The sequence below is a fragment of the Podarcis muralis genome, chromosome 2 (assembly GCF_964188315.1).
Source record: "Podarcis muralis chromosome 2, rPodMur119.hap1.1, whole genome shotgun sequence".
NCBI lineage: Eukaryota > Metazoa > Chordata > Lepidosauria > Squamata > Lacertidae > Podarcis > Podarcis muralis.
In genome coordinates, this window is record NC_135656.1 from 113186405 (window position 1) to 113410639 (window position 224235).

General features: G+C 47.3%; 9 protein-coding genes across 28 annotated transcripts; 2 read left to right on the forward strand and 7 right to left on the reverse strand.

Annotated features, from left to right (window-relative positions):
- Positions 1 to 6234: 6234 nt before the first annotated feature.
- Positions 6235 to 8910, reverse strand: LOC144326361 (tripartite motif-containing protein 10-like). Its single transcript, XM_077922907.1, has 3 exons — positions 8055 to 8910; positions 7407 to 7429; positions 6235 to 6917 (listed from the first exon to the last, which is right to left on the reverse strand). The coding sequence occupies exons 1-3, from the start codon at positions 8274 to 8276 to the stop codon at positions 6719 to 6721; spliced, it is 444 nt and encodes a 147-aa protein (XP_077779033.1). The 5' UTR covers positions 8277 to 8910; the 3' UTR covers positions 6235 to 6718.
- A 9048-nt stretch (positions 8911 to 17958) lies between these two features.
- On the reverse strand, positions 17959 to 29323 carry LOC144325952 (uncharacterized). Of its 5 annotated transcripts, none has more exons than XM_077921179.1 (9): positions 29141 to 29323; positions 27454 to 27513; positions 25736 to 25873; positions 24883 to 25009; positions 24186 to 24293; positions 23946 to 24026; positions 22116 to 22217; positions 21730 to 21831; positions 17959 to 20877 (listed from the first exon to the last, which is right to left on the reverse strand). In XM_077921179.1, the coding sequence occupies exons 3-9, from the start codon at positions 25757 to 25759 to the stop codon at positions 18764 to 18766; spliced, it is 2658 nt and encodes an 885-aa protein (XP_077777305.1). In that variant the 5' UTR covers positions 25760 to 25873; positions 27454 to 27513; positions 29141 to 29323; the 3' UTR covers positions 17959 to 18763. The 5 variants fall into 5 exon arrangements, with proteins under 5 accessions (XP_077777305.1, XP_077777310.1, XP_077777302.1 ...); XM_077921184.1 differs by lacking the exon at positions 29141 to 29323 and adding an exon at positions 27876 to 28086; XM_077921176.1 differs by lacking the exon at positions 27454 to 27513.
- A 2590-nt stretch (positions 29324 to 31913) lies between these two features.
- Positions 31914 to 50878, reverse strand: LOC114590995 (uncharacterized). Its single transcript, XM_077923033.1, has 8 exons — positions 50599 to 50878; positions 49803 to 49870; positions 47261 to 47387; positions 46085 to 46198; positions 45572 to 45619; positions 44566 to 44700; positions 37044 to 37133; positions 31914 to 34984 (listed from the first exon to the last, which is right to left on the reverse strand). The coding sequence occupies exons 2-8, from the start codon at positions 49821 to 49823 to the stop codon at positions 33030 to 33032; spliced, it is 2490 nt and encodes an 829-aa protein (XP_077779159.1). The 5' UTR covers positions 49824 to 49870; positions 50599 to 50878; the 3' UTR covers positions 31914 to 33029.
- A 20078-nt stretch (positions 50879 to 70956) lies between these two features.
- On the forward strand, positions 70957 to 85428 carry LOC114592181 (uncharacterized). Of its 3 annotated transcripts, none has more exons than XM_028720148.2 (4): positions 70957 to 71422; positions 74803 to 75498; positions 78920 to 79046; positions 80506 to 85428. In XM_028720148.2, exons 2-4 carry the CDS (start codon positions 74872 to 74874, stop codon positions 81864 to 81866), a joined length of 2115 nt encoding a protein of 704 aa, XP_028575981.2. In that variant the 5' UTR covers positions 70957 to 71422; positions 74803 to 74871; the 3' UTR covers positions 81867 to 85428. The 3 variants fall into 3 exon arrangements, with proteins under 3 accessions (XP_028575981.2, XP_077777716.1, XP_028575982.2); XM_077921590.1 differs by having other exon boundaries at positions 74808 to 75498; XM_028720149.2 differs by having other exon boundaries at positions 70957 to 71416.
- Positions 85429 to 86788: 1360 nt separating this feature from the next.
- Positions 86789 to 111144, reverse strand: LOC114590996 (uncharacterized). Of its 2 annotated transcripts, XM_077922744.1 has the most exons (6): positions 111013 to 111144; positions 109519 to 109592; positions 107471 to 107597; positions 105883 to 105996; positions 102872 to 104214; positions 86789 to 89330 (listed from the first exon to the last, which is right to left on the reverse strand). In XM_077922744.1, exons 2-6 carry the CDS (start codon positions 109543 to 109545, stop codon positions 88737 to 88739), a joined length of 2205 nt encoding a protein of 734 aa, XP_077778870.1. In that variant the 5' UTR covers positions 109546 to 109592; positions 111013 to 111144; the 3' UTR covers positions 86789 to 88736. The 2 variants fall into 2 exon arrangements, 1 of the variants encoding a protein (XP_077778870.1); XR_013391442.1 differs by lacking the exons at positions 102872 to 104214; positions 105883 to 105996; positions 107471 to 107597; positions 109519 to 109592; positions 111013 to 111144 and adding exons at positions 91452 to 91541; positions 93770 to 94904 and having other exon boundaries at positions 86789 to 86905; positions 87282 to 89506.
- Positions 111145 to 113301: 2157 nt separating this feature from the next.
- Positions 113302 to 127021, reverse strand: LOC114592182 (uncharacterized). 5 transcript variants are annotated; one of them, XM_028720152.2, is made up of 3 exons: positions 126849 to 127021; positions 118630 to 118756; positions 113302 to 116874 (listed from the first exon to the last, which is right to left on the reverse strand). In XM_028720152.2, the coding sequence occupies exons 2-3, from the start codon at positions 118754 to 118756 to the stop codon at positions 114881 to 114883; spliced, it is 2121 nt and encodes a 706-aa protein (XP_028575985.2). In that variant the 5' UTR covers positions 126849 to 127021; the 3' UTR covers positions 113302 to 114880. The 5 variants fall into 5 exon arrangements, with proteins under 5 accessions (XP_028575985.2, XP_028575986.2, XP_028575984.2 ...); XM_028720153.2 differs by lacking the exon at positions 126849 to 127021 and adding an exon at positions 123194 to 123389; XM_028720151.2 differs by lacking the exon at positions 126849 to 127021 and adding an exon at positions 123124 to 123389.
- Positions 127022 to 130108: 3087 nt separating this feature from the next.
- Positions 130109 to 141413, forward strand: LOC114592153 (uncharacterized). 3 transcript variants are annotated; one of them, XM_028720063.2, is made up of 5 exons: positions 130109 to 130728; positions 133548 to 133661; positions 134555 to 134674; positions 135790 to 135891; positions 137744 to 141413. In XM_028720063.2, the coding sequence occupies exons 1-5, from the start codon at positions 130569 to 130571 to the stop codon at positions 140050 to 140052; spliced, it is 2805 nt and encodes a 934-aa protein (XP_028575896.2). In that variant the 5' UTR covers positions 130109 to 130568; the 3' UTR covers positions 140053 to 141413. The 3 variants fall into 3 exon arrangements, with proteins under 3 accessions (XP_028575896.2, XP_077777243.1, XP_077777249.1); XM_077921117.1 differs by lacking the exon at positions 130109 to 130728 and adding an exon at positions 131693 to 131816; XM_077921123.1 differs by lacking the exons at positions 130109 to 130728; positions 133548 to 133661 and adding an exon at positions 131695 to 131816.
- Positions 141414 to 147645: 6232 nt separating this feature from the next.
- On the reverse strand, positions 147646 to 157803 carry LOC114592306 (uncharacterized). 7 transcript variants are annotated; one of them, XM_077921922.1, is made up of 6 exons: positions 157644 to 157803; positions 154631 to 154751; positions 153657 to 153761; positions 152819 to 152920; positions 152143 to 152244; positions 147646 to 151381 (listed from the first exon to the last, which is right to left on the reverse strand). In XM_077921922.1, the coding sequence occupies exons 2-6, from the start codon at positions 154641 to 154643 to the stop codon at positions 150000 to 150002; spliced, it is 1704 nt and encodes a 567-aa protein (XP_077778048.1). In that variant the 5' UTR covers positions 154644 to 154751; positions 157644 to 157803; the 3' UTR covers positions 147646 to 149999. The 7 variants fall into 7 exon arrangements, with proteins under 7 accessions (XP_077778048.1, XP_077778045.1, XP_077778028.1 ...); XM_077921919.1 differs by having other exon boundaries at positions 154631 to 154755; XM_077921902.1 differs by having other exon boundaries at positions 154631 to 154800.
- A 2865-nt stretch (positions 157804 to 160668) lies between these two features.
- Positions 160669 to 223955, reverse strand: LOC114592138 (complement C4-like). The gene is made up of 41 exons (XM_077920919.1): positions 223805 to 223955; positions 218991 to 219177; positions 218577 to 218760; positions 216175 to 216245; positions 215090 to 215178; positions 212992 to 213074; positions 211059 to 211155; positions 209732 to 209837; positions 207205 to 207328; positions 205980 to 206095; positions 204823 to 204993; positions 202736 to 202915; positions 202069 to 202251; positions 201770 to 201919; positions 197805 to 197931; positions 196323 to 196394; positions 194742 to 194942; positions 194026 to 194137; positions 193063 to 193133; positions 191473 to 191612; positions 190544 to 190753; positions 188197 to 188248; positions 186735 to 186824; positions 185909 to 186112; positions 185273 to 185348; positions 182177 to 182333; positions 181723 to 181863; positions 181033 to 181204; positions 180672 to 180883; positions 179433 to 179591; positions 179143 to 179202; positions 177928 to 178021; positions 176979 to 177162; positions 176628 to 176718; positions 175015 to 175089; positions 173311 to 173416; positions 169721 to 169810; positions 167531 to 167623; positions 164880 to 164963; positions 163251 to 163383; positions 160669 to 161427 (listed from the first exon to the last, which is right to left on the reverse strand). Exons 1-41 carry the CDS (start codon positions 223879 to 223881, stop codon positions 161286 to 161288), a joined length of 5166 nt encoding a protein of 1721 aa, XP_077777045.1. The 5' UTR covers positions 223882 to 223955; the 3' UTR covers positions 160669 to 161285.
- Between the last annotated feature and the right edge of the window lie 280 nt (positions 223956 to 224235).

A 224235-nucleotide genomic window follows, 5' to 3' on the forward strand; every position in this document is an offset into this window, starting at 1 on the left:
TATGCATGATGTTTCTGGGGGTGGGCTTGACCTAGAGGATGGGAATTTCAAAAGTTTTTATAAGGTCTTGCACACCATCTTTCTGGGTCTTTCCTCTCTCTTGCAAGTGAGGGGAACACCCTGCTGCAACAGTTCAATAAAGGCCAAGCCTACAGGCTGCTGTTTTGCTCCAAGTTATCCTGGTTGGTGTCTTTGTTTTGTCCAAGGGAGCCCTGGGATTTTTCCGGTAACACCACAACACCACACTGGCTTTCAGCATCAGGAGGGCTAAAGATTCCTCTCACTTGGTCTAGAGCACGGGTAGGCAAACTAAGGCCCGGGGACCTGATGCAGCCCAATCGCTTTCTCAATCCGGCCTGCGGACAGTCAGGGAAGCAGCATGTTTTAACATGAGTAGAACGTGTCCTATTTAAAATGCATCTCTGGGTTATTTGTGGGGCCTGCCTGGTCTTTTTACATGAGGAGAAATTGTCCTTCTATTTAAAATGCATCTCTGGATTGTTTGTGGGGCATAGGAATTCGGTCATTTCCCGCCCCCCCCCCAAATATATAGTCCGGCCCCCCAGAAGGTCTGAGGGACAGTGGCTGAAAAAGGTTGCTGACCCCTGGCCTGAGGCATACAAGGGAGAGGCAGCAGAGATAATTTGCCAGGGCTACAGTTCAAATTCAAGGGGAAAGGCCCAGGCAACTGAGAGGTTTTGCCTCTCAGTCTTGGTGCGGAGAGAGGCTTTGGATGTAATGCGGCTCCTGCGAAGCAAAGTGTGTCATTCCATGCAAGATAGCAATAAATAGTATTATGAGGATACCAGAGTTACTCTGTATTTTCTGGGCAGCCTTGAGTGTGGACTACCAACTGAGGAGTGAAGTAAGCTCACCCCTCAGACTGATGATGCCCAAAGGACTTTATATTTATGGGCTGCTGTTTGGTGGTGACGCACCCCTGGGCACAACCGCCCCTTCAGACACCTTGTTTCATGCTTTTCGTCCACCACGATTATATTCTATGTTAATGAAGGGGGGGGGCGTCTGTGACGGAAAAGTTTGTTTACTGAGATGGTTGAGTCATCTGGTGTGTTTTTTCCCTCCCTGCCCGCAAAGGTGCCTAGCAACAGCTCCTGATTGGCCAGAGTTCCAAGGGAGGCAGTTGGAGTGAAGTGAGAGAAGGTGTGAGGGATTCATGGGGTCAGAGAGGGATTCTTCTTCTGACAGGGGGTAGAGCTGAGGAGAGCCGAGAACTGACAGTATATATTCCCAAGTTCTGAATCGCAGACAGTGGCGTAGCGTGGGGGGTGCAGGGGGGGGCCGCACCGGGCGCAGCATCTGGGGTTAGGGCAAATCCACAGGTTAGGGGGCGCAAATCCACGGGTTAGGGGGCGCAAATTACTTGCCTTGCCCCAGGTGCTGACAACCCACGCTACGCCACTGATCGCAGATCACTGTTAAAATAGAAAAGACACCGTCCCACACGGTGTTTACAGGAAAACGGGTCCTCAGAGGGAATACTCTGACAGGAAAGGGCAGTCGTGATTCTGAGGCAAAGGAGGATTTGGGGGTCTGTAAGGAAACAGTCCAGTTAAAATCCTAAATTCCTGAAGTGTGTGGGGAGAAGTCTGATCTATGGAAGATGTGTAAAAGAAAGTAACCTTAAGCCTGAACAACCGTACTCATTTTCATAAAAAGCAGCAGCACTGGTTGTTACATTTTGGTGGAAGAAGAACCAAAACTCCTTGTTTACACCTGTTATAATAAAGTTTCTTTGCAACCTGTTTTCCCAAAAGAAAAGCCCACTATCGCTCGTGATTCAATCTCTACTGGGGATTTCACCTGAGGGAAAGGGAAACAGAGGGCTGGACTAGGGAGAGAAAGTGCTGTTACTCCATTGCAGCTTCCTATATTTTGAGAGGGGGTTGCCAGGTGTTTTTTCTGTCCCCCCCTCCTTAAAAAGAGAGAGAACGTTCTAGGCATTTTCCCTCTTGTTGGGGATTTGTGCAGTCATCCCATTTGCAGTGTTAGAAATCCCCCAGGCAGGTTTTGCGACTGGCACAGGTCCAACTGTGACCATGTGAATCTTGGGTGACCCTCTAGCTATATATAATAAATTATTATTATTAATTCTACCCCGCCCATTTGGCTGGGTTCCCCCAGCCACTCTTAAGCTTTCTTAAGGAGGTATGCAAAAGAGGTGATTTATCAATGTTTTAATGTGTTGTAAACCTCTTTGAGATTTTTTCTTTAAAAAGCAGTATAGAAATGAAATGAATAGGAATAATAATGGTAACGAATGGCATTGCCTCTGCCAAAATGGCGCCCGCACATTCCACTGTGGTGACGGTAACATAGGTTTAAGGTGCCATTTGGAATTAGCTTCTATATCTAAGCTTTCTAACACTGCGTGTTTCTGTTTTGTGAAACTGGTAATTTGTGCTCCCTGCCATGGTCTCCTGGATTGCAAAGGTGCCCCTAGGCCAGAAGTCTTGGGGGATGCCTGATTTATCCTCAGGCACCAAGACCATGAGGTGAGGCAAGCAGATATGCAATGGAAAAATAATCTGACACATTCTTGTCGTCATCTCTTTAATGTCATCTACACACAGAAGCTCACACAATCCTTTGGTTTTAAAAAAATCAAGGAACAATCTGGAAGTTACTTTTCCACACGTTTCTCTTTTTTTTCTGGAGGGCTGGCCAGGCTAGTGTGTCACCGGAGGCAGTTCAAGGCTGGTTTTTGGCCCCACCCAAAATATAGGCAGAAGGGGCTCTCCAGAGAATTCAGCCATTGTAACATAGCATGCCTTGCCTGTATCAGCATCAAAAAAGAGAATGTGGCGCCCTGCATAACTGACAGCCACCCGGATCCTCCTCAGCTTCGCAGCAGGCGGGCTACGCAGATTGCTCAGTCCCCAGATGCCTTCCTCGGGGGTAAAGTAGAGCATGCCCTTTCTCTTCACAGACTTCCGGGCGACCCCCACAGCCCATTCACCCGAAATATCCATGGTGACTTCCCAGTAGTGCCTCCCTGCTCTAAACTCCTCACAGCCCAGCACAAAGGGACGTCCGCTGAATCTCTCGGGATTGTCCGGCAGTTCTTGATGTGTCTCTCCCCACCTCGCACTTCTACGATCCTCAGACAGGATCAGGTGGGGATGAGCGGTGTCCGGGTCCAGAGTTACACTTGCTATTGGCGTTGCGAGGAGAGAAAGGAAGAGAAAAGAAAGGAGGAATCAGCTGGGAGGGTAGATATTGTGAGTTTAGATCCACTCCAGGGATCAATGCGGAAGGGGGTTCTTTTCCTGCCTGGACTGTGGGCCTCCCTGCTATCGTAGCCCAGCTTTGGCCCTCTGTCCAAAATCAAAAGCTCTTTGAAGCCACCCTTCTCTCTCCCAATAGCCAACTGACCAAGGACGAAGAAGGGGAGCAATGAAAAGGTTGGGATCTTAGAAAAGGAGTGACTTTGGACACTGGTTGTGTCCACTGTGGCCCCACCAACAGCTCCCCCGATGGATAACTTTTCCCGCTATCCTTAGTTAATGCAGTGATGGTTTCAGAGACCGCTAGCAGGGATGATGGAAGCAGAAAGCGTCCTGATAGAGCACACATTCCCTCCTGGTTCTCTGTCAGACCATCTTGACCGTGAGCCCTTGAAGACCTGCTCCCTGCCTTGCAAGCCTATTCCCCCTGGCCAAGACTGACTCCAGCTACAAAAGCTGAGGCTGTGAAACAGACTCTTGGGTTTGGGCATCGGTTAGGGCTTTTGCTGCTATTATGTTACTTCTTTATTTTAGATCTTATGATTTAGGTGGAAGTTGTTCAATTTGGTTGTGTACTTTTTAATGTTTTATTCATTGCATATGACTATTTTGTGTTATTATGTAATTATTTATATGTCACCAGCCCCCTTGAGCATGGGCTTAACTTTGGAAAGAGGAAGTGCAAATAAAATGATTGCTTGATTGAGGCTCCTCAGCTTACCTTTCTTCAGAGAGAGTCCTGATGTTAGAATACCTGTGAAATGGAAAGCAAGAGAGATTAAGCATCACACACCATCGTGGTGTTAATTAATGTTATAGCACAGAAAAAGAGTCAGTTGATATCATGGTTTGAGTCCTACCCTCCAAAGCAGGAGAAGACAATCTTGCTCCAACTTACATGCCCTTTAGATATTTGAAGATGGCTACCATATCGTTCTCTCAGTCTGCTTTTTTCCAGGCTAAACATGCCTAACTCCCTCAACCATTCCTCGGTTTCCAGAACCTTGTTTGCTTTTCACTTGTTTCCAAATAATCACATTTGACTTCTGCTTATGAGACCTTTTGCCTCTCAGCATATGCAGGAATAGCAGCTGTCTGCTTTTGAAAATCTTAGCAAGCTGCCTCTTAAAGTTATTGCCTTAAAGTGTTGGAGCCTAAGGCCTGGCTAAACACGGACTTCCGGGTTGGTGCGAACAGCTAATGGCGGATTCCCTCCGAGCTCCGGAGGGAATCGGCTACGCTGGGGACGGGTCCTGCCGCGACGGCGACGCGGAGACCCTCAAAAACCGCAGGCGCAGATGCCTGCGGACCTGGTGACTCGGTGGGCACCTTAAGCGCCCCCCGACCCACGAAGAGCCTTTTTAAAGGCTACGGAGAGGGTACGGAGAGCGGCGTGGTGCTGGGAGTAAACCGCTACCCCAGCGGAGCGAAGCCGTGTGCCATGGCTGAAGAGCGCTGACTTTTTTCCCTAAATTCGGACCTGAAAAGAAGCAACCCGTAAGTAGATTGGAATTCGGACTTTAAAATATCTATCCGCGAATTTGATACGACCGGGGGATGTGTTAAAGGGAAGTCCGCACCCCCCCCTCCTACAGACGATTTAAAGCAATAGCAGAAGAACTAAGTTGGAGAGCCTACCCCTTTGGGGTGAGTAAAAAAGACACTAACTTTCATGATTTGATAAAAGAAGTTTTGAGCTGGAGTGTAAGAGTGGAATTTTAAAAGTTTTTCTTTTGTTGTGTGCAACCCCCCCCCCCTCCCGGACCCGGGAGCGTCCTGTCTTTGAGCCTGTTGAAGAGGAAAGAGTTTGACAGCTGTCAAAGCTGTCAAACGGGCAATTTAAAGAAAAAAAAGTGTGTTACTTAAGATCTCCCTGGACTAAATGTGATACAATTGAATTAAAGTGGTTGGAAACAAAGAAACAAAGAACAAGGTAAAGGACTGTTGGGAAAAGACTACTAAGTAACCAGATTCCCTCTAGGGGGAATTCTGAGACATTACAATGGCTGCGGATGGAAATTTACTAGCTGAAATAGAAAAAATGTTTTACTTTGTGGGAATCTTACAAGAGCAGAGTCTGGCCATGACCTTGACTTCTGGAATAAGCAGCTCTGCTGAACCTGCTGAATCTTTTGAGGTTTTGAATGAGAAAAAATCTGCAGCTGAATTGGAAGAGATATCTCAAGAACTGAAGGAGACTAAACAAGGAAAGGAGAAAGTACAGATGGAAAGCAATAACCAGAAGCCCACATATGTGGATTATAAACAAGAAGACCCTTGGATTACATGGATTACAAATCAGCAAAAGATGCGAAAGATGAAGGAGGAGGCCCCGGGAGTATTTGGAATTCAAGAACTCAAAACAAAGAAGAAATATGATTGGGGCCTCCATTCTGAATATGAAGGACTGGTGGAACTTTTGCAGCAGTTGTCTCTGAGTTTCCTTGTGGGAAGAAAATCTGGCTTGACTGGGATAGAACTCCTTCGAGATCCGAAGACCAACATAAAGGACCACCAACAAAACCGGCGGAGAGGGACTGAAAGAGATTTCAAAGCCTCGGATGTGAGGAATCCAGGCTAAGAACTGTTATTCTGGACAAGTACTTGGGAAGGGACGAACCGGGGATGGGAGGGGGGGAAAACAGAATTTTAAAAATATTTATGATTTTTGGGTCTAGTCAATATGATTGATGTTTAATAAAAAATGGGGAATCGATGGAAGGGAATTTGGGTCCAACTTAGGATGGAATATAATTGTTTATAAAAGAAGTAATATTAATATGGTAAGGAGGGAAAATAATAACTTGCTGACATAATTATGGGAATTGGGATGTATGAAGGGGGGTGGGGGGAAGTCAAGGACCAAAGTTAAGAAAGTAAGATTCTTGAAATTATACATGTTTTTTGTCTTTGTCTTTTATGTGTGTGTTATGTCTTTATAAAATGTGAAAAACCAATAAAAATTTTATTAAAAAAAAAAAAGGCCTGGATAAACACGAGTTGTGACAGAGTGTCATTGAAACTACCAAACTGATAATTAAACTACCAAACTGATCATTAAATTTACCACAATATTCTTGCGCGCACACACCCCCTCACCAAATTCAGTGTGCCTGAAGTCATACAAAGCTTCAGCCACAAAAGTGTGTGAGTTTTTTCAAGTGTCCCTGCATAAATCTGCATGTGGGTGAGACACTGTTGCTGAAGAAATAAACATGTTGCCTTCATGCTTAGATGATGTAAACCAGAAAGGAGGAAGTTGTGGCCTTCACAATGTTGTTGGACTTCAATTATCAGCTGGGCTGATGGGACTTGGAGTCCAAAACAAACAGAAGGCACCAGGCTGAGAGAGGCAGTAACAGCAAATGGCATTTTGAGCTGTGGTTGCAGGACCTCCTTTCCCCCTCAGTGAAATTTAAAGTTACCTTCCCTACTGACCCTCAAGTTCAATTTTTCTGGCTCTCCTAGCATTACAGAGGACACCTTGAGTTTTTCCTCAACCCCATATGGACCAATTCAATATCCAGCATGAAATTCTTGCTGCCAATACCTTTGAACTGCTCCACCACAGCTTTCAGAAATGGATATATTTCAAAGATGTCCAAGATTTTCCACATAAATTCAGGAGAGAAAATTCTGGGAGGCTCAAATGCCTGTCTCCCCTCATGCCTGTGGAGAAATAAAAGGTTTAAATATGCCAGCTGGCTCTCCACCCAACCTCAAATTCCCAAAGGAACCAATAGGACGAGAGGGGAGAGGATCACAAAGGTATCAAGAAACTGGCTGGTCAGATTCAAGGTGAAAAATAAGAGGACAGCTGAAACGTATATTGAAATAAGCAGTGCAGGGAATAAAAGTGTGAACAATGGTTTGTTGCTTTCTTAGATACTTCCCTGTTTTGGAAGACGGTTGAGACTACCAGGTGGAAACAGAAAGAAAGGAAAGAGAATCAGAATTAAACGAGAGATAAAAACTGAGAAAAGGAAGTTTGGAAATGAAAATAGGAACTTTAGAAAAAGTGGGCCCCTATTGATTTGTTAAAAGTTGGAGGTCACAAAGACCCATACTGTCCCTTTGGGAGCAACGGGTGTTTTTCCTGCAGTCCATATCCTTCATAGAACCGCAAAGTGCAAAGGAAAAGAAGAGGGATCTGCTTACCTCTGCAAAGTGCTTCTAATATCCTGCAGGGGAAAGAGAAAAAGAAGAGAACTCAGCCTCCACGACTGGCCATACATCGAAGCCCATGCCCCATGCCCCATGCCCCAGTCCAAGCAGGGTAATGTCATAAAATCAGAACACAGCCTCTTAAATGAAGCCCTGAGCAGGAACCAAAGAGGACCAGTAAGGTATCAGACCAAGGGTCCACCTATTTTCAGCCCAACTCAGGTAATATAACCACAGAAGGGAAAACTTCTTAAAAGAAGCCCTGAAATGACAAACTGTCCCACACCTTAAAAGGCACAAAATAGGGCTCTGTTCATTGCAGGGATCAGGCCGAGGGATCCACCCAGTCCACAAGCAGGCCAGTAAGGCAACATCACTAATTTGGGAGCCAGCAGCAGACCCATCATCAGCCAAGAGCAGAAAACATCTGATTCCATCATCGTTAAGTAACAAATTAAGGTGCACATGCTCTGCTTGTCGTCTTAAATGCTCCTGCACCTAACGTAAGAGAACCAGCTACCAGCTCCACAAAACCAAGCAACGTCATTTGTGAATAATGATAGAGGCAGAGGCAGAGACTGAGTGGTCTGGTCGTGGCCTTGACCTGGAGAAAAGCTTGGGCTGCTTATGCCACTCTCCTACCTGCAGGAATTCACTGGGGGGCTGCTGAAGCTTCTCCTCCAGCTCCTGGATGATATTTTGAAGAGATTCAAGTTCTCTGGAGAGCCAGCCCAGCTGCTCATTCAATTTCCTTGTAATCTCTTTCTCCATCTCTTCCATCTCCTTCAGCACCTGGTTTTCCCATTTTCCCAGAAACAAATGTAGTTGCTTAAATTCATCCTTCATCTTCTGCCTGTGAGACATTAGTTTCTCCTGCAAGAAAGATGGAAAGAAAAACAGGCTGTTAGCAAAATTGCCACTCCTTCTGCAGCATAAAGAGGGTTTGAGGATTATTGCAGGGGAACAGGGCGGGTGCTTCTGAATTTTTAGATTTTCACAGAGGATGCGTCAGTTTTCAAGCAAAGGAAAATTTTCCTTCCCATCAGAACAGGTGTCCCCAAATAAATAGACATCTAAAAGAGTGGAGCTGCCTGATGGCTTCAGGATGTAATTTTTTATCCCCCCACCAAACAATAGTTCTTTTGATTATTTGCTTACTTCCCAGTAAGAGCGACACTTACAAGCAGGTTTTGAATGGTGTCTTCTGTTTTTCTATTACGCCTCAGGTTTTCTGCCTTCACCCCCTTCAGAGTCTCCAGGCCCCTGCAGAGCTGATCCTGAAAAGAAAAGCCAAAGTTCCCATTTGGGTCCTGGTGAGAGGCAATTGTACATTTCTTTCCATCCCAAATAAATCAATGTATTAGTTATTTCCTGACTTGCAATGCTTGCTCTGCTCTTTGAATTAGATTCTGAAACAGGAAAGGCAGTTTGCAAAGTGCACTCATTTGAGCTGCATTTATTTTTCCTAGAAAGGCCACCTTAACATTGTTCAATCTTTCTAGATCAGCTTAATTATCATTTTTTTACACAATCATACCTAATATACACATCCAGTGGAGTCTTATACGGAAAAGCAAGCCTCAGTCCCATAAAAGCCAATATCTATCTTAAAATGTGTAAAATAATTAGATGAGGGGGCCTCCTGAGCATGAGCAGAGTCAGTTGAGAGCAGACTGCCTCCCTCACACCTAGGATTAGGGGGATAAAGGCTCACTCAGGAGACAGTGGTTTGCGGACAGCCTTTAACCTTGATCGCTGAATGGCTCAGTTTTGTTAGAGCATGGTGCTTATAACATGAAGGTTGCAGGTCCGATCCCCTTATGGGACAACTGCATCTTCCTGGATTGCAGGGGGTTGGACTAGATCGTCAGGATCTTTTCCAAGTCTACAATTCTATGATTTTAATTCCCATCATATATACTAGCCATTCCTATTAATGGTTCATTCTTACCTTGTAGCCTTGGACGGCTTCTTCCACAGGAACCACCCTGTGGCTGCTGTGCCCTTCGGATGTGTCACACTCCCCACAGAAGGGGGCTTCGTCGTCCCGGCAAAAGAGGTCCAGGGTCTTCTGGTGCCTCTGACAATCCGAGCGCCTCCTTTGAGCCTCTCTCTCCTCAGAATGATCCCACTCACTGATGATTCCGACCATATTTGTGAGAAGCCTGTTTTGCTTGTAGTCTGTTTTGACAGCCTTTCTGCACTCGGGGCACCTGGTTCTCTCACCAGACTCCTCCCAGCACCTCAAGATGCAGGCTTCGCAGAAGTTGTGCTTGCAGCCCAGTTCCACCGGACGAGTAAAGTAACTGAGGCAGATGGAACAGGTGACTTCACTCCGGATCCTCTTCCTGTACCTCTCCTCAGCCATGGCTCCACTCCTGTTGTAAGGGACAACTCTCCTTCTCCAGAAGCAGCCGCACCTGGAAGAGAGATGGAGCAGAGTTAGGATCCCTGTGAACTTTAATCTGAAATGGGAAATGTAAGCCGTGCCCCATCCGCATGGACCTTCTCAGCAGTGGGACCCGCCCTGTGCAAGGCCCTCCCATCAGATGCCAAGGAGATGAAAGAAATACACAACTTTTAGAAGACATCAGAAGGCAGCTCTATATGGGGAACTTTTTAATGTTTGACGTTTTATTACATTTTATATGTGGGATCACACACATGTGGAAAGAAAGATGATCACCCTCCCTCAAGTATTTAGGAAAGGCAGATCTCATCACAAAGGGGGACAGATTCCTCCTGTGTTCAATGGTTTTGAATTGCATTTTGCTCCTTCATATATATTTTTTCTTGAATGGTATTTTAATGTTTGCCATTTGCATTCCAAGTAATTCACAAAATACAATCGAAAATCAACACGGATATTTTTAAGCTTGCCACTGAAGCTTGTTGGAAAATCCCTGGTCCAGAAACAGCTTCGTTTGTATTTTATTTTATTTAACACACACACCACTATTTAAAATAAAATCTCTAGGCAATTGACAATAAAGGTTTATGTTTAAACGACATGGGAAAGGAGGTAAACCAGGGGCTGGATGTGAGAGAGGCACTTTTAACTTCATTTAAAAAAATCATGAGGATGGTTCCCATGATGTAGATTACAAGTGGACGCCGTATTATTTGCCGCGTTTCTTAGCTGCTGTGTACAAAAACTTGGCTCTTATCCAAGTAGCAAGGTAAAAGATGGAGAGGTTAAACCGGTTAAAATCCAGGTGTAAACAGAGAGCAAAACCGCGTGCAATAGGAAAGTCCTAAAACACTCACCCAGCAACACAAATAACACAAACATCCAACAACACAAACACGTCGCTGCCAATCGTGGGAAGTGCTAAAAAGAGCGTGGATGGCGCTGGAATTTTTGGGAGCTAAACTCCCCCACCCGCGCGCGCCCCAAAAACCCGCACCTGGAGATGGCAGGATTTGAACCTGGGACCTTCTGCACGCAAAGCAGACGACAGAAGACGGACACACACATTTAAGTTCCGGCTTCTTGAGAAATTCATCTGCCTCCCCGCCCCCTAAGGTTTTCTTGCCTTTTTTAGCAGTTCCAATGCAATGTGTTCAATGGTTTTGAATTGTATTCTGTTCCTTCATATATATATACTTGTGTGGTATTTTAATACGTTTGCCATTTGCATTCCCAGTAAATTTAATGCAATAAAAAGGTAAGAAATAAAGCAATAAAAATACAATCGAAAATCAACATGGATGTTTAATGGAGGCCACCTCAGTTTCGCTTGCCATTGAAGTTTTTCGTCGTGTGGAAAAACCCTGGTCCAGAAACAGCTTCCTTTGTATTTTATTTTATTTAACACACACACCACTTTTTATAATAAAATCTCTAGGCAGTTGACAATAAAGATTTATGTTTAAAGGACATAGGAGAGGAGGTAAACCGGGGGCTGGACGTGAGAGAGGCACTTTTAACTTCATTTTTAAAAATCATGAGGATGGTTCCCATGATGTAGATCACATGTGGACGCCGTATTATTTGCCGCGTTTCTTAGCTGCTGTGTACAAAAACGTGGCTCTTATCGAATTAGCAAAGTAAAAGATGGAGAGGTTAAATCGGCTAAAATCCAGGTGTAAACACAAAGCAAAACCGCGAGCGATAGGAAAGTCCTAAAACGTTCATCCAGCAACACAAATAAGAGCAGGTCGCGGCCAATCGTGGGAAGTGCTAAAAAGAGCGTGGATGGCGCTGGAATTTTTGGGAGCTAAACTCCCCCACCCGCGCGCGCCCCAAAAACCCGCACCTGGAGGTGGCAGGATTTGAACCCGGGACCTTCTGCACGCAAAGCAGATGAGAGAAGACGGACACGCACATTGAAGTTACGGAATCTTGAGAAATTCATCTGCCTCTCCCTCCACCCCGCCTCGTTTTTCTTCCTAACCCTTCGTTTCATATACAGGTTTTTCTATAGCTCACTTAGCTCGCGGAAAGAGACCTGCAGTCCCGATTCTTTAAAGAATCGCCAGTGATGCCCAGGAAGGACAAAACCGAGGCCAGGGGGGAAGAACCACCGTCATTCATCTTCCCATCGCTAAATAAAACGCACCCACACGTGTCGTGTACACGTGACGACATCCCCGCGCAAGGAGCCCGCAGCTTTACGCGCAAACTTGTTGAGCCATAAATCTCGCCCAACTCCTTGATCGGGGTCTGCAAATGGGGTCGGAGAAAAAGATTACCTTTATTTTTCCGAGTCCGGGCAGAGCAGAGATAGGGAGCAAAGGAAAGAGAGGGGGGTATCACAAAATAAAAGCCATTCACACGACCGTGTACACGTATCTCCCGCGCGACATGCTAGGAAAGGGTCCTGCCGGGTGAGGCGCGCCTATTGAGCAATGAATCTCTCTCACCTTAGAGATCTTGAGAGACGAGATCGGTGAGCAAAGCGGATCCGAGCCGGAAAATCCTTCCGTCTCCACGTCCGGCCAAAGCAGGAATTCGTAGCGCTCCTAATCCGGCGGAGAGAGGAGCAAGGCGACCCCTTTTTGCCTGATCCGGAGCAGCTCTGGTGAGCAGCAAGAGGAAGCAGTAGGCAACGAAATCAAAATCGCCGCCACGAGAAATGTAGCCAGTCAGAGACTGCAACTCTGTGGATGAATGGATAATGGTTGTGAATGGAGAAGCGGGGGCGGGCCAACGCCGCTTCACCTGGCAGCCAATCAGCTCTTGCGAGGCTCCAAAGCGCAGATCTGAGATTCTTATCCCTATATATGGAGAATTGAGGCAATCAATTCAGGCAAGGTCGCATCGCCGCTCTTATTCTGCATTCAAGGGGTCTGCATTTCAGAAAAGCATTTTATTGCATTTCACAAATAATCAGTGCTTGCTTTTTTTTCTAAAAACTAATATTTTGGGGTACTCTCATTTTCCTACTCACATTGAAATACTGCCCCTCCATGAGGCCAGACTTAGATTCACAAAATGTTTAGGGGTATGCGTACCCCTGCGTACTCCCAGAAAAAAGCACTGCATATAATAAACATAATTTGCAATCAACAACAACCATAGCTGCTAGTCTGTCCTTTCTTTGGGGGAAGCAGGGAGCGGAACAGCAACTTAAAAGTTAGAACCAGGAGCAACAGCAATATGGTGTTGAAGCACTGATTCTTCAACCTCAACTTCGTTGGACTGGTCATGTTGTACAGATGCCTGATTATCATCTTCCAAAGCAACTACTCTATTCCGAACTTAAAAATGGAAAGCGTAATGCTGGTGGTCAACAAAAGAGGTTCAAAGACTCTCTCACGGCAAATCCATAAAAAATGTAGTATAAACACTGACAAGTGGGAAACACTGGCCTGCGAGTGCTGCAGTTGGAGAACAGCCTTTACCAAAGTTGTCATGGGCTTTGAAGACTCTCGAACTCAGGACGCAAGGGAGAAATGTACTAAGAGGAAGGCACGCTTGGCAAATCCACACTGTGATCAACTCCCACCCGGAAACCAATGTCCCCACTGTGGAAGGACGTGTGGATCCAGAATTGGCCTCCACAGTCACTTATGGACTTATTGTTAAAACCGTGTTTATGGAAGACAATCTTACGCAGCTACGAGTGATCGCCAAAGAAGAAAGAAGATGACACAGAACATCTGCAGATGAGGCAGTGGATGATCCCACCCACATAACTGATCACACGGCATGCACACACCATTTGAATGGCAATTACCATCCACTTTGCAGGGGACGGGAGTGGCCCCCAAGAAATATTTTATAGGAGTTGGCTGCTATGCCGGAGCCAAACTTTGCAGATTTTGATACCCTCAGGCTGAGATTCCGATAGGCATGGGGAGAGTCTGTGCATTGAAAGCCTTTGAGGAATTCCCCTTTTTTGCAATAGCATTACCTGAGGGAGTGGGACTTTGATTGGATCTTCTACTCAATGCAATTGAAGTGAGACAAGCTTATCTCTTGCATGAAGCAACTGCCTTCTGGCATGCCTTGCAAGAACAGCTGCCCTTCCCTGCTCCAAAGGGTGCGTCTAAAAGAAGGGGTTGGGATTGTTGACAATGCGATGCACCTCCAGGGGTGAAGCAAAAAACTGTTAATAACAAATGACCTCCGTGGGGCACAAGCTTGGGCAGTGTGTTTGGAGGTCCTGGGCTGCCCAGAGGATAAGGCACACACCCACACCCTCTTGACCTCATGGGTGTGGTCCTAAGGAAAGCAGAGGAAGAGGTTTAGCACCAGCTGGGCCGCAGGTCTGAAGCTCAACATCAAAAAAACGAAGATCATGGCCACTGGTCCCGTCACCTCCTGGCACATAGAAGGGGAAGAAATGGAGGCAGTGAGAGATTTTACTTTCTTGGGCTCCATGATCACTGCAGATGGTGACAGCAGCCATGAAATTAAAAGACGCCTGCTTCTTGGGAGAAGGGCAATGACAAACCTAGACAGCATCTTAAAAAGCAGAGACATCACCTTGTCAACAAAGGTCCATATAGTTAAAGCTATGGTTTTCCCAGTAGTGATGTATGGAACAGTTACAGATGGGTAGCCGTGTTGGTCTGCCATAGTCAAAACAAAAAAAATTCCTTCCAGTAGCACCTTAAAGACCAACTAAGTTAGTTCTTGGTATGAGCTTTCGTGTGCATGCACACTTCTTCAGATACCTGAAGAAGTGTGCATGCACACGAAAGCTCATACCAAGAACTAACTTAGTTGGTCTTTAAGGTGCTACTGGAAGGAATTTTTTTTGTTTTGATGTATGGAAGTGAGAGCTGGACCATAAAGAAGGCTGATCGCCGAAGAATTGATTCTTTTGAATTATGGTGCTGGAGGAGACTCTTGAGAGTCCCATGGACTGCAAGAAGATCAAACGCATCCATTCTGGTTGCTGGAAGGAGGCGCACAAGATGACTTCAACGTCTTAAGGACATTAATATTTTGTTGGAAGCCACCCAGAGTGGCTGGGGAAACCCAGCCAGATGGGCGGGGTATAAATAATAAACTATTATTATTATTATTATATTTTTTTATTAAATACTTTTATTTTGCTTTAAACAAATACATATAAATATAAACAAACAAAATTACAAAAGATGATTCCTTTGTAATAATAATAATGAAAAAAGCTAAAAAACTACAAAAAATATCAAAGTACATGGCATAAAACATAAACCATTATGGGAAAGAAAAAATAAAAAGGAAAGGAGGAGGAGGGGGAAGAAAAAGAGAAAAAGAAGATGAGCCAAAACACAAAAAGGCTCATCTATTGTATGCTTCCATCAAGGTCACAAGAGATCATTATTCTTATCAATTCTCTCTATCTGCATTCCAAAGAATCCCTCATCTTGGTATCAGGGAGCATTTCTCTATGCGGTATCATTCTAAACATAGCCAGGTCTTTCTTGATGAACTCTTGTCCCCTAGACAATTATTTAAACATTTCCATTCTTCTTTCACCATCTTTTTAGGTTTATCTCTTATTGCATCTGTCAGCTTCGCAAGCTCAAAGTACTCGCACAATTTGACTACCCATTCCTCTTTAGTGGGTGTATTTTTATCTTTCCGGTGTTTTGCCACTATAACCCTTGCTGCTGACATCGCATACATAAATAACCTGGTTTTATTTTTGGGAATATTATTATTATTATTTTCTTTTCCCGAAGATGTCCCGCAGGGCAGCAGAGGTTTAGTATCCTCCTCCTTGATGATTTAGTTTTCCTCCCCCTCAATGATTATCCCTAGCCCCACCTGTCCCTTGGGCTAGGGATAATCTCGCAAATAATATGCAGAAACACAAACAGTAAAAAAGCGAAGCAGCCAGACAGAATTGTTTGTGGTGAAAAACCGACACCTTGTGGCCAAATGTGGAAATAAATGCATCTAATGTTTTTTGTAGACAGAAGGCAAAAACAGCTGATTGTAGCATGCAGCCCTTTATTCCTAATTCCCAGTTACAGTGGTACCTCGGATTACAGACGCTTCAGGTTACAGATTCCGCTAACCCAGAAATAGTACCTCGGGTTAAGAACTTTGCTTCAGGATGAGAACAGAAATCACGCAGCAGCGGCACGGCAGCAGCGGGAAGCCCCATTAGCTAAAGTGGTGCTCCAGGTTAAGAACAGTTTCAGGTTAAGAACGGACCTCTGGAATGAATTAAGTTCTTAACGCGAGGTACCATTGTACCATTGGCGCTGTGGGTTAAACCACAGAGCCTAGGGCTTGCCGATCAGAAGGTCGGTGGTTCAAATCCCCACAACAGGGTGAGCTCCCATTGCTCAGTCCCTGCTCCTGCCAACCTAGCAGTTCAAAAGCACGTCAAAGTGCAAGTAGATAAATAGGTACCGCTCCGGCAGGAAGGTAAATGGCGTTTCCGTGCGCTGCTCTGGTTCGCCAGAAGCGGCTTAGTCATGCTGGCCACATGACCCGGAAGGTGTACGCCGGCTCCCTCGGCCAGTAAAGCGAGATGAGCGCCGCAACCCCAGAGTCGGCCATGACTGGACCTAATGGTCAGGGGTCCCTTTACCTTTACCGCTGTACTTATTTGACAGAGATGCTGGGGGGGAACTACAGCTCCCAAGATTCTTCAGGAAGGAGTGTCACATGCTTTAAATGTGTGTTAGATCCCTGGCCACTGGCAATGCTGGCTGAGGCTTGTTTATTTATTTAAATTCACACCCAATGCTTTCCTCCAAAGGATCCCAGGGCTTTGGGAGCCAGCAGTTCAATAGCATCCAGATCAGAGGGCACCCTGTTGGCTACCCCTGCACTAGACTTTAGGATGTATGGCTGATTGCTTACTCGGGAGAGACAATGTCCCTGTGATTCTGGACAAATAGAAACATTAGAGCATGTGCTTCTCCAGTGCCTATATTATAGAGACATCCATATTAGCCTCATCTCCCCACTACTCCATAAGTATCCAGGGCGCACAGGACAATTCTTTACCTACGTGCTGCTTTCAGATACCAACCCTGCAACAACATACAATGTTGGCAGGTTCTGCCTAGCAGCGTTCAAAATTCATCGGATGATGACCTGTGCCACAAACTAGATTTAATGAACACTTATTTCAGAGTGATAGCCATAGCCTTTTATATACAGTGGAATCTCGGTTTACGAACTTAATCCATTCCGGAAGTCCGTTCTTAAACCAAAACAGTTCTTAAACCGAGGCACGCTTTCCCTAATGAGGCCTCCCGCCGCCAGTGCCCTTCCACCATTCAGCTTCCGTTCGTAAACAGAGGTAAAGTTCACAAACCAGGACACTATTTCCGGTTTTGCGGAGTTCGTAAACCGAATAGTTCGTAAACAGGGCTGTTCGTAAACCAAGGTACCACTGTACTAACCTTTTATGCTCTTCCACATCCGTTTAATGCTCCTAACCCTTCTTTAAGATTCTTATAGTCTTTTATATATACCTTGTTTTAATACTTTTTAGCTTTCCAAACTGTTTTGCAGATTTTAAATGATTGTACTTATGCTGGTCTATGGCCGTAATAAAGATTTGACTGATTGATCAAAGTGTGCAGATGCAATGAATCCTAAGGACACCGTGAGCCATAGGATACAAAATCTCACCTCAGGCAGGAACTTTGGTCCATTTTATACTATATGCAACTCTCGGCACTTTTAACAAACTATAGTTTCCAGGATTCTTTGGGGAAAGCCACGGCTGTATGGTTCAGTTTTAAATGCATGGCACAGACAGACATAGCTCAGTTATGGTTACCCAGTGGTGGCTGGTGGCTGTTGGAACTGGTAGGGTGAAAAGCCGGAGGCTAACAGCAGGTGGAGCCAGAGAGCCAATGACAAGGCCGAGCCAAGTAATTCTAGCTTTTGCCCCCATCATCTTCCCTGCGTTCTCCAAGGGCAACATTGAGACTAAGGAGGAGGCAGCTGGCAGTCTGTGCCAGGCAGGTGGGGGCTGGCTGAGGGGAGATTGGAGTTGGTGGGGCAGTGCCCCATTCTGTGTATGGCTGTGCTATGGAGAGTAGGCTGAAAATATAACTTAGCCCTGTACTTTCATCGTTCACAGATGACAGAACATTAGAACTACACCTCTGCATCCCTGGGTAAACAAAAAACCAAGTTTCTAAAATTCTTTATTCAATACGTTATATTTTACGACACATCTGCAGCTAAACCAAGTGTTCTTCATACAGCTACAAAAACAAACGTGCTCTGGAATTGATGAAAATGTTCGAAAAAGCAGATCTGGAAGCTGAAGCGGGTGGCAATTAGTCTTCAGACTACGAGATGAAGCTAGGAAATTCAAGCCTAGGAAAAGTTTGAAATATTGAAATGTATTCACAACAGCACTGTTAAGTCCAATACTACAGATCATTGGGAGAAAAAAGGTTACTGGTGCTTTATTAAATATTGCATGTATTATTTCTGTCCCTGGTATGGGTTTCTGGGTCACGTCTGTGCCTTAACGTCTTCCGTATCTCGTGACACACCCCAACCCTCACCTTTCTGATGCTTAAATAAAGTCTGATGCGGATGAGAAGCTCCTTTTGAGGCTTTTCAAACATAAAGGTAAAGGTAAAGGGACCCCTAACCATTAGGTCCAGTCGTGACCGACTCTGGGGTTCCGGCGCTCATCTCGCTTTATTGGCCGAGGGAGCCGGCGTACAGCTTCTGGGTCATGTAGCCAGCATGACTAAGCCACTTCTGGCAAACCAGAGCAGCACACGGAAACACCATTTACCTTCCCGCCAGAGTGGTACCTATTTATCTACGTGCACTTTGACGTGCTTTCAAACTGCTAGGTTGGCAGGAGCAGGGACCGAGCAACGGGAGCTCACCCCGTCGTGGGGATTCGAACCGCCGACCTTCCAATCAGCAAGTCCTAGGCCTGTGGTTTAACCCACAGTGCCACCCTCGTCCTTTATCTCATATGAATTTTTTCATGTCTCCTCAGGTATACTTGATTCTTGAAAGTTTTGCCACAGGTGGAACATGAGTGTGGCTTTTCAGCCGAGTGGCTTCTCTCATGTGAAGTAAGGCCTGACTTCTGCTTGAAGTTTTTCCCACAGGCCGAGCATGAATATGGCTTCTCTCCCGTGTGGATTCTCTCGTGGATAATCAGGTGCTCCTTCCGACTGAAGCTCCTGCCGCAGGCCGAGCATATGAACGGTTTCTCTTCCGTGTGGATTTTTTGATGCTCGGTATAGCTTGTCCTGTGCTTGAACTTTTTCCCACAGTGTGAACAAGTATATGGTTTTTCCCCTGTATGTATTCTCCCGTGTATAACCACCTGTGACTTGTTACCAAAGTTCTTCCCACAAACCGAGCATGAATATGGTTTCTCCCCTGTATGAGTTCTCTCATGTCCGAGAAGATGCGCTTTACAATTAAAGCTTTTGCCACAGGCCAAGCACACATAGGGGGTCTCTCCTGTATGGATTCTTTCGTGACTGGTGAGATTTGACCTTCGCTTGAAGCTCTTGCCACAGAAGGAGCATGTGAAAGGCCTTTCTTCTGTGTGGATTTTTGCGTGTGAAATAAGGCTACATTTTTGACTGAAGCCTTTCCCACAAACCGAGCATTTATGTGGTGTCTCGCCCGAGTGGACTTGCTGATGTCTGATAAGGCTTACTTTATGAACAAAGCTTTTACTGCAGACTGAACAAGCATGTGTTTTTTCGGCTGTATGCTTTTGTTCATGTACAACGTAGTACGATTTTTCACTGAAGCTTTTACCACAGAAAGAGCATGTATACGGTTTCTCTCCCGTGTGGATTCTTTCATGGATAGACAGGTAACTTTTCCACATGAAACTCTTCCCGCAAACTGAGCACATGTATGGTTTCTCTCCGGTATGGATGATCTTGTGTCTAATAAGGTAATCCTTACGACTGAAGCTCTTCCCACAGACAGAGCATTCGAATGGTTTATCTCCTGTATGAGTTCTCTGGTGTTTAAGAAGATATGCTCTATCTGTGAAACGTTTGCCGCAAACTGAGCACGGGTATGGTTTTTCCCCTGTGTGGGTTCTTTCGTGGCTAACCAGATTTGATTTGTGGCTAAAGCTGTTCCCACAGATTGAGCACATATATGGTTTCTCACCTGTATGAGTTCTCTCGTGTTTAATAAGGTGTGTTCTGTCAGCGAAACTTTTACCACAGATTGTGCATGAAAACGGTTTCTCTCCGGTGTGAGTTCTTTCATGGCTAACAAGGTTTGATCTATGACTGAAGCTTTTACCACAGGTCGAGCACATATTTGTTTTTATTCCCGTATGGCTGACTTTGTGGCTGTTGAGGTTTGATCTTCGTTTAAAACGTTTGCCGCAGAATGAACACGGGTAAGGCCTTTCTTCTGTGTGGATTCTTTCATGTGAAAGGAGGTTACATTTCTGACTAAAGCCCTTCCCACAGTTTGAGCATTTATACGGGGTCTCTCCTGTGTGGACTTGCTCATGCCTCCTAAGGCTGACTTTATGGATGAAGCTCTTATTACACACTGAACAAGTGTATGTTTTTCCCTGCGTGTGCATTCGCTCATGGACAGCATGGTACGACCTTTTGCTGAAGCTTTTACCACAGATTGAGCATGCGTACGGCCTCTCTCCTGTATGGATTCTCTCGTGGATAATCAGGTTACTTTTCCATTTGAAACTTTTACCACAGACTGAACAAGCATGAATTTTTTCTCCTTTGTGGCCTTTGCTCTGAGAAATCAGGCTGTAGCTCCCCTTCATTCTCTTCTCACAACCTAATTGTTTATAATGTTTCTCTCCTTTCTGAAGAGTTCTCCCATACTTGTGAATTTTCTTCTGCATTTTGGTTTCACTTTTTTCACCTCCCCGACAAGGTAAAGCCCTTCCTGATCTCTCTCCCAGGTCATTTCTCTGATGCCTCTCTTCTCTGCCTCGGTTCTCGGCGATATCTTGGTACTGCGAAACGCTCCTTTCGGTAATTCCTAAGGATATTTTGTTTGCTGCCACTAGGTGAGCGCTTCCTGGAAGACCCTCTTCTCCTTTTTCCTCACACCTGCTGCCTATTAAGAGAAAGATAGCAGTACTAGTAATAATAATAATCATCATCACCATCATCATCAATGCTTTTTCTGGGGTGTGTGTGCAGGGGTACACATCCCTCTAAACATTTTATGAATCTTTGTACTTTTGTCCATTTACTGCAAGATAGACCAATGGATCAGGTTCAAGGTGCTGGTTTAAAGCCCTATACAACCTAGGACCCTCGTACCTATGGGACAGCCTCTCCTGGTATGTCCCACGGAGGACCTTACGGTCTTCAAATAAAAACATATTGGAGATCCTGGGCCACAGAGAGGTTAGGCTGGCCTCAACCAGAGCCAGGGCCTTCTCGGCTGTGGCTCCAATCTGGTGGAACGCTCTGTCACAAGAGACTAGGGCCCTGAGGGACTTGACATCTTTCCGCAGGGCCTGCAAGACAGAGCTGTTCCACCAGGCCTTTGGCCAAGGCACAGCCTGACCCCCTCCTTTGGCAATCCTCACAGAACTCTAGCCCAATGGTTGCCATTGATTTGATTTTGATTTGATTTTAGAATGGATTGATTTTAGAATGCATTTCAATTAATTGATTGTGATTTTATGTAAACTGTGTTACTTTTATTGTTGTTAGCCGCTCTGAGCCCGGCTTCGGCTGGGGAGGGCGGGATATATTATTATTATTATTATTATTATTATTATTATTATTATTATTAGTCTCTGTGCTATAAGGCAACTCCCTACGTTGCTTTAAGAGAAGATAGTCTCCTTTTTTTTATTACAATCGGTGTGAATATCATTGGCCTGGAAAATGGCAACCAAACTAGGTTCAAAACATATTGACTGTGGATCATGAGCTACTTGAACCCATCTCTTACCTGGGTGGACTCCCCAAACAGATGTGCTTCCCACAGGTGTTTGGAGCACTGGGATGCAGGGTTCCTCTTTCGGCTCCACCTTTATTATCACACCAGGAAACCCTGAGTTAGAGGAAAGAGGAGAATGTGAGGTGTGACCATCTAGATTTTTTTTTAAAAAGACACCGACTTTTCTTTTGTTGCTGTTAGAACAGAGAGTGAGGCCCCATCTGCACTATATCCTTTTGAAGCAGTGTCATGTCATTTATAAAGTCGTGGCTTTTCCCAAGGAATCCTGGGAACTGTAGTTGGTTAAGGGTGCTGAGAGTTGTTAGGAAGCCCCCGTTCCCCTCACAGAGCTGCAATTCCCAGAATTCCCTGGGATTGTAGATGAACTGCTCCCTCACCCGATTGGTCGCCAGCAGCACTGGACCGTTCTTCAGTTCTCTGATCATCCAAGACCCCTGATTCCTCATCTCGCTCTTGCTTTATTAGAACGCCAGGAAGTCCTGAGTCAGGATAAAAAGAGGCGAGACAAACAGAGAGGGTGATGACGTCATGTAGAACAGAGGAAGTAGGTAAAGAATTTTCCTCCCTCTCTTTTAACACGAGAACTTGCAGCATCCTGTGAAGCTGAACAATGGAAGGGTGTAGAAGAAATAAAAATGCAGGCGGTGAGGAAAATGAGGTGCAAAAACAACAAGTCGTGATCACTGCGTTCCAAATTAAAAAGGTAAAGGTAAAGGTACCCCTGCCCGTACGGGCCAGTCTTGCCAGACTCTAGGGTTGTGCGCCCATCTCACTCTATAGGCCAAGAGCCAGTGCTGTCCACTGACACTTCCGGGTCACGTGGCCAGCGTGATGAAGCTACTCTGGCGAGCCAGAGCCGCACACGGAAACGCCGTTTACCTTCCCGCTAGTAAGTGGTCCCTATTTATCTACTTGCACCCGGGGGTGCTTTCGAACTACTAGGTTGGCAGGCGCTGGGACCGAGCAACGGGAGCGCACCCCGCCGCGGGGATTCGAACCGCCGACCATGCGATCGGCAAGTCCTAGGCGCTGAGGTTTTACCCACAGTGCCACCCGCGTCCCTTGCGTTCCAAATTAAATATATGTAAATATTGATTCCCCATGTGATCGCGGACACCGTCCAGTGGAGCACTATTAATTGTCCCCTATGTTTCAGAAGCCCGAGTGGCTTCAGCTAGGACTCGGACATTTAGTATTGCTGGCCTCATACTGTGGAACACTCTTCCTGCAGAGATGCAGCAGGCACACTCACCCTTTTTATGCCGAAATATATTTAAAAAATTGTCCCACTTGGTATCTGAAGAAGTGTGCATGCACACGAAAGCTTATACCAAGAACAAACTTAGTTGGTCTCTAAGGTGCTACTGGACAATTTTTTTATTTGTTTATATATTTTGACTGTGTCATACCAACACAGCTACCTACATGAAACTTTTTATGCCAACAGACCTATTCGGTGGTTTAAACCTTTTCAAGGTGAGGCGATCATCTTTATGCCTATTTTGTCCTGTTCTTATTGAATTTTGTATGTTATTCTAATCGTACATTTTGTTGTACACTGCTTTTCCCCCCAAGAAAGGTCAGTCTATGAATGCTTTTTCCAAAATAAAATTAAATAAAAATGTTTAAGAAATGGCTACAAAGCAGTGTGACAACATAAACATCCTGTTACTGGAATATGTTGAATGGTCTCTTTAAATTTGAAGGTTCATTATTGTTCCACAAGATGTGTATTTCTTTAAGGGCCAGAGCAAGTTTTACAGCTGTGAAGCAGTACAGCAGGTGCTGTTAAGGTGTGGTAATTAAGCTGTTGGATATAGTATATAAAAAGCAGCACCTAGCTCTCTCAGTACCCTGGTGGTTGGGTCATGCTTAGTGATATAATTAGTGTAAAAGGAGTTTTTGTTTTTGTTATTAAAACCTCGCTAAAGTTATTTTTGTGTTCCTTGTAATGTGTGGTCTCCCCAGCACGCTTTCTGCAGTGCAACTAATCTGCAAATAGTCAACAGAATGATGTTGACAACGACAAGAACAACAACAACATGGCACAGGCTTCAGAAAAGTTACGTCTCAGCAGAAACAATATTGCAAAAAAACAAGAGTGTTGGGGAAATGTGCAGAACTGTCCTCTTGACGCAAAATTACTTAGAGCTGTTCAATTAACATGGAAAAAATCCAGACAGGTAAGGAAAGGTAGATCTTGGTACCTGCAAAGGTGTTGGATTCCTGCTGATTCAGGTTCCATGGATCCCCTTCTTCCTCCAGTTTTATTATCACATCAGGAAACCCTGATCAAGAGAAAAGTGTAAGGAAATTGGCATTCAGAGGCAAAGGTCATGCAAAGGTTGGCTTTCTGCCCCAGTAAGAGATGACCTAGATTTGGTACAATCTCAGGAGTTTTCGCACGAATATATACTTTTTATGAGTTCTGTTTTTCATTCCCTCACCTGCGCTTTGTTCTGAGGGAGCCTCTGTCTCCTCCAAACCCAGCCGTTCTGTAGACCATGGCTCTTCCTCAAGCCAGGAGATCAAACCAGGCTTGACAAGTGGAAATCCTGCTCAAAGAGTTTTTAAAAAGATGTTATTGAATAGAATTTCAGGCTTTAAGTATAGATCCATGTTGCACTAATGATTCCTCAACATCAGCTTCGTTGGACTGGTCATGTTGTGCAGATGCCTGGTTATCGTCTTCCAAAGCAACTACTCTGTTCCAAACTTAAAAATGGAAAGTGTAATGCTGGTGGTCAACAAAAGAGGTTTAAAGACTCTCTCAAGGAAAATCTTAAAAAATGTGGTATTAACACCAACAACTGGGAAACACTGGCCTGTGAGCGCTCCAATTGGAGAACAGCCTTTACCAAAGGTGCCATGGGCTGTGAAGACACTCGAACTCAGGACGCAAGGGAGAAAACACTAAGAGGAAGGCATGCTTGGCAAATCCACACCGTGATCAACTCCCGCCCGGAAACCAATGTCCCCACTGTGGAAGGACGCGTGGATCCAGAATTGGCCTCCACAGTCACTTATGGATTCACTGTTAAAACCGTGTTTATGGAAGACAATCTTATTCGGCTACGAGTGATCGCCAAAGAAGATTAATGGATGCAATCTCTGTTCAGATATCCCTAACAAAGGGGTCCTTACCTAAGGAAGCGACATGATTGTAATTCTCTTGCATGACTTCCCTGTACAAAGCTCTTTGATTCGGATCCAGCAGAGCCCACTGCCCTTGCGTGAAATACACGGCCACATCTTCAAAAGTCACCAGCTCCTGGGGAAACATAAGCAAACCATGTCCAAGCGCCTCAGATGCTTCACACACATTATGTCAGCAATGCTTACACCATCCCTTTGAAGGTAAGCCTGGATTATGAACCACAACAGAGAGCTAGTGATCTAAGCAGAGATGTGAACTTTGACTTTGAGGAGGCCACAGCTGAATAGTAGAGTTGACTAGACGGAACCATTCGAGTTAAAAAGGATCCAGTGTAAGGTAACGGGGAAAACCTCCACCTCAGACCCCACAGAGCTGTTTGGGATTGAAGGCCTGGAACCAACACAGCTGTGCTATTATTATTATTATTATTATTATTATTATTATTATTATTATTATACTTGGCCAGCAGCCAAGTACTTCCCTTATATTCTTTAAGGGTGGAGGGAAATCCAAGCTACTAGAAAATGTTGGTAGTCTAAATTCCAGCTGCTCAAAGAACTGTGCATAGTATCAATTGGAAGATATTCTGATGCTCTAGAGAGTGATGAAATTCAGCATGTTTATCTGTGGATATTTGTCACATAATCATAGAATTGTAGAGTTAGAAAGGAATTCTGAGGGTCATCTAGTCTGCAATGCAGGAATCCCAAAATGTGGTCCCGCATCCAGTTTGAAACCAGAGCAGACCCTGCTTAGCTTGGCTTTATTGCTGCACATTCACAGTTCTGCCTCAAAACAGCAGAATGTCTTCTTGGGTGAGCCCAGCCTCCATCAACATACCTGAGGCCCCCCTGTCGCAGCCATTTCCACTTTCCAAAGATCTGTACATCTAGCAAGGATCTTGAATGTTGTGCTGTACTGACTACGGGGAAAGTGTGGGGGGCAAAAGTACTCAGGGCTTCAAGTCAGGATGATGTCCTTTACAAAGAAGAGAGAGAGAGAGGAGTTTGCAGTCAGAGAGCAACAATGAGAAAGCAAGGCGAAGGGTGGCGGGTAGAATTATATGGTTTGTCCTCCTATGGGACAACAAAATCTTATGAGGAGAAAGCAAGAGAATCTATGCAAGCCGCTTTAGAAGTTCTATTCCAAGACAGCTAACATTTTAAAATACAATAAGAATTTATTTATTTACCGTATTTTTCGCCCCATAGGACGCACCTTTTCCCCCTCCAAAAATGAAGGGGAAATGTGTGTGCGTTCTATGGGGCGAATGCAGGCTTTCACTGAAGCCTGGAGAGCGAGAGGCGTCAGTGTGCACCGACCCCTCTAGCTCTCCAGACTTCGCGCACCTCTCCGCAAGCCGCGGGAGCCCTGTGCTGGGCTCCCGCGGCTTGCGGAGAGTTGCCTGCATAACGAAGGCTGGGCACGCTGAGCTCAGCGCGCCCAGACTTCGCGCAGCTCTCCGCAAGGTGTGGGAGCCCTGCGCTGGGCTACCACTGCTTGCGGAGAGTTGCTTCTTCTGGGGGCTGGGGTCGGGGGAAGCTCGGGCTTCCCCCGCCCCAGCCCCGCGCCTGGGGGGGGAAATAATTTTTTCCCCTTTATTTCCCCCCCAAAAAACTAGGTGCGCCTTATGGGACGGTGCGTCCTATAGGGCGAAAAATACAGTATATGCCGCCCATCTGACTGGGTCGCCCAGCCACTCTGGGCAGCTTGCAACACAAAATAATAAAAGCACAATACAACAGCACACACTAAACCTTCCCTGGACAGGACTCCCTTCAGATGTCAAACTTGCCTAACAGTTCAGAATCCAGCCGTTTAAACGATGCAGCCGGCTGAGTAAGAATGTGAGGTTTAATTTGGTGCTGGACTTTCTGGGATCTGAGGCTCACCATCTTCTTTTTTTTAATCAATATCAGCTATGAGGCCTAGGAAATATTTATTAAAAAGTTTTATATCCTGCTTTCCCATCAAACAGCTCTTGCTTTAACATAATATTTAATATAAATTAAGACAAACAGCAATGCACCTTTGGTAAAATCACAGGCACAGCTTTATAAAGTTATTCCAGGTGTGCCTCAAGTTTATAACCTGTGAATCGTAGAAACCCTCTGATTTTAATGATTTATTGCTTTGCACTTGTCACAGACTTATTGGGATCAGAGTTTTTTCTTTGATCTTAATAAATCCCACCCCCTTTAAGCATCAAAGCAACTGGAGCTCTTTAGAAGGGTCCTTTCTGTACTTCAAGTCATTAATCTTCAACTATTGGGTTGAGTTGCAACTTCATACAAAGGTGAGTTACAGCAGCAGCAGCATGCAAATACATATATCAGAAAATGAGCAAATGTTTGCCCAGGTACATGTCTGAGTTACAGCTGTTAGAAATTCAATCAGGCCATCTTGGTGTGTATAGTTAGTACTCACCAAGATATTTTTATATTCTTCCTCTTTTCTTCTTCATTTACTGTTATTCTACTAACCTGGCGGATTTCCCAGAGCCTGAGAGAGACCCTAAACAGACTTTGATCCTGTTTTGCCTCCTCTTCTGCTCTTACCATTTATATTTTGCAAACTGCCAACGCTGGAGGCAGACCACAGAAGGGAGAAGAATCCCTCTATGTGAAGGACGCGGGTGGCGCTGTGGGTAAAAGCCTCAGCGCCTAGGGCTTGCTGATCGAAAGGTCGGCGGTTCGAATCCCCGCGGCGGGGTGAGTTCCCGTCGTTCGGTCCCAGCGCCTGCCAACCTAGCAGTTCGAAAGCACCCCCGGGTGCAAGTAGATAAATAGGGACCGCTTACTAGCGGGAAGGTAAACGGCGTTTCCGTGTGCTGCGCTGGCTTGCCAGATGCAGCTTGTCACGCTGGCCACGTGACCCGGAAGTGTCTCCGGACAGCGCTGGCCCCCGGCCTCTTGAGTGAGATGGGCGCACAACCCTAGAGTCTGTCAAGACTGGCCCGTACGGGCAAGGGTACCTTTACCTATGTGAAGAGATGGAGAAGAATTGCTGTTTTTCAAGGGAGTTGAGAGCATAACGCAAAAAAAAAAAGGGGGGGGGGAGCCTCAAGCCCTTTCCTTCAAAGCCAGTTCTGATGACAGCTATGCCATCTGTGCCAAAATCCTTTATTGTCTGGCCCTTTAGGGGTAAGACAGACAAGCAAAGAATTAGAGGTTGATTGTAATATAAGGTTTGTCCCTGATGTGTAAACATGTTCCAATTCTTCCCATCTTTTTCACCTCTGATAACATGGTAAAGGTAAAAGGTAAAGGGACCCCTGACCATTAGGTCCAGTCATGGCCAATTCTGGGGTTGCGGCTCTCATCTCACTTTACTGGCCGAGGGAGCCGGCGTACAGCTTCCGGGTCAGGTGGCCAGCATGACTAAGCCGCTTCTGGCGAACCAGAGCAGCGCACGGAAACGCCATTTACCTTCCCGCCTGAGCGGTACCTATTTATCTACTTGCACTTTGACGTGCTTTCGAACTGCTAGGTTGGCAGGAACAGGGACCCAGCAACGGGAGCTCACCCTGTCGCGGGGATTCGAACCGCCAACCTTCTGATTGGTAAGTCCTAGGCTCTGTGGTTTAACCCACAGTGCCACCCACGTCCCAAGATAACATGGTAACATGGTAGCCTGAGGAATTTTTTTTTGGGGGGGGGCGAAGAAGCATTTTCCAAGAAAGACGGAGAAACATCTCAGGTTCTACAAATGCTAGAAACTGTTGTTGTTTTTTTAATGAAGATTGGGGGGCGCTAACTAGATCTTGCAGGCTTTTGTATCAATAGGTAAAGGTAAAGGGACCCCTGGCCGTTGTGGCCGACTCTGGGGTTGCGGCGCTCATCTCGCTTCATTGTCTGAGGGAGCCGGTGTACAGCTTCCGGGTCATGTGGCCAGCATGACTAAGCCGCTTCTGGCGAACCAGAGCAGCGCACGGAAACGCCGTTTACCTTCCCGCCTGAGCGGTACCTATTTATCTACTTGCACTAGTGTGGTTTCGAACCGCTAGGTTGGCAGGAATCAATAAATGTATCAATAAATCCCTGCAAAGCCTGTTTATCTAAAAGCAGCCAGTGGGACAAAACAAATACGCGTCCCCTAAGAAATAAACCCTCCCTCCGACCTCTTCTGAGCCCCAGATGCTTGTCTCAGTCGTCGCCGCCCCCTTTCTTTCTTCCCCTTCCCCAGCAGACCCCCTTTGCCCGCTGGCTTCCCTGCCCAGGGGGCTCACTCTATTTCTTCACCTACCCTTACTCTCGTCCCTGGATCTTTCCTCTCCAACTCGATCCTACACCATTTGCATCATTGGCCTCCCCCCGGGAGAGACGCTTTGGTTTTTGGGGTTCCTTTTCTTCGCCAACAGACCCGGCTCGACGTTGCAGCCACCGCAGCTGCTATTCTCTTACGGTGGGGTTTGTGTTGGAAGGGGGCGGGGGGGGATGGAGGCTTGTTTCCCCACTTCCGCGTCATGTGACTGAAGTCGGGACCAGACTCATGGCAAAACGAGGCACTATCCTCAATCTTGCTGTCTGAGCTCATGGACGAAGGGAAGGGAGAGGGTGGATGGGGGGGGTGATGTCTGGAGTCAGGGTCTGCAATCTTCCTCCCTCTCCGTTTCTTGCTTTCCAGAATGAAGCAACCTCATCCCCTGAGGTTGAGCAGACCTGGATATTCCTCCTTAGAAGGAAGTTGGCCATTAATAATAATAATAATAATTGTTTATATCTGCCCACTCTAGGTGGCTTCCGATTTGTTTGGTTAGTGGGACTGAGTCATACCCCATAGTCGCCTTTGACTGGACTTAACGTCCAGACAATGACAAACCTAGACAGCATCTTAAAAAGCAGAGACATCACCTTGCCAACAAAGGTCCGTATAGTTAAAGCTATGGTTTTCCCAGTAGTGATGTATGGAAGTGAGAGCTGGACCATAAAGAAGGCTGATCGCTGAAGAATTGATGCTTTTGAATTCTGGTGCTGGAGGAGACTCTTGAGAGTCCCATGGACTGCAAGAAGATCAAACCTCTCCATTATTAAGGAAATCAGCCCTGAGTGCTCACTGGAAGGACAGATCCTGAAGCTGAGGCTCCAATACTTTGGCCACCTCATGAGAAGACTCCCTGGAAAAGACCCTGATGTTGGGAAAGATGGAGGGCACAAGGAAAGGGGGACGACAGAGGACGAGATGGGTGGATAGTGTTCTCGAAGCTACCAGCATGAGTTTAGCCAAACTGCGGGAGGCAGTGGAAGACAGGAGTGCCTGGCGTGATCTGGTCCAGGGGGTCACGAAGAGGCGGACACGACTAAGCAACTAAACAACAACCGTCCAGAGGTCCTTTACCTTTTTACCTTAGTAGCTGAACCAAAAATACCATCTAATAATAATAATAATAATAATAATAAATTTATGTATACCCCACCCTCCCCGGCCAGAGCTAGGCTCAGGGGCGGCTCACACTAGTAAAATTACAATAAAAACGTAATAGGATAATAGGGGGAGAAAACAATTTAAAATACAGGTTAAAAATAGAATTTAAAATGCAGCCTCATTTTAAAAGTAGCCCATAGATCAAGACCATAAGGGGAGGGGAACATAAGGGTCAGACTGAGTCCAAACCAAAGGCCAGGCGGAACAGCTCTGTCTTGCAGGCCCTGTGGAAGGATGTCAAGTCCCGCGGGCCCTGGTCTCTTGTGACAGAGCATTCCACAAAGTCAGGGCCAGTACTGAAAAGGCCCTGGCCCTAGTTGAGACCAATCTAACCACCTTGCGACTTGGGACCTCCTAAATGTTGTCAGTTGTGGACTTTAAGGTCCTCCGCGGGGCATACCAGGAGAGGCGGTCCCTTAGGTACGTGGGTCCTAGTTCTGTGTTTTCATTATCATAGATGAAGAGGAGGGAGAATCCCAGACCCTCCAAGTGCCCCTATTTTCCAGGAACGTCCCTAATTTAGAGAAGCCACTCGGTTTCTGATTTGATCCTGGAATGTCCCACTTTTCCTTAGGACGCCCCTATTTTCATTGGAGAAATGCTGGAGGGTATGGAGTTATCTGACCCCTGAGCCGTCTGAAGGCAGTCCTGTATATAGGGAAGGCTTTTAAAAACGTTTAATGCTTTATTACATTTTTATATATGTTGGAAGCTGCCCAGAGTGGCTGGGGCAACCCAGTCAGATGTGTAGGTTATAAAAAGTAGAATTATCATTATGGAATGTGATATCCCTATTTTCATCGGAGAAATGTTGGAGGGTATGCAAGCAACAAATAATCAGGTCAAGAGGAACGGTTGAGGGAGTTGGGGCTGCTTAGCCTGGATAAGAGAAGACTGAGAGGAGAGAGGATCTAAAGATTAAAAGGGCTGTCACTGAAAGATGGAGCTACAGTGGTGCCTCGCAAGACGAAAAGAATCCGTTCCGCGAGTCTCTTCGTCTTGCGGTTTTTTCGTCTTGCGAAGCAAGCCCATTAGCGGCTTAGCGCTATTAGCGGCTTAGCGGGCTTAGCGGATCAGCTGATAAGCGGCTTAGCGGATCAGCTGATAAGCGGCTTAGCGGCTTGGGAAAGGGGGGGGGAGGGGAAAAACCCTGCAGGAACTCGCAAGACATTTTCGTCTTGCGAAGCAAGCCCATAGGAAATTCGTTTTGCGAAGCACCTCCAAAACGGAAAACCCTTTCGTCTAGCGGGTTTTCCGTCTTGCGAGGCATTCGTCTTGCGGGGCACCACTGTAGCTTATTTTCTCCTGCACACCAATGGATTCAAGGAGCAAGAAAGGAGATTCCAACTAAATGCCAGGAAGAACTTTCTGACAGTAAGCACTGTTCAAGAGTGGAACTGTCTCCCTCAGGAGGTGGTGGACTCTCCTTCCTTGGCGGTTTTTAAGCAGAGGCTGGATGACCCTCTGTCATAGATTCTTCAGCCAAGATTCCTGCATTGCAGGGGGGTTGGACTAGATGACCCTTGAGGTCCCCTCCAGCTCTTCAATTCTATGAATCTATGCAGGTTCCACAGTGGCTAGATCACAAAATACATAATTGTCAAACACTTTATTTAATAAGTTACATAAGAGACTCCAAGATAGATTTAGTCAAAGTAAAACAAAACAATGCTGTTTTATAAACCCGACATCAGAATATTTTATAGCTAAAATAAAAAGCTTCGAGAATTCAGTGTTAATAAACAGGGCAAGAAGCAGAATTTGTTATTAGAAGGGGGCATACATCAAATAGAAATTTTGCTGTTACGGAACTGAAACAGTTCATGGACCACAAATATTATCAGTCCTGAAATGTACGTATGTACATATTACACTGTAGGCACAGTACTACAGATCTCTTTGGGGGGAATTTCATTATTTAATATGGTATATATCATTTCAGCATATGCCTTTTTCTGCATCCTGATTTTTCCTCTTAATACTTTGTCCTAATATTTGCTTTTTATTTATGGAACATGAGATACGGTTTTGAGATAAATGAGATTTATGGAACATGAGATACGGTTTTGAGATAAATGAGATTTATGGAACATGAGATACGGTTATGAGATTTGTTGCAAACCTTGACATTTTTTTGTATTTGCTCCAGAGCTAATGCTCCAAGTTGTTGCCAAAGAGGCAGGATGCGACTGATATTTTTGCCACAACTGGAGCTCTCATATTCACTGGCCTGTGTCACACGTAATGCCCAACTATAGTTTAGCGTTACGTGCACAAACTTTGGGGCTCGCTGCTTTCCCCCACTCCTCTCCTCCGGAGCAGCCACAAGGAGAATCTGGGAAGCCTTCCTTCCATTTTCAGCCAAGGTGAAATTTGAACCTAAGTAAACTGCGGTTAATCTTAACTGGTTCAGGGAAATAAGCTGACCAAACTGTGGTTTACGATCTTGGCATATCTCCCTAAAAACCATAGTTAAGAGCTAACTGTTCTTGCCTTGGACAAATCAAGTAACTGTGGACAGTAAAAAACAAACAAAACCAGAAGTGTAATTTTCCAAACTCTTTTTGCCATCCACGCAGACTCATTCCTATAGTGCTATACTGTGGTTTAGAGTTACATATATATATATAATTTCTTTCTATTTAACCATCTTTTTCCAACTTCAGTTTTCACTCCCCATATCGCCGTCCCACCTCCCATATGGATTGCCTTATCTCGCATGGATTTTCTCATGTCTCCTCAGGTACGCTTTACTCCGGAAACTTTTATCACAGACGGTGCATTGGTGTGGTTTTTCTCCCGTGTGAATTCTCTCATGATGAATAAGGTTTGATCGTCGATTGAAACTTTTACCGCAGACTGAGCATGTATGTGGTTTCTCTCCTGTGTGGCTTCTCTCGTGTGAAGTAAGGCTTGACTTTTGCTTGAAACTCTTCTCACAGACTGAGCATGAATATGGCTTCTCTCCGGTGTGGATTCTCCCATGAATAATCAGGTGCTCCTTGCGACTGAAGCTTCTGCTACAGACTGAGCATGTGTACGGTTTCTCCTGCGTGTGGATTTTTTGGTGTTCGGTGTAGCTCGTTCTGTGTTTGAATCTTTTCCCACAGACTGAGCAGGTATATGGTTTTTCCCCCGTATGAATCCTCTTGTGTATGACCACTTGTGATTTGTTACCAAAGCTTTTCCCGCAAACTGAGCACGAATACGGTTTCTCCCCTGTGTGCGTTCTCATGTGTCCAAGAAGATTTGCTTTACAGCTGAAGCTTTTACCACAGACTGAGCACATAAAGGGAGTTTCTCCGGTGTGAATTCTTTCATGGCTCGTGAGGTTGGATCTTTGCTTGAAACTTTTACCACAGAACGAGCAGGCATAAGGCCTTTCTTCCGTGTGAGTTCTTTCATGTGAAATAAGATTAGTTCTCCCGCTGCAACCTTTTCCACATACCGAACATTTATAGGGTGTCTCTCCAGTATGGACTCGTTCATGTCTAATAAGGCTTACTTTGTGAATGAAGCTTTTACCACAGATAGAACACGTGTACGTTTTTTCTTGTGTATGAGTTTTTTCATGGCTAAGAAGATTGGATCTTTGGTTGAAGCTTTTCCCACAGATTGCACATATATAGGACTTTTCTTCATTATGGCTTCTCTCATGGACAGCCAGGTAACTTTTCCAATTGAAGCTTTTCCCACAGATAGAGCACGAGTATGGTTTTTCTCCTGTATGGGTTCCCTTGTGTCCCAGAAGGCAGTCTTTACGACTGAAACTTTTCCCGCAGATAGAACACTTATACGGGATCTCTCCTGTATGAATTCTTTCATGCTGAAGGAGGCCGGAGCACTGGCTGAAGTTTTTACCACAGACTGGACATGTATATGGTTTCTCTCCCATATGAATTCTCTCATGTCTGATAAGGCTTGCTTTGCGACTAAAGCTTTTCCCACAGACTGAACATGCATATGGTTTCTCTCCTGTGTGGGTGATCTTGTGCGCAGCAAGGCCAGAGCTCTGACAGAAGCTTTTACCACACTCAGAGCACTTGTAAGGCTTCTCTCCCGTATGAATTCTCTCATGTCTTATAAGGAGTGCCTTACGACTCAGGTTTTTACCACAGACAGAGCATGGGTACGGTTTTTCCCCTGTATGGGTCCTTTCATGGCTAATAAGATGGGATCTTTGATTGAAGCTTTTCCCGCAGACCGAACACGTATATGGTTTCTCCCCTGTATGATTTAGCTTGTGTCTAATAAGATGGGATCTCCGAAAGAATCTTTTCCCACAGACTAAGCATGTATATAGTTTCTCTCCTGCATGGCTCTTCCCATGGGTCATCAGGTAATATCTCCAACCAGATCTCTTATCGTCATCTAGGTATTTATATGGTTCCTCTCCTTTTTTAAGCCTTCTCCCAGACTTATGGATTCTCTTCTGGAGTTTGGTTTCATTGATGCCACTTCCCCCATGAGATAAAGTCTTTCCCACTCTCTTTCCAGAGGCATTGCCTTGGTGCCTCCCTGCTTGGCCTTCTTTCACAGAGACCTCGGCCTTCTTTGGATACCGGAAGATTCCCTCCTTGGCAGTTCCCAAGGTTGTCTCATCCGTTGCCACTTGATGAGTGTTTTCCGGTGGGAAGTAGCCTTCCTCTTTCATGTACCCATTGCCTGTTCGGATAAACAGAGAATTGTGATAGCAGTAAGAGATATATTGCCTTAGTTTGTCTCCTGAGGAAAGAAGTCATCAACCAAAACGTGTGGCAATTCACTGTTTTGTTTACTTGATAAAGATATGCAATTTGGCTTCCATAAGGGACAACTAGACCAGTGCTATTTTTATAGAAAAAGAGGTACCAGAACTCACCATGAACACCTCCCTTGTTTACTTATACAGTGGTACCTCAGGTTAAGAACTTAATTCGTTCCGGAGGTCCGTTCTTAACCTGAAACCGTTCTTAACCTGAGGTACCACTTTAGCTAATGGGACCTCCCGCTGCCGTACGATTTCTGCTCTCATCCTGTTCTCATCCTGAAGCAAAGTTCTTAACCCGAGCTACTATTTCTGGGTTAGCGGAGTCTGTAACCTGAAGCGTCTGTAACCCGAGGTACCACTGTAATGGCAATGGCGCCCAACTGAGAGAAGCCGGGACCGAGTTCTGGTGAGTTCCAGCTGAAAAAAAGCCCGGGACCTGACCAAACAGTGATGGTTATGGATATCCTTTCTGTACAGCGTTTCTACACCTTATGAGCAGATCTTTAGAGAGAACCAGAAGGGATCCTCACTTTGAAGCTGCCAGTGCAGTTTGACTGGAACTTCCAAGACAAAAAGGAGGTGGAATTCTCTCCCCAGGGAGGCTCACCTGCCGCCTTCATTATACACCTTTAGGGGCCAGGTGGAATCGCTGATTGGCACCCAAAGCCCTTTTAAATGCAGGAAGAGGGGGGAGACAGTGAGGGGAGAGACTTCACCAGGCAAAGCCTCTTTCCACCTGCTTTGCCCCACCCTCCAGTCTCTGCTTCTCATTTTGTATTGTACAGTGGTGCCCCGCAAGATGAACGCCTCGCAAGATGGAAAACCCGCTAGACGAAAGGGTTTTCCGTTTTGGAGGCGCTTCGCAAAACGAATTTCCCTATGGGGTTGCTTCGCAAGATGAAAAAATCTTGCGCGTCCCCGCGGGTTTTTTTCCGCTTCCCCCCCCTTTTCCTAAGCCGCTAAGCCGCCTATCAGCTGTTCCGCTGATAACCCGCTTAACAGCTGATCGCGAAAAGCCGCTAGACCGCTGTAGCGCTAATCCGCTAAGCTGTCAATGGGCTTGCTTCGCAAGACGAAAAAACCGCTAGACGAAGAGAATCGCGGAACGGATTCTTTTCGTCTTGCGAGGCACCACTGTATTATGTTGTGCACTGTGGTTGCTGCGTTTTATTGATTGGAGTTTAGAAATTACTCATTGTAACTGTTAAGAGTGGATTTCTGTTTAATTTGAAATGCTGATATTTAGTAATATTCTATATTATTTTAATGAATGTTGAATGTTATTTTATTTGCATGTTGTATTGTGCATATTGTCTTATTTATATGATGCTAGTTGCTCTGAGCCCGGCTTTGGCCGGGGAGGGCGGGATACAAATAAAAATTATTATTATTGGTTTGTTTTTCTTATTTTTCTTATGTATTCTGTGCTTTTTAATATTGTAATTTTATGTTGCGAATCACCCTGAGATCTACGGATGAAGGGTGGCATGCAAATTTAATAAACAAAGAAATAATAACAACAGTAAAAGGGCAAAGCAGATCTCCCCTCTCTTCCTCAGGGCCATGGCACCCAAAAAGGAAAAGGCACAAGGATGGTATGTCACTTTAGCTCAGGGGTCAGCAAACTTTTTCAGCAGGGGGCCGGTCCACTGTCCCTCAGACCATGTGGGGGGGCGGATTATATTTTGAAAAAAATATATGAACGAATTCCTATGCCCCACAAATAACCCAGAGATGCATTTTAAATAAAAGGACACATTCTACTCATGTAAAAACACGCTGATTCCCGAACCGTCCGCAAGCCAGATTGAGAAGGCGATTGGGCCACATCCGGCCCCCGGGCCTTAGGTTGCCTACCCCTGCTTTAGCCTTTTCTTGGTGTCCCAGGCACCCTCTTTTTATCTGGCAAGTGGAGACTAGCTTCCTGCCAAGGTTCTTCCTGTTTCCTGCTGTTGGCACTGTGGTTTGCCTCACCTGAAACAGTTGCCCTTTCCTCAGTTTCTTGGAAATCTTGGGCCCAGGTCTCTCCTTTCAGTTCCAGCTTTATTATAATACCAGGAAATCCTGTTTGGGAGGAAGGAGATCAGAGAAGGTTTCATAATTTTTTAAGACTTTTACTTTTTAAAAATAAATTTTATTAAGGCTTACAGAGAAAAATACAAAACTTATTATCTTCTCCCTTTTAAAAAAACAAACCAAGACTTTTATCTAGATACAATAAAATCACAAAAGGGGTGGGGGAGAGAAAGAAAAAGAAAGAAAATTTAAAAAGTAGAAAAGAGGGTAAAAGAGAAAGATAGGAGAATAAGATATAGAAAATAAAGAACTTCTGATTCTTCACCCGTCCGCTATGTAAAAACAATATTCACTTTGTCCAATCCAATAGAACACCCAACAAAGGCACTTTCTATAAACAAACATTATCTTCAATCCTCATTGTCTTTTTCACACAAAAAGTCTAAGAGGCGTTTCCAATCTTTAACAAAAGTGCCTTTTCTCTCTGTACGCAACAACGGCAGCAAGAGTCTTAATAGCACAAGGATGGAAGAATGAGGAAATCCCGACAAAAGAACGGTGGCAAGAAAAACTGATGGACTATGCGGAATTGGCAAAACTGACACACAGACTACGTGACAAGGATAACTGTGATTTTAAAGATGAATGGGAACCTTTTATGAAATATTTGAAGAAGCAACAAAATGAACCGGACTCTTTGGCAGGTTTTGAATAAACATTCACAAACTCTTTGTTGTAATATATAGATAGATAATTTGAGGACCTTTACAATTTTATAACATGCAGACAGAAAGATGTGTTGAGAAACCAGAGAACGGAGTTGAGGGAAGTCCGGGGGTAGGGGGAGGTTGGTTTTTTTGTTTAGGGGGAGGGGGGAGGAAAATGGAGGGGGAAAACCAATGTGGATGATGTACTTTTGTTAAAATTATTGTGTTGAAATTTCTAATAATATTTTTTTAAGTGCCTTTTCTCTGATCAAACACATCAGCTTCGCCATCTCAGCTAAGTCCGTCAGTTTTAACAGCCACTCTTCCATTGTAAGTAATGATGTGCCCTTCCATTTTTGTGCATATAAAAGTCTGGCAGCCATGACTTTTAAGGCTTTTAGATCAGGTTTGGTTCCTAGACCAAGCTCCGGCCAGGACAGTCGTGCTGGAAGGGGCTGAAACATCTGGACAGTTCCGGGTTGCAAGGACCCAGCAGGGCCTGGTGCGAAAGGGACTGTACCATCCCAGTCTTTATGCAGAAAGTTCTCAGGTACAGTCCTAGTCATCCCCAATAGGTCTGAAAAAGAACCCAGGCTGTGCCCCTGGAGAACTACTGTTTCCAGTAGTTCTCCCAGTACGTTTCGGAGCACATTTCAAAGTGTTGGTGCTGACCTTATGAGGAACTATGCCTTATGAGGAACGGCTAAGGGTGTTAGGATATTTCCGTTCCACCTTAAGAGAGAGCAGGCTTGTGAGTCACAGAGTCTGCGTATTTCCTGTTGAGGATGTTTATGTTTGCTGTTTCCTTTCGATTTCAGTCGGTCAGAGACACTGACACAGAACGGTCATGTTTTCTGTTCAACGCTAAATAAAATCTGTAAATTATGCTCTTCTTCGGTGCAAGCTTTCTGGCTGTGGTTTCTGCTGATAAAGAACAGTGTGCACAAGCCTGGAATGTGGCAATCTATTTCTGAGGCTTCGTGTCGCTAACTGCTGGATCTGCCTGGCTACGGGAGATCGATGGAAGTCCGGCAGCCGGCTTGGGGCCATGATGGACTATATCTCCCTGGCAGTTTCCCAACAACAAGGTTTCGGGCCCAGATTCACAGCACCTACAGGAGAGTAAAAGCTGCAACAGACTGCGTTTGAGAGGTATGAAGTGGGAAAAGCGAAAGAGAGGGAGGCTTTTCTGTTTTACCTCGGACGGAGCCTTTGAACTCCGGCAAGGCTTAATTGGCCTGGGAGCTGCGCCAAAGAGGCATCGTGATTAATGAGCTGCCGAGATAAGAAGGCATAAAGGCTCACGGCTCAAGTAAAAAGCTGGAATGGAGTTTTTCCACGCTTTTGAAGCTTCAGAGGCCACTGAGTGCCCAAAGTTAAATCGGCACAATTATCAGACCTGGGCAAAATGGTGTGAGAGTTTGCTGCGTCAGTTTAGGGTGTGGCATACCGTGAGTGAGGCCCCCCCAGTTCCTCTGACAGAGAGATGGAAAGCCGATGATTCGAGGGCCATTGACATAATAGTCTTATCCGTCTCTCTGGAGGAAATTGCTACGCTTGCTGGCAACGTGACGGCACGTAAGATGTGGAATGCTTTGCAGATAGCCCACATGCCAATCATCCCAGCTCAGAGTCTGAATGCCCAGAGTGTGAATGCATCGGAGGTCCTGGCTGTTTCCCAGAATGCGAATGAATGCAGGGATGCTGAGGGCACCGGTTGCAAGCTGCAGGGGGAGCAGACTGTGATGTCATCCCAGGCAGCATTCCAGCCTCCAGGGGGAGCCAAGGAGACGGCAGCTGAGAGCTCTGTTTCTCGTGAGAACCAAGGTCATCGCCTTTGCAGAGGCCGGAAAGGCAAAGGTAAACAGGCGTCTGCAGATGGCCCGAAGCAGAAGGGGGGTGAAGAGCCCGCGCCAGTGGAAAACAAGGCTTTGTTAGCTGGCACTGCTTCACCAAAGGCTAAAGGCACGTCTGCTGACCAGAAGCAGGGGGGCAAGCTGCAAAAGCCCACGCCAGTGGAAGACAAGGCTATGTCTGCTGGCACAGCTTCACCAAAGGCTAAAGGCACGTCTGCTGGCCAGGAGCAGCAGGGGGGCAAGCTGCAAAAGCCCAAGCCAGTGGAAAACAAGGGTTTGCTTGCTGTAAAGACTGCTCCAACAGCCAAAGGCAGTTTTGTTGTTGATTCAGGCTGTACCCGCCACATCTCGAAGGATCGGCACCTCTTTATCTCCTTCAAGCCTCAGGAAGGTGAGATCCACCTGGCTGATGGAAGGACGTTGCAAATTGCAGGAGAAGGGACTGTGAAACTTGCAAGTTTGCGTACAACCATCAGTAATGTGCTGTATGTTCCTGGAGCTGCAAGCAATTTGTTGAGCGTCCCGCAGCTTACTGGACGTGGTTTTCAGATTTCCTTCAAGAGGAGCGTCTGTGTCATCAGTAAAGGCAAAGAGGACTATTTGCATGCAAAGTTTATGGATGGTTTGTTCCATATAACTTATGAGGACACTGCTGTTGTATCTAATGCTGATTCTTGTTGTGTTGCACAAACTAACAAAGTTCTTCATGCAGGTTGCATTCATGAAGCGCATCGAAGGTTTGGTCACCTCTCTTGGAAGGCACTGGCTAAGATGCCAGAGGTGGTTGAGGGTTTGAACATCAAACCCTGTAAATTTCACATGAAGTGTGTATCTTGTGCAGAGAACAAGGTGAAGGTTGCTCCAAAAGGCAAAGAGTCTAGCAGGCAGGCTTCCAAGCCCTACCAGCTAGTGCACGCAGACCTGGTTGGGCCACTTACGCCCTCTTTAGGAGGAGCAAGGTTCTTCATGGTTCTAATTGATTCTTTTTCTAGGTACATTCATGTGTTTTTGCTCGAACAGAAATCGCAAGCGTTTCCGAAGTTTAAGGCATTCTGTGCTTGGTTGGAGAATGCTCACGGTAAACGTATTTCCTGTCTTTTTACCGATCGGGGCGGGGAATTCACTTCTCAGCAGTTTGAAGCTTTCCTGACTGAGAAGGGAATCCAGCATGACATGTCAACCCCCAGATCGCCATGGATGAATGGGCTTGCGGAGAGAGCAAATCAGACATTGCTGCAAGGAATGAAAACCTTGTTGCATGATGCCAATCTCCCTGATAAGTTTTGGGGGGAAGCTTTAGGGAATCTGGTTTACTCCGTTAATCGCAGATTGTCATCACCCATTGGTTGTACCCCCTATGAGAAGATGTTTGGCAAGAAACCCAACACCAAACACATGAGAATTTTTGGTTCTGACATGTGGGTACGCACCCCACAAACCAACAAGCTTGGGAAGCGTGGGGCACATGGTTTGTTCATGGGGTACGAAAAAGGTGCATACAGGGTATGGATGACTGACTCTAAATCCATAAAGTTCACAAGGAGTGTTGAGTACAATCCAAAGTGGGGGGAAAATGTGGGAATTTTCCAGAGTTACCCAGAGGAGGATGAAGGTGATGTCAAGCAAGCAGCTAAAGCTGAGGAAGCTGCTGAGGAAACTGAGGATGATGATGATGATGATGATGATGATCAGAGTTCGGATTCCAGTTCATTGGGCGGCGCTGCTGCTGATGTCAGTGAGAGTGATGACACAGCAGACTACAAGAGTGCAAAGGCCTCAGTCAGACCATCTGATGCGTCTGACAATGAACTGGAAGAACCACTGTTCACCATTGGTCATTTTTCTCCTAAGAAGGAGGAGATGAGTCCAGAAGACTTGCGTCTAGTACGTAGGTCTGAAAGGGCGACCAAAGGCAGACCTCCAAAGAGGTATGCTGATGAGTTTGCTAAAACAGCAACTGCTGTTCTTAGTAGCTCAGAGAAGGTGTGGGAACCTTCAAGCTTCAAAGAGGTTCAGGAGTTAACCTCTAAAGATGCTGAGCCTTGGCTTAATGCCATGAAGGCTGAAGTTGATTCCTTGAACAGGAACCAAACTTGGGAACTGGTACCGGTAGTCCCAGGTATGAGACTGGTTGGCAGCAAATGGGTCTTCAAGGCCAAGACAGACCAGAATGGCAAGGTTGTCAGACACAAAGCCAGATTGGTTGCCAGAGGTTTTTCACAGGTACCAGGACAGGATTACCACGAGACCTACTCACCCACAGTCAAATATGAGAGCATTCGGCTGATGCTCAAGATCGCTGCGGAGGAGAAACTGCATGTTTCCCACCACGACATTAATACAGCTTTTTTGTACGGGATATTGAACGAAGAGCTGTTCATGCTTCCACCTGATGGGATGGAGATACAGAAGGGAATGGTCTGTAAACTGCGGAAATCCTTATATGGTCTCAAGCAGAGTGCTAGGTGTTGGAACACAAAACTCACTGAAACGTTGCTTTCTCTAGGTTTTCACCAGGGCAAAGCTGATCCATGTGTGTTTGTCAAGGAGGAGGGGCAAAACAAACTGTATTGTTTATGTTTTGTTGATGATCTTCTGATGTTTTGGAAGAATCAGGCTTTCTATCGAAGCACCCTAGCTCAGCTGAAGGAGCACTTTGACATGAAGGATCTTGGTGAGGTATCCAACTATCTTTCTCTGCAGGTGGAGAAGGACCAAGCAGGTAATTTTCTGGTACACCAAACACAGAAAATTGCTGATGTATTAACCAGGTTGAATTTGGTTGATGCAAACCCAGCAGACACACCGATGGTGACAGGTTACCAGGTAGACAGTACTGCTGAAGCGTTTTCTGATACAACGCTGTACAGATGCATTCTAGGCAAGCTGAATTTCATTGCCAGATGTTCAAGACCTGACATAGCTGTAAGCTGTAATCTGCTTAGCAGACATGCCAACAATCCTACGGTTCAGGATTGGAAAGCTCTGAAGCGCATAGCCCGCTATTTGAAAGGGACTATGCACTACAGGCTGAGGTTCACCAGTCAGAAGACTGGAGGTCTTGAAATCTTTGCAGATGCAAGTTTTGGAAGTGACACCACAGATGGTACAAGCACTTCTGGAGTATGCTACATGTACAACCACTGCCTGTTTGACTGGTTGTGCAAGAAGCAAACAACAGTGAGCCTAAGTTCCTGTGAAGCAGAACTCAATGCTCTGTCATTTTCACTCATGGATTGTGAATGGTTGATGCAACTGTTTAAGGACATCGGGGTTTCTGTGAAATGTCCTATACAAGTGTATCAAGACAATAGATCGTGTTTGGCTTTGCTGAACTCCGAGAGTTGCAAGCAAAGAACCAAGTACTTGCAGATTAAGCTACATCGTGCAAGAGAGTGTATTCAGAAAGGACTGATTCGGGTGTCCTACATGCCAGGAAATGAAATTCCTGCTGATCTGTTGTCTAAGGTTGTTAACAGAGAACAACATAAGGTTTATGTACAAAGGTTGCAATTGAGTGAACCACAGGTACTACAGGTTACACGGAAAGGGGGAGGATGTTAGGATATTTCCGTTCCACCTTAAGAGAGAGCAGGCTTGTGAGTCACAGAGTCTGCGTATTTCCTGTTGAGGATGTTTATGTTTGCTGTTTCCTTTCGATTTCAGTCGGTCAGAGACACTGACACAGAACGGTCATGTTTTCTGTTCAACGCTAAATAAAATCTGTAAATTATGCTCTTCTTCGGTGCAAGCTTTCTGGCTGTGGTTTCTGCTGATAAAGAACAGTGTGCACAAGCCTGGAATGTGGCAATCTATTTCTGAGGCTTCGTGTCGCTAACTCCTGGATCTGCCTGGCTACGGGAGATCGATGGAAGTCCGGCAGCCGGCTTGGGGCCATGATGGACTATATCTCCCTGGCAGTTTCCCAACAAAGGGAGCTGGGCATGTTTAGCCTGGAGAAGAGGAGGTTAAGGGGTGATATGATAGCCATGTTCAAATATATAAAAGGATGTCACATAGAGGAGGGAGAAAGGTTGTTTTCTGCTGCTCCAGAGAAGCGGACACGGAGCAATGGATCCAAACTACAAGAAAGAAGATTCCACCTAAACATTAGGAAGAACTTCCTGACAGTAAGAGCTGTTCGACAGTGGAATTTGCCGCCAAGGAGTGTGGTGGAGTCTCCTTCTTTGGAGGTCTTTAAGCAGAGGCTTGACAACCATATGTCAGGAGTGCTCTGATGGTGTTTCCTGCTTGGCAGGGGGTTGGACTCAATGGCCCTTGTGGTCTATTCCAACTCTATGATTCTATGACCTTTAAAGCCCTAAACGGCCTTGGTCCTGTATACCTGAAGGAGCGTCTCCACCTCCATCATTCTGTCCGGACACTGAGATGCAGCGCTGAGGGCCTTCTGGCGGTTCCCTCATTGCGAGAAGTGAGGTTACAGGGAACCAGACAGAGGGCCTTCTTGGTAGTGGCACCCGCCCTGTGGAACACCCTCCCTTCAGATGTGAAGGAAATAAGTAGCTATCCTATTTTTAAAAGACATCTGAAGGCAGCCCTGTTCAGGGAAGTTTTTAATATTTAACGCTGTATTGTTTTAAATACTTGATTGGGAGCTGCCCAGAGTGGCTGGGGAAACTCAGTCAGATGGGCGGGGTATAAATAATAAATTATTATTATTATTATTATTATTATTATTATTATTATTATTATTATTATTACTGCTGGTCGGAGGAGAAAATACTGAGCCGATCTGAGTTAGGATCAGGGAGAAGCTTGCTATGTTCCCGCGATCGTCTTGTGCACCTGCAGAGCAGGAGTGAGGACCCTGGGGAGAAATGCCCACGTAAACCCTTTAAAATTAAGGATCATCGAGACCTGGTGGTGAACCCCAGATCAGAAGAACTGTTACCACACCTGACTGATCTGCAGCAGCATTCGCATTTTGGTCGGCTCCTGGGTGTTCTGGGACGCAGGGCTCCTCTTCCTGTTCCTGCTTTATCACGAAGTCGGGAAATCCTGAATCAAAGGGGGCAGGGAAAGGAGAGGTAAAACGAAGTGTTCAGGTGCAATATTCCAACAGCTGACCTCAGATGCAGAGCACAACTAGAGAATCATAACAGAACTGTAGAGTTGGAAGGGACCCCGAGGGTCATCTAGTCCAGCCCCCCTGCAACGCAAGAGTTTTGTTCAAGAGTTACTTATCATTTGACTTATCAGATCCCTCCCCTGATTTGTAATCTGGTTGTAAGCTGCCTAGGGAAGTTCATCTTCCCCCTTCTCAACGCTGTAGCAGAAGGTCATTAAAACTTTCCAATTTGGCCTTCGGAGGATGGATACAATTGCTATCTTACCATAACTATTTGTGGTCCTCCTCCTCCTCCTCCTGGATTTTGTTTTTGTTTTTTAACACTCACTATTTTATTATTTTTAGGATGTTTCTTATTGTGGTTATTATTATTATTATTACTGCTGACTTTGACTGGTATTTGTTCATCTTGCATCCTCTTTATTACAGTGGTACCTCAGGTTACATACGCTTCAGGTTACAGACTCCACTAACCCAGAAATAGTGCTTCAGGATAAGAACAGAAATCGTGCTCTGGCGGTGCGGCGGCCGTGGGAGGCCCCATTAGCTAAAGTGGTGCTTCAGGTTAAGAACAGTTTCAGGTTAAGAACAGACCTCCGGAACGAATTAAGTACTTAACCCGAGGTACCACTGTATTTGTATCATGTTAAAGCAACTTGCCGTCCGGCCATCCTCTTATTCCTAATTTCCACCCCTCACCTGATCTGGCAGTACCTGGGAAGGTCTTTTGCCACTGGTGGTCCAGAACCCAAAGCTGCTGCCCTCCTCCTCCTCCTCCTCCTCCTCCTCCTCCTCCTCCTCCTCCTCCTCCTTCTTCTTCTTCTTCTTCTTCTTCTTCTTCTTCTTCTTCTTCTTCCAGCTTTATTATCACATCAGGAATCTCTGGTTCACAGAAAATATGTGAGAAAGAGTATGGTTAAGAGGGACATTTCATCACTCTAGACAGGGGCAGAACCCAAAATTGCGTTCCAGAGTTTAGCCCAATGTATACTGGATTCAGGGACATGGGTGGCGCTGTGGTCTAATCTAAACCACAGAGCCTAGGGCTTGCTGATCAGAAGGTTGGCGGTTGAGCTCCTGTTGCTCAGACCCTGCTCCTGCCAACCTAGCAGTTCAAAAGCACATCAAAGTGTAAGTAGATAAATAGGTACCACTCTGGCAGGAAGGTAAATGGTGTTTCCGTGTACTGCTCTGGTTCGCCAGAAGCAGCTTAGTCATGCTGGCCACATGACCCGGAAGATGTACGCCGGCTCCCTCGGCCAGTAAAGTGAGATCAGCACTGCAACCATTTGGGGTCCATTTATACTGGATTCAGTGGGTATTGGGGTGGTGTCTCAGCTCCCCCACCTGTGTCAGGCTCCAAAATGATCTCCTTTTCCTCCACAGTTGGCTGGTCTGGGATCCATGGGTCTTCCTCTTGCTCAAGCTGGGAGATCAAGTTGGGTTTGACAACTCGAAAACCTGCCCAGGGAACAGAAGAAACTCAAGTAATATGTGGGGCTGCCTTCGAAGATGCCCAGAGCAATGATAGTCAGAACATATCACACCAATTTTGGCATGGCTGCACTGGCTACCAAATACTTCCATTAAAAACTGACGAAAAAATAAAGAGGAAGAAATTGCGGGGAATTAAGGATTTGAAGTCAGCACAGGGCAAGTTCACTCAACGAGCCTGTATTTAAAGTTTCTATTTTTTTTTAATGAACTGTATATTAATAGATATTTTTTCTATTACAGTTTATTATTTTAATGATTATCTTTTATGTGTTTTCCCCCCAAATTGTTTTGATTGAATTTCAAAACATTAACTGTCATGGAACTGCCATCGGAGCCAGGAGTGGAGGGAAGGCTCCCAAGCGATGCCGGAGAAGGGCCCAGCAGGGAGAGAGGGGACTCATCGGCCAGGGGAAGGAAATCAGCATGACACCAGGGAGAAAGGGGGGCAGAGGAGGGCTTCGGAGAGATGGCTCCAGGACTCTTCACCAGAGACCAGCGGGGAGAGCACGGGTCCTCCACTGCCCACACCCACCCTGCGCAGAAGACTTCCGCGCAGGGAGGCTAGGCGGAGACTTGGTGGCAAAGAACTTTTATGCTGGAAGAAGTTCAGGAAACGCCCACTGACGGATTCTGCCAGTGACTGAGACAGACGCGGAGTCAGGGCTGTACAGCCAGGGAAAGGTTTAACCAGGCAACCTTGCCAAGAGTGGCGGCAACTTACGCACAAGCAACCCCAATTTCCATTACATTAACAAATGCAAATAAGAAAAGTAAAAGTAAAAAAAAGCAACTAAGAGCTCATCCACCCCCAAAAGATATCTTTTCAGTGTTAGGAGCTAATAGAGTACTAATACCAGACACATTATAACACTTTTCTTTCCATGTTACAAGATACGAGTACCTCTCTCCTAGAAGAAGTCCCACACCATCAGAAGTGTGTGTTGAAATGAATTTCTGAATGAAAGGGGTGGAGGGGAGGGGAGAGAATTACATTTCCTATCAAAAGTTGAGAAAAAGGGCACTCACCTAAAGAGGCCACATGCCCATAATTTTCCTGCATGACGTCCCGGTACAAAGCTTTTTCATGTGTATCCAATAGAGCCCACTCACACTCTGTGAAATACACAGCCACATCCTCAAAAGCCACACAGCCCTGGAAAGAAAGGGAACAGCAACATTTAGGGAATGTGTGATGCAAATACAATACAGATAACTATGACTTGGGATGCTTCTGGACTAAGGTTACCAGATTTTTCTCAATGAATCCGGGGACACTTTTCAACTTCCTACTAAATGGATGGATTTTGTCAGGAAACTGATTTGTAAGCCATATTCGGTGTGATTGCCATAACACTTAGGGAACAAGCTGTGCTATCATAATGATTAAGGCTTTAAATGATAATTTTAGGTTATATGTTAGTGACTTAAGTTTTAATTTATATATTTTTAACCGTTGCTATATCTGTATTGTCCCTGTTATACCCTGTTATACCCAATTGTAAATTCAAATGTATCCCTATTGTGTTTTATGACTTTCTTGATATTGTATGTGGGCTGGAACTGGTCTGTGACCGAAATAATAAAATTCATTCATCCAGGGACTGTTCCCAGGAAACAGGGACGTCTGGTAACCTTATTCTGGGCAGCTGCTCTTTGTGCATGGGATCCAGTCACATACAGTCATACCTTGGATCTCGAATACCTTGGCTCATGAACAAATCGGCTCCCGAACGATTGAAACCCAGAAGTGAGTGTTCCGGTTTTCGAACGATTTTCAGAAGCTGAACGTCCGGCACGGCTTCAGAGGCTTCCAATTGGCTGCAGGAGATTCCTGCAGCCAATCAGAAGCCACACTTTGGTTTCCGAACGTTTTGGAAGTCGAACGGACTTCCGGAACGAATTCTGTTCAACTTCCAAGGTACTGGTAAATTCAGATTGCGCAATTGTAGTTGATTGGCAGGTCCTGCACAGAGACCTGGCTTCCTCCAAAAGAACAGATGTTCTGTAATAAGGAAAAGGATGGGGGAAATACTGGAAAGTGTGGGATAATGCTTGCTTAGATGCAGCAGCAGCGAACCTCCCCATAAATCTGCGAATGCTTATTAAATAGCCCACGCCGTCTAATCTTGCAAACAGATCAGGAGGCATGCTTACTAAACAGGTTGTCTGGAAGCAACAAGTGTTTTTGTGACTTTTGTCACTTCTGCCTTAAACTGTACACCACGCTGAAAGTCCTTTTGCAGAAGGGCAGCTTATAAATTGCCTAAATAAAAACAGCTAGGCAATCTATGTCCAATGGCCGATATCCATTGTTAGTCACAGAGGAGACTGACCGATATAGATGGTTGAATTCGCTGACTTCTGCCCTCAAGATTGACTTATTTGGGTTTCACCCATTTCCTCTGTAATCCCACAACAACCCTGTAAACTAAGCTTAAGAAGAAGACAGACCATGGGCTGTTTTTGAGGCCCCTGAGCATTCAAGTAGATATCAGCATGGCAGACCTACAACTGGCTCTCCTACAATTTTTTTAAAAATGAGTGCTTTTGCCTGCACCTGCCATTTTGGATCAGGATGGCAGTGCTGGGGGAAGGTGAGATTAACTCTTTAACGCCATTGTCCTAATATCACCCTGTCTCCCAAAGTTACCCTCAGGGCAGAAACATTTTGAAACCCCCTCCCTCTGCACCACAGTCCTTTATTTGACATGGTTTGTGTGTGTATGCTTTGGCTGCTATTCCTCCACCCCACGCCCCGAAATCCAGCACAAGAATCAGTCTATGAACTGCCCAAATTACATTTAGCTCAGCCCTATCCTGAGATTTTTGGGACGTGGGTGGCGCTGTGGGTTAAACCACAGAGCCTAGGACTTGCCAATCAGAAGGTCGGCGGTTCGAATCCCCGCGACGGGGTGCGCTCCTGTTGCTTGGTCCCTGCTCCTGCCCACCTAGCAGTTCGAAAGCACATCAGAGTGCAAGTAGATAAATAGGTACCACTCCGGTGGGAAGGTAAACGGCGTTTCCGTGCGCTGCTCTGGTTCGCCAGAAGCAGCTTAGTCATGCTGGCCACATGACCCGCAAGCTGTACGCCGGCTCCCTCGGCCAATAAAGCGAGATGAGCGCCACAACCCCAGAGTCGGCCATGACTGGAACTAATGATCAGGGGTCCCTTTACCTTTACTTTATCCTGAGATTTAAATTGGGGCCTTTCTTTCCAGCTCGTAGTTCAAACATCTGTTACATGATCTCCAGCTCCCAGAAAACGAACAACACTTTGCTGTTATCTTGAGCACCAAGCCAAGTCAACATTGATTGATTGATTTTGCAGGAAGCGGGTACCAATTGCTGTCCCATCCTAGGCACACCTGGGGCCAGTCCTGCTTCTCCATCCCTTTGACTGTAAGAGATGCTTTGGAATTTGCCAAGGAATTTTGCTTCCTGAATGCTGTAGCTGAACGATGGCACCCCCCTCTCAGTGCCAGAAGAGAGGAATCTGAGCCCTGAGCTCTCTCAATACAGGAGTTGCCCCTCTCCCAGGTACCCCACACCCAGACTCAGACCCCCGTACCTCAGGCAGCTGTGTGTCCATTGCTGCTTCCGCTTCCCTCAGAGGTGGGGTCGATGCTCCTGAGAGACCTGGAAAAGTGACAAGGTTACATGGGGCTGTGCCCTCCATAGATATAAAAGTGTCAACCCAAATGGATGGTGGGAAAAGTGAGGTGGTCGTATTGTAACAGGGATCTTGCAACAGGTGACCAGTCAAGCTTGAGTCCATGAGGAAAGGTAAAAACAACGGTCAGGGATTCCATTCCAAGGATGTTGGTTTTTTTGAACCCTGGCAGTTGGGAGCAGTTAAGGAGGCAGACCGCAGGGCTTCACTGGAGCCTGAGCTCACAGGTCTTTAGTTCCCGCATTTTTTGTGGGGGGGGGGGCTCAGACCAAGGATATACGGAGCAAGCAGCTATACACAGGCCTCTGTGCATGTGCAAAGCACTTTTCTTTCTTTAGTTGCTGTGCTGTCTAGCGCCAACTTAAAAAACTGAACACCAGTCAAGGTTTCTTCAGGGTTGGCAACCCCTGCCTTAGAGCATGGGCTCAGGAATAACACACACACACACACACACACACACACACACACACACACACCACACACCTACCATGTGCCTCTAGCCTAGTCCAAAGTGGAAAAAATATAAATGCAGAGGAGGACATTTAAAATCCTTTCCCCCTTTCAGATCAGCTTTGAGACAGAAGCCTCAGGAAATTATTTTTCCAATGCACAAATTTACAATACTGGGGGTGTCTAAATATGTGGGTCTCCCCCCCCCCATCCACCACACTTCACCCCCTTTTCCCTCTCTCACCAGCAGATCACTCCCTGCTCAGCTGCATCCCTGACCAGTCGATCCCTTTTCTGTTTCCTCCTCCCTCCCCTTTCTTGTTGGATCTCTCTCTTCCTCCTTCCTACATCTGCAGTTCCTGCCCTTCTCGGCTTTATGCCTTCCAGGAGGGTTTATATATATATATATATAATGCGGGCTGATGTTTTGGAAGTGCCCCTTTTGATGTTGCACCGCTTCTCCTTCTCCTGCCTGCCTGTGTTGACCTGTGCGCCTGCTTTTCCGCTTCCCGCCATGTGACTGAGGCCACACCAGACCCCTGGCAGTGCAAATCCATCTTCTGTGCTATGTGCTGAGATGGAGTGCCTCTCAGTGGCAAAGCTCATGCTAGGCACACATGCATTTATTTCAGTTACCAGTGGCTTCCCATGAAATATCCTGAAGCAATTAATGATTTTAAAAAACAAACGTTTTATCCATCCATTCATTTATATTGCATCTCGAAGCGATTTCACAAGTCCATTAAAAACATATTTTAAAGTATTACATATTTAAAATCATTGCATTTTTAAAAAAAAATCATAACATCTATAATAGCAATTAGAAACCAAAGGATCAACAATACAGTGGTACCTCAGGTTACAGACGCTTCAGGTTACAGATGCTTCAGGTTACAGACTCCGCTAACCCAGAAATTGTACCTCGGGTTAAGAACTTTGCTTCAGGATGAGAACAGAAATCGAGCGGTGGTGGCGGGAGGCCCCATTAGCTAAAGTGGTACCTCAGGTTAAGAACAGTTTCAGGTTAAGAACGGACCTCCAGAACAAATTAAGTTCTTAACCTGAGGTACCACTGTAAAAGCATAGAACAGGTAAAGTGAAAAGGTAAAGGACCCCTGGACAGTTAAGTCCAGTCAAAGGAGACTGTGGGGTTGCAGAACTCATCTCACTTTCAGGCTGAGGGAGCCGGCATTTTTCCACAGACAGATATCTGGTTCATGTGGCCAGCATGACTAAACCGCTTCTGGCGCAATGGGACACTGTGATGGAAACCAGAGCGCACAGAAATACCGTTTACCTTCCCGCTGCAACGGTATCTATTTATCTACTTGTACTGGTGTGCTTTCGAACTGCTAGGTTGGCAGAAACTGGGACAGAGCAACAGGAGCTCACCCCGTTGTGGGGATTTGAACCGCCAGCCTTCTGATCAGCAAGCCCAAGAGGACCAGTGGTTTAGAGTGACCACAGCATCACCTGCTCCCTTATATAATATATGGATACATATGGATAGCTCAGTTGGTTAAAGCATGGTGCTGATAGTGCCAAGTTTACAAGTTCGATCCCCGTCTGGGACAGCTGCATATTCCTGCATTGCAGGGGGTTGGACTAGATGATCCTCAGGGTCCCTTCAAACTTTACAATGCTATGATTCTGTGATATAGATGGATAACATGGAGCAATGCAAACAACAAATAATGGGCATCAGTTACCAGGTACAAAGCAAAATGCAGTTGTGATGTGCAGAAGGCAGAAAATAATAGGGTTCATCCAGCCTGGATTCCACCCCACTGCCTCTCTCTTTTTAAAAAATCTATTTTCTATTTAATATATTTTAATCCTGCCAAGTCAGGATTCAAGGTGGCTTACAACATCAGTTACAAAATACAGAATAATAACAAACTGGTTAAAAACAATACTTAAAATGCATCACAGTGTATCTAAAACCAGCAATTAAAATATAATTTGAACGGACAGCAGCCCAGTCATCAGCATCCTCTGCGCCTTAGTTTCCAAATGCATCTATTCTACATATATTTGCCAAAGTTAGGCTGGAGGAAGGAGAGCAGGTGGCTCTCTTAAGTCACCTTTGCGCAAGAGCCAAGAAAGGGAGCAGGAAGGGGGGGGGGGGCAAAAAGACCAGCAACTCAATCCTGCATGCTTTTACTACCAAGACTCGCTAAGGTCAATGGCTTACTCTCGAGTAAGCGCGCAAAAGATTCGGGGTGCGGGCAGCCGAGAAATCCAGCCCTGTGCATTTGCCTGGGAGCAAACCGTCAACTCCAGAGTTTAGAACAGGGGTCAGCAAACTTTTTGAGCAGGGGGCCGGTCCACTATCCCTCAGACCTTGTGGGGGGCCGGACTATATTTTGAAAAAAAAAAAAAAAAGAATGAATTCCTATGCCCCACAAATAACCCAGAGATGCATTTTAAATAAAAGGACACATTCTACTCATGTAAAAACACGCTGATTCCCGGACCGTCCGAGGGCCAGATTTAGAAGGCGATTGGGCCCCCGGGACTTAGTTTGCCTACCCCTAGTTTAGAATAACGGAGTTAGAATCATAGAATAATAGAATTATAAAGTCAGAAGGGATCCCAAGGGTCATCTAGTCCAACCCGCTGCAACGCAGGAATCTAAGCTAAAGCATCCATCTGCTTAAAAGCCTCCAAGGAAGGAGAGTGCACGACTCCCGTTCCACTTACTTCAGAGTAAGCCTGCATATATGATTGGTGGTGGGTTTTACCAAACAAACAAAAATTGCAAAGCCGCCCCTCCCCCCGGCAATGAATTCAAGCAGCCCCAAGGAATCAATTGCCAAGCGCATCCACCCTCGCTCCATCCATGCGCTCAGGTAGCCAAGGGGGAGGATTTTTTTCCTTTTTGGAGGGTTGCCTTGCAAGAGGGTTTCTGTGTGTGTGTGTGTCCCCCCCCCCCCTTCCCCTCCTCACGGCTTTCCTTCGATCACATGGTGGGAAGCGGAAAACAAAGAGCAAAGCCGCCAGCTCTGCCCACTGAGCGATTTGGTGGAGGAGGAGAAAGGGAAACAGGAATAGGAATAAAAAAGACAAGCGCGCAGGAGACGGTGGTGGTGATCGAGGAGACGCAGTAGGGATTCCTGGCGCAAACGCGAGAGAAAGAGGAAAGAGAGGGATCGGTTGAGGATCCCGCTTCTTGAAGGATTCCTGGCGAGGGTGCCTTTCAAGCCGGCAACGGAAGGGAGAGCAGAGAGACCGAGGATCCTTCCCGCCAGGGAAGCGACCCTAAGCGTAAGTGCAACGCCTCCCCCAAGCAAAGGTGCCACACAATTGTAAAACGGTGTCGCGTAGTGGTTAGAGGGCTGAATTAGGAGCGAGGAGACCTGGATCCAAATTCCTACTCAAGGCATGAAGTCAGACTTTGGACAGCCCCTTCTCTAAGACTGGCTTACCTTGCAGGGTTGTTGAGAGGAGTAATTGGGGGCGAGGATGCAGTGTCGCCCGCCTTGAGCTCCTTGCAGGAGAGCAAGATTAGAGACGTAATAAGTAAATGTTGTTGTTTAGTCGTTTAGTCATATCCAATGGACCAGAGCCCGCCAGGCACTCCTATCTTCCACTGCCTCCTGCAGTTTGGTCAAACTCATGCTGGTAGCTTTGAGAACACTGTCCAACCATCTCGTCCTCTGTCGTCCCCTTCTCCTTGTGCCCTCCATCTTTCCCAACATCGGGGTCTTTTCCATGGAGTCTTCTCTTCTCATGAGGTGGCCAAAGTATTGGAGCCTCAGCTTCAGGATCTGTCCTTCCAGTGAGCACTCAGGGCTGATTTCCTTCAGGATGGATAGGTTTGATCTTCTTGCAGTCCATGGGACTCTCCTCCAGCATAATAAGTAAATAAAGGTAAAGGTAAAGGTAAAGGTAAAGGTACCCCTGCCTGTACGGGCCAGTCTTGACAGACTCTAGGGTTGTGCGCTCATCTCACTCTAGAGGCCGGGAGCCAGCGCTGTCCGCAGACACTTCCGGGTCACATGGCCAGCGTGAGGAAGCTGCTCTGGCGAGCCAGCGCAGCACACGGAACACCGTTTACCTTCCCACTATAAAGTGGTACCTATTTATCTACTTGCACTTAAGGGTGCTTTCATACTGCTAGGTGGGCAGGAGCTGGGACCAAACGACGGGAGCGCGGGGATTCGAACCGCCGACCATGCGATCGGCAAGTCCTAGGCGCTGAGGTTTTACTCATAGCACCACCCACGTCGCCTAATAAGTAAATAACAGGGCATTATTTCTGTCCTCTTCAGTAGGACTTGTGTTGAGGATTACAGCCATTCCCACCCATTGAAATCTCCACCTTATCTCATTTTCCATCGTTTCTGTTCTTCTCTTCGGCGCACGTCTGCAATCTTTTATCTCTCTTCTGGGTGAAAATTTTTAAAACCTTTCAAGCTCTCACCACCTATTAATTTAAACATTTCCCCCCTCTATCTTTTATTTCATTTATTTTTTAATTGAATTTTTACACTGCCCTTCGCCGGTAGATCTCGGAGCGGGTCACAACATAGAAATACAAAGAAAAAAAATCATGTTAGCGTAAAAGGCAGCTAGTCAAATTAAAATGCAACATATATTGAAATTATATTACAAATTTCAACTAAAATAAAACAAAAACCCCCAAACAAATTGGAAAACATCCAGCACTAAACGTTTTAAAAACAACCCAGGGCCATGTACAGGGCTTTAGTAAATACAGTGGTACCTCAGGTTACATACGCTTCAGGTTACATACGCTTCGGGTTACAGACTCCGCTAAGCCAGAAATAGTGCTTCAGGTTAAGAACTTTGCTTCAGGATGAGAACAGAATTTGTGCTCCGGCGGCACAGCGGCCGCAGGAGGCCCCATTAGTTAAAGTGGTGCTTCAGGTTAAGAACAGTTTCAGGTTAAGTACGGACCTCCGGAACGAATTAAGTACTTAACCTGAGGTACCACTGTAGACTGGTAGTAATAATTAAAAACAGCAGCATGTGAAAAGTCTAATAATATTTGGGAAAGTCATTCCACAATTGGTGTACCAAAGCAGAATGCTGGACTGTTGGTCTGATCCAGCAGGGTCTTTTATGTTCTTCCGTTCTTGTATAGAAACCAGCTGTATTCCTTCCTGCAGCTTGCAGAGGTCGAAATCTCTCTCCTCAGCACTGCCGTGGGTCCCCGCCCCCGCCGCATCTTTCTCCTAATCAGAAGCTCCTGATCTGACAGAACAAGAGACGGTACAGCGAATTATAGGAGTGGAGAACGCCAAGACGTCCTCAGCTGCCCACTCAGGTGAGAGACAGGTGCACAGAGAAGGTGTCATTATAGACCAATAGACCAGTTGTTCAGGGATTTGTTACAATGCTTCTGCTTAAAATCATTTTACCAGAGTAATCCTGTGGCTGTTTGATCAAAAGCTATTGTAGAGCTCCATTGGCAGCTGGTATCCATCTGATAGGGTGAAAGGCAGGGAGGCCAACACTAGGTGGAGACATAGCCCCTGAGAAGGCAGAGCTGGCAGTGCCCCACTTTGTGCTAATGGACCAGCCTCCCTTTCCAATATGCTTTTAGTACTGTATTGACGTCTCAGGGACAGAATTAGTAGCTGAAGAACCTTGAGGGTTTGAGATGCAGAACCTCTCAATAACTCCCATGGGGCAGGGAGAAAAAGCGGACCTTGAGTTTTTCCACCATGCCACCTGCTTGGTTTCTGGCCGCTGCTGAAAAAATCTGGATCAGCACCAGGAAGGGAGCTGTCAGTCCTCTATAGGAGCCATTGAACGTTTTCTGCCCTTATGCTCTACGCGGGGCTGCCCTTGAAGCTGTCCCAGAAACTCCAGCGGGTACAGAATGCTGCAGCGAGGCTCCTCACGGGGTCTCTGCCATGGGAGCATATTCACCCAGTGCTTTTCCAGCTGCACTGGCTCCCGGTGGAGTACAGGGCCAGATTTAAGGTGCTGGTTTTGACCTTTAAAGCCCTTCACGGCCTAGGACCCTTGTACCTACGGGACCGCCTCTCCCGGTATGCTCCACGGAGAGCCTCAAGGTCCATAAATAGCAACACCCTAGTGGTCCTGGGCCCTAAGGAAGTTAGATTAGCCTCAACCAGAGCCAGGGCCTTTTCAACACTGGCTCTGGCCTGGTAGAACACTCTGCCTCATGAGACCAGGGCCCTGCAGGATCTGATTTCTTTCCGCAGGGCCTGTAAGACAGAGTTGTTCCGCCTGGCCTTTGGCTTGGAGCCCATTTGATTCCTTCCCCCTCTTTCTTTTTTCTTTTCCTTTCTCCTCCTGTGATGAGGCTGCATTTTAATATTTCAATATTTTAATGTTGTCTTTTAATTTTGTTTCTAACTTCTATTCATTCAACCTGTTTTTATTATTGCTTGTTAGCCACCCTGAGCCCAGCCTTGGCTGGGGAGGGCGGGGTATAAATAATATTATTATTATTATTATTATTATTATTATTATTATTATTATGTGTCTGCCATTCTCTATTCTTCTTAGGAACATAGGAAGTACGAAGTCAGACCACCTAGCTCAATATTGTCTACACGGACTGGCAGCAGCTTCCCACAGTTTCAGGCAGGGAGAATTCTCGCCCAATCCTACCTGGAGATACTAGAGGGGTTGAGCCTTGGTATTTGAGCAGAAACTAGTCAACATCCCTTCCCCACCCCGCTCCCCGGCCACGGTCTTCTCCATCCTTACACCTTCTCCTTCTGTCTTTCTCTTGGTTTCAGGCTGTCCTAAGGTGACACTGAAAATGAAGGAGGAAGACCTCACGGCAGCCGGTCCCCAGGGCTCTGAGGAAAGCATGATCTTCCCAGGTGACTGGCTAGGTGTGAGGTGGATTTGGATGATACAGGTTACCTAGGGAACTTTGGCCCCCTCCCGACCAGATTTGAAACACCAGGCCTCCCCATTTGACTACAAGGTTGTTTCCCCCTTAATTGTGCCCATCTGCCCCAAACCTGATGTTCTATGGGGCATGCAGAGATATGGATAGTAGGGCTGCTCTCAAATCCTATCCCTGCAGGAAGCAGGATTGAACTCCCTGTACACCCGTGGGTGCCTTATTATCTAGCCGTTTAGTCATGTCCGTCTCTTCGTGACCCCAATGGACCAGAGCACGCCAGGCACTCCTGTCTTCCACTGCCTCCCGCAGTTTGGTCAAACTCATGCTGGTAGCTTCCAGAACACTGTCCCACCATCTCGTCCTCTGTCGTCCCCTTCTCCTTGTGCCCTCCATCTTTCCCAACATCAGGGTCTTTTCCAGGGAGTCTTCTCTTCCCATGAGGTGGCTAAAGTATTGGAGCCTCAGCTTCAGGATCTGTCCTTCCAGTGAGCACTCAGGGCTGATTTCCTTCAGAATGGAGAGGTTTGATCTTCTTGCAGTCCATGGGACTCTCAAGAGTCTCCTCCAGCACCATAATTCAAAAGCATCAATTCTTCGGCGATCAGCCTTCTTTATGGTCCAGCTCTCACTTCCATACATCACTACTGGGAAAACCAGAGCTTTAACTATACGGACCTTTGTCGGCAAGGTGATGTCTCTACTTTTTAAGAGGGAGTTCAATTCTGCTTGGTCACAAAATGACAGGTGGCTATTCTAATGTGTTCAGTTTGTATATGAATGTGTTTTGGGTCCTTTTTTATCAGTTCACATTAGCAATGAAGAAGAAGAAGAAGAGTTTGGATTTGATATCCCGCTTTATCACTACCCGAAGGAGTCTCAAAGCGGCTAACATTCTCCTTTCCCTTCCTCCCCCACAACAAACACTGTGAAGTGAGTGGGGCTGAGAGACTTCAGAGAAGTGTGACTGGCCCATGAAGCTATACGGAGAGCCTCACACTTTCTGATTCTGAGGGTCTTCCCCCATCCCCTGCCACGAGATTTTATTTTCTTCTTGTAGTCGTGGAGAAAGAAAGATTCTTCATCATGATCATTCATTCATTCATTCATCCCTTAACTGTGAAAGTTTGTTGGGTCTATATCTATTGACCCACTGAGTCTGCTGCAACGGCCCTGCAATAAATTTGATTTCTTGCCACTCCGACAAACTTCCAATGGTGCCCACACGCTTCCACTCCACGCGCTGCCACTCTCTCCCGTTGCCGGATAATAGCAGAGTTCACACGCAGCATCAAATGGCTTGTCTGTGTCGTCGTGGTGTCCTCAATAACGCAGCTCGACACCAGTGCTTCTAATACAAAACTCTTTATTTAGTAGCACTCAAAACAGAAAAGAAAACCTGCAGAATCTAGCTGCATGTTCACAGCTCTCTGCCTCTTAACAAAAAACGGAACGACCCTGCTAGCGTTCCCAGACAGACTGCTCTCCAGAGAGAGCTCAGCCCCCACAGAGCACAGATCAAAGCAAACAAACATGGATCATATGGGCAGTGCACCCAGTTGATAAGAACGCTCCTGGAGTGTTAACCCCTGACAGTCCAGAACCACAACATTAACAGTTATCACGGGTGGCGCTGTGGGTTAAACCACAGAGCCTAGGGCTTGCTGATCAGAAGGTCAGTGGTTCGAATCCCCATGACAGGGTGAGCTCCCGTTGCTCGGTCCCTGCTCCTGCCAACCTAGCAGTTCGAAAGCACATCAAAGTGCAAGTAGATAAATAGGTACCGCTCTGATGGGAAGGTAAACGGTGTTTCCGTGTGCTGCTCTGGTTCACCAGAAGCGGCTTAGTCATGCTGGCCACATGATCCGGAAGCTATACGCCGGCTCCCTCGGCCAATAAAGTGAGATGAGCGCCGCAACCCCAGAGTCGGCCACAACTGGACCTAATGGTCAGGGGTCCCTTTACCTTTACTTTATAATCTGCCTTTCGCCCAAAAGTCCCAGGGCAAGGAATGTTATACTGCCCAAAGCAAACATTTTTAAACCATAGGATTGAAACAGTGTAGGAAAAAAACAAAATACAGAATCTGCTTACAATAAAACCGCCAGCAGCGACAGAAATTCAGGTGCCTCATCTCACACACACACCCCAAATCCTGAGAACAGAGATGCAACTTCACCGGCTCATGAAATGACACCAATGTTGTGATGAGGTGCGCCTCAGAGGGGTTGGTGCTCCAATGGCAAGAGAGAGCCCTGCGCATGGGACTCCATCCCCCAAGTGTCATTAGGTGTGTGGGCCACCAGCAGACCTTCCTCTCATACAGATCTTAATATGTGGGCAGCTAGGAATGGGAGGAGGCAGAGAAACTGCCTGCCACTCATGACTGAACCATCCTCCTGTACCTCTTCTTCTGACGTTTTTCTCTTGATCAGAGTTCCCTCACGTGACGATAAAGGTAGAAGAGGAACCATGGACCCTGAATCATCAGATTTCTGAGGAAAACAGCACTTCCCCAACTGCCCAGTCAGGTGAAAGATCTAATCGAGAAACTGGGACCCATTTAGCTAGGGTTGCTATACTGTGGTACCTCGGTTTCTGAACGTCTCCGTTGATGAACATTTCGGTTTTCGAACGCCGTAAACCCGGAAGTAAATGCTTCAGTTTTCGAACACACCTTGGAAGTCGAACATGCCACACGGCTTCCAGTGAGTGCCTAGCAGTTGGCTGTTGAGTTTTGGGTTTTTGAACGTTTCAGAACTCAAACGGTCTTCCAGAATGGATTACATTCAAAAACTGAGGTACCACTGTATTTCAGAAAGTGAAAATTCGGACCTTTTTTATTTTGGCAAAGTTGTTGAGGTTGTTTTTTTATTATTCTTTTCGGCCAAAGTTGTTGTGCAAAATCTCAAAAATGAAATTTGGCAAAATCTAGACTTTTGACATGGGTTGCCATATGTCGGGATTTCCCCAGACATTTCAGTGATTTCTGCTTCCAACTGCTGTATTCCAGCTACGTCCGGGGAATTCCAGATGTATGGCAACCCTAATTTTCCCACCATCTGTGGGCAGGCCTCTTCCTGGTTTCCCAGCATTCCAGTGGGGTGGCCATATTCATCTCTGGCAGCAAAAAACAACAAAGCGTTTTGTGGCTCTTGGAACGCTGAAGGGTTTATTGTGGCATAAGCTCTTGTGGATTCCTAGATTTTAGTGAGGAGGAGAGAAGGCTTGGGTTCTGTAGCACAAAACAAAGAAGAAGGGAAGAAAATGAGGCTCCAGGCCACACCACTGGTGAGGTAATGGAGAAGCCACCTCATTTGGAAGCTGTTGTGTATTGAGGGAGGTGAGAGGAATTTTTCCACAGAAAACTAGCTGGCACTCACCATTGCCTTCCCTGTATTGATCAGGATTCCCTGACGTAATGATAAAGATCGAAGAAGACGAACCTGATGGTGGAGGCATGGAGGGAAACAAGGCTGTTGGGACTTCATGCTCAGGTGAGGGGTGGATTCCCCTAAAATGCACAGGTAACCAGAAGCAGCTCTCCAAGTGGGCTAGACCCACACCACCAGCGCCTCAGCAAGTGTGTTGTAGGGTGAGGTGGCAGGGAGGTTGGTGCGTTGTGGACCCATAGAAACGCCGGATTTGCTCTGCCGCTGCGCTTGCCCTGCTGCCTTCCCCCACCTCCCTCCCTCTCCCAGTGACTTACGCTGAATCTGCGGCACACCTCTCTTCTATCGAGCATCCCCAGGTTTCTCACATTCTCCCCAACCTTGAAACACCCAAGATTTGAACGTTGTGGGAAGAAAACCTTAATAAAGGCTGGCTTTGGCATTTGAAAGCCTTGCTGTGTAGCTTTGATCCTTAGAGAGGAGGATAGCGCAGGGTCAGAAACGAACACCCACCCACCCGCCAATGGTTCTGTAGTCTTGGAATGTTCTAGAACCCAGGAGAATGCCCCATAGCATTCTTCGTGTCTGCAGCCCCATTGTGTCTGCGATTCCAAAGTAAGCTTGTCTGCTGAGCTAGGCACCTCTTCTCCCCTCACATTATTCAATCAATTAAATGTAGATGTAGATTTTTTTTTTTCAATTTCTTTGTTCTGTATGGGACAATGACAATAAAGATTATTGTATTGTATTGTATCGTTATATACTGCTCTACACCCAAAGATTTTGGAGCACTTCAAAAGATGGAAATACTGGGTGGAAGCACAAAACAAAAAGTTAAAACAAAACAATAAGCCTCTCCCCACTCCCACAAACATATTTAAAGGCTGTAGAATATTAATCGGCCTGGCCAAAAAGGAACATTTTGGCCTGGTGCTTAAAGACATGTGATAAAGGCGTCAGGCGAGCCTCTCTGGGGAGAGCGTTCCACAAACGGGGAGCCACTTTAGAAAAGGCCCGTTCTCGTGTTGCCACCCTCCAGACCTCTTGAGGAGACACACAAAGAAGGGCCTCAGAGGATGAATGCAGAATCTGGATTGGTTTATTTGGAGAGAGGTGGTCCTTGAGGGATTGCAGTTATGAACTGTTGAATAGAGGCTGTCAGAACCGGCTGCCCTGTGAAGGAAGAGAGAGTCTGAATGCAAGGCTGTGTCTTAGAGGGAAACAGAGGCAGCCCGCGACAGCAGAACCACCTGTCTTATAATGATTGTTGCCCAATATTGCCTTTTTTTCCTCCTCCCTCCCAATCCCATTTCTTTTTGTGCCATGTCTTATGGAACACAAACCCAAGGTCCTATTTTCGGCAGGATTAAATCCTTAAAAGAAAGAATATGATTAAGATGAGGTTGTCCGGAAGATGTGTCTTTCCGGAGATCCTCTTAGATCTCTTTCCTCCCTCAGGGCTTCCCGCGGTGACTGTGAAGGTGGAAGAAGAAGAGGAGGAGCCCTGGGAGTCAGATCATCATGGCTGTGAGGAAGGTGAGGCCTTCCCAAGAGAGGTTCCCAAGAGTCTGGCTGTGAGATGACCCCCACATCTCCTCTCGCAATACTAAGAAGCAGAGTGGTGGGAGACTCAGGGTGGGCAAAAGGAGGAGGCCCTTCTTCACAGAACACAAATTATGGCGTTCACAGCCCTAAAGATGTGATGGCTGCCAACTGAGCTGGCTTTTAAAAAAGGGGATCAGGCAAATCCGGCTATTGATTAATAAGGCTATCAATTGCACCTAAGCATGATGGTGATAGACTACTGCCTGAGTCAGTGCCAGTACCTCTGACCCTATCAAGTTCTGACTGGGATAATCCAGAGGGTGCCCTCCAGATGCATTTAGACTACAACTCCCATCATTCCTGACTGTTGGCCATGCTGGCTGAGGCTGATGGGAGTTGGAGTCCAGCAACTTATTGGGCCCCCACACACACACACTCTGGCAGTCCTTGAGCCAGAATTTCAACACCTGATCTTCTCCTTCTGCTCCTCCAGGATTTACTGGTGTGATAATAAAGGTGGAACCAGAAGAGGAGCCCTGGCTCTCCAGTCTCCAGACATCTCAGAGAAGTGCGGCTGTCTCAGGAGTCCAGCCAGGTGAGGGGCTCAGTGATGATGTAACGAATTCTTGGAGCACTTCCAAGCCATCAAAGTGGTGTACGAGACCCAAACACAAACACACAAAAAGACCCCCAAAACTATAAAAACAATAAAGCCATCCTCACAAATTCTAAAAACAACAAAATACAGTGGTGCCCCGCAAGACGAATGCCTCGCAAGACGAAAAACTCGCTAGACGAAAGGGTTTTTCGGTTTTTTAGGTGCTTCGCAAGACGAATTTCCCTATGGGCTTGCTTCGCAAGACGGAAACGTCTTGCAAGTTTGTTTCCTTTTTCGTAAAACCGTTAATACCCAGGGTGCATTGCTTGAAGAGGTGCAGTTGCGACTTGACTTCGAGGAGCAACTCTGTGGTAGCCTTTTTTGAGGTTTTTGAAGACTTTGGTGATTTTTGAAGCTTTTCCAAAACTTCTTTTGCAGCCATTTGGTAAGTTAAACTTTTAAAACTTTTTTGGGGGTTTTTGGATTTTGGGTTGGGGTGTTTGGAATTCAAGGACTTGGTGTTGGGGAGGGGTTTGCAAGAATCTGGAAGCTTGTGTGGTTTTTCCTGCATTTTTATGATTTTCTGTGACCATTGGGCCACTCTGCTGTGTTTTTTTAAAAAATTCTGGATTTGAATTTCTGTGTGGTGGGTGATTGGGGGAACACTTGGGGAGGGGTTTGCAACAGTTGGGGAGGGACTGGGGGAACAGTTGGGGAGGGGTTTGCAACAGTTGGGGAGGGGTTTGCAATTTCTGTGTGGTGGGTGGCTGGGGGAATAGTTGAGGTTTTTGAAGACTTTGGTGATTTTTGAAGCTTTTCCAAAACTTCTTTTGCAGCCATTCGGTAAGTTAAACTTTTAAAACTTTTTTGGGGGTTTTTGGATTTTGGGTTGGGGTGTTTGGAATTCAAGGACTTGGTTCTGGGTTTGAATTTCTGTGTGGTGGGTGGCTGGGTGCTTTTGAATTTTTTGGATGTGAAGCACTGATTTTTTATTTTATTTTTTGGGTTTGCGAAGGTAGGAGCTGTGCTGCCATGGGACCCAAGAAGACTGCTGCTGCAGAGGCCGGCGAGGGGAAGAAGGAGAAGGTTACGCTGGAAATGAAGAAGGAGATCATCCGGAAGCACGTCAGTGGAATGCGTGTGACAGACCTCGCCAGGGAGTACGGGAGGAATCCATCGACCATCGCGACCATCCTGAAGATGAGGGAGAAGATCCTTGCGACTGATGCAGCCAAGGGAGTCACCAGGATCGTGAAGAACCGCCCAGCTGTTCTGGAGGAGGTGGAGAAGTTGCTGCTCATCTGGTTAGAAGAGAAGCAGCGTGCAGGGGACACAGTGACTGAGGCCGTCATTTGTGAGAAGGCCAAGGCCTTGCACGCAGACCTCGTCCGGGAACAGCCAGGAACCTCAGGCGAGCCAGAAGTCTTCAAGGCAAGCAGAGGCTGGTTTGACCGGTTCAAGGCAAGATCTGGAATCCACAGCGTGGTCAGGTATGGAGAGGCTGCCAGTTCTGATGTTTCTGCGGCTGAAGACTTTGCAGCGGAGTTCCTGGAGGTTGTGAAGACGGAGGGCTACTTTCCACAGCAGGTCTTCAACTGCGACGAGACCGGGCTGTTTTGGAAGAGGATGCCCAAAAGGACTTTCATCACACAAGAGGAGGCCAAGTTGCCTGGCCACAAGCCCATGAACGACCGTCTGACCCTGCTCTTCTGTGCCAACGCAAGCGGCGACCTGAAGATCAAGCCCCTGCTGGTGTACCACTCGGAGAACCCACGGGCCTTCAAGAAACACAAGGTCGACAAGGAACAGCTGAGTGTCATGTGGCGATCCAACAGTAAGGCTTGGGTCACATGTGTGATGTTTGTGGACTGGGTCAATCTTGCTTTTGGCCCTGCTGTCAAACAGTACCTGCTGGACAACGACCTGCCGCTGAAGGCTTTGCTTCTGATGGACAGTGCTCCTGCTCATCCTAAAGGCCTTGAGGAGGACTTGTTGGAGGAGTTCAGCTTCATCAGCATCATGTTCCTGCCGCCTAACACCACGCCACTGCTCCAGCCGATGGATCAGCAGGTCATCGCCAATTTCAAAAAGCTCTACACCAAGGAGCTTTTCAGGCGATGCTTCGAGGTGACTGATTGCACCACCATCACCCTGCGGGAATTCTGGAAGGACCACTTCGACATCGTCATCTGCTTGAAGGTGATCACCACGGCCTGGAACGGAATCGGCCAGAGAAATTTGAATTGCGCTTGGCGCAGCCTGTGGCCGGACTGTGTGGCACCAAGTGACTCTGATGCACCAGAGTCAACAGTGGTGCAGGACATTGTTGCCTTGGGGAGGACCATGGGCCTGGAGGTCACAGAGGAGGACATCAGCGAGCTGGTGGAGGAGCACGACCACGAGCTGACCACCCAGGAGCTGGTCGAACTGCAGGCAGAGGCTGCGCAGGAGCAGGCCTCGCTGGAAGAGGAGGAAGCAACTGAGGAACGGCTGTCCTCCAAAGAACTGAGGGACCTTTGCCAGAAGTGGAAGGATGTGCAGGCTTTTGCACAGCGGCACCACCTTGACAAGCACGTGGCACATGACCTTGCGAACACTTTTGATACGAGGGTCGTGTCGCCTTTCAGGGAGGTGCTGAAAAGGCGGATGAAGCAGCAGACCATGGACAGGTTCTTCAGCAAGAAGCAAAGAGTGGAAGAGGAACCTTCTTCGAGTTGTCCCCCAGAGTCTTAGAAAATGTACTGTACACTTTGTTGATTTTTAAATGTTTTTCTGTCGTGTTTAGAAACTTCATTTATTGTTCCTTCAGTTTTTGAAATGCTCTTTACAGTATGTGTGACTTTAAAGAGCACTTAATAAACTCTTTTTGTACAAAATTTGGCTTTGTTTGGACTTTTTTTTACCATAGGTAAAGGTAAAGGTACCCCTGCCCGTACGGGCCAGTCTTGACAGACTCTAGGGTTGTGCGCTCATCTCACTCTAGAGGCCGGGGGCCAGCGCTGTCCGCAGACACTTTCGGGTCACGTGGCCAGCATGACAAGCTGCATCTGGCGAGCCAGCGCAGCACACGGAACGCCGTTTACCTTCCCGGGGGTGCTTTCGAACTGCTAGGTTGGCAGGCGCTGGGACCGAACGACGGGAGCACACCCCGCCGCGGGGATTCGAACCGCCGACCTTTCGATTGGCAAGTCCTAGGCACTGAGGCTTTTACCCAAAGTGCCACCCGCGTCCCTGCCGCCTAACATAGGGACCATAGGGACGCATTAATTGAATTTCAATGCATTCCTATGGGATTTCGTGCTTCGCAAGACGAAATATTCGCTAGATGAAAAAACTCGCGGAACGAATTAATTTCATCTTGCGAGGCACCACTGTAGTTTTAATTGGTTATGGTACTGTTCCATAGCTAACCGAGTCATCCCTCAGGGAAACCCATCTTAAAACAAAAATGTCTTCAGACGGCACCTAAACATCACAATACTAGATGCCTGGAATATACCTTTCCCTGCTGGGCTGTATGCGCACACCTGGAGACTGTGCCTGCATGGAAATGTCCTCTGTTCATCCCTGTTCATTCCCCTCTTGGTTCTGGGAGACAGAGGTGCTGGAGAAGGTGGGGAAGCACCTGCCTCCTCACTTGCCTCTTGACCTGCCTCTTCCTCTTCTTCCAATCCATCCTGGGCTCCGCACTCCAGCTCTGAAACTTCCCCTGCCTCTGACTCTTCCCCCCTGACTGGAATAGTAAAGGTAAAGGGACCCCTGACCATTAGGTACAGTCGTGACCAACTCTTGGGTTGTGGCGCTCATCTCGCTTTACTGGCCGAGGGAGCCGGTGTACAGCTTCCGGGTCATGTGGCCAGCATGACTAAGCCGCTTCTGGCGAACCAGAGCAGCACACGGAAACGCCGTTTACCTTCCCGCCAGAGTGGTACCTATTTATCTACTTGCACTTTGACGTGCTTTCAAACTGCTACGTTGGCAGGAGCAGGGACCGAGCAACGGGAGCTCACCCCGTTGCGGGGATTCGAACCGCCGACCTTCTGATCGGCAAGTCCTAGGCTCTGTGGCTTAACCCACAGCGCCACCCACATCCCTTCCTGACTGGAATAGTTCACCACAAATCACTGGCCCCAGCTCCCGAGTCAGATTCCAGCCCCGTTTCCCCTGAAACACTTGTCAGCATCTTGCCAGTCCCTGCCAGGAACTCGTAATCAATGCATGAAGCAGAATGATCATTTGCGCGGGAAATTGACGTGCGGTGTCCTGATTTCCCTGTTGCTTCTGACAGGCAATGGCTGCGCCAAAGAAGAGGAGGATTTTCTGCTTGGGAGCGTGAAGCCCACGGAGCCCACGAGGGCATCGTTGACGTTGTCCAGAGGGAGCGTTTTCCGGAGAGCCAGTCAGTACAGAGCAGAAAGGCCACAGGGAAGCCAGGCAGGGAAGAGAGTTTGCAAGAAGCCCTACAAATGCTCCAACTATGGGAAGGCCTTCGTCTGGAGAAAATACTTCCTCTCCCAGGAGCGAGGCCACGCAGGAGAGAAACCGTACGCCTGCTCCCACTGCGGGAAAACCTTCAACGGGCGCTCGTACCTCCTCGCTCACGAGAGAACCCACACGGGAGAGAAGCCCCACAAGTGCTCGCTCTGCGGGAAGGGCTTCAACGTGAGGTCTTACCTCCTCGCTCACTGGAGAACCCACACAGGGGAGAAGCCCCACATCTGCTCGTTCTGCGGGAAGAGCTTCAGCGGGAGGTCCAACCTCAACCGGCACCAGAGGAGCCACACGGGAGAGAAGCCGTATGCCTGCTCCGCCTGCGGCCGGGGCTTCAGCCACAAAGCGCACATGACGCGCCACGAGAGGATCCACACGGGCGAGAAGCCCTACAAATGCTCGCGGTGCCCGAAGAGCTTCGGCCAGAGCTCCACCCTCATCTCCCACGAGAGGACCCACACGGAGAAGCCCTACAAATGCTCGCAGTGCGAGAGGAGCTTCAGCCAGAGCGCCAAACTGGCCGCGCACGAGAGGAGCCACACGGGCGAGAAGCCGTACGAGTGCCCGGCCTGCGGGAAGGGCTTCAACCACCGCTCCGACTACGTCATCCACGAGAGGACCCACACGGGCGACAAGCCGTATGCGTGCGCCATCTGCGGGAAAGGCTTCAGCGGGAGGTCCAACCTCACCAGGCACGAGAGGAGCCACACCGGCGAGAAGCCGTACCTCTGCTCGGTGTGCGGGAAAGGCTTCTGCCACAAGGCCCACCTCCTCCGCCATGAGAAGATCCACACGGGGGGAAAGCCCTACAAGTGCCCCAACTGCAGTGAGAGCTTCAAGCACCGGACGGACCTGATTGGCCACCAGAGGAGCCACTCGGGGGTCAAGCAGTACACCTGCACGGCCTGCGGGAAGAGCTTCAGCGGGAAGTCGAACCTTAACAGGCACAAGAGAAGCCACACGGGAGAGAAGCCCTACACCTGCCTGGTCTGCGGCAGGAGCTTCAGCCACAAAGCACACCTGATTCGGCACGAGAGGATCCACACTGGGGAGAAGCCCTACAAGTGCTCGCACTGCATGAAAAGCTTCAACCAGAGTTCCACCCTTACTGCTCACGAGAGAACCCACACGGCAGGGAAGCCACGCAAAAGCTGAGCTCGGGACACGGCAGGCGTCCGTTTCGGAGTACAGATCCTAAACGAGATTGTGAAGTGATTTGTGCGTGATGTGCTTTTGAAGTTTGTGTGTCACCTCAGTCAACTTTCAGGCAAAGAAGGTGTGTGTGTGTTTTTTTCATTTCATTCGTATACAGTGGTACCTCTGGTTGCGAATGGGATCCGTTCCGGAGGCCCATTCGCAACATGAAAAGAGCGCAACCCGCAGCGGCGCATATGTGCGGGTTGCGATTCGCCACTTCTGCGCATGTTTGTGACATCATTTTGCGTTTCTGCGTGAGCAGCAAAACCCAGAAGTAACCCTTTCCGGTACTTCCGGGTCGCCGCAGGACGTAACCTGAAAGAACGTAACATGAAGCGGACGTAACATGAAGTATGACTGTGTGTGTGTGTATATATATATATATATATATATATATATATATATATATATATATAAATAATTTTAGTCTCAGAATGTGAGGGGCACATGGCAATGGCACTCCAGGTTTTCTAAGAACTGAGGATTTTCCTTCATTCTTCCCTCATTATCAATTTGGGAGAGAAAAGAATACAGTGGTACCTCTGGTTACGTACTTAATTCATTCCGGAGGTCCGGTCTTAACCTGAGGTACCACTTTAGCTAATGCGGCCTCCCGCTGACCGATTTCTGTTCTCATCCTGAGGTAAAGTTCTTAACCCAAGGTACTATTTCTGGGTTAGCGGAGTCTGTAACCTGAAGTGTATGTAACCCGAGGTACCACTCTACATAATCCTCTCCCCCTCAGCAAAAACAGAATTACCTGTCATGAAAGAAGATTGTAGCACAGTGATATAGCACTTAGCTTGCTGGCAGAAGTTTAATCCCTGGCGAGGGCAGTCACAACGACCAAGGGACTGCCCAGAAAGGTCCCAGAAAGGCTTTTTAGCTTATAGAAAAGGCAAGGAAGACAGGGTGGGGAGACATGATAAGAGACCTGTAAGTTTATACAGCGTGGAGAAAGTGGATGGGGAGACGTTTTTCTTGCTCTTCTCATCATATTAAAACCTCAGGACGCTGGAGGGCAGGAGATCTCGGACCAGCAAAAGGCGAGGCTGCTTCGCAAAGGGCATACTTAAACTGAGGAACTCACTGCCCCATGATGCAGTGATGGCTTCCAACTTGGGCAGCTTACGGCGGGTTAGACAAATTCACGGAGGTCAACGCTATCAGTGGCTACTAGTCATGATGGCTATATATTACCTACAGTAGCAGAGGCAGCCTGCCCTCTGGTACCAACTGCTGTGGAACATAGGTGGAAGAGTGTTATTGTGCTCAGAAGCATCTAGCAAACCTCTGGGGGAAATGGAGAATGCCGGGCTAGAGAGGCCTTTGGTTTAAGAGGGTAAGAGACACAGAGGTGTGCAAAGAGCCAAACAGAACCTCCTTGTGCAGAGGCATTGTATCTGAATACTAGATGCTGGGGTCAAGTATCCATCTGTCTGACAAAAATGGGTCCTGGGCCATGAAAATGAATGTCACAATAAATCTGTTGGCCGGACATTGTGGATTTTTATTTTATTTTAACTGAATCCAGACTAACGCAGCTGCCTCCCCGCCCCCCGCCCCTGGAACCATAATGAAAAGAAAACACACAGAGTGCAGTCCTGTACACATCTAATCAGACATATGCCCTATTGAGTTCAATGAGATTTAGTATGCAGTCCCCGAAACTACAACTAATCCAGAATGCGGCAGCTAGACTGGTGACTGGGAGCGGCCGCCAAGACCATATAACACCGGTCCTGAAAGACCTACACTGGCTCCCAGTACGTTTCCGAGCACAATTCAAAGTGTTGGTGCTGACCTTTAAAGCCCTAAATGGCCTTGGTCCAGTATACTTGAAGGAGCGTCTCCACCCCCATCGTTCAGCCCAGACACTGAGGTCCAGCTCCGAGGGCCTTCTGGCGGTTCCCTCCTTGCGAGAAACCAAGTTACAGGGAATCAGGCAGAGGGCCTGAAGGGGGCACCCTGTTGCAACAGTTTAATAAAGATCAGGCTTACAAGCTGCTTTGCTTCTCAATATTCTCTGGCTGACCTCTGTTCTTTTCTCCGACTGAATGGAGAACCTGCAAAGGACTCTATGGGCTCTTGTGTCCCCCATAAGGGAAGGGCAGATTTCCCTTTATTACAGGATGTTGCTTAGTCAGTTCCTGATTTTCAGCGTAGCTTTGCATTTCCCTGATCTCTGGAGTGCCTGTGTTTGTAACCCCACCGACTCCCTCTTCTTGCACCAGTCATGGGGCGGGTGTTCTTTCTTCTGCCACCCCAGACCCTTCAGATATCCCTTCCTCTGCTACCACTCACCCACTTTGTCCAGCCCCTTCCGGGAGCCGGGATCTGCAGCCCACAATTGCACCAAAAAGGCATTTCTCCCTAAAGCGGGAGGGACAGGAAAAAGCCTCCTGCTTCGCTCCTTTCCTTTCCCTCTTTTTATTATCGCAGCTACCCAATCACGTTTCCTGCTTTCTCTCTCTAGGAATTTCAGCTCTGCTTGTTTAACCGTTTGAGCATCTTTCCCCGGGAACTGAGCGTGTGAACAAGGTTGCCAAGTGGCTAAACAAAAAACCGCACCGGCTGTCCTGCTGCTGTATCTTCTAACAGAGGTTTTGATCTGGGTGTGTGTGGGTGTGTAATGCCTTTTATATGACCTGGAGCTGGAAAGAAACGCACACTCAGGCGATGCCAAAAGGATAGGGAAAGCGCCCCGCGTAGTTATCCGAAAGGGTGGGAAATATAATGGGCGCTTTCCCACGGTGATGGAGGAGGAGGAAGAAGAGGAGGAAGGAGGAGTTGGCCTCGCCTTCTTCAACTCGGTCTCTCTAGGATCCTGCGATCTCTCTGGCCAGCTTTCAACCCCACCCACCTACCTCAGAGAGAGACAGACAGAGAGAGAGGTCCCTTTCCTGCGGGGAGCGACCTGGAGGCGCCCGCGCGCTGGACCTGCGATGCGCGAGGGGCGCACAAGGTTGGGGAATCTCGCCAGGTAAAGGTGAGTGGAGGAGCCTGGGAGGGAGGTGGGACCCCCCAGTTGCAGCAGCAGGAGGGAGAGGGAGCCGCCAAGCAGGAAATCCGTGACCGTGGACGGATGGAGCTGTGTCGGCCAACGACCCGGGATGGGGACTGTCTCCAAAGAATTCTCCCCCGTCCTCCTTTCCCATCCGCGGACCGTGCAGCAGAGCAAGGCGCACGGATGGGCAGAGAGAGGGGAAGGCGAGGGGATCGGTTCGGGGCGAGGAATCGCGGAATTGTAGAGTCGGAAGGGACTCCAAGGGTCATCTAGTCCAACCCCCTGCAGTGCAGGAATCTTTTGCGCAACGTGGGGCTCGCACCCCCGAGCCTGAGGTTAAAAGTGTTCTGCTCCACTGACTGAGCTGCGCACGGATATTTCATAAACGGCCCACCCTGGTGCGTCTTTACTCCGAGGCAAGGCTGCCAGCCCGAGCCTGCTCACATGGAACCAAGCCCCGTTGAATTTGGTAGGGGTAGACTTGTGCTGCAAGTCACTGCTTGGTGCTGGTCAGCCTGCATATGTACTCATCTGCCTGGGAGTAAACCTATTGATCTCAGTGGGATTTCCTTATGGGTATGTGTTGTGTGGATGGGGTGAGAGAATTGACGTATGGTGGTTTTGTGGTTGTGCTGAGTGGTGGATTTCCCCCCCTGCCACCCGCCAGGGAGAACCAGCCAGTTTTTCAATCCCTGCTCTTAGCCACGAAGCTCACAGGGCCCCATGGGGCCAGTTGCAGTCACTCAGCCTGACCTACCCTGCAGGGTTGTTTTGAGGGTAGGACCTGAACTCTTTGGAGGGAAGGCAGAAATAAAAACGTACTAAATAGGGAATATGATTGCGAAACGGCCTCCCCCAGAGCGGCTTGGCTGGCTTCTTCTTTGAAGCCTTTTCTGCACCAGGCAAAGACATTATTGCTCTAACCAACTGAGCTAGCCAGCCAAAGCCATTACTTCAATAAAAAGAACTGGTTAGGCAAGTTTTCCCCTCATAGATTCTTGTTGTTGTTGTTTAGTCGTTTAGGCGTGTCCGACTCTTCGTGACCCCCTGGACCAGAGCACGCCAGGCACTCCTGTCTTCCATCGCCTCCCGCAGTTTGGTCAGGCTCATGTTTGTAGCTTCGAGAACACTATCCAACCATCTCATCCTCTGTCGTCCCCTTCTCCTTGTGCCCTCCATCTTTCCCAACATCAGGGTCTTTTCCAGGGAGTCTTCTCTTCTCATGAGGTGGCCAAAGTATTGGAGCCTCAACTTCATGATCTGTCCTTCCAGTGAGCACTCGGGTCTGATTTCCTTTAGAATGGATGCGTTTGATCTTCTTGCAGTCCATGGGACTCTCAGATTCTACCCCCACAGATACAGAGCTTGAAGGGACCCGGGGATAACACCCAGACTGTTCCTCCCTGCCCCAAACGCATAACAATATACAGTGTGAAATAAAATCACATATTAAGATACAGGTCATGTATACTTATTCTTATATAATTTATTAACAATAAAAAAAATGTTTAGAAGCATATTTATGCTTCTCTGAAGGAGACCCCCCCTCCCATCTCCACCCCCTGCCCCCAATTTGACAGTGCCCTGAGGCCAGACTAGCTAATTTTCCAGCCAGGCAAGTCTTCCCCACATGGTTGCAGAACAGGCAGGGGCAAGTAAGGGTGCCAGCCTACCAGGAGTGGGGGGAGGAACCCAAAACTGGCTGGACTGGTTATTTCATTTCAGGCCACTTGAAAGGAAAGGGGCAAGGCTGGCTCCCCATACTCCATAGTTTTACCTGTACACGTCAGGCAGGCAGGCAGATTTTGCACCGGATTGTGTCCCAAGTATTGCCAAACGCAGCTGTTTTCTGCGTCTCTCCCCTCCACGCACAAACGGGTACTGACATTATTTGTTTCAAGAATCAGAAAACCTGATTTACAAGGTAGCGTGTATGATTGAATTCGGTGGACTTCGTTCCCAGGTAAAAAGGAGATTTTGTGCTCCCATTTTTGGTGCACTTACTACTCAAGTAGTAAATATTTTGCAGGGCTCAGTGGGGCTTACTCCCAGGCATGGGCGTAGCCAGGGAGGGGTGGCTACCCCAAAAATAAATAAAAATACATAGCTAGCTAATGTTCTGCCCCCCCTAACAAAAGACCTGCCCCCCCCAACAAAAATCCTGGCTACTCCCCTGTGGGAGAAGTAAGTGTGCATCTGGGTGGGTCGGGTCTCCACCCTGCGTGGCTACGGAAGCGGAAAACAGCTCCGAAAAGGGTCCTCCTGAAAGCACATTAAAAATTGTGGCAAGTTACAGCAGCTCCTAAGACTTATTTCTCTACTCTTTGCCCTTGCCAAAATGGAAATAATGTTTGCATTATTCAGAACTGAGTAATAACAGCCACAATGGCCTGGGACTTGTTTATCAAGGTGCCAATCAAAGGGCTATGAGCTGTGATAGCCACCTTCCCCAACAGTCAGTCAGCACTCCATGGCCTCTGAGCATGTTCAGAGTTCTTTTTTAAAAAAAATATTTTTTATTATTTTCCAACACAAAAATACAATTATGCCAAATTTTCACAAATTTGATTCTTTTTAGACTTCCTTCGGCTTCTCTGACAATCATCCATAATTATTTCTCAGTTTACACATTTCTCTGTTTATATTGCCATTAAACTTCCCTCCCACTCCTATTTGTTTTTTTAACAATATATCTCTGTTTTCACAGTGCTTCTTGAAATCCCACCAGTGTTGTTTGCACATCACATGTTCTTTTCAGATATTCAACAAATTTCCCCCAGTCCTCGATGAACTTTTGGTCTTGAAGATATCTAATTTTTCCGGTTAATCTGTCCAATTCTGCATAGTCAGTCAGCTTCAGTCTCCAGTCTTCTATTGTCGGTATCTCCTCTTGTTTCCATTTCTGGGCCAGTAGAATTCTTGCTGCTGTGGCTGCATATTGAAAAAGTTTACAGTCTTCTAATTTCATTCCCTGTAATTCCTAAAAGAAAGATCATGTTCAGACTTCAGCGGAGTATTTCGGAAGTGTGTTTTTTTCCTCACCTTTGGGAAAAAAAATTTTTTTAACTGCCTGAATATTTTTGAACCATTTGCAAACCTTGGGGTTTCCTCAAGCATGCCGATATATATTTTTGGCTACATAAAGATTGACACTTGTGTTTTGAACGTTGGGAATAGAAGGAGCAATGGCTGAATGGAACCTCCATGGGGAAGTGGGAGGGACGAACAACGACAGCAGCGAAGTCCTGTCATATAGCTGGCCTTTGCCAGGAAGAGAACTCTGGGCCAAATGGACTCTTGGCTCGATCCATTTTGTGGGTGGGTGGGTGCTTTTATTCAATTCTCATTTCAACTTCTTCCAGGACAGGGTGCACGGCCTGGAATAAAAGTGGCGGACCAGAACGTCGCTTGTGCCAGTTCCAGGGGAGAAAATGGAGGAAGGAATAAGAGACCCTCGTCTCGGCCAGGCTGGGAGGTTTCTGTCTGGCGTCGGCACACAGCTGGTTAAAGGGGAGCTAGATGAAGACTTGGTCCAGCATTGGGAGTGGCAGAAATCCCAGGAGGGAACTGGCTCAGAGAGAGGCAAATCCCAGGTGCCTGGATTTGTAGGCCGGGACGACGTGGCGTTATCTTCAGCATCGCTGAAGGCCGTCGCCGACGGCAACCGTGGGCCGAGAGGAAAGCTGGAGTCTCAGACCTTGCTGGGTCTCGTTGGGAAAGTCCCCAGAAGTCAGAGTTCTCCACTGAGCGTGGAAGGAGGGGTTCTGGAAAAGGAGAGGCAACGCCAGCGATTCAGGCAATTCTGCTACCGGGAGGACGAGGGACCCCGGGAGGTTTTGCGGAAGCTCCAGGATCTGTGCCGCCGGTGGCTGAAGCCTGATTCTCGTACGAAGGAGCAGATCCTGGAGCTGGTGATTCTGGAGCAGTTCCTGGACATTCTGCCCTTAGAAATGCAGGGCTGGGTTAGGGGCGATGGCCCTGAGACCTGCGCCAAGGCGGTGGCCCTGGCAGAAGATTTCTTGCTTTGGAAGGAGGAGGTCGAGATGCAGGAGCGTCGGGTGAGGAAATTTTGTTAACTTTGGCCGTCCCAGGTGACTCTGACGACACGCCGGCAGCTCTGCCTTCTTTGGTGGGATGATGATGATGATGATGATGATGACAATAATAATAATAATAATAATAATAATAATAATAATAATAATAATAATAATAATAATTTATTATTTGTACCCCGCCCATCTGGCTGGGTTTCCCCAGCCACTCTGGGTGGCTTCCAACAAGGATTTAAAATACATCAAAATGTCACACATTAAAAACTTCCCTGCCTTCAGATGTCTTCTAAACATCAGGTAGTTGTTTATCTTTTTGACATCTGAAGGGAGGGCGTTCCACAGGGCAGGCGCCACCACCGAGAAGGCCCTCTACCTGGTTCCCTGTAGCTTTGCTTTTCGCAATGAGGGAACCGCCAGAAGGCCCTCGGCGCTGGACCTCAGTGTCCGGGCAGAATGATGGGGGTGGAGACGCTCCTTCAGGTATGGAGTAGCATTACTGAAGGTTGGGTTTTCTATAAACCTTGGAACCAGAACATGATTTCAGGGAGGAGAGGGCTATCGATGGCTTCTAGCCATGACGGCTATTGCTTGCTGGTTTCTGACAGCATCTGGTTGGCCACTGTGAGAACATGATTCTGGACCATCGGCCTGTGTTCTTATGGCCTCCCTGTGTCTCATTTATTATTATTATTAAAAAGGATTAATTGCTTCCTACCTTAAAAGGGACGCAGGTGGTGCTGTGGGTTAAACCACAGAGTCTAGGACTTGCCGATCAGAAGGTCGGAGGTTCAAATCCCCATGACAGGGTGAGCTCCCGTTGCTCAGTCCCTGCTCCTGCCAACCTAGCAGTTCGAAAGCACATCAAAGTGCAAGTAGATAAATAGGTACCACTCCGGTGGGAAGGTAAACGGTGTTTCCGTGCGCTGCTCTGGTTCGCCAGAAGCGGCCTAGTCATGCTGGCCACATGACCCAGAAGCTGTACACCGGCTCCCTTGGCCAATAAAGCGAGATGAGCGCCGCAACCCCAGAGTCGTCCGCGACTGGACCTAATGGTCAGGGGTCCCTTTACCTTTACCTACCTTAAAAGTCTCCAAGTAGCTTATCTCGAGATACATATGCATCAGTTTATTATACCACAGAAAAGAAAATTCATGCAAAACCCATGCAACGTGTAATAACCCACAATACAGCTCTGCCCCCTTCCCTCTTAACAGCAATAGAAAACTTTGGCGATGCACTAATGATCAAACCACACTTCCACCCACAAACCAGCAGCTAAAAGAAGCATGGGAATGTTTAAATAATTATCTAGGGTATAAGGGTTCACCAAGAAAGACCTGGTTATGTTTAGAATGATGCTGCATAGGGAAATGTTCCCTGATACCAAGATGAGGGATTTTATGGAATGCAGATGTTTAGAATTGTTAAGAACAATGATCTGTTGTGACCTTGATGGAAGCGTCTTCTTCTTTTCTTGTACCCACCCCCTTTTTCTTTTTCTTTTCCCCCCATCCTCCTCCTCCTTCTTCCCTTTTCCTTTTTTCTTTCCCATAATGGCTTATGTTCTATGCCATGTACTTTGATATTTTTTGTAGTTTTTTAGCTTTTTTCAATAATGATGATGATGATGATGATGATGATAATAATAATAATAATAATAATAATAATAATAATAATAATAATAATAATTTATTATTTATACCCCACCCATCTGGCTGGGCTTCCCCAGCCACGCTGGGCGGCTTCCAACCAAATATTAAAATATAGTAATGCATCAAACATTAAAAGCTTCCATAAACAGGGCTGCCTTCAGATGTCTTCTAAAATTATTACTATTATTAAGCATTTTTCCTTTGTAACTTTGGTTGTTTATATTTATCTGTATTTGTTTAAAGCAAAATAAAAGTATTTTTTTTAAAAGTGGGGGGGGGGGGAGAAGCAGAACTCAAACACCCACACTCCCCTCCCTCGCCTGGAAGTCAGCCATGTCAACCCAATGATTTTTTTGTTGCTTGGTTTGATCTTCCCACCCAGCCAAAAGGAGGCTGCTGCAGGTCAGGGCAGAGGGCAGGAATCACAGCTAAGGAACCCCTCCAACCTCTGCTGATAAGGAGAGCCCATTAGTTTAGCTGTCCCTGTTGCTGTTGCTGAGGATCCTAACCCACCTTGCTGGCTACTGCTGAGACCACAATACCACTAGGTCTGAGGGATTTCGGTCCTGATCCAGGAAGGCCTTTTTCTAACAGATTGAGGTTGAATCCTGACAAGACAGAAGTACTGTTTTAGGGGGACAGGGGGCGGGCGGGTGTGGGGGATTCCCTGGTCCTGAATGGGGTAACTGTGCCCCTGAAGGACCAGGTGCGCAGCCTGGGAGTCATTTTGGACTCACGGCTGTCCATGGAGGTGCAGGTTAATTCTGTGTCCAGGGCAGCTGTCTACCAGCTCCACCTGGTACGCAGGCTAAGACCCTACCTGCCCGCGGACTGTCTTGCCAGAGTGGTGGATGCTCTAGTTATCTCCCGCTTGGACTACTGCAATGCGCTCTACGTGGGGCTACCTTTAAAGGTGACCTGGAAACTGCAATTAATCCAGAATGCGGCAGCTAGACTGGTGACTGGGAGTGGCCGCCGGGACCACATAACACCGGTTCTGGCAGATCTGCATTGGCTCCCAATACGTTTCTGAGCACAATTCAAAGTGTTGGTGTTGACCCTAAACAGCCTGGGTCCTGTATACCTGAAGGAGCGTCTCCACCCCCATCATTCAGCCCGGACACTGAGATCCAGCGCTGAGGGCCTTCTGGCGGTTCCCTCATTGCAAGGTTACAGGGAACCAGACAGAGAAGAAGAAGAAGAGGAAGAGTTTGGATTTGATATCCCGCCTTTCACTCCCTTTTAAGGAGTCTCAAAGCGGCCAACATTCCCCCCTCCCTTCCTCCCCCACAACAAACACTCTGTGAGGTGAGTGGGGCTGAGAGACTTCAGAGAAGTGTGACTGGCCCAAGGTCACCCAGCAGCTGCATGTGGAGGAGCGGAGACGCGAACCCAGTTCCCCAGATAACGAGACTACTGCTCTTAACCACTACACCATACTGGCTCTCTGCAAGGGCCTTTTCGGTAGTGGCGCCCACCCTGTGGAACACCCTCCCTTCAGATGTGAAGGAAATAAGCAGCTATCCTATCTTTAAAAGACATCTGAAGGCAGCCCTGTTCAGGGAAGTTTTTAATATTTAACCCTGTATTGTTTTTAACACTTGATTGGGAGCCACCCAGAGTGGCTGGGGAAACTCAGCCAGATGGGCGGGGTATAAATAATAAATTATTGTTGTTGTTGTTGTTGTTGTTGTTGTTGTTGTTGTTATTATTATTATTTCCAAACAGCCTTAAACCTTCCAGATCTTCTTACCGTGTCCTGCACTGTGTTTCAGATTTCAGAGCCATTTAAGAAGGCAACCGGTCCCCCCAAAGCCAAACTCGCCTCTTCGGAGATTACGAAGGCACGGCCCTACATGGAAGAGAAGCCAGTGGGTGATGGAGGCCCCCACCTGCCACTAGGTAATTCTTCAGAGCCCCGATGCTGCTCACCTGTCCACCCCCTGGCATTGCAAGGACGTCCGGTGACCCATTTTTGCTTGTGTGGTCTGAATTCGAATCCTGCTGGCAAAAGGCATAGCGTTTTGCGAGTGCCAACAATCAGCGCCTGTGGATGGGAGGGGAATTGCAGGCGATGCCAGTCAGCTTATTGGTGGTGTTTGCAAACCCCCCCTTATTGGCTCAGCCGTGCCTTTCCCCGCCCCACACCTGATGTCAGGCATGATGATGCTTGCAGGGCAGGTGGGTGTAGCTTGGCCCAAACTGCCTGATGGGTCAAAGGAGGAGACCTTGTGGGCCTGATTAGGCCTGCAGGGCAGATGGTCCCAACCACTGGCATAGGCTCTGCTAGTAACTGGAGCACCCGGTAAAGTACATTTATTCATTCATTCATTTATTTATGGCTGCTTAATTATTGGCATTTCTAAGCAGTGTGCACAAAAAGCAATACACAGAAAATGGGGAGATGAAATGATAAAAATGTGTGAAAAAAGGAAAAACCACCTTCAAATGCCTGGTTAAACAAGAAAGTAGTAGTAGTACTAGTAAAGGTAAAGGGACCCCTGACCATTAGGTCCAGTCGTGGCCGACTCTGGGGTTGCGGCGCTCATCTCACTTTATTCTCTGAGGGAGCCGGCGTACAGCTTCCGGGTCATGTGGCCAGCATGACTAAGCCGCTTCTGGTGAACCAGAGCAGCGCACGGAAATGCCATTTACCTTTCCACCAGAGCGGTACCTATTTATCTGCTTGCACTTTGAGGTGCTTCCGAACTGCTAGGTTGGCAGGAGCAGGGACCGAGCAACAGGAGCTCACCCCATCATGGGGATTCAAACCGCTGACCTCCTGATCGGCAGGTCCTAGGCTCAGTGGTTTAACCCACAGCGCCACCCAGTAGTAGTATTTATTAGTCATGCACCTGAAGGTCAGCAGGAAGCATAAGAAGATACCAGAAGAAATCATTAAACAGGGAATGAATTAGCAGTGGAGATTTTGGAGACTGGTGAAGGGGGACGCCTTGAATGGGGATGACAGTTATGTCTGCCCTTGTACTTCCTCGGCACCCTTGCTGATTGGGCAATCTGCAGTGGCAGGAAGCAGAAGTGGATTCTGGGAGCTGTGGTTTGTTAAGGGTGCTGAGAGTTGCTAGGCGATCCCTATTCCCCTCACACAGCTACAATTTACGGAGTGGCTTGTCCATCCCTCTTCGCAAGGAACTCTGGGAATTGTAGCTCTGTGAGGGGAATATGTGAGGGAAAATGGTCTCCTAACAACCCTTAATGGACTACAACTCCCAGAATTCTTTAGGAAAAGCCATGGCTGTTTAAATTAGCATCATAATGCTTTAAACATAGGGTGTGAATGTGGCTTAAGTCTCCACAGCAGGGTGTCACTCATGTCACGATTGTGTTTTCTTTCTGTCAGGGCACAGGCAAGTGGCCAAAAATGAGGAGAAGCCTCTTGAACCAGGAGCATTGACGCAGGCGGAACTTTCTGGTGGCTCATTGGACAAAGCCAAATGGGATTTCCCCCCATTTCCTCAAGTGGAAAATGTGCCGAAAAGTCAGCAAAGGGCAGACAGGAAGGAGGGAAGCTACCCAGGGTGGAGAGAAGGAGGAGGAGGAGAAAAATTGATTTGGGAGAGAGATGGTAACAATCTCCTAAATCGTAACACCTTCCAGGAGAGAGAGCACAAGGACAAGAATACGAGGATGAGCCCTGGCTGTGGAAAAAGCTTCAGCCAAACCCTTGATTTCCAGAATACACAAACTGAGAAAAAGCTACGCCAGTGTACAGATGGTGCAAAAAGTTGGACATCAACCCCTCAGCAGGAGAACATCCAAGGAGAAGAAGAGGATTGTGGAACCAGCTTGGGTGGGAAAGCACATCTTAGTGATCATCAGATAATCCCTGCAGGAGAGAAACCCTATAAGTGCTCTGAATGCGGACACAACTTCAACCAGGACTCTGATCTTACTGGAAATGGTCTTCATATATGTTCCAGTTGTGGGGAAAGCTTTATTTCCAGCTCAGCCCCCAGTAAACAAGAGGGAGCTCAGACCGGAGAGAAACCGTCTAAATTCTCAGAAAGTGAAAAAGAATTCTCACAGCCCGCCGATCCTCAACAGGAGGAGAAGCCGTATGCATGTACAGACTGCGGAAAAAACTTCAGCTTTAGGTCAAGCCTTGTTCGTCACCAGAGGCTTCACACTGGAGAGAAACCGTATAAGTGTTTAGACTGCGGGAAGAATTTCAGCCAGAGCTCGAACCTTCTTAATCATCAGAGAATCCACACGGGAGAGAAGCCGTACAGCTGCACAGACTGCGGGAAATCGTTCAGCAACAGCTCGAGCCTGACGTCGCACGAGAGAACGCACAGAGGAGATAAACCTTACAAGTGCTCCAGCTGCGGGAAGAACTTCAGTTGCCACTCGGTTCTTAGGATCCACGAAAGAATTCACACGGGCGAAAAGCCGTACGAGTGCCTGGAGTGCGGGAAAAGCTTCAGCCGCAGAGAATTCCTCATCGGCCACCAGAGGACTCACACGGGCGAGAAGCCGTACGAGTGTTTGGAATGCGGGAAGAGCTTCAGCCAGAGATCAAACCTTATTAATCATCAGAGAAGCCACACGGGAGAGAAACCGTTTGAGTGCACAGACTGTGGGAAAAGGTTTAGTCATAAAGCATCCCTCCTTAAACACGAGAGGAACCATCTACATGGCCTGACACTGGAAAGGGGTTCATCCAGAGTCGAAGCCACCTTGCACGTGGCAGAAAGCACATAAGGGATGGAATTATGTACTTGGTGAGGCAGAAATTAATGCAGGAGAGATTGTGAGAACTTATTACTTCAGTTTTTAGGGCAGGTCCAACCTGAGAGAACCTTGGTAACTATTTGGACTAGGAGAGAGCATCACTGATGGGCCACAGAACTTCCCCTCACACTTTCTTTTTTTCTGTTGCTGTTCACATCTTCACAACTTAAGGCCCAGCCTTCCCAGTTCCACATCTACCCTTCCTAATCTCTTCAACATATTATATCATGGGTAGGCAAACTGAGGCCCGGGGGCCAGATCTGGCCCAATCGCCTTCTAAATCCGGCCCGCAGACAGTCCGGGAATCAGCGTGTTTTTATATGAGTAGAATGTGTGCTTTTATTTAAAATGCATCTCTGGGTTATTTCTGGGGTCTGCCTGGTGTTTTTACACAAGTAGAATGTGTGCTTTTATTTAAAATGCATCTCTGGGTTATTTTTGGGGTCTGCCTGGTGTTTTTACACAAGTAGAATGTGTGCTTTTATTTAAAATGCATCTCTGGGTTATTTTTGGGGTCTGCCTGGTGTTTTTACACAAGTAGAATGTGTGCTTTTATTTAAAATGCATCTCTGGGTTATTTGTGGGGCATAGGATTTCGTTCATTCCCCCCCCCCCAATCTAGTTTGGCCCCCCACAAGGTCTGAGGGACAGTGGACCGGCCCCCTGCTGAAAAAGCTTGCTGACCCCTGTATTATATTCTGGCGTCATTCCTTCATGTGATCAGCATCTCACACAGATTCCTGCAGATCTTTGGCCTAAGACTTGTCGCTCAAACTGTGGCTGCTGTCATCACACAAGGTGTTCAGTTGGTGGTGTAGTGTAGTGGTTGCAGCTGCAATTCTGCAACCAATTTGCATGGAGAACAAGGTCTTCTCTTTAGAAAGGGCCATAACTCTCCCTTGGGCACAGAAGGTCTTGGGCTCAATCCTTGGCCTATCTAGGGATTGGATCTGAAACCCTGGAGAGCATCAGTGTCAATAATACTAAGCTAGAAGGACAAATGTTCTGACTCGATATAAGGCAGGTTTTCACGTCCCTGCAAAGTAAACCGGCTTGGCCTTACGCATCCAGCCAAGACAAGGCCTCTCCTTATTTTTCTCCACAAGCATCTTGGGCGTCTCTTTCTTTCCCAAAGCACATTTAAGGTGCTTTGATAGTGCTTTAAACTGTCATGGCTTCTTCCAAAGAATTCTGGGAGCTGTGGTTTTCTCTGGGTATTGAAAGTTGTCAGGAGACCCCCATTCCCCCCTCACAGAGCTACAATTCCCAGAGCGGTTTCATAATCCCTCTTCACAGGGGACTCTGAGAACTGTGGCTCTGTGAAGGGCCTTCTAACAACACCTTTAACAAACTACAGTTCCCAGAATTATTTGTGATGTGACTAGCCTGTACTGTGTCCTTGCCAGAGCCTCACCACACACAAGCCTTCCTTTGAGGGCAGCAGAGGATTGCAGCTGTAGGATTTTCATTTAATTATGTTTTCCTTATCCTGTCATTCTTCCGGTGAGCTCTGGGTGCGAGTCATGTCTCTCTTCTGCACCCTTCCCATTTCAGCCTTGCAACAGTCCGGCGAGGTAGTTTGGTCTGAGAAACAGCAGCTGTCGCCCCATTCAAGCTTCGCCTCTGCCACAGGTTCACTCAGCGGCCTGAGGCAAGCCATTTATTCCTTCATCCTCGACCTGCCCTCTGCTGCCACATTCAGTGCAGAGGGCGATAACACCGAGCGACCTCACAGGATCGTAAGGTTGACCGAGATGTGCTTTGACTACTAAAAGCACAGATTTAAGTGCCTAGGACTTGCCGATCAGAAGGTCGGCGGTTCAAATCCCCGCGACGGGGTGAGCTCCCGTTGCTCAGTCCCTGCTCCTGCCAACCTAGCAGTTCGAAAGCACGTCAAAGTGCAAGTAAATAGGTACCCCCTCCGGTGGGAAGGTAAACGGCGTTTCCGTGCGCTGCTCTGGTTTGCCAGAAGTGGCTTAGTCATGCTGGCCACATGACCCGGAAGCTGTACACCGGCTCCCTCGGCCAATAAAGAGAGATGAGCGCCACAACCCCAGAGTTGGTCATGACTGGACCTAATGGTCAGGGGTCCCTTTACCTTTACCTAGCTTAGTGTAGCCAATCCAGAAACTTCATTTTCCTCCTCGAGAGTGGGATAGGGGCAAACTCCTTTCTTCATAGCCTGCTTCCAGCTTCTGGCAAGGAAGGAATCTACAGAGCAGTGGACCAATTCATTACAGTAGTATCTCAGGTTACAGATGCTTCAGGTTACAGACTCCACTAACCCAGAAATAGTACCTCGGCTTAAGAACTTTGCTTCAGAATGAGAACAGAAATCGTGCTCTGGCGGCACGGCGGCAGCAAGAGGCCCCATTGACTAAAGTGGTGCTTCAGGTTAAGAACAGTTTTCAGGTTAAGAACGGGCCTCCAGAACGAATTAAGTTCTTAATGCGAGGTACCACTGTATATTAACCAAATGTTGCTGAGGAACACACACAGTGAGAAGCAATTTTCAACATAAAACAAGTGAGCATTAGAACGTTGTATGCTGGGCCACACTGGGTGTAGGCATCCAGAGAATTTAGGCTTACCAAGTTTCTAGTCCTTCAGAGGTTGGAATTACAGTAGTCTTAAGTTGGTTGCACTGAGTGAAATTTCAGGGTCCTCCAATATTTGGTGCGGGGACTTGAGTAGCTCTTTGTCTATCCCATCAGCTTAGTAGAGGCGGAATAAATTGTGCAGACTAGCAAGAGTTTGTGAGCTTTTTGGGGGTTGAACTGGAAACTCGAACTTAAACTTCAGTTACATTCATCACCAGGTGCCAGTGTTTATCAGGCAAATACAAATTGCTAAAGGGGCTTGGAAATTTTTTGGAAGCAGTTTTGATTCTGGTGTATTACTGTATCCGTGAATGAAAAAGATTAAACGTTGTATTTCAGCCGTGTCCTAGCTATTGCTTATTAGGCTGTAGACTTTGTTGCATTCAAAGGCACCCTATGAAGTGAGTACAGGTGATATCCAACAAAGGTCCCATCTGCACTGTACATTTAAAGCACTCTTATGTCACAATAAACAGCCATGGCTTCCGCCAGATCACCCTGGGAGCTGTCGTTCGTTTAAGGGTGCTGAGGATTTTCAGGTGTCTCCTGTTACAATTTTCTCTGGAGTAATTTAGCAACCAACCCCTCTGCCCAAGGAACTCTTTGGGGTTTGGGCTCATGAAGGTCCCCCACCCCTAGGAAATACTAGGCTGGGTGGATCAGTGGTCTGATTCGATGTAACACAGACCTTCTTCATTTACAAACACGAACCTAATCCTTTATCCCGCCCCCCTTTTGCACCTTCAGGAAATCTGCACTGCCCAGTATAGAATTATAGAACCAGAGTTGTGACCTTTTTTGGAGAAAAACACCTGTAAGCTTGGATATCGTCGTCTTTTTGCAGTGTCAAACTGATGTATGGGCTACAGGCAGGCTTAACCTCATTGTTGCTGTTTGTTAAAAGATCCAATAAAAACTGATTTTTAAAAATATGAAGTTATATGTGTATTTTATATAACACACAATTGATTTAAAAAAAAATAGCACCATAGAATTGTAGAATTGGAAGGGACCTCAAGGGTCCTCTAGACCAACCCCCCGCAATACAGGAATCTCAGCTCATGCATCCATAACAGGTGGCTATCTGACCTCTGCTTAAAGAAAGGAGAGTCCATAACCTCTGGAGGGAGACCGTTCCACTGTCAAATAGCTCTCATGGTTAGAAAGTCCTTCCCAATGTTTAGCGGGAATCTTCTCTCCTGTAACTTGAAGCCACGGGTTCAAGTCCTACCCTCCAGAGCAGGAGTGAACAAGCTTGTTCCCTCTTCCATGTGGCAGCCCTTGAGATATTTGAAGAGGGATATCCTATCTCCTCTCAGTCTCCTCTTTCCCAGGCTAAACATACCCAGCTCCCTCAATCAACCATTTCTCATAAGATTTGGTTTCTAGACCCTTGATCATCTTGGTCGCCCTCCTCCGCATGTCCCAGCTTTTTAATACAGTGGTACCTCAGGTTACATACGCTTCAGGTTACAGACTCCGCTAACCCAAAAATAGTGCTTCAGGTTAAGAACTTTGCTTCAGGATGAGAACAGAAATCGTGCTCCAGCGGCACGGCAGCAGCAGGAGGCCCCATTAGCTAAAGTGGTGCTTCAGGTTAAGAACAGTTTCAGGTTAAGAACGGATCTCCAGAACGAATTAAGTACTTAACCTGAGGTACCACTGTATCCTCCTTAAATTGCTTTTTTTTCTGTTGTCATTGCCCCACTTTGCCAGGAGGGGGCGTGACATAGGGAAATGTAGCTGGCAGTCCTCTTTTCCCTCACTACTTGTCTAGGAATGCGAACAGTTGCAGCACTCTGTTCCCTTAACTCATTAAATGCCTTTCTGGGTCGAGAAAGTGAGCAGAGGAAGCAGAGGCTATTTGCAGAGGCAGGGCAAGGGCAAAGGCGTTTTGGCCGTTTTCAGCCTCATCTGGATGCCTGGTCTGGGTGCAAAGGAGGGGCCAAACAGCAATGCACCTGAAGCGCCGTTACATTTCCAAAAGGGTGCAATTTTCCAGCTGCAATTGCTCAATTTATCAGACCTCCGCTTAGGCAGGCTTGGCTCCATATGCAACTGAAGCAAGGAGCTCTGGCTTTGCTTCGGTCAAGGGATATGGGAAGCGGATCGGACCGAGCAAAGAGAAGCAGCTTGAACCAGACCTCAAACCTCAATATTTATCTAAAAAGCTGCTGCCATTATTGCACGCTAGGGGCTGGAGGGAAAGTAAAGAAAACTTGCAGGAGTGAAGGGTGTACAGTCTTTATTTATGTTCAGCCTCACAACAACCCTGTGAGGTAGGTTTCGGGGGGGGGGGGGGCTATTCCCATTTTCCAAATGGGTTAAATGAGGCTAACTTGGACAAGACAGGAAGGCTACATATGGGCAGGACATGAAGCCAGAACATCCACACCCAAATTAAAGCCTCTTATCTACTGAGGCAGGGACGCGGGTGGCGCTGTGGGTAAAAGCCTCAGCGCCTAGGGCTTGCCGATCGAAAGGTTGGTGGTTCGAATCCCCGCGGCGGGGTGCGCTCCCGTTGTTCGGTCCCAGCGCCTGCCAACCTAGCAGTTCGAAAGCACCCCCGGGTGCAAATAGATAAATAGGGACCGCTTACTAGTGGGAAGGTAAACGGCGTTTCCGTGTGCGGCTCTGGCTCGCCAGAGCAGCGATGTCACGCTGGCCATGTGACCCGGAAGTGTCTCCGGACAGCGCTGGCCCCCGGCCTCTTGAGTGAGATGGGTGCACAACCCTAGAGTCTGTCAAGACTGGCCCGTACGGGCAGGGGTACCTTTACCTTTACCTTATCTACTGAGGCATCCGATACAACCACAGAGTGATAAGGTTACTCAGAAAAAATTAAAGTTCAGGCTTAAAAATTAAGGCTAGCACTAAAATTTTAAAAAGGGTGTCATACCGTGATTAAGAAATAGACTTGAAAGGCCCGAGTCGATGCATGCTTACTCATGAGCAAGTCCTGAGGGTGGAAAGTTAAATGTGCATAGGACTGCCACCTTAAATGCGTTTAACCAAATAGAAAGAAAATACCAGTGTGTGCGTTAATTTAGGTCTTCCATTTGCTATAAACAGGGGAGGACTTTTTTGTTTACCAAATAATATTCTTTACATGTATAAACAAAGATGTCCGCTAGCATTTCTAACCGAGGCAACTAAGAATACTTTTAACATGGCAGCGATCAACTCCATCTGATACAGCCTTGTGTTTAAGAGCTTACCTGGTCGCCACAGGTGAGCGGGAATTCCAGGCAGGCAAACAAGCAAACTGGAGAAGGGACAGATTGCTCCACAGAAAGGAACAGAGCAATTCATACCTTCTCCGCTAGTCCACTTTGGTGCAATAATAAGAAACTTAGGTTTCTATGTTGACCATGGAGGAGGGAAGAAACCTAAGTTTCTTATTATTGCACTTCCCTCCTCCATGGCCAGCACGGACTTGCAGTCTACTTGCTTTTAAGTAGGCATATCAGGGCCGGCCTGAGCCATTTCGGCTGCTTAGGGTGGAACAAATGGCAGCCTCTCAGGTCACGGTGCGTAAAACCAAAGGCTGGGAGTAAAAAGACAACAACATAAAACCATTTGCTACACTTTCATGACACCCAAAATTAGTTGCCTGAGGCAGCCGCCTCACGCTGCCTAACGGTTTGGCCAGTCCTGAGGTAACTTCTGTGGCTTTTATTTACAAGGCTACTCTAAGAACATAGAAAATGATTCTCTGGTTCAAATCGCCTGATGGTTCCAGCAACAGATTCCTGCTTCCCATCTCCAGGTCCTCGTTGGGAAATTCTCTGTTGAGTAAGGAGCAGTTGCCTCGTTTTAAAAGTTTTCTCCCAGGAGGAAATCCTCCCATGTACAAAGAGAGCTAAACATCAGAAAACCTTGCCACCAGGCCTACGACACACACCAACCAACCATAGCCTGTCAGCAGTGGCGGCCATTTTGTCAGCCTTGTGTGGACTGTGAGAGCAGAGGACTTTTGACTAGTATCTAGCTAGGCATCAGGCTCCAGAGTTGCGCATGCCCTGAACCGAACACTTGCGGTATTAGACGTGGGAAAACCTGTGACTTTCCTAAAAGTTCCTGAACTCCAACTTCTTCCACCCCCAAAGAGTTGGAGATGGCAGACGTTGCAGCCCAGGAACTCCAGAAGGGCCGCAGCCCCCCAATCCCTGACTTCGCACAGTTTCAACGCCAACGAACTTCATGCCTTTCGACCTTTCCTCAACGGAGCGAGGCGTTTTCACAAGGCCTCGCCGACGTGGGCTCTAACGGCGTCCAAGCGCTTGCTGGGCTCCGGGAGTTTTGCGAGGCTCTTCCTCGCGTGGGCTCGCTCGTGCTTGAGCAGGCCCGAGCTCTGCTTGAAGCGCTTCCCGCACTGGGGGCACTTGTAGGGCTTCTGCCCCGTGTGGTTCCTCTTGTGCCTGGTGAGGCTGGACTTGTTGCTGAAGGTGTTGCCGCACTCGGCGCAGCCGTAGGGCTTCTCTCCGGTGTGGATCCTCTCGTGCTTCACCAGGTTGGAGCTCTGCGAGAAGCGCTTGCCGCAGACCGAGCAGCTGTAGGGGGTTTCCCCCGTGTGAGTCCTTCGGTGGACCAGGAGACTGGAGCTCTGCTTGAAGCTCTTGCCGCACGCCGAGCAGCGGTAAGGCCGGAGCCCCGTGTGGTTCCTCAGGTGGCGGATGAGGCTGGAGCTCTGGCTGAACCTCTTGCCGCAGTCGGGGCAGCCGAAGGGCTTCTCGCCCGTGTGCTTCCTCTTGTGCCGCGTCAGGCTGGACTTGTTGCTGAAGCTGTTCCCGCACTCGGCGCAGCCGTAGGGCTTCTCCCCGGTGTGCGTCCGGTCGTGGGTCAGGAGGGCCGACCGCTTCTTGAAGCCCTTCCCGCACTCGGAGCACTTGTAGCGTTTGTCGCCCACGACGGGCCTCTCGCGGCTCGGCGTGCCGCCAAAGCTTTTGGCGTAGAGGGGGCAGTAGCGCGGGGCCTCTCCCGGGTAGATCTTTCCACGCTCCTCGCTGCCTGGAACAGAGAAATGGGCCGTCAGGTGTCAGGAGCAAGTGGGCAGTAAAATCACACCCTGCAAGTTCGGCGTTAACTCTTTAGAGTGGTACCTCTGGTTGCGAACGGGATCCGTTCCGGAGCCCCGTTCGCAACATGAGCAGAACGCAACCTGCAACTGCACGTTGTGATTTGCTGCTTCTGCACATGTGCATGACATAATTTTGAGAGTTTGCGCATGCGCAAGCCGCGAAACCCGGAAGTAAGCTGTTAAGTTGTGGGTGAACATATCAGACGACACAGCGATTCTTCAAACAGCTCTTGTTTATTCAGAGGCCAGAACAGAACTGAACTGAAGGGTTCAGTCAGCCTGCTTATATAGAGCTCCAGTACAACGTAACTGTAGCAAACTATCCAATCACTGAACGTCACTTTTGATCCTTCATTTGCATAACTATCTACAGTATCCCCCTGCTGGCCCAGAGTGAGAACTTCAGTACATAACATAAGCCTTTCCGGTACTTCTGGGTCGCCACGGGACGCAACCTGAAAAGATTTAACCTGAAGCAAATGTAACAAGAGGTATGACTGTATTAGTAAGAATGTGATCTGCACAGACCAGGCAGTGTGTCAGGCCTAGTGAGCACAGCAGTCCATCCCTGGTAGGTCTTGCCCCCATGGATCTGTTGCCGAGACTGAAACACCCCCGTCTCCCCACAGCTAAGTCTCCTCCTCTCCAGAGTTTTCCCCAAGCAATCAGAGACTGCGCCTGCATGCAGCCAACCAGCCTCTCCTCCGCCCTCTTCAGGCCCCTACCTAGACCTGTAAGCCCACTCCAATCGTCTGGGCATTTTATCTGTGGCACTGCACCCTACAGAATATCACAGGGCACTGACCCAAAAATGGGCATTTTTCGCTGTTACCCCAGGACTATGGAGTGTGCTTCACTGTGCTAGACATGAAGCAGCCACCGCAGTAGCCTGTTTTCCCCAAGTGACTCCTCAAAACCTACTTTTATTTGCCTGAGTTCCTTGAATTCGTTTTTTATGCTACAGCTTTACTGTGTTTTTGTTTTAAGAGCTGTTCGACTGTGGAACAGTCTCAGGAGATGATGTACTCTCCTTCCTTGGAGGTTTTTAAGCATAAATTGGATGGAGACACCTGTCATGGATGTTTTAGTTGAGATTCCTGCATTGCAGGGGTTGGACTAGATGACCCTCTGCACCCAGGATAGTAGCCAAGCGGGAAACCAGAAAAAGGAAGCCCCTTTCCCCACTTCCTTGCCTTGCACAGAAATGCAGCATGAAGCTGTGTGTGTGTGTGTGTGTGTGTGTGTGTGAGAGAGAGAGAGAGAGAGAGAGAGAGAGAGAGAGAAAGAGAGAGAGAGACAGAGGGAGGGAGGGAGGGAGGGAGGGAGGGAGGGAGGGAGGGAGGGAGGGAGGGAGGATGGATGGATGGATTTAGACACAGGAAAACAAACCTATAAATGTCAGAAATTAGATTGTTATAACAAAAGAAAAAATCTCTATGGAAAATCACATTTTAAAATTTACTGCTCTCTGGCGCCATCTGGTGTTGCATGTTTATAGTGCATTCAAATCACTGTTTCTTTACTAAGTGCAGAGACTCAGGTTTTGCTTGAGGGCTTTATAGAGGCATCTGGTTGGCTACTGTGAGATCAGGATGCTGGACAAATGGCAGGCCTCTGGCCTGATCCAGCAGCACTCTTTTTATGTCTGGAGGGATGGAGCCCTTACATCTCTCAAACAGGATAGCAGAAAATGAAATAAATGGCAGGCTAGTAACTTTCATGGGCTTGCTTACACGGGCTATTTGAATGTTTTAAAAGCAAACACCGCAAGGACAAAAACATACAAGCAGAAAACCCACTCGCACCACAAGCAAGCATGCAGCTGATGACAAATATTCTAAAGAAAGCCAGGGGCTCTATCAAACGCATTCTTACCCAACAAGATGGCGTCGCTACTGTCATCTGCCTGCATGGTGTCTCCCGATACAGCTCTTGGATATGAATCCAGCAAACGGTCTTGCCCCCCTGGGAAGGGCAGAGTCACACCACCCATGTGGAGAAAAACAAAGTTAAAATATAATATATATTAGCCCATCTGGAAATGTTCTGGGTAGGTTTGAGCATGGAGTCTGCACTGGCCAGGTTAAAACTGCACCAGCCAACATTTTACCTCTGCACATGCGCCCGCAGTAATCCCTTAAGAGTTGGAATACTGCAAAGTACTCAAAACAGGGTTTTGTTTGTCCTTTCCTCTCTCTGTATTTAGGGTATATGCAGCACCCTAACCAGACAGGGGGACACTTCATATATCTGATAAAGTTGTCTTAGAAGCCCAGGGAGCCATCTGCAAGGTGCTTAACACATGCTGTGTAATGTTAAAAAAAAACTTTGTCTTGATTTAAACCACAAGGGACAGCACGAAGCATCTTGATCAACATCTTGATTTTTATTGATGTTAAAATCACCAACCTGACTGAGGCACATTAAGTTCAATTTGCAGAAAAAATGGATACAGGGGGTTCATTGGAAGCTTTTAGCTGCTATAAGATCGACTATCCTGTAATATTACATATGGTATGTACAGTTGTTTATGGTTTTTTATATTAATTTTGCTGTAAAAATGTGTGAGATTGCGATATTGTATTCATTTGCATTACCTAGAGCCTGTTCTACTGATGAAGCCCAAGACGGCGAAACAAGGCTAATATTCCGGAAATCCTTGTCTTAGAGTCTGTGAAAGGACTCTGTGGAACTGTAACAACCCTTCATGTGGATTATTCAACTCTATGAACAGACAGGTGGAATAGACACTTATATACCTTAGGCATGAACTGACTAGCGAATGAACTGATCCACTGGGTCGTCTGCTTTGTTTGTTGAACTTTATGAGACTTCCGTTGAATTCTACAATTTGATACAATGAACAGTAGATCTTATTTATTCAAAAGTACAGCCGGTTACGTCTTGTGTGTTTATTGAGTATGTTTCACGTAACCATAGGTTTGTTGTTGCTGTTGGGGTGTGTGTGTGTGTGTGTGTGTGTGTGTGTGTGTGTGTGTAATCCTGTAAAGAGGCTGAGGTTGCAATAGGAACCCCATTTATCTGGAAGTAAGCCCCACTGAATTCAATTGTAGTGAGTAGGCTTAGGACTGTGCCACAGTATGTATTGTTTTATTTAACAGATATTTACGTTGCTTTTCAGGCCCCAAGGTTCTTTCAACGCAGCCCCCCAATTTAAAAAACCCTAACAAAAATAATTGCAAACCAGCACCACAGTCTTATCAATACAAAATTTACATGAAGGAAGGTCCACTCCCTTTTCTATTGCAGCTGGCATAGAAACACAGAATGTTAGCCTCATAACAGGCTAGTTTTTTTCTTTTTGTTTTTGTAAGGCAGGTAACTTTTGATCTTAATAAGCAGAGACATCACCTTGCCAACAAAGGTCTGTATAGTTAAAGCTCTGGTTTTCCCAGTAGTGATGTCTGGAAGTGAGAGCTGGACCATAAAGAAGGCTGATCGCCGAAGAATTGATGCTTTTGAATTCTGGTGCTGGAGGAGACTCTTGAGAGTCCCATGGACTGCAAGAAGATCACACCTATCCATTCTGAAGGAAATCAGCCCTGAGTGCTCACTGGAAGGACAGATCCTGAAGCTGAGGCTCCAATACTTCGGCCACCACATGAGAAGAGAAGACTCCCTGGAAAAGACCCTGATGTTGGGAAAGATGGAGGGCACAAGGAGAAGGGGACGACAGAGGACGAGATGGTTGGATAGGGTTCTCAAAGCTACCAGCATGAGTTTGACCAAACTGCAGGAGGCAGTGGAAAACAGGAGTGCCTGGCATGCTCTGGTCCAGGGGGTCACGAAGAGTCGGACACGACTAAACAACTAAACAACAACAACTTTTGTAGCCTTATTTACAAAGCTAGGTTGCACCTGGACACTGATGCATGCCTCCTGCAATAAATTTCTGCTGCTTTGAACTTTGTTGCCCATCTGCCTTTAATATAACTACATGGTGGGGGACGGGACTTGCACCTTTAGTAAGGTACACCTGTGGAAAATTATCCGCTCTACGCATCTCTTAAATGCAAGGGCAGAGGAATGTGCCTTATAGTGAATCAGATCATTGGTCCAATCGACACGGGCTGGCAGCAGCACTCCAAGGTTTTAGGCAGGTGTCTCTCCCGGCAGCCTCACCTGGAGATGCAAGGAATCGCACCTGGCGCCACTCCACCTCTCTTTCTTACCTGTTCAGACAGCAGCCCCTGCGATCGCCCCTCTCGGGCAGATTTCTTCTTCTCCTCGACCTGCAGCTCGTTGACACTCTTGACTATCACACGTACTTTCTACCCCGCGTCAATCAGTTAACACGAATCTCCGGCGCGCGCGAGCTCGCACCGGGCTCCATCCTCGCCGCCGTCCAGGTGGTGCGCACATGCGTTCATTTGAAAGAACCGCGGCTGCGTGCTCGGAATGCGGAGCCCGCAAAGGGAGGCAAGCAGCGTCCAGACGGGGGCCACTAATCCGAATTAAGGGAGCTCCGGAGTGCCCGCGCGCCTGGCAAAGCAGCTTCTGGATTGAACGAGGGCGCAAATGGAGCTTTTTTTAGGAGCGGGTGGCTGGAGGCACGCAAAGAAGCCTCGCTCGCTTCCCCCTTATTGTTGTGCTGGGTTTTGTGGGTTGCTATTTCCACCCCTCCTCCCGCTTCCAAAGGCGGGTTTTCCTTTTCTTTCCGCTTCCCATCATGTGCTTGAAGCCAAGCCAGAAGATGGGCAAGGCGAAGCCCTCACCAATCGGCTGGTTGAGCGCATGGATGAGGGAGGTGGAAGGAGGTTTTGAAAAGAGATGCCTTGGAGCCAGCTTGGATGCGTCCTCCAAACTAGCCTGAGGGCACCAGGTTGGCAAAGACTGTCATCCTGGTCATTGCCACATTTTTAAAAAATTCATCCATGCTTATCATTTGCTTTCTTTGCAATTACTCCAATTGGAAAAATGCAGAAGAGCTAGGGGTGAACCAATGGAGGGGAAAACGGAATAATATTAGAATATTAGAATACCTAACTGTGAAGGTACAGAGAATGAAAGGGTTTAAGGTCAGTGAGAAAGAGTGGGGTGGGGGAAGCATAGCAGGACCCTTGAGCACCCAATGGTTCTCACTCCAGTTAATAATAATAATAATTTTTATTTATACCCCACCCTCCCCAGCCAAGGCCGGGCTCAGGGCGGCTAACAAGCAATAATAAAAACAAGTTGAACGAATACAACTTAAAAACAAGATTAAAATATAACAATTAAAATACTGAAACATTAAAATATTAAAATGCAGCCTCGTCACAGGAGGAGAAAGGAAAAAGAAAGAGGGGGAGGGAATCAAATTGGCTCCAAGCCAAAGGCCAGGTGGAACAACTCTGTCTTACAGGCCCTGCGGAAAGAAATCAGATCCTGCAGGGACCTGGTCTCATGAGGCAGAGCGTTCAACCGGCCGGAGCCAGTGTTGAAAAGGCCCTGGCTCTGGTTGAGGCTAATCTAACTTCCTTAGGGCCCGGGACCTCTAGGGTGTTGCTATTTATGGACCTTGAGGCTCTCCGTGGGGCATACCGGGAGAGGCAGGTTTGTCCCCCACATGCTGCAGCGAAACCTCAACTCCCTGATTCTCAACTTTCGTTGTGAGGCAAAGAGCAAGTTTCTAGCATTTCATGAACCCTGAGATGTGAGACAAGAACATACTGTACAGTGTTACCTTGGTTCTCAAACTTAATCCATTCTGGAAGTCCGTTCCAAAACCAAAGCGTTCCAAAACCAAGGCACGCTTTCCAATAGCAAGTAATGCAAAAGGGATAAATCCGTCCCAGACTTTAAAAAACAACCCCTAAAACAGCAATTTAACATGAATTTTACTATCTAACGAGACCATCGATCCATAAAACGAAAGCAAGAATCAGTGTACTGTACTATAAAATATTTTTTGTTTAGGCAAGCCTATCCACACATGTAGAATGCTTGACATGTGTTTTAATCTGTTTTTTGCCGTATGATTGATTTTTATTACTTTTAGAATGTTTTAAACAGTTTTTGACTTTTTTTAACTGATAATTTTATTGCTTTATTCTTTTTGTAAAACATTTTGAGGTTTTATTACAATTGAGAGGCATATAAATTTTGTGAAGCTAATTACCGTATTTTTCGCACGATTGGACGCACCGGACCATAGGACGCACCTAGTTTTTTGGGGGGGAAATAAAGGAAAAAATTTTCCCCTTTATTTCCCCCCCAAAAGCAGGTCAGGGAAACCGAACCAGGTCGAGGAACAGCGGGATAGTGGCGCTGCGCCTCCCTGCTGTCCCCCAAGCTTGTGGGGCTGGCCGATGTCTGTCTGGCGGGCGGGGAGCTCTGCTTCAGGGCGCCCCACCCGCCAGGCAGCAGGCTGCTATCCGCAGCGTGGGGAGCCCTGTGGGGAACTCCTGCAAGGTTCCCCACTCTGCGGATGTATGCCTGGCGCGAGGGGCGCTCTGCTTCAGGGCGCCCCAACCGCCAGGCAGTAGGCTGCTATCCGCAGCGTGGGGAGCCCTGTGGGGAACTCCTGCAAGCCTCCCCACTCTGCGGATGTCTGCCTGGCGCGAGGGGCGCTCTGCTTCAGGGCGCCCCACCCGCCAGGCAGCAGGCTGCTATCCGCAGCGTGGGGAGCCCTGTGGGGAACTCCTGCAAGGTTCCCCACTCTGCGGATGTATGCCTGGCGCGAGGGGCGCTCTGCTTCAGGGCGCCCCAACCGCCAGGCAGCAGGCTGCTATCCGCAGCGTGGGGAGCCCTGTGGGGAACTCCTGCAAACCTCCCCACTCTGCGGATGTCTGCCTGGCGCGAGGGGCGCTCTGCTTCAGGGCGCCCCACCCGCCAGGCAGCAGGCTGCTATCCGCAGCGTGGGGAGCCTTGTCGGGAACTCCTGCAAGGCTCCCCACTCTGCGGATGTATGCCTGGTGCGAGGGGCGCTCTGCTTCAGGGCGCCCCACCCGCCAGGCAGCAGGCTGCTATCCGCAGCGTGGGGAGCCTTGTCGGGAACTCCTGCAAGGCTCCCCACTCTGCGGATGTATGCCTGGCGTGAGGGGCGCTCTGCTTCAGGGCGCCCCACCCGCCAGGCAGCAGGCTGCTATCCGCAGCGTGGGGAGCCTTGTCGGGAACTCCTGCAAGGCTCCCCACTCTGCGGATGTATGCCTGGCGCGAGGGGCGCTCTGCTTCAGGGCGCCCCACCCGCCAGGCAGCAGGCTGCTATCCGCAGCGTGGGGAGCCCTGTGGGGAATTCCTGCAAGGCTCCCCATGCTGCGGATGTGTTCCCGAAGCGCCTGGAGCTCTGCTTTCAGGGCGCCTGGCGCTCCGGGAAGCAGGCTGAGCGGAGCGCTAATCCCGAAGCCCCAAGCTTCGGGATTAGCGCGGCGCTTCGCTAGCCCTGGGAGAGCCACGCAACGTCGCGGGGCTCTCCCAGGGCTAGCGAGACCTTGCCGGCACCCAGAAGCTTGGGGCGCGCTGAGCTCCGCGCGCCCCAAGCTTCGGGATTAGCGCGGCGCTTCGCTAGCCCTGGGAGAGCCACGCAACGTCGCGGGGCTCTCCCAGGGCTAGCGAGACCTTGCCGGCACCCAGAAGCTTGGGGCGCGCTGAGCTCCGCGCGCCCCAAGCTTCGGGATTAGCGCGGCGCTTCGCTAGCCCTGGGAGAGCCACGCAACGTCGCGGGGCTCTCCCAGGGCTAGCGAGACCTTGCCGGCACCCAGAAGCTTGGGGCGCGCTGAGCTCCGCGCGCCCCAAGCTTCGGGATTAGCGCGGCGCTTCGCTAGCCCTGGGAGAGCCACGCAACGTCGCGGGGCTCTCCCAGGGCTAGCGAGACCTTGCCGGCACCCAGAAGCTTGGGGCGCGCTGTGCTCCGCACACCCCAAGCTTCTGGATTAGCGCAGCGGTCCGCTAGCCGTGGGAGAGCTGGGTCTCCCACGGCTAGCGGATAGCTTCCTGAAGCCTGGAGAGCGAGAGGGGTCGGTGCGCACCGACCCGTCTCACTCTCCAGGCTTCAGCGAAAGCCTGCATTCGCTCCATAGGACGCACACACATTTTCCCTTGCTTTTTGGGAGGGAAAAAGTGCGTCCTATGGTGCGAAAAATACGGTACGTAAAGAAATAGAAGAAGAGTTTGGATTTGATGTCCCGCCTTTCACTCCTGTTCAGGAGTCTCAAAGCGGCTCACATTCTCCTTTCCCTTCCTCCCCCACAACAAACACCCTGTGAGGTGAGTGGGGCTGAGAGACTTCAGAGAAGTGTGACTAGCCCAAGGCAGCTGCATGTGGAGGAGCGGGGAAGCAAACTCAATTCACCAGATTACGAGACTACCGCTCTTAACCACTACACCACACTGGCTCTCAAATAAACAAATCTTCCAGCTGTTACCTGGTAACTTCCTACATGAAATGGTTCCACTGTGTCCCTTTTCTTTGTCCTAGAAGGGAGGGGCAATAGGGACTGATTCCTTGTTGGCATTCTATGCAAAGTCCTTCCGCACGGGGGGGGGGGGGGGGACAAGGAGGGGAAAGAAAACGAAAGGGAGAACATTTCAGTAAAATACCGGTACATTTTCGGCAACAGATTGTATCCGAGAGGCAATGTGGTGTAGTGGTTAGAGCGCTGCGCTAGGACCTGGGAGACCAGGGTTCGAATTCCCACTCGTTTATGAAGCTTGCCACCTTGGGCCAGTCACAGTCTACCTCACAGGGCTGTTGCGAGCATAAAAACAGGGTAGAGGGAAAACCACATATGCCGTCACCTCGAGCTCCTTGAGGAAGCTGGGGTAGAAATCTAATAAATAAATGAGAGGCTGTTTGAGATCACCTGGCGTGAAAAGACTGAGGTGAGGGAATGACACTGAATTAGCAAAACAATTAAGGTTTTAAATGACAATTTTAGGTTATATTTTAGTGATCAAGATTTAATATACAATGGTACCTCAGGTTAAGTACTTAATTTGTTCCGGAGGTCCGTTCTTAACCTGAAACTGTTCTTAACCTGAAGCACCACTTTAGCTAATGGGGCCTCCCGCTGCCACCGTGCCACCAGAGCACGATTTCTGTTCTCATCCTGAAGCAAAGTTCTTAACCTGAAGCACTATTTCTGGGTTAGCGGAGTCTGTAACCTGAAGCGTATGTAACCTGAAGTGTATGTAACCTGAGGTAACACTGTATATTTTTAACTGCGGCTATATCTGAATTGTCTCTGTTATACCCAGTTGCAATTCAATGTATTCCTGTTGTGTTTTATGATTTTCCTGATATTCTAAGTGAGCCGGAACTGGTCTGTGACCGTAATAATAAAATTCATTCATTCATTCCATTCATAGAATTGCTGGGATTCAAAAGCAGCTCCAAAAGGAAGGCGCTGGGCTGCCGCCGGAGGATGGCGAAGGCTGAATCCAGCTGAGATTCCTGCATTTCAGGGGGTTGGACTAGATGACCCTGGGGTACCAACTCTCAAGATTCTATTAATCTTTCCTTTTACATTTGTACCGCCGAGATCTTTTAATTATACCCTGACTTTGGGAATTGGTAGTGAAAAACCAGAATTTTAAAAAAGCAGCCTAAATCAGTCACCAGAACGGCCCTCTCTCATTTGACACCCGGCTTTCTCCCGCTGCCAAAATGCAAAGCGCACCTTTCCTCCCCTCTGCAACGAAGCGTGCAAAGCGAAAACAAAGGAATGCACCACTTCTGGCTGTCAGACGCGCGCAGCCCGGGTTGCATTTTTCTCCCCCTTGCAAGACCAGCCGCCCACCGCGCCTCCTTCAAGACCCATTAAACCGCGCGCGCGACCCCTGCGCCCACCACCCACCCCCTTCTTACGACAGGGAGGCAGAAGGCAAGAAAGCTCTAGCACGGCGGGGAGCTGGGGGTCCGGCTTTCGCCTTTCCAAAACGCAAAGGCTTGTGGGCGTTGTAGTTTTCTGGATTGTTGCCGCTTTGTTCAACCAAGGGGGTCCTCGCCCCTTCAATCGCTGCAAGGGATGGCAGATAAAACTCCAATTGCATAGCAGTGGTTCTCAACTTGTGAGTCCCCAGATGTTGTTGGACTACAACTCCCATCATCCCTGAGCTCTGGGCTTGCTAGCTAGGGGTGATGGGAGTTGTAGTCCAACATCTGGGGACCCACAGGTTGAGAAAGGCTGGCATATGGGCTAAGCAGTGTGTGTGTGTGTGTGTAAACTGTCATAAATAAATTCCTTTTAATTTTTCTTCTCTTCTATTCCCTCCCCCTTTTCTTCTTCTTCTTTTTTGGCTTTCCTTTGGTGTTTTTCTTTTCTCTTTCTTCATTTTTGTTTAGTTTCTTTTATGTTGTGGTATTGTTGGACCATCCATCTCTGCATGAGTTTTAATAAAATCATGAAGACAGGAGTACCTGGCGTGCTCTCGTCCATGGGGTCATGAAGAGTCGGACACGACTAAACAACAACAAAATAAAATCATATTTTTATTTAAAAAGCTGACCTTTTTTGGAGAAATACACCTGTAAGCTTGGATATTGTCATCTTTTTGCAGTGTCAAACTGAGGTGGACATTGACTGTATGGGCTACAGGCAGGCTTAACCCCAATCATTGTTGCTGTTTGTTAAAAGATCCAATAAAAACTGGTTTTTAAAAATATGAAGTTATATGTGTATTTGATATAATACACAATTGATTTTTTTTTAAAAAGCACCATAGAATTGTAGAGTTGGAAGGGAACCCAAGGGCCCTCTAGACCAACCCCCGCAATACAAGAATCTCAGCTAAGGCATCCATGACAGGTGGCTATCTGACCTCTGCTTAAAAGCCACCAAGGAAGGAGTCCACAACAGCTCTCACTGTTAGAAAGTTCTTCCTGGTGTTTAGCGGGAATCTTCATTGGTTCATGTCCTACCCTCCGGAGCAGGAGAGTACGAGCTTGTTCCCTCCTCCATGGGACAGCCCTTGATTTATTTGAAGAGGGATATCCTATCTCCTCCCAGTCTCCTCTTTTCCAGGCTAAACATACCCAGCTCCTTCAACCGTTCCTCATCAGGCTTGGTTTATATTGCAGCCCTCCATTTATTGCTGGACTGCAACTCCTATCACCCCCAGGCCCCTTTTTATGTTGACTGGGGGCTGATGGGAATTGGGAGTTTATATGTGTGTGTACGTACACAAACACACACAGAGGGAAAGAAAGGGAGATCCCTGTGTCTTATTACACCAAAACATAACAAAGTTGCCCCATTTTTCTATGATTTATCTGCTGGTTTCTAAACAAGAACTTCTTAAAAAATCTCTCCAGCGTTTTGAGTGTTGGCCTAAATGTTGGGAGGCCAGGGGTCTAGCCCACCCCACCCCCGCAAAGACATGAAGCTCAGTGGGTGGATTTGAGCAAACCCAGCCTTAACCTACCTTAAATGGTTGCTGTGAAGATAAAATGAGGAAAAGGAGAACCACATGCATACACTACTAGTCAAAATAGTGGAAACCTTTTGGAAAAAATGTATTTCTGAGGTTTTATTGCTCATAAAACCACTTTTTGGGGGGGTATTACCATAAAATCATATATCAATGGAAAGATAATTTAATGAAGACATGTAATGCAACAAAGTTTGTTCAATGATCTGTATTCTATCAAAAGATAGACTCCGTATTCTATCAAAAGGGACGCGGGTGGCACTGTGGTCTAAACCACTGAGCCTCTTGTGTTTGCTGATCAGAAGGTCGGCGGTTCAAATCCCCGCAACGGGGTGAGCTCCCGTTGCTCGGTCCCTGCTCCTGCCAACCTAGCAGTTTGAAAGCATGCCACTGCAAGTAGATAAATAGGTACCGCTCCAGCGGGAAGGTAAACAGCGTTTCCGTGCGCGGGTCTGGTTTCAGTGTTCAGTTGCGCCATAAGTGGCTTAGTCATGCTAGCCACATGACCCAGAAAAACTGTCTGTGGACAAACGTCGGCCCCCTCAGCCTGTAAAGCAAAATGAGCGCCGCAACCCCAGAGTCGTCTGCGGCTGGACTTAACTGTCAGGGGTCCTTTACCTTGATCAATAGTTATAGCCAAATAACCAGAAAAAGGAAACACAACTTGCTTAGGTTGATATGCAGTAGCTTTCCTTCATTTGAATGTAGCCAATGAGCAAGAGTGTTGAGAAAGCCAATCAGGCGTTATGAGCCATCAAACCTTGGACAAAGCACGCCTTTCGGAAATCCCCACCCCCACCCCCCCACGTCCAGGAAAATCCAGACATATGGCAGTCCTACAGGAGAGAAAGGGTTAAACTCTCTCTTTTTAAATATGATTTTTATTAAATTTTGTGTTTTACAATCTCAAATAAACATTTTACATACTTAAGATAGCAATGTCTTCCTTTCTTCTCTTTCCATGGTTCATTTTGCATATCTTATATCCCTGCATATTTTTTAAAAAAACGATACCAGTCAGTTTTCCACGATTATATCCATCAAAACGTATTTGCAGTTGTTCTTGAATGTTTAAGGCGGCATGAAATACGGCCAAAAAGCTTCTCCCACATCCTGAACAGTCATGGGAAGTACCGTATTTTTCGCTCTATAACACGCACCTGACCGTAACACGCACATAGTTTTTAGAGGAGGAAAACAAGAAAAAAAAATTCTAAATGAAACAGTGGGTGTATGATTTTTGTGGTTCATGCTGTGGCCACAGACATGTGATCTGACAGTGAGTTTGGAGTAGCCCAATGCAAAAATCCTGAGAATCCTTTGTAACCACGCTTTAAGTGGGGAGGGAAGGAAAAGCACTCAGGGGACAAGGAGCATGTGTGGGGTGGGTGGAGAAGGATGCTGCTAATAATGAAGAAGAGGGGTATAAGGGGAGAAGGCTCTTCTCCTCTCCCGCTTTGCTCCTTTAAAGCAAGCAGGCTCTGCTTTTCTCCCACCTCCCCGCTCAGCCCCGGCTTAGCGAGCTGAAAAACTTTGCTGCTATTTAGCTAGCTGAGTGGGGAGGAGAGAGGAGTGTAAGCGGCTCCTCTCCTCTCCCGCTTTGCTCCTTTGAAGAAGCAGGCTCTCTGTCCCTCTCTCCTCCCCACTCAGCGGCTCTTCTCCCGCTTTGCTGTTTCAAAGCGAGCCACAGAGGAGGGAAGGAAGGGGAACCATGGATCCTCTGCTCACGACTGCAGCAGATTCCCCCCCACGACCCGTAGGCACTCCCTCCATAACACGCACGGACATTTCCCCTTACTTTCTAGGAGGAAAAAAGTGAGTGTTATGGTGCAAAAAATACGGTATCTCCTGGATGAGATCTCTGGTGCTCAACGACGTGTGATCTTGCGGGAACCTCTTCTGTAGGGCTTCTTCCTCGCGTGGATTCTCACATGTTGAAGAAGGTTCCCTCTGTCGTTGAAGCTCTTCTCACAGTGGGGGCATTCATATGGTTTCTCTCCTGTGTGTATTCGCTCGTGTCGCTCAAGTTTACTTTTCTCAATAAAGGCTTTCCCGCACTCTAAGCAAACGTAAGGTCTGTCTCCTGTGTGAATCCTCTCATGAATCATCAGCCTTGACCTGCGCTCATAGCTCTTCCCACAGCGCAAACATCTGTACGGCTTCTTACCTGAATGTCTTTTCCTGTGGTGATGTTGAAGGGCTGAACTTTTGCTGAAGAGTCTCCCACAGTCTGAGCATTTATTCTTATGCATTCTCAAATGCTTAGCAAGGCACGATTTCTGACTTAAACGTTTGCCGCATTCGGGGCACGGAAATGATTTTTCCGCTCTGTGGGTTCTCTCATGACTTACGAGGGACGAACTGCAACGAAAGCTTTTCCTACAGAATGAGCACTGATAAGGTTTCTCGCCAGTGTGGATTCTCCTGTGCGATTTAAGATCTGAACGATTTCGGAAGCTTTTCCCGCAATCTGAGCAATTATGCGGTTTCTCTCCTCCGTGAGTTTTCTTGTGCCTGGTATAGTTAGAAAAACAATTGAAGCTCCTGCCGCAGTCCAAGCATTTGTAGGGTTGCTCTCCTGTGTGTGTCCTCTGGTGAACTAGAAGGTGCTCTTTCGCTCTGAATCCTTTCCCACACTCTGAGCATTGGAACGGCCGCTCATCTTTGTGGATGTATTCATGTCTAGCAACGTGTGCTTTGCTGCTAAATTTCTTCCCGCAGTAGGAACACCCGTGTGGCTTCTCTCTGGTGTGGACGCGTCTGTGTTGACGAAGGCTTCGTTTGTGTATGAAACCTTTCCCGCAATCTGCGCATGAGTGAGGCTTCTCCCCCGTATGGATTTTCTCGTGTGAGCGAAGGTTTGACGGCGAACTGAACATCCTCCCGCAATCCGAGCACTTGTATGGCTTTTCTCCCGTGTGGGACCGCTGATGTATAACAAGGTAGGTGTTGTTACAAAAGGTTTTCCCACAGACAGGGCACTTTTCCGAATTTGCTACTCCACGTCTTCTGTTTGGGGCTTTAGGGGGAGAGATTTTCTTTGGTCGGTTCTTGATTTGTGTTTGCTCTTTGCTCTTCCGAGCAGGAACGGCTTTGGCCTGTCGATTTCCAAGACGCTTTCTCTGAGGCCGGCCGGCTCTGTGGCAGGTCTGAGAGCTCTCCCCATTTCTCTGGCTCTCTTCAGCCCTTTGTATCTCTTCTTGCTTCCCCAGGGCGAAACTTTCCGGCTGAATAGGTTTCTTCGTATTCTCACTCACCTGCTCATCTCCTGTTGGAATGAGACAGAAAACTGTCAATGTGTATTCTGAAAGGAGCTACGAACACTGTAGGAGGAGCAGGGGAAAAACACGGCAGCTTCTTGGGAGTCATGGGCTACTCACAGCTAACCTAAGATTTATGCATAGTGGGGAAAGCAGAAAGGGGGCAAACTGCAGACCTAACGCTTCTGGCATCCTTGTCTATATCACAAGATTGTTGTGAAGATGCTATGAGGGTAGAGGTGATATACACAGCCCAGATGCCCTGTTCTCACATGGGACTTGGAGCAATCTTCATTCCAAGGGACTACCGTATTTTTCACTCTATAAGACGCACCAGACCACAAGGCGCACCTAGTTTTTGGAGGAGGAAAACAAGAAAAAATATATATTCTGAATCTCAGAAGCCAGAACAGCAAGAGGGATCGCTGCGCAGTGAAAGCAGCAATCCCTCTTGCTGTTCTGGCTTCTGGGATAGCTGTGCAGCCTGCATTCGCTCCATAAGACGGGCAGACATTTCCCCTTACTTTTAGAAGGGAAAAAGTGAGTCTTCTGGAGCAAAAAATACGGTAATTATCTCCAGACCTGATTTGCTTCCCTACCTGATGCTGCCAGGCCACATTTGGGGGGGCCCAAACCAAGTGTGTTAAAATAACTATTATTATTATTATTATTATTGAAGCAGCCTTTAGAAACAGCAGCATGTAGGGCCCCTGACCAAAATCTATTCCGGATAGAGCCAGAATGCTAGAAGTGTCAGTTTGCATTTCTTAGTGCAGAAAGTATTGATCTGATGTGTAGAGATCTTTCCTATTATATTTAATTCTGCAAGCTGCTCTGTGTGAAAGAAACAAGCAGGTGGTCCATGATGTTTGGGTTATTCCTTCCGAGAAGCTGAGTGCAGTTGGCTTAAACTGGTTCTCTTATCTCTTCTGCCAAGGTCACGCTGACTATACAGTGGTACCTCGGGTTACATTCGCTTCAGGTTACTGACTCCGCTAACCCAGAAATAGTACCTCGGGTTAAGAACTTTGCTTCAAGATGAGAACGGAAATTGTGCTCCGGCGGTGCAGCAGCAGCAGGAGGCCCCATTAGCTAAAGTGGTGCTTCAGGTTAAGAACAGTTTCAGGTTAAGAACGGACCTCCGGAACGAATTAAGTACTTAATCCGAGGTACCACTGTAATAGTATAGTCAGTAGGAGCCTGGGTTTCACTTTCTCTTTCCATCTCTTTTCCTTCTGGCGTGGTGTTCTGTATATAGATAGTGTTAAGGTTTAGTCTTATTATAGGTTATTGTAACTTTAAGTTAAGTCTGCTGCAACTGGATTTCTTACGAACAGTGCCAATACTGATTGTGTTGGATTTGTGCCCATTGTGCTCATTTGCTTTCAGTAGCAATAAAGCTCTGAAGGATGAAATACAATTGCCTCTTCTTCTGTTTTTTGGGAATCCTGCAATGTGTTTAAGTTTTTACTCTCCTGCTCTGGATAAATATTGAGTAGAATTTCAATGACAAACAGGAGCACTGGACTTTTAGCATTCTTTCCCTCCCGATGAGGGGAACGTTGTGCAAAATGAACACAAAGCAGCCCGAAGGCTTGCATAAAGATCTAGCGTGGCACTGCGATTGGCCCAGCTCCGAATGGCTCCTTGCCAGGCTCTGTTTCGAAATGGCTCACCTGAGCTACTGCCTGGTGGGATCTCATGCTCCTTGTGTTTCTGCTGATCAGGTGCCCACAGCATTTCCCATCGCTCCAGGGCGGAGATCAGGTCTGGTTTCGAAGGGTGAAGTGCTGCTCATGAGAGGAAGAAAAAACAAGAGTGTGGGGGGAAAACATAGCCTGTTTTGGTATGTTACCAGAAAAAAGAACTCCTATTGTTAGTTAGATTTCTTAGCCTTCACCACAAGGTCCCAGGGTGAGGTCAAACCACTTTAAAATGGTCGAGAGCTTCCTGCAGATACCATCTTATCAGGAGATAAGATGTAGGAATTAGACCTTTAGTGTGGTGGCACTTGCCCAATGTTCAGCCCAGACGCGGAGGTCCAGCTCTGAGGGCCTTCTAGTGGTTCCCCCACTGTGAGAAGTGAAGTTACAGGGAACCAGGCAGAGGGCCTTCTCAGAAGTGGCGCCCGCCCTGTGGAACACCCTCCCATCAGATGTCAAGGAGATAAGTATTCATACAACTTTTAGAAGACATCTGAAGGCAGCCCTATATCAGAAGGTTTTAATGTTTGATAATTATGTTTCTGCTGGAAGCCTCCCAGAGTGGCTCAGGCAACACAGTCAGATGGGGAGGGTATTATTAATTATTATTATTATTATTATTATTATTATTATTATTATTATTATTATTATTATTACTTTTTGAAATTCCCTCCTGTTAAATGGTAAACAGGGGCTGTAGTCTTCTTGGCACCCTACTGAAGAACTTAACTCTTCCCACAAGCCTTTTCAGTAAGTCAAACGGAATCCGTTCTGGAAGTCTGTTCGACTTCCAAAACTTTTGGAAACCGAAGTGCGGCTTCCAATTGGCTGCAGGAAGCTCCTGCAGCCAATCGGAAGCCGCGGAACCCCATCCAATGCTCAGGTTCCAAAGAACGTTTGCAAACCAAAACAGTCACTTCCGGGTTTGCGACGTTTGGGAGCCAAAATGTTCAACTTGCAAGGCGTTTGGGATCCAAGGTACGACTGCAGATATATTTCCCAGTCTGCACCTGTGTATTGGAATTATGTTTAGATGTTCACATTTCTTATGATTTTTGTGCCTGCCACCCTGGGATCCTTCGGTGGGAAAGGCAGGAAATAAATGTAATAATTATTACTATTGATGATGATGTTATTGTTTAAAGCATCAGGCTCATGCAGGGTTCAATCCTATGGCTCCATTATGGAGACCTCCACAGATCATGGGTAACCCCCGCTGCACAAATGCACCATTTGCAAGTGTTGTGACGCATCTGCCTCCTAATGTGGGATGGGGTCACCTATTGCTGCAAAGAGGCATTTTATAACCCCTGAGATCCAACCAGCCCACCCTTGCCAGCTGTTGCAAGGCAAAGGTCAAGTATAGGAGTCCACATCCTGGACCAGCTATAGTTTCCAGATGTTTTTCAAATGCAGCCACCTGTAGAGCATATCACAATCATCCAATGGTAGCACTGCAACACCTGCCCTCCTCACCAGCCTCAAGTGTTGTTGTTTTTAAGCAGAAAGGGAGGGCAGGTCTCTGTGGCCGGATCTATTGTTTCACCTAAGGGATGCTCACCCACGGAAGCCACGTTCTCATAGCTCATCAGCATGACGTCCCTGTAGGTGGCTCTTTGCGTTGGGTCCAGCAGAGCCCACTCTGCTTTTGTGAAATACACGGCCACATCCTCAAAAGCCACAGGCTCCTAAAAGAAGAGGGAAACTTTTAAAACAACCACCGGTCTGGGGCCACACTTAAAAGCTGGGAGATGTGCAATGGATTTTCTGTAGTTTCATCACCATTTCAGCAACCTCTAGAACACGGGTAGGCAAACTAAGGCCTGGGGGCCGGATCTGGCCCAATCGCCTTCTAAATCCAGCCTGCAGATGGTCCGGGAATCAGCATGTTTTTACATGAGTAGAGTGTGTCCTTTTCTCTAAAATGCATCTCTGGGTTATTTGTGGAACCTGCCTGGTGTTTTTACATGAGTAGAATGTGTCCTTTTATTTAAAATGCATCTCTGGGTAATTTGTGGGGCATAGGAATTCGTTCATTCCCCCCCCCCCAAAAAAAAATATAGTCCGGCCCACCACAAGATCTGAGGGACAGTGGAGCGGCCCCCTGCTGAAAAAGTTTGCTGACCCCTGGTCTAGAAGGCCAAAGGTTCCCTGCAACTGATCTGAGAGCCAGTTGTGACATCATGGTTAGAACGCTGAACAAGGACCAGGGAGATCAGGGTTCGAATCCCAACTCAGCCATGAAGCTCACTGGGTGACCTCAGTATGTCACTGTCTCTCAGCCTAGCCTACCTCATAAGGTTGTTGTTGTTGTCGTCAGATATTTGTGGCATTTGAAACCACCACAAATCCATCGCCCAACAGCACTTCCAGCAAAGTAAAAAAAATGCAGCGCCAGCCAGCAGAATCACCCAGATGGGGTGACAAATGACTCAAGCACAATAGTGTCCCAGGCATTTAATTATATTGCCCGTAATGAGCTTAATGGTTGCAATATATACCATTAGTCTAAAGGTTTTCAACATTTTTGAGTCCACGGCTTCCTTAACCGACTACATTCTTTCTGCGGCACCCCTGTGGGGCTCAGGAGCCCAGTTACGTCACCACTTGTCTGCCGAGCTGGCAGCCTCTCACCCTTTTTTGAACACACTCCCTTGTGAGGTATTCCCCCAGCCTCCTCTCCCCTCTCCTTGGGTGTCCTCTGGGCAACTGCTGCTACTGCCCCTGGTCTCTGATCTGCCCCCCTGCCCCAAAGAGAGGTGCCTCCTCACACTGCCCCACAGGGGTCTGGGAAGAGGATGCCCCCAGCTTTAATGGCCCAGTAGAGACTGGCCAAAGGTGAACATGAAGCCAGCGCCTTACCTTGGGAGGCAGCAGTGGGCACTGCCATACCTGCATGGTGGAAAGGCACCCAAGCAGGCCTTGCACCAGCCTCACTGCCCGGCCTCCCACTTGTCTGCCCATTGGTGTTGGTGCTGACCTTTAAAGCCCTAAACGGCCTCGGTCCTGTATACCTGAAGGAGCGTCTCCACCCCCATCGTTCAGCCGGACACTGAGGTCCAGCGCCGAGGGCCTTCTGGCGGTTCCCTCATTGCGAGAAGTGAGGTTACAGGGAACCAGGCAGAGGGCCTTCTCGGTAGTGGCACCCGCCCTGTGGAACGCCCTCCCTTCAGATGTGAAGGAAATAAGTAGCTGTCTTCTCTTTAAAAGACATCTGAAGGTAGCTCTGTTTAGGCAAGTTTTTAATACAATGGTACCTCGGGTTACATATGCTTCAGGTTACAGACTCCGCTAACCCAGAAATAGTGCTTCAGGTTAAGAACTTTGCTTCAGGATGAGAACAGAAATCGGGGTCCAGCGGCACAGCGGCAGCGGGAGGCCCCGTTAGCTAAAGTGGTGCTTCAGGTTAAGAACAGTTTCAGGTTAAGTACGGACCTCCAGAACGAATTAAGTACTTAACCCGAGGTACCACTGTATTTAATGCTGTACAGTGGTACAGAATGAACACAGAATAAAAAGGATTTCTGGAGGGCCCCCGAGATAAGTGCTGTTTCCACTTTCCAACTTGCTATGAGACTCATCGTCAGCTATCTCAAACAATTCTCGCACCTGGTTTGTCTCCACCGCAGCAGCCATTCTTTGTCAAGCCAATGCAGCAGAAGACTCTGGGAACTATGCACCTCCTGCGGGAGGAAGAAAGTTAATTCAGAAAACATTGTGACCCTTTTTCTCTCTCTCTCTTATGGCTGGGCCCCTAACCCCCCCCCCCCGTCTGTCTGTCTCTTCCTTCTATCTATACAGTATTGCAAAGCCTTCAAGTAGCCCTTGTGATAGGAATTTTGAGGTCTTAGATATATGTTCAATGTTCATAAGTGTACCAACCAAGCACGTACATAGATCAGCACAGGAAGACCGACCTGAAACCATTTTTGATTCCCAAACTGACTTCAATTATTTCTCTGCAAGGTCAAAGTGGGAAACCTCCCCATTGTCTCTTTCCTCACAAATCCTGTCTTAAGGGCACATTTAAGATATGAATAGGGTGAGCCTGTGACCTGGCTCAGGAACTAAGTATTTATCATTACAAAAGACTGGCCAGGCTCCCCAGGGTATCCAATCAAGTAAGCATTAACAGATAACCTGGCAAACAGGAGGTAAACAACTCACTCAAGATTTCTGCTGTAGACCACCCCTTCTGTGATGTAGGTATGATGTATCTGGGGGTGGTCTTGATCTACAGGGTGGCAACTTCAAAAGTCTATATACGGGCTTGCACAAAGCCCACCATTGTTCCGGGTTCCTCCTCCCTCCTGCGTGTGGTGAGTGAGGAGCCTATTGCAACAGATCAATAAAGATCAGGCTTACTAGCTGCTTTGCTTCTCAATATTCTCTGGTTGGCCTCTGTTATTTTCTCCTACCAATAGGGAACCTACGTAAGGACTCTATATGGGCTCTTGGATACCCCATAAGGGAAAAAGGGCAGATTTTTGTTTACAACACCCTTCACCCACCTCCAAACACCAGAAGATCTCTTATCATCTGCAGAAGCTCCTGTAGAACCTTGCCCTAACTCTTTACAATCTAAATATAATTTGAGCAGGTGGAAGATATAGGGTTATGGCATGGCATTCTAGAGCAGACTCCTAGGAACAAACGGAGCCCTTAGAGAACCATAGAATTCTAGAGCTGGAAGGGGGACCCATAGGGTCCTCTAGTCCACCCCACAAATCCTCTTGGTTAACAGCCAGACACACGGACCCCATTGTGCCACTGGAGGCATCTTAATATCCCCAATTAAGTTTCAGGGTAGCAAACTCTGCCAAGTTACTAATTGCATTAGTTATGGACGCAGATTTATACTACAGCCACATGTTTTCTCTGGAGCAAGCGCAACAAGAAATGCAAAGAGGGAGGAGACGATGGAAGGAACCCAGAAAATAAACTTTCACTAAGAAAGTGGGGGGGAAGTTTGCATAGAAAGACAGACAGGAATGTCTCTGAGGCCCAATCCAAGCAAGGAATTGGCTCCCTAGCAAAATCAGCAAACCTCAGCACACACACACCCCCATTCCCCTTTCCTATACAGTACCAGCAGACGCCTACCTCTGCCCGCCAAGAAGCAGCCCCGACGACAAAGAGAGCGAAGCGTTTTGCAACGCAGAGGAAGCAAGTCCTTCAGGCGCGCGCGGATTTACCTATGCAAAGACCAAATGCCACTGCGCATGCTCAAAGAGACTGTGCGCATGCTCAGTAGCAGCAACCGAAGCCTTTCCCCGCCCTTCTCGCGCCCCCTTCTCTTGCCCTCACTTAGAAGCTGATTCACCTGGATTCTACTCCATAACGTGGAGGAGGACAAAGAGGGTCCTGTTTTTGGCGAGCAGAGGAGGATCGCCTGCAGGGTGTCCTGTTAACAACCTGACAGGGCTAAAATTTGCAAGGGTGGGGAAGATGCGGAGATGCGGGCACGTGTGCACGTGTGTTTGTGCACACACGTGTGCGTGATCGATTGTTGTGGCCGCGCTTTACTCGCTGGTGAAAAGTTGTCCCCGGTGTCAAATGCAGGCGAGTACCTGCTTGGTTAGAGGGGATATAGGGGCTCATTAGTGGGTCACCTAGCACTAAACATGCCCTTGTGAACTCGCTTTTGAATACGGAGGAGAAACAGGAGTAGCATCTGTTCTACATTACCCCAGTTCCAACTTCAAATAGAGCAGAAGGGGTATTGGGGTGAGCCCTGGTTCAAATCGTTGCTCTGCCACACAGGAAAACAGCCCTGGAACCATTTTGACTCTCAAACTTACCGAATGTTTTCTCTGCAAGGTTGAAGGAAATGGAAAAGCCTCCCCGTTGCCTTTTCATTCAAAAATCCTGTCTTAAGGGTATATCTGTGTATGAATAGAGTGAGCCTGTGACCTGGCTCAGGAACTAAGTATTTATCATTACAAAAGACTGGCCAGGCTCCCCAGGGTATCCAATCAAGTGAGCATTAACAGGTGATCTGCCAGACAGGAGAAAAATAAACGCACTCAGATTTTTGTTTTAGTCCGCCCTTTCTGTGATGTATGTATGATGCTTCTGGGGGGTGGTCTTGGACTCCAGGGCAGGCAATTTAAAATGTCTACATAAGGGCGGACACATCTGGGTTCCGGGTCCTCCTCCTTTCCTATGTGAGAGGGGGGCACCCTGTTCAATAAAGATCAGGCTTACGAGCTGCTTTGCTTCTCAGTATTCTCTGGTTGGCCTCTGTTATTTTCTCCGACCGATGGAGAACCTACAAAAGACTCTATAAGGGCTCTTGAGTTCCCCATAAGGGAATAAGGGCAGATTTGCATTTATTACACGCCTATCTGGCTGGGTTTCCCCAGCCACTCTGGGCGGCTTCCAACAGAATATTAAAAACACGATAGAACATCAAACATTAAAAACTTCCCTTAACAGGACTGCCTTCAGGTGTCTTCTCAAAGTCCAATACTGTAGTTACTTATTTCTTTGACATCTTATGGGAGGGCAGTCCACAGGGTGGGTGCCACTACCGAGAAGGCCCTCTGCCTGGTTCCCTGTAACTTCACTTCTTGCAGTGAGGGAACCACCAGAAGGCCCTCGGTGCTGGACCTCAGTGTCTGGGCTGAATGATGGGGGTGGAGACGCTCCTTCAGGGATACTGGGCCGAGGCCGTTTAGGGCTCTAAAGGTCAGCACCAACACTTTAAACTGTGCTTGGAAACGTACTGGGAGCCAATGTAGGTCTTTCAGGACCGGTGTTATGTGGTCTTGGTGGCCACTTCCAGTCACCCTTCTAGTTGCAGTTTCCGGGTCACTTTCAAAGGTAGCCCCACGTAGAGCACATTGCAGTAGTCCAAGCGGGAGATAACCAGAGCATGCACCACTCTGGCGAGACAGTCTGGGCAGGTAGGGTCTCAGCCTGCGTGCCAGATGAGCTAGTAGACATCTGCCCTGGACACAGAATTGACCTGCACCTCCACGGACAGCTGTGAGTCCAGAATGACCCCCAGGCTGCGCACCTGGTCCTTCAGGGACACAGTTACCCCATTCAGGACCAGGGAGTGCTCCACACCTGCCCACCCCATCCCCCCAAAACAGTACTTCTGTCTTGTCAGGATTCAACCTCAAGTCAGGGATGTCCTCTAAAGATGGCCTACCTCTCAAGGAGGTTGTGAAGACAAAAGCAGAGGGCGCAGGGAATGTATAGAAAGATTGTAGTGTTCTTTTTTATTTAAAAAAAGTAGTTGAAAGGAGAGAGGTATCACTGCGTACATGTTTATAGGTATGCTAACTATGTACTGACCTACTTGAATGTGAAGTGCTTTGATAAATTTATGGTGATAAATAAAAGTCATGCTTTTGTAGAAATACACAGGACAAATCTAAAATATTCATCTAAAACAAGTTTAATAAAAATTATGAGGGGGGGGGAAACCCAAACCCCTCCTTAATGCCCTGTATTACAGATCAGCTCACAGAGTCCAGACTTGTGTGGTGAAAGAATTGCTTTCTTGGAAGACAATATATTTCAATACAATTCTAGAGGCAGGTTTCGAAAGGAATGCAGAAAATCATTAACACTACAAAAGAAGCGAATTACAAGCAGCATCTTGATGTCCTTGTCAGAGCGAGCAGGAATATTGCAAGAATAATAGAGGAAAATGGGCATAAAAATACCATCTTCCATGCCCATTATTCCCCATTTCACAATATTCTTAGCTGTCCGGGGTGGGGGAGGAAAAAAGTTTAGCAACTGTCCTGTTAGTGGTTCAATGTAATGTGTGAATGTGCGTAATGCAAAGGGATTTATGTAAATAAAAGTAAAATGATTTATAAGAATGTTTGTGGATATAACTGAACATTCAGAAGGCTGCAGATTCACTATCCCTAAACCGCACAGGTCAGTTCACACATTATCCATTTGGTACCCAGAAAGGCTTTTAACACAGGAGGTACATTATTACGAGTTGTAATCAGTGCCAGTCCTACTTGACACAGACCTATTGAAACTGATGGACAGTCCTAACTTAGGTGTCTTAATTTCACTGGGTCTACTCTGAGCAGGAGTTGCATTGGCAATAACCCTATACAGTGGTACCTTGGGTTAAGTACTTAATTCGTTCCGGAGGTCCGTTCTTAACCTGAAACTGTTTTTAACCTGAGGTACCACTTTAGCTGGGACGCGGGTGGCGCTGTGGGTAAAAGCCTCAGCGCCTAGGGCTTGCCGATCGAAAGGTCGGCGGTTCGAATCCCCGCGGTGGGGTGCGCTCCCGTTGTTCAGTCCCAGCGCCTGCCAACCTAGCAGTTTGAAAGCACTCCCGGGTGCAAGTAGATAAATAGGGACCGCTTACTAGCGGGAAGGTAAATGGCGTTTCTGTGTGCGGCTCTGGCTCGCCAGAGCAGCGATGTCACGCTGGCCACGTGACCCGGAAGTGTCTCCGGACAGCGCTGGCCCCCGGCCTCTTGAGTGAGATGGGCGCACAACCCTAGAGTCTGTCAAGACTGGCCCGTACGGGCAGGGGTACCTTTCCCTTTTTACCACTTTAGCTAAGGTGGCCTCCTGCTGCTGCTGCGCCGCCGGAGCACGATTTCTGTTCTCATCCTGAAGCAAAGTTCTTAACCTGAAGCACTATTTCTGGCTTAGGGGAGTCTTTAACCTGAAGCGTATGTAACCCGAGGTACCACTGTACGCAAAGATCACACATGCTTGTGCAGTAGAGTGCCGCATTTACATAGGGCGTGCATGTGCTGGAGTCAATCACACAGCCAGATGCTCAAACAATCATATGGTCCTCTCCTGGGCAACTTAAGTACTAGCAGTCTAGGAACACCTTAACCATCTCTTCCACCCTTGGTGTAAACTAAGCCATAGTTTCCCCTGTGCGTGTATCCTGTGTCTAGCAAGAAATGATGCACAACGGGAAGTTGTTCCCTCCCCGTCTGGGTTCTTTCGTGTGCAATAAGGTATGTCACAGAATATTCATAAGGTTTGTCTCCCGCATGACTTCGCCGGTCTGTAATGCAGCGTGAGAAGGCTGTGTGTTTATACCGTTTCCCTCAGGCACAGATTCACTTGGGTTCGAGATGACCAGATTCTGAACCAAAGTTTCCTCCTCAGCCTGAGCGAACGGCCTCAGTCCTGCGTGAGTCCTCCCATGCCTGACAAGGTGCGACCTCCGATTGAAGCTTTTCCCACAGTCCGGACAGCAGTACGGCTTTTCTCCCGTGTGGATTCTCTTGTGCCTAACAAAGTGCGACTTCCAGTTAAAGCTCTTCCCGCATTCGGAACACTTAAACACCTTCTCTTCCCTCCGGTTGCCCGCGTCCGTCGTAAGGAGCGAGGGACCCTTGTGGCTCTCATCGTTGCCACTCCGGCATTTATATGCTTGACCTCCCGCAATGATCCCCTCGTGGGCATTTGCGCTGGTTAGATAAAACGGGCCATCGCGGCTGCAGTTCATGTCATTGTCAGCGCACCTGTATGTTTGTTCCTGCGCATGGATTCCTTCTTGTGGATTGACACTAGTAATGAGAAGGGAGCAGTGACTGTAGCTGGTCTCCGTGTTTGGCCATTCGTACAGCTGGCCTTCTATATGCGCTTCTCCGTGCGAATTCATGCCTGCGATGAGGAGGGAGCCACAACCATAGTCCTTCTGGCCCTCTAAGCATTTATAGGGTTGGTTCCCCGCATATAACTGCTCGGGTAGATTCACGTTTGCCACAAGAAGGGAACCGTTTTCGTAGCTCGCTCCGCTGTCTGGCCATTTGTAAGGTTGGCCTCCGACGTGGGTCGCCCCGTGGGTGTTCAGGTGTGACCTCCGGTTGAAGCACTTCCCACAGATGGCGCATTTATATGGCTTCTCTCCCGTGTGGATTCTCTCGTGTCGGAGGAGCTCAGAGGTCTGGCTGAAACTTTTCCCGCAGTCGGCGCAGGAGTAGGGTTTCTCTCCCGTGTGGATCCTCTCATGCCTCATCAGCTTTGACGACTGGTTGAAGCTCTTCCCACAGCTGAAGCACGTAAACGATTTCTCTCCTCTGTGAGCAGTCTCGTGGCGAAGGAGGTTGGAACGGATGCTAAAAATCCTCCCACACTCTGCGCATTCGTAAAGTTCTTTTTCCAGATGGGTTCTCTGGTGTCTATTCAGTTTCGACTTCTCGATGAAGCTCTTCCCACACTTTGCACACTTGTATGGTCTCTCCCCTGTGTGGGTTCTCTTATGTGTGACAAGGTGCGACTTCCAGTTAAAGCTCTCCCCGCAAACGGGGCACAGGAAAGGCGTCTCTCCCGTGTGGAGTCTCTTATGTGCTAGAAGGGATGAGCTCTGTGTGAAGCTTTTCCCACAGTCTGAACAGGAATAGGGCTTTTCTCCTGTATGGATATTCTCATGTCTAATCAGAGTGGAGGCGTGACTGAAGCTTTTCCCACAGTCCGAACATTTATATGGCCTCTCTCCTGTATGGGTAATCCCATGTCTAATAAGGTCCGATCGGAAGCTAAAACTTTTCCCGCAGTCGACACACTGATACGGTTTCTCTCCGGAATGGGTCCTCTGGTGCCTGTTACGATTGGACCGCTCGGTGAAGCTTTTCCCACAGTGCACACATTTATATGGCTTCTCACCTGTGTGGATTCTTTTATGTGCCAGAAGGTTCGAGGCCTGGGCGAAGGTCTTCCCACACTCATTGCACGTCCTTGGGCCCTGAGATCTGCGTTTTCGCTTTCGTGCTGGGCCTTTGCGGAGATCCTGGGGGCCAGCCCCACCAGGAATGGCACTAGCCTTTCTCCTTGATAGGTGGTGGTCCAGCTGCCTCTCAGCCCTGTGATGATTTAGCACAGTCTCTCTTCTCTCAAGGCACTGGGAAACTGCTTCTCCTGCTAATCCCGGTGATGACCTTGTTGGTTTGTCTTGCTCAGAACTTTGCACCTGCATATCCTCTTTGTTGACAGCTGCCTGCCCATCACCTGTTAGAAGAAACAGATAATCATGACCTGATGCTTATTCAGAAATGAGTCAGGAGATTTGGGGGGAAATAACTGAATGGTTTATAACTAGTCGTATGTCTCCAAAAGTAAACAAACGTATTTCAGTTATTGGCGAAAACTTAAATCAAAACTATTTGCCTGGTCCAACCTGTCTATCCTATTATTAAAAAGGGTAAAGGGACCCCTGACCATTAGGTCCAGTCGTGGCCGACTCTGGGGTTGCGGCGCTCATCTCGCTTTATTGGCCGAGGGAGCCGGCATACAGCTTCCAGCTCATGTGGCCAGCATGACTAAGCCGCTTCTGGCGAATCAGAGCAGCGCACGGAAACGCCGTTTACCTTCCCGCTGGAGTGGTACCTATTTATCTACTTGCACTTTGACGTGCTTTCGAACTGCTAGGTTGGAAGGAGCAGAGACTGAGCAACGGGAGCTCACCACGTTGCAGGGATTCAAACCGCCAACCTTCTGATCGGCAAGTCCTAGGCTCTGTGGCTTAACCCACAGTGCCACTCGCGTCCCTCATCCTATTATTATGGGCTGACAAAAACACACCATTTGTATTATACCCTCCCGAGATCCGGTTCTTCTTTTTCTAAAAATTGTACTTTGCTTAAAGTTAGCGAAATGTTTCGCAAATGTTTTGTAATTGCTTTTGTAGTAGGAAGCCAATAAAATCAAATTAAACGAAGGCGACAGCAGAAATGAGTCGGGAGGATACAGCTGTGGCTTTCGAAAGCTCATGTCACAATAAGGCTGCAATCACACACATCCCATACTTCGCTGGGAATAAGCCTCAGTGAACTCAGTGGGAGTTACATCCAAGTGAATACACATAGAATGGCACAGATCACTTTCTGAGTCACCCAGGCAACTCCTAGTGGGGCTGTTTAGCACCTTCTGTTCATAAACTGTCCTGGCTTGCTTTCCAAAGCGTGCTGGATGCTACCGCAAGGCACATTTCATGCGCTGGGTTTTAAGTAAGAGGCATGAAATGCCCCACAGATACTTCTGTGATAATACAGGTTACTTGGACCACATTATAGCTGAGCACTGACCAAGTACCTCACTAGTTTGATATTCTCTTATGAGAGAACAAGGCTGGAACATCGTTATGAAAATATAAAATAAATCTAGAAAAGTGACATTTGACACTGTGTTCCTATGATTCCAGAAAGCAGATGTATCTTGGGGATGGGGAACCCTGGACCTCCAGAGATCAAATGTGGCCCTCCAAGCCTTTCTATCTGGCCCTCAGGACCCTCCCCAGCAACTTCCTCTCCCTTCACACACTCATCAAGCGTTTTGTGTCCTTAAACTCTGATAACACCTCTTGCCTGCCTGGCTAGAAGACAAGGGTGGGATGTGGGACTTTGTGCCTATGGCACAAAGGCAAAATTGACATCTATTGCTGTGTCCACCTTTGCCTCTGGCCCCGCCCACCCCTGAGATGTCCCCACCCCCACCTCAAACAATAAGCATTCAGTGGCTACTGAGCATGCTCAATCCTCATTGGGTTGCTTTGGGGTCCCCTCCTCAGTTTACCTACCCCCAATGCCTTTTTCTCTGCAAGTCTTGGGGGTCCCCTGAGCCTGCCGATAGCTCCTTCTTGTTTGCAGTGCCATTTTGTCTGCCCTAAGCGTCATCACACACACACCACTGAACGTTGCAAACAGAAGCAATTATACATCTAAGACTACCCAGATATCTACTGAGAAAGGATGAAGGGCTCTTTACCCAGAAAGGCCAGATTCTCATCATTCTCCGCCATGATGCTGTTGTGCAGGATTCTTTGATCTGGATCCAGCAGAGGCCCTCGATCGCCGGGGAAATGAACCGCAACCTCTTTGAAATTCACTGGCATCTGAAAGACAACATTGCTGTCCGGTCAGGCTTTGTGCAACGCCTGGTTTTCAACCAGCTTTGCTTGCAGGGCTAAAATGCGGTCTAGCTCACACCAAGCACACTTACACAGCGTTAGAAACTCTGATATGTAAGCTGGGCGCCAAATGGCTCCTTAAACCAAGGCCAAAATGGAATGTCCAGTTGCCATTGTGGGGCAAGACGGCGCTAAAGTCTTATTTTCCAAACTCCAAACGATGGACGGATTGTGATTGATTCCCAGTTAAACATCTGGCTAGTTCAGATGACAACCTTGACCTAGGGCTCTACAAGTTTTGAGAACTTAAAGAAGAAAAGCCATTTGATCCAGGGACAGTCCACATATATTCCGACCTCTTTTTCTTTATGGTGACTGCTCTTACTCAGGCTGCACAGAAAAAGCCATTTGGTTCCAGAAATCCATTCTGCTTTTGCAGAATAACTGATAGAATTCTACAGGGTGGGGGTATGTAGTGTGTGAAAACAGCCCGGATCCAAGGTAGATTGAATTGTTTCACCGTCTATTGATCCCTGTGCCACCACTTTATTTCTCGCTGCCACCACCCAGGCCCTACCTGGGACAATACGGAGTCCAGTCAGGGTTAAATTGAAACATAAACTTCTGTTTATTTATTGCAGTTTAACAAGTGTTGGGTTTCTTAAACAGCATCAGTCAATTACATTCATGGGGTGCCTATCCAGACCTATAACTTTCACTACCTGCTCTCACTCACGAAACCACCTCTCTGGTGTTTACTTGTCTGCCTAGCCCCTAACTGTTCCTGACTCAGCCTATTTCATGACACTAACTCAATCTACCCACAATTTAGGGAAGTTTTTATATTTAATGCTGTGTTGTTTTTAACACTCGATTGGAAGCCGCCCAGAGTGGCTGGGGAAACTCAGCCAGATGGGCGGGGTATAAATAATAAATAATAATAATAATTATCCCCATATGGGGGAGATGTCAGGCGCCATCCTGATGCCCAGGCATCTTCACCTGGTTACGAGTGGTGAAAAGTCAGGTGAAAAATATGCCTGGCTAATTTCAAACACTGCTTACGGTAGATAAGCAGTGCAGAAAGTAAGCAGCCAGGCCATTGGGCTAACACATTCATAGAAACCTAAAGAAAACGGTTCGAGATCACATCTGAGGTCTGTGTATCTTTGTTTGGGAAATCTGCTATGGCTGGAGATAAATGAGATTATCAAAGTAAAAAGCAACAATTTGGTAATGTGGAGCGCTCCTGTTCAAGGTTCTAGCCAAGCTGCCAATCTCTTTCCCAGGATACTCCATTCCATTCCCAACAACAACAGTCAGCATTCCACAGAACACGCTAAGTCCTCATTGAGGTGTTTGTGGGAGGGCCTTAATTTCATTTTATTTTAATAACTTATATAACACTTAAAGCAACAGAAGCCCCAAGCAGTTTACAGTCATACCTCGGGTTAAGAACCTAGTTTGTTCTGGAGGTCCATTCTTAACCTGAAACTGTTCTTAACCTGAGGTACCACTTTAGCTAATGGGGCCTCCCGCTGCCGCCACGCGATTTCTGTTCTCATCCTGAAGCAAAGTTCTTAATCTGAGGTACTACTTCTGGGTTAGCGGAGTCTGTAACCTGAAGCGTCTGTAACCCAAGGTACCACTGTACACAAATGAGCACAAGCAAAGAAATCAATACCCAATGTCAAAATACAATAAAAATCTAACAAAACATTAAAACAGAAACACTGATAATATGTCTGTGGGCTGCTAACAATGTTTCGAAGGAAAAACATAGTGACCCACAGACCCTATATGATCACTGGCAGCAAAAGCAATATGCAGATGGCTGGACAAAATATCTTCTCTAGAGGCAGCCTCATGTGTTCCTTTTATGGCATCATTTAAGGGCATTAATTTGAGAACTACAAATTCGAGGAGTGATTCTCCCTCCCTTTATTTAAGTAGCGAACTCTTTCCATGAAATACTGGGCAGAAAAAAATGACTCAGTTCTTAGATCCCAGCAAGTCCCTCTCTCCAAGTTCCCGCCTCGTAAAATCTCTTTTGTGCTTCTGAAAACCTTGGTGTTCACCCAAGTTGGCTGAAAACCTCCCCCTTGAGTGTAGATGCTGCTGTTTTGGCTACATAAAGGTAAAGGGACCCCTGACCATTAGGTCCAGTCGTGGCCGACTCTGGGGTTGTGGCGCTCATATCACTTTATTGGCCGAGGGAGCCGGCGTACAGCTTCCGGGTCATGTGGCCAGCATGACTAAGCCGCTTCTGGCAAACCAGAGCAGCACACGGAAACGCCGTTTACCTTCCGCCAGAGCGGTACCTATTTATCTACTTGCACTTTGACGTGCTTTCGAACTGCTAGGTTGGCAGGAGCAGGGTCCAAGCAACGGGAGCTTATCCCATCATGGGGATTCGAACCGCCGACCTTCTGATCAGCAAGTCCTAGGCTCTGTGGTTTAACCCACAGCGCCACCCACGCCCCTGTTTTGGCTACATAGGGATCCACATTTGGAGCATGTGTTTGCCATGGGTTGTATGAGACTTAGCGCTAAGTAAGCCTGTCAGCCACAAGGGTTTCTGCCTGTGCAACAGGACTCCCCTCCTCTCCTCCTTAAACCTGTTACGGGGGTTTACCCCCCAACCCTCCAGAGCAAATCTGGGGAGGGGGAAGAGGGGGGGAAGTCCCCTTGTACAAGCAGAAATCCTTTTGCTGTGGGGCATGTTAGCTGGACACCACCTTATTTGCTTATAAGATAATGCTTAAAATTGCAGGCATAATGCAATCAATCACTCTCTTTATTTCCATCAATGGCCAGCACAGTGGTACCTCGGGTTAAGTACTTAATTCGTTCCGGAGGTCCGTACTTAACCTGAAACTGTTCTTAACCTGAAGCACCACTTTAGCTAATGGGGGCCTCCTGCTGCTGCCGTGCCGCCGGAGCCTGATTTCTGTTCTCATCCTGAAGCAAAGTTCTTAACCTGAAGCACTATTTCTGGGTTAGCGGAGTGTGTAACCTGAATCATATGTAACCTGAAGCGTATGTAACCCGAGGTACCACTGTATTTGCATGGTGCAACTCAAATCCCCAGGATCAGATAAAACCCAACTGAGGAAAACAACAGCCACAGAGCTAAATACAAGCTGCAGTCGCCATGGGCTATAAGAGTTCATTTATTGAAATAAGTCCCGTCAATGGTGAGGGATGATGAGCATTAGAGTCCAAAAACATGCCAACGGCTATAGCTTTCCCACCCCTGACTTAGCATCAAAAATATATAAATCTGTATTTTGATTGTGCCTTTAGTCTATAATACCCTTCAGCATTTTATACATAGTATTCTTTTAGCTGAATTTGGTTCGTGAGCTTATGTTATGGGATGCCTATCTCACCTCACTTCATAAAATACATTTTTTTTATTACTGCATGAATTGGCTTTTGCATAAACCTTAGGGCAATTTACAAGCATATAATTAAAGCAACCTAAAATAGGTTTTAAAAAAAGACAAATAAACACCCAAGGCAGAGACCATATATATCTATATCTAGCTGCGAAAGCTTGTCGAGACAAAAATGTCTCCGATTGTTTCCAGAAACTACAAATAGTTGGCACCTGTCATCTCCAGACAGGGGTGTTCCCCCAAAACAGAAGCAGCAGCCACAGTGGGAACCCTGCTCCCAGTTGCTTCTGCTATTTTCAGAACTTCTCTCCCGTAGAATTTAGTGACCCCATGTAAGGCGTAAGGCGGTCTCTCCATTAGCAAACGAAAACAACAAACAGCTCACATCCCACTTCGAGATCATCAGGTCCAAACATTCCCAGCAAGGACCGCCCAGCTGCCCATCCATCCGCAGCCCTCTTCCGCCTCGACCCACAAAGACTGTGCACGCCCATCGTCCGTTTAAAGCCCATGCCACCCACCCACCAAACGAACAAAAGAACCCTGGAAACTGTAGTTGGCCGAGATGCTGGGAACTGTAGCTCTGTGAGGGACACCTCTCGGGATTCTTGGGGGTGTGTGTGTTTTAAATGGGTTCGCAGCCAAAGAAAGGCAGAGAGCATCACCCTGAACGCGCCCCGCTTGCTGGGTTGCACGTGGTCTCTTTGGAGACCCTGCGCAGCGCCGGAAAAAGCGCACCGTCTCCGGCGCAATGGAGTCGCTGGGAATAGGAAGGCCGAGGCCCCAGCTCTCCCATTTCCCTGCCCACCTACCCAAGCCCCTTCTCGCTGCCTTGCTCCATGCTGGCAACCTCTGTTCCCACGGCAAAACAAAACAAACTCCTCCTCTTCCTTCGCCTTTCTTTCTTTCTCACCCGCATCTAAAGTACTGATCCAGCCCAGATCCACTCACTGCGTCCTGGAGAGCGCGCGCCAGTTTGGATGCAAAATAAGTTCGGGAATCGAGGGGTTTCTTTCCCTACCCGGGGATCTGTTGTCTCTTTGCTCTGGCTCCGTCCCTATAGGAAGCTCAACCCCGCCGGATTGAGCAGAAAGGATTCCGGAGGGCAAACTCCTCCCCTCTCCTCGGTCCCAAGGCAGGAGCTGGGGACCATCTGGTCATCCAACAGCCAAGGAGCGTGATTTGTGGCGGCCCCAAAGACTTCTCCCCCCAACAACCCACCGCCTTCTCAACCGACCAGCGCAACCCTCGTCTGCATCTAGGGCGGCAGCCTAACAGGAGCCGATGGTGTTGCGGGTGAGAAATCGGAAGCTGATGCGCAAAACTGCAGCAGACCCTCACCCAAGTTCAGAATGAGAAAGGAGACATTGCCTTAACAACGAGACCAGGAAATGTTTGAAAGGCTGGAGGCCAAGTCTGTCAGCAGCTGGTAAAGGTAAAGGACCCCTGACAGTTAAGTCCAGCCGCAGACGACTCGGGTTGCGGCGCTCATCTCACTTTACTGGCCAAGGGAGCCGGCGTTTGTCCGCAGACAGTTTTTCCGGGTCATGTGGCCAGCATGACTAAGCCGCTTCTGGCGAAACCAGAGCAGCGCACGGAAACGCCGTTTACCTTCCCGCCAGAGCGGTACCTATTTATCTACTTGCACTTTGACGTGCTTTTGAACTGCTAGGTGGGCAGGAGCTGGGACCAAGCAATGGGAGCTCATCCCGTCGCAGGGATTCGAACCACCGACCTTCTGATCGGCAAGCCCAAGAGGCTCAGTGCTACTAGAAGAAGCCTAATGGAGCCTCCAGGGCTGGTGACAGTATATCTCTGAATTACCAGATTGTAGGACCAAAGAATAGGGGACTGCTGCAGCATTGTACAAGGAGAGTCCCAGTCCTGCGTTCTGTTCCACAGGGGTCAGCCAGATACATATGGAAAACACAAACATGACCTGTACATTCCCTAGTGTGAAAAGATCCCTGAAGCATTTCCTTAGCTCCTTTTATTATTATTATTACTATTAATTATATTTATTGATCACTTTCCACAAGGTGGCTCAAAGCGACTCACAGATCTACAAAATACAGAACAACTTGATCATTGATTAAAAAAATATTTTTACACAGGAAAAATGCAATGGGGAAAAAAATCCTTAAAGTGCTCATCCAACAACTATAGTAAGTACAGGGGGGTTGGGCTAAGATGACCCTTCCAAGGTCCCTTCGAAGTATAAAATTCTATGATTCTGTTGAATCCTACCTCACTTCACTAAAAGATGAACACCACGCTTTCTAGTTTACAGTAAGCCATAGTTTGTGAAGCAGGCTATGGTGTGGTGCAATCAAATGCATGCAAACTTAGAGTTAAATAATTAACAGTTACTTGGGATATATTGAAAAAACAAAAAAAATTCATTCCAGTAGCACCTTAAAGACCAACTAAGTTAGTTCTTGGTATGAGCTTTCACGAAAGCTCATACCAAGAACTAACTTAGTTGGTCTTTAAGGTGCTACTGGAAGGAATTTTTTTTGTTTTGACTATGGCAGACCAACACGGCTACCTATCTGTAATTGGGATATATTGCAAGGACTTAGCTTTTTGCCCAGGCTTTTCCTGACCCAGAAGATTGGACCTTGCTTTATGTGCTTGAAACCCCCAAGCCTGATCCCTGAAACATAACATACCGTATTTTTTGCTCTATAAGACTCACTTTTCCCCTCCTAAAATGTATGGGGAAATGTGTGTGCGTCTTATGGAGCGAATGCAGGCTGCACAGCTATCCCAGAAGCCAGAACAGCAAGAGGGATTGCTGCTTTCACTGCGCAGCGATCCCTCTTGCTGTTCTGGCTTCTGAGATTCAGAATATTTTTTTTCTTGTTTTCCTCCTCCAAAAACTAGGTGCGTCTTGTGGTCTGGTGTGTCATATAGAGCGAAAAATACGGTAAATTGCAGGCTTACTATACTTAAAATATCAAGCAGTATATATGTGTTAATGTGTGTACAGGACTGGAGCCTGCCACTTTTAAAAAGCTGTTTTTCCTCCAATATATGGTAATGACCCAATGGTTTGTACACATCCGAGAACCTTCCACTGAGACTTTTCATGATTTATTGAAGTCCTGGAGTCTGGGCTGCTCTCACCATAAAGCAAAATGAAGCATCGTTTGGGGGAGGAGATTCAAAGGAAACTTAATCTCTGTGCCTCATTTTTTACAAATCAGCTGGAAGATCGGGAGCCTGCCTTATACAAAGTCATGTTCCTTTTTTTATCCACCTAGCTAGGCCTGGGCGATGGGGCCCTTCCATCTCTACAATCCTATGATTCAGTCTTTCCCCTGTCCTTCCTGGGTGAATAATAATAATCATAATTTTTTATTTATATCCCGCCCTCCCCGGCCAGAGCCGGGCTCAGGGAGGCTAACACCAGTAAAATTACAAAAAAACCCACAAAACCCCAATTTAAAATACAGGTTAAAATATAATTTAAAATGCAGCCTCATTTTAAAAGTAGCCCATAGATCAAAACCATAAGGGGAGGGAAACATAAGGGTCAGACTGAGTCCAAACCAAAGGCCAGGCGGAACAGCTCTGTCTTGCAGGCCCTGCGGAAAGATGTCAAGTCCCGCAGGGCCCTAGTCTCTTGTGACAGAGCGTTCCACCAAGTTGGGGCCAGTACTGAAAAGGCCCTGGCCCTAGTTGGGACCAATCTAACCACCTTGCGACCTGGGACCTCCAATGTAGAATCGTAGATGCCACAAGGAGCACAGGGAGATGTTCTGTGCTTCACCACAGAGCCATGGCCTTTAACAGTGCAACGAAAGACTGCAGAAACCCCCTATCCTACACAACTGACTCCACCACTTCTACGATTTATTAAACTTCCATATACCACCCTTCCTCCCTGATGAGCCCAGGGTGGCAAACAAACGATAAAACAATAAAAACACATTTAAAGCAATTCCAGCATACAGATTGGGGAAGAGCTCAGCTTAAAAGGTCTGATTGTCCTAACAAGAGAGAATTGGGCACTCGTTCGGCTTTTGGGGCTTCCTTCAGGCACCACAACTTTCATATTTATTTATTTTTTGCCGCGTTGCACACCTAGAGAGGCGGGGACTGCTGGCTCCGCCAATCAGAACGAAGGGGTAAATTACAAACGAACTTTGCAAATTCCTACAACAATCCTGCCGCACGGGGCGGGGGGGGGGGGGAGGTTGGAGAGAGAGAGAAAGAAAGAGAGGGAGGGAGGCCTGATGGGAAATGCAGTCCAATGCCCCTTTAGGGACCAAAGGACCTACCCAAAGGAGAACTACATTGTGCGGGAGCATAAGGAAGGAATAGTTTTAAAAATCGAGGTGTCAGAGATTGCACCCCTTGGGTGCAATTGGAGAGGCCTCGTTTCCTCTGTCCCCCAAATCTAGCTGGGGAAACAAGGGGCGGGGGGGGGGGAGAGGAATGCCAGACAAGAAAAAGAAAAGCTGATATTGAAATGGGATGAACTTCAAGCCTAGCCGCTCCCCCCACCCCTAATCTGGCTCCTAAGATACATTTTGCCCTGGTCCTTTCCAAATTTCACTATGGGGAGGGTTTTATTGCTGCCGTCCAGAACGGAGCTTGTTCAGTTGATGCGCCCCCGAGTTTCCCTGGGAGCTGGTTGCAAAATGGGTTTTTGCTTGGGGAGTCTGTACCTTACATCGCGGTGTTTGCGGCGCTATTCCGGGCAGCTCAAACCAAACGGGCCCCCTTTTGGAGAGGTCACAGAGACGGCGAAGAAGACAGGCCAGATAGAGTGAATAAACTGCAAATCAGGGGGGGAAACAGAGAGGAGAGAAATTTTCCAGTCTCTTATTGTGATACAGGGATGTGCCCCCACGCTCCTGGCACGAGCATGCGCGCTCGCAACCGGTGAAGAGCCTCTTGTGCTCTCACTTTGCCCACACTTGCTTTTTGTGATGTTGCGTTCGGGGGAGGGGGGGGGGGAGGTGGCCGCATTTGTGCTTCCCCGAAGAGGAAATTCAGCAACCCCCCCCCCCCACTGGGAGGAAAGAGAAGGACAAAAGAGGGCACAGATTTGCAAATACAGATTTGCATGGGTAAATGCAAATTTGGAAATAATTGCTGTAATTTGAATAGGGCAGTCACAGTGGAGGAGATTTGTGGCCTGTGCGCCTCCTTAGTCAAGCCCTGCTGCTCAGGGGAATTTCATCTTCATCATCATCATCATCATCATCATCATCACCACCTGTCAGACTGGGTTGCCCCAGCAACTTGCTTAAAAAGGCAGAGACCCAGCGATGGAAAACCACTGAACTACTATCTCACGTTAAGAAGACTTCTGAAGGCGGCCCTGTTTAGGGAAGTGTTTAATAACTGATGTCTTAATGTATTTTTAATCTTTTTGTTGGAAGCCGCCCAGAGTGGGCAGGGTATAAATAATAAATAATTATTATTATTATTATTACTACTGTTGTTGTTGTTGTTGTTTAGTCGTTTAGTCGTGTCCGACTCTTCGTGACCCCATGGACCAGAGCACGCCAGGCACCTCTGTCCTCCACTACCTCCCGCAGTTTGGTCAAACTCATGCTGGTAACCTCGAAAACACTATCCAACCATCTTGTCCTCTGTCGCCCCCTTCTCCTTGTGCCCTCCATCTTTCCCAGCATCAGTGTCTTCTCCAGGGAGTCTTCTCTTCTCATGAGGTGGCCAAAATACTGGAGCCTCAGCTTCACGATCTGTCCTTCCAGTGAGCACTCAGGTCTGATTTCCTTAAGAATGGATGCATTTGATCTTCTTGCCGTCCATGGGACTCTCAAGAGTCTTCTCCAGCACCATAATTCAAAAGCATCAATTCTTCGGCGATCAGCCTTCTTGATGGTCCAGCTCTCACTTCCATACATCACTACTGGGAAGACCATGGCTTTAACTATACGGACCTTTGTTGGCAAAGTGACATCTCTACTTCTCAAGATGCTGTCTAGGCCTGTCATTGCCCTTCTCCCAAGAAGCAGGCGTCTTTTAATTTCGTGGCTGCTGTCACCATCTGCAGTGATCATGGAGCCCAAGAAAGTAAAATCTCTCACTGCCTCCATTTCTTCCCTTCTATTTGCCAGGAGGTGATGGGACCAGTGGCCATGATCTTCGTTTTTTTGATGTTGAGCTTCAGACCATATTTTGCGCTCTCCTCTTTCACCCTCATTAAAAGGTTCTTTAATTCCTCCTCACTTTCTGCCATCAAGGTTGTGTCATCTGCATATCTGAGGTTGTTGATATTTCTTCCGGCAATCTTAATTCCAGCTTGGGATTCATCCAGCCCAGCCTTTCACATGATGTATTCTGCATATAAATTAAATAAGCAGGGAGACAAAATACAGCCTTGTCGTACTCCTTTCCCAATTTTGAACCAATCAGTTACTACTACTATAGGGTTTCTTCCCTGTATGGCTTCTCTCATGTACAACAAGGTGAGCTCTAGCAATGAACTCTTTCCCACAGGTGGAGCATGAATATGGCTTTCCCCCCATGTGGATTCTCTCATGTATAGGGAGGGTGGACAGTTGTGTGAAGGTTTTCTCGCACCATGAACATTTATAAAGTTTCTCACCTATGTGCATGGGCATGTGCCTAACAAGGTGTGACCTCCACTGGAAGCTTTTCCCACAGTGCGAACACTGGAAGCCATTTTCCTCAGTGTTACGCATCATGTGCCTAAAAAAGGCTGACCTCTGGACAAAGGTTTCCCCACACGCTGCACATTCGTATGGTTTCTCGCCTATGTGGTTAGGCATGTGCCTAACAAGCTGTGACCTCCGCCTGAAGCTTTTCCCACAGTGCGGACACTTATGGCCTCTTTCGCCCGTGTGGCGCACCATGTGCCTGAGAAGCGCCGAGCTCTGGATGAAGGTTTTCCTGCACGCGGTACATTTATAGGGTTTTTCTCCTGTGTGGGTTCTTTCGTGGATGGCGAGGTGCGACGCTTGGCCAAAGCTCTTCTCGCAGACGGCACAGCGATAGAGCTTCTCTCCCGTGTGGGTCCTCTCGTGCCTGGTAAGGTGGGATCTCCAGGTGAAGACTTTTTCACAGCAAGAGCACCTGTACTCTTTCTTCCCTGCATCAGCCCCCTGTGGCTCATGTTCTGCTGGAACACACAGAGAAGAACGACACACAAAATTATGCCGTAACCGAGTGCTCACTTCCATTATTTCACCCCACAAGTCTGACCGCAACCTGTGTGCTGTGGCCAGTTCTGGGCAATGAGCTATAAATAAGGAGAATGGCAGACCCATCGGTATGGGTTTAAACCAGGGTAGGGAAACGGTGGCCCTGCAGACAGTGCTAGACTCCAATTCCTGTCATCCCTTCTTAAAGATAATGATTTAATTCCCTGCAATGGGAATGTTTACTTATGTTAAATTACAGTGGTACCTCTGGTTAAGAACGTAATTCATTCTGGAGGTCCATTCTTAACATGAAACTGTTCTTAACCTGAGGTACCACTTTAGGTAACCACTGAGGTACCTGTTTAGGGAAGCTTTTAATGTTTAACAGACCACTGTATTTTAATACTTTGTTGGAAGCCGCCCAGGGTGGCTGGGGAGACCCAACCAGATGGGCGGGGTATAAATAATATATTATTATTATTATTATTATTATTATTATTATTATAGCTAATGGGGCCTCCTGTGGCTGCTCTGCCGCCGGAGCACAATTTCTGTTCTCATCCCAAAGCAAAGTTCTTAACCTGAGGTAATATTTCTGGGTTAGTGGAGTCTGTAACCTGAAGCGTATGTAACCTGAAGCGTCTGTAACCCAAGGTACCACTGTACTGTGTACTTTTAACGTGGGTTTTTTTTCTCCTCTGGCAGTAGCTCTCATGTGATTGGCTGACTGTGAATCACATGAGAGAGGCATTCCATTCTGTTGTGACTGTTATTCCAGTAACTGTCATTTTTAACGGCTTTTCTGTTCTCTCTCTGTGTGAGAAGGAGAATGGCTGCTGAGAGAGGCTTCTCAGGATCCCGGGGAGGACAGTGTTGTGTCCGTGTGACCTGTCTGAAGTGAAACGGACAGAGGAAGATCGCTAAACGTTAATAGGGAGAAACCTGTGCAGGGGGTATCTGTAAGGAACAGTGAGGATCTACCTCAGGAACAATCCATCAGGGGAGGAGACCAGCAGTGCCTCCTATTCTCCAAGAGGTCGCTGTAGAGGCGCCGTGCTGGGTGGAGATGTTGAGGCAGCAGGACTGGCCTCTAAGGCGTGTGCTTCAGCCATTGCTGCCACAATGACAGGAGCAGCAGGTGATGTATTTCTTGGAAGGCAGATCTGCTGCCACTGTAGATGCTGTCGCCAGAGGTGGCTGCCTCATATTGCCTCATGGGAGGGCCGGCCCTGGCTACGCCTACTCTAGCAGATGAGTGCCGTCCAACAATTCAGGGCCAAAGAGTTCCTACCTAGCAACCTGGCGTCCTTGAGATCCTCCTGTGTGGTTTCCATGGAAGAATCAAACTCTACAGCGGCATCTGGTGTAGGCCGTTCTGTCTTGAAGGAATTCGCCACCATCTCTTCAAAAGGTACCAGTGCCTATATAAGAGACATGCAAACAAAACGGAATTGGATGCTACCAAGTAGAAGACTTTTAAGTAGTCTCACAGTTTCCCTCCAAGAATTCTGGGAATTGTAGTTTACCCCCCACCCCCAAGAGCTAAAATTCCCAGCAGGCTTTAATGAAGTGCAGTGCTTTGAGGTGCAGCAGCCAGCCACCCTATAAGCAAAGTAAAAAAATATATCTGAAGGTAGCTCAGATAGTTGAAAAAAATCCTGCATTGTAGCGGGTTAGATCATTAGATGGGACCTCGTGATCCCTTCCAACTCTACAATTCTATGATTTAGAAAGAGAGAGATGGGGAGACTTGAGGTTCATTCTCCTCTGAACCACCCCATTATGCAGTTGGATACTTCATTATATAGCTTTTGGTGAATTCTGAAGACTCAGCTCTTTACCCCGGCCTTTCCTTTCGACACCTGAAAATGTGCTGCTTTTTGTAAAATATAAATTTTGACAGTATTTTTTAAAGTCTTTAAACTGTATTTCGGATTGTTGTAATCCGCCTTAGAACCCCAAGTTGAAAGGCCGGTAATTAATGATAATAATAATAATAATGCAACACAGAGAACACCCTCAGTCTCATTCATGCGCTTCCCAGCTGACCCCTCCTTCCCTGCCCTTTCTCTACTAAGCAATTCTTTTCTTTTACATTTTCTTTTAATTTTAAATTATGCGCAGGTTTCCCCGCCCCTTTCCTCCTCGCATGATTACGCAACCGCAAGGGTATTTGCGGCGCGCGCGGGATTCGAACCCAGCTCCCGGCGGAGATGCAATCGGCTGGACTGGCTTGGACGTTTCTGCGGACAGCTGCTCTCCGTTCCCTCCCCGTGGACTCAAGGGGTTAAGCGGAGAGAGCCGCCTGTTCCTAGAGAGGATCAGATAAAGATATGAGAGATGGGGAAGTGCAAAAAAAAAAAAAAAAAGCAAAAAGCGAACCTCCTTCCTGTGTGTCCCCCGCCCCTCTCTGGATTTGGGGGGATTTAACGCCGCCTTGCAGAAATTTGGGGTTTGCAGGATTCGCAGAGGCTGCAATGCAAAGGCTGCAAGGAGCGGGTGAGTGAAAGAGAAGGGGGGAAACTTGCATTTTAAGGGGAAGAGAGAAGAAGAGGTAGGAGAGATGAGTTGGGGGGGGGGGCGGAAAGCAAACCTCTCCCCCCACAAAATCAAAGGGTCTTCCTTTTGCAGCGCATCCTCGCAAAGGCCCCCGAGCCCCGCTCCCCTTCCCCACTACCCCTGTTTAGATGAGCTGCAGACAAAGAAATCGAGAGGCAGGAGCCGGGAGGATAAACGCCTCTCGTCTAAATGCGGTGAATCTGGGAACAAAAGCGGTGTGCATATTGTGCACCGAGAAGATCAGAAGTGTGGTGGTGCTCCAAAAATCACAGTCCCCAAATAGCACTCGGGTTTTATTTATTTATTTACTTGTTTGTCCATTCGCTTGTTTATTTGTCCATCATTTTGTCAGTATTTCCATACACTGCCCTCGCCTTCCCCTGCTGTCGGGAAAACGTCTGACTTACTTTCTGCCTGACAGCTTTAGTCTCTGTTGTTGTTGTTGTTGTTGTTGTTGTTGGAATTTACATACCACCCTATACCTGGGGGTCTCAGGGCGGTTTAAACAGTCTTAAAACATCAATGACTTCCCTTCTTCCCTTTCCATGGTTCATTTTGCATAACTTAAATCCTTGCATATTTTACATAAACTAAACCATTCGGTGTTCAGTTATTACATCCATCAAAACTTATTGACACTGTTGAATTTAGCCTTAATGCTGCCAGCGTTTTCAGCTGCACACAATTATTTTCCATCTATTCAATAAACGTTTTCCAGTCGTCTTCAAACGTGGCTTCCGGTTTTCATTCATATTCCTATCGCTTTTTTAGCTTTCAGAAAGCCGCCTTGGCTGCTCTTGCTTTGAGCAGGATGTAAATTGGGTAAATGAGTCATACGGCGATAACAATACCAGCCTACCTTACAGGGTTGTTGCAAATAATAATAATAATAATAATAATAATAATAATAATAATAATAGAATTAATGTGCATAAAGTGAGCCCTGGGGTGTGTCAAATTTAAGCCTGGCTTCTCTATAGCTATGTGGCAGGTGTACTTGGACCAGGTAGAAGGTCCACCATTGACCTTCCATCTTGATTTGCTTGCCCAAAACTTAACACAGAGGTTAGACTATGCCTGGTCATTATTGAGTTGTTTTTGTTTTTTTTAAGGGAGGATACAGTGGTACCTCGGGTTAAGTACTAAATTTGTTCCGGAGGTCCGTTCTTAACCTGAAACTGTTCTTAACCAGAAGCACCACTTTAGCTAATGGGGCCTCCTGCTGCCGCCACCGCACGATTTCCGTTCTCATCCTGAAGCAAAGTTCTTAACCTGAGATACTATTTCTGGGTTAGCGGAGTCTGTCATCTGAAGCGTATATAACCTGAAGCATATGTAACCCGAGGTACCACTGTATAAGACAATGAACATTTGCCCTGCACTTATGCTGATTTGCTTGGGGAGCGATTACACATCTTCCTGTTGATTGATTGTTCACCACTGCTCATTTTTAATGTTTTTCCCCATCTACTTTCCAACCTGCAAAAAGTCTGGGGTTTTTTTAAAGTGCATTTGTTGCACTAGGGTGACAGAATCTTAAACCCGCTATAAATGTGCAAAAGCAGAATTCTGGGTATGTGTGCCTCCAAATACCAACAGTCTGAATATGAACTAACATGGCTATAAAAAATGTTGTTTCTGACTGTTTCTGCCTCTTTCCTTTCCCCTCAGCCTTTTCTCTTCCTGAACCTGACATGCTCTCTCAACTTGACCCTGGAGAAGACCCATGGGTTCCGGATCTTTCCGCCAAAAAGGAGAGGGAGATTCCGTTGGACGGTGGAGAGGGTGAGAGAGCTTAAACAAGCTGATTGAAAAGAAACCATTTGTCCTGGACCGAAACCCCAAAATCGACTCCTTCCACCTTCTCGGCCTCATTCCCTTTTAATATTTCTTTTTCAGAGTTTCCATTTTTTATAATATTTTTATTAGTTTTATTAAATATTACAAGGTAAATAGAAAAGGAAAATCAGAACAAAATCCTTACATAACAATATAAACACAATCGTCTACATATTTATCAAATGCAGACTAAAGAAGAAAAAAGACAACAGATAAAGGAAAAGAAAAAAGAAAGAAAAAAGAAAAAAGAAAGAGGAAAAAAGAAAGGGGGGAAAACTACTATCCATCAATAATACCAAATTTATACTTTAAACATTACATTATAAAAATCCTAATTAAAATTCACCACACGTCTCTTAATTTCTAGTTCACCTTTACATCTGTTCTTCGTTCACTTCCTTTCCTTAAGTTCTCTCATAGTCCATCAATTCTTTGTATTCTTTATATTCTTCACAAGGTTAGTCTAAGCACAACCAAACTTTCATATTTGAGCCATGCTTGTGTAAATACTCATTTAGACAATCCCATTGTCTCTGTACCATAATTTTGGATTTGTGCCTTATTAAGTCCGTCAATTAACTCCAGATACTCACATAGTTTACTTAACCATTCTCTTTTTGTTGGAATAGTATTTCTTTTCCATTAGCTGGCTACCAATATTCTCGCTGCTGTTGATGCGTATAGAAATATGTTAATTTTATCTTTGGGGATATCCTTACCCAAAATTCCGAATAAGTATGCTTCTGCCCTTTTGCTATATGAAACCTTTATCAATTTTTTAATCTCTTCATAGATCATATCCCAAAAATGTTTAATCTCTGGACATGTCTCTTTTTCAGAGTTTCCTGATGTGATCATAAAAGTGGAACAGGAAGAGGAGCTGTGGCTTCCGGAGAAATCGGATCAAGGAGCGAATCCGCTGAACTCCTCTCTCCAAGAAAGAGAAACGGTATCATCGGGTGAGGAGCGGCCTTAAACCTGCCTAATTAATTCAGGGGCAGGGAACTTTCCCCACCTCCGAGGGCCACATTGCCTCGTTGAGAGCCTTTGAGGGGCCACCTGCCAGCGATGGGCAGGGACAGAGGAGAAAGTGGGCGGACTAGTGGATGCGACTGTTATCATTGTACAGTAGGCCACATTCCGGCCACGCAGAAGTGCGTTTGCTGGAATGTGTGGGATAACGCTTCTTGTTAGTCTGGACAGAGAGATGTGTGTGGGTAGCTGCGGAGACCCCAGAATATTCTTTGGCTGGAATGTAGCCTAAAACAGAAAGGTAAGAGTCACACCTGTTGCTCCACCCACTTTTGCCTTTGGCCCCACCCACCAATCTCAGGCCCCACCTTCCTCAAAGGTCACCCCCCAAGCGAAGGTGGCTCTCAGAGAGCCAGTGTGGTGTAGCGGTTAAGAGCGGTAGTCTCGTAATCTGGGGAACCGGGTTCACGTCTCCGCTCCTCCACATGCAGCTGCTGGGTGACCTTGGGCCAGTCACACTTCTCTGAAGTCTCTCAGCCCCACTCACCTCACAGAGTGTTTGTTGTGGGGGAGGAAGGGAAAGGAGAATGTTAGCCGCTTTGAGACTCCTTAGGGTAGTGATAAAGCGGGATATCAAATCCAAACTCTTCTTCTTCTCAGGCTCTTGGATGGTTGCCGTGATTCTGTGGCTCTTTGGCTTCCCAATGGTTAATATTTTCACAATGTTGTGTCACATCTTGAGTGAGGGATGGGATAATCCGACTCACGAGATGCCCTGCGATTTGTGGGAGAGGTGAAGGGGTCTTCTTGGAAACCTGTTGTTGGAGGTCAGGATATCATTCCGCACTTAGGACAACTTGCACGGCATAGCGGCTGTTAAGGGAAATCCCGGTTTAACTCTCCCCTCTGCCATCAGCTTAGTAGCTGCCCTTAGGCAAGCCACTTGTATCCCAGCCTCAGTCTTCCCATCTGTTAAATGGAGGGGGGGGCTTGTTGGGCTGTTTGTAAAGATTGCAACTAGATGATGCAGGGGAAGTGCTTTGAAAATCGAAAGTCCTGTACTGAAATCAACATACTAACAAGTGTCTTCCCCACCAACCAGGGTTTTCTGCTGTGATAATCAAGAAGGAAGAAGATGACGAGCTTTGGGTGGTGTATCACCAGGGCTCTGAGGAAAACGAAACATCCCCACCTGCCCACTCAGGTGAGAGGTTTATTTAGCTGAGTCTGGATCCCTAAATAAAAGCACTCTTCCAAGATCCTATACGATACGATAATCTATATTGTCAGTGTCCCATACAGAACAACGAAATTGAAAAATCTACATCAGACATTCAGAAACCAACAAGCCTGCTATCCCAGCCATCCTAGCCTGGTTAGCCCCCTAAAAACTCTGATACCCCATTTTTAAATACAATATACTCCCACAGAGACTCCTTACAATGTGTTTAAAACCAAAATCGCATTTAGATAGAAACTGTATCTCAGACGGCTAGTCCTAGTCTTTATAACCCTGTACCTTCTTCCAGAAGGCAGAAGCTGAAAGAGATCATTTCCAGAGTGCAAACTATCCTGCGCTATCTCTGCAGCTTTCTTATGGCACCTGGAAGCATAGATTTGATCCAATGTGGGAAGAGTGCACCCAATTATTCTCTCCGCAGTCTTTACAACCCTGGACATTAAAATAACTGTCAGAGAGACAGGTCAACAATATCTACTGATATTCTGCTTTTGTAAAATCGAAACCGCATTTGTGCCTTGAGTTTCAGCAGCAGCTCTCTCTGTGCCCAACATGCAGGGCAAGCTTCGAAGTGGAAGGATAATCTCCAGCGACAGCTGCCTGTGGTGGCTGTTGGAACCAAAGACTACTACAGGCACAGGGAGGCTTCATAATTTGCAGTACATTAACTGCCCTTCAGATACTCACAAATGTCTACTCTTTTCTCATCATACTCGCCCCATCCTCAAAGTGAAGCTAGACTCTTGATTTACACTTTGCTCTCAGGCACAACTTCTGTGTTTGCTCCATCGACTAGAAGGGAGTGTATTTATGTGGAGTTCTGCACATGTGTCTCCAGAAACAACAGCAGTGAAGAAAAAGTGCGATCCTCCTCCAGGCTCTGTGGAATAGCTTTCTTGTCGAGATAATCTGCACTTTCTGGAAACAATTGAAGACATTTCTGTTCCAATGGGTTTTCCCAGTTGAATGTATGGGCCCCTGCCCTGGATGTCTGCTTTGTTTTGGATAAATATATCTGTTTGTGTGTGTGTGTGTGTTGCTTTTAACTTTAAAAAGCTGTTTTTATTGTACATTGCCTTGAGACCCATCTGTGGAAAGGGATAATAATAAGTCGTACCTTGGATCCCAAACGCCTTGCAAATCAAACTTTTTGGCTCCCGAACGCCGCAAACCCAGAAGTGAGTGTTCTGGTTTGTGAACATTATTGGAACCCGAATGTCCAACACGACTTCCATGGCTTCCGATTGGCTGCAGAATTTCCTGCAGCCAATTGGAAGCTGTGCCTTGGTTTCCAAACGTTTTGGAAGTTGAACAGACTTCTGGAACAGATTCCATTCGACTTCCAAGGTACCACTGTAGTAGCAGGAGAAATAATAATAATAATAATAATAATAGTGTTGGAAGGGACTTAGAGGACCATCTAGTCCAACCCCCTGCAATGCAGGAATATGCAGCTGCCCTATCCAGGAATCAAACCTGCAACCTTGGCGTTATCAGCATCACACTCTAACCAACTGAGCTATCCAGGCTATAATAAGAATCCAGGGCCTAAGTACATATAGTTGTCTCTAAAAATTTGACAAATGGCCCAGAATGCAGGAATCTTTTGCCCAAGGTGGGACTCGAACTCATGACCCTGAGATGAAGAGTTTTATGTCCTGTCAACTGAACTATCTTATTTGTTGAGCAAGTAGGCATTCCACATGCATGACAACATAAGTAGATTCATGCCCATTGTTAAGATAACACATTGTACATTTTCCCTTCCCGGTCAAACTTACTCGTTCACTCGTTTACTTTCCCTTTATCCCGACAGAAGAGGGCCATGGAAAAAGATGCACGGAGGAGAAAGAGAACAAATGCTCTGACTGCGGGAAAAGCTTCACGCAGAGGTCTAGCCTCGTCCGACACGAGAAGACGCACACGGGAGAGAAGCCCTATGAATGCGCAGAGTGCGGGAGGAGCTTTAGCCAGAGGTCGATCCTGACCCGGCACGAGAGGACCCACACGGGAGAGAAGCCATACAAATGCTCAGAGTGCGGGAAGAATTTCCGCCACAAGTCGGCGCTTCTGAGGCACGAGAAGATGGAGGCCGGGGAGAGGCCGTACGAATGCTCTCACTGCGGAAAGGGCTTCATCCAGAGGTCCAACTTCCTCATCCACGAGAGAATCCACACCGGCGAGAAACCGTACCTGTGCTCCGACTGCGGGAAAAGCTTCGTCCAGAGGTGGCACCTGCTGGTACACGAGATGACACATAAGCCTGAGCAGCCCTACCAGTGCACAAAGTGCGGGAAGAGATTCAACCACAGCCTCAACCTCGTCGTCCACGAAAGGAGCCACGTGGGGGAGAAGGTGTACCCGTGCCCAGACTGCGAGAAGAGCTTCACGCAGAGGTCAAGCCTCGTACGGCACAAGAAGACCCACACGGGGGAGAAACCGCACCGGTGTGCCGAGTGTGGGAGGAGCTTCAGCCAGAGGTCGATCCTGACCCGGCACGAGAGGACCCACACGGGGGAGAAGCCGTACAAATGCTCAGAGTGCGGGAAGAATTTCCGCCACAAGTCGGCGCTTCTGAGGCACGAGAAGATGGAAGCCGGGGAGAGGCCGTACAAGTGCTCTCACTGCGGAAAGGGCTTCATTCAGAGGTCCAACTTCCTCATCCACGAGAGGACCCACACGGGCGAGAAGCCCTACAAATGCGCCGAGTGCGGGAAAGGCTTCGTCCAGAGATCCCACCTTCACGCCCACGAGGTAATGCACAAGGAAGAAGGGTCCTTTCAGTGCTCAAAGTGCGGGAAGAGGTTCAACCACAGCTTGAGCCTCGTCATCCACGAAAGAAGCCACATGGGAGAGAAACCCTACCCGTGCTCTGCCTGTGGGAAAAGCTTCGTTGACAAATCGAGCCTGGTCAGACACGAGAGGGCCCATCGAGGAGAGAAGCCATATGCGTGCTCCGACTGCGGGAAAAGGTTCAGCTATAGGTCGGCCCTCCTCAGGCACAAGAAGACCCAAGCGGGAGGGAAGCCATATTGGTTTTCGGCCTGTGGGAAAAGCGTCATCCAGAAATTGAAGCACCTCGCGCACGAGAGAACTCACAACGGAGAGAGCCTGTACAAGTGCGCTTACTGTGGCCGGGCCTACAACTTGAAGTACAAGCTCCTCATCCACGAGAGAGCCCACACCAGGAAGAAACCTTACCAGTGTTTGGAGTGCGAGAAGAGCTTCGGCCAGAGATCCAACTTCATTGTGCACCAGAGGACCCACACGGGGGAAAAGCCCCACAAGTGCTCTGACTGCGGGAGGTGCTTCAACGACGGGCGCAACCTCGTGAAGCACAAGAAGACCCACACGGGAGAGAAACCTTACCGGTGCCGCGCCTGCGGGAAAAGCTTCACGAACAAGTCAAGCCTCGTCGTGCACGAGAGGACTCACACCGGAGAAAAGCCGTATGGGTGCTCCGGTTGCGGGAAAGGCTTCACCAGCAAATCGAGCCTGGTTAAGCACGAGAGAACTCACACGGGGGAGAAGCCACACGCCTGCCCGGATTGCGGGAAAAGCTTCGTTCAGAGGTCGAACCTCCTCAGGCACGAGAGGACCCACAAAGGGGAGAAAACGAATCCGTCCTCCGACGGTGGGGAAAGTTCCGGCGGCGACTCAGCCCTGACTAGAGACGTAGGGGCCCAGGCGGAAGAGAAACCCTATAAATGTTCCGGGTGCGGGAAAAGCTTCCACGAGAGACGGAACCTCGTCGTTCACGAGAGGACGCACACGGGGGAGAGGCCGTATAAGTGTGCTCACTGTGGGAAAACCTTCACCAACAAAACGACTCTCGCCGTCCACAAGAGAACTCACACGGGGGAGAAGCCGTACGGATGCCCCCGCTGTGGGAAAAGCTTCCCTTACAAGTCGAGCCTGATCAAACACGAGAGGACCCACACGGGAGAGAAGCCCTACAAGTGCTCCAGCTGCGGGAAAGGGTTCAACCAGAGCGCCAACTTGCTCGCACACGAGAGGACCCACACGGGAGAGAAGCCGTTCAAATGCTCGGACTGCGGGAAAAGTTTCGGCGACCGGTCGAATCTGATCAGGCACCAGAAAAGTCACACCGGAGAGCAACTCTAGAAAGACTCGTGCTTTGGTAGGGTAGGAAGAAACCTCACAGCGGATTATTTCCTGCTAGGTGCCATAGGAAACAATGCAGAATATACCACGACAGGCTTTATCTTCCCGTTGGGTGATGTGATAGAGCTTTTTCTGGGCTGTACAATTTTACACTGCTGTGGGGTATTCAGATAGTTGAACATTCCCTAATTTGGGGACAGGATCTTCCTGCACATAGAGAATTAGCACATCAATAAAAGGAACTAGGGCATGTTATGTTTCTATCTACAGTGAATTTTGCATATGGAGTATCAGCACACCCACCCACACACCAGGCCTCTAGCAGTCCAGTCTAGGGGGAAAAGCACTAATTTACTGGTGGCTAGTAAGTGTGATCTTCAGTTCCTCACCCCACAGACCTCATCCTTGAGCTCTGCGTTCTTAATACATACGTCCCGTTACCTTTCGCTTTTCTCGTTTTACTTCATTGCAGTACCGCACTTCAGAGCAAAAACTTTTTAACTCTTGCAATGTTCCCACGGGGGAATTAATTGTAGGGGTAAAAGCAAAAGTTCACGGAGAACGCTTGGTTTGGCTGGCGACATCAAAGAGCATGGGAAACTATTACAACAGTCCGTTCTTGCAGATCTGAAATTAGATGTTTTCGGGTCAAATCCTGCTCCTATTTTGCAATTGCCGGTCTTTTGCCATCTGGAAGGTGCATGCGCAGTCTTGGTCTCCCGGGCGGACCAGTGGCACAAAGTCTGTGCCACCATCTGAAAGCGAGGGAAGCCATTCAAGTCATAACAGGGTTTCATCAAAGAACCACTTCCAGATTTGGTTGAGGTGGCCAGTCCCCATGGTCAGATCCTGCCAGCGAGGAAGCGATGGACAGTTGCGATAGTCCCCCACTTAATGCATCATTGGTGTGTTGGTGTGGAATCCCACAGATCTGCTCTGGAACAGATCCACTTTCAGAATATTCTCTGCTAAAGTAGATCCATTTTGGGGGTGCGTGAGGGTGAGGCTGACTGAGAATATGCCCTTTCAAATATTTCAGCTTTCTTTTGCTGTCCATTGATATAGGACAGAAGCTATTCTTAACACCTGGATTTAAATTCAGTTTAACAGCCAGGGGTGGTGTGTATGCCACAATTCCTGAGAAGTACATTTAAAAAAATGCCATCAGTCTCTAGAAGCATCCAGCTTTCACATTTTGGGTGTTGCTGAGGTTTATTTTTTGTTGTTGTTAAGCTGGTATTATTCTCTGCTCTATATTTGATTTATTTTATTGTAACTGGAAGCTGCCCGGGCAACTATGTTAGTGGGCAGCCTACAGATATTATTGCTCAAATAAACATTTTTTTAAAATAGAAAAATAAGTGCAAGTTACTAGTCCTTGTGGCTTTGAACAAATCTTTGGGAAGTGCTTGCTGAAATCTTGGAAAATCTTGGGTTAAGTACCGGTACTTAATTTGTTCCGGAGGTCCGTACTTAACCTGAAACTGTTTTTAACCTGAAGCACCACTTTAGCTAATGGGGCCTCCTGCTGCTGCCGCGCCACTGGAGCATGATTTCTGTTCTCATCCTGAAGCAAAGTTCTTAACCTGAAGCACTATTTCTGGGTTAGCGGAGTCTGTAACCTGAAGCGTATGTAACCTGAAGCGTATGTAACCCAAGGTACCACTGTATTTCCCTTGGTTGAGGGCAAGACTACAGGGTCTCAAAGATCCCTTGACTAGCAAAACAAGGACACAAATTGCCAATTTTTTAAAGGAATTATGCATTGTATAAATTGTATAAATGTAGATTTGGAGTGCATCGACAATTATTTTTTAATGCCAAGGTCACCATACAGATAATCCTCTAAACAGTCTTATGCCTAATGACCTCAGGATGCAATTCTATGCATGCTTACCTGGGAGTAAATCCAATTGAAATCAATGGGACTTCTAGGTAGAAGTATAGGAGTGCATTTTAATTTCGTATCCATGGGCCTCAAGATCCCTTTGGTCTACAGCTAAAATCAATGTTGGAGGTTACACCACCCAAATGGGATTATACTATTTGCCAACAGAAAGCCTTGGCCCAGTATACCTGAAGGAGCGTCTCCACCCCCATCGTTCAGCCCAGACACTGAGGTTCAGCGCCGAGGGCCTTCTGGTGGTTCCCTCACTGCAAGAAGTGAAGTTACAGGGAACCAGGCAGAGGGCCTTCTCGGTAGTGGCACCCACCCCGTGGAACGCCCTCCCTTCAGATGTCAAGGAAATAAACAACTATCTGACTTTTAGAAGACATCTGAAGGCAGCCCTGTTTAGGGAAGTTTTTAATGTTTGAAGTTTTATTCTGTTTTTAGTCCTCTGTTGGGTGCCGCCCAGAGTGGCTGGGGAAACCCAGCCAGATGGGCGGGGTATTATTATTATTATTATTATTATTATTATTATTATTATTATTATTACTACCCTGCCCATCTAACTGGGTTGCCCCAGCCACGCTGAGTGGCTTCCAACATAATATTAAAACACAGCAAAACATTTTAATGTACTGTATGATGTTTTTAAACTTCTTGATACAGGGTTGCCTTCAGAGAGTTGTGTAGTTGTTTATCTGGTCCCAGAACATGGAGTGTTGAGGAGGCGGGGAGAAAGAATGGAATAGAACATATCCTCATAAAGGAGAAAATGGCTGTTGACTACAAAAAAAGCAGTACGTAGCAAAAAAGCATAGGAAAATTTTGATCAATAAAAGATTAGGGAATGAATTTATATCCTCAGATAAAGAGAAAAAAAGGGGCGTGGTCTTATATATCAAAAACAAAATTGAATCTCATCAATTATTTAAAGATGAAGAAGGGAGAATCATAGCGGTCCAAATTAATTGGCAGGGGGAAAAGATGATAATCGTCGGGATATATGCACCAAATGGGAATAAGACAGAATTTTTTAGTTCATTGGAAGAGAAATTGTTTGAATATATGAATCAGAAAATTATAATAATGGGAGATTTAAATGGTGTGGTCTCAACAGAAATGGATAGATTAAGGCGAATAAGGAATAAAGAAGGGAAATTACCTAAAACTTTTTTCACGATGGTTAAGAATTATAATTTGGTGGATATATGGAGGTTAAAACACCCACTAGGAAAGCAATTCACATATTATTCTGAACCAAATCATTCGTTTTCAAGAATCGATCAAATATGGGTCTCGAACGAACTTACCCCTAGAATCCGTAGTATAGAAATACAGGCGAAGGTAATCTCAGACCACAACCCATTAGAAATGGAGTTAAAAGGTTTTGAAGAACGATCTTTTAGGTGGAGACTGAACGACAACTTATGGGATGACCAAAAGTTTGTGGAGAAATCCCGGAAAAACTTAGCTGAATTCTTCACGAATAACATGGATAAAGGGACAAAGATGAGTGTGGTGTGGGATACAAGCAAGGCTGTGATGAGGGGTCTCCTCATTCAACAGAATGTATGGAAAAGAAATAATAAAGAGAAATGGACAAAAGAGATCCTTAGACAGATTATGGACTGCGAACAAAAACTAATTAAAAAACCAAATAATGAGATGATAAAGCAGGAAATAAAGACCCTCCAAACTCAATTTGCGATGTTGATGAATAGGGAAGTGGAGTGGAATATTAAAAGGCTAAGACAAAAAAACTTTGAGTTTGCTAATAAATCAGGGAAGTGGCTTGCTTGGCAGGCCAAGAAAAGAAAAGAACATAATACAATTAGTAAAATAGAGGTAAATGGAGAGGAAACAACAGAACCGAAGGAAATCAGGAGAGCTTTTGTGGACTTTTATAAGTTATTGTATAAGAATAAAGAAAGAAATAATAAGAAGAAAATAGAAAGATACTTGAAAGAAAAAATGGTGAGGAAGATCCCAATAGATCAAAAAGAACAGCTGAATACCCCAATAGATAAAGAAGAGGTAGAGGAAGCAATAAAAGAGCTAAAAAGAGGGAAGGTACCGGGGCCGGATGGGTTCACCGCCAGCTATTATAAAGAAATGAAAGATACATTGATAGACCCGTTGACCAAAGTTATGAATAACATTCTAAAAGAGAAGGACATCCCAGGAACGTGGAAAGAGGCTTTTATTACAATAATATTGAAACAAGATTCGGACCCTACACAGGTTAAGAACTATAGACCCATCTCGTTGTTAAATACAGATTACAAGATCTTTGCAGGAATTTTAGCTAAGAGACTAAAAAAGACACTGATAAAGATCATACATAGAGACCAAGAGGGCTTTCTGCCGGGCAGACAGATAAGAAATAATATACGAAACATAGTTAACGTCATCGAATTTCTGTCCGATAGATATGACAAACCAGCAAGCCTAATATTTGTGGACGCAGAAAAGGCCTTCGATAATGTAATCTGGGAATTTATGTTAAAAAATTTGGAGTTTATGGAGGTGGGACAAGATTTCCTTAACGGTGTCCAAGCAATTTACACAGATCAGAAGGCAAGGTTAATAGTAAATAGTGTTATCACGGAAGAAATAAAAATAGGTAAAGGTACAAGGCAGGGATGCCCACTCTCGCCATTACTGTTCATAGTGGTCTTGGAAGTTTTACTAAATGCTATAAGACAAAATAAACAAATTAAAGGGGTGACATTAGGGGTAAATGAATATAAAATTAAGGCTTATGCGGATGATGTGGTCCTGACGGTGGAAGAACCCACGGAAAGTATAAGGGAGATATTAAATGAAATGGAACAATTTGGGAAATTAGCAGGATTCAGACTGAACAAGAAAAAGACTAAAATGATAGTTAAAAACTTGGATAGAGATAAGATCGAGCTCCTACAGCAAAGAACAGAGATTGAGGCGGTAAAGAAGATCAAATATTTAGGAATATGGCTTTCTGATAAAAATATAGATTTATATCAATATAATTATATCCCGGTTTGGAGAGGTGTGAAAAAAGACCTGGAGATTTGGGCTAGAATGAAATTGTCACTCTGGGGCAGAATTTCAATGGTAAAGATGATGGTGCTCCCTAAGCTGTTATTTTTGTTCCAAACGATACCCATAATAAGAGGTTTAAAATTTTTTAAAGAATGGCAGAAGGCGATTTCGAGATATGTCTGGGAAGGGAAGAAGCCCAGAATTAAATTTAAGTTATTAACAGATATAAAAGAAAGAGGTGGCTTCTCCCTACCAGACATGAGACTCTATTATGAGGCGGCATGCCTGTGCTGGTTAAAAGAATGGGTAAAGTTGGAGAATAAAGAATTATTAGACTTGGAAGGGTTTAACAACAGATTCGGGTGGCACGGGTACCTATGGAGCGACAAAAAGAGGGTGCATAAGGGATTCACTAACCACATTTTTAGAGGTGCATTAATAGAGGTATGGGACAGATATAAAAATATATTAGAACCGAAAATTCCGCACTGGTTATCCCCGTTAGAAATGAGGTGTATTAAGACAACTAATATGAGAGGGAAGTGGGGAAACTATGGAGAAATGGTCATCAAAGAGGGAGGGAAGTGGAAATTAAAGCCCTATGAACAAGTTAAAGCACTGACATATGACTGGCTAAACTACTTTCAGATAAATGAAATGTTTAAAAAAGAGTTGAAGGAAAGGAACTATGAAGAAAAAGAATCTATTTTTCAAAAAGAGATAATAAATACTGAAGATAAAAACCTGTTAAAAATGTACAAACTACTGTTGGAGTGGCACACAAAAGACGAAGAGGTGAAATCGGTGATGGTACAATGGGAAAGGGATTTTGGTTACAATGTTCAAATGGAGGATTGGGAAAGGTTGTGGAAAGAGAATATAAAATTTACGGCCTGCACGTTATTGAGGGAAAACACGATGAAAATGCTTTACAGATGGTATCTGTCACCTTCTAAATTGGCAAGGATGTACAAGGTAGATAATAAGTGCTGGAAGTGTAAAGATAAGGTGGGGACATTCTTCCATCAGTGGTGGGAGTGTAAAAAAGTCAAAAGCTTTTGGGAGGAGATCTATAACGAGCTGAAAAAGATGCTGAAGTATACCTTCGTGAAAAGACCAGAAGCATTTCTTTTAGGAATCATAGGGAAGGATGTCAGAAGAAAAGATTATAAACTTTTCCAGTACGCTGTAACAGCTGCCAGAGTTACGCTAGCTCAGAAATGGAAGTCAGAGGAGGTTCCAACGGTAGAAGAGTGGAGAGTGAAACTTACAGAATACGCTGAATTGGATAGATTAACAGGGAAAATCAGATATTCCAAAGATCAAAAATTTATAAAAGACTGGGAGAAATTTGTGTGTTATCTGGAAAGCAATTATGGTGTGAAAATAACGCTAGCATGCTTCAAAGAGGCTCTGTAAATAAATAATAAATATTGTTAGTAGAGACTGTAAGGATGGGATGAATAAAAGGCAATATGGAAAGAAGAAAGAAATGTGTATCAAAAGGATAATAATGAACGATTGTCAGTAACGTTGAAGGAAGTCTAAAAGAGGATATGATTATTGTTGTAAGGGTTGGTTTTGGATGTTCTTACTTTCGCTCTTTTTCTGTGTATGTTTTTTCTTTTTCTTTTTCTTTTTGTTTTTTCTTTTGGAAAACTTCAATAAATATTAATAAAAAAAAAAACAAAAAAACAAAAAAAGCAGTACACCTGTACACTGCAACATTTTGTTGCAGAGCCTGGTTGTCACCTCTTAAGTGAGGTGAAAGTTATCTTGGACATACTTCTTTCCCAGACAATAAACACACAAGCAGGCAGTGAGTTGTTTTCCCCGCAATATTTTAGAAAGCTGATTTATTAGTTAACTTTCTATCCCACCTCTCCTCACAAGGGAGCCCAGCTAATGAACGAGTAATGAAACAATAAAAGCACCTTGCAATACAGTTTGGGAAAAGAAAGATCTTAGCTTTAAATGCTTGTTGAAAGAGGGCTTCAGTAGGTGCTGAAATGAGACACGCCAGTTTAGTATTTAGCAGGGAGGAATTACAAAGGGGGATTCCTCCACTCCGGGGAACAGACCTGCCAGTAAGATGGAATCTGCAAGAGGCCCTCACCTGCTGAGCAGTGATCAACTGGATATATAAGCCGGCTGAGAATCTTTCAGGTATCCTGGCACCTGAGACTTAGCAATGTGTCGGCAATATCCTGCCACGTCGAGCAGTCAAGCTGCCTCATTTTGCACCAGCTACATCTTCTGGAGCAACTTCAAGGGCAGCCCCACACAGATCACATTGCAGTAATCCAGCCTGCTGGGCTCTCTTAGCCTCTTCACTCTGGCCCTTTGGGTATCGCTGAACCAGAACCCAGCATCCTGTTTCTAACATGGGTCCAGGCAGATGCCTCTCAAAAGTTGACGAAGAGAACCCAAAGATAACCCTCCCCTCTTTGTTGTTTATTCTCTAGCACCTGCCACTGGTAGGAGACCACCACTTCGACTGAGCTGCCATAGCTAACTACTTGAACTTGCTTTTCCTCATCTGCTCCCGTTCCTGTTTCCTTGCGTGCCATGTCTTTTTAGACAGGAGCCTCCACCTCTTAGGGCAGAAAGATTCCATTGGGCGAATTGACCGCTGCCCAGTTCCTGGAAGGCTTCTCAAACACAACAGAAGACCAAAATAATTATAGAGAGACTATTTGTTTATTAGGATGTCTACTTGCGTCTTGCTACAGATGCATAAATTGCTTCATCGTCACACAAAAGAACCTTCCTCTGCCTCAAGACAGCTTCAAAACGTGGCTTTTATTTTTAAGGCTCCGCAGAGGAACAATCAGCATGCAGGATAAAAGAATTGGGGTGCAAGAAGGGTGCCATATCCATGCGAGAAGATATGCTGGTATTGCTGAATGGGGCACACACACACATCATCTTTAAAGAACATGGCTTCCCCTGAAGAATTCTCGTTCACAGAACTATAATTCCCAGCACACTACAGCTCCCAGGATTTTTGTGGCGGGAAGCGGTGTAATTTAAATAACCATTGTGGATGTGACTGCCGTGGGAAGCTGTTCCATGCCAGGGGTAGGTAGAAGGTAGACTGGGGTTGCCAGGTAGATCATTGGATAATTTGCAATGCATGTTCAGGAGTCGTTGGGGGCCAATTGTTTAAATATGGCAGCAGTTCAGGGCAAAGGCATGTCTGGTTCAGCATCCTATTCTCACAATGACCGCCTAGAGGCCTAAGGGAAGCTCACCCGCTTACCCTCACCTCAAAAAAAACCCCAAATCCCTGATGAGCTCTAACTCAAAGCCATACAATTTCAATTGTATACACAGGTTGCTCCAGCGTGTGGCTCATGAGGCGCAGCTACACCTCCCAAGCCGCCATTTTGTATGCGGCCCCACCCTCTACTTCCATATTTTGTAAAAAAAAGGTAAAGGACCCCTGGATGGTTAGGTCCAGTCAAAGGCGACTATGGGGTTACGGCGCACATCTCGCTTTCAGGCCGAGGGAGCCAGCATTTGTCCACAGACAGCTTTTCTGGGTCATGTGGCCAGCATGACTAAACCACTGGCGCATGGAGGACCGTGACAAGTGCCAGAGCACACGGAAACGCCGTTTACCTTCCTGCCGCGGTGGTACCTATTTATCTACTTGCACTGGTGTGCTTTCGAACTGCTAGGTTGGCAGGAGCTGGGACAGAGCAACGGGAGCTCACCGCGTTGGGGGGATTCGAACTGCTGACCTTCTGCTTCGCATGCCCAAGACGCTCAGTGGTTTAGACCACAGCGCCGCCCGCATCACCCATATTTTGCTCCTGGATTTAGTTGGTGAGGCTCAAGGTTGAAAGTAAGGCCCCCATCTACTATATAAATTTAAAGCCGTATCGCACCACTTTAAACAGTCATGGTTTCTTCCCCCAAGGAATCCTGGGAACTGTAGTTTGTGAAGGGCCCTGAGAGCAGTTAGGGGAACCCCCCATTCCCCTCACAGAGCTACAATTCCCAGAGTTCCATGGGAAGAGGAATGGACTCTCAGATTTGGGGAACAGGGTCTCCTAACAATTCTGTGTTTACGTCACAGAGCTGCCAGCTTATGAGTGGTTTAACAGTCAAGCCCCCTTTGGAGGGAATTCTGGGAAATGTAGTTTTCTAGGGGAAATAAGGGTCTTAAAAACACGGCACAGTTCTCAGGAAGCTCTGAGGGGAAAGTCATGTCTGTTTAAAGTGATACAATACTGCTTTAAATGTATAGTGCAGAAGAGGCCTAATTCCGTGTTGGGCAAGCTAAGAACCCAACTCTGAATACCAAGGTGAGGGGAAATGGGCTGTTTTGTCATTTATATTGAAACTCCACTCCCAACAAACAAATATAAAACTGGATTATTTAACCCATTACAGTAAATGCCCACTGACTCCTTCCCACAATCCCCAGCCCACAGCCCTCATCTCAGTGCTAATACTGTAATGCAAAAAGTATGATTACCCAGTTATTTTTGCATGTACTATTTTCTGTATTTAGGCTTCTGTCTGTTTTTCTTCCCTGCTATAGATAGCCTTTTAGATGGATTTTTAAAAAAAACAAAGCTCATGTAATAATAATAATAATAATAATAATAATAATAATAATAATAATTAGAACCAGCAAGCCTGAAGTCTGCCTATACCTGGTGTTGAGCCCCTCGCCCATTTCCCTCCCCCAACACAGACATTTTCCCCACCCTGGAAAAACATGAGGGTCATAACCCATCTGACGTTGGGGTTGAGCATGTTCAGCTCACTGTAACCAGTGAATTTTAATTAGGCCTAATCCTGTGTTGGGCCACAGCCCAGGTGTGAATCCATGTCCCAAAGGTTGGGAGGACTGGCTCGCCTACAGTGACCTGAGATCACGACAGAGGCGATCTCACCAAACCAGGGACTTCTTGTTTCACAGCTGCATCGCTACCACTATATCAGTCCTAATAGTCTCATTCCAGCGGAGTTTCTTCACAGCTTAGACGACCCGAGCCCCGTTCGCAGTCCAGGCCTTCTTTCATTGCTTCTCCTCAGTGTGGGTTCTCTCGTGCTTGTTGAGAATCGTTCTCCGGATGAAGCCTTTCCCGCAGTCCGAGCACTTGAACGGCTTCTCCCCCGTGTGGGTTCTCTCGTGGACGATGAGGCTTGAGCTCTGGTTGAAACCCTTCCCGCAATCTGAGCATTTATAAGGCTTCTCCTCCGTGTGGATCCTCTCGTGCCTGATGAGGCTCGACTTGTCGCTGAAGCTTTTCTCGCAGGCCGCGCAGCTGTAGGGCTTCTCTCCCGTGTGGATCCTCTCGTGCTTGATGAGGCTCGACCTGTCGCTGAAGCTTTTCCCGCAGTCGGAGCACCGATAGGGCTTCTCTCCCGTGTGCGTCCTCTCGTGATTCGTCAGGTTGGACTTCCGGTTGAAGCTCTTCCCGCAGAAAGAGCAATCGTAGGGCTTCTCGCCCGTGTGAGTCCCCTCGTGCCGTATCAGATGCGAGCGGCTGCTGAAGCTTTTCCCGCAGTCCGAACATTTGAACGGCTTCACTCCCGTGTGGATTCTCTCGTGTGTGAGAAGGTGCGACCTCCGGACAAAGCTTTTCCCGCAAGTGGAGCACTTAAACGGCTTGTCCCCTCTGTGGGCTCTCTCGTGTTTGTTAAGGCTCGATTTGTCGCTGAAAGGTCTCCTGCAGTGGGAACAATTGTATGGTTTTTCTCCGGTGTGGATTCTCCTGTGTATGACAAGGCTCGAGTTCTGATTGAAGCCTTTCCCACAGTCTGAACATTTGAACGGCTTCAAGCCGGTGTGTTTCATCTCGTGAATGAGGAGGTTTGATCTCTGAAGAAAGCCCTTGTCACACACGGAGCAGCTATACGGCTTTTCGCCCCGGTGGATTCTCTGATGTGCAAGGAGGCTCGCAGTCTGAATAAATCTTTTGTCGCAATCCGGACATTTAAAGAGTTTTTGTTCTCTATGGATCCTCTCATGTCTGACCAAGGTCGAACTCTGGTTGAATCTTTTGCCACACTCTAAGCATTTGTAAGGCCTGTGCTCAGTGTGGCTTCTCTCATGCCTGATAAGGCTGGAGCTCTGATTGAACCGTTTCCCACAGACTGAGCAACTGTAGGGTTTCTCGCCCGTGTGTTTCCGCTTATGCCGAATAAGGCTGGATCCGTCGCTGAAGCTGTTCCCGCACTCGGAGCACCGAAATGGCTTTTCTCCCGTGTGGATTCTCTCATGTGTGCGAAGGTTGGATCTTTTCATGAAGCTTTTAGAGCAGCAGGAACACTTGTGCGGTTTCTCTGCGGGGTGTTGGCTCTCGTGTTTGATAAGGCCTTGTTTGTCGCCGAAGCTTCTCCCAAAGCCTGAGTAATATGGCATTTCTCCCATGAATATTCTGTCGCGTCCATCTCCTATCAGAGTAAACAGAGCGCTTTAACGTCTTTCTTTACAAAGTCAAAAAGAACTTGCAGACAGACTTTACAGCAGGACCAAACAAGCCCCACAAAACCACTCTCCCAAACACTGCAAACAGACATTTCCCATGCAGAAGGTCTCATGTTCAAGACTGATCACAGAATCATAGAACTGTAGAGTTGCAAGGGACCCCGAGGGTCATCTAGTCCAACCCCCTGCAATGGAGGTATCTCAGCTAAAGCATCCATGGCAGATGGCCCTCCAACCTCTGCTTAAAACCTCCAATGAAGGAGAATACAACACTTCATGAGGGAGTCTGTTCCACTAATGAACAGCTCTTACTGTCAGAATTTTTTTCCTGATGTTTAGTCATAATCTCCTGTCTTGTAACTTGAAGCCATTGGTTCAAATCCTACCCTCCAGAGCAGGAGAAAACAAGATTGTTCCTTCTTCCACGTGACAGCCCTTGAGATATCTGAAGGTGGCTGTTATGGGACCTTCTGCTTGGGAAACATTCTCTGCCACAGTCATGGCACACTTGCTGTCATATTATCCATACCAAGACAGAACCCTCATGTTCAAAAGCAGTATATCTGCAAGTGCACCTCACATATCGGAAACAAATAGCAAGGGGAAGCTGGGAGATTTTGGGTCCTGCTTATGAGGTTGGCCACTATCGTGAGGAGAAACTGCATATGCAGTTATGAGGCTAATGAAGGTCCCAATATCAAGTTACGGTAGTTTGAAGCTCACTCACCTGAGTGGGCCGCCTGGAATGTCACACTGGCCTCCGAAACCGGGCGGCAGGGAACGTACGGCACCTCTTCTTGTTCCAACTTAATTATCACATCCGGAAGCTCTGCTCGGGGAATGAGAAGAGAGGATGGCGGCTGAGGAGCTGGCTCCATGACAGGCAGAAGAGGGCACCAACCTGTCCAAATCCCAGAGCTTTCCCCAATAACGCAGAGCCAGGCTACATGTTACACTTTCCCACCCACAGAAAAGCTGTCCAGATCCTCCTGTTATGACCTTGGAAGTGTCTGGAACGGGCTGGGCCTTGCGCTCCTCTGTTTATGTCTCTACAACTCCCAGCATTCCTGTGCATCGGCCATGTTGGCTAGGGGCTGATGGGAAATGGAGTCCCGACAACATCTGGAGGGACACACAAGTACTCCCAACCCTGATGTGTCACACTGTTGAGTCACCCTTCCTCTAAGAAGTTCGCGATGGTATACATGGTTGGCCCCCATTCTACCAATATTTTATCCCGACTGAATGAGATTGTGAACCTGGGTCTTCTAAGTCATCGTCTAACACTACCCATTGCACCACATTTGTCTCTCAAAGTTATGAACAGGCAAGAGTTTCCACGTTCTCTTCCTGTCAAAAGCCTAGGTTGATTCCCAAGAGTTTGCCCAGATCTTTCCGCTTACCCGAGCCGTAGTCTGCTGGGATCTCTTTTTCTTCCAAAACAGGCTCTGGGATCCAGGGATCTCCCCCACGGACCACTTCAGTTTTAGGAACAGGGAATCCTGCTGAGGTGAAAAAGTGACCAATGTAATCAGAAGGAACCAAGGTAACAGGTACTTGTCACATAGGGCTTTGTTTACCAACATTGGGACCAGGATTCCTAAAAGATCATCACATCCCTGTATCCCCAATTGATCACTGAGCTTGGCAGGAGAGGGCCTCCTGTAGATGGTAATAATAATAATAATAATAATAATAATAATAATAATGGCACATGGAAAGCAAGAAACACCTGAAATAGCCTTTGATAAAATAATTTGATGTAACATTATATGCACTTAGCATTAGAACAACCTTCTAAGTCAGCCTTTCTCAACCTGTGGGTCCCCAGATGTTGTTGGACTACAACTCCCATCACCCCTACCTAGCAAGGCCAGAGCTCAGGGATGATGGGAGTTGTAGTACAACATCTGGGGACCCGCAAGTTGAGAACCACTGTTCTAAGTGAAGTCCTTGTATTATCCCCATACTGCAGCTGGTGGGGAAGGAAAGTGGAGGCTAAGCATCAAAGCTTGCCAAAGGCTGCCCAACAAACTCAGGGCTGAGATCAGAGGTAACCATTATGGGCATCCTGGCTAGCAGCTCAGCTATTTCATGCCTCTAGTTCTCATGAAAGGTGTCAGCCTTTGTTTTCCTATCCACCAGAATCGGCAGAAAGCGTGGTGTGGGCAACCTGAAACAAAAAATTATCTATGAATAATTATATATGCATCACACTGTTTAGCTGAACCAATCCAGCACCTGAGCGGTCGCCTGGGGAATTCTTAATATCCTCTGATCCCTGGTTATTTGGGAGCCATGGCATCTCATCTTCGTCTTCCAGCTTTATGGTCACGTTAGGAAACTCTAATCAAAGAGAAGAGGAGAAGGGTCTGAGATGTCTGGAATTAGTAATGTCCAAAACTGTTAAGCATGAGGAATGTAGTTGGTAGATTTTAATTTTAATAATAATAATAATAATAATAATAATAATAATAATAATGATGATGTATTGGGCTGGGGTATTGTTTGTGGGGTTTTTGATGCTATTGATATTCATTTTTTGTACTTTTATTCTGTGAACAGCTCTGAGACGTGCGGGTACCGGCTGGTATATAAGTTCAATAAATAATAAAATAGTGGAACCTCGGTTGTTGAACATAATCTGTTCTGGAAGAATGTTCAACTTCCAAAACGTGTGACAACCGAGGCGCAATGGGCGGTCCGCAGAATCTATTGAAAAAATGGAGAAACATGCCTTGGAAGCCATTCGACTTCTGAGGCATGTTTGGAAACGGAAGCATTCGGCGTTCAGGTTCCAAATCGCCAAATCGTTCGGCTTTTGAGACGCTTGAAAACCAAAGTTCCACTGTAATAATAATAATACTTTTCTTATGTTTGCAATTATGTGATTCCACCCCCCCACCCCCACCCCCGTGTTCCAACCAGTTAAAAAATGAGATCTGCCACCAACAAGGGACATTCATTATTTCAAAATATTTGCAGTAGGGCGGGGGACGGCGACCCCTAATTTCAATAAAATGTCCTTTGCTTTCTGAAATCTGGACTAACCAGTCTTATTCAAAGCACATTGTCATTCACACAAAGGGCAGGGGTAAAATCAGCCCTGTAATCTCCAAGCACAAATCTTCCATGAATACTGGAACTGCCAAAGACAGCCCTAGGCTTCTAAGCCTCTCAGCCGTCTAACGCAAAATTCAGAAAGGAATCCTTACCCAGAGAGGCCATATTCCTGTGATTTTCTTGCAGGACCACCCAGGATAGAATTCATCTGTCTGAGTGCATCAGATCTTCATCACACTTCCACGAAACTCACACAGCCACATCCTCAAAAGTCTTCCTTGAAACAAAACAGCAGCACCGGTCCACTTTTGCTACAGAAGAGCTAAAAATCCACAGAATTTTTATTACCTGCCTTTCAACACAAGGCTCAGAGGCAGGTTACAATGATTATATATATATATATATATATATATATATATATATATATACCTGTGTAAAACAAAAGAGTTACAATCATAAATATAAAAATGGTTCCAAATATACAAACAATGTCAACATCTGAAAATAATTCGGTATATAAAAATAGTTGCAGTGAAGAGGTAAAGGTAAAGGGACCCCTGACCATTAGGTCCATTCGCGACCGACTCTGGGGTTGCGGCGCTCATCTCGCTTTCTTGGCCAAGGGAGCCGGCGTACAGCTTCCGGGTCATGTGGCCAGCATGACTAAGCCGCTTCTGGCAAACCAGAGCAGCAGACGGAAACGCTGTTTACCTTCCCGCCGGAGCAGTACCTATTTATCTACTTGCACTTTGACGTGCTTTCGAACTGCTAGGTTGGCAGGAGCAGGGACCGAGCAACGGGAGCTCACCCCGTCACGGGGATTCAAACCGCCGACCTTCTGATCGGCAGGTCCTAGGTTCTGTGGTTTAACCCACAGGGATAAAAGGCTCTGTACTGTATGCAGCCCTCACAACAACGACCCTGCAACATGAATCGTAATTATTTCCATTTTACAGATAAGTAACTGAGGCTGGCATGGCATATGGTATCAAATCAGACCCCCGATTCATCTAGCCCAGGACTGGGGTCTCTTTCTGGCAGCGGTTTTCCAGGGTCTCAAGCGGAGAATCTTTCCTAGATAGGAAACTGTATTATACAAAGTCGCAATTAGCTCAGTGTTGTTTACACTGACCGACAGAGGCTCTTGCGAGTTTCAGGCAGGCGACATTCTCAGCTTGGTATACCCAGAGCTGCCAGGGTTTGGACTGAGTTGCAGCCATTCTCTAAATGCCAAGGGGGCGAATAAACCCTGCCTTGCAAACTATCCTTCAAAAGCTACCAGCCTTTGCAGAGACATTTCAGCAGCTAGCTAGCTCTTCTCCACAGTGTACCCTGGAAATTGTAGCCCTCAGGAATTTAGGAGGGAAACCAAGACTGTTTAAAGTGGAATCTCAGCACATCAAATGTGAACGTGACTCAGAGGCCACTCATTGAAATTAATGACCCCGAGTCAGTCATGTCTATTAACCTCAATGGGGCTCCTCTGAGCATAATTCTAGAATTGTAGAGTTGAAAGAGAACCAAGGGGTCATAATAACAACAACAATAATAATAGTAATAATTTATTTATATCCCACCATCCCCTGCCGAAGCCGGGCTCAGAGTGCCTGACAACAGTAAAAATAATACACTTTACATAAAATCACAATCAATTAATTTAAATACATTCTAAAATCAATTCATAATCAAATTCATGGCAACCATTGGGCTAGAGTTCTGTGAGGATTGCCAAAGGAGGGATTCAGGCTGTGCCCTGGCCAAAGGCCTGGTGGAACAGCTCTGTCTTGCAGGCCCTGCGGAAAGATGTCAAGTCCCGCAGGGCCCTAGTCTCTTGTGACAGAGCGTTCCACCAGATCGGGGCCAGCACTGAAAAGGCCCTGGCTCTGGTTGAGGCCAGCCTAACCTCTCTGTGGCCTGGGACCTCCAAGATGTTTTTATTTGAAGACCGTAAGGTCCTCCGTGGGGCATACCAGGAGAGGCGGTCCCGTAGGTACAAGGAGTCGTAGGCTGTATAGGGCTTTAAAGGTTAAAACCAGCACCTTAAACCTGATCCTCTACTCCACTGGGAGCCAGTGCAGCTGGTATAGCACTGGGTGAATGTGATCCCGCAGCGAGGACCCCGTAAGAAGTCTCACCGCGGCATTCTGCACCCACTGGAGTTTCTGGGTCAGTCTCAAGGGCAGCCCCACATAGAGTGATCCAGTCGAAGTGATGCAACGAAGGAATACAGTAGGGCTGGCACTGGCCAGTGTGGCGTAATGGTTAGAGCAGGCTTTCCCAAACTTGAGTCCCCAGCTGTTTTTGGACTACAACTCCTACAACCCCTAGCTAGCAGGACCAGCTATGATGATGATGGGAACTGTAATCCCAAAACAGCTGGAGACCCCAGTTTGGCAAACCCCGAGTTAGAGTGTCGGACTATGATCTGCGAGAGCAGGGTTCGAATCCCGCTCAGCAGCCATGAAGGCGTCTCTCAGCCTAACCTCCCTCACAGGGTTGTTGTGAGGCTGGAATGGAGGGGAGGAGATCCTTGGATCTTCTGAGATCCTTGGAAGATAAAAGCAGAATATAAATGTAATAAATAAAGCCCTCAATGATATCCCTGGTTAGGCTTGTGGCAATAACAATAAAAGTGCTCAGCCAGCACCTATATTAAGAGAGAGAGAGAGAGAATGGGTGCCTTAGGCCTGAATATAGCACTTCAAAGGTCATGCAGGAAAACTACGTGGCTTGCACCAATTGGGGCGAAACAATAGCGGAGAGAGGCTCTTTGCTGGCCGGGAGAGAGAAGAGATTGCTCTGAACCGATTTAGCAGCTAACTAGATCTTGCAGCTTCTCCGCTTTCCTGCAAGCCCAGCAATTTCCAAGGCGCCTGCCCAATGTCAAAGCCCAGGAAAGTCTGACCCTTTCGGCTGCCCGAGGCCAATGAAACCCCGACAGAGTAAAACGCACAAAACGAAATAAAGCCCAGGATCTCAAACGCGGGTTAGGATCCCCTCTTCACCCAGCGGCACGCGTTGGTTTATTTTTATTTCAAGCGCATACGCCTTATTGCACGACCTTTAAATTTACCTTTCCCACCGCAAACACGGCCGGGCAATGATCCAGCCTGCACGAAGGGGGCCGCTAATCCGCATTAAGGCTGCAATCCTGCGCACACTTACCTGGGAGCAAACCCCACGGAGCTTGCTCCAGAGTAGACCAGCCTAGGATGGCGCTGCGACTGATCTTCAGCATGCAAAACTGATCGTCAGTGGAAAGGATTCGAATTAAGCCTTTTTTTAAAAAAAATGAAAAATAAGGGGGGTGGGAGGGGGACTTGCATTAAATGCCTCTCGGGCTTCTCCTTGCTGCTTATGCGGGAGGCTTTTCCTTTGTTTTCCGCTTCCCATCATGTGACTCGCTGAAGCCGAGCCCGACGACTGGCAAGTCCAGCCCGACCAATCTGCAGTCTGAGCGCATGGATGGATTGAACTGCTAGAATTGTAGAGTTGGAATGGGGACCCAGGGTCATCTAGTCCAACCCCCTGCAATGCAGGAATCTTTTGCCCAACGTGGGGCTCGAACCCACAACCCGGAGATTGAGAGTCTTTTGCTCTACTGACGGAGCCCAGGTCACAAACCAGGATTCCTTTCTGAAGTGAACCCAGGGCCCTGTACATCTATTTTGTGGCGCTGTGTTCTAAACCACTGAGCCTCTTGGGCTTGCCGATCAGAAGGCTGATGGTTCGAATCCTCTTTACGGTGGTGAACTCCTGTTGTTCTGTCAGTTCCTGCCAACCTAGCAGTTCGAAAGCACGCAAGTGCAAGTAGATAAATAGGTACCACTGTGGCGGGAAGGTAAACGGCGTTTCTGTGTGCTCTGGCTTCCGTCATGGTGTCCCGTTACGCCAGAAGTGGTTTAGTCATGGTGGCCCCATGACCCGGAAAGCTATCTGTGGACAAACGCTGGCTCCCTCGGCCTGAAAAGCGAGATGAGTTCTGCACCCCATAGCTGCCTTTGACTGGACTTAACCATCCAGGGGTCCTTTACCTTTTACCTTTACCTATTTTGTTTGTTTCTTTAAGTAGGATTTTTCTATGGCATCAAGAGAACTAGAGACTTGATTGCTCTATTTTGGGATGCAACCATAAAATTTAGAGGAAGAACTGCAACCCGTGGCGCTCCAGTTGTTGTTGTGGCACAGATTCCATCACCCTTGGTGTTTGGCCATGCAGGCTGGGGCTGATGGGAAATGCAGCCAAACATCTGGATGGCCACACCAGCCCACAGAGTCATACCTCGGGTTACAGACACTTCAGGTTGCATTTTTTCGGGTTATGGACGCGCCAAAACCCAGAAGTACCGGAACAGGTTACTTCCGGGTTTCGGCAGTTGTGCATGCGCAGAAGCGCTAAATTGCGCTTTGCACATGCGCAGAAATGCCTAATCACAACCCGCACGTCCGCAGATGTACCTCTGCGGGCTGTGAACGTGCATCCCACCCGGATCATGTTCACACCCCAAGCTTCCACTCTTAGTTGCAATTGGGGGAAGAGGGTAAGGCGAGTAATAAAGCTGTTTCCGTTACAAAGCATTGGGAAGTTTCTGAATGCTAAGCAACTGCAACTTTATGAAGTTGTGGGTCCTATGCACGCTTGCCTGACCCATTGCACACAGCGGAACTGCCTTATGAATCAACATGTATAGGATTGCACAGGACGGTGGGGGGTGGATTCTGCACCAAGAGAAGATCCATGGAGAAGTTGCTCTTTCAGGTGGGTTTGGTTGACTTCGAAATATCTGAATCCAGCTTCTCTGAGGAGGAAAATACTCTTGGGGCTGCCATACACCCGGAATCTCCCAGACATAGCCAGGATCTGGCCATCAAAAATGGCGTCCGGGCAATTTTCGAAAGTTGCTTAAAATGTCCAGAAAAACTGGGCATATGGAAGCCTATATTGGAAGTGTTGATTTTTTTGTGTAATTCCTAAAACTTAGCTTAAAAGCTGAACAACTTTGCCAAAAAAGTTCTTAACAAGTTTTGTGTCCAGATTTTCACTTGAAATATGACAACCCTAGATACTGTGGAAGAACTAGTGGGAGAGGGGGCTGGCCAATGCATAGCTGTCAATGTTTTCCTTTTTTTAAGGGAAATTCCCTTATTCCGAATATGATTCCTCACAAGAAAAGGGAAAAGTTGACAGCTATGGGCCAATGTGGTGCCCTCCATCCATAGTTGGATGACAGCTGCCATCATCCCTCTAGTCTAGTGCTTACTGAGCTGCCAGTCTGTTCCAGGGCAAAGTACAAGGTTTGGGCCCCAGAGAGCTTGGGGTCAGGCTACCCTAGAGACCCCTTTACTCCTTAGGCACCCAGTGGGTTACTGTGCTCTGCAGGAAAGGCTTTCCTTGCAATCCCCCCAAAAAGCCAAGCTCAACCTATGTACAACTATTCGAGAGTAGGGCTTTCAGTGCAGCAGCTTCAGGTTTTGTGGAACAGCATCCCTACTGAGAGATGACAGGCAGAGACACTCTGCACTTTCCAGAAACAACTGATGACATTTTTGTCATCCACCTTGGCTTTTTATTTGTATTGTTTTTAAACCCATGTTCAGTATGGTTCATAGCTGTCAACTTTTCCCTTTTCTTGCGAGGAATCCTATTTGGAATAAGGGAATTTCCCTTAAGTTGACAACTATGATATGGTTCTTAAGCCTAGTACTGTATCATAGAGTCCCTCCAGCTCTACAATGCTATGATACCTGTTCCTCTGTCTACCTAATATCTTTGGCTTACTAGTGAAGCACCTTGATTTAGCATAACCAAAGAGGTTTCCCTCTGTGTTTGAACAAACGGGTTGGCCAAAATTAATTGCGTCTATTAACTTAAATGGACCCACTCTGAGTACGACTAGCCATGGATACATTGGGTGCAATGACAGGCAAAACATAATCTTGTGTTATCAGTTTCTTATGAGTCTGGGGGTCAGTCTGTGGGAAGAGAGATGGGAGTCCTGCTTCTCCAGCCGGGGAATCTGTATCCTGGGAGGGTGAAGCACCCACCTCCTGAAGCTCAGCCTGCCACATGTCGTCCTCCCGTTTCCCCTCCTTGTCCACCTCAGCCGGACACTCCATTACTCCTGAGCCTGGCGATTCCTCAAGACTCAGGATGGCAGCAGAAAGAATTAACAGGCAGAGGAAACAAAACCAGGAAGCAACGCTTTCTTTTTAATGAATAAAATTGCCGTTTAAACAGTGCAAATACGTTGTAAGGTGCTGTAGGCGAAACCTAAAATAAAAAAGGTAAGTGCTGAGAGCTTTTCGGACAGGACTAGGCCGGTACTTCTCATTCGGCCAACGACCACCCCTCATCTTCATTCGCAGACGGAAGTTGCTGTTTGAACTTGTAAACGTAGCTGATGTTATGCAAAGGGAAACTGTTGTTTTAAATTCAGGTGAGAATGCCCGTTTTGTTCAAATATGCTCTGGGTATACATTTTCATGTTCCTATGGAACAGACACTGATTTTAAAGGCACACATTGTAGGCAACCGTCCGCCATTTTGGCCACATATTCCTGTTATTCCTAAGTGGGTCTGTGGGCTCCCTAGAAATTAGCAGCCAGAATCTCGTTAAAAGCATTAAAAAGGCCAGGCACACTCTCAGTCGCAGGGGTCCCCCATCAGCAGGCTGAGCGAGGCCCCCTCCCAAATGTAGCAGAGCTGATATATCGTACTCTGAAGTGATTCCACTGCAGAGGCCAGAGTTCTGGTGTATCTAAATGGGGGGGGGGGGAGCGCAGGAGACGTGAAGCCCCTTCTCTGGCTTAGACCCGGCAGCCGCTGACAGCAAAGGAAGAGATGAATGACTGGAGCTGGGAGCAGGTGTTGCGGTGCTGTGTGGCTCGGCAGCTCTGGGGCTTTGGCAGCTCCTCTATCCAGGAATTCATATCCATCAGGTACTGGGGGCTGCGGAGAAGATGGGTCAGCATGTAAAAAGCCAGGCATAGTCACCCCCTTCCACAAAAAAATGTACACAGGAGTGTTTAATCTGGAGCTGCCTTGGCAAAGATATGCTCCAAAACAGCTGCATTTACAGAGAAGGAACGTTTGTGGGAGGGGCAGTAGCTGAGCGGGTGTGCCTCTGCCTTGCATGCAGGAAGAAGAAGAAGAGTTTGGATTTGATATCCCGCTTTATCACTACCCTAAGGAGTCTCAAAGTGGCTCACATTCTCCTTTCCCTTCCTCCCCCACAACAAACACTCTGTGAGTGGGGCTGAGAGACTTCAGAGAAGTGTGACTAGCCCAAGGTCACCCAGCAGCTGCATGTGGAGGAGCAGGGAAGCAAACCCCGTTCACCAGATTACGAGTCTACCGCTCTTAACCACTACACCACACTGGCTCTCCAGTCCCCAGAATCCTCCAGTCCCCAGAATCCTCCGGAGAGGGCTGGGAGTGCCCCCTGCCTGAAACCCTGGAGAGCTGCTGCCAGTCTGTGTAATAATAATAATAATAATAATAATAATTTTTTATTTACACCCCGCCCTTCCCAGTTCAGAAAACCGGACTCAGGGCGGCTAACAACAAATTTAAAACACTTAATTGATGCAACAAAAAACAGCATAAAATACAGTATAAAACGTGAATAACAATAAATTCAGAATTCAAAAATCAATTTAGGGGGAAAATCCATCCAATAAACATTGGATGATCACTGAGGCTAGCTGGCTAAATTAGTCCTATTTGGGCCAGTGAGGAGACCAGGGGAGAATTAGCTGTGGGATCCCAGAGCGGGTAATCTTCATAAAAAGGGGAGGGGGAGGGAAGGAAGGGGAATAAAAGATCAGGCTAAGTTCAAATTGAAAGCCAGGTGGTAGCTCTGTCTTACAGGCCCCGCGGAAGGAATTTAAATCCTGCAGGGCCCTTTTCTCATGGGACAGAGCATTCCACCAGGTCAGAGCCATCACTGAGAAGGCCCTGGCCCAGGATAATCTGACTTCCTTAGAGCCTGGGACCTCTAAGCTAAGATTATTCATGGACCTTAAGGTCCTCTGCAGGGCATACCAGGAGAGGCGGTCCCGTAAATACGAGGGCCCAAAGCCACATTGTGTAGACAATACTGAGCTGGATGGGTTCAGCATAAGGCAACTTCCTAAACTGCCTCTGAATTCGGCGCTGGCGTTGTTATTGTTAAACATTTGTGCCCCACCTCTTCTCTGCTTCAGCAAGTGCCTGACCATTGCCCCAAAGATGGGGAACTTGTGGACCATCAGGTATTGCTGGACTACAATTCCCATCATTCCTGACTTGCTGGGGCTGATGGGAACAGGGGTCTAATAACCTCTAGAAGGGCCACAAGTTAGCCACCCCGTCTCAGCAGTTGATCCCTAAGCATGACTGGTGTTATGTACTGAGTTGAATAGGATCCAAAAGGCAGCAGTCTGATTGGTCCACAGGAGCCATCCAATCCAGCTCCAGGAAAAGTGAATCCGCAACCTGATTGGCCTACAGGTGAATCCCGGAATTAGCCAATCACATGGGGCTTGTTGTGTAAATAATGTATATAAAGCAGACATTCGGGGGGGGGGGGGGACTTCCATTCCTCCTCACCACTATGAGCTGAATGAAGAGCATGAAATCCACTCTCGACTCCGAGTATAATTCAACTCCCTTCTCTCAAAAAGCCCTGAAGGCCAGTGAACTCTGTTTCTGGGTACCAGTTCCTGCTGGTCTTCCTCCCGCCCCCCAACCAGCCCAATGAACACCTGATTCCCCTCCCCTCCTCAACCTACCGTCCTTCAGCATCCCGGGTCTCCCCGTCGCGTCCCATCAGCAGATACTCCTGGCCGGTGACCAAGCGAGTCCGACAGGCAGCACGGACCACAAAGCGCCTGATCTCGTTCTCAGAGATCCCGATATCTGCGACTGGAGAGGAAGAGAGAATGGGAGTCAGGGGGTGATTGGGGGGGGGGCAGTGAGAATAATATAAGAGGAAATGAGCTGAACAGGGCAGGTTAGTTTCATTGTGGGATAAAGGCCTCAATAAGAACTTACAATTCTTTTGTTTCATTTTTAAGATAATTGCCATCCAGTGGCGTAGGAAGGGCGGTGCGGTTTGCCCTGGGTGTCATCCCTGAAGGGGGTGACAAAATGGCTATGGGCCTTGTGACGTGGTGGCTTGGCCACCTTCAGGCTCCACGCTGCCCAAAACAGCAGGGAAACTTTTAATGTTTGATGCATTACTGTATTTTAATATTTTGTTGGAAGCCGCCCAGAGTGGCTGGGAAAGCCCAGCCAGATGGGTGGGGTAGAAATAAATTATTATTATTATTATTATTATTATTATTATTATTATTATTATTATTACAGTGGTACCTAGGGTTAAGTACTTAATTCGTTCCAGAGGTCCGTTCTTAACCTGAAACTGTTCTTAACCTGAAGCACCACTTTAGCTAATGGGGCCTCCTGCTGCCGCCGCACGATTTCTGTTCTCATCCTGAAGCAAAGTTCTTAACCCGAGGTACTATTTATGGGTTAGCGGAGTCTGTAACCTGAAGCGTATGTAACCCGAGGTACCACTGTATTATTATTGCATCTGCCCGCCGCCTCTCCCTCAGCCACCCTACAGCTGGGGGGCGGGTTGTGCTGGCGAGGCTCGATGCAGCGCGCCCTGCCCCAGCTCACCCCGCCCAATGGGTGGCTTGCCCCACCCCTGGGCAGAGGGCACACGCAGCGCTCCAGAGGCCTGAGCTACAGTGCTGCATTGGGGGGGGGGGGACCAGCTACAGGCGGCAGACAACAGGAGCAAAACCTAGCAAACAGGTCTGCAACCAACTACCCCTCTAAGAAGGCTTCGGCTGGGCAATTTGGAATGGGCAGCAAGCAGAGGGGTGCTGTGGGTGCCGTGGTCCCGGGCCCAATTTTGCTGTTTGCGCCCCCACAGCAGGGTCTTTCATTGGAGCCTGACTCATAGCTGTCAACCTTCCCTTTTCTTGCGGGAAATTCCCTTATTCCAGCGCCGTTTCCCGCTGCTATCCCGGATTGTTAGATATCCCGCAGACTGTCCCTGGAATAGGTGCGGCTGCTGATCTCTTATTTTCGAGGCTGCTGATCCCTTATTTTCAAATCTGAAAGTTGACAGCTATGGCCTGACTCTGCACCAGGAGTTTTCAACTCCTGTTGATGCCCTTCTGCTTCCAACAAGACATTGAAGTGGAGATTTTTAGCCCAGCCAGTGTCTGCGTCGGATTTGAATCCATTTTTATACATGCAATTGCTGTAATGGCTTTTAGATGTCAAATTGTTTTAGGTTTTGTTGTTGTTGTTGTTGCTGCTGTCGTCGTCTTCATGGTTGAATCGCTTCGAGGTATTTCCTAGGAAACGATTCGTAGACTTAACAAAATGAAATAAACATTGCTCACTGTACTGCAAGGGCTCCAGGATGATAACTTCGTAGACGCGGAAGGCGCTTTCTTGGGTCTCGCGCTCCACTCGAACTCGGAACCCTGAAGGTGGGAGAGAAGACGAAGAAGAAGAAGAGTTTGGATTTGATATCCTGCTTTATCGCTACCCGAAGGAGTCTCAAAGCAGCTAACATTCTCCTTTCCCTTCCTCCCCCACAACAAACACTCTGTGAGGTGAGTGGGGCTGAGAGACTTCAGAGAAGTCTGACTGGCCCAAGGTCACCCAGCAGCTGCATCTGGAGGAGCGGAGACACGAACCCGGTTCCCCAGATTACGAGTCTACTGCTCTTAACCACTACACCACACTGGCTCTTAGAGAAAAGACACAATAGCCGGGAAGGTACATGTCAGCAACCCACAAGACTGGAACTAATTTCAGACCATACACTGCTTGATGAAGAAAACGAGTCTCCAAAACCAACATATAAAAGGAATAAAGAAACAAAAGGCACCTCCAAACATGCAATAATTTGCAGGAGGAATATGGTCACACACCAGAAGTTTAGGTTTGTGCAGTTAAAGTGGATGAAAACATTTCTTTTCACCCAAGGGCAAGAAATCCTACTAAAAAACAACATTTTGCTGTTTGGTAAATGACAGACAGGGAAAGGATGGGAGATAAATAAATAATTTACGAGAAGATTTGTAAATATCCTGCAAGCAACCAGAGATGAATGAAGGACAAATGCTCATTGTCATAGAACCTCCCCATAAAAATATCAGAATGAATGTTCAAGAAAGACCAGGCTCAGTCTAACTGTTGTGTAAATGTTGTGCAAGCAAATCAGGGTGATTTTTCAATACACAGGTTGTCAGGAAGCGCCCACTGACAAAAGGAGTCAAAACCCCACAAGGCTCTGGAGGCTGTTAAGTGCACTGGACTAGGAACTTGAACTTTTCCAAGTATTTCCTTGTTGGAAATGTGTGCTATGTATGAAGAAGGGAAAGGGAAGGGGATTTTCAGTGGCGGCCACTCCAATATGGAATGCCATTTTCAAAGAGGTCTGCCTAGTGCCAAAAAAACCTCCCTCCATCCCTGGTTAAGTCATTTTATATTTTCCCATGCATTTTGTGTCAGGCCTGAAAGTTTTTAGCTGTCAACTCATTTGCTTGTTAATGCTGTGGCTTTAGCAGCCATGAACCCAGGTGTTGCTTGGGAAGCCTAAAAAAATCAGTGCAGTTCTGAAACCAGTGGTTAAAATTCAGTGCAGCTTGGAAACCAGTTTTTAGAATCAGTGCAGTTTTGAAATATGTAGTTTAAAACCACTGCAATTTTTTTAAGGTTCAGTCTGTTATGTTGATTCAAGAATGTTGCATCCAAGCTCAGAAAGAAATCTGCTGCTTGATCTCAAGGACCACCGTGCAAAATTTGTTTACGATACCTTAAGAGGTGTATAGATGCACAGCAGACAAACAAAAAACTCTCCAACTTTCATGTTGTTCGCCACCGTCCTGAAATCTCTCAGGCAGAGGGCAGAATACAAATATTTTCAACAAAGGCATAAACATCAGACCTCAGCTGGGTCTGCAAGTCGGCTACAGAGCTGCATGCGAGCCACAAGCAGAAAAGATGCAAAGTCTGAAATTATGCATCACAGAGGCTTTGAAGGAGACCCGGAAACTACAACTAATCCAGAATGTGGCAGCTAGACTGGTGACTGGGGGGGGGCTGCTGAGACCACATAACACCTACATTGTTATGAAAGACCTACATTGGCTCCCAGTACGTTTCCGAGCACAATTCAAAGTGTTGGTGTTGACCTTTGAAGCCATAAATGGCCTTGGTCCTGTATACCTGAAGGAGTGTCTCCACCCCCATCATTCAGCCCGGACACTGAGGTCCAGTGCCGAGGGCCTTCTGGCAGTTCCCTCCCTGCAAGAAGCCAAGTTACAGGGAACCAGGCAGAGGGCCTTCTCGGTAGTGGCACCCACCCTGTGGAATGCGCTCCCACCAGGTGTCAAAGAGAACAACAACTACCAGACTTTTAGAAGACATCTGAAAGCAGCCCTGTTTAAAGGTAAAGGTAAAGGTACCCCTGCCCATACGGGCCAGTCTTGACAGACTCTGGGGTTGTGCGCCCATCTCACTTAAGAGGCCAGGGGCCAGCACTGTCAGAAGACACTTCCGGGTCACGTGGCCAGCGTGACAAAGCTGCATCTGGCGAGCCAGCGCAGCACACGGAAACGCCGTTTACCTTCCCGCTAGTAAGCGGTCCCTATTTATCTACTTGCACCCGGGGGTGCTTTCAAACTGCTAGGTTGGCAGACGCTGGGACCGAACAACGGGAGCGCACCCCGCCGTGGGGATTCGAACCGCCGACCTTTCGATCGGCAAGCCCTAGGCGCTGAGGCTTTTACCCACAGCGGCACCCGTGTCCCGCAGCCCTGTTTATGGAAGCTTTATTGTTTGATGGACTATTGTATATTAATATTCTGTTGTGAGCTGCCCAAAGTGGCTGGGGAAACCCAGCCAGATGGGCGGGGTATAAATAATAAATTATTATTATTAATATTAGGGGTTAGAGATGGTGAGACATCAGTGGGGCAAGAGCCAAAAGAGCCGGGCTGGAGAGGCTGGAGGGTCTCTGATCCCTCCCCTAACTCCTTACCGTAATGTACACGGGGACTATAGCATGCAAACTCCATGCGTGCTTGCTCCGTAATGGCCTCGTCGAGGGTACGCTTCAAACGCGGACAGGCACCTGTGCAAGTGAGGGAGGAGATAAGGTCAGGTTAACTAGATGTCAGGGAATGGTTTGGATCTGAAGATGGGGGAATGCAGTCGCAGGCAGACCACCTTCTCTCAGAAGAGGAGGGGGAGTATTTGCCACCCCCCCCAGTGTTTTCAGAAGAGACAGGCAGACACAGACACAGAAGCTGAACAGATTAGGGAGGAGATACCCAGCTACGAGATAGCGGCAAGAGATTCAGAAGGGAGGAGGCAGTTGGGAGACACATTAATTGAGAGTGTGGGGGAACCCCCCTCCCCACGGACTCAGAGGTCTGAACGTATCAGAGAGCAAAGGAGGCAGAGAGGGGGAGGAACTTTATGTTGACTGGGTTCGGAAGATGTGAGGAAGTCCAGTTGGATTTACAAAATGATTTGAAAGGTTGAACTTTTTACTTTTCATTTTTGCTTTTTTCTGTTTTTTTTTTGTTCTTTTTTTCTCTCTATGTTTACAATATGGAATATATGTGTGAAAAACCAATAAAAAATTACTTTTAAAAAAAAAAAAATGTTGGAGTGCTCCTTGCTGCAGAAGTAGGGAGTTGGATTCAGAAGTGGCAACTGCCCTCCTTGCGGAGAGCTGTGTATTTTGTGACCGCAACATGAAGCTTTAATAAAAGAAGAAGAGTTTGGATTTGATATCCCGCTTTATCACTACCCAAAGGAGTCTCAAAGCGGCTAACATTCTCCTTTCCCTTCCTCCCCCACAACAAACACTCTGTGAGGTGAGTGAGGCTGAGAGACTTCAGAGAAGTGTGACTGGCCCAAGGTCACCCAGCAGCTGCATGTGGAGGAGCGGGGAAGCGAACCCGGTTCACCAGATTACGAGACTACCGCTCACAACCACTATAGCACACTGGCTATAAATCTATCAACTGCTCATTGATTCTTATCTATGGAGTTACCAAAGGGAGGGGAGGACTCTCCGAGCTTGACACTACGTTCCCCTGGCAGGGAAGAATGGATGGTGCATTAGTGCAAGGCTGGGTGCTGAGATGCTTCAACAGAAGTGGGCAGGGAGGTGGTGTTTAGGCAGTCCAGGTTTGTAATGGAAGAGGTGTAGGGAAAGTGAGCACAGAACGGGGACCAGCAATGGGCAAATCTGTCCATTCCAGTTCCTCCCCGTTCCTGACTTTTCTCATCTCAAACTCTCCACATTTCCACATCAGTCGGCTGGTTTCTTTTATATATAAAAAGATAATAAAAGCCCTCATGATAATAGATCAGCATTTTAGTGCAGCTTTCTCCTAACGTATCCATTTTTGCAAAGCAAGTCCCCTTAAAATAATGTGATTTTTGTATGTGTGTGTGTGTACGGTACTTTCACTAACATTTGTGTTTTTATACAATCCTGATTCCTGGTATGGCGAAGAAATTTCCTGAGGATTTCATGTGTGTGTGTGTGTGTGTGTGTGTGTGTGTGTGTGTAAAGGTAAAGGGACCCCTGACCATTAGGTCCAGTTGCGGACGACTCTGGGATTGCGGCGCTCATCTCGCATTATTGGCCGAGGGAGCCGGCGTACAGCTTCCGGGTTATGTGGCCAGCATGACTAAGCCGCTTCTGGCGAACCAGAGCAGTGCATGGAAATGCTGTTTACCTTCCCACTGGAGCGGTACCTATTGATCTACTTGCACTTTGACGTGCTTTCGAACTGTGAGGTTGGCAGGAGCAGGGACCGAGCAACAGGAGCTCACCCCGTCGCGGGGTTTCGAACCGCCGACCTTCTGATCGGCAAGTCCTAGGCTCTGTGGTTTAATCACAAATGGCTGCAGAAATGCAGAGAAGCTGAATTTGAGACTTGAAAAACGAGAAAAGGGGAGAAAACAGACCCTGGCACCATCTCTCCATCCCAACTCCCAGGCAGGTGGGGTTTGAAGCACAGCCTAAAAAGAGGCGTGTGCAGGGTCCCTCAGATCCTGCTGTTGGTCGCATTGCCTTAGGGAACCTCAAGCCACCATCCAGGCGAAACGAAGGAGGTGGCGTGTTTGTGCTGCGGGAGGGATGGGCCTCCGATGGCCTTGCTCCAGATTTCCCACCACCCCCAGCGGAAGGCCGCCCAGGCAACCTCACCTTCGGCGCACTGGCAGACGTCTTCGGAGCACAAGGCCGACACGTACTGAGGCTTGTTGGGGGCTCCATAGAAGATGCTGCAGCGCTGGTCTGAAAGGGGAAAGGAGAACATTTAGAAATTGTATGTGACATAACGGTGACATGATCCACATGTGGTGGACGTGTGAAAAGATTAAGATTTTTTGTGGGGAAATATACGATGAATTTAAAAAGATGATGGGGATAACTTTTACGAAAAAAACGGAAGCATTTCTACAGTGGTACCTCGCAAGACGAATGCCTCGCAAGACGGAAAACTCGCAAGACGAAAGGGTTTTTGGTTTTTTGAGTTGCTTCGCAAGACGATTTTCCCTATGGGCTTGCTTCGCAAGACGGAAATGTCTTGCAAGTTTGTTTCCTTTTTCTTAAAACCGTTAATACAGTTGCGACTTGACTTCGAGGAGCAACTCATAGAACGCGGTGTGGTAGCCTTTTTTGAGGTTTTTAAAGACTTTGGTGATTTTTGAAGCTTTTCCAAAACTTTTCCGAAACCGTGCTTTGCAAGACGAAAAAATCGCAAGACGAAAAAACTCGCGGAACGAATTAATTTTGTCTTGCGAGGCACCACTGTATTAAGTATTTTAGATAAAGAGATCCCAAAAAATCTAAGAGGTATTCTTGTATGCAACCGCAGCGGCTCGTATACTTGTGGCCAAGGCATGGAAAGATCACGAGGCTCCAAAAAGAACAGATTGGCAAATTAAATTACAGGAATTGGTGGAGGCGGCTCAATTGACTAGTAAACTCAGAGGAAATTCAAAGCAACAATTTGCGAAAAAATGGGATGGTTATAGAAGATATGTTCAAAAATACAATAATAGTTTTGACTCTGTGCTAGCATTCGAGTGATAAAGGAAATAAAAGGATTTATTATGTTTTCAGAATGTATTGGAAAATTTATATATAAAGGTTTATTGTTTTGTGTACGTTCGATTGTAAGATAAAATATATGCAAAGAGACTTGACAGGAAGTCAAAGTTGAAGAAAAGATTTTGTAAGATAAAAGGGGAAAAATATTTACTTTCATTATTCTCATTTTGTGTGGGGGTGTGGGGGTGTCTGCACATATGTGTGTTTTTGTATGGAATGTTTGGGAGGAAATAAGACGGTAAATAACAAATGACAAACTAAATATTGATGTATGTAATTTTTATTTCTTAAATATATTTAGTGGTAGTATGGTTGTATTGTTTTTTGTACCATAAAATCATTCAATAAAAATTATTTTTAAAAAGTAAGAAATTGCGTGTGAATGTGCATGCATGTGTGTGTATACCGTATTTTTCGCACCATAGGACGCACCGGACAATAGGACGCACCTTGTTTTAGAGGGGGGAGAACAAGGAAAAAAAATTCTCCCCCTCTCTGCCCAGCGCCCCTTCAGCGAAGCGGCAGGAGGCGCTGCGCAGAGAGGGGGAGAATTTCCCCCCTCTTGTTTTCCCGCTCAAAAACAAGGTGCCGTTTAGCCATAGCCCCGCGACCCTCTCCCGGCTGGAGAGGTGATGCGTGACTATGGCAGCAGCCTCTCCGCTGCACCTATCCGCTGCTTCCTGATTGGGATTGGGTGGCTCCTGCGGACCAATCAGACTGCTGCATTCTGGATCCTATTGTTCTAGGACCAATCAGATTGCTGCATTCTGAATCCTATTGTTCTAGGACCAATCAGACTGCTGCATTTTGGATCCTATTCAACTCAGTACATAACGCTGGGCTTCCACAACCAGCACCTGCCATGAACCACCATTGGCAGGACTGGCGGCAACAGCAACAGATATGTCCTAAGCTTATGATAATATTTTATTCCCTTGTTTGTTATGCTGCTTTAAATATGCACTTTATATTTGACTTGCTTTTGTTTTCTTCTGAAATGCTTAAGGTAATTTTTTTGTTTGTTTACTTTGTTAAATGTGAATTCTGACCTCCTTTGTAATGGCCTTTTTTTCATTCTTTAAGATGGCGTTTGAGTTTCCTGTTAATCACGTTGCATTGAATGTATGCTTTATATTTGACTTTATTCAGTAATGTTTTAGTCTGGATTGTTTTATCTGATGCTTTAATGTGTTGTAAACCACTTTGAGATTATTTCTTAGAAATATAAAGCAATATAGAAATAACAACCATTTTGTAATAAGCTTTTGTGAACCTGATCCAGGTTCAAAGTCCTTCTGTTAATTTGCAAGGCGTAGGTCCAGAGTATGTCATAAACCATTATATCCCACCTTGATCTCTGTGGTTGCCATTGTCATTCCTTAAGTTGGTTAGGTTCATTTGACCACAACAAGAAACCGAGCCTTTAGCATCATCAGCCCAGGATTGCGGAATAAATACTCTGCCAACAGAGATCCAGCAACTGCCTTCTGTTTCAAGTTTTAAACGCCTGTGAACAAGTCTTCTATTCCACCACCAGACCCATACCAGCAATCAAAAACACATTTTTCCAAAATAGTCAGCTGCTTTCTTATTTTAACTACATTTAATGTTTTGTTTTATTTTATGGAGTTATGTACAATTCTTGCAAATTGCTCTGGTGGGTGGTGGTTTTTTGCAAATACAGTGGTACCTTGGGTTAAGAACTTAATTCATTCTGGAGGTCCGTTCTTAACCTGAAACTGTTCTTAACCTGAAGCACCACTTTAGCTAATGGGGCCTCCCGCTGCCGCTGCGCCGTTGCTGCACGATTTCTGTTCTCAACCTGAAGCAAAGTTCTTAACCCGAGCTACTATTTCTGGGTTAGCGGAGTCTGAAACCTGAAGCGTCTGTAACCTGAAGCGTCTGTAACCCGAGGTACCACTGTAGTGGTATAGAAATATTTTTATGAATAAAAGAAAATACTTTTGCATCTCACCAAAACCTCAGCATATTTGTCTTTTTTCAGAAAGTGAATGAGGTTGTTATTTGTTTGTTTGTTTGTTTGTTTGTTTGTTTGTTTGTATACTGCTCTATACCTGCAGATCTCAGGGTGGTTACAACATAAAATCACAAAAACATAAAATACACAATAAAAACAAAAACAACCCAATAATCTCCCCCCCCATAGGGCTTTCCCTCCCTATCTTCTCACTGTGTACCCCATAAACCTGCACTGAAAATTCTCCCATTGCTCCAAAGCAGATTTAGGGGTTGTGGAAGCACACAAAGGGAAGGGAGAATCTTGTTCTATGAATGCAAAAACTCATTTGACTCCCGCACAGAGCCAACCTAAGTTAATCCCCTGGATAGAAAATATCAAACTTCTCCAGAACATTCTGGCTTGATTCAGACATAGCACCTCTCTCTCTGCCTAGGTTTTAAGTTGCAAGCAACTCCTGTTAAAATCAACCTGGGTAGTTTTGCATGTGGTAATTAAATTACAATCTCAAACTGAAGAGGATGTTGTCATGTCAGGTTACAATGTAATGAGCAAAAATTATCCCTTAATTGCCTGCTACGGCCAGCGAAGGCAACACTCTCCTGCTCCCTAAAGCCGGAGCTACGAAACCTTTGCTCCACCAGAAAGATGCAGCCTGGTTCCCCCGCCGCCACTCAGGCCCTGTGACCTGTCAATCACTTACCTGGTTCATAAAAATCATAGATGGTGGCACTGGCTGGCTGGATTTTCCCCACAGGCACCAGCTGCTTTGCTGTAAATGATAGGCATTCGCGTCCAGATGCTGGCACCTATAGATGGGTATATTTAAGAACCTAGGAGAAAGCCCTTGCCTGCTGTATCGATCTAGTGGCCTGTCTTGTCTAGCATCCTATTCTCACAGTGGCCAGCGGGAGCTGAGCAGCACAACCACCTCTGAAATAAGTAAACAAAGCAGCTGACCAACTAAAAGGTAAAGGGAATTTGACCATTAGGTCCAGTCGTGGCCGACTCTGGGGTTGTGGCGCTCATCTCGCTTTACTGGCCGAGGGAGCCGGCGTACGGCTTCCAGGTCATGTGGCCAGCATGACCAAGCCGCGTCTGGCGAAACCAGAGTAGCGCATGGAAACGCCGTTTACCTTCCCGCCGGAGTGGTACCTATTTATCTACTTGCACTTTGATGTGCTTTCGAACTGCTAGGCTGGCAGGAGCAGGGACTGAGCAACAGGAGCTCACCCCGTCATGGGGATTTGAACTGCCAACCTTCTGATCGGCAAGCCCTAGGCTCTGTGGTTTAATCCACAGCGCCACCCGCGTCCCTGCTGATCAACTAAACCACAGCAAAAAGTGACTGAAAAAGATCAGAGGCAAAAATCCAACGCAAAGGCTGGAGGGGGAACACAACAACAACAATGTAAAGGAAACATATGATGCTTCCTTATATCAGATCAGGCCATTGGACAATCTCCCCCAGCTTCCCCCAACCTGGTGCCCTCCAAATGGTTTGGATAATTATCCAAGGCAGCACAAGGTGTCGCTGGTACTGGTAGGGTGGGAGGCAGGGAGGCTGCCAGTAGGTGGCGCCAGAGCCAATGGCAGGCACAGGCAACGCGTTCTCTCCTCCTCCCTGCTGAGTTCTATAATGGCAATGCTGAGACCAAGGAAGGAGGAGGCTGAGAGCCAGTGCCAACCGCTGGATGGGATGTAAGTAGCGTGGCAGACTGAAGGCAGATCGAGGCTGGCAAGGCAGCGCATTTGCCTCCACTGAGCTCAAAACATCAGAAGGGCACTAGCGTGACTGCCAAGTGCAGTCTATGCGAAGTGGAAGCAGTCCTCCAAAGGCAAAAGCCCTGATAAGTAGAGATGTGAGGGACCAAATCCAGGGCCTCCTGCATATCATTTCAGAGTTGGTTTTGTGCTGTAAGCAGGGAGATGCGAGTTCGAATCCCCGCTCGGCCATTACGCTCACTGGGCCAGTCACTTCAAAAGGGAGGGGACTCCAGCTGCTTGGCTGGAAGGTGCCCTCGAACCCTTGCTTCTTTGGGTGAAAGATAGAGAGGCAGGTGTCAGAGTGCGCAGAAACTAGCCTAGTGCACAAGGGCAGAATCGACCTTTGTCGCTCCGCCCACTTTCACCGCTTTGCCTCGCCCTCTTCTGGCATGCGGCCCCCAGAAGGTTGCAGAGAAGCAAATGTGGCCCTCGCTCAAATAAAAAAAGGTTTTCTGCTTCTGCCATATAGTCCAAAGTGGAGTAAATCAAAAGGCAGGTTGGGTGGGTGCCATCCTGGCCTCTTGCACATTGCAACGGGGAGGGGGAGAGAGTTCATCTGAACTCCTCTGTGCAGCTGCCCTTCCTCCCTGCCCCCCCCGCCTCTGTTCTCATGGCGTAATCCTGCAGACATCTCTCTCACCGAGTCAAAGTAGAGCAGCAGCCGCCGTCCTTGGATCTCCCAGTGGCTGATGTATTGATCGGGGAGAGTTCGCAGCTGGGAGATTGAGGAAAGAAACAAGGAGGTGAAGCGGCAAACAGGAGCGCGGAGGTCGTAAGGAGAGCTGGCTCTGGTGCAGCGCTCTGTTCTTGCAGTGGTCAACCGGACACCCCCATGGAAACCCGGAAAGGAGGGCCTGAGGACAGAAGCCCTACTCTCTCCCCACCTGAGATTCCCGCCCCCCACTGGAATTGAAGGCTTGTCCAAAAAGGTTCCCTCTCATCCTGTGCCGCTTTCCCCCCAGGAAAACACACTCTTTAGCACTGAATTGGAGCAGGCGTCAATGTTTGCTCTGCTTCAGCGCTAAAGATCAAGTTTCCCCAGGGGGAAGGTGGCAGGAAAGTCTGCAGGAGCTCTAAGAGACATAAAATAATAATAATAATAATAATAATAATAATAATAATAATAATAATAATAATAATAATAATACTATATTTATACCACAACCGTCTGGCTGGGTTTCCCCAGCCACTCTGGGCGGCTTCCAACAGAATATTACAATACAATAACCTATTAAACATTAAAAGCTTCCCTAAACAGGGCTGCCTTCAGATGTCTTCTAAAAGTCTGGTAGTTGTTTTTCTCTTTGACATCTGGTGATGCCTCCAACAGCAGAGAATATGGCCATTGTGGCAATAATAATAATAATAATAATTTTGGAAAACTGTTAAAATGATATACAATGAAATTCAACCAAGGGGATTTGAGGAATTCACTTAACAATGTTATTATGATCGGTTTAATTACGGCTAGGATTTATGTTTGTTTGTTTGTTTGTGTTAATTTTTTGGGGAAAATCAATTGTAAAAATTGAAATAATAATAATAACAATAATAATAATAATAATAGCCATTGAGGCAACTAAGCAGGATAAGGTTCTCATAGCTGAACAGCATCGCCACAGTCCTTTGTCCTGATGAGGCTCTAGAAGATGAGGCAATTCAGTCAGATGGGCTGGGAATTACAGTGGTGCCCTGCAAGACGAATGCCTCGCAAGACGGAAAACCCGCTAGACGAAAGGGTTTTCCGTTTTTGAGTTGCTTCGCAAGACGATTTTCCCCATGGGCTTGCTACGCAAGACGAAAACGTCTTGCAAGTCTTGCGATTTCCCCCCCGCTTCCCCCCCTTTTTCTAAGCCGCTAAGCCGCTAATAGCCTTTTAGCAGCTAAGCCGCTAAGCCTTTAATAGCCGCTAAGCCGCTAAACCGCTAATAGCGCTAAGCCGCTAATAGGGTTGCTTCGCAAGACACAAAAACCACTAGACGAAGAGCATCGCTGAACGGATTCTTTTCAGTCTTGCGAGGCACCACTGTATTATTATTATTACTACAGCAGACTGAGTGGTGGCCCATAATACTAGGCCGGGCCCAGCCATTTGATGGAGGGCTGGTGTGCTAATGGACCAGGCTGCCCTTGTGCTGACGCATATCTAAAGGCCACACGGGGAAGGGAACTTGATGGGGCTTGGTGGGGTCTTGGCAGGCCTGGACCCTGAGCCTTGTCATATGCCAAAATGCCCACACAGCCTCCGCTCACCTCCTCAAGGTAGTTCTCGTCCGGATGGAAGCCGCTCAGCAGGGTGATGTCCACGATAACCATGCCAGAGACATGAGCCCCTGGTTGTCTCCTGTAGGGAGGAAAGAATTGAAAACAAAAAGGTTAGGGAAAGGATATTCAGGTAGCGGCAATATCACACAATGGTTAGAGTGTTCGGCTATAGAGTTTTGGGCTAGCATGCCACTACGGGCCCCAGGCAAATACTTGCCTTCCCCTAAAAGGCAGCGCCCAAAGAGAGGAATGGAGTTCTTTCCTCCTCAAAATGGCCCAGTTCTGGTTAGAACCAGAATATTATGCCCGTTCAAGAAAAGTCTGTTCGTCAAACCTTACCAGAAGCAAACATTGTAGGTGACCTCCTTCTGCGCCTGCCCAGGGTCTTTGGCTTCCCTCCTGCGGCGTCGGCGGGCGTCAAACACTTCGATCGGTGACAACGGCTGGTCGGCAGGGTCTGCTTTCGGCTCAGAATCCTCTAGGTTGTAATCTTCATATTCATAGTAGTAGTCTAATATGTCGGCTGTTGCGGACAGAGTTGAAAAAGGTCAAGATGGTCAAGGGGATGGAGCAAATTCCCTACTGGCAACAGTTGTGGCATTTGGGACATTTGAGTTTAGAGGCAAGTTGACATAAAGAGGCGAGTTTATAAAATTATGCAGTGGCTGGAGAAAAGTTCCGCCCTCTTTCGCTCATAACACTTGATGAATGCTGGGAGATTCATGACAGATGTACAGTGGTACCTCAGGTTAAGTACTTAATTCGTTCCAGAGGTCCGTACTTAACCTGAAACTGTTCTTAACCTGAAGCACCACTTTAGCTAATGGGGCCTCCTGCTGCCGCCGCGCAGCTGGAGCATGATTTCTGTTCTCATCCCAAAGCAAAGTTCTTAACCTGAAGCACTATTTCTGGGTTAGCGGAGTCTGTAACCTGAAGCGTATGTAACCTGAAGCGTATGTAACCTGAGGTACCACTGTATATATAAAGCCACTCAAGAAGGCTGTGGATAATTCAACGCCAAAGGCCCGGAGGAAAGAAATTTCTGCCTGGAGCCTAAAGACAAGTAACGAAGGTCCCAGGCGAGCCTCCCTGGGGAGAGCGTCCCCCAATTGAGGAGCCACCACTGATAAGGCCTGCTCTTGCATTGCGGCCCTCCAAACCTCTCGTGGAGCGGGCTCACAGAGAAGGGCCTCAGAGGGCAATAGTGGAGTCCGCGGTGGTTAATGTGGAGAGTAGCGGTCTCCCCAACTGCAGAATCATAGAACTGGAATCTGAAGCCCAGACTTACGTGCACGCTGAAAAGAACCACTCACGTCCACCTGCAGCCCGAGAGTCTGGCACGAAGTGTTTTGCACAGCCAAGACGTGGTATTGCTTCAGGACCTGGAAGGGAACAGAGACAGAAGAGGAGTGCTCCTCCTTGCTCTCAAGCTGTGCACTCGCAGTAACGACACTGGAGTAAAGGTTTGTTCAGAGCCCAGGAGTCACAGCCTAAGGAGGATGAAGCTGACAGGCTTCAGGTAGAAAGTGAGGCAGGGTGGGGGGCTGTAGTCGTAATAGTAGTAGTAGTAGTAGTAGTAGTAATAATAATAATAATAATAATAATAATAATAATAATAATAATAATAATGAATTTATTATTTATACCCTTCCTATCTGGTTGGGTTTTCCCAGCCATTCTGGGCAGCTCCCAGCAGAATACAGTGGATGCTTGGGTTGCAAACGTGATCCGTGTGCACATTCGCAACCCGCAGCGGTCACAACCCGTGTCTGCGCACGCATGGTTTGCGATTCGGTGCTTCTGCACATGCACAAAGAGCGATTTAGCATTTCTGTGCATGCATGACCGCCGAAACCCAGAAACCCGTTCTGGTATTTCTGGGTTTTGGAGGTCCGCAACCTGAAAAAACACAACTTGAAGCATCTGTAACCCGAGGTATGACTATATTAAAAATAGAATCAAACATTAAAAACTTCCCTAAACAGGGATGCCTTCAGATGTCTTCTAGAAATCATAGATAGTTGTTTATTTCCTTGACATCTGAAGGGAGGGCGTTCCACGGGGTGGGTGCCACTACCAAGAAGGCCCTCTGCCTGGTTCCCTGTAACCTCACTTCTCACAGTGAGGGAACTGCCAGAAGGCCCTCGGAGCTGGACCTCAAGTGTCCGGGCTGAACAATGGGGGTGGAGATGCTCCTTCAGGTATACTGGACCAAGGCTGTTTAGGGCTTTAAAGGTCAGCAACAACACTTTGAATTGTGCTCGGGAACTTACTGGGGGCCAACGTGGGTCTTTCAGGACCGGTGTTATGTGGTCCCGGCGGCCACTCCCAGTCACCAATCTAGCTGCTGCATTCTGGATTAGTTGCAGTTTCTAGGTCACCTTCAAAGGTAGCCCCACTTAGAGCGCATTGCAGCCCTTCCTGAATATAAAGCTTATACAAATGAGGGAGAAGCAGTTGGTTTTAATTAAAAGCAAAGCAGACAAATGATGAAGCTACTCACGGTTAGAGTCCCTTTCCCCTTCCCTTCCACTTTCAGATGGATGTTACTTCCCATGGAAAACTGAAGGTGGGAGAAAAACGAGGAGGGAAAGTGAATGGCCAGAGCAAATAACACTGTAATACCTACACGGCAACAGCAGCCCCCAGGGTTTGCCTCATGAAGGGGCCTGTGGGACTATGGATTCTGAAGGGATCCCACGATCCACCCCTGGTCAGGCTGATCTGCCCAAATCGAATCAGGCGAGTGTCCGGAATCCTAGTTTGGCAGGAATCCCTACCCCTCACCCTCACCTGAAGTTCTTCCTGGATCGGATCATTCGACCGCCCAAAGGTAAAGGTCCTCGGCAAGCTTTTCCCGGGGATTTTGAGGGTCACTTTCAGCTCGTTGTCCTCCTCCTCGAAGGAGCTGATCCAATAGCGGGACAGAGCTTCTAGTGCCACCACTGTGTCCTGAAAGGAGAGAGAAGTGGGCCAGTTTATGAGAGTTTGAGTGGGAAAACACAGCCTGCACTAGGCTAGTCCCTGAGAATTTGAGAAATGATGGCCAGCAGCCACAAAGACCACCCTCCGTGCATTCGTCAAAGCGCCCTTGAAAGCCACCTGAGCTGGTGGCCATCAATAGTCCCTCCGTTTAGTAAGCAGGGACCAATGGTACCAAATAGTATGGGAAACAGCCCTACTAGAAAAATTAACCAATAAACTGAAACTGACAGATGTATGGCTCCCCTTTATCACATACACAGCCCTAAAGGCAACGACAAAAATCCACCAACAGCATACAAATCAATATGGCTGTTATTGTTGTTTAGTCGTTTAGTTGTGTCCGACTCTTTGTGACCCCATGGACCAGAGCACGCCAGGCACTTCTGTCCTCCACTGCCTCCCTCAGTTTGGTCAAACTCATGCTGGTAGCTTCGAGAACACTGCCCAACCATCTCGTCCTCTGTCATCCTTGTGCCGATCTTTCCCAACATCAGGGTCTTTTCCAGGGAGTCTTCTCATGAGGTGGCCAAAGTATTGGAGCCTCAGCTTCAGGATCTGTCCTTCCAGTGAGCACTCAGGGCTGATTTCCTTCAGACTGGATAGGTTTGATCTTCTTGCAGTCCATGGGACTCTCAAGAGTCTCCTCCAGCACGTGATCCAAAACACCCACCCACCCCACTCTCACATGAAAACAACGACCACCACAGCCAACCACAAATGAACAATCACACCCTAAGCCAAACCCAACCTCTCTCACCACCAAAGGAACACAAGTGAACAGCAAAGAACCTGCACAAGCAACGCTGACACCAAACCCCACATATAGTAAGTAAAATAGTTAAATATAAACATCACCACCCGATCCCACCTATCTTCCCCCCTCTCCACCTCTTTCCCCCTTTTCTTCCTAATGTCTCAACAAATGAAACTGTAAAAATGTTACATGGGGGGAAAAATAGGAGATAAGAGACACTTTTGTAAATCAAGAAAATCTTTAATAAAAAAAAGTCCCTCCGTTTTGTAAACATGCCCTGCGGGAGACTATACCTGGGTCGATTTGAAGCCTCCCCCATAGTTCCTCTGCTCCGTCAGCCACCGAGCCACCTTGCCTGCTGAGGCAATGTCGTTTTTCTGCAACAGGTAGAGGAGCCCGTATGCGGTGGCCTCCACCGAGATGGCTGAAGCAGGAGGCACCCGGCCAGGTTTCTTCTCATTCCGCAGCCGGTCCTTCTCCACTTCCCAGAACATCATGGTGTTGTCTGGAAGAAGCATGAGAGGTCAGAATGTAGGGGCCATGCAGAGGCGATGTATTGGGGAAGGGGACACACACACGCGCGTGTGGCCATAATCTCGTGCATTAGCTCGGAATCTGAAAGGCCAGAGTTTTATTGGGATTGAGGGCGATTACTTTTGTCCTCCGTAGCGAGACTCTTCAGGCGAACGCCGGAACTCGCAATGGCTGACTGGTCGTCGGAAGCGATTGACAGGGCGTAGCTGGTGATGGCGACAGGGTACGGGCCCAGGGATTGATCCTCTAGCTTGCGGGAAAGGAAGGCAGTCGCCTGAGCCAGGCCGTTTCTCTGGAAGAGAAGGAAAAGCAAATATTGATTGATACGTATTTGAGTGTTTGTAGCTTACAATTTGCCATAAGAACACAGCAAGGTGGGACATGCAACATTACAGTGATGTCAAGGGAGGAGGAAGGGAAGGAGGTGGGGAGCCTTGCTGCCTGGGCAGGAAGAGGCAGGATCAGCCAGGTGTCAGGTGCCATGAGGGATAGAAACTTGATTGTGTGGTTTTTTTTTTTTAAAGTTGAAAATGGAGATTCTGGGCCGTCTGGATTTCCATGTCCAGCATATTACCTGGCTCTCCAGTGGTTTCTTAATATAAGAATAAGAATAAGAATAAGAATAAGAATAAGAATAAGAATAAGAATAAGAATAATAGTCACATAGTTGTTTATCTCTTTGACATCTGATGGGAAGGCATTCCACGGGGTGGGAGCTACCACCGAGAAGGCCCTCTGCCTGGTTCCCTGTAACCTCACTGCACATATTTTCTGCTTGCCCCGGCGCTGCAGCCTTCCCTTGCTTCTTACCAGTCGGCTCAGCTGTTCCTGCTTCGCTCTTTCCTGCTCTGGATCCGACTCCTCCTCTTTGTACACAGCCAAGGCCTCCTGAAGCGCAATGGTGATGTACGCCGTGAGCGAGATGCCTCCATGAAGGCCACCAACGCCACCCTGGGGAGGAAAGACAAGGGAATGCATGGCTGACGGAGAATCGATTCACCCTTTCCGAGTCGCAATAGAAACCAAAACTCAGCCATCCTTTGAAATTTGCACTCACCTGATTTTTGTGATGCAGGTCTCCAAACAAAGTTTACAATAATAGTGTGCGTAAAAATGAAGATATTGGTGAAATGCATTATATTATGGGGAAAGTGCTTGCAAAAATGTGTACATAAACCAATGTGTTAATTAGGAGAAATTTGCATGAAAACGCCAGTGAGTTTTCATTAGGTTTGATTTTTTTAATGGTTGCTCAGGAGCTCACCTGCATCTCCCGATGATAGACAGGATGTGGGTCTTCGAAGGAACCATCCTCTTTTTGCTTATTCAGCAGCCACTGCACCGTCTCACGGATCTTGGCCTCATCCACCTCTTGGTACTCGCGGCTCAGAGTCAAAACCTTTGTCACGAAAGCCGTCAACCTGGAGGGAAGGAGAGTCGGAGGACAGGCGAATAATCAGACACAGGTGTGGAGATTGTGTGTGCATGCACATCTGATTGTGTGTGCATGCGCATCCAGGGCCCTTAATGGGAGCTGGTATTTAAAAAGGAGGCACTGAACATGGCTGCAGGGACTGCTCTGCTGACTTGGGGTGCCTCCAAGCGGTCAGCATTAAATTGGAGGTTTACAAGCACATACCATAGGGACACGGGTGGCGCTGTGGGTAAAACCTCAGCGCCTAGGACTTGCCGATCATCAGGTCGGCGGTTCAAATCCCCGCGGCGGGGTGCGCTCCCGTTGCTCGGTCCCAGCGCCTGCCAACCTAGCAGTTCGAAAGCACATCAAAGTGCAAGTAGATAAATAGGGACCGCTTACTAGCGGGAAGGTAAACAGCGTTCCGTGTGCTGCGCTGGCTCGCCAGATGCAGCTTGTCACGCTGGCTACGTGACCCGGAAGTGTCTGCGGACAGCGCTGGCCCCTGGCCTCTTGAGTGAGATGAGCGCACAACCCTAGAGTCTGTCAAGACTGGCCCGTACGGGCAGGGGTACCTTTACCTTTACCTTAAGCACATACCATAAAACTCAGAGGCCACAACATTCCTTTTGATGCTGCTAGATCAGTCACAAGCAACTAATGCTGTTACGAAAGTCAGGTGCCTGCCCCTCTCTCTGCCGAGCAGTCATAGCTGTCAACTTTTCCCTTTTCTTGCGAGGAATCCTATTCAGAATAAGGGAACTTCCCTTTAAAAAAGGGAAACGTTGACAGCTATGCGAGCGGTGGCAAGAGCGCATGGCGTCCCAGGCACACACACAGGGTATGTGTCCCTTTGGAGAATAGAAGACACGGTGGAGACTGTAGTGCTTTAAGAAATAGGGTTCATTCACCCACTTAAACCTTCAGTCTGCATGGAAGTAGTCCAGATCTTATGGCATGGCCCAAAAAGCATTGCAGGCAACCTTGGATCTCAGCCCTGCTTCCTCTCAGAAACCCCTGCTTCAAGCCTCCTTTTTCCTGTCCCCTCAAACACACACTCCATCACCTTGGTAACAGGGTGCTAAAGGATTCCTCACCTCAAAGGCCCTTCAACACCTTTTTGTAACTGCTCTTCCCCTCCCGGGCAGCGAGATTGGTTTGCATAAGCCAGCCCAGGATTTCCCTGAATTCCCTGCCTGGCATAGTTCTGCACTTTCATCCATATCCCAATTAATCAAAATCCTAACGTTAACAATGAATCGTTTTACCCACATGTATGGCAATACGGTTTGTGCCTGCAAGTGCTTGGGGGCTGCCACACCACCTCCTTTCCAGTGTACCTGAAGGAGCATCTCCACCCCCATCGTTCTACGCTGAGGTCCAGCGCTGAGGGCCTTCTGGCGGTTCCCTCATTGTGAGAAGTGAGGTTACAGGGAACCAGGCAGAGGGCCTTCTAGGTAGTGGCGCCCGCCCTGTGCAACACCCTCCCATCAGATGCCAAAGAGATAAACAACTATCTGACATTTAGAAGACATGCGAAGGCAGCCCTGTTCAGGGAAGTTTTTAATGTGTGACATTTTGATGTATTTTTAATCCTTGTTGGAAGCCGCCCAGAGTGGCTGGGGAAACCTAGCCAGATGGGCGGGGTACAAATAATAAATTATTATTATTAATATTATTATTATATGAGTGCATGGCGTAACTTCCTGTCAAGGTTTCAAAACTTTTCGCGCCCCCCTGCTTTTGTTGAGCTTTAGCCCCTCCAGGCTGCACTGGAGGAAGCCTTGTGATAGAATTAACAATATTGAATATATCCACCACTGAGGAGCTGTCACTGTGCCACATTGCAAAACACACCTTCAGTGGAACATCCGTGTGAAGGGGCCCCTGGTTTTCTGCAATAAGTGTGGGTTGCTGCGTCGCCCCCTAACGCAACAACTCTGACGAGTTCAGGGGGGAGCAAGCGGTCTGCGAGAAACTGAGGGGGCGGCAGGGCCGAAGCTATACATGTGTGGACCTGAATACTCCCCCCCAAAGATGGGATATTGCTTCTCCTTTAAATAATAATCCAAAATGCGGCAGCTAGACTGCTGACTGGGAGCGGCCGCCGAGACCATATAAAGCTGGTCTTGAAAGATCTACACTGGCTCCCTGTACATTTCCAAGCACAATTCAATGTGTTGGTGCTGACCTTTAAAGCCCTAAATGGCCTCGGTCCTGTATACCTGAAGGAGAGTCTCCACCCCCATTGTTCTGCCCAGACAATGAGGTCCAGCGCTGAGGGCCTTCTGGTGGTTCCCTCATTGCGAGAAGTCATGTTACAGAGAACCAGGCAGAAGAGGGCCTTCTCGGTGGTGGCACCCGCCCTGTGGAACACCCTCTCACCAGATGTCAAAGAGAAGAACAACTACCAGACTTTCAGAAGATATCTGAAGGCAGCTCTGTTTAGGGAAGCTTTTAATGTTTAACAGACTATTGTATTTTAATATTTTGCTGGAAGCTGCGCAGAGTGGCTGTGGAAACCCAGCCAGATGGGCGGGGTATAAATATATTACTATTATTATTATTATTATTATTATTATTATTATTATTATTATTATTATCATCATCTGAGCAACAGGGCAGGCCTAATGCAGCAAATCCACTTAAAAAAAAAAAGGACTGGACTTTTTTGTGATTTGAAAAGTGACAGGGAAAGGCCTTGAAAATAAAGGGATGAGGGGGTGAATAAGACACGTAAACACCTTGCAAAGCAAGCAGAATGCAGGACAAATGCCCACTGCCATAAACAGACAGAGCCAAGGCCAAATGAAGACCAGATATGGCCTAACCACGCAGCACAAGGGGATTGGGATAAAGATTGATTAAGCAGGTCTAGTTTGGCACCATCCCAATACTCGCACCCAAAACCTCTCCTCCCGCCTCCTTCGCAGCGCTGAGTCTCACCAGACACTGCTGGGGTGGGTGATCCAAGCTCCGTAGGACCCGTCTGTCTTCCGGAATGTGAGGATCCGCTCATAACCTGCAGTGCAAAAGGCAAGAGAACCCCACATCTATCATGGCTGCTTTGCTTCCTCTCTGCAAAACGTCCATAAGGATTTCCTCGTTTTATTTTTATTTTTGGCGGCATAGGGGTAAAGGAAGAAACAGGCCAGGATCCTTCAGGGGCCATGCGTGAGTGAAGGCAGATCCTTAAAACGAACGAATGGATGCTGATTAAGTGGGAGATCCTCAGCTGATCCATGCTCTAGGGGAGCCTCTCTGAGCTTGAGGCCAAGGCCAAATGGTCCTCCTACTTCCCTGCCCACCCCCCCAAATTGGCCTGCTCCAATTGCTACATGGAGATGGACTGCAAGGCAGGATGGGGAGGTGGAGTTGTGGCGTCACAGGCACCAGCCAATCAGTGCTGCTGCCTCTTTGGGCTACTGAGCTGTTAGCTAAGAATGAATGTGGCCAGTCTGTTTATATATAATTCTATAGTATGCTTTTCCTGGTGAAAATTGCAGGTGTGTAAATTACCGGGGCGTGTGCAGTAATTTGTAAGTTAATACAGTTTTCCCAGCATGCATCATGGCCCATCACCTGAACGGAGGTTTTCCAGTGCTTTTTCCTTGCTCTCTGGTTTCAGGTGCAGCCACTGCTCTGTCTTGTCCAGGTACTGCATGGCATAGACTCCGGGGGCCAGCAGGACCATGGTTTGCTCCCCGCATCCCTGGGGAACCCTCAGCAGAGACGAGAGGCCGTCCGGGGTCAGGGAGCTCTGAAGGACGTCAGCAGGCACGGAGCCTGGTGGCCCAAGGCAAAACAATGGTTCAGAACACGGCACGGGCCCGCGAGGGAAAACAACAAAACTATTTCCCATCTTCCCCCTACCACAACCCTGGCCAACTGTTATGCTTTTAAAACAATGTTTGCACAAGGCCCGGGCCACAGCAACACAGTCCGTTTAAAGCACTGTGGCACCACCTTAAACTGTCATGGCTTCCTGCAAAGGATTATGGGAGGTGCAGTTTGCTAAAGGAGCTGTTAGGAGACTATTCCTCTCCCAAATTTCCCTGTGAAGAATTGATTGTTAAGCCATGCTAGGAATTGTAGCTCTGGGAGGGGAACAGGGGTCTACCTTTACAAACAGAAAAATAGGTTTTATTATTATTATTATTATTATTATTATTATTTTGTTTGTTTAAGGTGCTGATAATTCTCTGTTGGAGACCCACAGCGTCCCCTGCTCGCTTGATCCAAACCAGTTTAATCTGCCATGCCAGTGTGCCGCTACAACCTGGAAATCTTTTAACTGCCAGATGGAGAACAAGTGAATCTAAAGGAAGGTTTGGCATCAAGATTCCTGCATCGCAAGGGCTTCCAACTCTACAATTCTATTATTCCCTCTCTGGTTTGTTCCTTGCACCTGTCAAACGGACACTCATCTTGAAGTCGCTGCCGGGAATGGCGTTGGAGGGAATCTCGCCTGAAATCTCCACCGTTCTGGTGCGCCCATCTGTCTCGAACGGGGGAAAAAAAGAAGGGAAAACATTTAGCTCCTCACCACTCCAAGCCAAGAGCTTCTGCAGCCCTTCCGAAGAATTTAGGGATCTGGGATTCACAGCCTCCCCCCTTTGCCTCCCCAAAAAGCCTGTTTGAAATTTCCTTAGAGCAGCTACGTTCCTGTGCATAAAGAATGTGAGAAGAGCTCTGTAGCAGGATTAGGCCATGGGCCCATCATAATGCAGTACCCTGTTCTGACAGTGGCAAACCCAGATGCATTTTGGGTAGCCCTATAATGGAACAGTGACACTCCTCCTGTTCTAGCTCACAAGACGTCTCTGTTGCTCTCTAATCCTTTCCTTTCCAACAGCCAAGCATTCGGACGATCCTAGATATAATAAATCATAATAATTTGGGAGATTGCCACTATACACTATACACCTAAGCCCTTTGTGGTTTAGGGCCCTCGTATCTACGGGACCGCCTCTCCTGGTATGCCCTGCAGAGGACCTTAAGGTCCATGAATAACCATAGTTTAGAGGTCCCGGGCCCTAAGGAAGTCAGACTATCCTCTACCAGGGCCAGGGCCTTTTCAGTGATGGCTCCGACCTGGTGGAATGCTCTGTCCCATGAGACTAGTGCCCTTCAGGATTTAACCTCCTCCCGTCGGGCCTGTAAGACAGAGCTATTCCACCTGCCCTTTAATTTGAATTCAGCCTGATCTTTTATTTCCCTTCTCTTCCCTCCCCCTCCCCTTTTATGAAGATCACCCGCTCTGAGACCCCACAGCTAATTCTCCCCTGGCCTCCTCGCTGGCCCAAGTAGGACCAATTCAGCCAGCTAGCCCTGGGGATTATCTAATGCTTATTTCCCCTAAAATGATTTTTGAATTTTGAATTTTATTGTTAATCATGTTTTTATACTGTATTTTATGCTGCTTTTATAATTAAGTGTTTTAAATTTGTTGTTAGCCACCCTGAGCCAGGGTAATGAAAGTTTATTATTATTACTATTATACTGCGTATGCTACTCTGCAAACAGAGGCAGGCAAGAGTGCAGGCTCTCTGCTCACAAGCTCCCATCTTCCAAACCACAAGTGCAAGAAATATCATCAATGCTGGAAGGGACTCTTGAATACCAGCCAGGGTCTCAGGTGCCCCCTCCTTATCTGACTTCTCTTTTGAGGTTGGGGGTTTCTTTTTACTTTCTCCATTTTTTTAAAGGATGCTCACCTGCTATCAACCTATGGGTGACAGGGGGAAATAACCCATGTAATGCTTTGGGTGTGGTGTATGTATGCGTGCTCCGTATTTAAATGCCAAGAGTTGTTTCTGCATCACCCACCCTCAGGAACTGGGTTTCAGATCTGTGTTCAAGTCTCCTACCTTTACTATCCAGGGAAACGGAATATTCCTCCACCTGGACGGCACCCTCTTTCTGCAAATGAAGAAGAATTGGAATAACGCTAAGAGGACCTGGAATTCAATTTAATTGGAAGTATAATTGCTCATTTATCTTCAGTTGGACGGAAGAATGAAAGGAGTCTGTGAACTTGCCAAGCAACTGATAAGGTTCATTACTGAGTCATCTGCAATTCGACAGACCACTCTTCTTTGTCAGGCTGAGAGGGGAAATGGTGAAAACAGGTTATTCACTGGGACAGAAGGGTTTTTGCAGCTGTTGTTAAACTTGCTAAACAACAGAGCAATGGAGAATTTTCTGACACAACCATGGAATATCAGCTTTGCCCAAGACATGATGGATAACAGCAACAACAGGGGGAAAGAAGGACATAACATCTTATGAGGACAGGAAGAAATACCACAGAAAGAATAATTGCCACACACAGGAAGGACAAGGATATAGTTTGAGTTCCTCACTTGAACTTTTATAAATCATTTAACGTGTCAACACAAATAGAAGTTATTAATATTGCAGTTGCTGAATAAGGGGTTATTATTATTTTGACCGGAATGTAATGGAAATTAAATAAGATTTTGGAACGCTGAAATAAAGCAAATAATCAAGCCATCAATTCTAGCACATGGGGGACCACCTTATCTAAATTATATAATTAGGTTTTTGAACTATTGGAATTGTATTATAAATGGGTATTATTATAATGAGGTTATTATTCAATTGTAATTGAAAACTAGTAAAATTATCAAAAAATGAAGAAGACTTGGGTGCATGTCACCATAAGAGCCAGAGTGGGGCAGCTGGCTGGTCTCCAGTGTGGAAAATCCAGCTTTGAATCCTTGCCTAACCATGAAGTTTCTTGGAAAGCCTGAGGACAGAATCTCTTCTTACCTCCCCCAACCACACCGTCAGATGTTGGTTCTGGCCCGCCCTGTGGAAGGCCCTCCCATCAGATGTCAAGGAAATAAACAACTATGTGACTTTTAGAAAACATCTGAAGGCAGCCCTGTTTAGGGAAGCTTTTAATGTCTGATGTTTTATTGTATTTTTAATATTCTGTTGGAAGCCGCCCAGAGTAGCTGGGGAAACCCAGATGGGTGGAGGTATAAATAATAATAAATAATAATAATATGGCAACTACTCTATTCCGAACTTAAAAAATGGAAAGCGTAATGCTGGTGGTCAACAAAAGAGGTTTAAAGGCTGTCTCAAGACAAATCTAAAAAAATGTAGTATAAATACTGACAACTGGGAAACTCCAGTTGGAGAAAGCCACTCCCGACATAAGGAGGGGGGGTTGTCGGCTCACGCCCACCAACATCCGCACGGGGCTGGCTGCGGCCCCGCGCGACCTGGGGAATCCTCGGGCCGCGTCAACCCCAGGGCCAGCCAATCGGCTGGCTGCAGGGGCGGGGCTTGGGTCACTTAAGGTCGGCGCAGCCCCTTTCTTACCTGTAAGATCGCCCCTTTCTTACCTGTAACCAATAAAGTTGTGGCCATTTTTCGCCCATTAACCAAAAATTTTGGTGTCCTTTCTCTTTATTTATTCCAACTGGTGGGAGGCGGGAATCGCCACGCAACAGCCTTTACCAAAGGTGCAGGGACGCGGACTTATAAAAAATATTGGGGGGGCCCGGGAAAGCTCATGAATAATAAATAAGCTCATGAATATGCAAATAAAGTGGCGCCGCCTCCTCGTGAGCGAATAGGGGAGAGCGTGCTGCGCCTATTAATCAGCTCCAAAGGAAATTGGGTGGAGCTTTTGCTCGGGAGGGAGGGCAGGAGGCATGCAGCCCGCCCCTCCCTGTGCATTTTGGGCTGGGGGAGGGGCGGCGATGGCGCTCTGCTGGAGGGGCGCCGGAGATTATTGGGGGGGCGGAGCCCCCCCAAACGAATTTTTGAGGGGGCTCGGGCCCCCTCAAGCCCCATGGAGTCGGCGCCTATGCAAAGGTGTCATGGGCTTTGAAGACACTCGAACTCAGGACTCAAGGGAGAAACAGGCTAAGAGGAAGGTGCGCTTGGCAAACCCTCACCGTGATCAACTCCCACCTGGAAACCAATGTCCCCACAGTGGAAGGACGTGTGGGTCCAGAATTGGCCTCCAGCATCATTTACGGACACCCGGTTAAAACTGTGTTCATGGAAGACAATCTTACTCGACTACGATTGATCGAAGAAGAAGGAGAAGGAGGAGAAGAAGAAGAAGAAGAAGAAGAAGAAGAAGAAGAAGAAGAAGAAGAAGAAGAAGAAGAAGGTGGGCCCAGAGTGGTGGTGCTCTTGGAAAAACATTCCCTGTGATGAAAGGCCTCTTACCTCGACCCTCAGCTTCTTGGAGACTTTGTCCCCTCCCCCGAAGCCACCAAGGGCGACGACCGTGATGGGGATGTCGGCCGCTCCCATGGGAACCAACACGAAGGGGATGGGGACCGCAGAGTTCCCGGGCACCTCCACCCGCTGCTTCCGTGCCGGGCCTACAGTGGCAGGAGAGCAGAGGCCGTCATGGGGCTCCAGGTATACTAACACCTAGAAAGGGGACAGAAGAAAGAATCAGGAGGCAGAAGAATCCGATCAAGCAGCACTCAACTGAGTTATTTTTACTCAGGGCTGACCTGCCGAAACTGACACGCCTTGCTTTTTGGTGGGTTTGCTCCAAGTAAAAATTAATTGGATAGACCGTGGATGCACAGGTGGAGTTTATTTTATTTTTTCAAATATAGATTCTGAAAGGTGCATGTGCACGGCCTGCTTTCCTGGGGGGTGGAGCTTGCATGCCTTGTGTGTGGCTAGTTAATGCAAGCTGAGGGGTTTTTTGAATGCTGGACGCCATTTTGTTGCACGTGCTGCTGCAAACTTTGCAGTGCAAAGCCAGGCCGGGGAGCCATCTTAAGTTGAGGCTGCATAGGCCTTGTGGTGCATGTGATTCAGATTCTATTCAGTTGAACCTCTGGTTACAAAGTTGGTTGGACAGTGTTCTCGAAGCTACCAGCATGAGTTTGACCAGACTGCAGGAGGACAGGAAGACTGGAGTGCCTGGAACAAGTGAGGCTGCAGGTCCCTTATTTTGGCTGCTGGTCCCTTATTTTCAAGGCTGCCGGTCCCTTATTTTCAAATCTGTAAGTTGACAGCTATGTCCCTAGCAGAGGCGCTAGGTAGTGGACCAGGGGCCTTCTGCCCCAAAGCAGGTCACCTGTGCAGGCACAGGATCAGCGGAAGGGGGAGGATATTGTGGGGCCTTTGCTTACGCTGATGGGCTCAGGCTGGTAGTTGTAGAGAACCGGCTGAAGCTCGATCTGTTCAAACTGCTTCACTGAGTAGGGCAGCCGGAGAGAGATGTGGAAGTTCTGGAAGACTCTGACCCGAACGGGTTCTGAGACGCAGATGCCTGAGAGAACGAGAACAAATGAGCCCCCAGTGAAGGAGGAGGGAGCGAGAGAAATATGGGCAGCCAGAAAACCGGAGGGAATGGCGTTTCCTGGTTGTATTTTTTTGCAGGAGACATGGGATTAAGAAAATATCAAAATGGCAACACAGACTTCCAGAACTGAGCTGAAAGCTGCCATTTTGCTGGCAGGTCCCCGGCACAGATATTATTTTAATATTGTCCTTATTATTAATTGCTCGCACTGGGACCCTAAGGTGTGTATTTTCCGAACGCAAATCAAAGTGGTTGGTGCTTACCTTTAGAGCCCTAAATGGCCTTGGCCCAGTATACCTGAAGGAGCGTCTCCACCCCCATCATTCAGCCTGGACACTGAGGTCCAGCACCGAGGGCCTTCTGACGGTTTCCTCACTGCAAGAAGTGAGGTTACAAGGAGCCAGGCAGAGGGCCTTCTTGGTAGTGGCACCCACCTTGTGGAATGCCTTCCCATCAGATGTCAAGGAAATAAACAACTATCTGACTCTTAGAAGACATCTGAAGGCAGCCCTGTTTAGGGAAGTTCTTAATGTTTGGTGTTCTATCGTGTTTTTAATATTCTGTTGGGAGCTGCCCAGAGTGGCTGGGTAAATCCAGCCAGATAGGCGGGGTGTAAATAATAAATTTTTATTTTTATTTTTGTTTTTATTTAAGTAGGTTCTAAAAATATATACCTCAAGGTAAAGAGGTGTGCTTTCCACATTCGCCAAAAGCTGTATAATGAAGGTGCCAAGCCTTCTCCTGGATGACTCTACCCACAGAATTCAAGGGCACAACTCCTACTTGCCTACCATTGGCTGCCACCCCGTATGAATATGTTCAATTTGTGCCATGTGCGATGCCATGTACACTTGAAAATCCACCTCTGAAGCTTTACTGAGGTGCCTGTCAATCAAGGAGGCAAGACTGGTGAGCACACAAGAGCGGGTCCTTTTTGGTGGTGGCTGCACCATTGCTGAAGGCAATTTCATTGAACATCCGGCAGGCCCTGAGAATTGTGGCTTTTAAAAAGGCCTTAAAGATTCATTTCTTTGCTGAAGCCTTCAGTTAATTAAAGAGATTTGAGCTGCATGATTACTATTTTGGATCGATTTGGACAGTTTTTCTATATTTTGCTGGCATAATGCTGGCTTTTGGGTGTTTAGTACTGTTTGCAATGCTGTTTTGTTCAGTTATAATGTTTTTTTAAAAGTCTATTTCATTGCATGCTGATATCAGATTTGAGAAGACATGCCATTTGTAGAAAGCAGTAAATAATAATATAGGCAGAATGGGTTGGGTATTATGATGGGTTTGTGTAGTCAGTTGAATGAAAATGGATGAATTAAACTCTGAAAGGGATAAATGAGTATTTAAGGCACCAGCAGCTAGAGAGTACAGTGTTTTGGTCCAAGAAATACATAAATGCCCAGCTCACCATTCGTATTAGACATGCTAACAGCCTGGATCTCCCAGGTGGTGATGGAATCAGGAAGAATCACGTTTGTCCTGTGGGAGACAGAAATGGGGCCTAAATATACTGTGAGAGGCAGGAAGGGACCAACATGGCGGAAGAGAAAGTTTGAACCAAGCCTCAGGGCGCTGCCCAGTCATCGTAGACCTAACACATCCACACAATGTATTATTCTACTCATGGAGATTCCTGGGAACTACAGCATGTAAAAGGATGTCAGGAACTGTAGCACTGCAAAAGAGCTATATTTCCCCAAATTCTTTTGGGAATTATAGGGACAGAGCTACCGAAACTGTATAGAAACTTATTCATGTATGCAACTACAGCGGCAAGAATGTTGCTCGCCCAAAAATGGAAAGAAGCAGAAGTCCCAGCAAAAGAAGAATGGATAGATAAACTAATGGAGTATGCAGAAATGGCGAAACTTACCAGAAGAATAAGAAATCAAGACAACAAACTTTATAAAAGAATGGAAATGGTTCATTGAGTATTTACAGATAAATTGTAAACAGATAAGAACATTGGCGGGATTATTGTAATAACCTGCAGTTTCGTAAGTATATATTTAAAGAAGATGAATAAATGAACAAATTAAGTTAATTTGGATGTGCAGAAGATATTAAAAATAAATGTAAGGAACTGCAGAAAGAGGAGGAAGTCAAGTTTTGAAAGGATAAAATGATTGTAAATTAGTGAAATGTATAAACCTGAAAAGCATAAATAAAATAATTTTAAAAAGAACTGTAGTTCTGCAAGGACAGCAAACCAGTAGTTTTGGGGGGCAGGCCACAACAGCTACCGTGGGAGTCAGAATTCATTGCTGATCTACTGCAAACCACCCAGAGATCTATTAGCAGATCCTGGTCTTCTGTCTACCTACCTCCTGTTCCCAGGATGCCTTGAGGCCCAGCTCTCTGACCTACTTACGTGAAAGACCGCTCCACATCGTACGATTTCCAGAGCCAGCTCTCGGGGAAGACGCTCCGCAACTGAATGAACTCCTCATCGAATAAGTCGTCTTCCAGATCCTGGGTTTGTGCTGCACGGAAAGAGGAGGTTCCATGTTGAGAGCTGGGCTGAGGGATAGAGTTTGTACCCCTTCTCTGCCTTCCCTTCTCCTAAAGAAATCTCACAAGGCAGCAGAGGTTTTGGATCAGAGACTTCCTTCTCCTAGATGGGCTACTTTCTCAGGTGGATGAGCCCCATCTGCCCCTACGAGAAACTTTAATACAGTGGTACCTCAGGTTAAGAACTTAATTCGTTCTGGAGGTCTGTTCTTAACCTGAAACTGTACTTAACCTGAAACACCACTTTAGCTAATGGGGCCTCTCGCTGCTGCTGTGCCGCCAGAGCACAATTTCTGTTCTTGTCCTGAAGCAAGGTTCTTAACCCGAGGTACTATTTCTGGGTTAGCAGAGTCTGTAACCTGAAGTGTATGTAACCTGAAGTGTATGTAACCCGAGGTACCACTGTAATATGGCACCCTGAGCGAGGCCACAATTTTGCAACCCCCAAGTGGGTCTTCTCAGTTATCAATCTTCTCAATTTTGTGCACGCCCCCCCCCCAGTTCAGTGCCTTGTGTGGGGGAACTGCCCGTGCCACCCTAAATCTGGCACTGCAGGCTCCCAATCTCTCGACTCACTCCGCCCAAGGCTGTGGGATCCCCAGGATTTTCGCCGTAGGCCAGCAGCAACTTTGCAGCAATCAAGGAAGGCTTGGCGACACTGCTGGGTGCCTGGGCCCTGGATCCGCTTGGCACGGTCCTCGCACGTCAGCTTTTGGCGCAGCAGCACCATGCCCCCCTGGCAACACCGCCGAAGCTCAGGGGCTTGGTACTTGGAAACTGCAGAGAGGAAAGGAGGACCAAAAAGCGAATGGATGGGTGGAAGGGAAAGGAAAGCAAGAGGTTTGGGGGCCGGGAGAGAGAGAAACCAAAATAAACACAGCCACTTTCCCTTCTGTGAGTTCAGGCTTCTTTCACATTATTGCAAGGACAGAGGGGTTGTACGTGGGAAGGAAACCGAGGAGGGACTGATCTGTGCGCTCCAAAGCTAAGCATTTAAAGGTAAAGGTAAAGGGACCCCTGACCATTAGGTCCAGTCGTGGCCAACTCTGGGATTGCGGCGCTCATCTCGCTTTACTGGCCGAGGGAGCCGGCGTACACCTTCCGGGTCATGTGGCCAGCATGACTAAGCCGCTTCTAGCGAACCAGAGCAGCGCACGGAAACGCCGTTTACCTTCCCGCCGGAGCGGCACCTATTTATCTACTTGCACTTTGACGTGCTTTCGAACTGCTAGGTTGGCAGGAGCAGGGACCGAGCAACGGGAGCTCACCCATCGTGGGGATTCGAACCGCCAACCTTCTGATCGGCAAGTCCTAGGCTCTGTGTTTTAACCCACAGCGCCACTGCGCTGAAAAGACACATGGTGCTTCGTTTTCAAGAGAATGCCATGCAAGTTCTGTTATGTACAGCAGAACTTGACGGGAAGCACAAGCCCTCCAAACCATTTGCCCAGTGCAGAAAACAGTAGAACTAGCTGAAAGGCAACATATGGAGATCTACATCAATGGTTGCAGCACACCCCAAATTATAATTCTTGCACAATTATGGTATTATTGTACAATCTTAGAAGGTTGCATCATCTTGGAAGGGTGTGTGGCTGTGACCGACGGATGTCAGACTGACTGATGGGTGTCAGATCCACAAACGACATTAGGGAGTTGCTGGTCTTAACTGTGTTGTTATAACAGTTGTCACTTTAAGAAACTTGTGCTTTCTTTTCCCTCCTCCCTCCCCTTTCTTTTTCCTCGTGTGTCGTGTCTTTTTCGACTGTAAGCTTTTCTGATCTTCACTCCGAGTGCCCCTTTGGCTAAATAAATAGACAATGAATAAACAATAGCAAACACATGATTAAAAAAAAACCAGGGAGAGCGTTTCAAAGGTGTCAGAGTGTGTGCCTCAGTTGAATCTGACTTCAGCGCTGGCAATGGGGCAGCATCTTCTGCCACACCTGAGGGGCGTAGACTGGCATTGGGGAACAGGACTGGCCACACGGGGGACACACAGCTCTGTCTCCAACACCTTGCCACCATTCTCTGCCCTCCTGCATCTGCCACCTGAGGCAGCCGCTTCATTATGCCTCAAAGTAGAGCCGGCCCTGGAGGCGTCCTCCATTTCCCACCCCCTCAGGGTTATCGCCCCTCTTCCCTCACGCCACTTACGCTTCTTCTGGAGCTCTTTGTGGAACTCCAGTGAACGCTTCTTCCGGGAAGCATCGGCGCTGCATCCATGTGCTAGAAGAACAGAACGAACAAGGTGCTAATGGGAATTGTAGGTGCCGAAATTCCAAGGGAGCAGAAAAGACCTTTTATGTATGCAATGACAGCTGTGCGGATGCTGTTAGCTCAGAGATGGGAAGAAGATAAAGTCCCTACCAGAAAAGAATGGCAAATGAAGCTATTGGATTATGCCGAAATGGCAAAACTGACCAGAAAGCTCAGGAAAGCCACTTCCGCCTAAGGAGGAGGTGGGGTTGCGGGCTTCACTGCCCCTCCCACGTGCACGGCGGGCGGAAGCCAGCCCTGTGTGATTGGGTTGATTCTTCGCCGTGTCATCCCCTGACCAGCCAATCAGCTGCCTCGGGGGCGTGGCCTGCCCTATTTAAGGCAGGACGCGGCCAGGGATCTCCCTCTTTGCCGCCCATTAGCTGTTCCTGCTTTTCCTACCCTCCTGCCCTATAAGGTTTTCGTTCCTTGACCTTGCTATGGACTGTGGTTGGTCGCCATTGAGGGGCCTGGTAAGAATTTTTCCACTTGGCAAATTGGCACCAGCCACTTGGTTTTTGCCTACCTCGTAGCAAATCGTCACAACTTTCTGGGTATTGGCGGTTAGGGCTTGGTATTATTCTGTAGATGGAAGAGGGGAGGTAGCGGCATCACCTGCCCCACATATTGAAGGGTAGTCCGATAAAGGATTCCGGGGGGTGTGGCCCTGTCTGAAGCCTATGGAGGTGAGGGCCTAAGGCACGCCCCCTAGCGGAGACCCCGGGGGAGTTCCTAGTTGATGTGCATCAGCAGGACTCCCCCTACTGGTGGTTAACCCTTCCTGGACTTCGAGCAGACGGGCTGGAGTTGGATATAGTCAGTTAGGACCAATGCCTAAGCCAATAATGCTCTTCACCTGTAACCAATAAAGTTGTGGCCTTTTTTTAGCCCATTAACCTTAATAATTGTGTCATGTGTCATTATTTCCACCTGGGGGGGTCGGGAACTCGCCACGCAACCAGGAAGACCAAAACTTTCATATGGAATGGGGAAAATTTGCAATTTTCCTTAAAGACCACTGTAAGCAGCTGAAAACATTAGCAGGACTGCAAAAACACTTGTAATGTAACGAGAACCATGGATACAATGGAATTATAGAAAACTTGGCTTATCTAAAAAAAGATGCAGTAGAAAAGGCTTAATAAAAGAACCCACGGAGGTGGGAAGTCCAGAGATTGGAGGGAATCTTGTCATTTCGGATGTGTTGTGGTGTGAATATAAACTGAAATATGTAAAACCAAATAAACATTATGTAAAAAAGAAAGAACAAGTTGCAATGGTAGAAATGAGTTGTAGGTGCGTCAGTCAACAATGCTCCCCGCTCCCCCAAACTCCCTCTCTGACCACATCCTTGTTTTGTGCTCCTCCTAACAAACTCACCTTTCCGGAGGGGGCTCATCAGCTCACCAGCCCGAATGGAGAGTCCAGCATCCCCAAAAACGCTGAGGGTGTTTTCCCCACTGCCGGCCGTGCAGCCCAGGTCGTAGCTTCCCATGGCCTGGAAGACCTGTTTTCCAGAAAGAAAGGATTACAGAGATGGGTCTGTACACAGTGCACATGATCCAAGCGTGCAAGGAATCAGTCCTTCAGTGCGGCGGCAGCACTGACACTGGGCAAGTGCGTTCGCTGCCCTGGTCTCCCTGCCTGCTCAAAACTTTTTTTGTCTAAGCAAGCCTAACCTGACACTGTAAATTTGGTGTGTATTTTAATGTGTGGTTGTATTTTATAGTGTGCCTAATTTTATTTTGAAAACTTGTCTCTGACATCCTTTAACATAACATCCGTTAATACCCTTTAATGTACATTTTGCATTTCACAGGCTTTGGTGAGGTACACTGGTACCTTGGGTTAAGAACTCAATTCGTTCTGGAGGTCCGTTCTTAACCTGAAACTGTTCTTAACCTGAGGTACCACTTTAGCTAATGGGAGCTCCCACTGCCACCACGCCGCCACCGCGCGGTTTCTGTTTCCCGTTTTGTTGGTTTGTTCCAAGATTTTATTCATTTTAGGGCTCCCAAAGAGGCTGATAAAAGTTAGTACAGTGGTACCTCGGGTTACGTACTTAACCGTTCTTAACCTGAAACTGTTCTTAACCTGAAGCACCACTTTAGCTAATGGGGCCTCCCGCTACTGCCACGCCGCCGCCACATGATTTCTGTTCTCATCCTGAAGCAGAGTTCTTAACCTGAGGTACTATTTCTGGGTTAGCGGAGTCTGTAACCTGAAGCATCTGTAACCTGGAACGTCTGTAACCTGAGGTACCACTGTATGTAAATATTGATAAATAGATAAGATGACCCTGCTTGGATTACACCACTGGCCACTACAGTCATATCTCGGAAGTCAAACGGAATCTGTTCCAGAAGTCCGTTCGACTTCCAAAACGTTCGGAAAGCAAGCGCGGATTCCGATTGGCTGCAGGAAGCTCCTGCAGCAAATCAGAAGCCGCAGAGGCTTCCGGGTTTGCATTGTTTGGGAGTCAAAACATTCGACGCGCAAGGCGTTCTGGATCCAAGACTGTAATCTGTTTTCAACAGTGTCTAACCAGGTGCCTCTGGTTAGGCAAGTCCACAAGCAGGCCAAAAGGAGCAAAGAAGGAGAGGTACCTTCTATCATGTCAGACCACTGGGCTCACCTCTCTCAGGAATGTCTCTACACTGAGCCGCAGCAGCTTTCAGGAGGTTCAGACAAGTGTCTCTCCTACCTTATGGTCACCAGATTTTTTTCAATGAATCCGGGGACCCTTTTTTTTCTTTTTCTTTTGAAGCTGAGTAGCAACAGGGAGTCAGCAGTGGGGATGGTGAGGCAAAAGACCCTGGGCCCAATTGTATAAAGGTGCAAAGCCCTTCTTTTGCACCCTGTGAAACATAAATGCCCTGAGTTTTTAAAAAACTGGGCAACAGCGTGCCACCTGCCCGTGACTCCTGAGCCTCCCCCAATCTCCTTCCCCCTTCCCCCTTTGTTTTGACTGATTAGGGGAGGCTTGGGAGTCACAGGGTTTCCCAGTTTTTAAAAAAACTCTGCGCATTTATGTTTCACAGGGTGTGAAAGAAGGGCTTTGCACCTTGCCTGGCAGAGAAACCGTGCGCCTTGCGCCCCTCCTGGGCAACGGCCGCCTTCCTGCAACTCCCAAGCCTCTCACAATCTGTCAAAACAAAGGGAGAAGGGGGTAGGAGATCTGCACTGCTGGAGGTCCCCGATTCCTCTTTGGCAGTGGCGGCGGCAGCAGCGAGCAGCTCCTGAAGCCAGCCAGAGCCAACTGCGCTACCAGGCTGGCTCCGGGCTGCTGAGGCTGCCGCTGCCACGTTTCCCGGGGACAGATTTGCAAATCTGGGGACATTCCAGGGATGGAATTTGTCTGGGGACAGATTTGCAAATCCGGGGACTCTCCCCGGAAATCGGGGACATCTCGTAATCCTATCCTACCTGTACCCAGAGATGCCAGGAATCAAACCTGGGACCTTCTACATGCAAAGCAGATGCTCTATCGACTGAGCTATGGCTCTTCCGTGTCACAACATGAGGGTGGTAGCAGAATTTATCTATGCACAGGCAATCCTCATTTTTCACCGGGGTTATGTTTTGGACCCTCATCCGGGTTCGGAGCTATGCGCACATGTGTGATTGTGCATCATTTGGACACACCTAAACTGGTCGCTGACTGAATGTATTTATTTAAAAGGTTTCCTAAAAGGCTTGTTTATTTATTTATCAAAACTGATACAGTGGTACCTCGGGTTAAGTACTTAATTCGTTCCGGAGGTCCATACTTAACCTGAAACTGTTCTTAACCTGAAGCACCACTTCAGTGCCGCTGAAGCACAATTTCTGTTCTCATCCTGAAGCAAAGTTCTTAACCTGAAGCAATATTTCTGGGTTAGCGGAGTCTGTAACCTGAAGCGTATGTAACCTGAAGCGTATGTAACCTGAAGCGTATGTAACCCGAGATACTACTGTATAACGGCTTGATTGTAAACCAAACAAACTAACTAGAAACCCCACACATGCAACCATCATCAAAGCAGTTTACAGATCATATCTTTAACTAGCATTTAAAAAAACCCCAATAAGGCAGCATTGTAAAAACTGAGGTGCTACTTAAAAACACACACACACCTGTAAAACAGTGTAATAAAAAGAGCTTGCAAACAGGAATTTGGTCATAAAAGAGACCAAACAGTGTAAGTTAATTAAATCACCTGTTTGGGCTCCACCATGATTGTCATTACTGGGTACATGGACTGACAACATGGAAGCTGGTCTGTCTAAATCAGTTTTGACATGGATGTTAGCTGTAGCTAGGATTGAAATAGCTCAGCAGTGGAAAACTTTGGAAAATCTACATTTGTCTTTGTGGAATAAGGACTTGTTGGCTTTGGCTGTTGCAGAAGAAGTTATGTACAAACTGCTTGATTCCAGGGTAGGGGGTGGAGGACCCAGAACATCATCTGCTGAGGTTTTATTTCCTATTCTTCGGACTTAGATGCTAAATATTCACCATCCACGCCAGCTCAGGAAATGCGGACGTTGTGATTTATAAAAGGTAAAGGTACCCCTGCCCGTACGGGCCAGTCTTGACAGACTCTAGGGTTGTGCGCCCATCTCACTCAAGAGGCCGGGGGCCAGCGCTGTCCGCAGACACTTCCGGGTCACGTGGCCAGCGTGACAAGCTGCATCTGGCGAGCCAGCGCAGCACACGGAACGCCGTTTACCTTCCCGCTAGTAAGCGGTCCCTATTTATCTACTTGCACCCGGGGGTGCTTTCGAACTGCTAGGTTGGCAGGCGCTGGGACCGAGCAACGGGAGCGCACCCCGCCGCAGGGATTCGAACCGCCAACCTTTCGATCGGCAAGTCCTAGGCACTGAGGCTTTTACCCACAGCGCCACCCGCGTCCCTTGTTGTGATTTATACTCGTGTATAAATACTTTCTTTTCTTTATTTGTTTATTGCTTGTTGGCTTTAGCATATGGAACGATGCCATACTCTGCTGCTGCACTTTTGGGTTGTTAGAAATATTAGCAATAGAGGAAGTTTTTTTAAAAAAATGAAAGTGACCAAAAGCAGGGGCCAGGGAGAGCCTTGGCAAAAAGATATGCCTTTGAAAAGGCAACCCCAATGACAATAATCTGTGGGAAGTTATTCCTGGGGTAGCCAAGGAGCCTAGAAACAAACGGCTGTCTCCAACTAAGTTCTACTCAAGAGTAGACCCTCAAAATTAATGGAGATGGGTTCCACACATCCGTGAATTTCAGTGGACCTCCTCCAAGGATGACTGATTACTGATTACAACTAAAAAAAAAATAATCACAAGAAAGAGACTGAGGAGAAATGTGTGTGGCTGTACCTTGTCTTGTGTGAGGCGATTCTTCCGGTTGAGGGCATAAACAGCCGAATCGGTGGCAGCCAGGGATACGTAGGCTCTCGCATCGGTGTCTATGGTGAGGCTCAGGAAGTCCTGAGGCTGCAGATCAGTACTTGATGTCCGGAGTACCAGCTGGAGATTGGAGGGGCATAGACATTAGGGGCAGCCATTTTAATGCCCTGCATTTTAACACCCCCAATGCCCTTGTAAACCTCTGCTTTGTTCAGGAAAGGTTCCAAGAAGGAGAATTTTCACAAAAATTTTTTTTGAGAAGGCCTTACCTTCCCCTCACAGCTGTCAACGACATCCACCCAGATGGAGTTGGCCACGACTTCGTCCCCGAGGCGATAAAAGGCCACAAATCGAAACGTGGGCATCAGGCTGGGGGTGATGGGAACGGAAACGACAGTGTAGGAGCCTCGGGCCACGCTGTTGACAGAGACAATGTCCCCCTTGTTCAACACCTGGAGGGAAAGGACCAGTTCAAAGGACAGTGCTTAAGCAGGGGAATATGCAGTGGTTTTGAATGTTCATGTTTCATATATGTTGTCTTAGCACTGAGGTGGCCCTATAACATGAGTGAGGCAGCCGCCTTAGCGCTGGTGAGGTGTTTGGGGACAGAGCTGTGACAGCTACACAGTTTCCCCCATGCCCCACAGTCTAGTCTTAGCTTCCCTCAGGAGGGCACTGCCCTAATTTTAGGCCACGTTGTCTACAAAAGTGTGTTTCTTAGGATAAATCCACACCCAAATGCTTGATGAATTTTCGAGACGGTTTTAAATAGAACCAACGCAAGCCGACATGGGAATGCGGAGAAATGAACTTAAATCTGGAAAAACAAAAAACCAAGAGGAACCAAAAATTGATTGGCCCATCTCTGCCCTTAACCCATCTTTCCTTCATCCTAGGAAGGTTAGGGCCCCTCAGAACACCCCAGGAAGGATTCACCATGTAATAGAATCGGGAGAAGGCAGTCGACCCAACGCTTTTCAACCCTAATGTAAGGGTCTCTCCAGGGTTCAAGCCTTGATATTTGGGGCTTTCGATGATCAAGTAGTTTCCTCTCGGGGAGTCCATGCGTTTGGCAGTCAAGGTGACTTCTGCTGGAGACTCTGTTCCGACTCTTAGCTGTGTGGATGACAAAGACACAGAGAAACACACAGTCACATATTCGCTTCTCGGACCCCGAAAAGACCACTGGAATGATCTCTACATGGCCCTACATTTAAACACAGTTTGGAAACTTCAACGGGTACAGAAGGCATCTATTAGAAGGCCAACAGGAGCTAGATTGCTGGACAGCCAATGTAGGGGTTGTTGTACTACAACTCCCATCACCCTTGACCACTGGGCTATGAGAGCTGGGACTGATGGGAGCTGGAGTCCCACGACATCTAGAGTGCACCATGTTGAGTACCTATCATGGGCTTCTGGTTGGATACAGAGGAACAGTGGGAGGAACCAGCTGGGGAACCACCAGGGGAAGAAGGCTCAGAGGTGGCAGGACAATGATGAGTGCTCAGAGGGAGAAGACTGGGAAGAGGTAACAGGGCTTAGTGAGCTGAGAGAGTTTGTGGCAGAGAGAAGTCCAGAACAAGAGGCAAAAGCTGAAGCAGGTGATAAGGAGGAGGGAGACCAAGAGGTAGAGATGGGTCTGGCCGGTGAAGAGTCACAGGTGTCTCCCCCTCCTGCTGCGACAAGCTCCCCTCCTCCCTGGTTTCCCAGGACCAGGAAAGGGCTGAAAAGGGCAGAGGAGAAGTTAGCTTTGTGCAGGCACAGTCTCAGGTTGCTTGGGGAAAGCCCTGCAGAGGAGGGGACTTAGGCAGCTATGGGGAGGTGGGAACTTTCAGCAACTGATTCATGGGGCCAGACCTACTGGGGATGAGCTGCTGTGCTCATTAGGGCTGATGCTCCACCACAAGTCTGTGAAGATCACCTTTGTGCTAATAAAGAGTTAATTCCAGCTTTGAACTGTATGATTTACTGCCGGCTGGTTGTTTGACAGAACCCTTTGGCTATACGGTTTATGCATATCCGATTTGCAACAGTTGCATTGACTACCTATTCTTGTTTAGACAAATTTACCCAGATTCTTAGAAAGCTGAGGTGATTTTAATCTGTTTTAGTATTTTAACTTTAGCATGGATGGAATTTTCCTGATTTTGCTGTTTTGTCTTTTGTAAATCGCTTTGTGCTGTTTAAACAAAAAAATAAAATAAAATTATGTATGAATTCGATGAAATAAACAAATGAAATAAATGAGTGCTTTTGGCTAGCTCAAATGCATCCTTGAACTGTGAACCACCTTGAGATCTTTGGGTGAAGGGCAGTTTACAAATTTAAAAGGTAAAATAAATAAAATAAACTTGCTTGCCTCTGGCCCCGCCCAACACTGTCATGTGATACACACACAAATCCAGAAGGTTTGCCAAGAGAGAAGGCAACCCTTGGGTACTGAAAAAGGGTATCCTGCCTCTGTCTTAGTGGTGTGGGACCCAGTTATTAGGAGACCCACATGTGCCCAAAAGTGCCTAGAAGCTAAGACTGGCCTTGGGGACTCTGCTGTATGACTTGCCCCACTGAGAAAAATATATATATTTAGCCAGCAACAGGGACAGAGTCTTTTCGGTGGTGGCCCCAGGATCTTTGGAACACCTTGCCCCAAGAATTTCATTTGATCCCACCTTTCGTGGTTTGTCTACTCCTCCTCCTTCAGAGGAAACTGAAGGTTGAAATGAACTCCCTCTTGTTTAGGGCAGGTCCAGTTTGTAGTTCCACTGCCCTCAGAAATTCAGACGGCCCCCTACGTTGTGGAACTCTCTTTCCACAGAGCATGTGGCAACTTCGCTGCCAAATTTTTGTTGCATGCGGAAGACGAGCCTCTCTGTGTGTCTCAGCATTTGATGCCTGAGGTATACACACCCTATTCATGCAACGGTCATTTGTTTTGGACTGTTTTTAATGTCGCATTTTTAATTGTTGCGACTTGCCCTGCGCGTGAAGGGCGGATATTAATCAAAACAACAACAACATACCAGGATAGTGATTGAGGTAGCACCAGCGGGAACGTTGAATCTGTGTGTCACAATTCCACGATCGTTGCTTTCTATTTGGGCATCAGCGGGCGACGAGCCTCCCGCTATCTGGGTTGAGATGTGGACTGGGAGGCGGGGGGCAGGTGCGCCATCTGGGAGTGAAATAGTAGCCTGGAATGAAACAGCAACATAAAAAGTTTATGACGACATCTACACATAGCTGTCAACCGCCCCTTATTTGGCGGGAAAGTCCCTTATCCCAGCTCCGTGTCCCACTGCTGTCCCTTATTGATGATGTCCCTTAAATTTCCCGGGTTTCAAAGGAAGCAGCTCCTCTCCCTCCCTTCCTGCTGGCCAGGGAGGAGGGAGGCTCCAACTGTGTTGCTTGGGTGCGTTGCTCACCCAATAAGGAGTCTAAGAACGACTGGGGGGTGGAGCTTGCATGCCTTGTGCTGATCAAATCAGCCGTGTTGCCTGGGCACTCGCCTTTGCTCAGCGCTTCCCAGCGGAGAGGTGACGGTGGTTTTTCTTGCTGCATCCCCTTTGCCAGGTTGCTGCACTGTGGGAACCACAGCTTGAGGCTTCGTTGGGCTGCTGGGCGTCTAAAATCCCTTATTTTGGCTGCTGATCCCTTATTTTCGAGGCTGCTGGTCCCTTATTTTCAAATCTGTAAGTTGACAGCTATGCATCCACAACGGGTGCCACCTTTGCTTGCATTGCTTGCAAATCCCGCCTACCCTTCTTTGTTTTCCTCTTCCCTCCCCAATCGCTTTTTGTGTGTGTGCTGTGTCTTTTGGATTGCAAGCCTGAGGGCCAAAGGACCGTCCTATTACAGTGGTACCTCGGGTTACATACGCTTCAGGTTACAGACTCCGCTAACCCAGAAATAGTACCTCGGGTTAAGAACTTTGCTTCAGGGTGAGAACAGAAATCGTGCTCCGGCAGCAGCGGGAGACCCCATTAGCTAAAGTGGTGCTTCAGGTTAAGAACAGTTTCAGGTTAAGAACGGACCTCCGGAACGAATTAAGTACATAACCCGAGGTACCACTGTACTAACTTTTATCAGTCTCTTTGGGAGCCCTAAAATGAATAAAATCTTGGAACAAACCAACAAAATGGGAAATACGTGAACAGCAGGAGACGCAATATACACACACCAGCACTTCAAAGGGAGCCCCGGGCACAAAATGGTGCTTGGTTTTGGAGAGGTCGACCGAATATGGAGATTCCACAAATTTCACCGAGGCCAGCTCCTGCTCCTCCAGCTCACCACCTATGAGAATGAAGGGAGAAGACAGTGAATTAAAGGAAACCAGTGTGGCCTTCGCTCTCTGAGGGCCTATATTCTACAATGTGTTTTTGGCACAGTCATGGTGCAATCATGGTGGACTGATCCTACTTTATTAGTTGTTCTGCAATCTCCTTATTATTATTATTATTATAGTCGTGCCTTGGATGTCGAATGGAATCCGTTCCGGAAGTCCATTCGACTTCCAAAACATTCAGAAACCAAAGCGTGGCTTCTGATTGGCTGCAGGAAGCTCCTGCAGCCAATCGGAAGCCGCAGAAGCCCTGTCAGACATTCGGTTTCCAAAAATAGTTCACAAACCAGCACAGTCACTTCCAGGTTTGCGGCATTTGGAAGCCAAAACATTTGAGAACCAGGCTGTTTGAAAACCAAGGTACGACTGTATTATTATTATTATTATTATTATTATTATTATTATTATTCTGCCTTTTCCCCAGACCAGGACTCCTGACAGCTCACGCTAATTGAAACAACACAGCTAAAATACAAAATGCTAAGAACATATAAAAGATAATTGCTAAAAAATAAATAAAATCTAATAGAATTAAAACAATATTTTTTAATGTTAATGCTCAGAGTGTGGGGAAAGAATGTGGGTAAATGATTGTTGAATTTTACTGTATTTTGTTTGTTTGTATTAAATGAAACACCAATAAAAAGCATTTAAAAACAACAACATTTTTAAAAATAAAAATCTATTAAAATATAGATAACAAAAACACCACAACACTATTAAAAGACCTTCCCTTGAAAAAAACCAGCCAGTTCCCAAAGGCCTGTTGGGATAAGAAGGTTTTCATCTGCTGGCTGAAGACAGCAAGGAAGGAGCCAGCCTGGCTTCTTCGGGGAGGGAGTTCCAAAGTATGGGAGCAGCCACCACTGAGAAGGCCGTGTCATGCATCCCCACCAAGAAGGCCTCTGAGGATGGTGGAACCGAGAGAAGGGCCTCCCCTAAAGATCTCAAAACCTGGGTCACCTTGTATGAGGTGATATGAAACTACAGCTCCCAGAATTATTTGGTGAGGGGAAGCCATGTCTAAAGTGGTTCAGACACGTCCCATTCGCAAACTTACTTGCTTTCTCTATCACAGTGGCTGCGACGTAGAGCGTCGTCCCGGCTAGACTCCTCAGGGGACGTCCCAGTTTCTCAGAGAGGAGGCTGGGTTTTAGGATGAGTGAGCCATGACCATCCGTTACCTGAATACGGAGGGAATTAGGTCAGAGGAGATGGTAGCAGAGTGGGATATAAAATTAGTTGTACCGTACTGATATTCAAGCAGGACACATTCAGAGACCTATGTGGTGTAGCGGTTAGGGTGCTGGGTTCAAATCCCTGCTCAGAGAGACCTGGGTTCAAATCCCTGCTCAGCCATAAAGTTCAGGGGCCAGTCACCATCGCCCAGCCTCACGTACCCCAGATGGTCATTGTGAGGATACAGGATGGGAGGAAAGAACCATGTGTGCCACAAATATTATATATATATATATATATATATATATATGCAGGTTTTGGTGTCCTCGGGTGTCTTCCCGTGTAAAAGTTGGGGTGTCTAGGCGACGTTTCGACGAGGTCTCACTCGTCATCTTCAGGCTGGTGCTTTCGGCTTCTTGTTACTGGAACAGAGCAGGGTCTCAGTGTTTGAGTTCCTATAAATACTGTTGAGGAGGTGTGGTGTATAGCCTCCAATGTTCTGGGCCGAGAGGAAGTTCCCAGGCTAGTGTGCCTTTTCTTCTTTTGTTCCTTAATTGTTTGAGGGATATCTTGAGTGATTTCTTGAGTGATATCCTGAGTACCACTTAGGTGGGTCATTAGGTGTGGATTAGTTGCTAAAGCCTTTGTGTCTTGACCTCTTGAACTTTGTGAAGAGTTTTTCTGAGAAGATGGCTGTACTGCATTTTGTTGTGACACCAGATCCAGAGGCACACAGAACGCCATCACCAATCAACCACACCAGACCCAAACCCAGACCCTCTCCACAGATAAATTACAGACACCATCCAGTAGCCAAACCATGGTGGCACCTCCGGATGCTGCACCCCCCTGCAATCCCTACACAGGCCACAAAACCACAGCTCGCCCCTATACACGAAGCCAAGCCAGAGCACAACAAAATGCAGTACAGCCATCTTCTCAGAAAAACTCTTCACAAAGTTCAAGAGGTCAAGACACAAAGGCTTTAGCAACTAATCCACACCTAATGACCCACCTAAGTGGTACTCAGGATATCACTCAAGAAATCACTCAAGATATCCCTCAAACAATTAAGGAACAAAAGAAGAAAAGGCACACTAGCCTGGGAACTTCCTCTCGGCCCAGAACATTGGAGGCTATACACCACACCTCCTCAACAGTATTTATAGGAACTCAAACACTGAGACCCTGCTCTGTTCCAGTAACAAGAAGCCGAAAGCACCAGCCTGAAGATGACGAGTGAGACCTCGTCGAAACGTCGCCTAGACACCCCAACTTTTACACGGGAAGACACCCGAGGACACCAAAACCTGCATTCCTATACCCGTGAAAATCTACGAAAGCATATATATATATATATATATATATATATATATATATGCATACCGTATATATATGTTTTATATATAAAGCAAAACAAACCACAATTCCCCTAGGGCCTAGGCCTTAACATAACGAGAGACTAAAATTTCATAGCTGAGTTTGAATTGAGGAGGGTAGAAGAGACCCTAATTTTGTGGGTCAGATGGAGGGCCTTAAGTCATAAGGGTATTGGAAGAGGCAAACAGTATTATTATTATTATTATTATTATTATTATTATTATTATTATTATTATTATTATTACCCCACCCATCTAGCTGGGTTTCCCCAGCTACTCTGGGTGGCTCCCAACAGAATATTAAAAACACAATAAAACATTAAACATTGAAAACTTCCCTAAACAGGGCTGCCTTCAGATGTCTTCGAAAAGTCAAATAGTTGTTTATTTCCTTGACATCTGATGGGAGGGTGTTCCACAGGGCGGGCACCACAACCGAGAAGGCCCTCTGCCTGGTTATTACTTTATTTTAGGCCTGCTTTGCTATATTACAGCAGCTGTGAGGAGTTTGTTTTTTGGCCCACTGGGCCAGATCGTTATCTCATGGCTCATCATCATCATCATATATATTTATTTACATCCTCCTTTTTCCCTAACAGAGACCACGTACATATCAATCACCGGACATCATAATAATGCCAGGTGAATGACAGGTGGGGTGGTCCTGCCCATCTGCCAAAGCCGGCCCGAATAAAGGAAATAGTGCATTTAAGCATGCGCAGAAAACTTTGCCTCGCTACGGAATCCATTCCACACACGCCGACAATGCGCTGACATCTGGGAGCAGGGTTAAAAGTCTCCAGGTATCCCACCAGCGCTCCTGATTTTAGGAGCTAAGCATCAGATGAATCACTAGCTACAAGGGGAAACTAGGAGGGCTCGACTCCATAGATAAACAACAACAACTACTACTACTATTATTATTATTATTATTATTATTATTATTATTATTATTATTATTATTATCATCATCTCTGGAAAGCCAGCAGGAAGGCCTGTGAGCTGATGAAGGGCAGGGATGTTTCTTACCGTGACTTGTTGCTCCAGTCCCGGGATGTACATTTTGCCCCCGTCTCCATCTGTCACTCCGAAACGCACGTAGGCCGTGGCAGTCACTCCCTTCCCGTAAAAAAATCTGTTGGGAGAAGAAACCGGGGATAATTCAAAGGCGAGGAGCTGGGGTGAGCATGCAGGGTACATCTCCCCACTGCCAATGCTTGCATTTAAAAGTCACAATGAACCAGGGTGGACCTAGCTTCTGTCAGGGCTTGCATACGCCTTTCGCCTCCTGTGTGGCTAAGAGGCAGAATTGCAAACGTAAGGAGATTCTTCTGGATTTCAACATGTTTCAGATCATGGTTTGAAGGTGGCTTGGTAGAAATTAACTATAGTTAGTGATTTTGTGGTTTTATATTTTGGTTTTATTCTGTGAACCGTCCCCAAGACCTGCGGGTATAGGGCGGAATATAAATTCAATTAACAACAACAACAACAAATTTTATTTATACCCTGCCCTCCCCAGCCAATGGCTCCCCAGCCATTTATACCCTGCCCTCCCTCAGGGCGGCTAACACCAAGTATAAAAACAATTGATTAAAATACAACTTAAAAATAAGATTAAAATGCAACATTAAAATGCAGCCTCATTTCAGTAGAAACTCAAATCAAAAACTTTTTGGGGATGAAAAGGTCAAATCTTCACCAAGACCAACTATCCAGACTGGTCCTACGTGGGCCAGAAAAAAGCCAGGGACAAATATAGAAATAACCAGTTAGTTTTAACCGTAGTTTGTTGTAACCAAACTATGGTTAACCAAAGGCAAAACAAAAAAATTCCAGACTCTGCCCTCCACCCAGCCACACTAATGTGGCAACATTTGTTCACATCATGCTAAACAGTGGAAAACTGTTTTACTGTAAAATAGTAAATGGGTCTATAAACCAGAAATGCAAAATTCCTTTGTGCGTATGTGAGTGTGTGTGTAAAGATGGACTGTCTGCCCTCTGGTCAAACAGGGGTCTTGTTTGAGGCCTAAAGCAACAACCACACTACACATTCTTAAGCCGTGCTGCTTTTTTGCAATATACCGTAATATATATCCTAGTGTGACCTCTGCTGAACCAAACCAAAGGCCCACTTAGTGAACAAACCACATTTGGTTGGGACCTCGATTTGGGGAACATTGAGAAAGGTGTCCCTGGGTTATAAACCTTCCAAGTATCAGACAAATCGGTCCAGGGGCTTTTGTGCTAGGCACCTTTAAAGTTTATATTTAAATAGTGAAGGAATGGCTTATATAATGTTTCAAATCAGTTAATTATATCAGAAACGCCCCAACCCGCAAGAGGAACTTACTTAGCCTGAAGGTCAATACTCAAGTCGGAGTTCTGCTGGGGTGAGGTCAGGATATATTTCCGTTCCGGGACAATTGTCACCTCAAAATGAGGCAGCACTGAGGAGAGAAAGACAGGCTGAAATTCGGCAGACGGTGCGCTAATCAGTGTTATTGTGCAAATAGCCTGTGCCATGTAAGATCTTCTGGGAAAGCTCTGGCCTACGGAGCTTTCATCTAATGCAGTTGGGAGCAGGGCCTTGTCTGCGATGGCCCCCCAATTTTATGGAATGAGACTCGCTGCCCAGGTAGGCAGCCTTTTGAAAGAGGGTTTTTGGGTTGCCTTCTGCTCCACAGAGAGGTTTCATAGCTCAGTCAGTAGAGCATGAGACTCTTCATCTCGGGGTTGCGGGTTTGAGCCACACGGTGGGTGAAAGATTCCTGCACTGCAGAGGGTTGGACTAGATGACCCTCAGGGTCCCTTCCAACTTTACAACTCTATGATTCTATATGTGCTGGCTGTGGCTGATGGGAGCGGCTCTGCAGAATTTCACATGTGGGTCTCTCCAAGTACAGTGGTACCTCGGGTTAAGTACTTAATTCGTTCTGGAGGTCCGTTCTTAACATGAAACTGTTCTTAACCTGAAGCACCACTTTAGCTAATGGGGCCTCCCGCTGCCGCCGCGCTGCTGGAGCACAATTTCTGTTCTCATCCTGAAGCAAAGTTCTTAACCTGAAGCACTGTTTCTGGGTTAGCGGAGTCTGTAACCTGAAGCGTATGTAAGCTGAAGCATATGTAACCCGAGGTACCACTGTACCTACTCAGAGATGCTTGGGACTGATTCTGGGAGCTCCCTAGGCTCCTGTATTCTCTCACCTGCCCTTCTTGTGCAGGCGGGTTACATTTTGCAATATTTGGATGCCCTGTGCACAGTGTTGAAGTGAGGCCTTTGCTAGTCTCGATGGCCCTTGTGGTCTATTCAGTGGCGTAGCGTGGGTTGTCAGCACCCGGGGCAAGGCAAGTAATTTGTGCCCCCTAACCCGTGGATTTGCGCCCCCTAACCCTAACCCCCAGAAGTTGCGCCCGGTGCGGCCGGCCCCCCCTGCACCCCCCACGCTACGCCACTGGGTCTATTCCAACTCTATGATTCTATGATTCTATATGGTGTTTCCTGCTTGGCAGGGGGTTGGACTCGATGGCCCTTGTGGTCTATTCCAACTCTATGATTCTATGATTCTATGATTCTATATGGTGTTTCCTGCTTGGCAGGGGGTTGGACTCGATGGCCCTTGTGGTCTATTCCAACTCTATGATTCTATGATTCTAGTCTTAGAGATCCTGGGAAGTGCCTCATCTTAGCCCCCTCAGCTGCCAGCTTTGTGAAGCTGCATTGTTCCGTCCCATTCCCCTCAGCCCATCAGCAGCACTCAGGTTTCTGTTACTTGAGATATGGTACCAAAACACCTGGCAGCCTAATAATTGGTTGGCACTGTGGGTTAAACCACAGAGCCTAGGACTTGCCGATCAGAAGGCCGGCGGTTCGAATCCCCACGACGGGGTGAGCTTGCGTTGCTCGGTCCCTGCTCCTGCCAATCTAGCAGTTCGAAAGCACGTCAAAGTGCAAGTAGATAAATAGGTACCTCTCTGGCGGGAAGGTAAACGGCGTTTCCGTGCACTGCTCTGGTTCGCCAGAAGCAGCTTAGTCATGCTGGCCGCATGACCCGGAAGCTGTACGCCGGCTCCCTCGGCCAGTAAAGCGAGATGAGCGCCGCAACCCCAGAGTCGGTCATGACTGGACCTAATGTTCAGGGGTCCCTTTACCTTTACCTTTTAAGAATGTACCGCTTCCTCACAAAAAGGGAGGGTTGGAGAATCGTATTATCAGGTTGTTTCAACAACCGCACCTGTTGGGCTGCTGTCTGTCACACACAGCTCTCAGCCTTAGCAGAACATACCGTATTTTTTCACCTCGAACTCAGTGGTTGTGTTGTAACCCGGAGTGGTGGTGAAATGGGCCGTGATTCGCCAAATGCCAGGCCTAGGAGGAGGGGAAGGCAGAAAGAACAGGAAGAAAACTCAAGCCAGGCCATAGTAATGCAAAGAACCAGGGAACTAGTTTAGCATATTGAACAGCAGTCCCTCCCCCCTTGCAAAAAGCTGAGTGGCAATGTATATCTAGACAGCAATAAATTTGCAAAAGCAGTTTGTACCGCTTCATAGGGGTCTATCACTCAAATGAGAAAAGCAGGTTTTTTTTTGTTTTTGTTTTAAATCCTCCCAGATGAGCACAAGCCCTAAACCAGACCTTTGCACCCTGGCCTAAAAGAACAGTTGCCAACTTCTCTGCCACTCCATGCTCCTGTGCCTTTAAAGGCTAGGTGTCCCAAGTGGCCTGATTCAGCATGAGGCAGCAAGCAACATTTGTCTGCCATGAAACGGTTGCATGCAGAAATCCAACAGGTAAAGCTTTCGTCATCATTGTTTCCTCATGAAGCCCGGGCTAAAATCCTGCCCAGCACACCGCTGCTAAAGTACAATATTTATTTCCTCTAGAACAGGGGTCTGCAACCCGCGGCTCCGGAGCCACATGTGGCTCTTTTACATCTTTGCCGCGGCTCCGGGGCGGATACTAGCGAGGGGAGGAGGTGCATTGTGCGCCCCGATACTCCCCACTGTGGCGGGCGCTGTACTGGCTGTGACGTCGCATGGGGGCGGTGCGTGCGTTAGTCACGCACCGTCCCGACGTCACCTTCCCGCCCGGTGTCAGATCGCGACTCTGGAGATATATTTGTTTTAAATGTCGCAATGGTTTTGCGGCTCCCAGTTGTTGTTTTTTCTTCGGAAACGGGTCCAAGTGGCTCTTTTTGTCTTAAAGGTTGCAGACCCCTGCTCTAGAATAAAAAAGGTTACTTCCTTATTTCAAGGTATTCCACCCTGTGGAACGCCCTCCCACCAGATGTCAAAGAGAACAACAACTACCAGACATCTGAAGGCAGCCCTGTTTAGGGAAGCTTTTAATGTTTGATGCTTTACTGTATTTTAATATTTTGTTGGAAGCCACCCAGAGTGGCTGGGGAAGCCCAGCCAGATGGGCGGGGTATAAATAATAAATTATTATTATATTATTATTATAGGTGCTTGGGTCATTAGGAAGAGCTGCTGCTTTGGGGCAGTATTTGGCTCCTGGAATCCCAACAGGGCAAGCGTAAGGAGACAAGGCCAACACCTTCACTGCTCACATACCCTCCAACATTGCTCTGATGAAAATAGGGACATCCCATTCCATAATGATAATTTTACTACTTATATCCCCACACATCTTACTGGGTTGCCCCAGCCACTCTGAGCAGCTTCCAACATATATAAAAACACAATAAAACATTAAACTTTTTTTTTAACTTCCCTATACAGGATTGCCTTCAGGAGTCAAATAACTTCATACCCTCAACCTTTCTCCAGTGAAAATAGGGACATCCTACCATACCCTCTAGGGATGCGGGTGGCACTGTGGGTTAAACCACAGAGCCTAGGACTTGCCGATCAGAAGGTCGGCGGTTCGAATCCCCGCGACGGGGTGAGCTCCTGTTGCTCGGTCCCTGCTCCTGCCCACCTAGCAGTTCGAAAGCACGTCAAAGTGCAAGTAGATAAAGAGGTACCGCTCCGGCGGGAAGTTAAATGGCGTTTCCTTGCACTGCTCTGGTTGGCCAGAAGCAGCTTAGTCATGCTGGCCACATGACCCGGAAGCTTTACGCCGGCTCCCTTGGCCTATAAAGCGAGATGAGCGCCGCAACCCCAGAGTCAGCCACAAATGGACCTAATGGTCAGGCGTCCCTTTACCTTTACCTTACCATACCCTCTAACACTTTTCTGGCGAAAATAGGGACATCCTAAAGGAAAGTGTGACATTCCGGGATCAAATCAGAAACCTGGACAGCTTCTCTAAATCAGGGATGTCCCTGGAAAATAGGGGCACTTTTAGGATCTCCACCTTTGAATTTCTGCCACCTGTCGGATTTGCCTGGACCTGATTGACACACCACTGGTTAAACTTACTCAGAGATATCGGGGATTGACAGGTGATCATTTATCACAAACTGGACCGGCATACGCTCGACTTTCCGCACCTGTATACCGCGCGGGTTCTGATGGAGACAGAGAGACAGGAAGACACCCATGTTTTGACAACAGGTAATCATGGCTACACCTGCAATTTACATATAAAGCAGTTCAGGGGTGCTAACTTGAATACAGTGGTACCTCTGGATGCAAACGGGATCCGTTCCGGAGCCCCGTTGACATCCTGAAGCGAATGCAAGCCGCGTCTGCGCGTGCGCGGGTCGCAATTCCCCGCTTGCGCGTGACATCATTTTGAGCGTCTGCGCAAGCGGCAAAACCCGGAAGTAATGTGCTCCGTTACTTCTGGGCCGCCGCGGAACGCAACCCGAAAATGCTTAAGCTGAAGCTACTTCAACCCAAGGTATGACTGTAATATATTTGGGGGGGAGCCCCGCCCCAAATAATCGATCACATGATGCTGCACGCACCCACCCACCCTTTGAATGGCAATGCCAATTAACTTGGGACGGCAGGCCCCTCAAATATTTTAGTGGGAGGGGCTGAACTGTATTGGCTTCCCCCAAAGAATTCTGGGAAGTATAGTATGCCACGCTATTTTTCTCAAAAAAGAGGTCCCAGGACACTTCCCTCATCTCTTAGAATGGCATTGGTTCCCACCTGAGAGGGGCCGGAACTGAGTTCCAGCAAATTCCGGCTGCAAAAAAAGCCCTGGTAGTATGTTATGGGTGCCGAGGCCGTCTGTTCCCCTCGCAGCACTACAGTTCCCAGAGTTCCCTGGTAGCAGGGACTGAGATAAATTCGTGGAGGATAATTCATCCTGGCTACCGATCAAGATGGTGATGTTTCACCTCCACAGTCAAAGGCAGGATACTTCTGAATAACGGGCTGGAAGCCACAAGAAGGGACAGTGCTTGTGTTGTACTAATGTCCCACTCTTGAGTTTGCCGCAGGTATCTGGTCTGCTGTTGCGAGAACAGGGTGCCATGCTATGGATTTTTTGATAAGGAGTGTCAATTTCGACCTCCCACGCCTTTACATTTTGGAACAGCGCTCTCAGTTACCTGCACAGTGACAACCACGGATTCGGAAGTTGGCCTCAGTTTGTGATCCAGGACAAAAACTCGGAAATTCACTGGAAACAGAAAAACCAAAAATGGAGTATGAGGAAGAAGTAGGAATAATAATAATAATAATAATTATACCCAGTGATCTTTTACTAGAAAAAGAGGTTATGGAACTCATCATGAACGCCTCCCTTGTTCTCTTATAATGGCAATGGTGCCCGCCTGCGAGGTAGCGAAATCTGGCTGAAATAAAGCCCTGTTTGTATCCCACCCATCTGACTGGGGGTGGATCTACACTCATGGTTTAGAACATTAAGGAAGGGTTTTCATAACGTCAATGGACACATTACGTCCTACTTTTAACGTTCACAATGCATCATTAAAATGTGACACCAGAGACCACTGCAGAGCAACCAGGAATTGGCAGTGAGAAAACAGCGTTTTTACAGAGAAAACAAGGGAAGAAACACTTTTAATTTACAAGTTTGCCCTGTGATGTTTTAGAACGATATATCTAATATCGTTCTAATAACGTTAAATAGGTCAGTGTAGATCCAGCCTGGGCTGCCCCAGCCACTCTGGGTGGCTTCCAACACATATAAATGCATAATAAAATATCAAACATTAAACACTTCCCTATACAGCAACACAAAAGGGGGGAAGAAATCTCTTTGTGGCTATAAGGATGGCATCGCACATTAAACTGCTTAATCCTACTCTAAAGTGTAGTTGCTTTTGTATCCCAGTTACATTGATAACTTAAGCCGCTGCCTTTGCAGAGTATTATGTACTGGCTTCGGCCTTGGCGGTTACTTGGCAGCCACATTCCCTGTGTGTGTGTTTGTGTGTTTGTGTGCAGCTGTGGGACTCCACAGGGCTTTGCTTACAAAAGCTGAGAAGCAATCGAGCAGGGTTGGGTGTGCAACGCGAGGTGCGGAGCAAACTGGACTTTGCTATTTCACCTTTGGACCCACGTAAATAGACATTGCCGTGTACGCGAAATGGACAATATTGAGTCAGGCTATGGGTTTTGGCAAAGGATTCTGTGAGATGGGTCTTTGTTCCCCAACCCACGTGCTGCGATAGAAGCGGTTCTCTCACAGTGCTATTTTTGTTGTTGTTTAGTCATTTAGTCGTGTCCGACTCTTCATGACCCCATGGATCAGAGCACGCCAGGCACTCCTGTCTTCAGTGCTATTTTGGATAAGGCAATAAGGAATCACAAAACTGTAGAAAGGGGATGTCTGGTGGGGAGCGGGTGGGGCCCAAAGGCTGACTGGCAATTCAAAACATCTTGAGGGCACCAGGTTGGGGGAGGCTGCTGCGCTAAGTACCGAACAGCAGCATAGGCAATGGGATCCTCGGATGAGCCCCAAAGGTACGCAGCACACTTGGCTGCTGTTCCAAGGCTTCACGCCAGGCTATGAATTTAAAGGAATCTCCCTCAACCATAAGAATCCTGGAACCAGAGTCGTCTTTCCCATAGGGCTTAGTGGTTCGTTGCGCCAGGGCGCTGGCTTCTCAGGAGCGGCCTAGCGAGGGGAGGAGCTGTGCGGCTTTGCCCCTTTCCCTGCACGCCCGCCAACTGCGCCACGCCAACTCCCGAGGCCGGAGAGCATGTCCACCATCACGTTTCCCTGCTTGATCACCGCCACCACACCAGGGATCAGGGTGTGGGGAAGGCAGAGGACATTTTCCACCTCCCTTGTTTTGGAGTTGCCTAGGGGGGCGCTGGAGGGATCTTTGCACCACAGCGCTGGAAAGGCTTAAGACGGCCCTGCCTGGAACCCATAAGAACCCCTAGAGTTCCCAGCACCCTTAGCAAACTACGGTTCCCCGGATTTTTGAGGTGGGTGGGGGGCAATGTGTTTTAAATATTTGGCGTGTATGCAGCCTCGGGCACTCAAAGCACACTCTTAATTGGGCAGCTCAGATGGCTACAGCGTGGTGCTGATAACGCCTAGGTTGCAGGTTCGATCTCCGTATGGGACAGCTGCATATTCCTGCGTTGCACGGGGTGGACTGGATGATCCTCGGGGTCCCTTCCAACACTATGATTCTATAGTATATCTATGAGCTTTCCCTCAAAGAATTGTAGACGCTGTTGTCTTGTCCCTCTCAGAGTTACAATTCCCAGCCATCTGTAACAGTGCCCAGAATTAACTTTGAGGGGGAAAATGGGCTTTATAGTGACTGGGGAAACCCAGCCAGATGGGTGGGGTATAAATAACATAGCTATTATTATTATTATTATTATTATTATTATTATTATTATTGATATAGCGTGTGCACAGGCTGAGCTTTTCTTTCGGGTGCCTCGTGGGTCTTTTAAGGGTGCATGCCCGCAAACGGAAAACGTCGGCCGAGCAGCGCCAAAATGCTCAAGGCGTTGGACTTACCCTTTTGCCGAGGGGTGTAGATTGGCTTGTCGGTCTGCAGAAGCAGGTACCCTTTCCGGGCCGTCCACCGCAGGTTGAGACTTTGAACCCCGTTCGGGAGCTGCAGGCTGCGGGCCACAAGCTGGATGTAGCCTTCCCGCCGAAGGCGAGTCAAGCCACATTGCCTAAAAAGTTCGGGGGTCACCTGAGAAAACGAGAAAGGGGTGAGACAGTGGGGAGAAGGCCCCGGGAGAGGCAAAAGGTCTTGTTTGTGCAAAACACTCTTCCTCTTGTTGGGTCTGGCTCCCCCTAGTGTTGGCATCCTTGCCTTCCGCCCAATCAGTTTCAATGGGCTCCAGGTAGCTCTAGGAGTTGCCAGTGTTGACGATTGCTTAGAACCAGGAATTATCTCCCGAGGGCAGCAGCATCTCCTACCTTCAAGGTCACTTTCTGTATATCAGGCCCGACCGTGAAGCGCACTTCGTGGGAACATAGTGTCCTGGTATACTCATTCTGGAAATAAACGGTGCCCGACAGCCCGCCTGGAGGGGCATCTTCTACCTGAAGGGCGATCGGCACCTCCACCCCCACCGTCACCACGCTGGGCGCTACCATCAGCAACCTGCAAAGTGGGCAGAGATATAATAACAGAGTTGGCCCCACTATTTCCTTCCTTTAAGCCATTCTTCATGCGGCTCTGAAAATGCCAAACACTTTTGCAAGCTGCGACAGGCGAGAAAAGGCTCTGAGGGGAGGGAGGAACAAACCAGATCATATACAGGTGCATACTTTTGGCATGTATTATTATTTTCTTTTTCAATATTATTTTTTAAAAAAACAAAATATTTAACAGGATTTAACAGTAAAAACCTCTAAGCAGCTTGGCCATTGTGAGAACAGGATGCTGGACCAGGTGGTTAATTGGCCTGATCCAGCAAATTATTCATATGCTCATTTATATATTATATGGAATAGACTGTGAATGTGAATGACAGCCTGGGCAGGCAAGCACATGAGTGGCAGAGGGAAGCAAGTTCTATCTGTGTGTGTGTGTGTGTGTGTGTGTGAGTGAGTGAGAGAGAGAGAGAGAGAGAGAGAGAGAGAGGAAGGAAGGAAGGAAGGAAGGAAGGAAGGAAGGAAGGAGAAAGGGCATGTATGCTAAGACTGCCATATGTCCTGATTTTCCAGGACATGTCCTAAAATTCGCCTCCGAAAATGGCGTCTTGGATTATTTTTCGGAAATCAGGCAAATGGCCTTGGAAAACCAGCAACAGGGGTTAAATCGCACCAAAAATGCCTTTTAAAAACTTCAAAACTCAAAAATTATTGTACCTTCAACTTAAAAAAAAAAAGCTAAACAACTTTGGTTCCCCTTTTTAAAAAAAACAACCAAAAGGACCTCAACAACTTCGGGCAAAAAAATAACTAAACAACTCTGTCCTGATTTTCACTTTTTGAGATACAACAACCCTAATGTATGCATGTGTGTCTGGGAGGGAGGGATGTGTGTTCTTTCTCTGTGTGTTTATGGAAAGCGTAATGCTGGTGGTCATCAAAAGAGGTTTAAAGACTGTCTCAAGGCAAATCTAAAAATGTAGTATAAACACTGAAATCTGGGAAACATTGACCTGTGAGTGCTCCAACTGGAGAACAGCCTTTACCAAAGGTGTCATGGGCTTTGAAGATGAACTCAGGATGCAAGGGAGAAACGTGCTAAGAGGAAGGCATGCTTGGCAAACCCTCACCATAATCAACTCCCACCCGAAAACCAATGTCCCCACTGTGGAAGGACATGTGGGTCCAGAATTGGCCTCCACAGTCACTTACGGACTTATTGTTAAAACCGTGTTTATGGATTATAATCTGACTTGGCTACAAATGAGTGCCAAAGAAGAAGAAGAATAAATGTATGTGTGTGTTTGCGAAAGAAAGATACAGATCCTGTGTGTCCCTATTTTCCAGGATTTACAGTCGTGGATTTACAGAAGCTTTCCCGGTTTCTGATTTGACCCTGAAATGTCCCAGTTTTTCTTAGGACATTCCTACTTTCATCAAATAAATGTTGGGAGGGTATGGTAGGACGCCGCTATTTTCACTGGAGAAATGTTGGAAGGTATGGAGTTGTGTGACCCACCCACCCCACACCTCCAAGCCAAGAAGAAACAACCTTTAGAAGACATCTGAAGGCAGCCCTGCATAGGGAAGTATTTTAATGCTTAATGTTTGATCGGTGCCCAATATTATCAAATAGGACATCCCTATTTTCACCGGAGAAATGTTAGAGGGTATGGAGACATAGAAGCCAACTCCTATGAAGGGGGCCTTCAGCCCCCACAATAAATATTTAGGGGGCAGAGTCCCCACAAAGTTAATGGGTAAAGGTAAAGGGACCCCTGACCATTAGGCCCAGTCGTGGCCGACTCTGGGGTTGCGGCGCTCATCTTGCTTTATTGGCCAAGGGAGCCTGCATACAGCTTCCGGGTCATGTGGCTAGCATGACTAAGCCGCTTCTGGCGAACCAGAGCAGCGCACGGAAACACCATTTACCTTCCCGCCGGAGCGGTACCTATTTATCTACTTGCACTTTGACGTGCTTTCGAACTGCTAGGTTGGCAGGAGCAAGGACTGAGCAACGGGAGCTCACCCCATCGCGGGGATTCGAACCACCGACCTTCTGATTGGCAAGTCCTATTGGGGTTCGAATCCCCGCGGCGGGGTGCGCTCCCGCTGCTCGGTCCCAGCGCCTGCCAACCTAGCAGTTCGAAAGCACCCCCGGGTGCAAGTAGATAAATAGGGACCGCTTACCAGCGGGAAGGTAAACGGCGTTCCGTGTGCTGCGCTGGCTCGCCAGATGCAGCTTTGTCACGCTGGCCATGTGACCCGGAAGTGTCTCCAGACAGCGCTGGCCCCCGGCCTCTTGAGTGAGATGGCCGCACAACCCCAGAGTCTGTCAAGACTGGCCCGTACGGGCAGGGGTACCTTTACCTTTACCTTTAGGCTCTGTGGTTTAACCCACAGCACCACCCGCTTCCCTTAAGTTAATGGGTATTCCCATTCAAATAGTGTGGGTGCACTGTGTCATGTGACAGATTATGCAGGGTGGGCTTTACCTGGGCCCCCACATTATTTTATTCAAGTTGGCACCCCTATATTTACATAGAACCTTAAGGAGAGGGACTGCGGCAAAAGTGGGTTTCTTGAGTGGGGCAAGAAAGTAGAGTCGGCCAAGTTAGACGGTTGCAGAAGGATTCATGATAGAAGTGGGTAGGAAGTTGGATTGTATCAGAAGCAGAGTGCTTACTCCCAGGAAACTGAGCATAGGGCTCCAACCCGACTCGCCCCAGTTCTGTTTGTGTCCGAGCTTCTGGCCCAACCCTGTTCCTTCCCTGATAAATAATCAAAACGCAAGCAACAAAGAAGATTTCAGAGTGGGAACAAATTTCCACTCTTTCGCAATATTGATATTGGCAGCCTTCCACAGAGTGTTGTTTCCTTAACGCCATCTCGATTATAACGAGTTGGGGAATTCCCGAGTTGAACAAACTATCACTTTTAAAAGAAAACGCTTCAAATAATAAAAGTGTGTGTGTGTGTAAACAGCACTGTTTTTTTGCTGGTTCTGCAAAAGAAAAAAGGCACATACCAATCTGCTGATGGCTCTGCACAAACCGATGCTTTAAAAACCACAGGAAGTCAGGTTCCCCCTTTTTAACAGGATGCATTGCTCTACAGCCACAGAGCTTATTAATCCACTTTAATGGTGCAGACCTAAGGTTTATGTTCAGTCTGAATAGCTCAGCTGGTTCAGATAATGCCAGGCTTGCAGGTTCGATCCCCATATGATACAGCTGCATTTCCCTGCATTGCAGGGGGTTGGACTAGATGATCCTCAGGGTAGCCCAAATCATAGCTGTCAACTTTTCCCTTTTCTTGCGAGGAATCCTATTCAGAATAAGGGAATTTCCCTTAAAAAAGGGGAAACATTGACAGCTATGGCCCAAATTTCAGTTGTATGGGTGTAAGTATATATCTCAATTTTAACTCATGAGCTATGGCTGCAATCTGCTCCGATTGTATATTTTATCTTTATGAACGCTGTTTTTATTGTATTATGTTACGTGAGCTGGTCTTTGACCATAATAAATTATCTATCTTTCTATCTATCTATCTATTTATGATCCTCAGAGTCCCTTCTGACTCTACAATTCTATGATTCCAAGTGATACTCAGAGTGCACCCATTACTGAAAGTTAGTCACCTTCATGAATTTTGATGTGTTTACTCTGAGTAGCACTAACACTGAATACCACCCTGAACGCCCCAGCATGGGCTTGGATCTTTCCCACAAAATTCTGACACTCTGGAGGCTCCCGAAAAGAATTTAACTAAGCTGTAACCTTTCCCACCATTACTTGAGATAAAATCCCATTGAATTTAGTGGTGCTTCCTTCTGAGTAAAATGCCCAAGATTGCACTCCATAGCCCTCAGAGTTACATACTATCCTGTGAAATAAATCTAATCACAAAAATTGACAATAACGTATTAATCAAAGTTAGCAATACTTGACAAGTTTGGAGGGGAAAACAAATTATTTTCTACATTCGAGAGCAGCCGATGCTTAGATAACACTATTATATGACATTTCCCCCACCTCCCTTGAAGTTCAGCATAAAACCTCATTTGCCGCATAAAAATTGCATCAACTTATATCATGCATAAAATAGTTCATTAACATAGAACCAAATCCTTCATAAGCAATCCATTTTAAAGAAGAAGAGCCAGCCGCTTAATCACTGGCAATGCATGCGAATTAATATTTATTTCCTGCGATTGTAACAACTTGTCTTTCTTCATTGAGGACCAATAACATGCCAATAGCAGCCCAGTCGGTCAGGTAAGGGAGCATAGAATTGCAGCCTAAGACTGCAACACAGTTAAAATAACTGAAACAAGCAGACAGCAGAATTACTGAGAGCATGCAGATGCCTTTGAAGAGAGCAAGCATTGCCACTTTCCCTGTGCCTTTGACACCTGGGCAACAGGCAGAACTGGGCAACAGGTAACTGGGCAACAGGTAACTGTTTGCGAAGCAAGGACCCAACACACCCACCCCACCCTTCACCTCTTGAACTTCTGCTTGCCAGGTCGTTCTTAAAGCCCATCCAGAAAAACAGAAGCTATTCTTGAGACAGGAGTCAGAAAGGGGACTGGGGACTGGCAAAGCCACATCCCTGCCCAACATATTCACCTTGGAGCGCCATGGCTCAGAGTCACCAGAGCCCCGAAGCATGCCAGCCAGAGAGGCACCCTCTTCCCAGATGCCATCTCTGGGCTGCAACCGCACAGAGTGGACAGTTCTGCTGCTCTGCCGGAGGCTGCAAGGGGATGTTGCAATTCAGTCTCGGGGCTGGACAGAAGAGGCGGGGTCAGAGGGGGAGTGATGTGCAGCTGCTATGAGCACCATTCATGGCCCAAAGCCCTGCCCTCAAGCGGGTTATGACAAGTCCAGGGAAAAGGAAAACTTAATAGGAACAGATAGGGAGAGCTAGGGATGCAGAGCACAGAAATTCAATTCCCTTCATGTTTTATTGTTTATAATCTTTTTTGTTCAGTTTTACACTACACGTCTGAATTCAAACACTAGTCATAATCATCAACATTTAGGCTTTCCTGAATCCT

What these genes read in the sequence shown, in the direction of transcription:
- LOC114592153 (XM_028720063.2), top strand. Translation starts at nt 130,569, where the DNA reads ATGAGTGCCGTCCAACAATTCAGGGCCAAAGAGTTCCTACCTAGCAAC. An exon ending in CGCCACCATCTCTTCAAAAG is followed by an intron (nt 130,729 to 133,547) that starts GTACCAGTGCCT and finishes CTTTCCCCTCAG; the next exon opens with CCTTTTCTCTTCCTGAACCT. An exon ending in AAGAGAAACGGTATCATCGG is followed by an intron (nt 134,675 to 135,789) that starts GTGAGGAGCGGC and finishes CCCACCAACCAG; the next exon opens with GGTTTTCTGCTGTGATAATC.
- LOC114590996 (XM_077922744.1), bottom strand. Translation starts at nt 109,545, where the DNA reads ATGGCTGCTGCGGTGGAGACAAACCAG. An exon ending in CCCACCAGGCAGTAGCTCAG is followed by an intron (nt 104,215 to 105,882) that starts GTGAGCCATTTC and finishes TCATTCCAACAG; the next exon opens with GAGATGAGCAGGTGAGTGAG. An exon ending in ACCTTCTTCAACATGTGAGA is followed by an intron (nt 89,331 to 102,871) that starts ATCCACGCGAGG and finishes CTGACCCACGAC; the next exon opens with CGGACGCACACCGGGGAGAA.
- LOC114592182 (XM_028720150.2), bottom strand. An exon ending in TGAGAATCTGGCCTTTCTGG is followed by an intron (nt 116,875 to 118,629) that starts GTAAAGAGCCCT and finishes TTCTTCTAACAG; the next exon opens with GTGATGGGCAGGCAGCTGTC.
- LOC114592181 (XM_028720148.2), top strand. Translation starts at nt 74,872, where the DNA reads ATGGAGGAAGGAATAAGAGACCCTCGTCTCGGCCAGGCTGGGAGGTTT. An exon ending in TCGAGATGCAGGAGCGTCGG is followed by an intron (nt 75,499 to 78,919) that starts GTGAGGAAATTT and finishes ACTGTGTTTCAG; the next exon opens with ATTTCAGAGCCATTTAAGAA. An exon ending in AGGCCCCCACCTGCCACTAG is followed by an intron (nt 79,047 to 80,505) that starts GTAATTCTTCAG and finishes TCTTTCTGTCAG; the next exon opens with GGCACAGGCAAGTGGCCAAA.
- LOC144326361 (XM_077922907.1), bottom strand. Translation starts at nt 8,276, where the DNA reads ATGTCTCACAGGCAGAAGATGAAGGATGAATTTAAGCAACTACATTTG. An exon ending in CCCCCAGTGAATTCCTGCAG is followed by an intron (nt 7,430 to 8,054) that starts GTAGGAGAGTGG and finishes TTTCCCCTGCAG; the next exon opens with GATATTAGAAGCACTTTGCA. An exon ending in ATTAGAAGCACTTTGCAGAG is followed by an intron (nt 6,918 to 7,406) that starts GTAAGCAGATCC and finishes ATTTCTCCACAG; the next exon opens with GCATGAGGGGAGACAGGCAT.
- LOC114590995 (XM_077923033.1), bottom strand. Translation starts at nt 49,823, where the DNA reads ATGGACACACAGCTGCCTGAG. An exon ending in TGGACACACAGCTGCCTGAG is followed by an intron (nt 47,388 to 49,802) that starts GTACGGGGGTCT and finishes CTTTCTTTCCAG; the next exon opens with GGCTGTGTGGCTTTTGAGGA. An exon ending in TGCTGCTGCAGATCAGTCAG is followed by an intron (nt 37,134 to 44,565) that starts GTGTGGTAACAG and finishes CCTCCCAAACAG; the next exon opens with GATTTCCTGGTATTATAATA.
- LOC144325952 (XM_077921176.1), bottom strand. Translation starts at nt 25,759, where the DNA reads ATGGCTGCGACAGGGGGGCCTCAG. An exon ending in CAATCATGTCGCTTCCTTAG is followed by an intron (nt 24,294 to 24,882) that starts GTAAGGACCCCT and finishes CTCTTTGAGCAG; the next exon opens with GATTTCCACTTGTCAAGCCT. An exon ending in TGCTGCTGGCGACCAATCGG is followed by an intron (nt 21,832 to 22,115) that starts GTGAGGGAGCAG and finishes CCTCTAACTCAG; the next exon opens with GGTTTCCTGGTGTGATAATA.
- LOC114592138 (XM_077920919.1), bottom strand. Translation starts at nt 223,881, where the DNA reads ATGGCATCTGGGAAGAGGGTGCCTCTCTGGCTGGCATGCTTCGGGGCT. An exon ending in CCGTGGTTGTCACTGTGCAG is followed by an intron (nt 215,179 to 216,174) that starts GTAACTGAGAGC and finishes TGTCTCCATCAG; the next exon opens with AACCCGCGCGGTATACAGGT. An exon ending in GACTGGAGCAACAAGTCACG is followed by an intron (nt 207,329 to 209,731) that starts GTAAGAAACATC and finishes CTCCGTATTCAG; the next exon opens with GTAACGGATGGTCATGGCTC.
- LOC114592306 (XM_077921922.1), bottom strand. An exon ending in TTCCCCAGGCGACCGCTCAG is followed by an intron (nt 152,921 to 153,656) that starts GTGCTGGATTGG and finishes TTTTCACCTCAG; the next exon opens with CAGGATTCCCTGTTCCTAAA. An exon ending in CCCAGCAGACTACGGCTCGG is followed by an intron (nt 152,245 to 152,818) that starts GTAAGCGGAAAG and finishes TTCCCCGAGCAG; the next exon opens with AGCTTCCGGATGTGATAATT.